The 272,154-nt window shown below is 45.1% G+C and overlaps 8 protein-coding genes across 14 annotated transcripts; 4 read left to right on the top strand and 4 right to left on the bottom strand.

Moving 5' to 3' along the window:
• Nucleotides 1-5,744: 5,744 nt before the first annotated feature.
• Nucleotides 5,745-32,477, top strand: LOC141923977 (alpha-2-macroglobulin-like protein 1). 4 transcript variants are annotated; one of them, XM_074825760.1, is made up of 31 exons: nucleotides 5,745-5,873; nucleotides 6,487-6,571; nucleotides 6,948-7,062; nucleotides 8,355-8,463; nucleotides 9,279-9,388; nucleotides 10,183-10,347; nucleotides 11,588-11,818; nucleotides 12,698-12,761; nucleotides 13,273-13,418; nucleotides 13,976-14,122; nucleotides 15,300-15,473; nucleotides 17,041-17,146; nucleotides 17,675-17,786; nucleotides 17,881-18,106; nucleotides 18,313-18,439; nucleotides 18,587-18,708; nucleotides 18,886-18,937; nucleotides 19,245-19,328; nucleotides 19,910-20,086; nucleotides 21,321-21,402; nucleotides 21,500-21,656; nucleotides 22,807-22,881; nucleotides 23,747-23,828; nucleotides 26,085-26,263; nucleotides 26,673-26,888; nucleotides 28,128-28,249; nucleotides 29,025-29,115; nucleotides 29,635-29,703; nucleotides 29,953-30,055; nucleotides 31,236-31,277; nucleotides 32,253-32,477. In XM_074825760.1, the coding sequence occupies exons 1-31, from the start codon at nucleotides 5,840-5,842 to the stop codon at nucleotides 32,276-32,278; spliced, it is 3,630 nt and encodes a 1,209-aa protein (XP_074681861.1). In that variant the 5' UTR covers nucleotides 5,745-5,839; the 3' UTR covers nucleotides 32,279-32,477. The 4 variants fall into 4 exon arrangements, with proteins under 4 accessions (XP_074681861.1, XP_074681860.1, XP_074681859.1 ...); XM_074825759.1 differs by having other exon boundaries at nucleotides 23,675-23,828; XM_074825758.1 differs by having other exon boundaries at nucleotides 23,675-23,828; nucleotides 26,082-26,263.
• A 9,732-nt stretch (nucleotides 32,478-42,209) lies between these two features.
• On the top strand, nucleotides 42,210-61,986 carry PHC1 (polyhomeotic homolog 1). Of its 2 annotated transcripts, none has more exons than XM_074825754.1 (15): nucleotides 42,210-42,314; nucleotides 46,934-47,090; nucleotides 47,712-47,822; nucleotides 49,170-49,247; nucleotides 50,015-50,164; nucleotides 51,138-51,293; nucleotides 52,316-52,814; nucleotides 53,135-53,895; nucleotides 55,990-56,137; nucleotides 56,247-56,455; nucleotides 57,059-57,173; nucleotides 57,763-57,871; nucleotides 58,508-58,658; nucleotides 59,258-59,489; nucleotides 59,809-61,986. In XM_074825754.1, exons 2-15 carry the CDS (start codon nucleotides 46,977-46,979, stop codon nucleotides 59,961-59,963), a joined length of 2,988 nt encoding a protein of 995 aa, XP_074681855.1. In that variant the 5' UTR covers nucleotides 42,210-42,314; nucleotides 46,934-46,976; the 3' UTR covers nucleotides 59,964-61,986. The 2 variants fall into 2 exon arrangements, with proteins under 2 accessions (XP_074681855.1, XP_074681854.1); XM_074825753.1 differs by lacking the exon at nucleotides 42,210-42,314 and adding an exon at nucleotides 42,844-43,029.
• Nucleotides 61,987-62,359: 373 nt separating this feature from the next.
• On the bottom strand, nucleotides 62,360-68,009 carry M6PR (mannose-6-phosphate receptor, cation dependent). The gene is made up of 7 exons (XM_074825755.1): nucleotides 67,827-68,009; nucleotides 66,336-66,509; nucleotides 65,958-66,130; nucleotides 65,758-65,867; nucleotides 65,424-65,554; nucleotides 64,757-64,883; nucleotides 62,360-64,151 (listed from the first exon to the last, which is right to left on the bottom strand). Exons 2-7 carry the CDS (start codon nucleotides 66,506-66,508, stop codon nucleotides 64,029-64,031), a joined length of 837 nt encoding a protein of 278 aa, XP_074681856.1. The 5' UTR covers nucleotide 66,509; nucleotides 67,827-68,009; the 3' UTR covers nucleotides 62,360-64,028.
• A 268-nt stretch (nucleotides 68,010-68,277) lies between these two features.
• Nucleotides 68,278-82,216, top strand: LOC141924005 (killer cell lectin-like receptor subfamily G member 1). The gene is given in 5 exon segments (XM_074825812.1): nucleotides 68,278-68,594; nucleotides 68,766-68,857; nucleotides 78,179-78,324; nucleotides 80,206-80,309; nucleotides 81,126-82,216. Coding segments are annotated over 5 exon segments (765 nt in total). The 3' UTR covers nucleotides 81,232-82,216.
• A 5,152-nt stretch (nucleotides 82,217-87,368) lies between these two features.
• Nucleotides 87,369-119,412, top strand: LOC141923975 (alpha-2-macroglobulin-like). The gene is given in 38 exon segments (XM_074825756.1): nucleotides 87,369-87,601; nucleotides 87,603-87,735; nucleotides 87,738-87,865; nucleotides 89,548-89,731; nucleotides 90,787-90,946; nucleotides 91,838-91,890; nucleotides 92,407-92,427; nucleotides 92,787-92,955; nucleotides 94,187-94,271; nucleotides 95,116-95,239; nucleotides 96,508-96,622; nucleotides 96,858-96,967; nucleotides 97,468-97,626; nucleotides 99,049-99,276; nucleotides 99,601-99,664; nucleotides 100,167-100,309; nucleotides 102,154-102,303; nucleotides 102,966-103,136; nucleotides 103,778-103,919; nucleotides 106,330-106,438; nucleotides 106,786-107,014; nucleotides 107,290-107,416; nucleotides 108,042-108,163; nucleotides 109,473-109,524; nucleotides 110,025-110,108; nucleotides 110,503-110,679; nucleotides 111,183-111,267; nucleotides 112,415-112,571; nucleotides 112,914-112,988; nucleotides 113,274-113,439; nucleotides 114,443-114,666; nucleotides 115,238-115,456; nucleotides 115,762-115,889; nucleotides 116,261-116,351; nucleotides 117,053-117,121; nucleotides 117,497-117,599; nucleotides 118,429-118,470; nucleotides 119,236-119,412. Coding segments are annotated over 38 exon segments (4,857 nt in total). The 3' UTR covers nucleotides 119,262-119,412.
• A 1,967-nt stretch (nucleotides 119,413-121,379) lies between these two features.
• Nucleotides 121,380-161,923, bottom strand: LOC141923969 (alpha-2-macroglobulin-like). 3 transcript variants are annotated; one of them, XM_074825741.1, is made up of 36 exons: nucleotides 161,667-161,923; nucleotides 156,447-156,630; nucleotides 155,442-155,598; nucleotides 154,838-154,890; nucleotides 154,119-154,139; nucleotides 151,099-151,267; nucleotides 149,143-149,227; nucleotides 148,297-148,420; nucleotides 147,452-147,566; nucleotides 147,207-147,316; nucleotides 146,243-146,398; nucleotides 145,737-145,964; nucleotides 143,985-144,048; nucleotides 143,087-143,229; nucleotides 142,573-142,722; nucleotides 142,189-142,359; nucleotides 141,379-141,478; nucleotides 139,842-139,968; nucleotides 139,346-139,574; nucleotides 138,162-138,288; nucleotides 137,454-137,575; nucleotides 134,838-134,889; nucleotides 134,136-134,219; nucleotides 133,831-134,007; nucleotides 132,842-132,926; nucleotides 132,149-132,305; nucleotides 131,785-131,859; nucleotides 129,360-129,525; nucleotides 128,109-128,332; nucleotides 127,322-127,540; nucleotides 126,889-127,016; nucleotides 126,427-126,517; nucleotides 125,657-125,725; nucleotides 125,179-125,281; nucleotides 124,308-124,349; nucleotides 121,380-122,529 (listed from the first exon to the last, which is right to left on the bottom strand). In XM_074825741.1, exons 1-36 carry the CDS (start codon nucleotides 161,921-161,923, stop codon nucleotides 122,504-122,506), a joined length of 4,590 nt encoding a protein of 1,529 aa, XP_074681842.1. In that variant the 3' UTR covers nucleotides 121,380-122,503. The 3 variants fall into 3 exon arrangements, with proteins under 3 accessions (XP_074681842.1, XP_074681844.1, XP_074681845.1); XM_074825743.1 differs by having other exon boundaries at nucleotides 141,385-141,478; nucleotides 161,667-161,850; XM_074825744.1 differs by having other exon boundaries at nucleotides 141,388-141,478; nucleotides 161,667-161,850.
• A 10,414-nt stretch (nucleotides 161,924-172,337) lies between these two features.
• Nucleotides 172,338-199,104, bottom strand: LOC141923970 (ovostatin-like). Its single transcript, XM_074825745.1, has 36 exons — nucleotides 198,913-199,104; nucleotides 198,227-198,410; nucleotides 197,733-197,889; nucleotides 196,239-196,291; nucleotides 195,341-195,361; nucleotides 194,121-194,289; nucleotides 193,493-193,577; nucleotides 192,575-192,686; nucleotides 192,075-192,189; nucleotides 191,748-191,857; nucleotides 189,846-190,004; nucleotides 189,239-189,463; nucleotides 188,654-188,711; nucleotides 188,005-188,150; nucleotides 186,768-186,917; nucleotides 186,102-186,272; nucleotides 185,706-185,838; nucleotides 185,005-185,101; nucleotides 184,281-184,509; nucleotides 182,900-183,023; nucleotides 182,438-182,556; nucleotides 181,933-181,984; nucleotides 181,123-181,206; nucleotides 180,051-180,227; nucleotides 179,458-179,539; nucleotides 178,837-178,993; nucleotides 178,350-178,424; nucleotides 177,634-177,799; nucleotides 177,149-177,369; nucleotides 176,348-176,563; nucleotides 175,798-175,922; nucleotides 175,367-175,457; nucleotides 174,722-174,790; nucleotides 173,701-173,806; nucleotides 173,275-173,348; nucleotides 172,338-172,553 (listed from the first exon to the last, which is right to left on the bottom strand). Exons 1-35 carry the CDS (start codon nucleotides 199,032-199,034, stop codon nucleotides 173,284-173,286), a joined length of 4,425 nt encoding a protein of 1,474 aa, XP_074681846.1. The 5' UTR covers nucleotides 199,035-199,104; the 3' UTR covers nucleotides 172,338-172,553; nucleotides 173,275-173,283.
• Nucleotides 199,105-213,972: 14,868 nt separating this feature from the next.
• LOC141924004 (ovostatin-like) lies at nucleotides 213,973-244,291 on the bottom strand. Its single transcript, XM_074825811.1, has 34 exons — nucleotides 244,070-244,291; nucleotides 243,225-243,381; nucleotides 242,304-242,356; nucleotides 241,802-241,822; nucleotides 240,876-241,044; nucleotides 239,564-239,648; nucleotides 238,764-238,881; nucleotides 237,960-238,080; nucleotides 237,622-237,731; nucleotides 236,460-236,618; nucleotides 235,424-235,654; nucleotides 235,151-235,208; nucleotides 233,979-234,124; nucleotides 232,828-232,977; nucleotides 232,031-232,201; nucleotides 231,307-231,439; nucleotides 229,889-229,982; nucleotides 228,945-229,173; nucleotides 228,227-228,353; nucleotides 226,889-227,010; nucleotides 226,176-226,227; nucleotides 225,774-225,857; nucleotides 224,631-224,807; nucleotides 224,239-224,320; nucleotides 223,221-223,377; nucleotides 222,993-223,067; nucleotides 221,536-221,701; nucleotides 220,699-220,919; nucleotides 220,040-220,255; nucleotides 219,775-219,899; nucleotides 219,490-219,580; nucleotides 216,948-217,019; nucleotides 215,609-215,711; nucleotides 213,973-214,619 (listed from the first exon to the last, which is right to left on the bottom strand). The coding sequence occupies exons 1-34, from the start codon at nucleotides 244,289-244,291 to the stop codon at nucleotides 214,567-214,569; spliced, it is 4,350 nt and encodes a 1,449-aa protein (XP_074681912.1). The 3' UTR covers nucleotides 213,973-214,566.
• Between the last annotated feature and the right edge of the window lie 27,863 nt (nucleotides 244,292-272,154).

Raw genomic sequence — 272,154 nt, 5'->3', positions numbered from 1 at the left:
CCTGGGACAAATTTATTCTTTGTGATGTCGGTGGATTTTGTTTCATGGTTCTTCGTCTCTAGAACTTTTTTATGTATTATTTACTTCTTACCAAAATTTCACTCCTGCCCTGCAGTCTCCAGCCAGACCAGCCCAGGGCTTCATACACAGCTCTGCCAGTGCCCCCATTCATCCCTGGAAGAAGGACAGAACTTTAGCATGTTATTATCTTTTTGTTGTCTAGCTATTTCCATTTAACTTCAGAGGCAGCCAACTTGATGACCATTCAGAGATACAGTGCCTTGGGGAGCGTTTCTGAAATCAGACAGAACTCAGATTGGTTTTTTGTCCCGCTAGTTTAGGTTTGAACTGAAAACCCTGTTGATTTTGGAGAATCAAATATGCTCCCAGATCAGTGACATACAGTGCTTTAAACCTGCAGATAATCTGCAATGTCAGTGCTAGGTTAAAGGCTAGCGTGCTCCTGTTACATCGGACTGTGCACTAAGAGGGTGGATGTTAAGCACACATATGGGGACTGTGCCAAAGTAAATTCAGGGGATTGCTTCAGCTGGGAGCAAAGAGTGGGTGGATGGTGAATTCACTGTATATTGTGTACATTTGGTTATGCTCTGCAAAAACACAGCTGAGGCCAGGGCAGGATGAGGGCATCCACCTTCAAATGAGGTTGTTAATAGAGGGCAAATACATCCAAGACTCATTCACTTCACTGCTACCACCCAGGAAAAGGAAATACAGGGTTGCAGTGCCTGAGAAGAGTCTGGAGGAGACGGGTGGTGGTGTGCATGTAGAATTACCTTATGGCTGGAGGAAGCTGGCAGAAGACCAGACATCTGGCCCAGGGGGGATGTAAAGTGGGGACTTAATGTCTTGCTTTATTTGGAAAGGCCTTACAGTAGAGCTACAAGGGGAGTTGGCAGCGGGTGGCAAGAGCAGCCCTGGGAAAGATTCTGTACCCAGGGGGATCAGACATGGCTGGGATGGGTGGGCGGACAGAGGTAGATCACTAATAATGCACAGAGGGAGTACTTGAGAATGTTTTTTACAAGCTGAGGACAGTAGCTAGTGTGCAGCTTTGGCTCTCATTGGATGCTACACCCAGGACCCAGACCAGCCACAGCTGAGATGAGTTTTTCTCTTAAGTCCCCTTCAGCTTGGCTTAGAGGTCACCCACCCCACATCTCCCCACCAGTGCTCTGGGACCCCATGGCCTGGAATGCCATCCTAATGTAGATGTGGGTGGGGAGCTGTGCTATGTGGCCTTTACTCAGCTGTTGGTAGAAGCAAGTAAATATTAGCTAATGTCGTTAGCCTGGAAGAGATACTCCATATATCAACTCCCCCACTCTTTGGACTTAGGAGCATCTGAGGGGGGTATTTAGGATTGCTCCAGCCCATCAGTGCTAGCAGTTCTCTCCTCCTGTGTGGATCTTGACAGCTGCCTGTCCCAGCCCAAGCAATGGGAGCACCAGTGCTCCTCTTAGCACTGACCCTATTCCCAGTCACAGCTGCAGCAAGCCTGGAACCGTGAGATTATCTCCTTTTGATTTTGGGGGGCTTGGTGGAAGGGACTGTCATTTAAGGGTGGTGCTGAGGTGCTGCACTGTTTAGCATCACAGAGCTGAACGGTGGTGGCCTTGTTCTCAGGGAGGCTGAGCAGAAGCAGCTCCAACTGAGTCCTGCTGGAACTCTGGGCATTGAGCACCACTGCAGGCGAAGGCCCTGGTGTTTGCTGGTGCAGGCACTGCACACACCACAAAGCTACAGAAGCAACAAGTTTTGCCTCTGTTCATCCTCTGCTGGTGAGGGTGAGATGTGGTGTGAGGACTGAAGGCTTATGCCTTGGCCACTGTGCCTTCAGCTTCATTCGTCACACAGCCTTGCTCTATGTATTTGCAAGGTGGTGACAGACAGGTATCAGGAGCTCTCTAGTTCCACACTGGGCATGTTGCTTCCTTCTGGTATGGAAAAGGAGCTGCTCTATAGTTCCTTCACTGCAGGCCTCCAGACATTTATGACCCCTGGTCTACCTCTTCATGAAAGCAGCAGAGACGAATTCTTGTCTGTCCACCTCAGCATCTGAATCATTTTTGAACATCTCCTGCTCTCTTCTAGTCACTACATGGTGGTGTTCCCTGCTGTCATTCACCATTCCCAGGAGGAGAAGCTCTGCATTCACTTCAGCTCCCTGACTGAGGACGTCCAGCTGGCTGCCACCTTGCAGGTGACATCCCAGAATCACACACTGGTGACACAAGATGTGGAGAAGCCAGGCACTTTTCAGTGCATCACCTTCCAGGTGAGTGTAGCTGTGGCTGCTGATTTGGCAGTGGATGCTCTCATCTTCACTTCAGACAGGAGCCCAGCACTGTCCTTTGTCTTGCCATGGGTTGCAGGCAGGTTAAGTGTATTTCCCCACCAGTGCCAGGCAAAATACAACAGTGTCCTGGAGCTTAGCAAAGTGGGGAATCTTTCCTGTGTAGATAAAAACCTGTTCTTTTGATCTGTACCAGCCCATTAAAACCTGTTGTAAAACACTGACTTTCAGTTTACTCAGTGTTTAGTCCCTAAAAATCACAGTGCAAATCAATGCATTGGGTATACATTCTTTTCATCCTCACTTCCTCAGAAGCCTGTCCCTCCAGCTCCAAGAGGACCGTTCTGCTCTAAAGCTGCATCTATATTGCAAGGTGTAGTTTCACCCTGCATAGACATTGAGCTTGTTTTAATTTAGCTGTGATGGGTGGTGATGGTGCTGAACCCACAATGAACTGAATTTCACCTAGGCAGTCTGGATATTACTTGGGTGGTTTGAGTTCCTGTCATTGCAACTTTGCTGCTTTAGTTAGCTTAATTAGACACACTGAGGCTGGGGCACAACTATAGGACCTTGACTTACATTTCTGGAAAGCCATGGAGATGTGTCTGGTGCTGAGGCTTTACAAACTGCCCCTGTTTTTCTCAGCACCGTACAAAGTTGCTGTGCCTATGCCCTGATTGTCCTGCAGATTCAGCAGAACTCAAGGAGGGGCTGTAGTCACTTCTGGTTCTTGCATCAACAAGACAATGATTAACTAAGTGTTTGGTGCCAGCCCTTAGGAGAGAGCAAGTCCTGGCTCTGGAAAGCCAAGGAAATCTGCCGTTAGCAAAAAGACCTTTCTCCTGGTGAGCTTGGTCTGATAGTGAGATGTCCTATTTTTGCCTGATCATCTGTTTTTGCCTGATCATCTCATCTCCCATTACTGTCTTGGCCAGCTCCAGATCTGACTTCCCTATGGTTTATATTTATATGAAGTGGGAGAATGACATGTCAGTTGGTTCACTCTTAGGTTCATGAACAAGAGACAGGCAGTGACTGCTTCTTCTCCCTATAATGACAAGCGGGTTAGAGACAGTCATACAGTGGAATTTGGACTCTGAAGTTTGGGGATTTTTTATCAGTGAGGTGATGTCTCACATCCAGGATAAGACGCAAAGTCTCTGATGAATTTGTTTTCCATTTCCTTGTATCAATCAACATAGGTGCCAGAGTTCATTCCCAGGAAAAGAGATGATTCCACGTCACACGTAAGACACCTCTTTTGGATGCTTCTCCTCTTACAAACTAGAGGGCTTCAGTCTCTCCTGTGTCTGAGCCATGTTAATGTTGGAGATAAAGGGTGGCAAAGATAGTAAAGGGGAGGAAGAAATGTGGAAAGAGGCAAACAGGACAAGGGGAAAGGCAGAGAAATGAGAATGAGGAAGCTGGGGAGCACATAGAAGACTATGACCAGGGAAAGGAGAGAGATAAGTCAAAGGAGGGGAAGGGAGGAGAGGGAAGTTGGAGATTTTGATAGGACAGGTGCCTCTGTTTCTCAGTCAAGCTACTTGTAGCCTCAGGCAGTTTGTTTTTTTTCACCTGACAGCCAGGGACAGTGGCTTTTCTGCATGTCCTGATCCACAGTGGTGACAATGTGCTCTTTGAGGGTCACAAGAAGGTTCTCATCGAACCCCAGAAGAATGTAATTCTGGTAGAGACAGACAAGGTCTTATACAAACCTGGAGAAACAGGTAAGGCAAGAAGGTGGCATATGGAAATGGGGAGGGAAAGGTCAAGGTAGCAGCCACATCTTGGGGGGGGGGGCGGTGGGGGCGGTGGGGGGGGGGGGGGGGGGGGGGGAGATTTCAGCAAGTGCAGGAAGCTAAGCTTGTTGGATATGGAAGAAAGCAGATATCTATTATCAGATGTTTCCAGGAACAGTATGAGTCAGGATGTTCCCCTCCAAGCTGTGCTGCACCAAATGCCCCCAGCCTGCTGCTCCTGGGTGTTGTTTTGGGGAAGTATCTCTAGTGAGACCTAAAAAGAAAGTCAGGACTCTCCAGGACACTTGGGAAATCTCTTCTTGTTTTTTGAAGAATGTTGTTTGAGTAAAGCCTAGAGTGACAGTTCCAAGCTGTAGAAATATAGAGAGTGACTCCACAGTCTTCACAATATGAACAGACTGCAAACAGACCAACCCTACTCTTTAATATATCATTATAATCTTCTTAGGTAAAGGCAGTGAGTTTCTACAGCCTGTAGCTGCATATAAACCTCCCAGACAAAGTGCTCTGGGGTGGGAGATGCTGGGGAGGGCTTCTTTGGGGAAAGACCTGAATACCTCTGGGGTCAGCAGAGAGACATGAATACTGGAGCACAGAAAAGAAGCAGCAGATTTGTGCAAGGTCATGTTGCAGCCAGAATGCTTTACTATCCTTTTCTTTATATCTCCAGTGAAATTTCGAATTGTGAACCTCGATGAGGACCTTAAGGTCATTAAAAATGAGGTGAGTATCACCTTGTGCTTTTCTAGAAGTAGGAGCCTCAGCATGAGTCACATTGAGAGGCTCACAAAAGAGACATCTCCCTTCATGCCTGTTAAACTATGAGAATAAATGATCTTTGAAGGGAAACCACTCATCCACTGGGCCCTTGGAGAAAGACTGCAGTGCAAGCTAGCACAGAGGGAGGAGGAGACCTAGTGTGGGGTCTGGATGGGGCAGAACTTTCTGGTCAGGGGCCCATGTCAGGCAGTGTTATTAATGCTGGTTCACATGGATACTGTTTTGCTCTATACAAAACTGAGCTTGTGTTTCTCTTTTTGTTTTTTTTTTTTTTTTTTTTTTTTTTTTACAGTATTCCCAGATATGGCTGCAGGTAAGTGACAAAGAACTGACCAAAGGGAGATGTTTGTCTCTTGTGCCCTTTCACTCCTGGACAGAGTTGTGCCACAAATGCAACCTCATAAGGTTATGGTTCAAGTCTAGCTGAAGTCTTTTCTACCTGGTTAGCCTGGGTTCTTCATTCAAACCAGCACATCTATATGTGATGCATATAGCTGAGCTAGAGGCAGGGCAGTAATGAACCTTTGCCCAACACCTTGTCTGCTCAGAGCACAAAGCACAAGGCTAAGTGCTAGGTAGATGCAGCACAGCTGCTTCTCCTTCCCACCATGTTATGGGAAGCTTTACTGTCCCAGTAGCTTTACTGTTCTTGGCAGCCTTTGCAATTCAAAAGTTCACTAACAGGATACTGGAGGGAGGAGAAGGAATATTGCCTGATGATCTGGCATCTTCTCTGTTGGGGCAAGGGTAAGCCCTTGTAGTGCCTTCTTGTGCCTGAGTATAGCTGGACCTGCCAGGTATCCATGCTCCCAGTGTGACTTGGTGGCTCTACATGTCCTTTCCCAAATAGGATCCTGAATATAACCGTATTGCTGAGTGGCTGAATGTAAAGTCAAGACATGGCATTGTGGATCTATCCTTCCCCCTGGCCTCTGAAGCACCGCTTGGGAGATATACCATATCAGTCCAACAACACATGGCTAAAAAAACCTTCGGGGTTGGCAAATACGGTGAGACTTGGACAACAGAGGTGAGGGAAAAGCAGTGTGGGTAGCTGGAGAAGAAAGTAGGGCGATGTGGTCGTGTTCATCAGACCTTTTGCCCCGGGAGAACAGCGGACAGGGGACAGGGACAGATGGGTCTGTGCGTACCTGTCATGCTGGGCTGGAGGTTCTGCCACTGCATAGGGTACAAAGGAGAGGCTGTGATCCGACATCTTGTTCTAGGTGTGGCTGGGCCCCGTGATGAGCACTTTCTGCTGCTCATTGTCACCCTGTTCTACGCCAGGTTTACTGTCCACTCCAGTCAGCTGCTGTAATAGGAAGCAGCATCATATCTTAGTCCCATTCAGTTGCAGTGATGTAGGTAAGGATAAAATCCTGTGCCATTTAAAATGTTTATGCTTGACTGAGCTGGAGTAGAAAGCAGTCCCATGCGCAACTGTAGCAGTAAATAGAGGGTGGTGTGGCTGAAGGGAGTAACCCCTATTGCACCATGGGGATGAATAACTGGGGACATTACTGTCTTTCCCCCACCTGGACTGCGGCTATAACAGAACTTACAGTGTCCATACTCAGTATTGCTTGTTTTTCCTCCGACCTTATCTTCCTCTTTTCTATGCAGTGCTGAAAAAATTTGAAATAAAGATTGAGCACCCTCCATTTATCGCTACAGCAGATGAGGACTTTCAGCTGAAAGTCTGTGGCAAGTGAGTACATGATACCATTTTGATCTCTGGCCTTCAACTCCACAGTCACCTCCGGATTGCCTATAGTTGAGAAGTGGCCTTCCAGTATGATGTTCTTGCATTACCCTGTGGTTGGGGGAGACAGAGTATTCTCTGAAACAGGCTCCTTCTCACACCTGGTCATTTACTGAGGGGCTGAAGGACACTAAGGGTGCTGGGTTTTGTAGGTGGAGAGGGATGCAAACTGATCTTAAGAGATGAGCTGAAGATCCTGAGCAAAAAAGCTACAAAGCTCTCCCAATCTCTACTTCTCCCCGATGAGGGTGGGGGGTGCCTGGATCAATATTTCTGCTGAAGCGGCCAGTCTTCAGGTGAACGTTTCTCCCCTTTGACACAGGTATACCTATGGGAAGCCCGTTCAAGGCGAAATAGTTATTACTGTTATCATATTATCCCAGTTCTTGGAAGGCCCTTCATCAAATTCTACTAGGATGAGGAAGCAAAACAGCTGGGTAGGTGAACAAATAGGAGAGTGGAAAGTATAACCTGCTGGAAATGTATGTCTGTCCCCTTAACCTACCTCGATGTACCTCTGATGTGCACCAACCTGTTTAGTCTGGTGTCTTCCCACTTGCTAGACCTGATCAGACCATTGATTCCTTTCCTGCGACTCTATTGCTTGAATTACTGCTCTAGCTGCCCATATCTGATTCAGTGTTTCAGGAGAAGGTGTAAGCTCTGTGTAAGTAATGATGTCTGCGGCCCTTCCCAAAGGTCCATATCGTATTGTATGCAATCAGGTCACTGCTCTATTCAGTCCTGTGACCACCAATAAACAGATTATCAGAGCATCAGATGGTCTGTGGCTTGATGTCCTGTTTCTTGCTGTATCCATGGAGTTAATGGAGCACCTTAAGCTTGCCAGTGTCCTGTCTGAGATTATATCCAGTGCTGGTTATACTTTCTGCACATTTGTGTTCATTATATGTCTATGGTTAAGCTCCACACTTGTTTTTTCCCATGAGTTTCAGATGCAGCTCTTTCAGCTTGAAAGTCACAAGAAAATATTTCTAAATGTCAGGCCAGCCGGCAACAAGCCAGAATATAAAAATCCAGCTGAATCTCTGCATCTTTTAAAATGCACCCAGTAGCAAAATATCTCCAGCTGGAATGCTGTACAGTCTTAGCTGTGCAAAACACCAACTGAATGCCAGCTCCCTCTCACATGGCATGTAAGAGGCCCTGCAAGGTTCTGTGAAGAACTTAACAGGCATGACTAGAAACACTTTGTCCACCTCCCCTCTCTGGCTGTACCCAGTCTCTGCCTTAGTGCTTGGCAAAGCTCTTGCAAGCTGTAAGTGGCTGGATGCCCTTGTTTAACGTGGCCATGTCACACAGATGGTCATGACTGGAAATCCACACTGTCCGTCTTTATTCATCAGGGCCACATAGTTTCAGGGAGGAGGTTACCTTTATCTCAGGTAAAGACACTCATGCTCTTTCAGCTGCAGGATCTGGGCTTAATCCAGTCTCCTGAGTTTGTCTGTGGCATAATTAACCCTTATGTAATTTGCCTGAAGCATTTTTTTCTCCCACTTTTTTTGTGACTGTTTAATTCAAGCATGTTGATTTTCTTCTCTGGCTAGGGTATCAATGATGGGTTTCTGCAGTTGTAGGTTTCTGAGCTTCCATCTGTTCCACAAATATTTGGAAGTACTTCTTTAGGATTGCCCAGCATCTATGGAACAGTTTGTCTTCCTCCACACTATGCTGCTTCTCTCTGTTCGTATTTCTCTTTCTGCAGACAGACGAGAATGGTTGTGCTACTTTTACAGTGAAGAAAGAGAGTCTGAGGTTAAATGAAGCTGACAACTACATATATGTGACAGGACAAATGGTGGAAAATGGAACAGGTACTGGAAAATATGTGTTCTCTTCCTTGCAGGCAACTTCTTTGGTTTTGGCCTTTCTACAGCACTTGTATTCCTTTTGAAAAAGTAACTTCATGGTTCCCAAGTCTTCTGACATGATGATGGTCTCTATTCTAGTACCTCTTCCATCTATTATTACCAGATTTCCCAATCCTCTCCACCCTTCATCTCCACTAGCATGTATATAACCTTTTAGTGATTATCTGGACACCAAGGTGTTCCTCAGCCAGTTGCAAAGCGCTGGCTAGCTGTGGAGACTCTTCAACAAGCCCTTTCTAATTGTAGTGCACCATCCTGACAGGTAGTTCCTACCCACAGTCTCTTGTCCTCTCTTTTCCTAAGCCTGAGACAGGGCTGCTTATGTATACTCCTGCTGTGAGGAATGCCATTCTGCTCCAGTTTAGTCTGACACAATATTGACTATAAGGAGGTAGCTTTTTAGTATCAGGGTTAATGTGCACCTGCCTCTGGCAACTGAAGGTCTCCATTGTTTGAACTGTCACAGTGTGTGTGGGTCCTCCAGGCCACTTTTAGGCATCTACAGTGTAGCTGTCTATAACTAAAGTGTCATCTAGTTTATCTTCAATAAAGAGAAATAAATACTTATAGGGTACAATGCATCATGTCATGAAGCACAGGGCCCAGAAAGGTTGAGGGAATCATATCCTAGAAGAATGTATTTTCTTTCCTAAATTTAGAGATTGTATATATTGTGTGCATGTAGTGTTGAAGTATCTTGTTGTCTTCTGCTTCTCTAAGAGCACTGCTAGTTGTTTAACAGATTTCTCTCCACCCAGGAGTAAACGCTGTGGAAATGACTAGAATTCCTATTTCGATGAGAAGGAAGTCTATAGATTTTATCAACTTCCATTCATTCTACAAACGTGGACTACCATACACAGGGAAGGTAAAACCTGTGGATCCCTTCTCTGCTGAGAATACATGATAGATCTAATTGTCTGTAGGCAGAAAGCAATCATCTCCAAGAAAGTAAGAGCTGCTTTGTGAGTACCCATCGAGTGAAGCCTCCTGTAGAAGCAATTTCTTCTCCCCATCCTTACCTGGTATATTCCCCAGACAGGAACGTGGGGGCCAGCTGCAGTCTCTGAAGGCTTCCCCAGGAGTAGCTTCTGAAACTAGTCTGCAATGAAAGGCATATGGGATGCAGGTGGTGTTGGCCGGGAAATAACTTTCCCTTTGGTCAAACGCTCATGGTAACTCAGCAGAAATCACTAAAGCCTTGTATATCAGTTCAGTGGCAGTCATTTCTGACTCAAGGCCCCTGGGTGATGCTAGGATTGCTGTCCCACTGGGGCTAGAAACACTTTCACCTGAGCCAGTACTAACCCCAGCATGAAGGAGGGCAAAGAACAGCAAGAGGTAAGTTGCTGGAGACAAGACTGTTTCTGATCATCAAAGATCCTGCAGCATTGCCCAAGAAAAAGCTCAGGATCTGAGGAAATCACCATTTTCCCCTAAAATAGGTGTCTCATTTGGCTGCACTACTGTTTATTTCTAGTCCTGGACAGCTGCACATTGTTAATTTTGTGTGTTTATTGCACTTTTATTAAGGATCCTTCCAACCTGTCTGAAAGCTTGAAGGGCTGAGGAAGCCCAATGACAGAAACAATTAATACTAAGCACTGGCTGCGCCTCAGAGCGTGGCACAATGGGGTATTAACTTCCTCCCCTTCTCTGCAGATATTCTGCCACAGTGACAATTCTCCCCTCAGAAATGAAACAGTCTACCTAACAGTTGATGTCAATGAGGAGGAGACACACTTCTCATTCCTCACGGATGAGAATGGAGAAGTCCACTTCTCACTGGATACCACCAGCTGGAACAGCACATTTGTTTCTCTGAAGGTGAGCATCAGCCACAGACAAAGGAGGAGAAAGTGAAGACAGACTGAGAAAAGGGATAGAAAGTGGAAGAAATCTGAGGTTTTGGAGCACAGTCCTCTGGCTCCTGATCTCATTTGACTATATTTGTAGAAGCATCTTCAATTACTCTCCAGTGCCATCTCCTCAGGGAAACTGGAGGCTGTGCTGCAACAGTTCAACCAAACGGTCACCAAAGGTGCTCTGCTGTCCTGAGCTGGAGCATGATCCTAATCTTTTGTATCCCCGCTCACCTTCCTTTGCCTCCACTAAAAAAATCTGTTAATCTGAATACTTCCTTGGAGGAAATCTCCCCTTTCTCCACACTGGGACATGTTGGCGGTGGCTCAACAGAACTGGCAGTTGATGCCTGTCTCTGCTAAACTCCATTTCCAGTGGCTGCCCTGGCCCTGCAGAAGCTCATAGCTTCTCCAGGCTTAGCTCAGCCAGTAGCTGTTCTTGACCTCCCTCTCAATACCATACCTTGAAGCAGTTGGCTGCTTCTCCTCACAGGTTCTGATCCTACACCTGGAGCTCGTTGTTACCATCCTGGCAGTACACCCTCTGCCCCCTACCTGCATTCCTGCAGCTGATGTGGGATTTGTGCCCAAGCAGTACAATCTCCTATTGCCATCCATTTCTCAGAGACTGGAACTATTGTTCCAGATGTTTTTCCCCAAGACCCTAGCCTATCTGGGGTGAGGTTCCCTAATTTTGTTTGGGCAGGATTTGGTGATCAGAGGTTCTGTAATGTATGAGGTAGATTTCTGTCCTCAGGGAGGCTGGGGACAGGCTCTAGTTCTTGTTTGTAGGCCCATGGCTATTGTCCACAGAGCCCTAAATTATCTGCAGAGAAGTAGACCTTCACCATACAAAAGCTCTCTTGGTGTCTGTTGTGCATCAGGGCATCTGAAACACAAACTGAAAACAGGGGTGCTGTGCTGGGGTTAAAGTCTCGTGTGGAGTGTGTCCCCATGGAAAGATAAGGAGAAAAAATGTCATTGTGGGCAAAGCTACTAGACTTAGAGTTTTGCTAAATCTTCATAAGACAAAGTTTCATAAGAGACTTTAAAATGATGTTTTAACAGAAGAATATTTTAAGCATACAGATGTGTGGTCTGGGTCTGTCAACAACTCAGGTAATAACTTAGTGTTTTAATAAGGTGTACAGGGTCCCTTGTATCACTTGATACTGATTGCCAACTCATGCTTTTGTGCTCTGAAGGGTACCTACAACCTTGGAAATGATAAGCAAGATTCTTCTGAAAGCAACACAGCAGTCGAGGATAACTTTCACTGGCTGAAACCTTTCTACTCTGAGAGCAACAGCTTCCTCGAGATCAAGGCCTGGAATGATGTGATGCCCTGTGATCAAGAACAGGAAGTGCAAGTGGATTATATCCTTGACCGGAATAAACTCAGCTCTGAAGCAGATCACATTGATTTCTACTACTTGGTGAGCACAGAAGACAGCTGAATCACAGGGCAAGATTATGCTTACTGGCATTTTATCCTTTTCACACAGCACATAGACACTCATGGGAAAGGGCAAATTACTCCCAGGCCAGTATGAGTCAGTTTGTGAGTTCTGTTCTGCCCAAACCTCCTCCTGTTCTCCAGTTCCTGGACCTGCTCCTAGCCCCCAGCTGCTTTGCTTTGTTAGGAGTGCCTTGACCTAAGCCTGGGTGATAGATGCATGCCATCCACCCTACTTTCTATTATGTTCACATGGGTGGCAGTGGAGCGTTAGCCTGGTTTCTGTCCAGCAGGTATGCCCCAGTCTTCCATCTGTGTCTGGGGCAATCTGCCTGTGAACTCCCCCTCTTTGGGGCAGCTGACCTCCCCTTGTCTGTATATCTACAGAAAAAGGCTTGAAATTGCACAGGGCCTTGGTGCACTCCAGGAGTATGTAATTGTGTTTTGATGAAGTCCACTTTCAGGAAAGTGAGTCCAAAGCAAGAGTGTGACTACAGCCTAGCTGAGAGGTTATGAGTATCTTGGTTACTGAACTGGGCTCATTTGTATGGTCAAAAAGTACTGTATCCTAGCAATGTGAAGATCAGAGTTCACTAGGGCTAAAGAGCAGCTGCTCTTAGCTTCAAACATACCTCTGGTTTTGTAAGTGGCCACGTATTCTCATTGCCTAACCAACACCTCTCAAGTCCCTTCCCAGCTATGTTATCACCATCTCTGCTGCAGAGTTCTTCAGGTCATGTCCTGCCAGAGAAGCTTCTGCGACAACATCTCTCCTCTCCTCTCTTCTCTTGTTCTTTTCTCACTCTCCTCATGCTGTCAGAATTCAGGCCCTTGAATGGCTCTTCTCTTTGCTCTTCAGGTGATATCAAAAGGCAAGATCCTTTCCAGTGGAGAGAAGCAGGTGCCAATTATCCAGCACGAGAGTGAGTAGAAACGCATGAAGTTAAGTGTCTCATAACACACCTCAGAAAACTCCAGGGACAATCTCTGGAGGTGTGTTATCCTTACCTACAGGGAGGAGCTACTGAACTGAGTTCTTAGTGGTGGCCAACCTCGTTAGACCAACACAATCTCCTCTCATATCCGTTCAGTGTCCTTCTAGGTGACTGTCCTCCTGCCTTGCCTAATTGATCTAATATCCAACCTTATGACTTTGCTGCTAGCTTGTACCTTTGGAGAAGATATAAAATTTTTGTAGCTTGCCTGCTTATCTAAGGTACAGTAGGGAAGAGGTGTATTTTTGCCAAACTTGAGCCAAAGGAGTGGCTAGTATCCTGGGTTTATTGTTAATCTGTGACAGCGTCTGTGTGGGATATTCTTATCTGCAGGTAGAAATTATTAAATTCCCTCTTTTGATTTTTATTGTGTGTCCTATCCCAATGAGCTGATTAATTTGAATGCTTTTCCTCTCTTCCTTGCTGCTGTCTTGTGCAGAGCTGCAGGGCTCCTTCTCCTTGACTTTGACTACTGGCAATGACTTCCTGCCTGACATCCAGCTTCTACTGTATGCAGTCTTCTTGGATGGAGAGGTGGTGGCTGATGTGGAAGAGTTTCAAGTAGAAAAGTGCTTTAGACACAAGGTGAGTAGAAACACAAGGAGTGTGACAGCATCATTGATGTGCTCTGTCCTACTGTGGTTCCTGGGCCTGTTTTATCCCCAGCCCTGTGGTGTAAGCTGGATACATGCCAAACCAGATGCTGGGAAAAAAACCAAGTAACCTCCTTCTTCCCTGAATTCCTTGTCCTGCCTTCCACAATACTGACTGGCAAGTCTTTCCCAAGGAGTAAACCAGGCCCTCTTGAACTTGTTTTCTCCCCCCATTCTGTATGACTGACTTGGGAACACACTGTCCCCCAAGTTCTCCCTAACACAGAGGAGAAGCTTGCCCGCTTATCTCCCTGTGGTAGCTCTGGATCAGAGGGTGGTGGATGTGCAGTGGCAGGCGAATTCTGGCTGGGCTGTGCACAGTGCAGCCCCTCTAATCTTCCCAATGGGTTTTCAGGAGGGCCTGTCTCAGCATCTCAGCCTCCTTCCCTACCTTACTCTCTGTCTTTCTCTCTCTGCTGCCCAGACATCTAAGAGTCACAGGGTCCCACTCTCCAACTCTAAGCCCCCTGACCTTGCCTTCTTTTGCAGGTGTCACTGGACTTCTCACGCAAGGAGGAAGTCCCCGGATCGACAGTCAGCCTGGACCTCAAGGCTGCTCCAGGGTCCTTGTGCTCTGTCCAAGCTGTTGACAAGAGTGTCCTCCTGCAGAACAACAATACCCTAACAGCAGACACAGTGAGTGCAGCCTGCTGTGACCAACCCCCTCGTTTCTGCCTGCTTTCTGTCTCCACGCATGGGTGGGAGGAAGCCCATAGTCCATCCCAGGACATGGCTGCAGTGTTAGGTGGCTGCCCTGGCATTCCCCCTCCTTGGCCTCTTCTGAACAGTTACAGGGTCATCATGTTCCTCGTGCATCAGCCCTGAACTGTGGGCCTCTGCCTGGAGGGTGGTGGATGCTGCACAGCACTGCAGGGGTAGGCAGGGAAAGCAGCATGGAAGAGATGCTGGTGCTTTCTGTTTGGAAGGAGAGTGCCTAGCAGCTTTCCTCACATCCACTTGTCTCTCTGCTCTTCCAATGTCCACCAAGCTAAACCGAATTTTGCCTCGGTAGGGTCTTCCTATCCCTCTGCCCCAAATATTGCTGAATTATAACCATATGACAGATCAGGCTGAGCACCTTGGCAGTTCTTTAGAAAACAGTAGCTAGGGGACAGCACCCAGCGCACACAGTGGCTCGTGAAAAGTGGTCAGGATTTTGTCGGCACCCAGGTGCACTCTGAGAATCTGGAAGGGTTGAAGGAACTTGCCTCAAAGCAGCTGTGTGTTTCAGAGGAATGAATTTAAGACTTAGAACAAAAATACGGCAAGAATTGAAAATCTTAACATAATTCCACAATGTATACCAGAGATAATACATATGTATATGCCTCATGCAAAGTTGTAAGTTAAGTTATAGCAGGTCAAACTGTTACAAATAAGCATCTCCAAATCCAGGGGGACTTTCTGCACCTGTAGATAGGACCCGCAGTGTGATCTGGTGTTCCATTTTACAGGAATGTTGTTCTAGCGCAGAGCACTTGCATCATTTACTAGCAGGTATATAAAGTAGTAATCATTAAATATGTAAGTCAGATGTGCCAATGCCTTGTGCTCAAAATGAATTAGTTTTTATCCTAATCTTGCACCCTAGAGTTAAAAGGCTTGAACTGTCAGGTGGAAGTCTGCAGACTAAAAGCTACGTGCCTACATCCTCTCCTTGGGGTTCATGTCCTTTAGTATAAGCTGGGCCAATGCAAACTTCCTCAACTGCAAAGCTTTACAAAGTATAATAGAGGGCTACAATCCAAATATTTGACCCATGCACATGCTCATTGGCCAGTTCCTTATGAAGACCTCTGTTTTTCAACTGCAGCTGTATAATGAGGTCTTTCATGACACCTTTACAATTGGAGGACGAGGGTTCCCTTATCACTTGGAAGACTTTGAGCCATACCCTTGTCTGCCTCAGCAGTCCAGTCTCCACAAAAAGACTCAGATGGGAGCACCATGGTACCAAAGTGATGCTGATGTCTTTAATCTGTTTAAGGTGAGTGTTTACAATTCTGCTAAACTTTTCTTGAGCCAGAGATTGCCAGTATGCTACCCTAAATACCTACAATTTACTCTTAGCAAACTTCAGCTGCCCTGACTTTCATTGCTGCAAGTCATCTATGCCTTGTTCTTCAGTGCAGCCACACTCATTTGGGGACTATGGGGAAAGATGAAACTTATGAGTAAGCAAAATGCAAACCACATGATGAGAGAAAGTGTAAAAATGTAAAAATGTAAAAGTGTAAAAATGAACAAACTTAGTTTAGGCTACCATATCTACAAAGAGAGAGTGGCAAGAATATCCCAGTAAGACCTGAGCACCTCACCATATTTTGACCGATCACCGCTTGGCTATTGTTTTATTTGCAAACTTCTTTACTCTGTGTTTCACCGAGTATCTTCTTCTCCTTAAAGCATTTTTAATAAAAAGAAGTCCTTCACAATTTGGCTTTATAACTAACTGTCAAGACAAATGTCAAAATAAGCTAATCTGCTAACAAGCACAATAGCCTGGAAAAGATTAACATGTCTGCTAACTGAAACCCAAGAAGTGCTGCTTCTGACAGAATGCTGCTCAGAGAAATATATGCAAGTAAAAGCACCTCAAAACAGGAGAAGAAGGTAACAACACACTGAAAACAACCCAAAATGGAGTTTGAGTTGCATGGGCTTCTCAGGCTGACAGAACTCTACCTCACAAATACAGACCCTGATTCCCCCCAAAGGCATGGTACTGTGCTGCCTTCTAGCTGCCTACTATGTCAGATGCCAGGTAAAGGAGATCCCCCTATACCTCAATTATTAGTGATCCTGTAACAGATGACTGTCCTGTAGCATATGACTAAGTCCACAGGCATGTACAGCCCTCGCAGCAAGGATGAGGGCCCATACTTTTCATGAAGGGTTTTGGCACTTCAAGAAAGTTCTCAGTGACTTGCAGACCATTAAATCAAAGCAATGATTGCTCACAGGATCAAATGCATTCTTCCAGTGTGATGATGCCTTCTTCTCAGTCCATGCACATGAGGGTGCATTCAATCCAATATTTTCAGTTTGTGAAGCACAGGCCCCGAGTAAGTCTCACTCAGACAAAAGCAGAATCCATACTAAGCTGTGACCGAGTCGCCTGTCAGTTTTCTAAGCCAGGACTGGTACTAACTTGTGTAAGAACGGTTGTGTGTGAACAGCCAGTGAAATCTTTCCATTCTAAAATTATGCAAAGATTTAAAGCTTAGAATTGACTTCTCTTAAGTTTTTTCATGGGATATATGGCTTTTGGCTCATTGTTATGGTCAGGCATATGAAGGAAGGATCTAGTTGAAAGTTACTTTTATGAGAAGTAATAATTGGCCCAAGAACTCCTCAGATGCTGGTTTCTGTTGCTCATGCACTGCCCAGAGTCTGAGCATGTATGTTTATGCATATATATATAAACAAGCAGCATTTAAAAGTGTTTCAGCCACCGCCAGCCCCTTTTACGATACCTACTATCATGAGATATTTCCAACATTCCTTGTTCCTTTTTATTTATCATTGATTTACTGTCTCCACTGTTTTCCCAGAAATTGCGCATGAAAATATTAACCAATACTAGAATCAAGAAACCAGTTTCCTGTATGCTACCAGGCTTTGAGAAAAAGATGTATTCTAGAAAAGACAATGTTGTTGGTAAGGAACGAACATGTCCATCTCCTTGACTGAAGGGGGTCTCCTCTCCCAGTTCTGGCCAGTCTGCAGCTGAGGTGGCTGACTTCCATCTTGCTGTGTTTCTTGTCTGCGTCCAGTTCGATGGACCTGATTTATAAATCACAGATAAAAGCTCAAATCTCTGTGCTTTATTGGCTGTCCCTGTGTTCTGCGCTTTTCACAGAAAATGTAGAATGCTCTCCACCAGCACTTTCACAGATTATTTAAAAGAGTGCGACTCCATTTGAGCATGCTGTCTCTCCCTGGATCCAGACCAAACTTGCTGGATCTGTCTGAGCCTCAGGCTAAGCTTTATCCAACTCTGTCTCCCTAAAGCTGTGTGCCCCAAAGCTACACACACTGTGTCAGATACTCACTGAAACGCCAACCCTATCCACTCTTGTTCTGTGTCACAAGGCATTTATAGTTTGTGTTAGATTGCCTGTGAATGAAGAATAATTTCACCTGTAGCTATATATGCTGTTTTCTAAGGTATCACTTGTTTTCCAGCATTTGATCATGATGTCCGTGGTGATACTGCACCTCGCCCTGATGAGAAGGAGAAGCCAAAACCACGGACACTTTTCCCAGAGACCTGGATTTGGGATTTGGTCTCCGTCGGGTTGGTAACAGTCTCTACCTGACTTCCCCAGAGAGACCCCTGAAGACTTCTGACTGCTTCTGAATAAGTTCTCCTCTCTCTCTTCCTACTCTAGGGATGATGGGCAAGTGTCTCTCCAAGTTGCTGTACCTGACACTATCACAGAATGGAATGCCAACACCTTCTGTGTTGCCGATACTGGCTTTGGGCTGTCACCTCTGACCAGTCTTAGGGTCTTCCAGCCTTTCTTTGTGGACCTGTCACTGCCGTACTCTGTGATCCAAGGAGAGACTTTCAGGCTAAAAGCCACTGTCTTCAACTACCTCAAGGACTGTATCCAGGTCAGTATTCCTCCAACTACATGTCCTCTGTTGGAGCTAAAACTTGAGTCCAAAGACAAGCTATGAGCTTCTCAGGAGCCCTAGGTACCGGCATCTGGGCCACAAAGCACAGCCTTGCACTTCATGACCCATGGTATTTGCTCCTTTGTTCACTGCCTGTTACTAGCACTATGCCAACGTGCGCTTGTACACCCTACCACACTCAGGTGCGTGCCACCCTCACAGAGACCCCAGAACTAAAGGTGGATGCCTGTCCAGGCTGCCAGTTCACCAGCTGCCTCTGCGCTAATGAAGCAAAAACCTTCGTGTGGAACGTGACAGCCACCAAGCTGGGTGAGGTTGAGTGGAGGGACGTGTGGCAGTTAGGGGGAGGAGGGGTGGAATTTGCCTGCCTCTGCATGTCTGGTCCGGATGCTCAATGCTCATACATACAGTTGTCTGCTGCAAGTGCCCAGCAATGTGCCCCTGTGCTCCCTGCAGGTAAAGTGAACATCACTGTGAGCAGCGTGGCAGAAGATTCACACGACCTGTGCGATAACAGGATTGCTGTGACACCTTTGCAAGGAGAGAGAGACACAGTGATAAAGCCTCTGCTTGTGAAGGTTAGTCACAACTCAGGTTGGAGAACACCTGGGGACAGTAGGTTGTCCCCTGAGGCAGTTAGCAAGATGCTAAGAGGGACTTTAGCCCCTTCCTTTTGGAAGCAGACAGGCCTGCTGAGGCATGGTGACTTCCTTTCCTGCCTTCCCTACTCTGAACTACTCTTTCTCCCCTGGCAGCCAGGAGGTGTCCTACAAGAGAAGACACAAAATGCCTTTCTCTGTGCTGCAGGTATGGGACAAATATCCCTGACTGCTATTGATTGTGGGAACAGGATGGAAGGGACAGGGCTCCTGCAAATACCCAGGGATGGGGGGAATTTGTCAGAGAGCAAGCACTGGTGGCACCATCCCTGCCTGGGAGAACAACCACTATTTTTTTTGTCCATGTTTGCCTTCTACTTGGCAAAGTTTCCTGTATTGAGGCATTTGGTTGAGAGTCAATGTCACACTGAGCCTCACCTGGGTCCTCTTGGGATGTTACATTTGTGTGTGGTACTTCTTCCACGGGATAAATTTCTGGGTTCTGCCTTCCTCAGATAGCACTGTCTCTGAAGAGTTCTCCCTGACTCTACCTGCAGAAGTGCTGGAGGGATCTGGACGAGCCACTTTCTCTGTGATTGGTGAGAAAGGCTTTCCTTGCTCTTAGGTCCCCAGTGGGGAAAGCTTGCACAATGCTTTGGCCTTAATGATGCATCAACCCAGTTCTTCATCAGATAAACTGTAAAGGGTGTGACGTTGGCCTCGGAAATGTCATCAAGTAATCTTTTTCAATATTTATTCCTCTCATAAGGAATGATCCTGGGTGATCCCAAGTGGCTGTAGGAGAAGGCACAAAATGGGGTATCTCCTCTGACGTCTGTCACTGCCATCCACCTAAGTGAACCAAACCATCCCTACAGATTTCCACCTAGTTTGCCTCTGTAATTCTTTCCCTCCTTGATACCTACTCGGCAATGACAGCTCTCTTCAGACCCCCCCAAACTTTGCATTCCCCCCCTACTTCCAGAACCACACTGTCTTCCCTTCCTGTGCTGGCCTAATCTAGGAAGGGTCAGCAGAAATATTAACTGTCTCTGTTCATGAGGGGCTGGCTCTTTTCCAGGATCCCAGTAGAGTTTAGAGAAGGCAGCAGTCCTTTCATTTCACAGTGCTGAATGTCTGTGTTTTTTCCTTTCTCCTGCCCCTTCACCTCAAACTTAAGGGGACATCATGGGCCCAGCACTTCAAAATTTAGACAGACTGCTAGAGATGCCCTTTGGCTGTGGTGAACAGAACATGGTTCAGTTTGCACCAAACATCTTCATACTCCAGTACTTGAACAAGACTAAACAACTGGACGCAGAAATTGAAGATAAAGCACTGAATTTCTTGAGAACAGGTAAACATTGTCCTCCTTCCTTCTGCTGCAAAACAAAGGTGCTGTAAATCAAGAGCGTGGGGCACTGGTCTGGTGGGGAGGTGCAGGGCAGGAGTGGGAGCACTGCCAGAGCTGTGACAAAGGAAGGTATCACAGAGAATAAAGGAAATGTCTCATGGAAGGAAAAGCACCTTTCTGAAGAAGGAGGACTTCTGTCTCTGCCTGTTATTGAGGTACTAAGCCTGCTTTTTTGAGAAAGGTGTGGGTAATTAATGATTTCCATCATTATGTGATGCCTGTGGTTTGTTCCCTTACCAGTCTGAGGCAGGTGGAAGTCCCTTGTGGAAACAGAGCATCAGCTGCTATTAACTGGAATAAAGAATGGCCTTTGGGGTTAGATAAGAGCTTGGTAGCTTAGTGCTTCCCCATGTTTTAGGACACATATTGTAGGGGCATGTCAGCTCTGTCCAATATGACCTGAATTTAATACAGTGCCAGTGTCTGGTCTCATTTTGCAATGTGCCTGCCAGTCTCCTTATCCTGCTACACTGCAAGCTCAGCAGCCTCTCATGGATAGGATTTTTCTCCCTTTCCTTCCCCCTTTCTCTCTTGTACTGCAAGTTGAGGCAGACATCTGGAAGAGGGGGCTCTAGCCAAGAGAATGGCAGCAGCAGAGAGGCAAGGTGGAGGGTAAACAATGAGGCTGTGTGGAGGGTGGAGGAAGAGCAAAAAGTTGCAGACAGCATTCTGCCCTCAAAGCTTAAAGGCATGGCCTTGTCACTTTCTGTCCATCCCATAAAAACTACCTTCTTGAGACCCAACGGGGCTAACAGAAGTGCTGAAAAACAGCATATTGAGCCTCTCTAGGAAAAGCCTTCCTCCTCACTCCTACAGCTCTTTTTATTCACAGCAAGGTGCCCATGAGGGTTCCCTGGGGCATGGGACACAAGGCAGCTGAGCACGTCACCGTACTGTGAGCCAACAGGGCAGATACCCACAATACTTGCTCCTAACAGCTCCAGTAACGTAGAGCAGCCACACAGCGCCCTTCAGTGATGCTGTGCAACAGCTTCTTGCCATGCTGATGCTGTGGGATGCAGGGGGAATTGTGCAGTGGTAGGTTTGTCTCAGTGTCTCTGACTGTAGGGCCTGGTGAGGTCTCTTGCTGTGAAGCCTTCTTCCCACAGCAAGGATACAGTTTGAGATGCTACAGGCCCTCACACTGAGAGTCATGTCCTGGCACCCATCTTCATAGGTTACCAGCGTCAGTTGTTCTTCAAACACGATGATGGCTCCTACAGTGCCTTTGGGAAAGCTGACAACCAGAGCAACACGTGGTGAGTGACCAGAGTTGGTACTGTCATCCCAAACCTATTGTCCTTGCTGGTTCAACTCCTGGCTGTGACATGGGATTCCTTTGTGCTCTGCTCACAGGCTGACAGCTTTTGTAGCCAGGTCCTTTGGACAAGCCAGCTCTCACATTTACATCGATAAAAATCATGTGCACAGCGCTCTGCTCTGGCTGCAGAAGCACCAGCTGCCCAGTGGCTGCTTCCAGAGTGTGGGGAAACTCTTCAACAATGACTTAAAGGTATGGCTGCCAGACATGGGAGTGTGAGCGGGAGGAACACAGTGTGGGGCATAGGGTTGCTTCCCCAGGATCTTCAGCTCTGCACAATAGCACAAAGCAATGTTCCCATGGCCTAGTGTGGCCAAGGCAGCTTCTCAGAGCAGCATGAAAAAGCATGGCCTAAAACAGCAGGCATTTCCTCCATGTGAGGTTTTAATCTCTGCTAGGTTTTCTTCATTTTCACTCTAGCCAAAAGGCATCATAACTAATTGTGTCAATATACTTCAAGGGCACAGGGAGGAATATTTTTATATCTTAGTGCTTGCCTAGAACACCCTGTCTGGATTCTCCCTCCTGTCATGCCTTATGATGCACAATACTCTCCAGATAGGCCTGACTGTGCTCTAATATGGGATTATCTGAAGACACAGTTGTCCCTCCACTGCCCCAAAAGTATGACTTCTCCTGAAGTCTGGCATGCCCAGAATGACCGCTGCAGTGTAGCTGGAAATGCACCAAACTCTTGGTGAACATGCCCTAGTGCTCAAGTGCCAAACAGTGTGCATGCAGTATGGCAACACTTTTTTGAGTAGCTTTTGCCCCCCCACTCCCCTTACACTTCAAAGTTTCTGCTATTCAATGTGAACGATGCTTTTCAGCATCTTAGCCCAAATTTCCCCGCTCATTTTAGATGTAGTCTGAGGATGCAAGCAGAACTTCCCCAAGAATGAATATTCTCTAATGGGAAAAGAAGTTCCCTGCAAGCCTGTTTACCCATATTAGCCTGTAGCTTCTCACAGTCAGGTGAATTGTATGTAAACTTGTGTTTTTTCTTGTGTGCAAAACCTGCATCATAAAAACTTTGTTCAAGTGTCCAATTGTAACATATTTAATAAAATAAATAGCTTAACAGTTTGCTTCATGTCCTTCTATGAGAAGGCACGCCTAGGCTGTATAGCTCTGAGGCTGCTCTCAACACCAGATTTTCATGATATTCAGTAAGTGAGCCTGGAGTGCTTTCCTTTGGTCCCCACATGTCCAAGAATTCCCAGAGGCATGCTGCTGTACTCTCTCAGATATGCCATCCATAGGCAGTTTCAGTGGCTACACAATGACAGGCAAACAATGGTTGGTTTTGTCTCTTTCTGATGTTTGTCTGTGTGACTTGCAGGGTGGTGTGGATGATACAATCTCATTAACAGCCTATATTACTGCTGCACTGGTAGAGCTCCATCTGGAGAAGAATGTAAGTCACAACCAAGCTCTTGCAGGGCTTGGGAGCGTGTTCCACCCTTCATTCCTGCCCAGGTCTGTGGTTTCAGGGAGTACCCAGCTTGAGCTGGTGAAAGGTTCTGTCATGTCCCACCTTCGTACAGAATAAGCTCAACAGAAAATTTTTAACTTGGTAAGGAGTTCTTAATATAAATGGCCTGATTTGCAGCAAAGCAGACCATCTGCAATTCCCAGCTGATTTCAGGGGAAACAATTGTCTCTGAAAATGGCTCTGGACTTACAGAGAAAGGCAATAGTTTTTATTAAACTGACCAATATAGCTAAAGGAGAAGAAAACAGACCATCTTTCGGGTATGCAACCCTCCCTCCTTCAGACCTGAAATAAAAGCAGTGATCTTCAAGCCAAGTTTAGAATATTGTAGCCACAATGGGCTGATATTCCAGCCTTACAGTTCTGAAAACAATGCTGTACTCCCTTGGGAGCTGAGATCCACAGAATGTAGGTCTGACAGTTCTGAGCCAGCACATTACCAGACACTTCTTACAGCTGTATTCTCCAGTGTATTAACAATCCCCCGTTACAGTGATATGTCCAGTCACATCTTTGTTTTCAACCCACAGTGAGTAATGCTTTGTCCACTCTAGTTCACATTCCACACTCCAGTTCACTAGTTCACATTCCTCTGAAAGAGATGCTAGCACTGAAATACATCAAGGATGTAGCTGGGATACTTGAGGGTTGGGGATAGATTTTCACAACAGAAATCAGTCAGAGGAAAATCACTGGGTTTGGATTCCTTTCTCAGGACACCATGCTGGATAATGCCTTGCATTGCCTCAAGAATGTATCACTTGATAAGACAAACCTTTATGTCAAGGCCTTGATGGCTTATGTCTTCACACTGACCAAGGACATGGAGATGAGAGAGCAGCTCCTGGATATGCTAGAGAAGGAAACTGGTAGGTTGTTGCTGTTTAGAAGATTTCAGGTTCTAGAGATAATGACTGTGTTTAAGGCTTGATATCTACAGGATTTAATTGCAGTGGTTTGGGAAATTTAACTATTCTCAGATCAGCTTTTGTGTCAGAAAATGGTAATTTATTGAAGCTGTGGAAGTCTCTATTTTACCCAGGAAACAATTTCTAATCAAAAGCAGCAAAGGTGATCTATACTTAATTTGTATGGTCAAAGTACTCGTTTGTGCTGTGGTGCTCCCATCATTCTTCAGCATTTCATACATAGTAAGAGGTCTTGCAGAGGAAACTTGCCTCACCATGTCTATCCAGCTTCTGGTCAGGGCATTTACTTGCAGAATTCAAACCTTCTAACTGCTTCCCCTTTGCTGCTCAGGGCCCTTGGTGGATGAACCTTTTTTGTTGTGTTGCTGAGCTTGGTTCTTCCTTTTGTCTCTTTAATGTGGAAAAAAAAAAATGGATTTCTATCCTGAATGAGGATGCCAGGTGGGGATTTCAAAGCACCTAAGCCTATGGTTGAACAGTTGGTAACAATATTACCTGATTTGACTTAAGTAAGTTCTTTTCCACATCTGTTCATCTGGCAGTATGGTGAACTACACTGGGGACTGAAAAATAACCCAGAGGAAAAAAGGGAGAGAGGATTTTTCAGCCTGACCAGCTGCCAGTGCAGTTCACTGCACAGCCACTCAAGCCGCTCAGCTGGCTTCGCAGGGTGGCTAGTGGGTGAACTGGCAGAAGTAGAATTGCCACACTGAGTGCAATACATTTTCAGAGCTGCCTCTGAGAAAGTATATATGGATCAAATGACTGGAGAACATCCTTAGTGGTGTCCAGTCAGTCTGATGCTTCGAAATTAGCAGGCACTTTGGAAAATGTCTCCTTAAGGTCCTAAGGCATGGAGCACTACTAACTGTGGTAGTTTTCTTTGGCTCTTGCTTCCACTGATAGTAGTTAGCAATGACTTGGCAAGAGCAATGTGAGGGAAAAGTGTTGTGCTACATTTTTAAATGTGTCTGTGTCCTGCCAACTGAGTCTAAGGATGTGAATACCAGCTGCGGGCAGTTTACCTGTTGAAGAATCTCTGCCCCAGAGGATTATTTTCTGCTGGCTAGAGACATCTTCCTTGTCCTGGTGGCTGGGATTCTGTTAGCCTCACTAACAGGATTACAGCTGGATCTCAAACAGGAGTTTGGTTATTTTTAAAGAATCAAGGTTAACCTGTAGGTCATTTGCAGCTCCAAGACACCTTTCTACTAGTTCATGAAAAAACTGTTCTGCTTATGTCACCTTGGAAGTAACAAATCACAAAATCCTCATGCAGAAATCTTCCATTGTGATAAAGGTAATGAAGTAACACCAGTCCATAGAATTCCTGAGCTAAATTCTAAAGTCTTTATGCTGGTTTTCTGCAAACAAGTGATTTTGTGATTCTTCTTTCAAAAGTGAAGGTTTGTTCTGAAAACTGACTTTGAATTTAAAAGCATTTCAGGTTTTCAAATTTGTACCATTGCAGAAGATGTCTACACTGGCACAATTAAGCCAAATTCTTAGCTGAGTTTTGGTTTAGCCCCCTACAGCAAAACATTCAACTAGACTCAGATGCATTCAGTGCCTGTGAGCTTGGACAATAAGTGGGAGCCCAGCTCTAGCTTAAATTGTCCTTGCCTATATATTGCAGTGAGGATGCCAACAAAATAAGTTGGATGTTCTTGCTCCCCTAATAGCCTGCCATCAATTATCCCTCAAAGAGTGAACGATTCTTGTACAATAGATACAACTGACTTGAAACGAGTCCTAAAGATTTTCAGCACAGAGAGCTCTGTTAGACTATCCTAGGTAAATGCAGGAACAGCAAAAATCCTGTAGCTTGGGGACATAGCTTTGAATATACACAGAGCTGAATAAGACCAGGACTGTACTTTAAACAAAAAGCCTCTGTTCAGAGTCAGTTAGTTTCTAGGGGAACTGTTTCCTAGAGGAACTGGTTGAGGATTTGGGACCTGGAACTCTATGTGCTTTCCAAGGAAGAAATGGAGCCTATCATAGGTGGCTGGCCCTTCAGAGTACAAAAACAACAGGAGGGATTGGCTTCTGTGCTCTGAGGTGCACCAGAAAGGCACATGCATTTCCGAGGGTCTACAGGAAACTGCCAGTCCTCAAAGGGTGCCAGGGCTGGAGAAGCTGATGTTCACAGAGATCTACTGTTCTTCTCTTCCATGTTTCTTCCCCCATCAGCAGAGCTCCTGACATCCCATTCCAGTAGTGAAGAATCTTCTTCTTTGATTGAGACAGTAGCCTACATCCTCCTGGCTCATGTCTCCAAACCAGACTTGGCACCCAATGAAGCCTCAGTGAGCAAGCTCGTGCACTGGCTCAGTAGCCAAAGAAATGCCTTTGGCGGATTTGCTTCCACACAGGTAACAAACCAAGGAAAGTCACGTGGGAAGGAGAGAGTTACTGTGCCTGGAGTGATGCGCACATCTCTCATGTGCATATCACTCGAGATCCATCCTTTGCAGACAGGCATACGTGACCCCCTGATGGGAAGGGGAATGCCATGGGAAACTTTTTATGTGTGGTGTAATTGGGATTACCCAGGGCCTGGGACTGCTAACCCCAGGGCTCAGAAGCCACCCTTTCCAGGTAACAGAAGTCATCCTGTTGCCTGTGGCATAGGCCCTACCTATGCACTTAGTGGCATGGAACCTGCTTGTGTCAGAGTGTGAATCAGGGCCATGAGGAGTGTGGTTCTTCCTGCAGTGCCTGATCTAGTGTGCTGGATCTTGTACTGCACGGCTCCACAGTAAAGTGACTCTCTACCTTTAGGACACAGTTGTTAGCCTGCAGGCTCTCGCTCAGTATGCAGCCCTGATTCCTCAGGAAATCAGAGACGTAAAGGTGACCGTGAAAAGCAAGGAGACTTCTCCACTGGAGTTCCATGTGCACACGAAGAACAAGTTGGTCCTGCACCAGGCATCTCTCCCTGCAGTCCCAGGGATATACACAGTGCAGGCGACTGGCAGTGGCTGTGTTTATGTACAGGTGAGCATATATAAGGAACAGAACTGTCAGATTTTGCCACTGACTATTCAGGTTTGGCTCTAAGCAGGCACTATAGCCCCAAATTCTGAATAGAATTTGGCTTTCTAGGCAGAATCATGTCAAGCTTGAAGGAGCTCAGGTATACTCTGCTGATATGGTTTTATTGCAACCATCTATGGTATCTTCTTCTCAGAAATGTCTCAGCTTTGCTACAGAGCCATGTCACTGTTAAGAGATCAGTAAATCTGAAGTCAGGAATGATGAGATAGAGAACAGTACCTGCGTCTGTATCGAACATATGTTGCTGATGTCACTGCTTCAGGAGTTGAGCACTGTTTATCTTCTGATATAATATTTTTTGGGTTGTTACCACATGCAGAGATGAGGAGTGACCAAGGTCTACTTATCCCAGTACACCAACACAACTGGTCCATCAGGAGAATACATCTTATTTTTCTAGCAGCTTTGATAGTGGTCTGCTTATGAGCCATTCAAGTAGCGAAGAACTCAAGTCATTCCCTGTGAAAACTTCCTTCACTGGGTCACTTCTGTTCAGCCATCTCTTATGATGCTCACAGAGAATCTACAAGCAGTGTATAGAAAATAGGACACAACAATTACTTACTGTTAATGCATGTAGGAGGTAACTAGGACTCATACTACTTGGCTACATTTGAATATAGTCATTAAGCATAAGACACCTGATGAGTACTGGCTGGCCAGACAGTCACCAGACAGGTAGAGGAAGACTGGCCTATGCTGCTCTTTGGAGGAGTGTGATCATCCCTCTTGCTGAGTTGTCCTCTTCTGATTCTTTGCTCTTTCTTTCTTTCTTTCTTAAGGGTTTTATACTTATTTTGTCAGTATTTTCCTCTTGAGACCTAGAACTAGTAACTATTATCATGTCAACAGCTACCAGTTTCTTTCTCCCTTGTGGGCAGGGTTTTAGCTAATGTACTTGCTCACACCTTAATATTTTTTTTTTCAGTAAGACTGAAACAATATTGTACTGGATGAGGCCCTGGATCACAGATAGCTGAGCCTCCATGTTAAGGGTTACATTTGGCAGAGGTATCTGACACTGTGCTAAACAGCACATGTATGAACAGAAAGCACAGTTGGGGCCAACTGTGTTAGCCACTGGTTACCAATCTGTTAAAAGCTGGAGGCACAGGTAGTTCTTTAGCTCATACGGGGAACCTCTGGGGCACTTTACAGAGATGTTTTCTCCCCCACCAGACCACTTTGTACTATAACATCCCACCACCAAAAACAGAAGACGTTTTTGTCCTGGATGTGGAAACAGTACCACGAGAATGTGAAGGTGTCAGGAAAGAGATTGACATCCATGTGTCTGTCAGGTATGAGATCCCTTGAGGCTCTTTCTTCAGTGGAAAGAAGTTGGAGCCTCAGTAGCATGTTCAGAACCCCATAAAAACCTCCTGTCTGTGGAAACAAAAACACAGGGGAAGACTCTTCTTCTCCATAGATCCCAAAGACATTGTGAAATGAGAATTAAGGCCCAGAGAAGCATGGGAACGCACTGGCACTGGCTTGCAGAACCACAGCAACTATCTCAGCCAGCATGGAGCAGAGCTCAGCAGCCCCCAGAGCAGTAGCAGCTGAGATGGCAACATTCCCAAGAGTCAGAGTTCCCCCCATGGGAGACATTTGGCAGCCTGGGATGAACCAGCCCTGAGGTGCATTCTCCTGCAGTGTGAACCTCTGCTGGAACCTGACAGCAGAAACTCCTGTTTGGAGTTATCCCTATCCTTATTACACTTGCCTGCATCTGTCTAGGATGAGCATCTTGGTCCATATTCTCCATGCCCTACTGTCCTGAAAGAGAACAATGCCAGCATTGCATGTCTTAACCTGTAACATCAAAGATCACTTCCACCTGTTGGAGAGGGCAGCATGAAGATTAATGATAACACATTTGCTGCACAATCTGTCTCCATGTTGAGCAAGTAGATGGGGGCGATTTTTTTGTCCCTTTCTCCCATCAGTTAGACATGCTGTTGAGCTTTCACATCACTGTAGAACAGGCCAGAGTTTGGAACTGTTCATTAGTATCTCCTAGAAATTCTGTGATGCCTTCCACATCTAATGTGCTTCTCTCCTGCCTTTTTTCAGTTACGTAGGGGCCCGTGGGACCAGTAACATGGCCCTGGTGGAGGTGGAGATGCTGTCAGGGTTCATTCCTGTGAGGAGTTCTCTGGAAGAGGTAAGACATTTTCCTCTGGCCTTCCCTGAAGAGATGAAAATCTATTTTCCAGAGGTAGTTCAGCCAGAAATACCCAAACATCTAAGAACTGCTATTGAATGGTAGGTACTTGTCTTGCTACACATTAACTAAACTAAGCAAGTGCAGATGTAGTGGGCTATTTCACAAGGCAACTTTCAACTTGCAGAACTGATTGTGCAGTTTTTCACGTTCAGTAGTGAGGATCACATATGCAGTAAGACATTGGAGAGGAGCTGAGAAGCACCTAGTTAGAATCATCTGGGGTGCACTGAGACACTTCGCCGTTGCCAGTGCCATCTGTAGGGGTACTCCATAGAGTGATGTTCACCCCATAGAGTTCAATGGGACATTATAGCTGGGGAACATAGACCTTCTCCTGACTAGGCTAAGTGCTTTTGTCAACTGTGGTTTACCAACAAATACCAAACTTGTTTTGAGACAACAGGGAAGGCCAATGAGCTGATGCTAACCAGGCTCATCTCTTGTTTTTCTATACAGCTGGAGAAGATACCCCTGGTGAAAAAGACAGAGATAAAACCAGACAAAGTCACAGTCTACTTGGAAGAGGTAAGAGGAAGGCCACAGGTAGCTGCCCATTCAAGTAGTAGCAACTGCAGTATTTTGCACTGGGACTCTCAGACATCAGGAATACAAATCTCTAGGCTGGTCAAGCAGGATAAAATTTTGTCAAAAAGAGGAAGAGGGTGGAAGAACCTGGAAAGATAGAGAAAGAAATCTCTGATGCAGAGGGAATAAAGTTGGTATGTAGGTGACTTTGAGATGGCCAGTGCATTTCTGCTCACTTCTTCTCTCCAGCTGGGTGAAACTTCTCTGAAGCTTAACATCTCAGTGGAACAAGATGTTGAAGTGCAGAATCTGAAAGCAGCAACAGTGCATGTCTACGACTACTACAAGCCGGGTGAGATTTCACTGACATAGACTAACAGTTACAGAGTACCACCACTCAGACACAGTTCTATGCCCCTTATTCCCTTATCTCCCTTATTCCGGTGCACTTCCTCCTGCAACTCCAAGCCTGGGTTTCCTCTGTACAAAACTTCCACATTCAGTTAGCAGAATCACTTGCTTTTCTGTTCTTGAGATGAGACTGCCTGGCACTATGATTATGTTGTGTTGTGCATGTGTTCAAAATGACTGTTTTTTGACTTCCTCTAGCTTCAAGCTACGTCTCTGTGGAAAGAAAGTTTCTCTGTCAATTTACCATGTCTTCTCCAGCTCCTTAGCTCTCTTGAAAATACTAGACATTTATTTAAAATCAGTGTTACATACTGCCACCCTGATCCACCAGGAGGCAGAATTTAGTTCTATGCTTTTCACGTATAGTGTAATAATCCTACCATCCATTGGGTGCTGCCATGTCTCAGAGGGTAATAGGAAAATAATTTCTTACCCTTTAAAGCTCTAAATGAACTATCAGCACACAGAAGAGAGATCTTGGAGTCATTTTGAGTGTCTCTGATTATTCAGTGATCAGTATGAGCCAAAAAAGCAGATGGAACATTAAGAATTAGTTTTTTAAAAAGAATTTGAGAACAAAATGGGAAAACTACCACTGGAGCTTTAGAAAGCAGCACCACAGGCCTATATGTTGTATACTGAATTCTATTCTTGTTTCCCCTTCCACATGATGTCAAGAAGAGGAGGAGACTTCTTAATCCAGCCTTTACAAAGCTAAATATTGTCACCTAATATGCTCTTTCTTTGTTATTCCATCCCGTACAAGAATTTTTGTGCTTAGTACATACAATCTAAAAATTGTTATCTGACATGAAAATACTAATTGTCAGTAAAAAAGCAAGGCTATCAGGACACGCTACTGAACGGTTCTCTATTTACAAAAATTTCCTTGCATTAGAAGGTATCACAATGCATAAGAGGGTCTTTTACAGCTGTATGGGAGACATGCTGGGGAGACAGACTGTTCGTCTGACCTGCTGTAGACATTTTTCTGTTCCTGCATTCATAGTGTGAAGAGTAAAAAATTAAGATAGTGGGATGGTTGTGTTAAAGAGAAAGAAGCTTGGCATTACCCTACCATGCAGTTCTGCAGCTTACCACCCTTTCTTTTGTTTCTACAGATGATCGCGCAGCAAGAGAATATGTTTTCCCTTGCAGTTCAGGTTAGTGTTATCAGGCCTCCAAGGTGGTAACAGCTGAAACAGAACAGAGGACTGGTGGTAAGCAAGCAAACAGCCCACCTCTGCTCTGTATTTAATTCCATCATGTTCTTGGACTGCAGGTTAAATGGGGATCATAGAATCATAGAATCACAGAATGGTTTGGGTTGGAAGGGACCTTAAAGATCACCTAGTCCCACCCCCCTGCCATGGGCAGGGACACCTTCCACTAGACCAGGTTGCTCAAAGCCCCATCCAACCTGGCCTTGAACACTGCCAGGGAGGGGGCAGCCACAACTGCTCTGGGCAACCTGTTCCAGTCCCTCACCACCCTCACAGTAAAGAATTTCTTCCTTATATCTAATCTAAATCTACCCTCTTTCAGTTTAAATCCATTATCCCTCATCCTATCACTACATGCCCTTGCAAAATGCCCCTCCCCACCTTTCCTGTAGACCCCCTTTAAGTACTGGAAGGCTGCTATAAGGTCTCCCCAAAGCGTTCTCTTCTCCAGGCTGAACACCACCAACTCTCTCAGCCTGTTCTCATAAGGACCTCCTCTGGACCCACTCTGGACTTGTGCACCTTCAGGTTCCTTAGATGGTCTCAAACCTGATCTTCTCCTACAGTGGGCAGTTCTTCCTTCTCCCAGTCCCCGCCTTTACCTTTTGAGTCTTGGACGGTGTGGCTGGAGCCCTACTGCTGGATCTACTGTACTAGTTGTGGGCACAGTTTCTAGTCCAGTTATAATCTCAGTGCAGACCAAGGAAGGTTAAAAGGATCTATTTATATTCCATTTCTATACACTCCTCACATATGCACTCCTTGCAGCATCCCAAATCTGAATGCAACTGGAAATGCCTGTGTCAATGACAAAAAGATGTTGTAACTCATCCCTTAAGATCTTTTAGTCCTTAGATAGCTTCCTAAAAATTCATCAGCCACTTCTTTGTCTTTTCTTGCTCTTTCTTTCCACAGATGTCTCGAAGAAGGGTTCCTACTAGAATGCCCTGGTTCTGCAACCAGTAATCGGAGTTTTCTGCTTCCAGAAGAAAAACTTCATTCCTCTGGTCTTCCTCTTCTCTGCTGTGTTGGATGCACCCTGTTTCCTTTGATCTATGCCCTAAATTTCTATGTGAAACCTGGCTTGATACCCAGTAGTCTGAGATCAAGTGAAATAAAGTATGTGGAACTTGAAAAGAAGGAAGCTACTTGACAGCTGATGAAGTCCACACAGCTTTGAATGCCTGAAGAAGAGAGAAACATTACTTAGGTCATGGTTACATACTCTGCTTCTGGTCACCATAGTGGCCTCTCCTCCCCAAGCCCCATCTCTGAGCTACCTTCTCAACTGAGTTAACACAACAGTTTGACTGCAACCAAACTCCAAGCAAAAAAAGGCATTTTTAATCCTGATCTGGTTCACTACATGGCCCTGTGAATCATCTTCCTGTCACAACTGAAAAGTAGGAACAGGCAAGGGGAGGCTAAGGGAGAACTACTTTACCAGCTCTTTCAGTCAGAAAAGGACTGTATAACACTGCCTTATGAAGGGAGGCCATGAACCTGAAATAACATCCCCTCCAAATTCACTACATTTTGTGTGGCCTCTTGTTTGCTTCCATTTCTTATGTCAAGCAGGAGTATTTTAGAAACTCAAAAAGGGCATGATCATGCAGATCTCACTTTCAGGTCCCAGTTCCATTAGATCAAGGGCTCCACGATTTTCTTTCAATGCCTACTGCTTTAAAAGCAAGTCTGTCAAGCCATACAAAAGAAGGATTAGATCTGAATGTGTTTGTGGGGCTGTTTTTTCTACGGCCTGTGCTTCCTTTTTTGGAAGCAAACATTTGTAATCTCCTTTTAGTGATTCAGCTACCTTTCATAAAAAGAAATAGCAATACGAGTCAGTGATGGACTCTGTGTGCATGCAGGACATGCAAAGCTAAAGCTGCTGTAGAAGTTTAATGCAAAGAGAAGACATTAATAGATGTTACTGTGTAGTGAACCATCCATGATTATCCTGAGCTTGTGGCAGTTTCACCTTCCTGAAGATATGGCAAATAGCTATTGATGTCCTTACAGCTTCCTCCATATACCTGTCTAGCAGAAGGGGATCAAGCAGCTAGCTAAGAAATCCTCAGAAAGCCAGCAGAGAAGGTCGTGTGCATATACTATGGATATAGGGTAGACTAACTTGTGTAAATGACTTCTGCACGTCACCTTCTTGTAGTGCCAGGACTGGGGTAGTACCTGAATGGTAGGTCCTGTGCAGCGGGCGTGCTCCTGGAGCTGGGGCTAGAAAAGGATGCTTTTCCCTCAAGACACAGACTGAGCAACAGTGCCCAGGAAGATGAAGAAAGGGCCTACATGTCTGAAAGAGACCAGGAGGTGCAGAAGAGCCCTTGGGGTTGACACAGTGTAGCTAGGAGGAGTGGCAGAGGCAGGCAGAGACCTTTCAATCCACATCCCACCTGTAGGGTTGCTCCAGCTGTGGACCTGAATTCAGATGGAGACAGCAGAAAAAAGATACTGCAATCCTGTGTGCGGTTGACTGTACCTGCAAATTCACCTCTTCTGCCTCATAGGGGGCTTGCCCACCACCTTTACTGCTGGTGCCTGAAAATCGCAGTGTGCATGAATTCCCTCTGCACACACCAACTCCTGATTTACTGGGAAAACAGCCTTGGAATCTAAAAAGGACAAAAACTCATTATGTACCCTGGCTGTGAAAGAGGGTGATCACAGGCTGAGAAAGAATAGGACATACCTTGATAAGCTTTAGGGCTCTAAACAGCACCATATAAACCAAACAAAAACCCCCAAAATTCAACAGTAGAAATTCCCCTTACCTGGCTAAAACTAACCAGCCCTGACCCAGGAACAAACCTCTTCTAACCACTCCTCTCCCTCTCTCCCTCCCTCTTGGAAGTGGGGAACCTGAAGCAGAGAGGAGAAATGAGAAGAAAGGAGGAGAGGGGGAGGTCGGGGACTTGGGTCTGGTGGGCTGTGTGGGGAAGGGAGACAGGGCCCTCTTGGGTGAGTAGGGACATTGGGATGGAGCTCTAGGTGTTGGGGAACCCAGGAGCTTTCCCCACCCTCTGGCAGTGTGGTCAGCCTCCTCCTCTCACAGCCCTGGTTGCCAAGCTGCCCTAAGACCTCTGCCTGGTCTTAATGTCTGGGCCTTCACCACCACTCTGCACCCTGACTTCCCCTAGTCCCTTCCTTCCTGTTCTCACATACCTCATTTTGTCCTTCCCTTTATTACCTGCACCAAGATCCTCTCTCTCTCAGGGTGTCTCTGAGACCCACAAACATTCCCACAAAGGCTCCAGTCCACCCCATGCTCCTGGGACACTCCTCTGCCCAGTAGCGCTCCTGTCAACCCCTACATGCAGCCGAGGGGCAATTATTCCTGGTTCTCCCCTTCCCCTTCACACTGCCCTGCTCCTCCATTGCCCACAGCATAACTCCAAGTCCCAGTATCCACTGCCCATGTGGTCTGCCTAAACTGCTGCCAGAGCTGCTTGTCCCAAGAACTTTTGTTCCCAAAAAGGTCCCTGTCCCTTCCAAAATTCTCTGCCTGCCCAAGCATTTTGTCCACTCCTGTATTTCTTCTCTTTTCACTTTAATGGTTGGCAAATCTGTCTTTCTCTAGTTACCTAACCCTCCTGTCTGCTGTGTATGCCTCTTCCCACCTGTGCAAGACCCCTTCTTACTCTTCCTCTTGTTTTCTATTCTGCTTTTGTCTTCTTTTACTTCATCTGTTACTTTGTATTTCTCCATGTCCTCTTTAGACAAAGAAATTTTACATGCATAGGGTACATTTCTGCAGTGGGTGTCCTTTTCATTGTCAGCTCTCCCTCTGAATTGTAATGGTCCCCATTTTTGTTTGCTTTGTTTGTGTGCCCAGGCATCACACATTGAACTACAAGTTCAGTCCTAACTACACCTTCTTTACTATCATCTTTTATATCGTACACCACTACTCAATGTTCATCTTTTTCTGTAAACAGTCAGAAATTACTGTCTCTATAGGTGTGATTTGTGGTATCACTTTCCTTTCCTAGCCCTCTTCATTTTGGAAAAAATGCAGAGTGACTGTAACAGGCCCTTCCTGTTATCTTTGAAGATCATCATCTCCCTGTCTTGGACTCTGACTCACATGGCCACTTTCCATAAAACTGAGTTCAGTTTTCCCATTTCAGCTACCCATGCCGAGGCCTTCTGGATGGGTCATTCAACAGCCTCAGTCACTGTGCTTGTTTAGACTCTGGCAACACCCAGTCCCATCCTGTTAAGATATTAACCCAGATGGCTAATCCCTACCTGTGGCACTACTAAACAAAGATAACAACCTGAGGAATTTCAGGATGCAACACGTGTAACAGGAGAGTAGAGTGTATGCAGATGGCTCATCTAGATAGCAGTGCCGTTAGCAAGGTAGCACGCATAAAAGGTGGGATGCAAGATAAGAAAAAGTGGGTACTAGTTTTATAGAGCTGATTTCCAAGGGAGAAGTTACCAGGGCAGTCATGCCATAAATATGAAGTAAGGCTATGAAGTCAACAAGCTCAAGACCGACAGAGAAAAAGTGAACAAGGTGGGCTGTGTATCTGGGAGGTGATGATGCTTCTAAAGAAGAAGTACCTGGGAGAGAAAAAAGGGGGTAAAAGGAATATAAAGTGAAGCAAATCATGTGACCAGGGTTGTTGGGGGGCATCCCTGCGGAGCAGCCCTTTGCCTGATCAACACAGCTTGCAAGAGGACATTAAATCTATTTTTTCTCTGACTGTTCAGACCAATCTGTCTATAAAGTGGGCAGAGCCAGCCCTTCCTCCCCTACTCATCACTGTTCTTGGGGCTGTCCAGTAGGGACAGGAAAAAGGGAAAATAGAAGTCTCACAGCAACGCCTAACAAGCATTTAGAGGAGGTAGAAAACCTGAGGAACCAAGTGATTCTGTGGACAACTGATACCAAAAAAAGGACAGGGCTGAGTTCAAGCAAGCAAAAACATGAAGGAACTGGAAAGGGCCTACAAGGAGTGTTCCCCTAGCATTGCCCCTTCCCAAGACATCATGGGAGTCAATAAGTACTGTTTGATGGTGCTCTGCCAGTGGACAGGAAAGGACAAGGGAGCACAGTGGGCCCTACAATCCCCCAGTTGCCTTCCTGGCAAGTTTCTCCCTCTAGGTATCTGGGCCAGACTGAAGGAGCTTCTGGAGGAAGGTCCTCTAATCTGGTTGAACTTCAGATAGGGAGGTTATAAATAAAAACTGAAGGCTGTAACCCAGTGTGCTCAGTGTGCCCATGAGCCAGGCTCTCCTGCCTCTAAATTGACATGTGTCAAGGGTCTGTTTTACAGTTTATATCAGATGGGCATGAAATAGAAACAGGCCCACCAAGATTCCTCTTCTGATGATAAGAAGTCTTGCCACCTTGTACCTGTGTGCGGTAGGTAAGAAAGGAAACTAAGTGTGTGGAATGTGAATACAAACAGATGTTTCCAGGCTGTGGTTTCAAATCAGATTGAAGTTGTTTGTCTGGATATGAGACGGGCTGAGGAATCTGGCAAAGCAGAGGGTTGAAAAAGAGCTGCTTTGTGGCAACCTTCCTTAAGATAGGAGTGTACAGTAGAAGTCAATGAGGTCTTTGCCTCTTGGAGCAAACCTAAGGGAATGCAGTAAGTGGCTAGTCTGTGCTGGGCAGGCAATCTGACGCTTGCTCAGTTCTGCTGACTGTAGAAAGGTGCTCCCTGTCCTCGGTGACATCCATAGGAAACATCTTCCAGTGTAAGAAAGGCACCTTTGCTATGTGTAAGCAAAGGTGGGGTACGAGTAGCTGGCAGATGGCCAGAAGACACCACTCACCACACTCACTCCCGTCACTCACCACAGCTGCCGTGTGGGTCTTGGTTGCCCAGATGGCCTGGAAGCAATTGGGAAATTTCCTGAAAAGTTTTGCAGCTTCAGCCTGCAAAAAAGAAGGTCCTGAAGAGCATAGTACAGGAGGCAGCTAACAGGCAATCTGGTAACTAGCATCTCAGATAGCAAGGGATTTTTCTGCAAAGAAAAGCTCTTAAAAGGAGTGGGAGGTAGGCCCCTTAAAAGGAGGAGGACTGTAAGCACATGAGATGGCCCCAAATAAATTCTGACCTTGTTAGGGCGCTATTATATAAAGTAAATAGCATACTTAAAATCTATAGGTGAAGAAGATAGTGTGTACAACGAACAGGTAGGGATCTGCTGAAGCATTGATAAATCATAAAGTTTTGATGTGTAGGGCTTATTTGGGCCTTTGTGGTTATCTGCCAGTACTGTGCAAAGAGGACTGAAAGACTACATTGCTTCTAGTGAGTGCAGAAATCAGTCTCCCAGGCTTTCACAGAGCCTCTGCAATGGTGGTATGGAAAACTGAAAGGAGCCCTCATCCAGAGGGAAGGCAGGACACAGGACAAATGAGTTGTCTGTTGTCACTCAGTTGCAAACTCTTCTGGCAGCTTGGACACGTGCCTTCTTTCCTGACTCATGCATATTACTGTATGCTCAACTATCATGCTCCAGTTAGGAGACAGAGCAATGGTCCTTATTTCTCTGACTTTTTGCCCACAAAACAGGAAAGAAATACAAAACTGCAGAGCTGTAGTGTGGAATTGTAAGGCTTGTTACTGGGGACTGTTGGCAATATACAGAGTCTAAGGTTTACTCCAAGGATTTTTTCTCCTTTTTGAGATGAACAATTACCTAGATTTTTCTCTTGTAGCTGCAGGAATGTAACAGACTTTTAAAATAGCTACTACTGAGAACCATGTGAGACTCCACGGACTCAGCTCATGATCTGTACTGTCTCTGTGCAAGGTAAGCATACCTGTAGACTCGCATGTGATGGCTTGCTAATTTTTAATCTTATCCTATAGGTTAGTTTCCTACCAAGCTCAAATAGCTGCATCAAGCTGTTTGTATCAACCCACAGTTAAATCCACGAAATGCAATAGATGAATAAGTAATTTTCTTTTGTTAACGTGGTTTGTTTCAATTTAAGGACAGAAGCCCTGGAATGTGGCTTACCGTTGACATTTAAAGAGGCTTCTTTCCTGAGAAAAGTCTAGAACTTGTGACTTCTTGTGTTGCACAGTTTGCCACACAGTGGGCTTATTCCCACACTCTCTTATGTTGATAAGCAATGTAGTTGATACTATCTTGAAGGCCAGGCCCAGTAACATTTGAAAGTAGACTGATATGTATCAGCTTTTGCTTGTTGACCTGGTTTTCCTTTCATATGATGTTCACATCTTAAAGGTGGTGGTGAGGAGGAGCGTGCCTTCAGGGTACTGCAGGCAACTGACCCCTGGTGCTGCTCCTCACACACAGACAAAGCATTCTGATCTTCCCTTTATGTGTTCCAACTTCCCACTCCATGCAGGAAGCAGAAAGGTGGTTTGGCATGCACTGACCTGTCTTTTTGAGGGATAAGAAACAAAGATGAGGAGACATGTGGTTGTAGCCTCTCTACTTTATCAGCTTGCAAACTTGGAGAAGCCTTGTAATGGCAGGAAGCGCAGATTCACACTAGGATCGGTCACACAGAAAATAACGTGTAGGGCAGGGATATAGGAGAGGTTGTGGTATATAAAGACTTGTCTGAAATGCAGGGCTGGAGAGTTCAGAGGAGGACTTAGAAACTAGCACAGTCAGACGAGTTTTTGCTCAGAGACAGGACAGAATGGCAATTAGACCCTGGGGTTGCTACGATCATCTCCTGTCCAGCTTCTTCCTTCTGTAGATGATGATCAACCAGACTGGCCAGGGCTAGCAGGAGGTGGTTGAAGAGATCCAGTGATGTGGTGAGGCTGTGGATGGGCTGGTGTCTATGTATGGGAAGGCACGGATACCAAAAGCAGAGATCTGGGCAGCCTGTAAGAAGTATATCACAGTAACTGCAGCGTAGACTTATCCCACTTATATGTCCCAGTAAACTGGGAATAATGTCAACCTCTTCTCTGAGCAGGAAAACATCCCAGGCTTGGAGGTCAGTCTGAATCAGATTTCAGGCTCCCTTTGCACCTCCGTGGTATAGGTCTAAGGATTAGCTCTTGGTGGCTGGGGCTGAGTACGTTACCAGCTGCCATGTTCCCTGACAGTGTGTGTGAAAACTCCAGTCTTCCCCACCACAAAAGAAAGGGGTTTCCTTCTGAAGTACCTGAAGGTGATGGTCTCACTTCCAGACTGAAGTGAGCAAATGAGTGTGGGAAAGGGGCAGAAGGCAAATGCAGATACGTAGGCTAGATGTCCATTTACATACTTGTACTATACGAATCTGTATGGCAGAGTGTGCAGACTCATCCTTATGCTAAGCAGTGCTGTTTACTCACCTGTCTGAGGTTCATTTGCTGCCGCTGCCTTCCTGATAAATTGGAAAAAATGTGAACTCAGAAGGTGCACTTTTCCTGCAGGGCCACTGAGTGTCACCATCGCTCCGTGCCTTGCTCTGCAAGATGCCGTTTCTCCAGCAAAACTCCTTTGCTAAAATGGGGGGGGGGGGGGGGGGGGGAGTAATTGTAATGGAAATAGGCTGCTCCTTGCTGAGAAGCCCGGAGCTGGGAAAATTTGCACCTAAAATGTGAGCAAGTGATACTACCTATGAAACAAATCCTGGTTTATATTTTGGCATAGCGCTTGACAGGTTTCCAGCAAGACCCTATAAAGCAGTATCACAGACTGTAGCATGACCCTCAGTGACAGCAGTTATGAGATGGAGCAAGTGCTTCATCAGGAGATGCTACAAAGGCCAGAAGTCCACCATTTGGTGAGCAAAATGAGCAGAATTTGGTGAGCAGTTGAGGGACTGAGATTTACAAAAATAATGGTGGTGCATAAAGGGAGTAGAAAATTTGTTCTTCGGCAAATCTTTCCACGGCAGACTGGGAGCATGTGATAAATAAGTTAGAACTTTAAAACAAACAGAAAAGGTACTTTACACTATAAGAGCTGGCTGCTACAAGAGTTATGAAAGCCAATACTATCAGCAGATTCAAAAAGCTCATAGACAAACTAATGGAAAACCAGTCTATACCAAAGGGAATAGGTTGTGATGTATCCTCCACCACCCCTACTACCATGCGTGGATGTGGGAGTAGAACAAGGGGAACGGACTGTAGATATTGGCCACGTGCACTTGCTCTCCCTGAAAAGTAGTAAGGGCAACCAGTGGACTGAAAGATCCAGAGGCTTCCTTCCTTCCTGGGCCAACGGAGACGAGTGGGAGCTTCTTACTTCTGCTTCAGATCCCACCAGTAGCAGGGAGGTGTGCGAGTTCACAGCAGACATGAACACACAGGTTAGCACTGGCAGGAGACACCCGTATAAACAGAGAGCATCAGACGCCTGATCCTGTTCCTAAGGACCAGTGCTCAGAAACGCACCTTTATAGGTCTCTTGGGATTCTGGTCCCCCAAACCTTTCATCCTACCTGGTGGCTAGGCAGACCTAACTTTGTTATTGGATCCCACACACATGTACGCAACAGGAAATCACACCGGAAATAATTCGAATAATTTAATATTAATATACTACAGACTTTGGTGATCAAGTGCAAATCTTGTCCAAACAAACATACTGATTGCATCTGACCACCTTAGTTTATGCCTCTCTTTGCTTCATTTCCCCATGCTTGTTCATCTCTGATCCACCTTGATCCCTCCATTTCCCTGCCTGTGATTTTTACCCCAAACATACCAGCATAGCCTTGTAAATCCTCAAATTGTCTTTGATTCCAACATCCCTCCCCCTCCAAAGCACTCCCCGGTAAACCCTAAAGCCTCTTTATTGCAGTAGTTCCCCTTCGTTTGCATAGATTCCAGAGAGTTTCCTCCCTTGAATCAACTTCAGTGGGTTTTGCAACAGGGACAAATGGCTTAGTCGTTCAACCAGTCGTTGAGGGTTTTAGGAGAGGTTGATTCACAGGGATTATGTCTGCTGGGTTCCCCGCCTTGTCATTGTTCCTTTGATCACTACCTGACCTTTTATTCTGAATAGCCTTAAATATCTCCTATAGCTTTTTTTTTTTTTTTTCCCCCCAAGAGAATCAGCCAGGCAGTTTTCCATCTGAATTAAGAAAGAATCCCGAGCATTTAGAGCAGGTGTGTTTGGTAACAGCCCAAACACCTCCTGTACAGTGTGTTTTGCTGCTTTTCAGGCAGGCGCAAATGTTATTCTGTGATTCTAAGTCAACAGGACTGGGTCTCCTGTGAATTGATAGTCCAGCACCTTCATTACTGAACCAGATGCAATGTTCTTGCAACACGAGGCTCAAACATGTCATTTGCAGGAGCATTTATGATGCTCAGAGCCTCGGTGGTGCTCGAGCTTCTGCACCTTGTACATGTAGATGGAGCATGATTCATTTCTGCTTGTCTTTTGCTTCTTCCCACCCGTCCTTGGTGCATCCTTAAAGGAAACTCACCAGATCTCATCAAGATAAGCCACGGGTCTGACCAGATCGGGCATTTCTCGTTTTCTTAGAAACACTCCTGCTGACTACAACATTGTTGTTAAAAATAAGTTTAGCCTAACTGACCACTCTTACCCTAAGCCAGGCAACTGACAGAAGAACTGGTGCTCTCCGAGACTAGCCGAGGGAAGCAAGGCCCAGGTGCCTGCACAGTGCAGCTTCTCTTCTGAAAGTCGCCAGCAAGCTCTGGCACTGTGGCTTTTTTACCCTCTTTATGCCGGTTTCCACTGTGCACCTCTACACGTGCCCTACGTGACCTGGCCAGAAAACCGCTATTACTGCTGTGTCCTGTTTGTTCACCAAAGCTTGTTCCGGGTACAAAGACAAACATTTTACAACCTACGTAAAACTACTAATGTTTAACAAGGTTATCCGGCCTCCAGGAGGACCGATCGCAAAGTGTGTCCCGGCAGCAGGGACGTTGGCTCTGGATGGCGGGGCGCACTCTGTGCCTCGGTGCAGTCAGGCCGCGATGCTCACCAACACCTTGATGCCTCGGTCTCCTGCCGCGGCAGCAGCCCGCCACCGAGGTACCGAGCCCCGCTCCCCGGCAGGGCCGGGGCGGGGGTAGCGGGGCGGGCCCCGGCAGCCCCAACCCCAGGCGAGGCCCCGGCCCGGGCCTGAACCCGCGGTCCCGCCAGGCCCGGCTGCCGTCACCAAGGCAACGGCAAGCGGCGCCCGGGGGAGGGGGTCACGTGCCCGGAAGCGCCTCGAGGGAGGAAGTGACGGAGCGGCGGGGAGCCCCAGAGGCCAAGATTTAAAAAAAAAGAAGAAAAAAAAGGAAAAAAAAAAAAAAGGGGGGGGTGAGGGGGCGGAACCGGCCGGGGCGCGGCGCGAGCGTGCGGGCCCCGCCTCCACGCCAGGCCCGCCCCTGTTCCCCCCCCCCCCCCCCCCCGCCCCGGGGCTGCCCTGCCAGGCCGCGGCCGGGCCGGGCCCGCCGGGAGCCGCCGCGAGGTAACGCCCCCGGCCCCGCCCTCCCCAACAACGGGGCCCCCGGGCGCCGCCCCGCCCCGCCCCGCCCGGCCGGGGCCCGGCCTGGCTGCCCGCGCGCGGGGGGCGTGTCAGGCGGCGGCGGCCCGGGGGCTCCGGTAACGCCGGCAGCGCGGGTCCCTCAGGCGGGCGCGGGAGCTCCCGGCTGGGCGGGCGGTGGTGCCGCCGCCACCACCACCACCACCACCACCACCGCTGTTGCTGCCGCCGCCACTGCTGCGGGAGGGGAGCGGGGCAGCGCCGCGGCGGCTGCAGGTGAGGCCGGGCCCGGGTGCGCGGGGCGGCCGCGGCGGGGAGAGTTCCCCGGGGCCGGGGCGGGCTGGAAGTTGACAGCGGCGGCGGAGCAGCCATTGTCTGCCCGGCCCGGCCCCGGGAGCAGCGGCCGGGCACAACTCCCCCTTGCAGCCCCGCTCCCGCCTCTCGGGCGGCCGCCGCTCCCCACCCCCCCCCCGCCGGTGGCCGGGCGTTAAACACGCGCCTTTCTTTAGCTCCCCGCGGCGGGCATCCTGCGGCGGATCCCCGCCTCCCGCCGCGGCGGGGCTGCGTGCACGGCACGTACGTGTTGCAGGGCGCCTGCACACTCTTTGTCGGCTTAACTTTGCTGCCGGAGTTACCGGCGGCCGGGGGGGGGGGGGGGGCGCTGCCCGCCGCGCTGTGTCCGTCCGGTGTGTGTGTGTCGTTCCCCCCACCCCGCTCCCCGGGCGCTGCGGCCCCGCTGACGGGGCGGCGAGGCGCTTGGCGGGGAACGGCGGGGCGGGGAGCGGGCGGTGCCGGGTCCCGCCGTGCGCGGGAGTCGCACCTGCGGCTGCTCCCCGAGCATCCCCCAGCAGAGTTAACGGGTCCCGGCAGTTTCACGCCTCTGCTCGCGTCGCTTTGAGACTGTGTTGTAGAAAACTACAGTAGCAGGGCGAGGAGTGTGGTGTAGTCCCGGCTGCTCATTTTTCCTCTCCAAAACCTGTGAACAAACCTTGTGCAAGTCTTACTCATTCGCTAACTTAGTTTCTCGAAGCGACAAAACCAGTTGCAAGGTTAGAAAATGTTCTGCAGGCAGCAGTCACGTGCCAGGGGGAATGGATGGGGTGAGTGAATAAAACTTTTCTACCTCCTACCTAGTGTTCAGTGGCTAGAGTAGATGTTTGGCCTGACTCCTCTGCTCTTGCACTTGAAAAAGGTCAGGAACTTGTAGACAGGCCACCTGTGGTGGTCGTGGTTTGTGCTGGCCCACGTCCTCATGCTTGTGCTGCACTGTGAGATGGTTTTCTCCCTTCTCCTTCTCCTTCCCTCCCTTTCTGCTGCCTTGTCCTTCCTGCCATGGTGTTAATAAGCCTTTGTATCCTTCCGTGTTTGCCTTTTAGGGTGCAGGTCTAGCTGTGGTTAATTTATAGTAATAGCCACGTTGTTACTCTTTCCCCCCCCCCGCAAGGTGAGTTGATTAACTAAATCTTTTGGAAAACCCATGGTTTCATCATTTTTAGTGGGTTATCCATCTCATGGAGCAGCTACCTGAGTCGAGTGATCTGATAGCCCAGTGATCACTAGGTTTTTGTAAGAGGAGGGTGCTGGGAGATGCGCTTGGAGGAGGGGAGAGGGTGTAATCCATGCTGTTTTGTGTGGGAATAGCCTGTTTTTGGATCAGATTTCACTAACACAGAGCTGCATCCTTAGATGAACTCGCCTGGGGAAATACTGTGCCTTTTCACTTTTGTATTTGGAAAGGGTTTTGCTGGATAATCCTGCTTGCTGTGAGTGACTTAAAATTCTTACCACCCTTCTGCAAAGGGAGGTATCTGTGCCCCCAAAAGGCCTTCTGCCTACACAGAGACCAAAAATTTTTGATGCCTCTCATCCCAGAGGTGGGATTTCAGTAGGATGCTGTTTGTGCTAGGACCTGATTTTAAGAAGATCTAAATCGATGTGAAACCCTCAAAAATGCTGGAAAACTTAAGAATCCATGGTGCTGTTTACTGAGGAAACACAGGTTGGTGGAGCAGAGCACCAAGTCAGAAGCCAGGTTTCTCCTTCTGGTGTGGCTGTTGAGAGTAAGGGTGTGTGCTACAGCTAAGCTGAACCTTACTTACCACCTTCTTTCTCTTGCTGGTGCTTGTTGGCATCACAAGTGAGCTAATTCAACTCACTGATCTGGCAGAAAATTATGTTTAGGGTAGCTTTTCTGCAAAGTTAACAAGTTGATCTAGGGAGCACCAAAAGCGAGGCAAATGCTGGAGGAACCTGCACAGGGAGGCTGAGAGTGGGCACAGGAACAGAAACGGTCTCCTAATGGTAGCTGAGCTACTAGATAACGTGTGATGTGTGTAGCTTCACTCAGACTTGCATTTTAACCCCATGCGAAATACTTCATTTATCTACCACAGTTTCTTTCTTTCAAAAATATTCTCTCCCTTCTCAATTTTATTTATTTTCAGGCTTCATTTACTTTTTGTGGTGCTGCCCCCTGGGGAAGATCTTTAAGGCTATTGTCTTCTCCAGAGCTTTTGTGTTCTAGATGGGTTTATTGACCAACTGTTTCTGGCTGTAAGAGTTGTGCCTGATGACAGTAGGGACTAGTTAGGCGGGTGTATGTCTCAGTTGAGGAGAAGATGACTGCAGAGTGGAATTATGACCCCACTGTTGAAGCAGTGCAGGAAGCCAGTGTTGAAATAGCAGGGAGATGCCTGAGCAGGACTTGAGGGCAGAGGTAAAATGTGTGGGGAAGACAGGACTGGAGCAGCATCTATCTGCTTGTCAATTATAGAATCTTCCAGATTTTGAGGAGCTGGTTTGGAGCAGCAGTTCCCTGATTCAGCCAGCCATCTTCTGCAGTGTTCATGCTGTTGCCCTACTTTAAAGTCATCTGGTGCCCTTAACACCATAACAGAATTTAAAAAGTTGTCTGGCTGAGACTATTGTGGCTCCTTTTCTCTTGCGCTGGTCTGTTTGTTTATGAACCTGGAAAAAGTTGTGTTTGGTGAAGGCTGTGAAGCTCGAAATCTCTGGATTTGGAAAGGTCTATACACTGGTGCTGTGGGGGCCTGGAAGCCTTAGGGTCTCATTTAGAGGTCTCTCAGATATGTTGCGGGGGAGCCAGCTGGTGTTTTGGAAACAAACAGGCTGTCGGTGATATTGAGACTATCAGAATCTTTTTCTCTCTAATCTTACGAGGAATGATATCCTTCTAAAAAGTCAGCATTTTCAGTGGAGTTGTTGAATAATCATTTTTGCACTTTCCCTTTTCTGACTCTAAGCCCTCCTACTGTTACTCCCTGTGTAGCCTGTGTTTCTCGCTGCACAAAACTTTCTGATCATCCCAATGTCTTACTCTTCTGCTAAGCACTCTCTTCTGTCTTGCTTCTCTTCCTCTTGGCTGATGAAAGCCTTCTCCAGTCCTTTCTCAATCCTGTGGTTCACTGCAACTCATCATTCTGCTGTTGGAAGATCTCTCTGGCTCTGCAATGACCTCTTCAGCAGATTTCCCCTTACAAGTGTTGCCAGTGAACCCTTCATCCACTCTGCTTCTGACTCCATCCCTCCTGAAAGCAATCTGCCACCACAGATACCAGATTCCAGTCTAATATCCAAGTCATGATCTGTTGGGAGCAATAAGTAGCTGGAAAGTCCATGTGATCAGAGAAAGAAAGAGTCGAGGGCTGGGGGCTAAACTGGGAAAAGGAGGGACCAAGCTGGTATTTCCGCAGTAGGGCAGTGGAGTTGTGGGATAATTATACCTCTTATGGGACTGGAGGAAGAGAGGATCAGAAGTTGCCAAAGTGCAGTGAGAGACTGTTACTTCAGTTCACTAGCCTCTCTTGAAGGAGAGGTGATCAGGTGTGGAGCCAAATGATTGTCTGAATGAGCTGCAGCTGCTCCTTCACTCTTGTGCCTTTTTAAGAGTTCAGGATGCTGTAGCTTCCAACTGTGGCACAGCAATAAAAATATGAGAATGTGGGCATTACATTTCTGACTGGGTTAATAAAAGATGAAAACCATGAGTATAATTCCTGGGTGATTTCAGAGCCCTGGCATCCCTGGTCCTCTGTGATGTAGCAGAGCTGTGCAAGGAGCCTGGTACTGGGATATTTCAGTAAAAAAATCTGTGTGATGCAGTGAAATACGGTTTGGTTCTTTCTCTAGCCTGACTTAGTTTCCAATTCTTTCGATGTAGATCTGGAGTCCGTCTCAGCCTGAGCTCCCGGGATCCTGTCACCATGGAGACCGAAAGTGAGCAGAACTCCAGCTCCACCAGTGGGAGCTCCAGTTCTGGAGGAAGCACCCGTCCTCAGATATCGCAGATGTCTCTCTATGAGCGACAGGCAGTACAGGTGAGACGCCGTTATGTTCCGGGATGGCACGTGCATCAGTGCAAGGTGGTGGTGAGCCCTTCTGTGTTCCTCTGAGTTGTCGTGTGTCAAGGTGGGAGCGTGCTCGAAGGATTGTCATGTTTGCAGATTTAGAAATTCTTGTGCTGGGCCTGATGTTTAGTTCCTGTAGCCTGATACTGTGCTTCATGTTTTATAGGTTACTCTGCCAGTGTCCAGCCTCTTATGTTTAATCCGTACTGTGATCCAGTAGATTGATTTTAGCCTGCTGTTCTAGAGCAAATCATTCAGTTTATCATCCGAGTTCCTCTATACAGTGTATATCCTCCATGTACATACTATACTGGAACGCTTGTCTGTCTGCTTGAGCACGCACATCCCAAATACCTGGAAGTTTATTAAAGTCTTGCAGATGTGCTTCCCTCTGTCCTGGAATACACCTGTGATTGCCAGTTACCAAGTTTGTAGCTGTACTATGTATTTTGATGTGCTAATCTAGTGACTTTGCTTTTTTCATGGAGTCTAGGGATGGTCTCAGGGCTGTTATTTATGTCTTTTTTGCTCTCTCTAATTGCATTTCAAGGGCATGCTATTTTTGACAACTGGGTTTTCCTCTTTCTCTAGGCCCTGCAGGCACTCCAAAGACAGCCCAATGCAGCCCAGTACTTTCATCAGTTCATGCTCCAGCAGCAGCTTAACAGTGCCCAGCTTCACAGCCTGGCCGCTGTGCAGCAGGTGAGTTGCCAAGGGGCAGAAGGAGAGCAATTGGATCTTTCTCTGGGGAAGATCCAGAGATTCTCTCTTTATACAGTGACTTGTGCACCGAGGTCATCCTGATCCGTGATGAGACAATGAGTCCCTAAACACATTGTCTAAAGCTACTAAAAACAGCTAGTAAACTAGAAGCCTGATGCAAAGATTCATTTGGTTTTCAGATACAGAGCAGGGGAAGATAAAATTTGCCATCCCATGGCAACGCCCCACTGCACTTCAGAGGCCTATGACTAGCCCCTGCACCTTCTTTAAATAAAAGATGGGTGGTTAAATCAGCAGTGGATGCAGTAGTGTTTAAAAACTGTATTAAAGTGAAGCGTGGATTGTTACTTCTCTGAGAATAAACATGGTCTTGTGTGTGTGAAATTTCAGGTGGTATCCTCTGAATTTTCTGTCTTAAAACTTAGTAGCCCGTGTTTTCTTTACCAGTTACTAGCAAGAGGGATCTGGGGTACATCTTGTCCAGCCAGGATGGTGTTTCTTTAATTGAGATATGTTTATACAAATTGGGATTTTTTTTTCTATGCGTAATTGTTGGGGTGGTTTTTTTTAAGCAATTTTGCTCACCTACCAGATTTTATCATCAGTTGAAGATGGATTATGTATGATGTGACTACAGTCCTGTCTGTGTAACAATATCTCCATCAGCAGCTGTGCTCCTTGGCTGTTAGTCCAGCATTTAGTTGTTCTCAAAATCCCTACCTGCAGTTTTATAGCGTAAGGGAATTTTTTTGCACAAATCTTAGTTATAAAACTAACTAAACTCGTACAGTGGAATTCCCATGGGATCATGGCGGGGGGAACTTAACAATATATTCATTCCTCCGCGAACCATATATGCTGTAATCTGAAATTTGTTACTTGGAGTGCTATCATTGCATTGTTACTAAACTGCCTAACTAGCCCAGCAAATTGCTAATATTGCAGGGAACATCGGAGTGTTAACAATGGATTTGCAGCATCGGGATGAGGGTTGCAGTGTGTAGCATGACAGGCTGGGGCAATGGTAGGGTGTATACCCACAGGTGGAAGGACTGGAGGTCATTTGGTGGACATATGGAGAACATAAGGGTCTGTTGTCCACTGCCTTGGGTAGTGTGTAGGACTGAACTGGTTGGAGAAGAGGAGGCACGTTGCTGCACCCGATTTGTAGGTCACAGCAGAGATTTGCCATGGTTAGACTGTGCTCCTGTTCTCTGGAATGGAAGATGATGATGATGGGACTAGGTGTTCTGACAAAGCCAAATATTTGGGCTGGGTTGAAAAGTTTGTTCCAGGTACTCATTTCTCTGTCAATCTCTCTTGCAGGCTACAATCGCAGCCAGCAGACAGGCCAGCTCCCCCAACACCAGCACCTCGCAACAGACCACCACCACCCAGGCCTCTGTAAGTAACTGCTCCCTCACACACATATCAAAGCCTCTGTCCCACCCCGCACCTTGTTCTTTCTCCTCTTTGTCTTTTAGGAAGGGAGTCAGCCAGGGAAACGCAGCTTCTAAGAATGCTGGGAATCCATAAGACGCAGACAGCTTTGAGGATTTGGGGTGCTATCATTATTGGTGGGGGTTGAGGAGACCAGAGAAGGTTTCTGAGTGGGAGAGGCCTCTCAGCTGGAAGGATAGACACTGATCTCTCTTTGCTGAGGCTTTGAGGATACATTGTATGAATTAGAAGAGGATCAAGACTTCTAAGAAGGAGGAGTCATGAGCAGCTTGAAAGGGAATGCTCTTTTTTTTTCTTGGGCAGAGTAGTAGTTTGTTGAATGAGAAGAGTCTGGTTTTGTAGTGAGTATTGAGGAACTGGAATTTGTTCAGAGAGTAGATGAGTTGGTAGGGTAGAGGTTACTTTGTGGGTTTTTTCCTTTCCTTGAGAGGCTGGAAAAAAGTATGTATTTCTTTTGGATCTCTTATTGCAGTTGCATGCTAAAAGTGATATTCAGGCTCAGCATACAAATGAGGTTAGCATCCAGGGCTTTGGCTAGTTTAGATTGTGTAGCCTCTAAGACAAGAACTTTTTTCTTCTTGGTCCCCTGTGGGATACAGGAAAAAAAACTGTAAAATGTCTGTTCTGGCTGTACCTCAGTAAGTGAATTTATATTTGTTTCTTTGCCTCCATCTCTTCATATATGTTTTGGGGCTTTTCTCTGTTTTAAGATCAACCTAGCCACCACATCAGCTGCTCAGCTGATCAGTCGGTCACAGAGCGTGAGCTCCCCCAGCGCCACAACCCTGACGCAGTCTGTGCTCCTTGGGAATACCACCTCACCACCCCTCAACCAGTCGCAGGCCCAGATGTATCTCCGGGTAAGAGATGTGTAAGCAAAATATGTGCTGACTGTGAAACCCACTTCCTAGCCACTTCACTGTTTCACTGCTTGGGATTACCAACACCTTTGGGCTACCTCTAGCTTTAAGGATGAGGCACTATATTTTAAATTCATATGGGGAAGCTCTTGTCTCTGAAACCACAAGTTTAACTCTGGACTCAGCTGAGGGTAGATGAGCTTTGTGTTGTTTGGCTCAGGTGAGATTGTTTAAGAACTATGTTTGTCTCCGCTCTGCATAGATGTTAAAGATCCCATGGCACTTCTTACGAGAGTGTAAATGTGAGAGATATGTCTTAGACTTGAATATAGCTCACAGAAATAAAGCTACTCTTCTAGTTCAGTGCTGGAATAGATATATGGTAAATTACTCTCTTCTACCATTGCTGACCTCAGGGATGTAACTCAGAATTCAAGTAAGTCTAGAAACATAAATGAACATGAACAAATGTGTCATCCTTTTATTTGCTTTCAAGTGCTGCTAAATAGAAGACTTTAGGCTTGATTATATAGTCAGTCTGGGGTTTAGTTACCTACTTGAAAAATATTTTCTGTGTCTGTTGACTTTAGATACAGATTGTAATCCCCTTCTTTTCAAGAAAGCCTGGTCTTGGATGTATTCCTTTTATCACTGTTTCTCAACCAGTCCTGGATATACATCTGAAAAATCAACAATAGCCCAGTCTTTTAGCCAGCACAGGGCAGTCTGTGCGAGCTGGCCCAGGCCCATGTTTTATAGAAGAGTGCTTGTTTCCATAAGGCAACTGTTCCCAGTTTTCTGCTCCTGAGGCTTATGTTCAGTGTTACAGTGCAGGGAAGGGTTGGGGGTTTTACAATGTGTGATATTTCAGCCCAGTGTTGCTTTGTAATCTATTTGCTTGTGGTTCGTTGTCTGTCTTTCTCTCTTCCCCTCCATTCCTCTCATTCCACATCACCTGACCCTCCCTCAACAGCCACAGCTGGGGAACCTGTTGCAGGTAAACCGGACCTTGGGCCGCAATGTGCCTCTTGCCTCCCAACTCATCCTGATGCCCAATGGGGCTGTGGCCGCTGTGCAGCAGGAGGTACCACCCACTCAGTCTCCTGGGGTCCATGCAGACACAGACCAGGTCAGTGACACCCCCCTCCCAGAGCCCTCCCCTTCCCCTGCTCTCCCTCACCCCACACTCTGGTGTTGCTCTCCAGCTGTCCCTGTATAGCAGATTAGCTCTGTTTTATTCCCAGCCTGTGTCCCTGTGCAGGCAGCAGATTCTGTTCTCTCTTGCTACCCTTTTTTTGTGTTTTATTTTGCCTCCAGAGATGGAATTCATTTCTACTTAAAATTTCTGGGGTGAGCCACAGGCTGGATCAATCCCATCTTCACAGTTTCTCGATTGTTCTTGTGTGAAAAGCATTGTTGAGTTCTATGTCCAGTTTTCAGTCACTTGCAATGAGGAGTCTTTGCTATAGGTAGTATTCCTTCACCCACTTGGTTTGTTGTTGTAAAGATGCCATAAACCGTGCAGGCCACAAGGTCTTAGCTCTACCATTCATCTATATGTAACTCCAGGGAGCTGCCATGGCTTCCCATTTACCTCGTCTTATCCCAGTCATTTTTGGGATTTCCAGTTACTTCATATTTTTCTCCTCTGGAGCATTTTCTTTGAAGGAAAGTCAGAGGATGGCATCACCAAAATGCAGAGGAACTGGTGAAATCTGAAGGGCTGCAGGCCACAAGTAGATCTGTGGGTCTGCTGAGTGGAAAACCCTGCACAGGGGGAGGAGGCAGGTGGCACAAAAATTGAAAACTGGTCTTTAAAGGGGTAACTCAGTGCTTTTAGAGCCATGCTAAACTGGGTCCTACCAATGCAAAGCAGGCAGGTCTGAAGGCTGTCCCGTGCCTCAGGGAATGGCGGTGTCCTCATGTGCCCGTTCAGAAAGTGCCATGAGGTCTTTAACTTCCATCAGAGATAGGGTGGGAGGGAGTTCAGGATAATGTTTCCTGGGGAGGGCTGCGCCTGAGCTTTGTCCTGCAGTGTTAGCCAGCTCCCCACATGCAATTTAAAGCATGTTGCTTATGTGTTCTCTGCCAAACTTTCAGCAAGTAAAGTATGTAAAGCAAACTGATTCTGTTCTGTATATGTGTTTTTAGGTGCAGAACTTGGCTGTGAGAAGCCAGCAGACCTCGGCTGCTAATGCCCAGCTCCAAGGCTCTGCTCAGAAGGCAGCTCTGCCAGGAAACTCCCAGGCTTCGGGCTTACCGCAGGCCACCAGCACGGGCCAGACCTTGGCAGTGGCTCAGGCCTCCTCTGGCAGTGCAGGCCAGTCCCTCAACTTGAGCCAGGGGTCAGCGGGCAGTAACGGTGTCTCCGGGGGTGTGGTGGCAAGTGGTGGGAGCCAGACCTCAGCAGGATTGAGCCAGACCTCCTCGGCAGGAGCCACAGGCAGTTGCCAAAGGAAAGGCACGGGGGTGGTTCAGCCGTTACCGGTAGCAGCTGCCCAGGCTGTGACTGTCAGCCAGGGAAGCCAGACAGAGACAGAGAATGCAGCCACAAAGAAGAGCGAAACGGACAGCGGCGGACAGCAAACGGTGGGCATGAACCTGACCAGAACTGCTACACCAGCACCCAGCCAGACGTTGATCAGCTCAGGTAAGCGCAGACCTGTCCCTTCTCTGCAAGCCCACTGGGCTTTCACAAGAGTGCCACTTGAAAGCCCAATGGTGAGAGGTTTTCCAACGTGCCTCCCAGCCTCTGGGCTCCTGGAGGTTTTTCTCTAGGTGTTATCCCTCTTTATTAGCCAGAAAAGTTGGTTTAGTCCCTCATGTGTCCTCTGCCAGTCAGCTGTTAGTCATTTTGGAGCTTAATGACTCAAACCAGTGCAGTGGCTGCCTGCCTTTGTTGTTGTTGTTCCCAGCTGCACTGTTGCTAACTTTTGTGCTCTCCCCTTTTCCCACTCTGTGTTTTCACAGCCACATATACGCAGATCCAGCCGCACTCACTGATCCAGCAGCAGCAGCAGATCCACCTGCAGAAGCAGGTGGTGATCCAGCAGCAGATCGCCATTCATCACCAGCAGCAGTTCCAGCATCGCCAGTCCCAGCTCCTCCACACAGCCACCCACCTTCAGCTGGCCCAACAGCAGCAACAGCAGCAAGCACCATCTCTGACCCAACAGCAGCAGCAAGCTCAACCTCCGCAGCAGCAGGCTCCACCTCAAAACCAGCAGCAGGCTCAGACCCTCGTGGTACAACCTATGTTGCAGTCCCAACCGCAGCCTGTGCAGCTCCAGCAGGACAGTCCTTGCCAGCCAGCCACCAAGTCACCCGTTCCAATTCAGTCAAAATCTCTGGTCACCCCCATCAAACCACCTCAGCTTGGGCCTGCCAAAATGTCGGCAACGCAGCAGCCTCCGCCGCACATCCCCGTGCAGGTGGTGGGTACTCGACAGCAGGGCTCAGGCCAAGCCCAAGCGCTGGGCTTGGCTCAGATTGCTGCAGCAGTGCCGACGTCCAGGGGAATGCCAGCCGTGGTCCAGCCTGTTTCCCAAGCCCATGCTGCTTCCCCGTCATCTTCTTCAGCTCCAGCATCCTCGCAGGAAGCTCCTCCTCTCACCACAGGGGTGAATTTGGCACAAGTTCAAGGCACAGCCCACATGGTGAAGAGCCCAGCCTCCTCTCCAGTTGTGGCTCAGATGCCAGCAGCATTCTACATGCAGTCTGTCCAGTTGCCAGTAAGTGATACCATTGAGAAGGAGAATAGCATATGGATTCTCTTTGTTCATTCCTAGGACACCAATCGCAGCCCAGGCCCAGGTCAGTGGGATGGGATGGGTAAGGGTTTGGGTAAAGGGATGTGGAGACTTTTTCCTCTCAAAAACACTAATTCCAGTCCAGCCCTTGGGGTTACTGACTACAAGCATTTCTTTTCTACATTATCATTCAAAGGCTTGCGTGAGGTAAATAGGTGAGACTCAGACCCTGCCCCAAGTGGGGTAGGTGTCCACATCACATACTAAATATCATGCTTAACGGTGTGGTGGGTTGACCTTGGCTGGCTGCTGCGTGACCATCAAGCTGCTCCATCACTTCCCCGTCACAACAGGACAGGGGGAGAAAAATACAGCGAAAAGCTTGTGGGTCAAGATAAGGACAGGGAGATCACTTACCAGTTACCATCACGGGCAAAACAAACTCAGTTCAGGGAAATTAATTGATTGACAATTAATCAGAGTATAATGAGAAAGAAGAACAAATCTAAAAAACACCTCCCTTGCCTTCTTCAGTTTCAACTTCATTCTTGACTCTTCTACCTTCTCCCCCTGAGCAGTGCAGGAGGATGGGGAATGGGGGTTGTGGTCAGTTCATAATGTTTTGTCTCTGCTGCTCCTTCCTCCTCACACTTTTCCCTTGCTCCAGGGTGGGATCCCTCCTTTAGGAGACAGTCCTTCACAAACTGCTCCAGCGTGGGTCCCTCCCTCCCAGCAGTTCTTCAGGAACAGACTGCTCCAGCGTGGGTCCCCTGTGGGGTCACAAGTCCTGCCAGGAGCCTGCTCCAGCATGGGCTCCTCTCTCCACGGGGCCACAGGTCCTGCCAGGAGCCTGCTCCAGCATGGGCTGGCTCTCAACAGGGTCACTGCTTCCTTCAGGGTACATCCACCTGCTCTGGTGTATGGACCTCCATGGACCGCAGGGGCACAGCTGCCTCACCATGGGCTTCACCACAGGCTGCAGGGGAACCTCTGCTCTGGCACATGGAGCATCTCCTCACCCTCCTGCACTGCCCTTGGTGTCTGCAGAGTTGTTTCTCTTGCATATTCTCAGCTGCTGTTGTGCAGTATTTTTTACCCTCTCTTACATATGTTATCACAGAGGTGCTACCAACACTGCTGATGGGCGTGGCCTTGGCTGGTGGCGGGTCTATCTTGGAGCCAGCCGGAACTGGCCCTGTTGGACATTGGGAAGCTTCTGGCATCTTCTCACAGAAGCCCCCCAGCTACCAAAACCTTTCCACATAAACCCAATGCAAACAATAACTGGCCTCTTTGTTTCTCTCAGGAGAGGTGAGAGTTGAGTGGGCCATGAAGACTGACCTCCCCTCTCCTCACTGGGTGTGGATACCTCTGGGTCAGAGACCCCTTGGTGTGTGGTAACAGTCACTGACTCTAGGCCTGAGGATCCCCTATGCAGAGGCTACGCAGGGGAACACAAAGATGGCTCATATTCCACAGGCCTCATCCATGCTGCTGTGAATTGTCCAGCTAGCGCCTGCCTAACTCCCTGGGACAACAGCACTTTGCCAGCTCAGAGTCCTTTAGCCAGTTGCTGAGACTGTTTATAAACTCTGGCTGCTGCTTCAGGAAGGTGTCACAGGATTTGTCTGATTTTTAGAGTAGGGGGACAATTCTGCTGTCATCCAACGTATGCCCCCTACTCATTTGACTGTCCTCCATCAAAACTCATCTGATTTAGCCAAAAGCCTGTTTGGAAATGGCTGGGTGACTTCCATTCCATTTCTTCCTGGAATAATCCTTTGAGGATCACACAGTGTCTTGGTATTATATCAATGGATCAAAGTGAATTGGGACACCAGATCCTACTCACAGTGGCACGGTAGTGAGTCTTCTGAAGTTTTGCTCCCTGCTAGGCACATGCTCCTAAGTAGAGATATGTACTGTGAGGGAGCTAGAGGCATTTTCCAGGAGAAGGAACCAGGCTGGAAGTGACGTACAATGGAGTGAGATGCATCTTCCTTTTGCCTTTGATCTGTCTTGTTCTTTGCTTTGGAGCTCCTCTCTCTGCTTAAGTGTTCCTCTTTACTCACACAGGGCAAGTCTCAGACCTTATCGGTAAAGCGCAAGGCAGAGTCAGAGGAGGAGAAGGAGGAGTCACCTGGTGTCACTGCACTCCTGCCTGCCAGGTCCTCTCCTGTGACAGACAGCCCCAAAAACATGGAGGAGAAGAGTGGCCTTGGAGGTGAGGTACAAAGAAAAGCTCTGCTTGTGTGTGCTAATGATCTGATCTCGTGTTCCATTTGAAGTAGATGGAGCAAAGGTAACTGACTCTCGTGCTATTAACTTCCCAGATAAATCTGATCCTGCTGCTGTTGCAACCCCAAATACTGCCTCAAGTGAAGGAGGATCAGTCACCCCCACCTCTGCTCCCACCCCAAACCTGGCAATGGTGTCACGTCAGATGGGAGACTCCAAACCCCCACAAGCCATTGTCAAGCCCCAGATCCTGACACACATCATTGAAGGCTTTGTCATCCAGGAAGGAGCAGAGCCCTTTCCGGTAGGGATTCTCTGTGGTGGGGGAAGACGTAGTGCTCCCTTGGGAAGGTGGTGAGCTTCCAGCTTTGGACAGGAGTTTCTTTCCCCATATTCCAACTCAGCATTTTTAAACTGAGACACAGACAGTGAAGAGTAAGGGAAAGGAGGGAGGTGCCACGCATGAAGCAAGGCATTAAGTGGTGGCATTAAAGAGAGTAGGTTGGAAGGAGTAAAACAGGTGTGATGGGAACTGTTTTCTCCAGTAGTCCCCAAAGTGATAATTTATGCAGGAGTTGTAAGAAGGTTCTTCCTTCTGATTTTTAGTGAGGAAAAGATGTACTATGGTTTGAACAAGCAGCTAGTGAAGTTAAAGCAAATAAGGGGAAATGCAGTTACATGCAATTGCAGGATATTGAAGGCAGATAGTACTTGGTGATCTTTGAATGAACAGCCAAGCCTGTGAGTTGGGAAGGAGTAGTAACTTTGTTCAGCATCTCTCCTTCCCTAGTAGGCAGAGGGTTTCTTCTGAGCTGTAATAAGGTGTGAGCAGCATTACACCTTGCAGAGGGCGGTGGACACAGACAGTCCTTTACTTGATGGCCCAACTCCTTCTCTTCCTGTCTAGGTGGGTTGTTCTCAGCTGCTGAAAGAATCTGAGAAGCCGCTGCAGGGAGAGGCTCCTTCTGGCCAGAGTGAAAACCTGTCCAGCAATTCTCCGGGAGGGGACAGTGCTTCTATGGGTGAGTTTCAGCACCAAGAGGCCTAGCTAGCATTCCTGAAAGTTTCTGCTCTGTGATAACTGTACCTAACTTTATACATTATGGACTTGTATTTCTTCCTGCTAACTCCTTAGAGACCCAAGCTATGGACCTAGGATCTCCTTGTCTTGAGTGCCAGAAGACAATACTTTTATGTTGTTAATATGATCTAACACACCCTGTGTCAGCAGTAAGCAGGAGAATCTGAACTGTACCTGTCTCTAATGACCCTGAAGGCTGTGAAGGATGCATGGACACAGCAGAGAGTGCAGTGATGGGAGATTTCCCGCACGGCCTTGTAGGATATGAGGGATATGCTATTTTTTTGCTTGTCAGTACTGTTTCACTGAACAAGAAGAAATAAACTGCTTCGTTCAATATTCTGGGATCCTAATTAGTGGAGCTTCTGCCTCTCTTTCCTCAGCTTCTTCCCCAAGCTAACTGCTTAGTAGATTCAGTAGAAAATAGTGCTTGGAATATGTCTGCTCCGAAGAAGAGTAGTGGAATGGGGAATTGTGTGATCTGCTTCAGTTCAGATCATCAACTGGTGTATGTTTCTGTGTCTCACTAGAGCTTGATAAGAAGGCAAACTTGCTGAAGTGTGAATACTGTGGGAAGTATGCCCCAGCAACCCAGTTCCGTGGCTCCAAGAGGTTTTGTTCCATGACCTGTGCTAAAAGGTAATAGCAAGACATAATCTTTGTTTTCTCTGACTAAACATTCTCTAGAACTGGGCATGTGCCCCTTCTCTGGGTAGTGTACAACATTTCAGAACATCTGATCCTCCCTCCATGGGATGCACTGGCCACAGATATCCTTTAGGATTCTAAATGATTTGTGAATGCTTCTAGGTCTGGAGAGGCGGATGTGGTGTTTGAGTGTAAACAGGATTTCAGACTTGCTCAGAAAATGAAGTGGGAAGTTCTGGGGCTCCAAAGAACTTCTTGACTGACTAAAAGAATGTGTTCTGGTAGCTGTCTGCTGCATTGGTACTAGACAAAGACACAAGGGGAGCATTGGGGAGAAGTTAGACTAGTCATTGCTGCTTCCTATTGATAGCAGAGTGCTTGTTATGGGTGGTCTTTCCCTCAGGGGAATGACTTAATTAACCCTTTAGATGTTACATCAAGACTCTGGTGTCCAAATATTGCTTGTGTCAGCAGTCTGGACTGGTTCCTTCCAAGGGGGAGCCTGAGGAGGAGGAAGAACAGAACTTGATGTTAAAGAGGAGTTGTATGCCCATCTAGAGGAAGGAGAAGCAGTAGGTTTTGATAGTTGCCATTTCCTAACTGCTGCTCTGCTTCTACTTATTTAAGGTACAATGTTAGCTGCAGCCATCAGTTTCGGCTGCAGAGAAAGAAGATGAAGGAATTCCAGGAAGCTAACTACGCGCGTGTGCGCCGACGGGGACCACGGCGCAGCAGCTCTGAAATTGCTCGAACAAAGATCCAGGGCAAGCGCCACAGGGTAAGGACAGAGTCCTGCCTGCCTCTGTCAAGGCAGGGGTCAAAGCTCTCACTGCTGGATGTGCCACTTTCTTGTGATGTAGTCGTACAGGGTACGTCAAGTGCACAATGACACAGTTGTTACACAAGGCACGGGGAGCTGTTCTAATTGCTCATCATCTGCAGAAAGTGGGTTCACGTTTGTATTTGTTCTGTTTACTCTGGTTTGCTCCTGTGTGTGTCTCAGAGGTCTCAGTGAGTGAGATCAGCTGACAGCCTCTGTAGAAAACAGTCCACTTTTCCCATTTGATTAGTGTTCTTCCACATGAATTATTCCAATCAGATTATAGAAGCATCGAATGAGCTTCAGTGCTGATGTGAGGAAGAGGAATGAACTGGGGGAGAATGGGCAGAAGGAAGAGGGAGGGAGGTGAGGGTAAAGTCTCCACTCTCTGGCATCAGGGAGCTCTTGTGTCAGCTGCTTCTGGACCAACAGCCTGAGACAGTTGTCCCAGATCGTTGGGACGACTTCTGCTGTTCCCAGTGTATTGTTTTGCATCTAGTAAATGTGAATTTCTGGCAAAGCACCTTTTGTTTTCTTTCTTTCCTATGGGCTTGTAGGGCCAGGAAGACTCAAGTCGAGGCTCTGATAACTCCAGCTATGATGAAGCTTTGTCCCCTACGTCTCCAGGACCCCTGTCAGTAAGGGCCAGTCATGGAGAGAGGGACCTGTCAAACTCTAGTATGGCCCCACCTACCCCAGATCTACACGGCATCAACCCAGTCTTCCTGTCCAGCAATCCCAGTCGCTGGAGTGTGGAGGAAGTGTACGAGTTCATTGCATCATTGCAAGGTGAAGTTAAGATCCTCTCCTGCACTCCTGTATTCCGGTAGCATGGGGGAATTCGTTGGTTCTCTTTCCAGAAAGAAAGTGGTGCCTAATGCTTTTATTGTACTTTTGTACATGTTTCTGAATTGGAGTAGATGGTACAGATGGACGATTTGTACTTCTCAAGTAGCCCGTGTCCTCAGGCAGACCGGGGACTAGAGTGGGGAGGGGGGTCAGTTAGATTCCTAGCTTGCTTCCTGTACCTGCCAGAGGCCTGAAGAGTGGGAATGAGGGCAGAGCCCAGGGCACATCTGTTTCTCAGTGCTGTTTTTTGGCTTCACAGGATGCCAGGAAATTGCTGAGGAGTTTCGGTCACAGGAAATTGATGGCCAGGCCCTGTTGCTTCTGAAGGAGGAACACCTCATGAGTGCCATGAACATCAAGCTGGGACCAGCTCTCAAGATCTGTGCCAAGATCAATGTCCTCAAGGAGACCTAACAGCTCTGAAGCCAGAGGTCTCACTTTTGCTCTGACCCCAGGGTCGCAGGGCAGCTGCCAGCTTTGGAGCATCCTGCTGGGGCAGGGAAGAATGGGACAGTCCCCTGTGGTCTTGCATTCAAGAATGAGATAACTGATTGAAACTGCCATGCACAAGCCCATGTCTTGGTCTCTTAATGGTGCTACAAGGGGGAGGAAAACTCCCACCTGGGGCCTTGAAACATCTTTCCCTCTTCCTGATTTGAATATGCCTCTCTTGTATACCACATAAAAGATGTGAAAGGGACCTCCTTCTGTCTTAGCAGACTTCTGAAAGGGAACTGCTCTCACCCTTTTTTGCTACAGCAGGTCTGCTAGATCTTAGTTTTGAATCTCACTGTGCCAGAACTTGAGGCATAGGAAGAGTTGGCCCCATATGGACATTGGGAGCAGCTGTGCTTGGGGCATTTAGGAAGGGGAACTAGTAAATTCCAAGTGACAGAGGTGGACAAACAAGAGTTTGAGCAAAAGGGGCTGCTGCTGTTCCACTCTTAAATACCTAGGCTGCTCGTGAACTGGGTTGAATAGCCATTCCAGCATGCATACCAAACCTGAAGGCCTGTGGCAATAGGAGCTGCCTTAGCTTTACTGTCTCCTGTAGAGAATGCAGACTGAAGACAAAGTGTTGCGGCAGCTATCCACTCCAGATACTCCTCTCTGAACCAGTCAGAGGAGGATTTATCCTGAGTACTTATGACAAGGTGATGGGAAAATTGATGGGGAGGGGGATTGTCTTACGTTAGGGAACCCTGCAGCACTAGGTTTGTCTCCCCATTGTGCTAGGGCATAATTTACAGATCCAAAGCAGTCTCCAGAAGCGCCAAGGCTCTTCATAAAATGGGCTGGGGTTTTGGTTTTGGGTTTTATTTTTTGTGTTCTCTTATCAGTTTGTATTATTTTTGTGTCTGTCTTCATTATCCTCAGGAGAGCTTATGGGACAAAGTTTAAGCTGGCAGGATTGTATTGCCTGCCTCAGGTTCTTTTTTTTTTTTTTTTGTTGGTGTTGTAAAACAATTATTTCTCTTCCTCAGTTGAAAAAAAACCCCAACAGAATCACACCCTCCAGCAACTGAATAGTAATCCTTTAGTGCCACTTCTCCTTTCCAAGGGGTAGAATTATGTTAAAGTCCCTCCCTTGCAGCCCCTCCAGGTTGGTTGGGTTTTTTTAAGGACCAAATGTGGTATTCTGAAGTTTTGTAACCAGATTGCCAAAGGTGAAAACCTGGTCAGAGTTCTCTTCCAGAAGCACCTCTGCTTCAAACAAACAGGCAAAAAACCCCTGAAGACATTACACAAAGCATGAAGAGGTAAGTGCCCCCTAGAGCCAAAAAGCTGAAAGCAAGATGATTTTATAAACCATGTGTCTTGGCTTTTCTGTTTTCAGAAGTTTCACTTATAAGTGAAACATAAGACAGTTTTGTGTGGAAAGCACCTACTGTTGTAGGAGAGCTGTAGTAGCATGGGAGGACTAATAACGCAGCTAGGAAAACATTAGAGATCTTTGGAATGGGCTCTTTATTGACCCATGTTAGAAAAAAAGAGGAGGGAAGGTGCTGAGAAGGTGGATAAAATGTGGCAGCAGCTTCCTAGTCTGAACTGTACTGTTGAGTCCCACTTTAATGACATCCTTGGTCCTGTGAGAGAATTCTGGGGCTTCAAAAAAAATAGGCCCAAAGGAAGCTGCCCATGCTTGCACCCCAGTAACACTATTTGGTCTGATGTAATTTGGGGGCAGGGAAGGGGGAGGTTACAATCTCTAGCAGCAATCAGCAGAGGAAGACTGCCCTTAAACCATTTTATCTGTAGCAGGCTGGGTGTGATAAAACTCCTGTTTAGTTTGACCCTTGGCAGGGTTGGCAGGCAGCTAGCCTGCCTATGGTACTAGCTACTTCTGAGGACCAGATTTTATTTCAAAGGGGAAGGCTTCACTTCTTCATTTCATGTTCAGTGTTCTTAATAAAAAAATGCTTGTTCAGGCTTTGCAAGTCTGGCTACTTTTTAACCCCCCCTCCACAACCTGAACATTAACTTAGTGTTTGAGAACTACAACTGGCATCAAAAAGTTACTTTTGATTTTTATTGTTGCAGAAATACAGAGTATAGGAAGCTTTTCCCATCCATAACTACCTGAGCTTTTAAAGTTTCAGTTTTGAAAGATGTGTATACCCCTCCCTCTTAAGCCCTAAGGACACTGGAGTTACACAAAGTGGCAGCAAAAACCATGTATTAATAAGAGGAGATCTTGTTCCTGGCAAGAGTATTTCAGGCATAAGGCACCACACACTAAGGACCCTTCACCTTTGGGTAAATGAGATGGTCTGGCACCAAAGAAAGCTCCTGTTACATCAGCACACTGCTTTACCATGTTTTTTGGTCATTTTATTTTTGAAAGTTGTGTTTTGTACAAAAAAAATTACCTTAAACACCACCATGAAAAACAGTAACAACAGACTTGGTGACTTCCTCTTTTTCCCCATGTTATGAGAAAGATTGAGACCATAACAAAAGTCAAAGAAAGCAGGAATTGTTTGCCCACTCTAAACCCAGCAAGAAAGCAGGGCCACCCCTTTTCCCCTCTGTATCACTGTTCAGATTCCTTTGGCAGTACTAAAAACACCCAAACCTTGTCTGTCCTCTGCTGTTAACAGTAGTGGCTTGCTTATTCACAGTCTCTGCCCTCAAGACTGAGGGCAGTTCTCTGCCAGTCTACACTAGGGCAGAATGGGATTGCTTAGAGTCTAGCCCCTCAAATAAAAAGCAACTAAGAATCAAGGTGCCAAGTTCCTGAAGGTTCCCCTCAAGCCTCACAACTCAGCTGTACCTGCTTTTCACCAGAGTCCCAGGAGAAGGTCGCTCTCACTCCCAGCCAGTAGCAGTATGCAAGTACCATCTGCACAGGGCAAATACCTTAAGACTGGCCTGCACCATGCTTAAGGGGACAGCTTATGAAAGCAGGAGTCCCTTACGCAGTTTTTAATGTGTTAGGATTCTCATCCTTGGCTTCTGTGGTTCCTTTTTTATAAAAACAAGTGTCATGGGAAAAGCCTCTGCCAAACAAGGAACTTTTGGAGAGCATGAAATCACAATGCTGACGGTGACGGAGCTGTGTGGGCAGTCACCTCAGGAAGCTTGTAACAGAAGTCACGGGGCAGCTACCTGTCTCGTTTTGCCTTGACGTCAGTTCCAGTCTCAGCAGATGTTTCCTTTACTTAGCAGCACATCATTTCCTTTTGCTTCTCAATGATTGAGAAGACTTGAGACAATATCTTGACTGAACTGGAAAGTCACAAGACTGTATTTAACTCCTGTAGTTTTTTAGCATTGCTCCTCTCCAGTCTGAGAGGATGGCATGCATCCCTTTACATCTGTTGAAGGAAACTGGTGTGTACTCTTCAACAAATTGCCATTAGGAAAAGAAAAGACTGCAGAGGTGCTAATGCCTCTTCCACCCCCATGGAGTCTGGCATAGAGCACTCTGTGCAGGTTATACTGGCAGAAACAGCGTGTAACAGTGCAGAAGCTAGAAAAGCTGAAAATGCATTCAAAGAAAAATAATTCCAGTGTTTTACAGATCCTGTAAACCCTAGGGGGGGGGGGGAGGAAAAAAAAAAAGACACAAAAGATCCCTCCTACAGTCTCAGCTGTTTTAACCCATGGCCTCCTTCCCCATTCTGCACCCATCCATGGCCCTTTTTTTTCCTCTCAGTGATTCATCTCCCATTCCTGCTCAGTGCTGAATGCTGATATTGCTTGCTTTCTGTCTTCTGCTCGACTCTCAGCACTTTTCCTCCCCTCCAGCTCTGCTGCATTTTTAAAAACCTAAGACAGCATTATATTCACAAGACATGCTATCAGGGACCAGTGCTGTTCACACCCAGAGGCATCCATGGGACTTGACACACCGGAGACAGCAAAAGCAAACAGCGTAAAGAAAATCAGAAGTGAGAGAAGGAGAACTGGCTGGGAGGCACCCGGCTAAACAAGCACTGGGAGATGGGGAGAAAAGAACTCAGTGCTGAAAGCCTATCACATCGGTAGCAAGTGGTCATCCCGTTCTTCTGACTCCTCACCCAGCTGGTCATCGCCCACACCACGGTACGCAGCTGGTGCATTTCGGGGCTTAGATCGGCAGACAAAGTCACAGCCATCCTACAAGCACAGGATATCGCACCAGAATCAGACGCTATGCAATTGACTCGGCATCCAAAGCAAAGCAGCTTCTGTCATTTCTCTTTTTGCTATGGGATTATGCCTAGCCCTGTGCTAGCCATGTGGGACAGGTCCCTAAAACTTGTCAAGACAAGAGAAGCATGCATACAAACATTCTGCTCAGTTTTGAGAGTTCTGGGCACACTGATTAACAGTATGAAGCAACATCAGACAGAGATGAGCATGGAGGATAAACAGCACTGCCTACAGTGACCAAGAAAGGGTTCCAGGGAGTCACGTGAACATTTCACAGTCCCCAGCTTAACATTCCTACCTGAAGAGTGTCATCCACTAATGAGCATGTGTTTAGTTTGTTACGTAGCAGTTGCAGGATATTGGCAGGGAATCAGTCTCAGAAAGGATTCAAAAATACTCAAAAAACCCCCAAAACAGAACCAAAACCAGCCTCTTCTTCTGCTGCAAGGTACACTACCCTGGTGGTATGTCTACCCAAGATACATAGTCCACAAAGACAAGGCAGATGCCATTTTCTTCTGTCCTAATATATGGGTCAGGCTGCGAATATACAGGGACTTTTCACTCACCGCCACCAAATTGCCCAGATCTTGCCAGAAGGCAAAGTGAGGAAACTGCTCCATGCCCTTTGCTCCCACTACAAGGCGCTGGTAGAGGAACCCACCAATGATGTAGACTGCAATCAGTGAAGCAAACCTGGAGGGAAGAATTAAAAATCAAAGCTGAGGAAATCCTATAGACAACCTCTTCCAAGCCAACTACCTGCCTCAGATTGGTATTGGAGCAAGTAGGCGAACACCACTCATGAACAGAGCTATAAACAGAGACCAGACCAGAAAACGTCCCCAAAATATTGATCTGCTAGTATAAATCTTTCAGCAGCATTACATGACGTAGTGTCTCTAAGCACAAATACAAAAAAATAAGTCAAGACTCCTGGTCTGAATTCCCAGCTCTGGCCAAGAGTTGTTGTACAATTTTAGGAAGTCATATCTTCCGTGTTTCAGTGCACTTGTCTGTAAACTATGAAGGAAGGTGTCTACAGGGAACGGAGCAGCTCTGCAGCATCAAGCCTTGAGCAAGAGCTTTGGTCCAAAAAGCTCAGAGGCCTGGTAACATCTAACAGTGGCTGTGGATAGGTACATACAATTATCTAATCTAGTATAGCATTCAGTGTGTTTCTAAATGGCACTGGAGATTATGGCCCAAACATGAACAGCTCTTCAAATGACTCACGTGATCAGCAGAATGGAGCCAACGCTGAGATGGGAATCCTCAGCTGGACAAGCCACACTGCTGTCCATCTCAAAGAGGTAGAAACAATCCTGCTCCTTTTCCCGCTCTTCTGAAATAATGCTGAATGAACTCTGCAATTTGGGAGAAGTCACGTGAAAATACACCCAGGCATGCTGAACTTCACCAGAAGACAGTTTTATCACCGTTGGTGCAGCTCAGCAACAGACACTGGAGGACAGAAAAAAACCTTGCTGCCTCCTCAAAGCCCTTCTGCTTTGAAACAACCGTTTGTGTGGCAGCCTCCTGCTCCTCTCCCACCTCATGTGTCACTCACCGCTGTAACTCCCTGCTTGCAAGAAATCATTATCACAGCTCTTCTCTTCTCACCACTGCAGTGCCTGCCATATGAATCACCTCCTTTATAAATCAGCATGATCCAGTCACCTGCCAAGAAAGAAACAATACAGGCTGCAAATCCAGATCAGGAGGTGAAAGGCAGATACTGAGTAAGAAAAGTATTGAGTGGAATCTTACTTCCATTGAAGACCTGGGTTTCATTGATTCTTCCTATCACTGTGGTCCTTCCATTCTGTCTATCTGTTTGCACCAGGCCACCAAAATCGTGCAAGGTGCTATTGACCTCCCTACACACCCTGAAATGGTAGATGTAGTTTTCTGTTTTGCCTTTCTCCACAGTCACGTTAAACCTGCAGCAGGGAGAGGACAGCACAGACAGACCATAGGATTACAAAGAACAAGGCTCAAAGCAGCGGACGCTCGAGACCTGGAAGCCACTCACAGCCCATACTAATGGGGGAGCCCATTCTGCAGTCTGGCCCCAAATCTCCCCCTCCCCTTGGCCTGAGGGTAGGCACTGCGCAGCCCCGAGGCCTGCAGGGTGTTGTACTGTACCTCATTTCACTCAGGGGCTCTAGTTTCTTCAGCAGGGCTCTTTCCATTTGCGACTCGCTGCTTTCATCACCAATCACATCACAGCTCCTCTCTTTTGGCTGTTCAGCCCCCACACCGACAGCGAGGGCCATAAAGACTAGCAGCACAGCAGAGGTATGGCAAGGTGATGACATCCTGGACACACACCACAGAGAACACAGAGGATTTACTGTTTCAGCTCCCTGTAAACTAACTTCAGGATCACAGAGTCAATGACTGGCCTCTTCCTCATCCTGATTGCAAAAAGGAGAAGTCAAAATCTAGAAACATCTCACAGTTTCCAAGAGACACTTAAATCTGAATCTCTTGCACAGTCAAAGACAATTCACTGGGCCGATTTGGGATTCTTTTCCAAATTTTGCCTTGGGACCACAAAAAGTTTTGCTGCTGAGCACATTAATTAGCATTGATTCAGCCACGGCAGACCCCAGCAGGCTGAACACTGGAGTAAGTTGCAGGCATAAGCCATCGTTCATTATTGCATCGCACTGAGAAGCCAGTCAGCAGAAAATTATTTACCAGGCCTCTAATCAATCCTCTTTGCAGCTCTCTTGTGAAGAGCCACTGTGATTAGCCAGGCTCTGTTTGTTCAAGAGCCTTAATCTTAATAATTATAATTATGTTATCTTTCTAGTACTACTTCAGCTGAGAATCTGTAAGTGTTTAATAATGCTAAGCTGCAACTTCACAGAACAGTTTTCTTCTCTTTACACGGGGGAAGAAAGAAACTGAGACATCCTCTGTAAGATCCAACTGAAGAGGTGGTAATGAAGATAATAACAAAATCTAGAAGATTTGGCTTTCAGGTTCATGCTAAAAATCACATATGAAACACCCCATGATTGCACCAGCCAACCACAGTGGCGCAACAGATTCCCCTCTGCTTCCCCCATCGCAGATTTCGGTAAAGCTGGCAGAAGGCAACCGAAAGACCCGCAGTTAAACCAGAGCCTGCCAAGGGGACTGAACCTAACGATTACCCCCAGCCCCCGCGGCGTCCACCGTGGCAGCTCACAACTGCCAAGGCGGCTCTGATCGCCGTAGAGGTCAGATGCAAATGAGACGAGGTGAGATGTGCTGGAATGAGGAAGCCTGTGACACAAGAACTCGTGATTCCTCTCTCACAGGGCCAAAAGCAGAACCCTGCCTTTCGCACCGGCCACAGCTTCTCTGGCCAACTCGCCGGCAAGCGTTTCGCTCGCACACAGGCTGAAGTAAAAAGCGATGCGGCTCTTCCCTTCCCCGCGGCCGGTTCCCGCCCCGGCTGGCCCCGGAGGCCGCCTGCCGCTGCCCAGTGCTGGAACGGAGCTGCCCGCCCAGGGCAGGCGCAGTTTCACCCCCGCGGCGGCCCCAGAGGCCTCGGTGCCGCCCCGCTCCCCCGCCCCCGCTCTCCACCCCCCCCCCCCACCCGAGCGCCACCTCCCTCGCCGGCCCCGGGGCCGCCGCACCCACCTGCTGCCGCACCGGCCCCGCCCGCCGCGCCGCCCGGCCTCCCCCCGCCGGGCACGGGCACCCCTACGGAAGAGCAATCGCCGCTCACGGGCAGCCCATGCTGCGCGCTCGGCGGTGACGGGGCGGCCCGGGGACCGCAGGCGCGGACGGCACCGGCCTCCTCCGCGGTCCCGGCCGGCACCCCTCGCCCGCCCCGTGAGCCGGAAGCAGGAAGGGCGTGGCGGAACTGGCGCTCTCCACCAATGGGAACCCGGAAGCCGCCAGAATCGCCTCTCCCACTAGCGACTCCTCAGCGAATGAGGAGCGGCGGTGGAAAGGGGCGGCTCCTAAAGCCCGCCTCCGCCTATAGCGGGAGCGGTTCCAGAGCCCGCCTCCTTCCTCTTCTCCCTCCAATGGGCGGTGAAAAAAGGCGTGAAAATCCCGCCTCCCCTCCCTTCTCACCCAATGAATGATGAGGGCCCCTGGCGCCCGCCGGCTAACCCCGCCCACCCGGCAGCCACTACGGCTCGAGGCGGGAGCCGGTCGCCCAATGGCGGAGAAGCGCTCCCCGTCGGACCGCCCCTCGCCCCGCCCCTCTCCCCGCCCCTCCGGTGCCGGAAGCGCTGAGGCGCCCAGAGGCCGCTGCGGGGCTGGAGCCCGCCGAGGCCCCTCTGGGGATCAGCTAAACCCGGAGGTTTGTGCCCTTTCCCCCGGCAGCCGAGCGCTCACCCCGGCCCTCACACAGGTCCGGGTCACCTGCCTTTCCCCTCGCGCGCTCTGTCGAAGGCAGTAGTAGACCATCCCTGTCCGTGGACCTTGCCATCCCCACCATGGACCTCCAGAGTGGCTTCTTGTTCAACACACCAGGGAGACCGTGGTTCATAAAACTGCCCTGTGGCCTTGATCCTGCTGCTTTCGTCCCTCTCCTGACACGCTGTTTTGTTACACTTTGGAATAAAGGTGTCTTCACCAGCTTCTGCAAGCTTTAACACTGCAGAGGAATTCCAGGTCCGGCTGCTCATGCACGAGGTTCGTGGACTTGCACATCCTGGGTATGATTAATAAAGCTTTAAATTATTTGAGATTGGCCTATTCAAAGGACATTTCTTTTAAGTCACGCCCTTGCTGTGATGGTAAGAGAGGCTGCTTTCCAGGGCTCTGTTACTGGAAGGAATGGATGTGCTTTGCCAGAGCTCTGAGGCTTTTGCATCTTTTAGTTAAGAAATAAATGCTGGATTTAGTGGATTTGCCAACATGCTAGAGAGGCCACTTGGTTGAGGGGACTTTGGGAGGCTTCCCTAAGGTGTGCTGCTTCAGTAGTGAAGAACTGGGAAGGACCATCATTGACCCCTGGAAAACTGATCAGTTTTAGTCCTGCTGCGCTGTGTCTCCTACTGCTGATTCCACTGGGAGTATGGCACAGACATCTCAGCTGCAGAAGTCAGATTTATTTATATTCATACTTGGCTATTAACTGTGTGTTGCCTGCATACCTCCTACAGTGCGATCACTTCCTCTCTATTTCCTGTCCAAACTCAACTTATTGCTGATATTTGAGAGAAAATGGTAAAACGCATCAAAACAGAGCTCTTAATTCTTCCTTGCCAGTCTTTATTTCTTCACTTGTTCACAAATGACACTGTCTTTGTGATCACACTGGCCCTGCAGGCAGCCTGTAGGGCCTTTGGCCACAGCCTTTTCCCCTTGGTCTGGGCACTTAAGCTGTGTCTGAATCTTGTTGGTTTCTTTCCAGCCACACAGATTACATTCCCAGCTAAGCTCTGATCATGACTATAGCACATTCTCCCTCTCTGGGCTTGACAGGTCTCTTTAGACTTCCCCGATATCCATTCAGAGCATTCAGGGGAGGCTTTCCCCCTCTTGTGTTGCTCTGCTGTCTTCTGCTTTCCCCTTCCTTTCAAGTATAGACTCCCTGTCTTGCTGTCTACAGGTCCTGCCCAGGATTAGAAGGAATCTTGTGGGTGCAATATGCCACCTTTAGAGGCAAGTGTGTGATGGAGAAATTTGCAGAAACATCCAATCCATGCCTTCCCAGACATGCACATCGTAACAAATCAGCCACAACACTCTATATCAAACTAAAACATCCTCCCAGGCAATCACTTCTCAAATTTACAGCATGTCACCAGGATGGGGAGCAATCATCCCTGTCCTAGAACTGAAAACTGTGGCAAACTCCTTTGTTGAGAATGCCCAAACAATTCTTGTAAATGAACCGTACCAGTGATGACACCCCGAGCCTGGCAAACATCTCCAATCTGAGCATGAAATGGAAGGGATCAGAATCTGTATCAAAACAAAAACAAGCCAACCATGTAGCTAAGAGGTTTCTCAGGATGCTAGAGCATCAGTACTCCCCACCGTAGAATCATAGAGTTGTTTAGGTTGGAAAAGACCCTTAAGATCATTGAGTCCAACCGTTAACCTAGCACTGCCAAGTCCACCACTAGACCATGCCCTTAAGCACCACATCTACATGTCTTTTAAATACCTCCAGGGATATGGTTCAACCACTTCCCTGGGCAGCCTGTTCCAATGCTTGACAACCCTTTTGGTGAATAAATTTTTCTTCATATCCAATCTAAACCTCCCCTGGCACAACTTGAACCATTCTCACCAATGGTGAGTCCTCACTAGTTCAAAAGAGAACTGTCCTTTCCTGTTATTGCTGACCACAGAGTCACAGAATGAGGTTGGAAGGGACCTCTCAAGGTCATTGGTCCAAGCCCCTACTCAAGCCAGGCCACCTACAGCCAGTTGCCCAGGACTGTGTCCAGACGACTCTCCATAGAGGGAAACACCACAACCCCTCTGGCCAACCTGTGCCAGTGTTTGGTCACCCTCACACTAAAAAAGTGTTTCCTGATGTTCAGAGGGAACCTCCTGTGTTTCCATTTGTGCCCATTGCCTCTGGTCCTGTCACTGGACACCACTGGAAAGAGCCTGGCTCTTCTTGTACCCTCTCTTCAGGTATTTATATATATTAATAAGATCCTCCCCAAGACCTCTCTTCTCCAGGCTAAACAGTCCCAGCTTTCTCAGCCTTTCCTCACAGGACAGATGCTCCAGTCCTGTTACCATCTTTGCGGCCCTTTGCTAGACTCTCTCCAGTCTGTCCATGTCTCTCTTGTACTGGTGCTGTCGAGATCTTGACTCAGAGGGTGCTGAGGGATGCCAGCTCTCAATGCCTGCCTGTGTCTCACGCACATTCACGCTGGGTGTTGGGTGTAGACAGTAAAATTGTCCAAAGCTCACAAGGCTTCCTTCTCAAACCCATGCTGTCCACCTCTACTTCCCTTTGGACAGCAGTTGGGCTGCCAGTTTGCTGTAGCCATTGCTTATCCCACTTTTCACCTTGTACTCTTGCTATTCACCTTTTCCACCTTGTGTTCTCGCTATCCACCTGCTTCTGTCCTGAGAGGGAGCTCTTCAGAGCTGCACACATTCTCACAATTACTGCATCACTGTAATCACAGCCTCTCACACTGACAACAGTTAGAATACCCACGAACTTTGTGATTAATCACTGCTTCCACTAACAACTGTTCTTAAGACATCCCTCATGAGGTTACGAAACGGAAGTTGTTGCACTTCCACTGCTCTCCATTCTGTTGTAAATGTGGTTATTCTGAGCAGCTGGAGATAGAGGTTGCAACTTCACATTTCTTGTCTTCTGAATGTAGCCTCAGGTTTCCTGTTTCACAGGTGTGGAGTCCTGTCACTCGACAGCCTGATCGAAACATCTTGTCATATGCACTCTTTGCTTTGGCACGGAGGGAAGCAGATCAGAAACTTCTGCAGCCGAAGTGAGTGAGGGAATAATTGATACTTCTGTCAGATTCTCTCAGACTCCTCCGCTGAGGGCCAAAGCTGCACGGGGAAAAAAGAGGTAAGGAAGCTGGATGAGGTAGGTCAACAAAAGATTTTATTTTGAGAGAAAGCAAGATCTAACAAAAACTCTGAGCTAGCCACTGATTTTGAGTGCCAGCTCACTGTGCTGTTGCTTTGGTTCTAGAATTACCCTGAGTATTTTAATGTGATAAAAGCTGATGGGTTAGAGACCCAGCATTGCTCCCCTCCCTCTCTCCGTCAGACCCGTTTTGGTGTCTACTCCTGGGCATTCAACCCAGGTATTCTTTTCTCTGAAAGAGATTTGCAGTTTTAAAGTTGTCTGCTTGTCAGCTATAAGAGATTGTCAGCAATAGTTCTTTGAAGGGCATGTGAGATGCGAGTACAGATAAATTAGGGGCGTGTGCTAATCAGAGATCAGAGACAGAGGAGGCATATGAAATCATACAGTCTCTCTCCCCCGTGGGGCTCTGCAGGATTCTTTTGTGATACATTTTTTCCTGTGTTTCCTCTGTTCTAGTTTTACGTACCTCCCAGTGAGCAAATTTTCAGCTTTTGCCTTGAGACAGTTCTGCAGGGCATTTTACTGTCAGGAAGATTTCTTAGTGCTTTCCTTAAATTTTCTCTTTCCTTATTTCCAGGCCTTGCAGATGTCACACTGAGCAATTTCTTTCACTGCTTAGTTGAGAAATACCACCTTAGAAGAGTGAGATTTTGCATTGGTGATCATTCTTTACAAGTGTCTCCTTCTCATGAGCTGATTACTTTTCCTCTAAATGCCCCTGTGCTTTAGACAAGTTGTGTTGCATTGGCTGCAACACTAATGGTTGACCTTTTTTCAGAGCTGTTACAGCAAAGGGGGCTCTGTGGGATATGAGATTTCTACACCCTGATCAGAATAACTGCATGTATCTGTGGCTGTTACTGCTGCCTGGTCACTTGCTGCACTATGGAAACAAAGCCAGTACAGAAACCCCCAGGTTCCTATCTGGTAATCACACTCCATCTGCCTGGAAGGCCACTGTCTTGCTTTTACATGTGTTCATAAGAAATTATGTTTTCTGTTGCATCAGAAAACACGGGGACATCCCTTCATTCCTTGCCATTTGCGTTCACTCCCACCCTCTTGGAGGTGGAGATTACCCGATTGAGATGTTGGCAGTTTTCTTTTTAATATTCCTCCTCTCCACATTCCTTTATATACCCTCATCTTTTTGAGCTAAAGTCAGAGGACCTAAAATAAGGAAGCTGATCTTTGAACACACGTTCTGTGCATATTATTTGATTATTTCCTAGCTCTCTTCTGCGTGCGAGGAGTCTCTAAGGATCACAGTTTGAGTACCTTCCTTTAGAAGATTTTTATTTTCAACTCTGTCCCTGCCTCCATCACTTTTGAGAGATGTGCTCTCACGTGTTTCATCTCTCTGTTTTCAAATGCACACCCTTGTTAACAAGTCATGATGCAGTATCACAGGTATATCACAGGGTAGAGGTCATTCCCCTGGTCAAACCAGTTGGTTTTGGCTGTCATGGACTCCTCAAAAACGAAGAGTTGCCCTGGCTGTCCTCTGGCTTCCAGAGAGCCTTAGATAAGCCACAAAATGTCATTCCAGCAGTCACTTAAGACAGTGTTAGCCTGTGTGTCACGCTTGTAGTAATAGCAATAACCAGGTCGGTGCTGTAGCCAAGGACAGGATCCTCGTTTCTCAAATCCTCCTCCCCGGCCCTAGGTAGTCATGTTGCTCCCATACTGACGTAGGCAGGAGCTGAGGGAAACCATTTGGGACAGTGCAATGACATTCTTCAGATTGTCCTAGAAGACTTGAATTACAAAATGCTAACAGCTTTCAGTTTTTGAACTGAGTCTGGACTCCCAAACCTAAAATATTGGGTCACGTTGCTTGCAGATGAATGCAGTGTATCAGTCATTTCTCCAGAGCACTGAGAGACCTAACAGGGTGTTTTGTATACTAGAAAATTATAACATTGGATATTTATGTTAAATGTCCACCAGTCCACTTCCCCCTTCCCTTGGGGAGACTCTTCCACAGTTCCTCAGACAACTACATGGAAATATTTCTGGATGCTCCATTGAAATTTCCCTCCTCTGTTTTGAACTCATCTCAGGTACTTCTCCCATCCTCTTCTACAAGAGCTTCACGTGTAGTCCAGGGGCTGAGGATCAAACACAAACCCCTGAATCTGTTTTAAAAAGGGGGAACTGCAGGGACTCCCCTTTGCAAGGGGTAAAAATCCCGATCTATGAAATTCTTTATTCCACTTCCCTGGACTGATCACTGCAGTTCAAGTGAGGCTTAAATTCACCTCGAATACTTCAATATGACTTTCACACTTTCTTTTCTCCTCCCAAAATTATCTAATGGCATAATTTTTCATTTTTAAGAACTAAAGTGAACTCTCCCACTGCTCTGGTTGTGGAGGTGTCCTGGGATTTTGTTTTGATGATGAGTCCAGTCAGTTCCTTTTTTCTGCAGTTGGTTTGAAACAATAGTGGGTGAACTGCTCTATTCATTGCCAGGAGGCACCAGCTCGGTGCCGGTGCTGACATTTAAGGATTAACCATTTCACTGACTGTCATCGCAGTCGCCTTGTCCTGGAAGTAGTTATCGTAAAATCAGGAACAGTGATCTGGACGATGCAGGAGGTAGCTTCTTTGCGAGGCAAGAGAGGAAGGAAAACAGAAGTGCAAATCCTCAGAAATGTAGTCTCAGAACAAAGAATTATGTTGCAACAGATACTTACCTCCTTTTACTTAGTTTTCAGCTGTAATCTGCAGAGAAGAAGCTCCACCCTGCCCTTTAACCTCGGGCTGACTCCATTCTCTTGAGGTTTAATCTGAAGGCAAACCCCACAACACCAGAGCTGCAAAGACGACCTTACAAGAGGAACCGAGAGCAGGCAGAGACCAACTACCCAGTACAAGTTCTTCAGTTTGCCCATTGTCCTCTTGCCTGAAGCTGAGGAATAGGGTGTAACTGAAAAGTCTTTCCATATTTTGTAACTGAAAAGAGATGGATTTTTGTTCTTTAATAATGATTAAAAAAATAAATGTTGCTATTTTTTAACTACAAGTGGGACAGCTAGAAGATCCTGAAAGCTTCAGGAAACACAACAAAACCTTTACCTTAGGAAAGATCTTTCTACCAGAAGAATGATGCTTACAACAAAGTTCCCTCATGCTTTCATTTGTTACCTTAGAAACTTCTAAGCAAAACCGCAGGTCTAAATATATTGCTATAAACCAGAAACTGATCTTAAAACCACTGAGCCTGCAAACTGCTCTAAGATAAAAATAAATTATTTTTTATTAATTTATTGATCTGGTCTGCTTTCTGTATTTGGACCAAGCTTCCAATGCTTAAAGGATGCATTCTTGTTTTTAAGTGCAGTCCCTTCCCCTTCTGTTTTAGCACTGGCTTTCTTTGTCCTTCCCACAATATTCTTGTTACGTGATGTGCATTTGTTTTCAGCCTCCACCAAGAGATCCTAAAAAAAGTCTCCCCTACCGCTTACAAATATTTTATTCCCTTAGCCATCCCTTTAAATTTCTCTCTGACAAACTTCTTCACTTTCCTGTAGTTTCCCATTTTGAAATGATTATACGACAGTGCTTTTTGGTGATGGTGTTGATGGTTTTTGTCTCTGTTGAATCTCAGTGAGTTTGTGTTCACTGCAGCAGAGAAGCTGCTGGATGGAGCCACAAGGAACTGGGTGACCTGAGCACAGCTCAGGGCAGTCACAAGATGCTTCGTTTTCTGTGTTTCCTGGCTCTCCACTCCACAAGGTGCTTGTTGATGGTGTCTAAGCATTCAGTCTCAACATCACACCCTGACATGGCATTTGCATAATTTAATGTAATTAATTGACACCTATCATCACTGTGCTTCCTTCACAGTTGCTCTGGTTTTGTTTTTTTGCTGATTCATGAGTGCTGTCACCATCCTTGTCTGGCAGTCCATAATATAATTTCAACTCTATGCATTTAGTAGTATTTGCCTGGTCTGTGGGGATGCTGTTACTGTTACTTCTTGATGCAGTTAGTTATTTAACCTAATTTGACTGTAATTTTACTTGAGCAGAGAACAGCCCCCTCCATTTCCCCTGTGTATTCTGTATCCTCTTGCTATGACATCCTGCTCACAGCTCTTCTTCCACCAAGTTTTTAACATGCTTGCTGTGGTAATGTCTTCGGTTAAAGCTGCCCTTCCCCTTCCTCCATCTTATTCATTAGACTCTTAGCCTATTTTGGGAGTACAAATCTGTTTGGGTCTTGTGACATGACCAAGAGAGAGAAGCACCTCAGGTTTCATGAGCTCCACTGGGGACTTTGCTGCTGGATTTGCATAGAAGACTCTGGAGCACCACAAGAGCAGGATGTGGTACATAAGCTTAAGGGAGAAGCACAGGGAAATCTTGGGTTCCTCAACATCATTAGCTGCACATTTAGTCCTTCTTAGAAAGTCCTGTTGTCTGTGAAGCTGTCATAGTGAAATTAATAAAGCAAGAAAACCAACCCCCCCTGGAGCTCATCCGTGGCAGTAAGTGTCATCCTCTCCTTGGCCTGGGAAAGTGGAGATTTTAGTGCTGAGATTTCAAACAGCTTATGAAAAGTGAATGCCTCTCGGGTCAAACACAGCTCCAGGAGATAACAACAGGAAAGCAAGGCATAGCCTGGTGGTTACCATGTTGTGCTGCTGTACACGAGCAGATCTCTACATAGCAGTCCTGCCCTGGCCTTTGAAGGGAAGCTGTGCTGTGCTATGGTGGAGGCTGCCCCAAGGACTTGTCCTCTGCCACTGGCAGCCACTGAACAGCTGATGGTGGTGGTGAAAGTGTGGAGGGGCATCCCAAGGGCTTCAAGGCTGGCCCTCCCATCCTGCCACCCCACCACGGGGGAGGCAGATGAGAGCCTAGGACTGACTTGGGAGCGTCCTGGGAAGATGTAACATGACCATGTGTCTAAGCCTGTGAACAAGATGCTGAGGTTAAACCTGTCACTGTTGCTGAGAGAGCTGGAGGAAAGGCCTTGAGTTTCTTTTTGTGTTTAAGCTGGAACATCGTGGCTGTGGCAATGCAACTCTGTGATTCCACCCTGAGCTTCGATGCTGAGGCAGGAGTGGGTTTGCTGGGAGGCTCCTGCCAGCACGAGGTGCCACATGGTGCCTGGGGGGCTCTGGCTGACTTGGGGCGGGTGCTTCCTCAGCCGGGGTCAGCCACTGCAGGGGCTGGACCAGGCAGCTCTGTGGCCAGGCAGGGGCAGAGCTGTGGTGGACCTGGAGATGCTCAGGTACACCTCCTGGGAAGCTCAGGTGCACCTCCTGCGAGGCTCAGGTACACCTCCTGGGAAGCTCAGGTGCACCTCCTGGGAAGCTCAGGTGAACCTCCTGGGAAGCTCAGGCAGGGATTGATGACCCAAGACCAGCTGAAATGGGGCTGGCAGGCAGGGACTTGGGGAGACCCTGGAGAGGGTAGTCAGGGACAGTGATGGCAGCAATGTGCAGAATGTAGACAGGCAGGGATGCTCTAAATAGTTCAGTTCTTTATGGAAATGTCCAGGACACACTATGTAAAACCACCATCAGTTTTCATGCGGCTGCTGTTCACTATGGATTCTTTTCTCTTTTATGGCTCCCTGTCTGTGGCCAGCAGTTGTGCTGGGCTTGTTTATAGGCTTTGGGATACTGAACATCTCCCTAAAGATTGCTTTGATTTGGAAGATGAGTAAGATCACAAAGGGGTGCTGAGGATGAACAACCAACAGTAAAGGACCGGAGACTCACCTAAGCACAGGAGCTCAGATCCTGAACTCCATTATATGAGGTTAAACCAGAAGCTGTTATAGGTTTCTACCAGCCTTAAGTACCCACTGAAGAATATATTCCTTGTGCAGACCCCAGGCAACCCATTTCAGATCTTGTGGCAAAGAACAGTGAAACATATTATTGAAAGTTTTTTGTAGACTTGTCTGCTGTAATTACAGTGGTAAACTGTAGAACAAAAATGCAAGGTCTATAACACTTTTGCGTGCATGCAGAAGGTGCTAAACCATGTAGGAGAGCTTACTGTTTGCTGCTTAAAGCCTGTTCACCTGATGTGTGAGATGATCACACCGTACCCACAGAATGATGTCATTTTTTCCCTTACTTTTTGCACACCCAGAGAGTCATCTGCTTTCCGATAACCAATTTTGGTTCTCAGGTATCTGAGTAGTTCAGAAGAAACCCTGAGAGCGTGTGTGTGTGTGTGTGTGTGTGTGTGTTGCACCAGCATCAGAGTGCATGTGACTCTTGTATGAAGATTGGAAATTGCACAGAGGATATGGAGTTCAGTGTTCATGCATTGTTATTTTTAGATGCTTATCCTGACTTGTGTTTTCTGCATTGCAACTATCCAGAAGAGTTGCTTTTCAGCAGGTCCTTGGTGACAAGTGTCTTTCTGTTGGTTAATGGTAGAGAAAAGCTGGTATTTTGATTCCTTTACAGGTGACTCCCACCCACGCTGCCCTGAGCAGTGGGTGGCCTACAGAGGGAGCTGCTACTCCTTCTCCAAGGAGAGGAAAGACTGATATTCCAGCCAGGAATCCTGCTGGGCACAGGGAGCTCATCTCCTGGTGATCAGCGATACCTGGGTAAATGGTTTTCATATTCTTTGAGGATCTTTCATTTCCTTGCAGATACCTCAGTGATTGACATCCAAGCAGTGCTGTCACTCTGTCAATATTTTGACTTTAAAAAAGAGGGAAGATTTATGACTGTGATGTTACAGTGCACTTCCAGTTTCAGTATACACCTTAGAAGTTCCCAGCAGGGAAAGAAGCAAAGGGGGGAAGGGAGAGGTGAGGGTCACTGTCAGCTACTCAGAATCATCCTATGAAGGATGTTAGGAGACAGCCTTCTCTGCCCCTCTCCACCTCCCCTCCTATCCCCAGGAAGGTTGATGTGAATGATTACAGGAAAAGACTGTGGCACTGTGCAGTCACTGTACTCATTGCCTACAAACCATTATGTCCCCACTCTCCAGAAATGCTAAGGAAAAGCGGTGCCTCTCCTCCCTGCAACCGCTCCAGCTCCTCCTGCACAGTGACCCTTGCCACTCCCTGTGTTCACGCACGGGGATTTCTTTCTCAGTCTGTTTTCAACGCTTACTTCCTCTCTCTGCCAAAAAACCTCAGCTGTGCTGGTGAAATCAGAAACCATCTATTCCACTGCTTGTTTTCCAGCAGGTGCTCACTGGGGGCAGGGGCATGTATGACCACTAAAGAAATGGGTAGAGCTGATCACTAAGGAGGTGAGGCATGTCTGCCTAAATAGAGCAGAAGTACTTGATCTGGTTTTACACAAGCCAGGGCTTATTAGCTCAGGTCCAATGAATGTGGACAGCTTCCAGTCCCTGGACAGAAGTTGCATTGTATGATGTTCTGTGGGGGCTTACAAAGCCAAGCCTCTGCTCGACTGGGAGTATGTACCAGGCTGTCACACTTGCTTAGGCAAATCCTGATTCCTCAGGAAATACCCATCTTCCCCAAATTACCCATTTCTCTGCATGAAGAAAGCCTCCCTGTTCCATCTGCTTTCTTACTACTGTCTCTGCTACTAAAGTGTTACCCATTATCCCTGCTCAGACTTCCCCACGTAAGCAAAACTTTCCTAGCTACCCATGCCCTGTGCTGCAAAGGCTGTGATTGTTCAACCTCCCTTTGCCAGGGAAGCACAGTCACCTCCAAACCACCAGCAACACTCAAGCATTCCTCAAGCTACTACTCCCACTACTTTACTAAGCCAGCTTTGTTAACGGCAAGGATGGAGCCCAGCTGTACCACTGAAAGGTTTCTGTTGTTTGGTTTCATTGCAAATGTGGACAAGACAAACTTCTCTCTCTTTTTTTTTTTTTTTTTTTTTTTGGCGGGGGGGGGCAGCGGGGAGGAATTTACTTCAGGGCTGAGTTTCTGTGCAGGCTTCACTTTTTAACAGTAAACAGGAGTTACAAGTTAGGTAAGAGGAAATGAACATTGAAAACACGTAGGAGGAAAGTTTGTATAAAATGTAATGAGCTTTGGTCCTGGGCTCTTTACACAGATCTGTTAGTTCCTTTGCTTCCTGCCCTGACCTGATTTTACCTTTAATTGTTAATACTTTGTATTAGCTTGCTGGCTAGCTGTATGGTAGAGCATTAGTATTAATACTAATGGCATACATTCCTACGTAAAGCTCTGTGTAGGAAACTCCAGGAGAGTGGGGTGCCTTGCCCTCAGAAATATCCTTTGAAGAATCTGCCCAGGACCCTTGAAAGCACGTTTACTTCCTTGTGAGTGTACACATAGTTGTTATTTCAGGCATGATCTGCAGGGCTGATCTTCCTGATTAGAAGATGCTTGAGAAGCAGCATTGTCAGCCTCTTAAGGAACAGTCAGGCCAGGGGATTATCTTGCTCTCTGTTCTCTTTACTTATCCTTACCTCCATTTTCTGGTTGTCTTTCATCAGTCACTTTGTAATTTGTCACCATTTCTAGGACCTGTTCAAGAGTATTCAATCAGGATATTTCTGGATTGGATTGAGGAACAGCACAGACTCCGGATGGATTTGGGAAGATGGCTCTATATTCAATGGCACTAAGTGAGTTTCATCCTGTTTTAAAAACAACAGTGCTAATTCAGATTGCCTGGTGTTCCACAACACCTAGAGTTCCTGCATCAGATCTCAGGAGCTTTCTTCCTGGGCAGATTTTCTTCTTACTGTCACCTGTATGGCACTGAACTCAGAAGGGTCTATTTTTTACTTCCCTGCACCTTGTAAAGGCATGTACCTATGAAAAGCAGGGCTAATGTTAGTATCTCACTCTCTACTTCCCTCCAGATCTGCTCAGACCAAGGATTATTTACCTGCCCTGCCCACACAGTGACTCAGCCAGAAAAGCACATGGTCCACCTTGCACTCATTCTGCCAAGTGCTGGTGTCACTGGGTGTGAGGACCCAGCCCTTTGATCCTTCACTGGTGCCAACCCAAGTCAGAACCTTAATTTTGGTTCAGTCTTTACTTGGACAGAACTCAGCATTCTGCATGAGGGAAAACATTGTGATTTGGTCCAGTGACTTTGCCTGGCCCTTTCCTTTTTATGACAGTTAAGACAAGGAGTTAGCCTCTAATATTTCTCCAGCAAGGAAAGTTGCCCAAGATCTTGCTGTCAGTAGGTCAGTACTCTAAGCACTTGGCTTAGTTTCTTCTTAAACCCAGCTTTCTGTTCTTACAAACTCCTTGGAGGCAATCCTCTTTCGATGAAACTCTCAGCACTGCTGTTCTCATGGAGAGGTTGAGTTCTTTCCCTTCCTCTGGGCTCCACCCTTCAAAATCAGGTATTTTTTCTTTTTTGCCTCCAGGAGACAATCTCAGCATTTTATTTCAGTCTCACTTTTGTTTCGTGTCTCTTGCAGGGTCCTCTCCAACAGCCCCAGTTGTGTTGTCCTGATGAAAGATCACTTTCAGGCCTCCAGCTGTGAATTTTCTGCTCCATGGATCTGTGAGAAATCTCATGGATAAATCCTGTGTGCATTTTCATTTCATAACCATCTCATCAGTGGTACAAGTAGTCACTGTCCTGCAAACCAAAGGTGTACACAAGACCAAGGACTTGCCCTTTCCATACCCTCACAAAGGTGTTTTGCAGGGACAGGCTTGTTGCCCGTAAGGGTGAGTTATCCTCAGTAGTAGATCTGCTCTCAGTCCACATGTGTTGGATTAGTGCTGTCTGTGACCAGATGAGACCTGGGATAGATTCCTTGGCCTAGTCTTTGCCTGATTTGTACTATAAGGGCAAACAGAAAATTAGTTACAACAGATGCTGGGTCTTCAAATCTCTGAGGGTGAGCTGGCCATTTTCCTCCATTCCTGAGCATCAGATTTCATTTCCATTCCCTGCATCTCCATTGTCTGGTGCCAGCAGGATTGAGAAAATGAAGCCTGCTGAACAGACTTCTCCCAGTAGCAGCCTCTCCTTTTGCATTCCAGTGCTATGAGTGAGAGAGAAGAGGGGGAAATGAGACTACAACTTCTGCAAATCCAGCAGTGAAAAGAAACCTCCAGTACTGCACTGGACCAAAAGTGTGTACCCATGTCATTACTTCTCTCTGTTGGAAGGAACCAGCTGCATGCCATGCTTTACAGGCCAGCTTCAACCAAACTAGTCAAGAGGCTGGACATCTGGAGGCAAAGGAATGCAGTTAATTATGTGTTGTTGAATCAACCAAAAACGTGTTTCTGCCTCCATCTCTGCAGTTTCAGAGAGAGGAACGAGTGGACAAATCCTTACTACAAGGAGCTTTTAGTTCAAATAGAGCAGAGACAGGCTAAGAGTGTGAACAGTGTAAAAACACAGTGAACTTTAAGGATGGGACAGTAGGTTGCACTTCCACTGACCTGGAAGTCTCTTTTTCCACCCAGAGATTTTGTTCCAACAAAGGAAGATAAATTTTATTAATTTCCTGTTTATCCTAATATATTTATATTCTATTCCAATTTACTATTATCAATTTATCCTTGGTCTGGAATTGCAGTTTATAGTCCGATGCAGTCAGAGCAGTAACTCTGACAGGACAGCCTGGTGATGGGTGGTGCTGATGCAAAGTGTCTGCTGTTATGGTCTGAGAGTTTGCCTGTACGTGTCCAGCACATCTGCTGCGTACTAGCAGGCGTACGCTGCTGGGCCTGTATCAACCGTGTCTGAAGCACACGCAGGAGCTGTGGGCTGCTCTGAACACCCACCTCACTGTGTCTACACGACATGGTGCACAGGAGCGTTTCCGTGGGGATTTCCCAAATAGGAAGTCACAAGCCTTGGCAAGCAGCAGGTTAGTGATAGATGTTCCGAGGTGTGTATTTGTTCTGGGAGAGACAGGTTGGAGAAGTGGCTGACAGGAATCTGATCAAGTTCAACAAGGAGAAAGTCAAAGTCTTGAAGCTGGGGAGGAACAGCCCATGCACCAATATATGCTGGGGGTGACCCAGCTGGAAAGAAGCTTTGCGGAAATGGACCTGGTGAACACCAAGTTGAACGTCAGCCAGCGATGTGCCCTTGCTGCAAAGGAGGTGAATGGTATCCTGGGCTGCATTAGACAGAGTAGAGCCAGCAGGACGAGGGAGGTGATCCTTCCTCTCTGCATGGCACTGGGGAGGCCACACCTGGAGTACTATGTCCAGTTCTGGGCTTCTCAGTACAAAAGAGACATGGACATACTAGAGAGTCCAATGAAGGGCCATAAAGATGATGAAAAGACTGGAGCATCTCTCCTGTGAGGAGAGGCTGAGACATCTGGACAGCTTCTAGAGAAGAAAAGGCTGAGGGGAGATCTTATTTATGTATGTATATTATACACACATTAGTATGTATGTATAGATTAATATGTATGTATAGATTAATATGTATGTATAATAGATATAATAGATATATAATGCACCTGAAGAGAGGGTACGAAGAGGACAGAGCCAGGCTCAGTGGTGCCCAGTGACAGGACCAGAGGCAACGGGCACAAACTGGAACACAGGCGGTTCTCTCTGAACATCAGGAAACAACTTTTTTACTGGAATATTCCTTTGGCCAGTTTGAGTCAGCTGTCCTGGCTGTGTCCCCTCCCAAATTCTTGTGCCCCTCCAGCCTTCTTTCTGGCAGGGCATGAGAAGCTGAAAAATCCTTGACTTATAAACACTACTTAGCAACAACTAAAAACATCTGTGTGTTATCAACATTATTCTCATACTAAATCCAAAACACAACACTGTACCAGCTACTAGGAAGAAAATTAACTCTATCCCAGCTGAAACCAGGACAGAGAGGTTGTGGGGGTCTCCATCCTTGGAGGTATTCAGAAGCTGTCTGGACACCCAAAAGTTGTCCTGGGCAACCGGTTGTAGGTGGCCCCACTTGAGCAGCGGGGTTGGACCAGATGACCTCGAGAGGTCCCTTCCAGACTCAACCATTCTGAGATTCTGTGAGAGATCTGCTAAAAGTAAGGACAAGGAAGGCACTTGGGGTTGAAGGAGGTGGGTGGGTAAGAAGGACAGGTCTGGGGAGAGGAGGTTGAGGAGGCAAGGGTGGAGAGAGACAGAAGTTAAAATATAATGAAAGTAAAGGACTAGACGGCATGGTGCATGGCGGGGAAGGTCTAGGGAGAAACTAATTGACCCAAGCACTGGAGGTTTCATCTGAAAATGCTAGATCAAGGATTCACGAGGAGGATTACAAATAATTTGGAAGTGATTGTTATTGGGATTGATGCTGCTGTGCCACATGTAAATAAGCATTACAAACAACTGTGAAATCGCAGAGAAAACAGAAACAAGATCTTGTCTCCAAAAAGAAAATTGCAGTTTCCCCCCAGCAATTTTCTTTTCGAATAACTGAAATTCTCCTTGCATCACCTGGTTGAAAGAAACAGCTTAATGCAGTTTTGAGCAATCCAGTTGCAATGCAACAGCAGATTCCTCACGCTGCCATTTGCAGAATACCTTCAATTGCATATCCCTGGTATGTGGGGCTTGACATTCATAGAGGATGTAATACATGAAGGTATCAGGGCAGATGAAGACAAAACACAGAAAATGGATGTCTGCTGAGCCTCATACAGAGTTCACTGAGCTGAGGGGCTTACGGTGGGAATGTCCCCAGCAAGGGCAGGTCTGCTTTTCAATAGCCATGCCTGCAACCATCAGACCTGGGGAAACTGTGAGAAAACCAAGTATTTGTTTTAAGCAGTGTACTAGGAGCTAAAAACTTTTGAGTTTTCATCTCAGATTGTCTGGGTTACTTTGGGTGAGTCATTTTGTCTGTGCCAGAGTCCATTCAACTATCAAAGGAAGATGTCCCTGACTCCTAGAAAGTTGCCAGGTCCTATGAAATAATGCTGGAGACTTTTCCTGCTTTGCCAAAATGGTCTACAGAAGAATCTACAGAAGAAAACCTAGCAGTTACTTTACCAGAGAACCCCACTGAAGAAACAGCTTGCGATGTTATCATGATATGTGTAGGTGAGGTGAGCATGTCTCTGAGCTTGCTAGTTTACCTTGTGACTCATGCAACAGCTTTGCCTCCCCTAGGATTTTACAGTGTAGTCCGTACTAGACTATTTTTATTTTTAGTTCTTCAAACAAGGGAAAGGATTTGCAGCTGTGGATTTTACTTTCAACAATGCATGTGGTGCCTTTTTGGGTTCAAGTTTTTACAATCCTAAAGGGATTTGAATCAAATATATTAATTTCCATGAAAGGCAGTTGAATAAATGTATTTGGCAGAGCTTTTAATCTTCTGTCTAGAGCATGCTAATATAGCTGATCGATATGAACTAATTTTCTTGGAAGTAAGTTCTTTTTGGATGAACTTTCTAAGCAGCGATGAATGACTACTGGAGGAATATGGCTAGCAGATCAAGGGAAGTTACAATCCTCATTCTCCGTGGCATTTCTGAGGCTGCACTTGGACTGTGTCTTGTCTGCTGACCCCACAGTTCAAGGGGAACTTGGAGAAACTGGAGAGGGCTCAATGGAGGACTAACAAACTGGTCAGAGTTTGGAGCACATGACTTACAGGGAGTGACAGGGGGAGCTGGGCTTGTTTAATGTGACCAAGAGGAAGTTGGATGATTAAAGAGCTGCCTACAAATACTTGAAAGGCACTTACAAGGATGTTGGAACATGACTTCTCTTGGTAGGGGCAGAAGACACAACATGCAGCTGCAGCTTGGGGAGTTCAGATTAGACATGAGGAAAGGCATCTTCACCAGAGATTACTGCAACACTGGAACAGATCACTGGAGAAATGGTAGGTTCTCCATCCTTGGAAGTTTTCAAGATCTGACTTGACAAAGTCCTGCTTTAAGTGAAAAGATGGACTAGATAACTTCCAGTTAACTTCTTGTATCACAGCTGGGGCACCTGTTTTTTGAGCTATACCAAATGACAGAACACTTCAGATTCACCAGAGAGAAATCTGGGAAAGGTAATACTAAAACACACTCTCCTCATGGATAGGCCAACACCTTGCAGGAGTTTTTCTGAGGAGCTTAGTGTTAACCACTTAAAATCTAGCCCAAAACCTCTAGAAAGCCTGTTGGCCTTCTCAGTTGTACTCACAGCAGCTGGAAATGTCAAGAGAGAGAGGGAAAACTCATTGTACTGCCTCGTCTGTGCCACCACCGCCTACAAGCTGAATCACATGGGCCATGCAGAGACCCTTAAAATTGGGCTGCTGGGGCCCAAGTTGCTATTGGGAATGGGATGGAGGCCAAGCAGTTTGAGGGCAGATTTTAAAAGTCACTTAGATATCTGTGCATGTTCATTGGTACCTACTGGGATTCTCAAGCCTTTAAAATCTTGCCCTGTTCAGTGGACTGAAAATATTTCTCTTCAGTTTTTGGCTACACAGCACATTTTTTGCCAAGGTCCTAATGATCGGGAGCTGACTTGTGAGTGGTGTGAGCTGTTTGGCTATTTGCCAGACAGGGTAGCCCTCGCTTCCTCTGCTGTGTGCAGTTCTGGACCTCTTTCCTGTAAGGTTTGTGTTCAATCAGTCCAGCTCCCGACCTCTTCAAACCAATGTGAAGTGTCATCTTCAAAGAGGCTTTGCCCACCCCATGTACAAAAACTCTTCTCTGCTGGTGAGGCAGATCCTCCTGGGTTACATTTCTTTTGGGCAGGCAGAGCAACTTTTAGACATCAGGTGAAGAAGGCACAACACAAGCCTGAGCTGTCTTTTGGTAGTCCCCAAGGAAATTGGACATGCACTGTTATCCTTTCCTTTCCCATGCAGGTCACTGCAGGGCAGAATGAGGTCTGTAATGAAGGTTCGTTATCTCATTGCACTTGCCTTTCTTAACTCCAAAGTTCCTGAGCTTGCCAAACTTCTGATGATGATAGTAGGAGAGGAGAAGGACAGGCAGATAATGATTTTATCCTGCACCCTTTTTAATCTGAAAATTATGCTTTATATCCTCTAACATAGTTCTCCATTATTTGGAGTTAGGACTATAAGTAAGAAAGATATTCTACTGTCACTTGCAAGGGTAATAATTACCAGAGCTATTGATCCTCCTGCTTCAGACCAAGGTAAAGACAGTAAAGACAGTGGTCAGAAAGAAATTTCCCTCATGAGACAACATTGTCCATCACAGCATATTATGTGGATTTTTACATGATGAAACCAGGAAGGACTCCATCAAACAGCAATAATTTGATCTAGATGTGCCAATAACTTGACCTGGAACAAGAACCAGTACAGGCAAAACAAGACCCAGGCCACATCTGTTCTGCTGTGTGAGGGCAGCTGCTGCTCTGGGGAGCCGGTTAATGTGTTACATGCTGGTAACGGGTTGAACTTTTGGCAGCTTCCCATCATGTCACTGTCCCTGTTTCTGTCAGGGTGAAGGCCAGATTATCTTAGACGACTTGATTGTCTAGGCACTCTCTGGCCCCTTTTCCTGGCATTAGCCCTGGGTGGGACCAGGAATGGAGAGAACAAGAGAACAGAGTGGGTGGAGGGTGAAGGTTTTCAGAGTTTGCATTCCTTTTTCTCAGACCCTGGGGTTCAGAAGTGGGGGGTTAGGCACACCCACTCTTGTTTCCCAAACCCTAGCTCAAACTCGTGCTCCCAGTTTGAAGGAAATCAAACTGCTGCTCTTCCAGCAGCCTCCATGACCAGCGCCGTGGCCAGCTCCATACAGGGAGCCCTGCCAGAAATGGAGGCCTTCCCCTTAACTTCTGCTGTTAGCCCTTCTTTTCTTTCGCCACCACCTTTCTTCCTCTGTTGCCTGCTGCCCTGCCCCAAAAGAGAGACAGCTCCAGCCTGCTGGACACCCTCCCCTTCCTCTCCCCCTCAGCGCCTGGCCTTCTGCCCAGACTCAGAGCTGCTGGTTCCAGCTCCTCCTTACCGCCTCTCTGTTTCCTGATGGGCCCTGGCCCCCAGCCCTTATCTCCTCCAGCCCCTGGGCTGTTTGCAGAGAGGAGTATAAAGGGGTGGACTCGGAGGGCAGAGGGGGAGTACAAAGCAGCACCGGACCAGGCTGGGTGTCTGCTTGACTCACCACGACCTGCTCTGCACCATGGGGAAGGACGGGCTGCTCATCAAACCAAACATCTTCCTCCTCCTCCTCTTCTTCCTTCCTGGAGACACCTCGCCCGCCACAGAGCCGTAAGCTATGCAGGGGGGTCTCTGGGCAGGCAGGAGACCTGGGTTGTGTTCCTGTGTCTGTTGCTTTGTCTCTTATCTTCTGCCTACTTTCTTTCACCCAGGAATAAAGATAAAATACCAGGGCTGGGTAAAGTGTCTTCTACAAGCAGCAACTCTAGTGCTTCAGGGAGACCTGAAACAGTCTGTGGAACTGAGATATCAGTAAAACCTCAGGAAAAAAAATATAAGGAAAAAAAAAAAGGAAAAAAGAGGGAAAGGTCTATGAGAATACTTTTTGCTGCTTCAGTGAGTTGACAAAATTTCAACAAAATTTTCAGCACAAAATTGGTTCTTTTGAAAGGCAACTTTTTATAACTGTTTACACATTCAGTTTTTCTTAAGAGACAGACCTTTTTGAAAAAGACAATGAAAGGTTTCATTTTGGGTTGACTACCCTACTCCCAGGTTAAAATGCCCAGGAAATGGGAGTGGTTTTGTGGTTGATAATGACAAAAAAAAAAAAAAAAGGAACAAATAACAGATCTGGCATGACTAGAAATGGCTTTATTTTTTAATTCACATTTTTCAGCTCAGCCAATGGAATGAAAATTCCCTTCACACCCAGGGTTATGTGGCACTGTAAGACTGTGACTTTTAAGGTCTGTGAGGGTGTATTTTGCTGCATCCCTTCTTCATCCCCTTTTGCTCTGTTCGTATGCGAGGGGCGTGTGTGTTGTGTGCCTGTGTAGCAGGAGTAGCACACGAGGGGTCGTGACACCCCCGAGACTTCTTTTCCTTTGGCTTTTTGGCAACATCTTTTCCTCCCCAGCAAAGCGAGGCTGTGCTGCAGCGCTTTTGTCAAATGCAGGGTAAGCAGACAGAAGGGATGGGATCTGAGGGGCCAGGGCTTTCTCCCTGCAGACCAACTGATGGACATAAAGGTGTCAGAGCCTCTCCTAACCCTAAAGGGAATACCCTGCCTTACTGCTGAGGTGTCAAGGGCTCTTCTGCCAGCTGCTCGCTGCTCTGGGGATGCCTGTCAGAGGCCAGTCCTCACCCACCCAAAAGGGAGCACTGTTGCCATTAGACCGATCAGGTTTGATTCCCAGTTGCGGTGCTGGGCACAAGTCGCTCCGCTGGGAAGGAGGCTGCGTAGGGCTGAGCAGGGACCCCCTGCTTGGGCTGAGACATAGGGGCTTGATTCCCTGAAAACCTGAAATTTACTCCAGTGTTTTTGCTTAAGATCTGGCACCACTCTGTGGCAGCTTTGGGTCTCTGCGAGGAATGACACTAGTGCTATAGACAGTTTGCAGTGTGTAGTCAGTGGCGTTTATTCACTGGGTACCGGCACCTGTGTGACTCCTGAATCCTACTAACAGCGTCTAGCAAAGGTGACAGCTAACTTTTCCTCACAGACGTTAGTCAGAGTCCCAGGACGAAGTGCTGCTGTTGTGCCAAAACCTAGAAAAACATATCCCTTCCAGACATATGCATTGAGGATTTCCTGCTGTATTTTACTTTTGAGACTGCCCTCTCCTGCTGTTACAGACATGCTGGAAGTCTGGTTACACTCCTAGAAAAGGCACCTCTCTCCCTGTACAGTGAAGGCAGTAGTCATCAACTGATTGGTTTATTTGTTCTTTCTGTACAGCTCCTGTTACATGTTCCTGATCTTCTGACCTGTCCTTCTCCTCTCTTCCTAGGCAGTATATGGTGCTACTGCCCTTTCTGATACACACCGATTCTCCTGAGAAAGTCTGTGTTCAGCTGACCCACCTGAATGAGTCTGTGACACTGAGTGCCACACTCGAGTATCAAGGGGAAAACAGGAGCTTGATTGATGACGTGGTGTCCGAGAAGGATGTGTTCACCTGCATCCCTTTCTCTGTGAGTACCCATCCTTTGGGGTGATCCCTTTTGCCTGGGATAAACTGTAAGGGCACTGAGTAGTAATGACCAGAGTAACACTGTGTAGGTATTTACTTTCCTCTTGGCCAAAGGTATATTCATGTCTGTCCTCAACACCTTCTCACTGCTGAGATCTCCTTAGCGTGCTGCTTGAATGGGAAACACTGAGTCCTGGAAAACCAGCCCCTCTCTAGGACAGGAGGAGGAGAGGCCAGGAGAAAGAAGTTGTTTTAGTATTGATACTCCTGATGGCCATTTGGTGAACAGCTTCTTCAAATGGCTCTTCACATCATCCTTCAACAGCCACAGATTGTCACTTGAGTGTCTTCGAATTGGTGTAGAGATTTTGGACATCAGATGCTTTTTGCCTTGTGGATATAGTACTCTGAATTTATGTAAGAACATAGGCCTGTGGTTATGTCTGAAAAGGAGAGTGAAGGGGGAAATTCATAGCTTAATGTAACTAATAGCCCCAGGAACTATAAGAAGTCATAGGCAACCAGGAAAATTGGTCATCTGGCTCAGAGCATAGATTACGTCTTTGACCTGAAGGTTGAAGAACTGGACACTGAACAGGTTGTCATCTATGTCTGGGTTTGTCAGATATAGGCTGAAGATTGAATTTTGTCACTTGGAGAGAAATGTATAGTGATCTGGCATGTCTGGTTTGGAAAAGTTCTGCAAGGACCAGGGATGTTATCTGAAAGAGAAGGGGGATCATTCCATTGCCCCTGTGAATTTCAAAAGGAAAAATACAGAAAGGTTTTGGTCAGGGTGATAAGAATTTCTTAAAATTGAGTGACAGAGCTGGGAGTTCCTTTGCTGCACAATACTTGCACAATCACTGCACAGCAGTAGGAATGAGTAGGAATATGGGACAAGTAAAGATCAGTCTCTTGTTCCTGATTAAAGTTCCTCTCACCTCTGTGTTGGGTCCATCAGGATTATATTACATCTCTTATTTCAAGAAGGCCAGTTCAGTTCAGGAAGTCTTTAAAGGTGGTCCCTAACATAGTTGCCTTCTTATTCTCCAGCTTCCAAAATCAAATAGCACGTCCCCAGTCACGTTTATCACTGTGATGGTGAAGGGGGCGACACTGCAGTTCAGGAGCCGCAAGTCGCTGCTGGTCAAGAATTCTGAGAGCTTGGTCTTCGTCCAGACAGACAAACCCATCTACAAGCCAGGACAGACAGGTACTGGGGAAGGGGTGGAGATTTGTATTTGAAGAAAAAATTCGTACTAAAACTCAGTCCAACAGTTTTAGTACGAATTTTTTCTTCAAATGCAAATGTTGGCCAGATGTTGACTGCTTTCAGTGGGGTCAGAACTGCAGCTCATGGCTGAGGGTTATGTTTTTCATGCTCCATGTAGGAACAACCTGGGGAACCTTAAGATACACGCATGTGTCTGGAGCACCTGCACACACTCCCTCTGTCACTGTGGGCTCTGTTGTTGTGGTCCATGCAGTTAGGGTCCGCATTAAAATCAGAGAAAGACTGGATATTTGCCCTATAGAGAAAAGGGCCAAAATTCAGACTAAGTAATGAAATAGCTTTCAAAGTGGCAGCTGATTTTGCTCAATGAAGACAGAGACAACTATATAAGCCATTTATTTCTTCTGGGCCATTGATCTCCTAAATTTGGCCTGGACAGGAATGAATGTCCTAAAAGAGGCACTGAGTTCTCTATCCATCCAGAGCCAACACAGACTTGCAGCCAAGTGCTGAAATAATTTGCCTGCATTCAACCTTCCTAAGAAGCCAGTCTAGTTACAACAAAATTAGAAGACCCATGTGAATTCCAATGTAAAAATGTATCCTTGCAAAGTAGACAAAGGCAACTTAAATTTAACTTTTGTCCCAATTAGTGAGATTCTGATGCCCATGATGAGTAAGATGTTCACACTGCCATGGATTTGCCCTTAACATCCTCTTATTCGTGCATTTGCTTACATGGGTAACCTTCTAGCATGACTTAACTTTTTAGTGCATAGAATTTTTTTAGAAGAGAACAGCTTTTTGCAACTGATGTTTTCTGGTTGGTGATTGCACTGTGGAACCTCACTGTCTGCCTTTCTCCATCAGTTCTATTCAGAATTGTTTCTCTGGATAAAGACTTCCGTCCCTTGAATGAGGTGGTAAGTATGATACCTCCTTTTCATTAGTTTTTCGGCCTTAAGTCATCTACGTGGGGAAAGGGAGGAAAGAAATGTCTTTTGGGGGGAGCTCTCAGTACACTGAGATAATTGTGCAATTCCTGGGTTACCTCAGGTCTTGTTAACAGGGTCTGTTCTCCAAATTTCTGCATAAGGCTGCCTTCTGCACTCTTGGAAAGTCTTGACAAGCTGCAAACGAACAGTGCTGGTATAAACACCTCAGCAGTGAGGAAATCTGCCATTATCACAGTGTACAACTGCTCTTGCTAGTCTTGCAGATCATCCAGAGTTAGTCATTTCAGCTGACTTTTCTGCCTGAGACAAAGAATTGCCCCTCCTCTTGATGTACCTCAAAATGCTCTGTTGCTCCCTACCAGGAACTTTTTTCCTTATCCTATGGTGTGATCAGCTTGTTCCCTGAAATGTGGTCATAGCCCTGGTGTTTTGGCTGTGTTGCTTGCACTCTGTCTAAATATGCTGTTTCCGTTCTTTTTCTAGTTGCCGCTGGTGTATATCGAGGTATGTACAAGCAATCATGTTCACATCTATTGCACCTCAACCTGGCCAGAATAACGACCAGTCACCTCAAGATGATTCTTGTCTATTTTATGTATTAAGCAGGTCCATATCATTAATTCAAATATACAGAGCTTTAATTCATATGATGGCAACCATGTACTATGGGCCCAGGTTACAGCTCCTTCTATTGTCCAGCCCTGGGCTCCCCACACAACTCTCCTAGTGCCCCCTGCTCCTGCTCTGCAGTCTCCTGAGACACTGCGGCTGGGCCTCCCCTCACTGCTTTTGCTAGTGATTTTTAGTTCTCATTGCAGACTCCCACTGTTCTCACAATCTCCCTGTGATCACATTATCTGTAGGACCCAAAGAGAAACCGTCTGTACCAGTGGACAAAGGCAGAGTTAAAGAGGGGATTAATCCAGCTGTCCTTCAGCCTCACCTCTGAGCCTATGCAAGGGACCTACGCAGTGGTGGCACAGCAGGCCTCTGGGAAGACAGTTCGGCATCGTTTCTCTGTGGAGGAGTATGGTAACTGTCGCTGTCCTGTGAGGAATGAAGGCTTAATAGAGCAGGGTGGTAGATCTGACCAGGATGTCCAGCATGGCTGTAAAAATGTCTCCGTGTCCTCTCCCTCCCAAGCATCATCCCTTTCTGAGGAGTGAAGACTGAAGGTCTTGAGCCACACCTCCTTGAGCCCCAGGCCATGCAGTGCAGCTCTTCTGACTGCCCACCTCAGCAGGGCTCCCATCAGGAGGAGTAATGTGCTTGGATCAGTCTGTGCTGGCAACCACGAGCCTCACCACCTTTCAACGGTGATTTCAGCCACAGCCTCATCTCCAATTGGCTACATACCAAGTGTCATGCCATGAGTCTGGGGGTCCCCTGCCTAAGGCCCAAAGTCCTGACCTTTTGGTGTAGGCTGGGGCTGTCTGTAAATTCAGATCTTACTTTTCCTTCCCCACATGCTAAGCCTGTAACTAGCATGACACAGGTGACTTAGTGCCTTAACCTCTCTCTGCTGCTCTCACCCCTGTGCCAGTTCCATCTACTTGGCTAGAAAATGGTATCCCAATACACACCTGCACACGGTCACAACCAACACAGCTTCCCAGCCCAGCAAGGCAGCTGCAGCCCTTGTTACATGGTCTGACGTGATCTGGCTCATGCAGCAGAGAGGAGTCCCAGAAGATGAGCTGGAAGTCCTTTGACCTCTTTCAACTGCAAGACTGTTCTTGTGCCCTGTGCCCTGAGTCCTTCCTTGTTCTCCCAAGACAGCGACCACCCGCTTCCCCTCCTGCAGCTGGGTTTGGAAGTGATGTCACCCTGTGCTAAGTCACCAGGGAAGCTATGGGGTCTCCCTTTTTTGCAAATTGGTAAAATCTACATGCTTTGGAAATGCAGAGACCAGGCTGCAGTCCCAGCTCTGTATGACTGTGGGAGACCTCGCTGGACTTAACTCTCTGTTTTACTGTATCCTACTGCTGTGGGACTGATAACCCATGTGTGATCTAAGAAGCTGCTGTATTTTAATAGCCAGTGTAATAATCCTGCCTTCTTACCTGGCACAGTGGTCGGCTGTGTGCCTGTGGTTTTCACTGACTTCAATGGGATGTGCAGGTGGCAGAAGCCTCTAATATGTGACCATTTAGGTGCAAAAGGGTTTCAAGTCATTTATAAGAATAGCCTTTGAGCAGCCTTCATGTCTCATTCTTATGTTACTTCCTACCACATAAACTGTTTTCCTTTGGTTCTGCTGCAGTGCTGCCAAAATTCGAAGTAACAGTGAAAATGCCCAAGGTGATCACCATTCTTGATGAGAAGCTGACGGTGACAGTTTGTGGTTTGTGAGTGTCATTCTTTCAAATCCTTCTGGGTTTCAGGTTTTTCTTCAGCTGAAAGTCCCTTTGGGAGACTGAGATATGATACTTCACTATATTTCTCAATCATTTTGGTGTCCCAGCACCAAACAGACTACATCTACCATTAGACAAAAGGCAACAATTATTGCTTGGGGCACTTTGTATGTAACATGTAGAAACGTACTATTCTTCTGTTTTTTTGGTAGGGTGGTTTTTTTGCATATTTTTTGAGTTATAGGATTTCAGACCAGCTACAGTGCTAGGGAAGAGGTCTTCAATTTAGTTTACCTGGGAATGATGTTTTAACTGTGGCTTCTACTTGTCATTGCCAAGAGGAAACTGTAAATGACACATCTGCCCTTTTTCCTTCGGGCCACCTCAATCGATGCCGCATAACAATGTTCAAGCATCCTGCAGGGAGAGCCACAGCTGGGCTGAAGAACAAGACAAAAAACCCAGTGCACATACATATACAAAGCAGTTCCATCAGAATTGGGTGGTGGGGTAGATACTTGCAACATGTTCTCCAAGATGAGGGGTACTCTCAACTAAATCAGCGTTAGGGTAAATGAAGACTGAAGACTTGTGTGTTATTCCCAGGAATGCAGTCAGGACTATAAGATTCAGTGCTCCTGCCCCATTGCCAAGTTTGATCCTAAAATGTTACCAAATTTCTTTCTGCTTTTTATTTCCTGTGATGACCCTGCTGTATCCTGGAGGCAGCTCTAGGGAAGAGTCCTGGCTTCAGCAGGGGTGAGCTAGTAATTTTTCTCCATCCCTCTTACATTCCTAATGGCTCTCTTTTTCTTTCAATCCTTCCTGCTGGTAGATACACATTCGGGAAGCCTGTTCCTGGCCTCGTGAGCTTCCGCGTCTGCCGGAAGTTTGAACATGCAGCCACCACCTGCTATGGTGAAGAGGCTAGAGCAGTGTGTGATGAATTCTCTGGACAGGTGAGTCATGATTACTCTTGTGGGTAGAGTGATAGGAGAAAGTGTTTATTGAGCATGCCTTGTAGGCACAGGCTTGCTCTGAGTATGTACAAGCACAGTGTGAAGAGGGAAGAGACTCCCATGTATTTTAAGGAAGCCTGAAGGAGAGAAGATTGGGTGCAAGATGAAATGTGGAAGATTAAAATAAGGGGAAGGTCTGTGCAGTAAGAAAGATGTGTGTAAAGGCAAGAAGCTGATGGAGAAGGAAGACATGGAAGAGACCTAAAAAAGGTCAGATGGAGTGTAGACAGTGTAAGAGAAGTGAGATAGAAAAGGCACAAGTGATGAGAGCAGAGTTGGGGTTGGCTTACACTGGAGACAGTGTGTGGGATCAGAAGGTGGTGTTGGAAGCAGGAAAGGAGCAGAAACCAGGGGAGGGGTGATGCAGTTTGAGCAAGAAGGAAAGGAATATGAGTTTAGCAGCAGTGGTTAAGACAGACAGAAAAAAACCCCCACTTTTTTCACTCTTCAGACTCAAGTCTACAAGTGCAAAACTGAATAGTGTTTGAGCATTGATGGGTGCAACTGTACTAACTTAATTGACAGAAGCTGAGGTAATAGCAATTGTGGAAATATGCCAGGACAAGAAAGCAAGCAGAAGATATTCTTATGGTCCTTGGGGTCTGCTACAGTGTGATCCCCAGAATTGCCTCTGCCACTGCTGTTATCCATGTTAAAAGAAAACATGAACACTGCGGTGCTAAGCTCTGTTTCAGGCATCTCTTCCCTTTTCTGTGGAGACCTGCCTCATACATGAAGATGCTGAAGAGAGGTGGCAAGCTTTGGAAATACTTTTCCAGCTGTCATCTTCTTTCTACACATACACAGGCTTTGGTTTATGTATCACTCATATGGCTTGTGCATTTTAAGTAAGTCAGCAGCTATATTCTAATGTGCCTGATGCCTGGCAAACGTTTCCTGTGTGGCGTACATTTGAATAATTCCCTGTGCTTCTGTATCAAGTGTTTGCAGTTTCAAGCTTCACACACACATTCACAAAAATCTTCTAGGTTGCAAACTCTTTGCTCTGATGTTGCTGCAAGTACTTCAAAATGCTCCTAGCCAAGTTATTTATGCGGTTTTCCAGTTTTGATAAAAACAACAGAGGGCATGATCTGTGAAGTTATGGGCTTCTCTTCCAGTTCAGAGCAATGCACAGTTATGGATTCATTAAGTTGGATAAACATTATATAATTAGACTATAATGGTCTTCTGTTTTCCTCCAACAGACAGACAACTATGGCTGCATTTCTGAAACAGTAAAGACCAAGTTATTCCAGCTCAAGAGAAGTGGATATGAGAATAAGCTCCACGTGGAGGCTAAGATTAAAGAGGAGGAGACAGGTAGGAAACATCTGGACCAAAGAGCTGTGTAATAAGCCCAGGAGAGACCAACAGAGGGGCCTGCCAAGTAGGAATGAGGGAGAAAAGCAGAATCTTGCTTTTCTGAAATCCTAAAGTTTTCCTACCTGGAGGCCAGGAGCATCAACAAGCTTGTTCAGCAGGAGAGGGTTGGTCTGGAATAAAAGCAATTCTAGTCAGGCAGAGGCAAATTAATTCTTCACTATTCTTCCTGCAGGAGTGGAGTTGACTGGAACAAGCTTCTCTGAGATCACAACCACCATTAGCAAAATCACCTTTGAGCAATCAGACTCCCACTACAAACCTGGAATCCCCTTCTTTGGGCAGGTAGGGAAACCATGAGAATGGAATGCCATGAGCACCAAACAATCATGCTACTGAACCTCCTGGACAGATACACGCCCTCCCTCTGCAAAGATGCTGGACCTCAGTGCTCCTAATCCCCATGAGCCTCCTCTCCTCTGCAAGCTCTCAAACTGGGAAACAGCAGCTGAGAGCCCTCATTCTGCTCACCCCTCTGTCCTTCTGCTTCTGCCAGTCAAGTAAAATTCTGCTTTTCCAGTCACCTGTTTAATACGAGGCCTAAGGGGTGTGAGTGCATGTCAATGTCCACATCCAATCCTCTGACCCGGAGGTGGAGATAAGAAAGGTCCAAAGAAATAAGATTCAGAAAGTTTGCAGCTCTCTCTTTCAGAGATAGGTGATGCACATGTAAAGTACAGTGAAGGCTTCCTTGTCTGACATGAGCCCAACATCCTTATCCTGGTGGTCTGTCAGTCTGTTCAGGTGACAGGCATTCCTCTCCTATACTGTTTTTCCTCTTCCAGGTGAAACTAGTGGATGGGTCTGGTGCTCCAATTGCCAATGAAGTTGTGAGGATTTCTTTCCAAGGAGGTCAGACAACCAACTACACAACAGATGAAGAGGGCAGGGCACGGTTTGCTCTGAACACTTCCACGTTGTACTTCGATTCTGTTGGAATTAGGGTGAGTCCTGCAGGCAAGAGGAGGTGATGAAGTGATCCACAGGGCTGGGAGGGGAGTACCTCTGAAGTTTCTACTATATATGCAAAAGCACTTTAGCTACTTCTTCCTGGTTGGTTGTGCCAAGCTTGACACCATTGTGGTGGAAGTAATCGTACAACAAACCAGGTTGTCGTGTCACAATTGTGCTTACCTTGTAAGTGTTTGATTTCTGCTTGGCAATAGCAATGTAGGGTTAGAAGGAACATCAAGAAATCATAATAGTCCATTCTGCTCCAAGGAATCACCAGCCCTACCTAGACAAGTCTGTTTCAAGGGTGGGTCTAACTCCCGTGGTGGAGTGCTGCTAGTGCTTCACTCTCTTTTGAAGTAAATGATTTCCCAAGTATCTCATCTCAATATCCTTAGTGATCAGTTGAGGCAATCTGCATGTCTCAGGGTTTAATTTGGCATTCTGAGTTTCTAAGTGGTTGTCCTTATTTTTCTCTCTTTTTTTTTTTTTTCTCTTTTTCCTGCTATAAAGAGAAAGAGTATGAACCATTCACAGAAATTCTCTCCCTGGTATGGAATTTGTTTATCTGGGAAAAATAAGTGCTGCTAAGCATCCTTTTGTTAGTGGAAAATGAAGCATGTAATATGCACATTTCATAATATCTCACCCTGGAATAGGGCAGATTGTCTAGAATTATATTTGCTCTTCTCCCTATAATTCTTTTGTCACAGATTAAAACCATTAAAAATTATCCAGAAGTTACCACTAGGTGCTTGAAGTTTTCAGAATTTTGCAGGGTAAAGAAAAGGCAAGAATTCCCGAGTATAGTGAGAAAGATAAGGAAGTAAGGGCATGTGAGGACATGAAATGCTGAAGTAGCACCCTTCTAAATGTGAAATATCTTCCCCTTGCTCTCATTTTTAAGAAGATCTGAACTCTCCTAAACTTCTATTCAATTCAGGTTTTGAATTCTCAGGTGGAGACTCTTCTTCCTTTTCTATAGCATCCTTAACCTGATCTTGGCACTGGTAATCTCCAAACTGAACAGCACTATCCCTTCTCCAGTGCCAATTAATGAGAAGAAAAATGAAAATCAGCTTCTTTTCTCTTTAAACTAACAGGATATTAGAGAGGGCAAGGTGTTGGGGTAAAGAGCCCTTGAGGTGATACTGATAGTAAACAAACAACTGATATGATTCAGCTTGTTTGAGACAAACACCAGCTTCTCTGGGAGTGAGATCATTCCCAGTGATTTGCTAAGGATACCACCACCCTGTCTTGCATCTTCCTCATGTGTTTGTTTTTTTTCTTGTATATTACCTTGTTGCTTAAATACAATGAATACCAAACCTTTAATACTAGGCCATGAATTTTTGGCTCCAGTTCAGCCAGCTGCATTTGAGGATCTATGTGTGTATTTCCTCCTTTTCCAGGCAACACATAAAGTACACCCCTACTGCTATGACCGTGCCTGGGTTGTTCCATATTATGAAGAAGGCTATCTCCATCTAAAGCGCTTTTACTCTCCTAGTAAGAGCTTCCTCAAAATTGAGCCCAAGGCTGAAACACTGACCTGTGGCTCCTCCACAGAGGTCCGCGTACACTATATCTTTACTCCAGAGGCCATAGGAGAGCAGAAGAAAATCGTCCTTTACTACCTGGTAAGCTTGCACCTGCCATACAGTGAGGTTGTCACTGGTAATTGTAGAGGGGCTGGAGATGGAAATTGTGATTTGTGGCATCAGGCTTTAAATACTTTCCCATCATCCTTCATATGTTCTTTTCCCACAAAAAGGAGGGTTTGGGTTAAGAACGGAAGAGTAAGGATGTCCCAGGGCCCCCTGCTACAGGGAGGCAGAGAGCAGCTGAGCAGGGTGTGAGCAGCTCAGCAGACACACAGCTCAGTTGCTCTCCTCAGGTTCCCCCTCTTTAAGGTTTGGCTCATGCATAACCTCAATCACAGCAGGCTTCCTCCTTCCATTCAGGTGATGGCCAAGGGAATCATTAAGCAAGCGGGCACCCACATTCTGGATTTGGACCAAGAAAGTGGTGAGTTCCTCTCCACTACCACATTGTCTCTGTCCTGGGAGGGTAGGGAACTGTGGCAGACATACAGGTTGCTTCCATATAAATGCAGGGATCCACATCTCCTTGTTCCCTAAGATATGGGAAGAGTTTGAACTTTCTTTTCTCTGCCTCTATTTAGACTTTGCACAGATTTGCTCTAATCCCCTGTGCCAGCTGTCTTTCTTCTGACACTGCATTTCTGGGGCTCCAGTGCTCCTAGGAGACACAGACTGATGATCTGTTTTTAGAAGCTGAACTAAAATTCATCATGCTTATGCACTGGAAAAGAGGACTTGAAACAGGCCTTTTCAGTCAGACAGTGAGACTTATGCATCTTTGTGAGCACCAGTTCATCCCCCTCGGATGCCTGGAGTTTCGTCATGGCTAGGATGAAGTTCAGCATGAAGTCAAGCCTAGAATTTTGGCTGCTCCAAGAGCAAGTTTCCTGTACCTTAACTTTTTTCTCTTTTTTTTTGTTTGCTAGCCAATGGGGTCTTCTTGCTACAGCTGCCTGTACAAGCTGATATTGCTCCAGTGGCCCAAGTGCTTGTCTATACCACTGCCCCCAGCAGGGAGGTGATCGCTGATACGACCAAGTTCAATGTAGAAAAGTGTTTCAAGAATAAGGTAAGTGTCCACTTCTTTAGGGAGCAGCCATCAGACTGCACCGTGGTCAAACTCATTTATTTAGATTTAGCCTGGTTAAGTTAATTTCTTTAGATTTACTAACACTGGACAAGCCACCTATTAATTGTTCTAGGTAGCTTCACTGCTTACTGGTTTGTGCTAGCTTGGAGGAGATCAACTGTTGGAAAAAAGGTGCTAGCAGGGTGTACACTGATAAAAGTCCTCTTAGCAACTAGCCACAGCCACTGATCTCACAGGTGGTCCTGGGTAAGAAAAAGGGGGGGCCTCATGTCTTAGGTCATACTGCAACACATGTATTTCACTTCTCAAACTCACTCCAGCAATGAGGTGGCTGCTTCTGGGGTCACAGAGCAAAAATAAAACACACACAGCCCCAGTCGAGTGGGAAAAGTTAATACTTGTCAGATCTTTCAACTTCCGTATATCTTATCCTGTCATTTTGTTTCTGTTGTGGATGTAGATAAACCTTGCCTGAACCTGCTGTGCAATGCACAGTGGTGCTTCAACAGCAATGGTGAGACTGAAAGAGTGCAGAAAAATAGCCTTCCTTCTGTGAGCGTTGGACCATTGTTCTCTTATAGCTCCACATATACAGAAGAGCAGATTGATATATGAGCTGCCCTAAGAAGAGAACAACCTCAAAAATTCCCATTGGGACTTCAGAATAGACAGAACACTGCTAAAGACAGTCCCTTGTCCTGCTAAAACACAAGCTAAATGAGTTCTTGAGACTCATGTCACTGTAGGAGCTTGGTCATCTGAATTTTATTCATATATTAAAGGTCAGACTATTCACTGCATTGTCTGGGTGCAAGCCAAGTGCCGAGTGATTTACAACATGCCTAGATACAGCTTTCCTCTCTGAAAGCGTCCTGAATTCAAAGCTGTTGTCAGATGGGGTAGGACAGACTTTGGACTATCTCTATGCTAGACAGATTTCCTAGTAGCAAGCTTGCTACAGCCCTTGTTCTGCCATTTCCTCAAGATTATTGTTTGTGCAGTCTCAAGATGAGGAGTCCACCCTGGAAGAGGTGGGCGGGTGTCAGCAGAAGGCTTGCTGTGGTCTGGTTGGGACATGAGGGAAACTGGCAGCTGATGCTGCTTTGTCAGGCAACATGTTTGCTCTGAGGATGCTTTGATCATTGCATGTTAGGGGAGGGTTTATACTGCTGAGGAGAGGGAAGATTTATGCAGGTCAGCCATCTTATTACAAAATCATGTGAGACGGTGAAGACAAATTCTGCTAGCAAGAACTTCCAGGGCAGAGGTCAGTAGGGGGTCGTTTGAGTTGTGAGTTAGGTTTTGGGGAAGACACACAAGTCTGGCAGGCCTCAACCAACAGGCCAGTTCTTCAGAATCATTACCAGCCAGTAGATACTGCAGTATAGCTCCAGGGCATCACTGCTTCTCATGTTACCAAAGAATCTGCTAAGCAAGGTCTTTGCAAGCCTGTTTTCTCTCCACATACAACATCTGCAGTACAGAGACTGGACTTGGTTCAAGACCATGCTCAGCTGCCTGAACAGATCTAGCCACTGTGTGGGATTACCTCATCACATTCACAGAGGCCATAAAACGCAAAACTGCCTTAAAAGTTTTATGAACAATTGTGATGCTTGAAGCTGCCAAGAACTGTTAGTGCTGATTCTTCTGGCACTGCAGGAAGGAAGCCCAGCTCTGCAGTAGCACAGAGGGAGTGTGTGTGTGTGTGTGTGTGTGCGTGCACACATGGGCTTTCTAAGGTTGGCACTGATGTGCTTAACTGGATGGAGAAGTCCTGCAAGGGTAGGGCATCTATGATGTAGCTTTTCCCGTGGCTACAGGTGGACCTGAACTTTTCTGCTTCTGAAGGACTGCCTTCCTCTGATGTTCACTTGCTGTTCAGAGCCTCCCCGAACTCCCTCTGCGCTGTCCGTGCTGTGGACAAGAGTGTTCTCCTCATGAAGTCAGAAGCTGACCTGTCACCCAGCTCTGTAAGTGCTTAGTCTGTGGAGCAAGTCGGAGCCTGGTCAGAGCAAGTTCAGCCCAGTGCTGGAGTAGAAACAGTGAATGGTCCTATTTGTCAGTGCTGACACAGGAAAGCTGCCTTGCCCTGTGCTGTTTCTCGTCTTCCTCCAGTGTGCAAAAAGATGAGAACTGGGCAGCAGCTGTTTCTTAGGGGTTTTGTATGACTGTAGGGATGGCAGCTTTTAAATGGACTGCTTCTTTTGGCCATAGCCAAAACACTGTTGTGTGTTTGATGATCATTTTTCAGTTATTCTCTCCAGCCATGGATTAATTTTCTTGGAGTAACATCTGGAAGTGTCAGTTTATTCCCCTCATGCCAGGCAGCAAACAATGATCTTTGAGTAGGGACAAAGTACTGCAGATTTGGCTGGCCAGTGTAATTTTTTATAGATTTGAGCCATAATAACCAGAGTAACATGCTGTCCATAACAAAAGAGGCAGTGTCTCCAAATTTGGATCTCTCTTTTGACTCCCAATTTCCCATTGCGCCTACCACAGGGAGAACCATGGCAATGTGGATGTATGTGCAGGTGCTGGGACTGTTGTGGTACTTGCATCCAATTCCCTCAGTTGTGTTTTGTGACAGTGGACACTGAAAATGCTAAATACCCTGGCTCTTTCTGCTTAGGTGTATAGCTTGCTGCCAGTGAAGGAATTGCATGGCTATAACTATGGTCCAGACATGGTCTCAGAGGAGCCCCTGGAGAATTGCATCCCCTTGAAGAAGATAGTTGTGGATGGGATCACCTATTCTCCAGTAGTGGAGGTGAACGAAGAGGACACTTACAGCATCCTAAAGGTATAGCCCTCTTGCATGGTTAGGGAGTGGAGTGGGAGAAGAACTGAGAATGCTTAAGCCTTCTGTGGCATAATGGAATGTAACAAGGGAAGGGAAGGTGAATCTGAATGATCTGACACTAATTTTTATCCAGAAGAAAATTCGGTGAGGGTCATAAACTTCAACTGTCTTGCCAGCTTTGCTCCCCACTTAGTGGAAAAGGGATCAGTCTCGAAGTTTTCTTCTTATAGTAAAAGCTTTGAGGTTCACTTGAAATAAGGTTCTAATGGGAGGTAAATAATCCTGTACCATTACAGTTACCCCAAATAAATCAATATGTCCTTGAGCTGCATCATAGCCACAGACATTTCCTTCTGGAGAGAAAACTCTATATCTACTCCCTGGCTCATCCTGACCCCTAGGCTGGAATTGGACAGGAACCAGTGCCCTAGAAACAGAAACCAGAAACAGAATGGATCTATTCTTTGATCTCTGAGCCACCCAGGCACCCAGACTCAAGGCTGGGGGGATCATCTCAAGGTCCAATCCACAGACAGTAACAGCTTCTCCTTTTGAGGCAGTAAAATACCAACCTTAGGTCTGCTGTGGAAACCTCAACAGGAATCAGTGACAAAACCCCATGTTTGGTTTCTCTCCCACAGGAAATGGGTTTAAAGGTTTTCACAAATACCAAAGTGAGGAAGCCTTGGTATTGCAGCAGTGAGAATTACATGCCTGGAGGAGCCCGCTTTGCATCATCTCCAGTCATGTCTGCAAGACCTATGCATGCAATGAGGACAGGTGGTAAGGGAAAGGGGTTTTGTTATCACCTCTGTTCTGAACAGAGATCCTGTCTGTATTTTGGGGTGAACACTTAAACAAGAGCTGGGATTGAGAATTGAACCCTTGGAAGTAGTGCTGAATTGGTGGGTTCACAGATTTCAGCTTCTGCATGAGCATGGGGCTTATCTCATTTGCTGGGTTGTGAAGGTCTACAGACAAGCTTTGATAACTCCACATGAGAAATCAGCAGAACCAGGTATTCTTCAAAGACTCTGGCAGAGCAAAGGATATTATTCTGCTGATGAATTCTCTGTTCACTAGGCTTTTACAGTAGACTTCTCTTCTCAGATATCACTTAAGGGGTCTCCAATACCATTTTCAGTCTGTCCTCATTGACTCATCCAGTTTTATGTGTGGTCAAAACCAGATGAAGTGAATGACAACATTTTCAGTGACAAGTTGGCAGACTTTGGGGGCTTAGAATGGTAAGATGAAATCAGCTTACTTTTGACTGGGCAAGGGGATAGAGATCAAGTTGGAGGGTGCGGATTTGGGGATAGGTACAAGTAGCGAAAGAAGCAGAATCAGGGTCAGAGAAGAGAAAAGCAGGGAAGAAGAGAGGGAAACTAAACCTGCCCCTTCTTGGCAACAGTAGAGTCTTAATTTGGTTTAGCTGTTTGGTGAAGTCTTGTTTTTCTAGGTGATGGAGAGAGGTGGATGACTTCAAAGAATAGGTCAGTCCAAGAATCCAGGACACCTATTGTAGGATGGGCTGAATTGCCTTGGGAAGGTGATTGTTTCCACCTGTTAGTGACACAGGGAATTTTGTCATCTAGTTTAAACTAATCTCTTAAATTTTAGATTAGGCCTGATGTTAGGTGAAACATGATGTTGGACCAATACATGTAACATTATCAACATGTGAGCAAGACTAATGCTTCAACATTAAAAAGTCAAGATAAAGATGAAGAGAGACATTCCTGTATGCTTAGTCTTAACCAAAACTTCTGTTTCTTCTGTTAGTGAGCTAATATTTGGTATCTTGAATGATATTAAGGATATGCTTAAGGATATGGTGTAGTTGAGAACTGTCAATGTTAGGTTAATGGTTGGACTAGGTGATCTTCAAGGTCTTTTCCAACCTAGATGATTCTGTGATTCTGTGAAGATGTGTGTGGTAGAAGTCCAGTCTGAAATGGACACACCCTATTTCTAAGAGCTATCTCAACTCTTACACTGTAGCTGTTTGGGCAACAGAATCGGCTATATCATCCTCCAGAGTCACATATTAAGGGAAATACCCTAGAAAATCTAAGTTATTCTAGCTGGATAACTGATTCAGAGAGTTTTTCCTTGGCATAAGAACCTGTGCTTTTGTATATGTCCAGTTTTAAGACAATTTCAACTTCTGACACAAGTTGCTAAGATGCAGGATGGGTGCTTTTAAACTATTTTAAACTGAAATAGGCAGCAGTAAGAAGACTGAAATACCATGAAAGACAAATATAAGCAAGCCACCTGTCACTCTTGCTAGGAGCTATGTGATACAGCTCTGATAGCATCTTTCACTCATGTCCTGAGACTTTCTCAGACTCTGGTGGTGCCTGTTGCACAGATAGTATGGATACTTGATAGCTACAAAATTGTTATCCAAATGTAGAAATTAATTTAGCCAAAGCAGATGACCAAAACTAGAATTTAGTTAAGAACTTTTCTTCTGTATCTCTTGGGGTGTATTCCTTTTCCTGTTTGTAAAAGCCAAGAAAACCAAGTCCCACCTACCCCATGTTTTTTTTCCACTTGTTCAAAACCAAAGTAAAACAAAGGCTTATTTTTTTTTTTACAAATTTTCATCCCAAACTCAGAATATATTCCTGGGAATAAGTTTTGCATGTGAAAATTTTGTTTTAGTCAAAAAGTCTATTTTTTTCCCTCCTGAATTCTGGCTGCATGTTTTTAGTTTGAGCATCTTCAGCTTAGCTCTTGAGGAGGCCATAGATTTGGAAGGTGGTTTTCTGAGTCAAAATGACCCTACAAAAACCACTGCAACAGAGGGACGTTCCATTGCTGGCTGGCCTGATAGGATGGAGAAGGTTGTCACATCAAGACTGTACCTGAAAGCTGCTTGCACAGAAGGTCATAAATAGCTCTTTGCTCTACCATCCTTGTTTAACCCTCTGAAGTGCTGCCCCACAAACTTTGGGGTTCGCTAGAGACCAGCAGGAAATAATGGAAGGCTAATAAGCCCTGACCCTGAACCTTTGCTGCTGTTGGTACCAGTGCTCACTACAGCCACAGCAAACATTTGCTGCCAGTACAGCTCCTGATTGCCACATAGATTGCTGCTTTTTCAGACCAAAGCATGATGTTGATGCAGATCTTGCTTTGGAGTTATCAGTAGTTGATTTCTTTTCTATCTCATCACATTCAGCCATTCAGCCACAGGGACTTTATGCCACAGCAAGCACTCCTGAAGAGGTGACGGAGACAGTCCGAAAGTATTTCCCAGAAACTTGGATTTGGAGTTTAGTATCTATAAGGTGAGGACCTTGGGCTAGTTCCTTCACTTTTAATAAAACTGGTTTTATAAGGTGAAAACATGAATCCCCACATGTTTGCCAAGCCTTTTCAATGCCAAAAAGTCCTTCATTGTTTGCAAAGATCACTTGGCAATACTCTGAGATGAAATTACCTTCAGCCGTGGTTAGGTTTGTCCAACGAGTGGTTGTGGGTCTGGTAGAAGATGTGGGGTGGCCCTACAGCAACAAACACACTGTGCCCCATCATTCACAGAGACAGTACTGTTCAGTAGGCCAAAAGGGGTACAGATAGTCACCAAAATGCCATAAAAATCATCCCTCTGTCCTTGCTGTCTGTGCTTCACCAGCTCTGAGGGAAATGCTGATCTAGATGTGACCATCCCTGACACCATCACCGAGTGGAAAGCCAATGCATTCTGCACTTCGGCAGACACGGGCTTTGGCCTGTCCCCAACAGTGTCCCTCAGAGCCTTCCAGCCCTTCTTTGTAGAGCTCACCCTGCCCTACTCTGTGGTGCGTGGTGAGTCCTTCACGCTGAAAGCCACCGTTTTCAACTACCTGGCTGCCTGCATCAGGGTAAGGAAGGTTTAAATCCTTCTCTGTACTTGTGTACCTTCTTGAACACCTCTTGCCTTCACCCAGCCTTCTTATCTTATCTTATCTCAGAGTGTCCCTAGACCCTTCAACCCTGAAATTCTTACATTATTCCTCCTATATACTCCAAACACAGAACCCACAACTCCATCTCCCTGCTCCTTTGCTACTGAAGAAATAGCTACTGCTATGGCTTCCTAGCTCCCTGTCCCTCATGATCACCCTTCCCTGATTGTGCCCCTCTCTACAACTGACAGGTCAGTGTGACTCTGGCTCAGTCTACTCATTTCCTGGCTACTCCGGTGGAAAAGGAGGAAGAATCTCATTGTCTCTGTGAGAATGGAAGGAAAACCGTGGCTTGGCTGGTGACTCCCAAATCTCTAGGTAAAGGTCTTAGGGTGCTGAAAACTGCAGGGAGGGTTTCTCTGTGCTGTTCTCCCCGTTCAGTATTGAGTGTTAGAGCCACACAGTTTCCTGGGAAGCACTGCAACTGAGTGTCTGTCTCATCTGGGGTTATTTGGAAGACAAAGGCTGGCAGACTCAGTGTCCAAGGCTGTGTCTGGCACCACGTGCAGTACCATCAAGCCTTACAGCCCTTGGACAACATCTTCTGAAGCCAGAGACATTGCTGGCCAGCAGGGATGCTCTGGCAGCTCCATTCCTCCCAGAGATTAGACGACTGCCCCGTGGGATCTTCATACTTTGTTTTCACTGTTGTTACATGCTGTGGTAGCAGCTGTGGTGTTCATGTGGGGTAGCAGTGTGCTGAACAGCAGTGGGGCTGGTGAGTCCCGCCACTGTGGTGTCCCAGGTTCTGGAATAGTCACCAAAAGAGAGTCACCTTTCAATGGCAGTGCAGCTCATCTGCTCCAGGATGGCTTCTGATATAGATAGCTCTGTTCTTGTGGGAAAGAAGCAGGACCCAGGTGTGATAGAAAATCCCCATCCATGAGCCTGTGAGTTGAAATTCCTGCAAGTGGCAGGGCTGGCTGACCCCTGTTTCCTCCAGGGCAGGTGGAGTTCTCGGTGAGCACTGAGGCCCTGCAGAACCAGCAGCCTTGTGGGAATGCCATCGTGGAGACCCCTGAGAAAGGGCGGAAGGACACGGTCATCAGGCAGCTGCTGGTGGAGGTATGTGGGCTGTGGGAAGGGAGGACTGAGCTCTCCCACAGGCTAGAGCGTACACTGTGATGCAGTTGGACAGAATGCTGGATAATCTCATCTAGGCTCCCTTTCCCATGACCAGATGATTTTTCAAGGTCCCTTCTAACCAACGTGGTCTATGATTCTGTGACATCGCTACACAGCGTGGCAATACGATAGTCTTACATCATCTTTATATTTTCGCAGGGCTGCATAAAGACTGCAGCTTAATAACGCTCTGCAATGTGTCTCCCAGGACTCCAAACTTTCCCTATCCCCTACTGTAGCAGGATTCCTACTCCAATCCATCTTTCTCTTTATTTCCCACCTGTCACCTCCTGTTTCAATACACCCTCTTTACAGCCTCTCTCCTCCTTTTGAGACACCCCCAGTAAGTTTGCCAGTCAGCACATGCTGCCTCTCTGCTAGTTGAGACCAAGTAAACTGCCTCTTAAGCTGAGTGTTATGCAGTTCTGGTTTGCCACCATAGCCTGGCACCAGGATGAAGGTGGGTGAATCACAGTCACCTATGGGATTTCGATGCCTGTAGAGAAGTCCCCTCAATACTCCAGATATTAGAAAAGTCCATGGAAACCTGTTAAAATTTTACAGCTTATCCATTTCGTGTGGTAAGAAGAGTCGCTGATGCGATGTGGTACAGAAGGGAATATTATATGACAGTATTGCATATCCTTTATAGGAAAATGGTAATTTATTATACTGATGTGGTAATCTGGCAGGTAGATTCTATGTTCTTAGCTTTTCTCTGTACCTTGCCTACTATGTTGTATGGTATCAGTAGTGTCTCCAGGTATTACAGTATACAACATCTTCCCTTTCTATTATTAACAGACACATTTTTTTTCCCTAAAGTATATGCAGCATTATGATAAATAGCACTGCAGACATTCTTCAGGACAGCCCTCTAGAGCTACTGTGAGCTTTTGCTAACAAAAGCACTTGCTGTAGTGCTGCAGTCCTTTTGTTACAAGGTTGTTAAGTGTTTCTGGCTGCATACAATAGTTGCAGGTCATCCGTGTGATAGTCCTGCAGTGTTCTCCTCTCCCTTTCCTGTCCTTTCTCCATGTACAACACCAGTCACTTAGGATCATATTTCTATTACTTGCTTAAATTGTTTCAGAGCTCTGTGTTTCAGGGAGTGTTTGTGACTGCCTCTCCTTCAGTTCACTCACTTTTCTTTTCATGAATTCCTCTGTCCGTGTTCAGGATTCCTCTGCCTGTCTGTATTTCATGTCTCACTAACTTCTCACCTCTCTTTTCCTTTATCCCACCCAAGCCTGAAGGAGTTGAGAAGGAAACAGCCCAGAACTCTGTGCTCTGTGTAAAAGGTAAAGACCACTCTCCCCAACCTCTCCATCTGTTCCTGTGGGGTTTGATGGGTGGGATGTACCTGGGGGAGGAAGACAGTGCTGCCTCTACCATATTCCAGATAGGCTGATATTTTTAGGTAATGAAAACATGCCCCATCAGTTGGGAGCCTGAGATGTAAGACATAAGGAAATCCAAGAGAATGGACCATCCTGGCTAAGCATCCGGGTATGAGCTAGGGCAGACTTAGCATGACAGTTTGCATCCCTGTTCTCTTGTGTGCTGACAGTGGAGTTACAAGCACACCCAGGAAAAAGCTGTATGTGATCTACAGTGCCTAACAGTGGCTGGGGTTGGTTTCATGCAGAGATTGCCTTATAGCCATGGAAAACCAAAATGCCTGAAAGTCAGGGGATTTCTAATAGGAGATGTTCCTGTTGTTTCACTGAAGCCCCCTCCCCTTCCATTAGTCATTTCTTGGGGCTGTACTGAAGCTGTTTGGGTCTTGTTTCTCTCTCAGGAGAGCCTGTGAAAGAGAAGTTTTCCCTGTTGCTACCCTCAAATGTGGTACAAGACTCGGGCAGAGCATATTTCTCAGTGCAGGGTGAGTGAGCAGCCTGGCAGAGGAACCATGTGCTGTTTCTCCCCCTCTGTGTTGGCCTCCTACCTCACAGCTTTTCCTCCTCATTTCCATCACACCTCAGTCCTGTCTTTCGTCCCTTCTGTCTTGAGCACTTTCCCTTCCAGTCACGCTCTTCTTCTTCCCCTTTCTGCATGTCCTTTTGTTCAGAGTTCTCTGCCAGTTCTCTAACCTCTCTCTCATTTCCCTTTTTTCCTTTTCTCTGCTGTTCTGTGTTTCATTCCAGGAGCTTTATCAATCCAGATTTTCTTTTGTTCTTCTCTGCCATCTCCTGCTTCTCTCATTCAGTAGCTCCCTCTGATTCTGATAGCCAGCCCTGAGCGTTGTTGATATCTCCCTGGCATCTCCTGCTCCCCAGGCGACATCATGGGCACTGCCATGCAGAACCTGCACCAGCTCCTCCAGATGCCATTCGGCTGTGGGGAGCAGAACATGGTCCTGTTTGCACCCAACATCTATGTCCTGGACTATCTGAACAAGACAGAACAGCTGAGTGAGGAAGTGAAATCCAAGGCCGTTGGATACTTAGTGAGCGGTGAGCTGAGACATGGCTTTTGCTTCTGCTTTGGCTTTTTTCCAGATCCTGCCTGGGGTGGTTCTGTCAAATGTTGGCCAGATGTGGAAAGAGCTTCTTTCATGAACAGATGGTCTCTGCTGTATGCCTGAGAAGGCTCTTTGCTGCTTTTTCCTTTATTATTTTCTGATGCTTAAGCATTAGGGTATCTGATAATTTCACCCACTTTTCTCTGCTCCCTGACTGGGTTGCAATGCAGTGCAGAGTTGTCAGGTGATCTGCTAGAGTGACCTGTCCACTGTCATTAATACGTCCTGCCTTCCTTTTGAAGAAAGGCAGGTGTTGCTTCTCCTTATGCACTACAAGCAGTGCATGGAGATGGGGATGTACCTGTACTTTTTATTGGCTAGGATAGGACTGACCTACTCCTCTGTCCTTTGCCTTTGCTGATACAGGTGTTTTTCTGTTCCTCCATACCTCAGCAGGCTTTGGCATCTGAATCTTACTTTTACTCTCCATTACAGGTTATCAGAGGCAGCTGAACTACAAGCACCCAGATGGCTCTTACAGTACCTTTGGACCACGTTATGGCCAACTGGGGAACACCTGGTGAGATTTCAGTGTCACCTATGCCTCCCTTATATGCTTCTCTTTCTCACCTACACATTTATAATAAATGCTGCGTGACAGTAAATAGGAAATGCTGTTGTAGACCATCAGGCTTTCCAGAGCAGGTGTGGTCTCTGTGCTGCCTTCTACCTGATGAAATAGGCTGCATCATCCAGTTAGGTAGCTGAAGCACATCCTCCTACCAGCAGCTCTGAGGTCCATGATAGTTAAGAAGGAAATGGAGATCAATTGGGGAAGAAGGGAGCAGGGGTTTCACATCCTGACTGAGGAAGGCTGAAGAGTTGCCGTGGCAGCTCTTCTAGACTAGCATCTGTGGAGAAGACTGCTGGGAAAGGTGTTTCCATATAAGTGGAAAGGATGATAACCCAAGAGCAGTGCTGTATGTTTTTTTCCAAGAGTGTTTGTGATTACTAAGCAAAGAGGAGCGTGTGTGTTGCCAGTGTGACTTACTGCAAAGTTTTGAGTTGATCCAGTGTATCATTGCCATGCATTTTCAACTTAAGGGTAAGAATGGATGATTTCATCACCTTCAGTTTGCTTTTAGTTTCTGAAACAGGTCTTGGCTCTTGACAGCATGTTGGCTTTTCACCACATGCCTGCTTCTTCTCCATAACTGCTTGTAACAACTCTAGCAAAAACTCTTTTAATATGTACTTCTTTACTTTAAAACTCTGGGGAGTTCTGGGAAACCCACGAGGCATGGATTTCTAGTGCAAGAGTCCTGCCAGCAGACCATGAGCTAGCAGGGATTTAATTATTCTTCCCTGTCATTTTGAGTATTACTGTTATGCAGATGTTGAGCTAACTGGCATGCAATTCCCAGCTTTTTCCAAAGAGATTTTTTTTAGATACAGATCATCAATCACTGTCCTTCAAACTGTAGCCTCAACAGAAAGGAAACACAGAGTTTTATGAGCCAAGAGAGGGACAAGAAATCAAGGTGGGAAGCATTTTTCTGACAGATTTTTTAAGGTGAAGATATAAAATATATGTAGTCTGACTAATTGGCCCAAAGTTGCCCAGGCCTTCTTGTCTTTCTCCAGACATATGATGTGCACATGGTCCCTGTCACCTGAGATAGACAACAGGCCTGCTCAGGCCCTTTCATTGCTTTTCTCCGTTTCAGGCTCACAGCCTTTGTCCTCAAGTCCTTCGCCCAGGCCCGGCCTCACATCTTCATAGATGAGAGACACATCCAGGATGCTTTGGTCTGGCTGTCCTACAAACAGAAGGAGAATGGCTGTTTCCGCAGTTCTGGGACACTCCTGAACAATGCTATGAAGGTAAAATGTCTGCCTGGTTGTTTTTTTGTGAGGCTAGAAGTTGACCATAAGTCAGATGGGTCCAGCTGAGCTTCTTGAATGTACAGGCAGATGGGAAATTCCCATGTCAGGGAATTGCACTAGGGAGCAAGATGCCATTTGATATGCATGCCACAATAAGAAGGAGAATGAAGGCTAACCTGCACTTTATAAGTGCTGTTGGTACCTCCACATCAGCTGCAAGGGGGAAGAGGCAAGCTCAAGGTCTACAATGCAGAATAAAGTATTCCCACTATAGTGGGAGAAAAGACTGAAGATAAGAAGCTAGGTGGGGTCAGCTTCTACCTTTGTGTTTCCCTGCAGGGTGGAGTGGACAACGAGATCTCGCTGACGGCCTACATCACTATCGCATTGCTGGAGATTCCACTGCCTGTAACTGTATGTGGCTGCCCCCTAACTGAGTCAGTTATGTCGTGTCAGTCTGTGATGACACAGTACTGCCCAGAATTTTCTCGATTGGAAAAAAGGACTTGGTTGTTGAGCCCTGTGATATAAGAATGATGTGCTGGCAAATTTGACATTTCTGGAACACATTGTAGCCTACATGTACCTAGACCTCATTCTCACAGACCCCTCCTCAAAATTCAGTGGAATGATATGCCGATAATAAGGCAAAAACCTCATTTCTCCCCAGCCTTCTAATCACTAGTTATCTCTCCCCAGCACTCAGTGGTGCGTAACGCTCTGTTCTGCCTGGAAATGGCAGCAAATGAGAAAGAAAACCACGTGTACACCAAGGCACTGATGGCGTACGCCTTCGCCCTGGCAGGGAAGGAGGACAAGCGGAAGGCATTACTTGGCTCACTTGAAAAGGAAGCCGTGAAAAAGGGTGAGTGCTCCTGGTGGGACATCTCTTTCTTCTAATCCACTCGCCTCACATCTTCCCTTGATAAAATGGCTTTTATTGGTGGGGCAATGGCTGCAGGAAATGGCTTCTGTGGGTGGGGAAAGGTAGAGGGAGAGGAAAGACTTGTGCAAAGCGGTTGCCTTCTTGGGAACTCCCTCTCGGTGCCCAGTCCTACTTCTCTGCTCCAAAGGAGTTCATCAGGAAGCACCAGGCACCATCCCCACCGGTGCTGAACTAAAGGGCAGCTCTGCCAGCATCTCTGCTCAGCCCGCTCCTCTTGCCACACCAGGCACTGCTTAGCAAAGGCTTAGCAATGTTCATGGCCACTCCTTCCTTCCAGTGCACGTGCTCAACATAGAACAAGGCTGACTTTGCACAGCACGTGGGCCAGTAAATCAGAGGAGAGCTGGATGTGCTGAGAGAGAAAACAAGCATACAGGCCATTTCGGAGGCCACAGCACAAGCTGTGGGTCTCCCAGGAAATCATGTTATGACTTGGAAGCATTCTGGTAAAGTCAGGCCAGACAGCAGGTTTGCCCAAGCGTTGGGGAGCAGGGCTGTGAAGGAAATACCCCTGGCACCTTCTGCCTTCTCTGCCTGCAGGTGACTCTCAAGCCCTGGTCACATTCTTTGGGTTGTTTTGCCTCACAGAGCTTGTCAGTGCCCGACACCGGCACCTCTGCTGAACCAGGCAAGGAATGCCAGCCTGGTGCTCTGCTGGTGCTTGAGCCCATCAATGTCTGTGTGAATCTGGAGTCTAGGACAAAGTGGTGTCCAGGCCTGAGGACTGAGCCTCAGCAGCCTCAGACTAGTTGTAAACCTGCAGCAAGTCCACACCTAACCCTTCCCACTTCATCCTGCGTGACAGATACATCCTGGAGGCTCTGTCCTCCCAACTGGACCGGCAGCAGATCAAGAACTCCCTTGCAATAACTACTAATATTTGCTTCTTGTCTTGTCTCCGTGCTCCCTGCCTCCTGTGAAGATGGGTCTGTTCACTGGCAGCGGCCTGGGAAAGAGCCAGAGGTTGATCTCCCGTACTATCACTACCGAGCTCCCTCTGCTGAAGTGGAGATGACAGCCTACGTGCTCCTTGCTCACCTCACCACGCAGCCAGCACCCTCCCAGGAGGAGCTGTCGTTCGCATCTCTTATTGCAAAGTGGATCAGCAGCCAGCAGAATCCCAACGGAGGCTTCTCCTCCACCCAGGTGAGCTACTTCCCATCCTGCTCGCTCACACATCGATGGCACAGATGGGAGGTGTCAGGGACCCAGGTGGGAGCACACTGAGGTTTGCCAGGGCAAGCACTAGCCCCACAGTATATCCCTGGTTGCCAAGTTCCCCAGAGGCTAGAGGCAAGTATGTCAGGTACCGCCTCTGGGAATGACTGGTACTTTGACTAATGACCTATCTTCCTCGACACAGTGGGGCAGAACAGTAGGGACACAAGGGATACGTGTGTCTGTGCTTTGGAGAGGGCTCCCACTGCAATTGGCTTGTGCATGTGAAGATGCTGCTTCACCCTGTGGCGAGCGAGTGAAGGCTGCACAGAGCTCCACACCAGGGAGCTCAGGGAACATGCAACTGCTGTGCAGAGGACGTGGGAAGGGAATGGAAACGTGCAAAAGCTGCTCTTTCCTTCTGTCCTTTCTGCTTAACCCCAGAGAAAGTGAAGAATGGAGGGGAGGGTGCCTGCCGACAGCAAAGGACAGGCTGTGGGAGGACAGGCCGTGGAAGGCTCACTGCATCCCCCTGGGTGCTGGGACCCGTCTCTTTCAGGACACAGTGGTGGCTCTCCAGGCCCTGTCCCTGTACGGAGCTGCCACCTACGCCAAGAGCGGAGCAGCTTCCACAGTGACCCTGCGATCTGGAGGGGACTTCCAGCAAGACTTCCAAGTGGATCCCACAAACCGGCTGCTGCTCCAGCGTGTGGCCCTGCCCCAGGTGCCAGGGGAGTACAGCACGGAGGTGTCTGGAGAAGGATGCGTCTACCTGCAGGTGAGGGGCTGGGGGCAGGTGGCACCCTGGGAGGGGAGCCCCTTGCCAGGCAGAAGCCAGGAAGGGGGCCACAGGGACAAGAGAGAGGGAAGAAGTGGGATGGAAGGCTCTGGGAGAGGAAAGAGGAAAAGAAGGGTAGAGGTGTGTGGAAGAGAGAGAGTGGCTGGGGAGGAGGGAAGGATCCACAATGTGGAGGAGCTGTGGGGATGGAGAAGTGGGGAGGCTGGATCAGGAGAGGGTCTTCTCTCTCCCGTGTTGAGCACGCACACACACATGCTCACACAGAGCTGCTGGCTCTCCCTTAGACAAGCCTGAGGTACAACGTGCAGCCCACGCAGGAGGATGCACCCTTCATGCTTCGTGTGTACACAATCCCAGAGACGTGTGCCGACTCCAAGGCTCACAAGGTCTTTGACATCGGCGTAAATGTCAGGTGAGTCTGCGTGTGGGTCTGAGCTTTCCTGAGAAGCCACGGGAGCTGCAGGGTGAGGGTTGTCCGGGGTGAGTCAGTCTGGAAGCCCTGGAGGAGCGGTGCATCTCCTGGAAAAGTGGGCAGGAAGCAGCTGCGCTGGGAGGAGAGGCTGTGGGGGAAAGACATGTCCTGCAGTGGTGGAGCTCCGTGCGTGGCCCTGGGCTGGGCTGCACAGTGAGAGGCTGCACAGCTCACCAGGAGACCCTGGCATAGCTGGAGAAGAAGGTGCTGGACTGCCAGGACTTGGCGGGGTGCCAGGTGTTATGGAAAAGGTGGAGGTGCCCCCAGCTTGCACTTGAGGTGCGCTGAATCTTTGTTGCTTGGTTCCTTAGTTACACTGGGGAGCGCAATGGCTCCAACATGGTGATTGTTGATGTGAAGATGCTGTCAGGATTCATCCCTGTGAAGTCCTCCGTGAGGAAGGTAGGAACCTATTTGTCAAACAAGCAACATCCACCTTTTTATCTTCATGAACACTTCCAAGTGTCTGTAGCAATCTAGAGGGCTTCAGGGTTGAATCATCAGCTTGACCTTGCCATTGTCATCAGCACATTTTCCCTGTACAGGATTATCTTTTCATACGTGGCTTAAGGCCAGCCCAAGGGGAGACAATGTGGTGTATCTAGGAAAAATAGACTAATTTTTTCTTTGGAGTGGTGATGGGCACCTTCCACTGTGTCCTGATAGCTCCCTAAAAGCACTGGGTGCAGAGGACATTCTAAAGTAGTGCTGTTTCCTTTTTCCCTCTGCTGATCTGAGAATACCTTATAGCAATGTAACTGTTTAGATCTTGGGTCACTGAGACGCTGAGCAGGTTCATGGTCTGGAAAATAAAGGTGATCATAAGATGCTGCAGAACTGGCAAGCCAGAAGGAATGTCTTTTCATTGAATTGTTCCATTACTGCGCTTGAAGCGGTGCCCAGTCCCTGCTGGAGCCTGGCTGTACGTCCCCAGCCAGGCTGACGAAGGGAAGGCCTAGGGACCATGATACCCAAGGAGGTAGTTCCATGCTGCTAACAGTTCCCTGAGTGTTTCATCCACAGTCCATCCCATCCATAGGGCTGTCCAAGGGGCACAGGGAGCCCAGCTTCAATGCAGTAACCCCTTGCTCTTCTTCCTTCAGCTGGAAGGCCGCCGTGTTATTGAGCGCACAGAGTTCAGTACCAACCATGTCCTGGTGTATCTCGAAAAGGTGGGTATCCGTCTGGGGCGAGGATAGGTCAGAAATGCAGTCATTGGGCCATTTGGCCACACAGGGCAAAAAATCTGGGACTCAAAATCACCACGGCTCTGACAAGAATAGGACTGAATCTTTCAGCTTTGCTGGTACCTCCCTCCCGGCCCCCCGCAGGCTCTCCCTGCGCCCCGCGCACGGATCGGGCCCGCACCTCCCCACCAGCCAGAGCCTCCCGCAGTGTGGGGACAGACCCCGGGGTTCCCCCCGCCCCTCGGCCCGGCCCGCAGCCCCCGCACCCCCCGGGGCCCGGGAGCGGGTGCCAGGGCCGAGCCAGGCAGCCCGGGGGCAGCGCGGGGCCGCCCCTGAGCCTCCCCCGCTTCCCTTCCGCAGCTGGGCAGCGAGACCCTGGGCTTCTCCTTCACGGTGGAGCGGGACGTGCCCGTGCGCGGCCTGAAGCCGGCTCAGGTGAAGGTCTACGACTACTACGAGACCGGTGAGCGCGGGGCCGGGGGTGCCCGCGGGAGCGAGCGAGGGCGGGCGGGGGGACGCGCGGAGGGGCGGGGGCTGGGGGGACCCGCAGCTGCCCCCGGCCGCGGCCATTGCCCGGCCCCGCGCTGCGCGAGCTCTCGGGGCGCAGAGGGGCGCGGGGGGCTGGAGGCCGCCGCCGTGCCGCCCTCCTGCCCCTGCCGCTGCCCGGGCAGGCTCCGGACAACGTGGCGGGGGCGGGCGGCGGGGCAGGGCTGGGGGGTGGCGACCGGGGGGGGTCCCTGCGTGGCTGCGCCTCCCAGCGGGAGCTGCCGTGCAGCCGCCCTGCCCCGAGGGAGAGCGCGGAGGAGGCCGCCCTCAGCCCTCCGGCCCCGGCCGCCGGCCTGCCCGGGGAGCGCAGCCCCGCCGCGGGGCAGAGCCACGGCCGCGGGGGTCCCGCCTGCACGTCCGGCCCCAGAGCGCGGCCGTGCCCGCGCCTCCCGCAGCCCCGCCGCTCCCTGGGCCTCCGCGGGCCCGGCTGCTGCGCCGCGGGGGCAGCGACAGAGCCGTCCCCGGGCCCCCCGGCGTGGCGGGAGAAGGGGCCGCAGCAGCCCTGGGGCACACGGGGGTGGCGGCTGCTGGGGCTGCCTGTGCCGGGTGGCTCTGCCTCGCTGCCGCGGCCCCTGACAGAGCCGGGGCCGGGGGTCCCTCCCGCCCGACGGGGATCCCCGGAGGGGACCCGCGGGGGGTGGCAGCGCCATGCGGCGGGGCTTGGCAGAAGCGGCTCTCTGGCCCCCGCCCCTCTGCCAGCGGCGCTGACAGCCCGCTCCCTCCCTCCCTCCCCTTCTCTTTTCCAGATGAGTTTGCCACACAGGAGTACAGCGCTCCCTGCACCACAGGTAGGACGCACAGGAACAGCTGAGATGTTCCAGCACGGGCTTTTGCAGGTTGTCTCGAATGAGGCTTTGCAGCCCTCGGCTTTCCTCAGCCGGTGTGTACTGTCAGCACTGGCCTTCGCTGTGCCGACTGCAGTCTCTAGGCATGCCTCGGTACGGAGAGGAAAGGCAATGCTGCCACCCGATGTCCCCTGTAAGATTGGCTACAGCTTTCATTTTGGTTCACTGAGAGTAGCAATCCCAGCGTTACTGCCTTGATTTGCACAGAGGCACTTCGTGCGTGTGTCGCTCTGTACAACAAATAAGATTGAAATCTCCCTTGGGACTGAAAACCACACTCTTGCGTCTCTGCCCTTTTCAGGGCCACATTTGCCATGCTGCAGACACAGACGGGTACTGAGGAATTGTCTCCCAAACATCTTGGTGAAATTTTGACATTTTTCACGTGTCTTTGTTGGGAACCTTTCAGACTCTGCCCTGGGTTATTATTTGCCTTCCTTTGGGAAATCCAGGTGCTGAGAGAGAATGTGTTAGGATAGCTCATGTATGTCCAAGATAAATCTGCTTCCCCTCTCTGTAGCATGGATATGTTGAACGTGTCCAGCTATTCCCATTCTGTTATCTGCCTGCAACTGGACATTTTTAGGTGAAGCAGTTTCCCAGATTTTAACAGAGCTTGAACTCACATGAGTTCATGAGAAGATGTCCAGGGCTCTGGACACTGCTTCACTGGGATACCTGTCTCACTCTGTTCTTTTCCCACCCCAGCCGAGGCTGAACAGGGAAACGCCTGAAGAGCACACCTTGTCTGAGCCTGGCTGGATCAGCTTGCGTGTCTCCGCCCCTAGAAGATCTTATTGAGGAGGGGCTACTGAAATGCTAGAGGAGGACGCATCAACACCAAAAAGGAAGTAACACTATAAATAAATTAAGTCTTGATTCTCATCAGATGCCTCCGGCCTTATTTTTTGTTACTGTGTCTTGTCTCTTCTCCCAGCCATAGCTCAGACTGTGTAATGGCCTGAGATTTAAATCCAGAGCCATTGGCAAGGTGGTGTTTGGCAACTCCTCAGGAACACCAGAAGGCAGACAGCTTTTGGCAGTGGGAAGGTTCATTTCCATACTTGCCAGTTCTCCAGGAGGAGAGGAAATCCTACCTCAGCCATTATGCACTGGAAACTTGGCTTCCTGCCTCTAAAAGCAGGTGTTTTCTGCAAGATAATCCTCGGACATAAACCTCTGATCACATATCACCTTTGATCCTGCTGTGAAATCACTGCTGTGAGGTGGAAGGATGGTGTGAACCTGTCCAATCTGATCTTTCACAGCAGCCCAGATAGAAGTGAAGAGCTGTGGACTTTCCCATTCTAGCAGTGAAGACATGGTCTGCTTGTTCCTAAACACTTGAAGTGAAAGCAGAGGCAGATCAGGAACTTAACAATGTCATTAGAATTTCAACCAAGAACCACCTTATGAGCTAAACCCCTTGTGTTTTTCATGAGAACTTTATCCTCTTCCCCTCAGTGGAGGCCTGTAGGTCTCCTGGGTTTTTTGAGTAATTTTAATACAGGGTTTTTTTTGCCCTCACAACTAGACTTACAGTGCTTCAGAATTCGGAGGGGAGGCCCTGCGTTCCCATGTCGTAGTTTGGGTTAAACTTTTTGCATGTCAGTTTTCCAAATGATCTTGTTCTCTCTAATCTAGATCTCTCCCAGGGATGCAGAGGCAATCAGCTCTAGTTCAGTGGGTCGTATGGCACCCTGTGTATTTTATTTACATGGTTCTGTGTGCAGAGATGCCTTTGACCCTGTAAGCTTAAGCAAACACACCTGTAGGCATCCCTCACAGAGCTTCTTGCACGTACACAGACCCAGGGTGTCAAAAATGTAAGTCACCAATGCAGCAAAGAACTCGTTTCAGTGACACTGAAGCTCTTTGCGTTGTCATCGTCCACATGGGTGTTTCAAGACCCTCTTTCCCCTTCATGAGCTGGAATTCCTCACACAGTGAGGAAAGTAATTTGCTCTGGCCCCTTTGATAGCTGTGCCCTGCTATGGGGTCATGAGAGACTGACTGAACCGGAGACACAGTCCCAGCTGAGACTGTTACTTAGGGGCAAGCAGGTTCCGAAGTGCCAGGTCTGCAAACTCGTGCATACACCCACAGGGCTGCAAACAGACTCTCCTTTACAGCAGGCTGTAGATGGAGGGCAACAGCTTCTTCATTTTCATTTACCTTCTGGTGAGTACTCTACATGGCTATGGTGTTGGATCTTTCCTGCTCAAATGAAAAAAAGTTATCATCATGATAATTTACTTTAAAAGTGTGTAAAATCACTGGAGTGTGTTCCATTCACAAAATCTGGATAATGGCTTTCTACCATGGAAAGAGTTAACACAAAGTTTTGCTGCCACCTGGTTTTAAATTAGGCAACACCTAACTATTGCCCATGGGCAGCCCCATATCTGTAAAGCAGTTTAACATCAATCTGCTTGACTAGGCTGTAAATTGTCAAAGGCTCGTACTTGCAGGTCCTCCACAGCATACCGTGTAGGAAACTTTAGCAAGGCTACCTTAAGGAAGTACAGGAATGTCTGAACATTGAATTTCTATCCCCATGGAGCATGCATGGCATGCCTCTGAGGCAAATCACAATGGTCTAAAATCAAAACAGTTTAATTCAGCAACCAAAAACTATGTTACTTTGAGAACTTTGAAAAGTAATTGACTCGTGGTAGGAAATTAGATGGTTTTACTATTTCTAAATCAAAACAAAATGCAATTAGTATTCATGTTTGATTAGAAATTTTGCTCAGCGATCACTGAAGCCAGTTCATTCTATAGACTTCTCTGAATATGAGGTGTCAAAAAGGTCTTGAGTGAGTATTCACCAAACACCACAGGAGACAAAGTGATGTAATATTAATATCTAGCAAAATAGATGAAGAACTTTATTTGTTCTCGGTAACACTGTTTGGTTAGGCACACTAAAAAAAATTGGATGGAACCACTAGCTGTGTATACTTTGGATACACAATAAGCCGTGAAACCTAACAGTAAGCATTTCATGAGAATAAACAGTCACATAAGATCTTTCTGCCATTCAAAAGTTAAAACCAGAAATTAATGGGACAAAACCAAGAGAAGGGGAGCATACCTGGAGATATCTAAGAGGACAGTTTCACCAAAGCAAGTCTATGATTTAAATAAGTGTGCCATTTAAATTAGACCTCGGTAGGTCAGTTACTGGCAAATGCCATTAGCTTCTCCTTGGGAATCTCCCAGAAGCAGCAGGCACAAGATATGGAAGTTTCCACAAGAAGGCCCAAGCTTGAACTGGAGAACAGGCCATTATAAGTTAGCAGCTGAAGGCACAAGGCTTGCACACATCCCTCCCGCACCCCTGTGCACACTCTGATCTTAGAAGGCAGCAGACTGTGGATCTCCTCCCACTCTTACACAGACAAGAAACAATCCTGGAAGGGGTGTCTGTGGGGCACAGCACAGAGGTTGAATTTCATGCAACGTTAGCTGATCATCTAGGCTGCCTACTGGTGGGAGACATGGACAGACACCTGCACAGACCAATGCAATCAAGGTTGTGGTTTCTAAGCCAGGGGAGAGAAATGATTCTCAAGAGGTACCTGCCCTTCTCCATTGATTAGACAGGATCTTGGATGACAAGTTCAGAGTACGTAATGCTGAGAGGGCTACATTAGAAAGGCTGACCTCAACTTAAATCATTCCGTCCTCTTTTTTTTTTTTTTTTTCTTACTTGCCAGCCTTTTTGCCCTGCACACAGCATGGCTGGATGGGATGCTCTTCAACCTAAGAAGCCGGGGGTATTAAAGCTGTGACTGGAGGCTGAGCAGGAAAAAAAACAACTGGGAATAAACTGTTCAAAAATCATTGGTGACTACAGTTAATTTATTTATAAAGTTCACTTCCCGTTCCTTGCAGGCACTATTCATCTGTTACTCCGTAGATGGTGGTGGTGGTAGTGAGGCAGGTGGGTTCCAGCAGCTGGGAGTGTTCTTCATGCATTGCCCTGGTCTACTTCCTCTGCAAGGATGGAAGAAGATGGGTAGGTACAGGAGTTAGAGAGATATGCTAGATCCCTCTCTCAGGCTGAGACAGAGCGAGCAAGATGTGGGTTTGGGAAGCCAGGCTGTGTGTGAAGCAGAGCTCAGGAGAGTGAATTGCTGTTTGACCGGAGTTGAGGGCCATCCATAGCACTCAACACTCAAGTCACCTTCAAAGCTGTGTGAGGTTGGGAGAGGGCTGAGACTCTTTCTGATCCACTGGGAGAGATCAGCAGGGTGGGATTTGTCACAGCTGGGATGGACACGGGAGCACAGTGCAAACAGGCAGCAAGGATGTTCACCGCAGCAATGAGACATGCTCTTAAAGTGTATTTATTTCCCTGCAGAGAGTGGAAGGAATCTGCTGCAACCAGTACCATTCAGGTCAGGGAAGAAAGCTTTCTGCTTTGTAACTGAGATCTGCCTTTTAGTCAGTGCAGACCACCTTTGGACACCTAGACCAGTGGATGGACCTCTTAACTAGCAACTTCCCATCTTCCTTTCCAAGGAAGATAAAATCTCTGCCTTTTAATGGACATGGGGAAAAGTAGCCTAAAATCTAAAGCCTACCCACTAGTCTAAGACTGGATAACCAGACCACACTAATATACCCTTTGGAAATGCTTTACTGTCCACTCAGTGTCTGTCTTAGGACTTATGCACTTTCTTTCCATTAAGGGAGGCTGTAGGCCCAGAATCAGCAGAACACAGCTGTACCTATAGACACAGCTCAGGTTAGCAAGCAGTATGAAGTAAAAGCTTGGGAGTTCAGGCTTTCTTACAAAACACCAGATAAGAACACAAAAGGAGATAAATTTCACCATTTACCACCAGCAAGAGACAAAGCTTTTGCCTTTCCCAAGTCCAAATCACTTTTTCTCTGCTCACAGTCAGGCCCTGTGAAAAACCACTTCCCAGGGTCTCAGTGCTTTCCAGAAACCTCCATATTCCAAGGGAATGGGAAGCTAGACCTGCCAGTCTTCATACTGGAAGATTCCATATAGGACAGGAGAAGTATACCTGGTCTGGGCCTTCCACTGAAACTCCTGTATTACCTCCCAAACACTTACCTCTTCAGTATCAAGGGTTGGGAGGGATTCCTCTGTAATGAGGCCTCCCTACTGCAGGTATGGCTCCAGGCTCAGAGTAGGAAGCGAGAGGCTAAGAGCAGCACTGCATTACAGCTTTAGTGAAAAGGAACAGCAGGCTTGGGCAGGAGGTGCTGGAACATGGCATGAAATCACGGTAGGTCAGACCATGACATGCTGCTTTATGGGTTAGATTTTGGTGGTCCCCGATTTGCTCCATTGCTCCAGACACAGCGCTTTTGGGGAGGAGAGTGCCGGGTGGTTTGAAAGAGCCACGTCCCCTCAGCGTGATCCCACAGCTACACTAGCTGTGGCTCTCAGGAAGGATACCCCAAATCTGAGACAACGAGAATGATACAAGAAATTTGAACTCAAAGAAAAAGTCCAAGGGGCAGTAACAGAGCAATAGGGACACAACTTTCATTCAAACCAGGAGAACCTGACTATGCAAACCACTTTGAGAATTCAGGGGCGGTGGATTTTGAATGAGACAACAACATTGTGCCTCCCGTGCTCTCAATTTTGTATACAAAATCTGTGCCTGTGTGTTGGGCCAATCTCATTCAGATTACCCATCGAGCAGAAAGAGAGAAGCACAGTCTGGAACACCAAAAATACAGTGAAGGAGATGTACAGACTGTGAAGAGGGGAAGGGGTGTCAGTAGCCTACCTGTGGTGCAGGGAGCGCTGTACTCCTGTGTGGCAAACTCATCTGGAAAAGAGAAGGGGAGGGAGGGAGGGAGCGGGCTGTCAGCGCCGCTGGCAGAGGGGCGGGGGCCAGAGAGCCGCTTCTGCCAAGCCCCGCCGCATGGCGCTGCCACCCCCCGCGGGTCCCCTCCGGGGATCCCCGTCGGGCGGGAGGGACCCCCGGCCCCGGCTCTGTCAGGGGCCGCGGCAGCGAGGCAGAGCCACCCGGCACAGGCAGCCCCAGCAGCCGCCACCCCCGTGTGCCCCAGGGCTGCTGCGGCCCCTTCTCCCGCCACGCCGGGGGGCCCGGGGACGGCTCTGTCGCTGCCCCCGCGGCGCAGCAGCCGGGCCCGCGGAGGCCCAGGGAGCGGCGGGGCTGCGGGAGGCGCGGGCACGGCCGCGCTCTGGGGCCGGACGTGCAGGCGGGACCCCCGCGGCCGTGGCTCTGCCCCGCGGCGGGGCTGCGCTCCCCGGGCAGGCCGGCGGCCGGGGCCGGAGGGCTGAGGGCGGCCTCCTCCGCGCTCTCCCTCGGGGCAGGGCGGCTGCACGGCAGCTCCCGCTGGGAGGCGCAGCCACGCAGGGACCCCCCCCGGTCGCCACCCCCCAGCCCTGCCCCGCCGCCCGCCCCCGCCACGTTGTCCGGAGCCTGCCCGGGCAGCGGCAGGGGCAGGAGGGCGGCACGGCGGCGGCCTCCAGCCCCCCGCGCCCCTCTGCGCCCCGAGAGCTCGCGCAGCGCGGGGCCGGGCAATGGCCGCGGCCGGGGGCAGCTGCGGGTCCCCCCAGCCCCCGCCCCTCCGCGCGTCCCCCCGCCCGCCCTCGCTCCCTCCCGCGGGCACCCCCGGCCCCGCGCTCACCGGTCTCGTAGTAGTCGTAGACCTTCACCTGAGCCGGCTTCAGGCCGCGCACGGGCACGTCCCGCTCCACCGTGAAGGAGAAGCCCAGGGTCTCGCTGCCCAGCTGCGGAAGGGAAGCGGGGGAGGCTCAGGGGCGGCTCCGCGCTGCCCCCGGGCTGCCTGGCTCGGCCCTGGCACCCGCTCCCGGGCCCCGGGGGGTGTGGGGGCTGCGGGCCGGGCCGAGGGGCGGGGGGAACCCCGGGGTCTGTCCCCACACTGCGGGAGGCTCTGGCTGGTGGGGAGGTGCGGGCCCGATCCGTGCGCGGGGCGCAGGGAGAGCCTGCGGGGGGCCGGGAGGGAGGTACCAGCAAAGCTGAAAGATTCAGTCCTATTCTTGTCAGAGCCGTGGTGATTTTGAGTCCCAGATTTTTTGCCCTGTGTGGCCAAATGGCCCAATGACTGCATTTCTGACCTATCCTTGCCCCAGACGGATACCCACCTTTTCGAGATACACCAGGACATGGTTGGTACTGAACTCTGTGCGCTCAATAACACGGCGGCCTTCCAGCTGAAGGAAGAAGAGCAAGGGGTTACTGCATTGAAGCTGGGCTCCCTGTGCCCCTTGGACAGCCCTATGGATGGGATGGACTGTGGATGAAACACTCAGGGAACTGTTAGCAGCATGGAACTACCTCCTTGGATATCATGGTCCCTAGGCCTTCCCTTCGTCAGCCTGGCTGGGGACGTACAGCCAGGCTCGAGCAGGGACTGGGCACCGCTTCAAGCACAGTAATGGAACAATTCAATGAAAAGACATTCCTTCTGGCTTGCCAGTTCTGCAGCATCTTATGATCACCTTTATTTTCCAGACCATGAACCTGCTCAGCGTCTCAGTGACCCAAGATCTAAACAGTTACATTGCTATAAGGTATTCTCAGATCAGCAGAGGGAAAAAGGAAACAGGACTACTTTAGAATGTCCTCTGCACCCAGTGCTTTTAGGGAGCTATCAGGACACAGTGGAAGGTGCCCATCACCACTCCAAAGAAAAAATTAGTCTATTTTTCCTAGATACACCACATTGTCTCCCCTTGGGCTGGCCTTAAGCCACGTATGAAAAGATAATCCTGTACAGGGAAAATGTGCTGATGACAATGGCAAGGTCAAGCTGATGATTCAACCCTGAAGCCCTCTAGATTGCTACAGACACTTGGAAGTGTTCATGAAGATAAAAAGGTGGATGTTGCTTGTTTGACAAATAGGTTCCTACCTTCCTCACGGAGGACTTCACAGGGATGAATCCTGACAGCATCTTCACATCAACAATCACCATGTTGGAGCCATTGCGCTCCCCAGTGTAACTAAGGAACCAAGCAACAAAGATTCAGCGCACCTCAAGTGCAAGCTGGGGGCACCTCCACCTTTTCCATAACACCTGGCACCCCGCCAAGTCCTGGCAGTCCAGCACCTTCTTCTCCAGCTATGCCAGGGTCTCCTGGTGAGCTGTGCAGCCTCTCACTGTGCAGCCCAGCCCAGGGCCACGCACGGAGCTCCACCACTGCAGGACATGTCTTTCCCCCACAGCCTCTCCTCCCAGCGCAGCTGCTTCCTGCCCACTTTTCCAGGAGATGCACCGCTCCTCCAGGGCTTCCAGACTGACTCACCCCGGACAACCCTCACCCTGCAGCTCCCGTGGCTTCTCAGGAAAGCTCAGACCCACACGCAGACTCACCTGACATTTACGCCGATGTCAAAGACCTTGTGAGCCTTGGAGTCGGCACACGTCTCTGGGATTGTGTACACACGAAGCATGAAGGGTGCATCCTCCTGCGTGGGCTGCACGTTGTACCTCAGGCTTGTCTAAGGGAGAGCCAGCAGCTCTGTGTGAGCATGTGTGTGTGCGTGCTCAACACGGGAGAGAGAAGACCCTCTCCTGATCCAGCCTCCCCACTTCTCCATCCCCACAGCTCCTCCACATTGTGGATCCTTCCCTCCTTCCCAGCCACTCTCTCTCTTCCACACACCTCTACCCTTCTTTTCCTCTTTCCTCTCCCAGAGCCTTCCATCCCACTTCTTCCCTCTCCCTTGTCCCTGTGGCCCCCTTCCTGGCTTCTGCCTGGCAAGGGGCTCCCCTCCCAGGGTGCCACCTGCCCCCAGCCCCTCACCTGCAGGTAGACGCATCCTTCTCCAGACACCTCCGTGCTGTACTCCCCTGGCACCTGGGGCAGGGCCACGCGCTGGAGCAGCAGCCGGTTTGTGGGATCCACTTGGAAGTCTTGCTGGAAGTCCCCTCCAGATCGCAGGGTCACTGTGGAAGCTGCTCCGCTCTTGGCGTAGGTGGCAGCTCCGTACAGGGACAGGGCCTGGAGAGCCACCACTGTGTCCTGAAAGAGACGGGTCCCAGCACCCAGGGGGATGCAGTGAGCCTTCCACGGCCTGTCCTCCCACAGCCTGTCCTTTGCTGTCGGCAGGCACCCTCCCCTCCATTCTTCACTTTCTCTGGGGTTAAGCAGAAAGGACAGAGGGAAAGAGCAGCTTTTGCACGTTTCCATTCCCTTCCCACGTCCTCTGCACAGCAGTTGCATGTTCCCTGAGCTCCCTGGTGTGGAGCTCTGTGCAGCCTTCACTCGCTCGCCACAGGGTGAAGCAGCAACTTCACATGCACAAGCCAATTGCAGTGGGAGCCCTCTCCAAAGCACAGACACGTATCCCTTGTGTCCCTACTGTTCTGCCCCACTGTGTCAAGGAAGATAGGTCATTAGTCAAAGTACCAGTCATTCCCAGAGGCGGTACCTGACATACTTGCCTCTAGCCTCTGGGGAACTTGGCAACCAGGGATATACTGTGGGGCTAGTGCTCGCCCTGGCAAACCTCAGTGTGCTCCCACCTGGGTCTCTGACACCTCCCATCTGTGCCATCGATGTGTGAGGTGGCAGGAGGGAAGCAGCTCACCTGGGTGGAGGAGAAGCCTCCGTTGGGATTCTGCTGGCTGCTGATCCACTTTGCAATAAGAGATGCGAACGACAGCTCCTCCTGGGAGGGTGCTGGCTGCGTGGTGAGGTGAGCAAGGAGCACGTAGGCTGTCATCTCCACTTCAGCAGAGGGAGCTCGGTAGTGATAGTACGGGAGATCAACCTCTGGCTCTTTCCCAGGCCGCTGCCAGTGAACAGACCCATCTTCACAGGAGGCAGGGAGCACGGAGACAAGACAAGAAGAAATTACTAGTAGTTATTGCAAGGGAGTTCTTGATCTGCTGCCGGTCCAGTTGGGAGGACAGAGCCTCCAGGATGTATCTGTCATGCAGGATGAAGTGGGAAGGGTTAGGTGTGGACTTGCTGCAGGTTTACAACTAGCCTGAGGCTGCTGAGGCTCAGTCCTCAGGCCTGGACACCACTTTGTCCTAGACTCCAGATTCACACAGACATTGATGGGCTCGAGCACCAGCAGAGCACCAGGCTGGCATTCCTTGCCTGGTTCAGCAGAGGTGCCGGTGTCGGGCACTGACAAGCTCTGTGAGGCAAAACAACCCAAAGAATGTGACCAGGGCTTGAGAGTCACCTGCAGGCAGAGAAGGCAGAAGGTGCCAGGGGTATTTCCTTCACAGCCCTGCTCCCCAACGCTTGGGCAAACCCGCTGTCTGGCCTGACTTTACCAGAATGCTTCCAAGTCATAACATGATTTCCTGGGAGACCCACAGCTTGTGCTGTGGCCTCCGAAATGGCCTGTATGCTTGTTTTCTCTCTCAGCACATCCAGCTCTCCTCTGATTTACTGGCCCACGTGCTGTGCAAAGTCAGCCTTGTTCTATGTTGAGCACGTGCACTGGAAGGAAGGAGTGGCCATGAACATTGCTAAGCCTTTGCTAAGCAGTGCCTGGTGTGGCAAGAGGAGCGGGCTGAGCAGAGATGCTGTCAGAGCTGCCCTTTAGTTCAGCACCGGTGGGGATGGTGCCTGGTGCTTCCTGATGAACTCCTTTGGAGCAGAGAAGTAGGACTGGGCACCGAGAGGGAGTTCCCAAGAATGCAAGAGAGGGAGTTCCCAAGAATGCAACCGCTTTGCACAAGTCTTTCCTCTCCCTCTACCTTTCCCCACCCACAGAAGCCATTTCCTGCAGCCATTGCCCCACCAATAAAAGCCATTTTATCAAGGGAAGATGTGAGGCGAGTGGATTAGAAGAAAGAGATGTCCCACCAGGAGCACTCACCCTTTTTCACGGCTTCCTTTTCAAGTGAGCCAAGTAATGCCTTCCGCTTGTCCTCCTTCCCTGCCAGGGCGAAGGCGTACGCCATCAGTGCCTTGGTGTACACGTGGTTTTCTTTCTCATCTGCTGCCATTTCCAGGCAGAACAGAGCGTTACGCACCACTGAGTGCTGGGTTGAGAGAGAGAGAGACTGAGCTGGAACATCCAGAGCTCACAGTGAGGTCCATCTTAGAACAACAGGAATTGAATGTTATCTATGGACCCTTGATGTCCCCACTCTCCTGTCTGACAAAAACTGTCCCATTGTGTACTCCTCCAATTCAGGTCCAATACCCTCTGGAACGAATGCCAGCCAAAGGCTGTTCCTTATCTTGTATCTGCTATTCTTTAATACATCTTGCTGTAATGTTTTTTCCCAGTTTGATTTAAAGACTGTGAAGCAGGGCTCCAGTCCTTCTGCCTTGAGAATAATTGCTGCCCTGATTGTGTCTCAGTGAGTGGGAGCTCTCTGATATACTTCCCCTCTGTAGATGTACTGGATACTTGCTTTCCTCCTCTATCACCCTGAGACTGTTCTGTGCTTTCACCTTCTGCTCTACCCTTTGCTTTTGATTGTTTAGTTCTGCTTTTTCAGGGCCTTCATTTTGCTGGAGCTTGATAACGTAGCTTCTAGTTTGGAGGTAAATTCTATCTCTGCACAAGAAAGAATATATATTTTTTTTTTAATTTCTGGATTATTTTTTGTGACATGTTAGCATCAGCAATGCATGTCTTTTTGAAGCCAGATTCTCAAGTATGGCTCAAGAGTGCAATCATCACAGCCAATCAAAATGTAGCTACTTCACATAGCTACACAGTGTCTGTTAAGTAACAGACACTTGTGACTCCACATCCTTTCAGCAAGACACATGACTATTTCTCATTTGTGATGGAAAAACTGATGTAAAATTGAAGCAATAACACAGCGGTGGCGGGGGGGCATGCAATGGTCTGAAGCCTAACAGCACATTTACAGCTTAATCAATGGTCTAGAAGGAAAAGACTTATTTTTCATTGGCTTTGTACTTTGCCGTCAGTGGGTGTCTACTAGGAGATGAAATCTTCTGTGGTCACTTTTGGAGAAACAGTTAAACTGCTTTTGAGAAATCAAAGAATAAAACTGAAATTAGTTGGGTCTGTGCCTCACCTAATGGTTCCAATGCTTACTACTGTTTGTAAGATAAGTGTTGGGGAGGAGCTCAGTCTAATGATAGGATGTGGCAGTAGATACACATGCTTAGGACAGTACGAATAAATTTTTTATGAAGGGTCTAATATGGCTTATTTTACTTACAGAAATACTCTGTATGCTTGGCCATAGCATTAAATACCTGAGGGCTGTGCTATGCTCAGGAGTCCTTGCAGCTTAACTTGAAATGCACCCATATCCCAATCGGATTCTCACAAACCCCTTCACATTCAGTGGCACTTTTAGTCTCAGACAGAGAGATGAAAACCATCCTTGTTACCCAGGACAGTTCTGCCTGAGAACTAGCCATCTAAACACAACACATACCAAAGAAAGAATACTCTTCTGGTGAAGTTAATGTCATCCAGTCACCCTACTGACAAAATAATTCCTTCTGCTGCTTCTTACTATACAGGAAAAAAACTTTCATCACAAAATAGACCCTACTCCATTTGGAGCAGAGGGATTACACCAGCCCAACAACCATCCTGGCTCAGCAGTCCTTCTGCTGCAATTCACACCCCAATTTTACCTGCACCAGGGGCTTCTCTCACAGTGAGAGGATCACAGACTCAGGGATCAGAATGACCACATCCATATCACTTTTAAATAGGCCTCAGGCTTTTCACAGACTACCATTTATGATATTCCCTATAGGTATACCTTATTACCTATAGGTATAGTTTATTCCGCAAGCGTTAAGGATGGGGATTTCCCATAAAACAGTCTAGAGGAGGCAGAGAAAATGAGAATGAATCCTTGAGCATGCCACCTTTTTTTTACAGACCCGTGCTGATGTGTCAACACAATAAGCCCATACAGGTGGTTCAACAGGAGTGTACTATTCCAACAAACAAAAAGGGATTTTTGCAGGTGTAGAAGACCTATATCTGGCTCATTTCAGAAATTTAAATATTATTTAACTCACTGTTAATCCAAGCTGTACTCTTTTAAAGGAGCAAAAGCATGATTCTCCACAAAAGAACTCAGAAAAAGATTAAGTGAAATGTGTATATGGGAAACAGGATTCGACAGGGGAGGAAAATGGAGGAAAAGTGTTATTCCAGTCTAGGCTTGAACGGAAAGAATATTCAGACAGGATTTCTTCTTTCAAAAGGTAAAGAGACCTGATAATCTAGGGGGCCACAAGTAGGGCAGGTTAGTACCACCTATGACTCGGGTTGGGGTGCAGACACATACGGTTACAGGCAGAGGAATCTCCAGCAATGCAATACTAATGTAAGCCGTCAGCGTGATCTCGTCATTCACTCCACCCTGCAGGAAACCACAAAAGTAGATGTTGATCCCAAGCAACACCACTGGTTTCTCCCTGTGCTAAATATCTACATCCTGCAGGGACAAATTCTTCCTAGCCTTCTTCTCATGGCAAGTTCTCAGAAGCTGCTGTTGGCTTCTTTTTGCTTCTGTGATAGCTCACATATATAACTCCCCGCCCCCTCCCCAGCCCCCAAGTGCTGAAATAGCTCTGTTGGTCCCAGAGTGACTTATGGTCAAGTTCCAACCGGACAAAACCCACGTGGAGCCAACCAGGCAGACACGTTACCTTCATGGCATTGTTCAGGAGTGTCCCAGAACTGCGGAAACAGCCGTTCTCCTTCTGCTTTTGAGTGAGCCAGACCAAAGCATCCTGGATGTGTTTCTCATCTATGAAGATGTGAGGCCGGGCCTGGGCAAAGGACTTGAGGACAAAGGCTGTGAGCCTGAAAGTGACAGAGGGAACTGAGACATCCTGAGCAGGCCCTGTATCCATCAGAGGTCATAGGGCCCATGTGGGCATCACTGTTCTGGAGGAAAACAGTAGAGACTACAGGACTTGATCACAGTGGAATGGTTGGAAACTGAGCTAGCTTAGCGAATCAGTGAGATAGGGACCAATGTTAAATGGGGCCTGCCATGCATAGCCCTGAGGGCTGCAGCTTGGTGGGACTCTGGGGATTCATCACCATCTTCTGCTAACAAGAACTAGCTAGGGCATCCTGCAGGTCACCCTGAGACGAAGAAGTGTTTTAGGGGAGGTAAGTAGCTATCAGTGCATCATTGCAAACCTAAAAAGCATCTCCCTTAGCATCCTTCCCTGCTCCGTTATCCCACATGATTATCCTATGATGTCCTGATCTGATCACAATTTCATCTTCACCTCTATTTCAAACTCCAGAGTGACCAAGCACAAGAGAACAGTGAGGAAAGGGAGGGCATGAAAAGCAGAAATGAAAAGCCAGTGGTACTGAAGTCTTACCAGGTATTCCCACCTTGCCCATAACGAGGCCCAAAGGTGCTGTAAGAACCATCCCAGTGTTTGTACTTCAATTGCCTTTGATAACCTGAAACGGAGAGTGGAGGAATATCTTAGCTGTCACAGTGCTTTTCAAGGAGCCATGCAAAGGAAATGTAGCAGACATGGGACACAGTGTCCCCCTTCTAATGGAAGAAGTGTGAGCTACGCTGCTCAGTGTTACAATGGAAGTTGGGGCAAACCCACAGCTCCAAGTACCTCCATCCTTGTGCTCCTCCTTTCTCCTAAAGCACCTGTAAACTGGGTATCTGTGGTCATTGCCACTCTCTGGTCTAAACTTGGTGAGGAGAGGTAAATGTACCCCAGACTTGAGAGAAATGGGAAAACAGTTCTCAGAGGAGAACTGAATACAAAGGTGAGCCCCACACAGGATAGGGATGCAGAAAATAGGATCATTTTCATTGGAGGAAGTGCAATTTTTTTGTGAAATAGCTGAGTAAAACCAGTTCCTTGTTAGTCAGCAGATACTCACCATGTCCATATGCACCGGTGTTATGTCTGCCAACATGTCCTAGATAGTGTGTTAACATTCTAACCTAGTCAAAGGTGAGTGACACTTCCTAGATCTTAATCCTAAGGAGTGTCCGAGATCTACATAAGCAGCTGCCACGATTAATGGTTACAGTCTGGTTTATGTATTTCGTATATCCTTTCTTACGGAGAGAACTCTTGAGTTATTGACAGTCCTGGACTTTTTCTTTGTTCTTGTTTGGATGTTGCCCTCTCTTACCCTGCACCTCCACCTAAGCACAGGATTCTCTCTTATAGATGTTGTATTACATACACTTGACCTACCACAGTATCATGTTCCCTTCTAGAGACTGCACCAGGACAGCCTCCCCCAGATCATGCATGCCAGCGGCCAATAGTGTCCTTACCCAGTTGCCAAAGGAAGGAATGAACAGAGAAGCAAAAGCCATGTCCCAGCTCACCGCTCACTAAGTATCCAATGGCCTTGGATTTCACCTCCTCACTCAGCTGTTCTGTCTTGTTCAGATAGTCCAGGACATAGATGTTGGGTGCAAACAGGACCATGTTCTGCTCCCCACAGCCGAATGGCATCTGGAGAAGCTGGTGCAGGTTCTGCATGGCAGTGCCCATGATGTCGCCTGGGGAATGGGACAACTTCTGGTGTGAATTCGCACAGTTCAGGGCTTGCCAATAGACTGAGCACAGCCTGAAGAAACATGACAGTGCTTCAAAACTGTATGTGACACTGTAAGAGTGCTTCACTTACCTAGTACTGAGAAATATGCTCTGGCTGAGCCATCCACCACAGTCTCTGGGAGAACCAGGGAGACTGGCTCTGACATTGACTTTTCTAGGATAAAAAACAGATCAGTTTGGTTAAAATTCCAGATATATCTAAATGCATGGGTAGCAGCTAAGAGGGTGAGACACCCCTGCACAGGGGTTTTCTGCCTTCGACAAATCTATTTATCTATAATTTTATTGTGGAAGTTTCCCATGCTGCAAATTTTTTGTTGGGCCTGCAACACCCTCACACACAGACTGTCATGGACTTCTGTGTGGCACTCTCACCTGGCCTTGACTAACAAATACACTTTCCAGTCTAGCTTTGATGCGTAGACCTGGATTACTGCAGAGTCAGGTTTGTGATTTTACACCCATTGAATTAAAGATGTTAGAGATAACCCTATTAAATCCCAGATATTCTCTCCATACAGGGACTTAGTCAGCCTCAGTTCCTAAGGGATATGCTTCTGCCTCTGTAATTGCAGGGACCATTGCAGTCTCGGCTCTTCTCCTTTAGGAAGAGTTAGTTTCACTACCAATTGGACATATATCTAGTTTGTTCAATTTTATCAGATCCCTTCACCTTTCTTCTCAGAGCAGAGCATTCACAAACCTTGTCTTCTCCCTTTGCCTTTAGTCTCTACCTCAGCAAAGAAAGTCTTAGAAAGCAAAAGGTTCTTACCAGATGCACAGAGCACAGAGTTGTAGGTAGTTTCCACCTCAGTCCCTTCCGGCTTGGGGAAAAAAGCAAGAAAAAAAAGCAAAAACTGAGAAACAACAGCAACAAAAAAGAAAAAGAAGAAATCTCAAGAGGGAAACTAAAAGGGGCTCTAAGGAAATTAAATACTTTTAAATTCTCCTGTGGTAATAACTTCATTATACTGAAAAGTCTTTAGAAATTGCTTATGAAGTTTCTTCTTCTGTATGCTAAACTGAGGATAATTAAGGACTATAATATACTGACTAATTACAAGCATGAAATTTAATACATGTTCTTTCCTTCCTTATTACTGAGAGAGGCCCTGTAGCTTCACAGGTTATGATGCAGATGATAACATGCAAGAAGGATGATGTTACTGACAGTGCTAATAGAGCCATGGGGCTCTGTCGTCCAAGGCGCTACCCACCTTGGCCCAGTCCAGCAGAACTCTTCAGACTGGGATGATGCCTGAATGCCTGGGACACTGGTAGGATACGTATGCAAGAGCTTTGACAGGTGGCAACTAGAGCACTCCAGTGCACCCACAAGTAACACGTTACAACACCCGAAGTTTAAATATATGCTGCGGTCAACTGGTGGTTGTATCCCTCCGTTTCAAAAACTTTTAGCCTAACTTTTGAAGTCAGAGAAGAAGCCCTGTTTTCTGTTGAGCTGGTTGAACAGGTTCTGCAGAAAACTCAGGAATCAAATATTTACTAGAAAATGTATTTTGTCAGAGTGTATTTCAGTGAGGTCCCTGTATCAATTTTTTTAGCCTCAAAATAGGAGAGTTCCCATTGCTTCACTACTGGTTCCCAACCTTTGCCAGCTGAAAATTTTTTCCAGCATGTAAACAAGCAAAACTTAGCTTTCTCACACAGTTAAAATACATTGTCTCTCATTCTTCAGTATGAAAAGACAAAGATTAAAAGAGTAGGTGAAAAAAAAAAAAAAAAAGAGAACAGAAGAAGCTAAATGCTTCTGTTTGAAAAGGCATCTTCTTGTTTGTTTCAGTATGTCATTCTGAAATGCAACTAAATGAGAAATCCATTGTTTTGTTTGTTTTTGAACATTTCAACAGGAAATTAAAACATACAAACTGTAACTATTTGAAAGATTTTCCTTTCCAGTCGAGACATTCCTGGGTGAAAAAACATCCTGTTTCCCAACTAGCTCTCAGCAAGACTTGGTTTCCCAAGGGGGAACAGGATGCCCCAGGGGCTCTGGCAAACTCCCTTCTCTCTCTCTGGGCTGCACTGTCTGCTGAAGGGGATATTCAAATCAATATGTTTGGGACAATGCAGCTGCACCCCAAGCAAGATCACATTGTATCCACCCCTGCTAATTAATTGTTCAGCCTTGGATGCTAATCTCTGATTCTATCCAGTCAGGGTTTGCTGTAGATTAATTACTTTATTACAATAACAGGGTAAAACCAGTACTCAGACACCCCCACAGAAGTAATTTTAATGCTTATTCAGTTATTTTCAGTCTGTCACCATGTGGGAGGAAAGACTTTACATTTCTGATCTTTCAGTATCTTCAGAGATAAACACTCTTTTTTCTGAAGGCATATATGAAATTAAGATGCTTTCCTGAAATGTTAAACAGTTATTCATGCCCTGATACACAAAATGCACTTTTACATTCAAATTCATTTGTAAGTAAGTGAAAGTAAAAAAAAAAAAAGCAGCCTAACAGAGAGGATTGTTGTTCCATCATTACGTTCAGGTTAGCAAAACATTTTCTGAAGTTCCATATTACATGAATCCTAGCTCTGCCTTACCGAAAATTGGAATGTCTGCAATGTAAGAAGGAGTTGCAATGTTACATATTACTCCTGACTTAATTTTGTTAAATGCAATTATTCCTTCCTGTCATGCATAGGATCGACATGTGATATTATATAGATTTCACTATACAACAAACTAGTACTCTTTGTTTGCTATTAATATTACAGGGAGTCTTATACTGTGGATTAATTTTATGACTGGCTATTTATCACGGGAAAAGCTGTGGTTTTATCATTGCAAAACATTGCTTAAGAAAAAAAAATGTACAAAAGAATGCAAAAATTAAAAGTTAGTTTTTGAACATTCTTAAAAGTGTAATAAAGCCAATTCAGAACAATGATGGTAGTTTTGTTTGGAAGGATCTGTTAATTGTGGTGAGTTCCATATTCCGGAGTACTGGCTGTGCTGTGCTGGAGGAGATGCATAAGGTTTCTGGCAAATCTTCCATTTACAACCTATCCCTATGATTTATTAGAGGTAAAACCAAGGAGTTCTCATTTATCTCTCAGATGATGTGTCTGGGAAAAACCTGTCGTTATTGCCTGACTTATTATTTCTGTCCCACTATGTAATGTAACACCATGCTTTTACTATGTCATGGCAACATTATGAGTTACGAGCTCTGTTGGCCCGTGAGAGATTAATCAATGCTTCTTTTATAAAAGTATGCAGAATAAGAGTCACGCAAGCCATTATTGCTGCTATCATGGCTAAAACAGAAAACCTTTATCATGCAGCAATTATTTCTGTGGAGTATGAAATTATTATTACTTTTCTGTGCCACCAAACTCAGCAGCGCACATACCTCCACCAGCAGCTGCCTGATGACCGTGTCCTTCTGCCCTTTCTCAGGGGTCTCCACGATGGCATTCCCACAAGGCTGCTGGTTCTGCAGGGCCTCAGTGCTCACCGAGAACTCCACCTGCCCTGGAGGAAACAGGGGTCAGCCAGCCCTGCCGGGCAGAGCCAGGGAAACGTGGGTTTGTGTTTGTGCTGGGCACTCTATGGTGTGTTAGAGAAGATTTTCCAAGAGAATGAAACTTGTGACAGTGTTTTATCTTGATCCAGGCCACCTCCTTCATGATGGCCACCAGAGCAGGTGTTAGTCCATAAACAAGAAAAGTAGTGGAGGGGCAGGTCTTGTAAATCAGTCTTGTTCTGGGAGGCTTCAGAGAAAGCAAGCTTTGATTGAAATATTTCAGACCCAGCCACTTCAAGCTAAGACATTCTCAGCTCCACAACAGGAATGAATGAGTGCTTTGCATGCATTAAGCAAATTTGTGATTTCTCATCAAAAGTTAACAAAACTATGGCCCATAACACTTAAACAGTCTGTTTAGGACTTGGAAACAGCATCCCAGTGTAGTGTCTCAACCTCAGGGTTGGACTTTGACTTTTTACATCGACAAGACCCTTCCAGACAGGTTTGGAGTCACCTAGCTCCTCACTCCAAAGATCTGATGTCATCCACAGATACCTGATCCCAGTATTTTCTTGTTGTCTGCTCTCTTACCTAGAGATCTTGGTGTTACTGCCCAAGCCACAGTTTTCCTTTCATTCACGCAGATGCAGTAGGATTCTTCCTGCTTCTCTACTGGTGTAGCCAGGAAATGAGTAGATTCAGCTAGAGACACACTGACCTGTCGGTTGCACAGAGAGGTATTATGAAGGTTGGAATTGCAGAGAAGCTGGGGTTGCTGGAGACAGTGCAGGACATGAAAAGGGGTAGTGGAGCTGGTTATACCATGGGACTAAGAACTTATGGATGTTGCAGAGCAAGAACTGGGTGATAAAGTGGGAAAAGAATGAGATGTGTACAATTGGAAGAGATCGGGGATGTAAGTGTAGAGAACAGGACATGTATCTTTGGAAAGGAAATAAGATTCTGGGAAAATGGAGAGCATGGATCTGTTGTGTGAGTAAAGGCAAAGAAATGGCTACAAATTTAGCCATGAATAAAAGACCCCCCTCATGATTAGTTAGGTGAAGAGGTAAAACACTAATAGTGGGAAAGCTACTAAGGGAACAAGGGAGAGTGGAGTAAGGAACCTGAAAACAGCAAACAAAACAGGAAAGACAGGGAAATAAATGAGAGTGCATTGGAATGGCTGGATCAGTGCCCCTCGTTTCAGCTTCATTCCTTTTAGAATAGAAGTCTGTATTTATAAAAAACTGAGCAAAGGTGATTGAGATTTTGTTTGAATCACCTCCCAGATTCTCTCGTCTTCTTTGCTGGTGAAATAATGCAGATAAGAATAGTGAAGCTATATAGATCTGCTCAGTGTCTTAGGGGCAGATCACAGGAAGTCTGCGTATTCCAGCAGATCTGGCGTGATACTTTGTGAGATGTTTATATGAGATGAGACTAAAGGCTGAACACAGATATCCACCCTGATGAACCTGGAGTCTGTGGATAACCCAAATTTCACGTTTCTATAGGACAATGACATAAATCTGTGATGACAAGGCCAGGCCCTCAGCAACAGAGCTTTAGGTTCTGAGCCAAATGCAGCTTTCAAAACTTTGTAGGAAAAGCATGTTCCTCCTTCATTAAATACACCAAGATTCCTACATACGTACACTTATATGAAATTATAGTCAGAGATGAATCGCCTGGCTTGGGAAACCACATTATAAGTGGCCCACTGTAGCCTTCCCTAAGCTGTCAGACCGAACAAAGTTGTGAATATCTCTTACCCTGATGCAGGCAGCCAGGTAGTTGAAAACGGTGGCTTTCAGCGTGAAGGACTCACCACGCACCACAGAGTAGGGCAGGGTGAGCTCTACAAAGAAGGGCTGGAAGGCTCTGAGGGACACTGTCGGGGACAGGCCAAAGCCCGTGTCTGCCGAAGTGCAGAATGCATTGGCTTTCCACTCGGTGATGGTGTCAGGGATGGTCACATCTAGGTCAGCATTTCCCTCAGAGCTGACAAGGGTCAGAGAACAAGATTTCAGTTATATTCTGGTGATCGTTTATGTTTTTCTCAGCCTACTGAACACCACCTGCTGACAGTAAACTCCTGACCTGTTGGGATATGGGCACTAGCTTTTGCATGTCCTCCCAAAGCATCCTATACTTAGTGACCTTGAAAAATCTCTCTGTCTACAGAAATATTGATATTTCCATTTAGGCTTTAATATCTTCTGAAGTTTTGCCCAAGTGACCACACTCTACGTTCCCATAAACACTTACTTCACCGAAACTATGTCCCAGATCCATGTCTCAGGGAAGTACTTCCGGACGGTCTCCGTGGGATTGCCAGCAACCATATGTTCTGTCATTTCATCATCCAAATCATCAAGCAGATTCAATGCAGTGACTGGTAAATTTGTTCAAGGATAGGAAGAAAGGAGAAGACATGTCAAACTCCGTTTTAATTCAGGGTACTTTCCTTCCAGGTAGTGGTTATTCTTAGCTAAAATTTTAAAACTGAAAGAACAATTTGAAACCTTGGCCACTGGAAACAAATATATTTCTCTGTTGTCATCTCAATATTTAATTTTTTCTAACGTTGCTGCTCTTCTTACAGAGATTGGATGGGTTGAACATTCTTCCCCCACTGCCAGCAAACCCAGCAGTTCCAAAAGAGCCATGTATGATGATGTTATTGGGAGCACATTTTTTTTGCAATACAGAGTCAAATGTGGAACTTACTGCCTCCGGGTATTACAGTTGAACATAATTTATTAAATTTGCTTGAAGAATTGATTGTGTTCATACATGACCAGAAACAGAAGCCACACTTAACCTGCCCTTCCTCTATCTAAGATTCTTTTGAGATGAATATGGGTCTTTACATCTCTGGCCGGTTCCAGAACAGGGAGATGCTTTCTCACACTGTTGCATAGTGTTGTGCCTTACGAAAGGCTTTCCATCAGCCTTAGAAAACTTTACATCTTCTCAAAGCAGCCAGCTGTCTCAGGCCATGCTCTGAAGACAAACCCTGCATTTCAAAACCAAAGATCTGATCTGTTATGAATAGAAGGCTAGAAGCTATCACCAGACCAAACGCTGTCACTTTTTAACAGGAGCTGGGATACTGCACCAGAAAAGTCAGTGACTGGAACTGGTATAGATGAGTGTTGCGTTATAGGTGAGTGTAGCTTTTCTAATCTGAGAACTATTGAGGAAAAAAATGTATTATCATTATTCTGTCTTCACAGTCACTGAAGCTGCAGAGAAGTGATGTGACCTACCCAGCCTCTTATAGTCATGTGAGTGGGAGAGTTGGGAACAGAATCAAATTTCTCAGCTTCCACTGGTAAAATATCTACCCATGGAATTGTACCACCTTCTTGTTTGTCTTGGCCCACTTTTGCCCTAGTTGTTCCTCTAGTTATTGCTGGAACATGACTGCCTAGAAGTAGAGACTTCTTTTTTTAGGTTTCTATACCTGGACTCAGATCTGATGAAAAAAAAAGCCACTACTTGGAGCTAGCAGGCTGTTTTAGTGCCTACTGGATCGCTGCTGTAGGAGCTGGCATGGGAGTCACTGAGCACACACAGTTCTAACCAGGCACGCCAGTCTAGCTGGGGATAAGCAGGCAGAGATGGAGCAGTTTCATATTTCAGGACTGAGTCTAGAAGGGAGTGATCCTGAATTAGGTCAGCATATCTGAACGAAATCTGATCTGCCTGGTGTAATTAATATTCAGAGAAGTAGGGGGAAGGAAAGAAACAGGGTGGTAAATTTTAGGTAGTTGTGGGGGAGGTAAAATGAAGGAGGTACTAGAACCACTGTAACTCCTTTCCATCACGTGTCCTGGGTAATGCTGGCAGATTTCAGGCTTATGGATCTTGCTGCTAGTGAAGACTTTTAAGCCCAATTCCTAGTAAACAAAGAGAAAGAACAAAAAATATGCAAACACACTTTTGAAAATAAACTATTTTTAGTATGTGAAGAATAGATGTACTTGTCTGGTAACGATCAGAATAGCAAAGGCTTGTATGTAAATGCCAGATAGGCTGGTTCAACCCAGATGTTGAGGCTTTATCATGTTACACTCCTGCTAAGGCTAAATCCTGGCATGATCAGATGGAAAGCTAAGGCCACAGGTCTGCCTTGGGGACATCTGCCTGGGTGAAAATGACATGTGTGAAAAGCGTTAGATCGAGGGTACCCAAAAAGTCTTGTGCAGGACTCTCTGGATGGGCATAGGTGGTTTTGTGTGTTATCAAAGAAACTGGCACTTTATTAAAGACCTATCTACACCAGATAGAGAGAGAACATGCATGACTGAGAAGGGAGAGTTTCTAATATTATGGCACCAGACGTCACTTCTCAGGACTGTTTCCTTACTCAAGCCCATTCGCAGGTATCTCCACTAGCAATGAGGAGACTTTCAAAGTTTTAATGGTTCAGAGAAATGCTCGGGTACCATGGGCTACACAGATGCAGGGCCTGGTTATTATCTTGTGTACAAAAGTTAGCAAGCTCACAACAAAGTTCATTAAAAATCCCTTCAGAACAGGTGAGAAGAAGAAAGGAGACTGAATTCCAAAAAGGAATAACAAAGAAAAATTAAAGGCTGGCACTTACTTTGAGAATGTCATAGGCATCACCTTCACCATCAGGAGAAATGGGTATGTAGACAAATCCATTTAATAATATGTTGTCAAGTGACACACAAGGATTTACATTCTCTTCTTCCAGGTAGTAGTCCTTGAAGCTATAACCCCGGATTTCTTTCAGTGGGAGAAGATCATACACCTGGAGAAATGCAAACAACCAGGGAAAAATGTGGCAGGTCAGCACTCACAGGCACACAGACACTACCTAACACTTCATCAATAAAAACCAGCTTCTAAAAAACAAGTGTAGTGAATGCAATTATAGAAATACATGGCCCCTTGTCTATAGTGGTGTTTATAGGTACTTGGTTGGTTTTTGTACTTGCTCATTACCAGAAACAGCAAGACTTACCAAGCTGGGAGAGAGCTCATCTTCAGGCTTCATAAGGAGAACGCTCTTGTCCACCGCACGGAGGGCACACAGGGACCTTGGTGAGGTATGGAGTTGTAGGCGTGTGTTGGAGGCAGGAAGACCTTCCTTGGGTACAAAACTCAATCTGACCTGCAACCCCAAAAGGAAGTTAAAGCAGCCACTTTTCCAGATGCTGTTGCATGCTTTTGCACTGAAGCATCTAGCCTTGTGAACTGAGCTCTGCTAGTGCCCTGCAGTTCTTCTAATATATATTCAGCTTTGACCAATGTAATCAATAATGATCAATGATTCTTTTTCTTATTCTGTCTTGCTCCACTTTTTATAGTTATGGCTTTGTACCTTATTCTGGAGTTTCAGTCACTAATCCTCAGTTAACATCTGGTCAGATCATTTCATGAACCCATTGTGAATTCTGCCTCCATTCATGGAACTCATAACTGAACTACTAGCCACAAGAGAAACATGGATTGCATAAACCCTAACTTATACTCACTTTATTGGGGAGGCAACTTTCAACCTGGAAATCTGCTGAACTGGCGATGACTTCCCCACTGGGTAAAATGGTATACACAAGCATCCGTGCCAGGGGAGCAATTGTTGCCTCAACAGGGAAGGTCAACTGAAATGTCCCATAAGCTATCAGAGAGAAAAAAGACTAAGCAACATACAAGAAGTTCCAGTATATGCATTTACCTTCTCCAATAAAAAAGTCAAGTTCACTCATGCTGCACATTTTTAGTTAGGAGGGGCAGGAATATGTGACTGAAGTCTATGGTTGTTGCTGAAGACATGTGCATTTAAATAGTGATTGTGTAATAGCCAAATGAAATGAGTTTGGTGGGCCTCAACATGCCTTCTAGATTTTCCCCAGTTAACATCTAGCATAATTTCTTGATGTTTCCAACCCTTTTTTTCCTCAAGCTCCAAGATCTGTAGTCTACAAAAAATAAATGAGGGAAAAAAAGTAGAAATAAAGGACCATTGTAATGGGTGTCAGCAGTCAAGGTTGCAGAGTGGCTGGAAGAATAACTTTGTGAAGTCACTGCTAAGCAAGCACTGGAACACCAAACTATCACTCCAATCACAATGGAAAATGTCACTCTATGTTGAAGGACTCTTTCTTGCTGGGCCTGAGCTTCATGTCACAATCTGACCAAAACATTACACAAAATGACCAAATGTCACAAAATGACCAAAACATTATGCATGTTTTCTGATGACTTTTAAAAAAATTTTCATCAAAAAAATAGCACCTGACAGAACCCAGAGAAAACAAAACTAACCCAAGTCACTTAATCTAGAAAGATTTAATTTTGAAAATACATTTCTCTATATCCCCCCCTGACCCCAAATTATCATCAGAGAGGCTAAAAATGCATAGTTCTGCTCACCATCTCCAGTATTCACAGTCAGATCATGGGTGTCTTCTAATATAATGCCTCCCTTGGCCATCACCTGTGTGACAGAGAAACCTTCCTATAATTGTTGCTACTGATGTTGAAAGGAAGGAGAATGAACATTCACTGGGATAACTGCAGAGTGTGAGTATGAATAGCACTGCCAATGGTGAGCAAACCCGAGAAGATATAACCGAGTGCCAGACTGGAATTTACTAGGTCTTTGGAGACAGAAATATTCACTCTTAGGAGGAGCAATGTTTCCTCACTGGTCAGATCTGGCTTCCCTTTTGTACATATTGCGTGTATAGATCAGGTTCAAATGCACTTTGCCTCTGAGCACACACAAGTTTGGGGTCATACGCACATTTCTAACAATTTGGAACAGACTGAGGATCAAAAGTTCTCCTCATTCCACTTTCAGTTGCATTGTGAAACAGTCTGGAGAAAAATTTAATCAGGGTTAGTTTCATAACTCACACAGAGTTGGAATAGAAGAGCACAGGCTGTGAATAAGAGCTTGAATAAGGTACCTGGAGTCAGGCAGTAAGCAATAGCCTGAATGCTACCTGCGGTTTCCTCATTTCTAGAAAAAGTTTTCCTTTTCACAGTCAAAAACGCCTTTTATACAGTTACTTTCCATGTAGAATATCTCTTCCATAGCACCATATTTTAATTTCAAGGTGTGGGATCCACGCCTATAAAAATGTAAATTCCCTCACTGTTTCGTTACCTGCTGTATGTATAAACTTAAGACCAGTTTCCCAGGCTACCAGGATAAACAGGAATCTTGTGCTTCAATCTATTGTTAGCAGTCTTGAAAATAAGCATATGGACATCTCTACCACAGGTTTCTGTTATCTTTTTTTCTAATCTCAGTTTAAGTCCCCCTGTGATGCTCTGTACGATCCATCAGAACAGGAGTGTCTGTTCCACTTATTTCTTCTAGTTCTCCAAGGCTACTTTCACCTCTTCTGCTAGTGTCATTAAATGGGATAACCAGAAAAACAAATTTAGGGGGAAAGAAGTTCTATTTGAATATTTATCAGATACTTCCTGTTCTCCCAAGTGAAACTGATAGATCGTTGTTCAGTCACAGCTGAATTAGTCTCTCTTCTCTGCCCCCCAGAATGAACCAATTCACAGTTCTCCATGCCAGCATATTATAGTCTGTTCCAATTACTGTGGTGTCCCAATTCCATCATTGCCTGATATGCGGCCTAAGCTCTAAGCTTACTGGGCTTTTCTGGTACTGTAGTTAGAGGTGTTGCTTTAGTTTCAGTGGTCAGATGACTACCAAAGAGTAGACTACAAAACTGAGTAGGAGACAGCTTTCCTCCTCATCTTTCATCTTCTTGTTGTGGGGTGCTGGTTTCTGAGCTGTGACCGTATATGAACCAGAATTTGGAATGGGGGAAACTGGGGGTTGGAGTATTATGAAATGAGAGTCTTGGATGGCTGTGCCCAAGAAAATGCACTCTCCAGCAACATTTTGTCTCTCTTCTGTTCTTAATAAAACATGTACACCCTACCCATGTCTGCACATGGAAGACAACATGAGAAACATTACTGAAATGTGTTTAAATCCCACTGCCACAGGCCACACTTTCTGCTTCAAACTCTTTGTATCATTACTGGCTAAGGACTGACCATATAGAGGTGCTGTGGTTGCTCATCATGGAACGTAGCTATACGTGCCACAGTGCTCTCTGGCCATAGATCAAAGTAGCCACAAATAATTCTTACCAAATAGTAAATGACAATTTTCTTCTGCTCTCCTATGGCTTCTGGTGTGAAGATATAGTGCACCTGGATCTCCGTGGGGGAACCACAAGTTAATGTCTCAGGCTTTGGCTCAATTTTGAGGAAGCTCTTACTGGGGGAGTAAAACCGATTTATTCTACGCATGGCATGCTCATATGAAGGTGTGATCCATTCGCTGTCATAGCAGTTCAGTTCAGGTTTATGATCAGCCTGATAGAGAAGAAGAAAAAGTTCATAGCTGACCAAAACCAGGTAACAAGTCACATGAAAGTCCACAGAAAAAATTCTGGGTATGTTTTATGTTTCCCATTCTTAGAAGAAGGTAGAAAACATGCATAGGAGACACACAGAAGAGAGGTGACCTGCGAAGAAATTTGCTTTATCTTCCAATTGGCAGAAAGACTGATAACCCATGGATAGATATTTCCCCTGCTGATCAGAAAGACAGAGGCTTACCCCAGTTCCTCTGCCCTGTCTCTGCCACTCACTCGGATTTCCAGGGAGGCTTGTGTGAAGGTGGTAGTGTCTATGGAAAACCAGGATTGTCCCTGCTCATCTGTAGTGTAATTCCCTTCCACAGAATCCACAGAAATCGTGATGGTTTCATTGGCAATTGGAGCATCAGTGCCATCTACCAGCTTCACCTAACAGAGCAAAAACAAACTTCAGATTTTAGACTAGAAACAGAAAATAATTCCCAAGTCCTAAAACCTCTTCCTTCTTTTCGTCCTTGCCAGGCAGGATGTTTCTTTACAGAGAAGAACAAAAGACGTGAATGTGGACATGTGTGAGGTGAGTCCTGAGTTGTCTGAGGCATTGACTGAGAAAATTCTCAGCAAAACAATCTGATCGGCCCAGGGGAATTATCTGTCAGGGACCTAAGTTCCTCAGTAGGTTTTGATTCCCCTGGTCAGCTTCATTTGGGACCTCCACCACCTGTCATCTGCCTCTTGATTCAGGAACTCTAAGTTCAGGCTTGTGCCTTGCTGCAGTCCTTGCTTAAAGCTACATTGGAGGTAGACCTACACCCAGCTCTTTCTCCTGCTGTTCCCATCTGGTTAACTGGACTTTTTTGGTTCAGCTCAGCCCGGGCTCATCACCTCATATTGTCTGGTGGTCACTGGACTGTTGGTGGAACCTGTTGCTATCACCACCCCTGCTCTGCTCAGTCTGTTTGGGTACTGTGGGGCTGTGCCCTTGATGAGGTCACTACTCCTATCTGTGTTGTGGTCAGAACTGTGTCAGAACAACAGGCCTTCTATTCTGTGCTGTCAGGAGGTTCAGGGACATGTGTCTGCTAGACTGTCCCAACTATCAGTAATTTACCTGCCTGTGCAAAGGCAGAGGAAGGTTGACCATGTCATTTGCACATACTGCAGTTCCATCTGATGGAATTCTGCACTTGTGAGTTTGCTAGGCCATTCACTGTCCAGGGTCTCAGAAGTTCCCTACCTTCCCAAAGAGTGGGATCCCTGGTCTGTACAGAGAGTCCAGCAGGTCAAAGCTGATTTTGCTCATGACGGGTGTGATTCCACAGGAGCCTGTTCCAGTCATCTCTATTCCTGAGAGAGAGCACAATAAAGAGGGATCATTAATGAATAGCAGCATTTCTAGACATGTTACTCGACCTTCCTCATCTTTGCCAGGCCCCCCTGTTATGGCCTGCCATCACTTTGCCACCTCCACGTGATATGTACCTGTGCCATCTTCTGTGATCTTGCCTTGTACCTCAATGCTCATCTCATATCCCCTCCGCTGAAGCTGAAATATCTTGGTCCTCACCACACCAGAAGCACACCCACGAGCATCTGCCTAAGCAGGGGATTGGAAAGAAAACAGGAATTCTGTGAACAAATTTGGTGCCTTCTGGGACAGGAATAGATACCCCAAACCCAACATGCTTAAATTCTGTTTGTGAAACCCCAGTCTTATGTTCTAGGGTTGTCTCCAAGACCAGAACTTGTTTAGAGCCTGTTTCCTAGTGTTTCATCCACACATTTTCTGTGTTCTATGAGGTACTTGACAAGTTCTTGAGGTTCTCCAAGGTACACACCAGTTTTCTTGCTAACTCCCTCCTTAGTTCTGTTTTTCTTCCTGTTTCTTCTGTTGTCTTCACTCTCTTCCTTGTTGCCCTTTCTCCTTTCTCCTGTGTTTGACCCATATACAATACTGCTTTCTTATTTTCTCCTCATCTTCTTTGCTCCTTGCTCCCTGACAGTCCCTCCCACAGTTACAAAATTATTTCACAGATTCTTCTCCCAGTTTGGGGATCAATAGCAGGGACCTCACAGCTGTTAACTGGAGATTTGTCACTAGTGGGGTCAGGATTTCAGCTGTGGGGTTTTCTTCATCAGTTCTGTTTCCAGTTTAAAGACTCACCTCTTAAGAATGCCTTCCTCTGAGAACATCTGCTTCTCCCTGAACACAGTGCTATCTATCTCTGATGTCCTGCTATCTCCCAACAGTCACAGATTTGGCCTCCCTTAGTCAACATTGCCCATTACCCATAAGAAAGCCCCTACATTTTAAGTTTGGGACTCACCTGCCTAGTGAATTCTTCACACACAGCTTCTGCTTCTTTTCCATAACAATTTGAAGCAGAATGGGAAAATTTCCGGCACACTTGGACATGCACCAAACCAGGAACAGGTTTCCCATAGGTGTACCTATAATCACAAAGTGTTAAACAATATGTTAAATGATAAGACAATTAGTCAGTCACACTCAGACACATCTCCTTAAAGATCTCTGTGTATGACTTCCTAATATTTCTTCTCAAAAGCTGACTAATCTGATATTTTAATGATTCTAGTGATTACATTTCCATCATTTCCATGTGAGATTCTTCCATCATCCATTAGAATCTCTTCTAGGTGGGAGGTCTCTGCAGGAATGCCAACAAAGATTGTCTGAAGAAAATTATTTCAGCCAGGAGTATCCTTGTATCACAGACTGCTGAGGGTTCAGTGAAGTAGAAAAACAGCCAGAGGCTCAGGAGAAGCAGTTTACAAGTTAAAAATGAGAACACTGGGTTTGTGCCACCTGTTTAAATGATGTCTGATCTGACATCTCTGAGTATTTGAGGGTTCAGGATTGGCAGAGAAGCTTTAACTGAAGAAATGTTAAAGACAGAAAGAGAAAATGTATGGTAAACTGGGAGGAGAGAGCTGCAGATCAGTTTGGAATCATCTATTAAGGAACACAGAGAAGACCCTTCACTTTGCCTGTTGAGGCCAAGTAGCAGTCTCAGGATTGATAGGGTGGAAGAAGCCTGCAGTAGATGTCTGGGAAGAGTATGAAAGACCTTCCCCAGCTCTTCTTTTGGTCCTCAGCAGAAAGGAGAAGTGAAGGATAAGCGAGAGAGCTTTACTCCAGCTCTGTGACTCACAGACCACAGACGGACACTGGAAGCTCCTTGTCCTTAATAGTGATCATCTTGGGCAGCTTCACCAGGACCTCGTACTTGGGCAGCACTGGATGGGAGAGAGAAAGTCTGATATGAGAAGAGAGAAGGAGAGCTGTGTACTACACAGCAACCCAAACACAGAGCCAGGATCATCTTAACATGAACCATCACCTATCTGTGGTCTTCAGTTCGGCTCTGCTACCCCTTCCTTAGGTTTTCTCAGCCTTCACCACTGTTTGGGTTTAAAGGGAATTAAGGAGGGCTGTAGCCCTTACCTTCCCTCATTTGCAGAGCATGTTCATGTGATCCCATTGGCACCAGACAGCTGTGTAAATCCCTTACATATCCCCACTCAGAAGGACACACTGGTCCTGAGTGTTGTTTCACAACGCATAATTTGCAACTAAGACTTGGAGCAGCACATTCACCAGTTTTGTAATTTACCACATTGAAAAGGCTTGAATCATTGATTGTCTTGGCTGTTTCTTACTGTTCTAGAGATCCCAAGTTGCTGTTAGGCATGTGAAACTGTTCTGCATGTCCAGACAGTTCTAGTGAACTTAGCCATCAACTCTCAGGTCTATATTTTCAAGTAGACGAGGCAGCAATAAAGCCCGATATAAGGGGTGGCAATTAAAAGGCATATTTTGCTCCTGAGTATTAAAATACATACATCTTTCCATATTGCATCCTGCAACCCTAAGCCCCCAACTACTCAAGCCCAGGACTGGACTGAAGCATGTAATGGCCTGCTTCCAGGCGGTGCACCTGAGGTTTTTTTCACAGTACAAGGAAATAAGAGGAGGGAAGAAATTCTGAGTTAAACAGTTTAGACATAAATTTGCTTCTAGGATGGGAGGCAAAGCTCAACGTTTCAGCTTCAGGACACGTTTCTCAAAAAGGCTGTGAGAGAATTAGCAACAGGGAAGATTCAGGGGAATGAGACTAAAGAACAAATAAAAGAAAAATGAGTTTAGTGTGAGGCTAAGAAAGGGACATACATCTTTGATTTGGGGGACATTTGGAATGATCTTTGTGGGAGGAGGCAGAGCCCATCTGTCACTGTGGCAGGCCGAAGCCTATAGCCTGGCTTGTGTTGAAATTATTGACCATGTCCATACTAGCCACCATGCCTGACTGTACCAAATAACCCAGCTCCCATGGACTTCAGTGACAATCTTCTTTGGGTTGCACCCTGTTTCTTCCAGAAACAGCAGGTTCTGAGCAATGTGCTGGGTCATTCGGGCTCCGGGGGGAGCCTGGGAGTGAAGAGCACTGGCCAGTGGCCTTCTCAGGTGCACACAGCCTAGCCAGAGTACACGTCTACAAACACCTGAGAAGTTTTGTCACAGATCTGAGGGATATGTGCTCCCTGGGGCAGCACATTTCTTCTTACTCAGTCTCTACTACCAGACTGTTTGCATCTGCTTGTAACATTTGTGGAGTGTTCTTCAAACTGAAGTCTTCTACCAAACATGTTTTCTAAGCTTTTGCAGAAACAAGGAAGAAGAGGAAAAAGAGAGAGGACTACAGTGGAGAAATGGAACCGATGGAGATGATGAGGCAAAACAGGGTCACCAAAATATTGTCATCTCTTACTCCGTATCTAGTGCTACTTGCAACAAGCTGCTGGACTGAAAGGTGACTAAAACAAATTTGGCTGAAGTTGGTGCCACAAGCCATGCACAGGAAGCCTGTCAAACCCTGTACTCCCAAGAGCACTATGAACAAAGACAAGCTCAGGCGGGTTGCAGAGATGCCTTAAAGTGATCAACCACCTCTGATACTCAGTACTTTCTGGGTCAGCCCCTTTGAACCCCATTGTCTATGTATTCAGTTCCTCCCTTCTCCATGCCATTCCCAGAAACCCCAAATTGAAAGGTCACAGTAAAGGCATTGATGTCAGCCACACTTGCAGCCCGTACCTCCTCTCCTTACCGTATTCCTTCACGCTGAAGGAGTGCTCCACATAGGAGGAGAAGCTCTTCTGCACGACTATTTTGTAGGAGCCTTGGATGGGATCTGAGGTGAGGGGGAAGGAGAGCTGTGCAAGGCCGGTCTCTAGTTCCACCCCTTGCCACTGGTACACACGGTTCCTCTGGGGATCCTGCAGGTGAGGGTAACTCAAGGTCACAAGGCAGCACAGGAGGCTCCCAGGGACAGAGCAGTGGAGTGCCCAGTGTATGTACATCCCAGCTGAGAAATGCCTAGCTGTAAGTATTCAATAATCTGTGAGGATCTGTGAGCACTTACCTGTCAGTTCTGTATAACTAGCACACAAGAAAGCTTTGTAACCCTGGAGGTCCTGTGTTGTCTCCTCCTCAGCTCTATCTGCATGCTTAAGTAGGATGGGGCCAGGAAGCTGGGAAAGACAGACTGTCAAGGTAACATGACAAAGAGATGGATAGCAGGAGTAAGTGGAGTTTCAGTCTCTTTCACTTGCTATACAGCCTGCTAAAAGGTTTTTTTCCATGCCTGGAATGGAGACCGTCTGAGTAAGAGTGCATAATCTGCTGAGGAGTGAGACACCTGATCTATCTATGGGACTGAGAAATGTAGATGTGTAAGAGTCCAAAGCTTGTAGTGGGGTGGGGGACTGGGGACAGGAACAGAGGAAAGTATATCCCACATATGTGCATCTAGCTAAGAGTGTCTCCCTGCCCCTAACGCTGGAGCTGAAATCTCATCATTACTACAGCTGAGTATTGCTCATGATGAACTATCGGTAGGCTGTGCTCCAAAGTCATCAGCTGAGTCCCAGATTTCTTGTAGAAGTCACTGAACCAGTGCAGTGGTGCTGCATAGTTTGATACTCACTTTTCAGGCTTCTCAGCAGGATGGTTAATGTTTACAGTCTTTTGTTTTCTGCCTGCTCCTTGCATTGTACCTTGACTGTCACCAAAAGTCTATTTACTCTAGATAGGTATGTGACTCAAGATATGTGACTGTGTACATTTACTTCACTGAGATTTTATCTCAGGGCTTAGGGAAAAGGGGATGTGAATGACATCCCACAGTTGGAGGTCACTGGTCAGGGGGCAGAAGAGGAGGCCTTCTTCCCAAGAAGGAGGAAGGCACAGTCAGTAAAATGCATCCTATGGCTCTGACCAAATCTTCTTCATTGTCATATTTCAACCCTGCTGAAAAGCTCACCACTTATTGTGAGGGACACATCCAGGCTTCCTTGGAAGAGGAATTCAAGAAACTGTTTACAGCTGGGCTTGTGAACTCATTGTCATTTCTGTGATGTATTTATAGGGAAGGCCTGAATGTCAGTTTGTTTGCTTTTCCTCAGAAATGCTTTTTTTGAAATGACAGAAGCAATAGGTCAGGATAATAGTTCAGAAATAATAGACTCATACTAACTTCTGCCTTTGTGGCTGGCTACGATCAGTTAGTGACATTAAGGGTGTAGGCTGATGAACATTTATTTCCTTAGCACTGCTGACCTTAAGCTGTCATCTTTCTTCACTTCTGCCACCAGTCCAAATTTCGTGCAAGCATGTGGCAAACTTCACTGACAGTCTGATCTGGTTGAAAAAAACTCTAGAGAAAAATGGTGAATTTGCTGCCAGGTGAGTTTCCCACTCTACAAGACTGCCTTGTAGACATCTGTGAAATCCAAACAAAGGGCAGTGCTGGACTGAGAAAGAGCATTGAGGAAGGGAGAGGATGGTGGGGATAGAGAACAAGGTCTACATAAACTGGCTTAAACAGCATGGACAAACACCATACCCCACAGGCTGGAGCTGTAAACACAAGATGGCCTTCCTAGTGATTTTAAATTGAAGCCTTTCATGGTACTGACACAAAAAAAGGTTATGAAATTATTCAACTTGTTAGGCAAAGGCATATGGGATTTCTGGAGGCAGTGGATAAGATTTATTTCTTGCTCCTTTCATGAAATACCTGTACTCAGTCAAGTATTGAAAGGGAAGGGACCTGTTCTACAACCCCATGGGAGAGCCTTAGCAGAAGGTAGTTCTGAGATGTTCTTCTCCACCTGCTATTCCAGACCACACACTCTCTTACTCTTCCTTCTCCAAATATTCACAGACTGTCAGTGGCCTACCAGCTCTGCAGCTCTCTTCTGGAAGTTTGCTGATGGGAAGAGAGAGTGACAGCACTGTGGCAGGAGGGTAGAAAAGAGGAGCATAGCCTGTTTCTGGCCCACCTTCTGCCTCCACAGTTGTGACAACACCCCCAACTCTAAGAGAGAGATGATGCAGAATGGAGACAACAACCCCAAGCAGCAAGGAGTAATGACAGGACTGACTACATAGGACCCATAACCACACAAACCAGATTAAGATTTGTGCACACCAGTTTCGGCACTCTTTGTACTGCTATCATGGCTTCAGGGTCCACTGCTGGGTCCTTACCATCAGTTTTTTACCAGAAGATGTCCCGGACAATATTTGTAAATTTTGCTTTATCAGCTGAAAAAGTGAATACTTGAACCATTAACAGAAACATCCTTCCTATTAACTTTTGTCTGTCACTGAAGTTCAACCGTTTAAAAAAAAAAAAAAAAAGACAAAAAGGGCATGCTTGGGAACATAGGGGACGTCTACTTACATAATTTTGTTTCTTTAGTTTTGTTGGTTTGTTTAACATAGTTCTGTGGTTTCAACCACACTTGGCAGACAGAAAATCTTAGTTCTGCTTGGAAGAGGAATAAGCCGTTCTGATATGACCTCTAGGCAAGTGTAATTCTGCTCACAGCATGGTTTGCACTGATTAACTATTTTGTTCCTACAGCACATTCCCCAATCAAAGAACCATTGTCAAAACTTATTTTGATGCCCAACTGCTCAGCCTTCCTTTACACAAATGAAAAAAGTCATGCGCCCATTTTTTTCCCCTTTCACCTCAACCTGAAAACACCACCGTGGGACGCTACTACCTCTGTGCCTGCACATTTTGTTGAAATAATAGGCATGTAGTTATCCACTCACCTGAACATAGACAAATGGAAACTGTGGGGAAAGAACAAAGGAAAATCAGTGTTAGAAATATTAGTCACGTATGGATGGAAGCAATTTCCAGATTTGGACTGAAGGGCAGAACAACCTTCTAAGAAGTCCTTTGAGTTCTTCCTTTTTTGTACTTGCTCTGTTTCCTTAGTTCTTCATGGCTAAGGGAATCTCCTCTATAATATTTTAGAGCCCCAACTTTTTGTCTTACCACAATATGAAAATGTGATGAAGGAAGAGTTTTCAAAGAACTTGTCTGCATGAGGATCTGATTGCCAAATAAGCTAAAAAGTGGACTTGCACCCCTGACCAGTTCCTCAAAACTAAGTCCTTGTCATGCTGCTCTCTCTACCTCTAAGCACGTGGTTGCACCTACTGCCAGAAATAGCTGCACATCTGCCACTTTCAATGGAAACTTGTCCCATGCATCTTTTCAGTAAGGAGATCCCTGCCTACACGCTTAGCTACATACATTCCTTTGCAAATCTGGTTCTAAACACCTTGAAAAGGGGGGTATGTTTCTCAGTCAATAGAGACAGGTGGAGTGTGTCCCAGGACAGGATAGGGAATGGGTCAAGGATGGTGAGAGTAATACGGGATCATATGATTTAAAGGCTGTCTTCAGTGGTTCTGGATGATGACAGTAATGGTGTTAATTGTGAATTAAGCCTCCTGGTTAACAACAAGGAATTATGGTCTACCTTCTCATTCAGCGGGTAGAAGTCTTTGTCCAGAGAGACGATCCGAAACAGAACTGAAGGGTGTAATGGAAAAGAAGGAAATTCCACTGTTAAATTTGTAGCCATTAAGAGGAAATGTCAGTGTTTCAATAATTTATAACTCAGATTCATTCCACGGATCAACAGGCTCTGAACTGAGATCTCTAAGTTATGGAAGCAATTACTTCAGGCTCTTTCTCTTGCAGATGGTGAGACGCAGATAAATTTAGAAGAATAACCAGGCTGAACTGAACTGTCGCTTGGGCGTGCCTGTCCTGCTTTGTTGATTCAGGTGCAGCTAAGGGAGACTATGCTTTGAATTCATCCCAGATTTGTGCCTCTAGTTGAGTAGAATGGATCTGAGCCTGTGCCTACATCTGTCTGAGATGCTGTGCCTGGAGGATGGAGAATAAGAATGATGAAGATACCACATGCCCTAGATCTCAGCTGACAGAAAGATTTACTGAGCACTTTGACTCTCCCCATGAAGGAGTTTGAAAGCTTTAATAAAAGTATGGGACCTCAGGGGAATGAAACCCTTAAGTTTTTCGGCTGTCAGAGTCACCACCAACCCAATTCCTCGTACCTGTTTGTCCAGGCTTGTAGATGGGTTTGTCTGTCTGGACGAAGACCAAGCTCTCAGAATTCTTGACCAGCACCGACTTGCGGCTCCTGAACTGCAGTGTCGCCCCCTTCACCATCACAGTGAGAAATGCCACAGATGTGCTATTGGATTTTGGAAGCTAAGGAAAATGAAGAGGATAACTGCTTTACTGATTCACCCCGCTGCACTAAGCCTTTGAGGGACATAGTATTAGCTAGGCCTGAAAGTTTACTAGAAGGGACACCAAAGACTCAATGCTGGAAGCAAGAGAAAAACATGATTTTCTGATATGAACTTGTCTCCTCTGTCTCAAAAACATCTTTTTCATTCAGGAATTGTTGCAATGATAGATCTCAATTTCCTCGAGTTTTCTCCATGCTGCTTCTTTCTCTCCTTCCAATACTGGAAGCCTTTTCCCTTCCTTCATTTATACACAACAGTCTCCTTAGAGAAATATTGAATCTGATCTTGTTCCATCCTGTGATTTATCAAAATGGAAATCAACCCAGATTTGTTATTTAGTGGGGGGGACTAGTTGCATACATTGCTCACCAACCAGCCTTCTGCAGGAAAAAATAATTAATAATCTCCAGAAGGAGATGAATGACCTCATGGATCTCACTGTCTTTAACCATTCCCCAGCTTCTGGAGTTCTTATTCCACTTCACTATTTTGTCTCTGAGACTTACCAGACCAAACAAACATGGGCTATGTTTCTTCAGTCAAAGTTCTAGGATGAAGGATCCCAAAAGAGTTCTCTAAACCCTTCATGCACAGAAATATCACGTGGGACAGAATTTGATAATGGTGGAAAATTATTCCTCATGAGGCTGTCACATTCAATTTTTCACATCAAATTAATTTTTTGTTTGGCTTAGCTTAGAAGTCTCTGATTGCAAAGTGTCTTATTACTCATTTCTGGTCTGCTTAGATCTACTATAACACATCAGTAAACACAAGGGGTCACCCCAAAGGATGGGTACTCACAGAGAAAGGGATGCAGGTGAACACATCCTTCTCGGACACCACGTCATCAATCAAGCTCCTGTTTTCCCCTTGATACTCGAGTGTGGCACTCAGCGTCACAGACTCGTTCAGGTGGGTCAGCTGAACACAGACTTTCTCAGGAGAATCGGTGTGTATCAGAAAGGGCAGTAGCACCATATACTGCCTAGGAAGAGAGGGAAGGAGAATCAGAAGGATCAGAAATGTGCAACAGTTTTAAGGAAACAGTATTAAGTGAAAGGAAATTAACAAATCAGCATGCCCAATCCATTACTGTCCCTGTGAACTGCAGTGCACATACACATGAGCATTCATTTTATTTTGGGTTTATACATATTAAACTGCCTAAGTAATTAGCCTAAAAGCAGGAAAATGCTTGCAGTGGAAGGAACAATTTCTATGCTAATAGAGAGTCCTTTACAAAGGATGTTTTGTTCTGCTTCACAGCAGGGCATAAGGATGGTGCAAAAGGTTCCAGGCTGTTAACTGATTTTTGTATATCCCACAATCTCCTATTGAGAGTCAAAGGCACTAGCTAAAAGAGGTTGAAAATTCAGCAGTTTTAGGGTTGAAAAAACCACCCACTTGTCTGGCTGCTCCTGTCTTTGCCTATCCAGGTTTCCAAATCCTTCTCATGCTGAACAAAAATGTGAGTGTTTGCAGTTTGGAACCTTATTAAGATGAGCACACAAAGGATTTCAGAGAGTAGTATTTTATTGCAACACATGTGTACTTGCATCTTCAAAGAGCTTTTGACAAAAGTCCCTCACAAAAGACCCTTAAATTAAGCTGTCATCCAATAAAAGGGATCATTTTACTAATTTTTTACTAATAAAACAAATTATTAATTCTGACCTGGATAAATTGGTTAGAATATAAGACACAAAGGGTAGGAACCAGTGAAAATCTCCAGAGTCTGTGTTGGGACCCTTGTTGTTCAGGCCACTTCTAAATGATTTGGAAAGTATAATTTTCTGATAATTGTCCAGGATAAAAAAAATGCCTAAAACTGACTTACTTATTTGTGGAAAACTTGTCATATGGTGGGACTGTGTAGCAAAAATGGCAAATGAACTGTTCATAAAGGGAAAATAATCAATAGAGGAAGAAAAAATTCCTCCAACAGTATGAATGCTATTGTGTATATGCTGTATCGCTAAGTAGGCTATTACCACTCAGACATGAGCACTATTGATCACTCAACTGAAAATTCTCATTCAGTGACAAGTAACAAATGGACTGTAGGGAAGTGTTCAGAAGGAAATAGAGGACAAATCAGAACACATTGTTTTGCCATTCTGTAATTGCAAGGTACTTCCACATCTCACATCTGGCATGCATTTAAAAAATGGATTTAGCAGAAAAAAAAACAGTGAAAGATGGCAGAGATGATCTGAAATCTGGAATGATTTCCGTAGGAGGAGACACTACATAGATTAAGACTCTTTAGCCTTGGAAAAAGGCATGACAGAAAGCTCTGAAGTCATGATGTGCACAAAAGACAGTATGGTTTGTTCATCACCTGTGACAACACGCTTAGTAAGCAACACTAGGTGAAAATACTAAGCATCTGGCTTAAAAACAGAAGGAAGCAGAAACTTTTTCACTAATTTACTAAATTAAACTGAAGAACTTAATGCTACCAGGTGCTGTCAAATTCAAATGTACGATTCTGGTATGGCCAGCCTGTGGCTCTTGAGCCTTCTGGTGCTCTCAAGCAGTCCAAGAAGGGCATGCATACCCAGGCTGCATCAGGTGATAGACAGCAGCTGACTGTCCTTCCCTAGGTGAGGAACAAAAGGAGACAGCAGGAGCCACTGAGTTGGATAATTAGGGCCTTACCTGCCTGTCCAGCCATGTGCAGGCACTTAAAAGCAGCTGTCACTCCCCACCTGCCAGTAACTCTCCAAGGCATGTGGTATCTGCCCTATGGCACCGGCTACATAAAATTTGGTGTGAGGCTCATAAGGGCAAGAAAATCAGCTACTCCTGATATGAAGGCTATTAAAAGTGTTCTGGGTAAATTCATTGCCCAGAAATGGCTAGAAAATATAGCAGAACAGATGTAATCCTTGACACAATAAGACCTTGAACCTCTGATAGAAGCCTCATAAGGCTACAGCAGGTGGGAAACTCATTTCTTGCCTTGCTCCTCTACTCTGTCCCTCAACACCTATGACTGACCACCAATGCAGACAGAATACAGAGCCAATATAGTCCTCTGGTCTGATGCTGGACCATTTTTATAGGTCTAGTATTCCTTTTTCATTGCGCATGTTCAGGCTATCCAGATGCAGCAGCAGGAGGTTCTGGTGGCAATTCAGTCCATAGGGTATATTAAGCACTGCATGCATGGGATGACACCTGTGGTCAGGACTGCTCATACCACTTTTCCATTGGCCCTCCACTGGGGAAGGCTAATGTGCACCTTGCCAGGTGGTGCCAGTCCTGGGGAAAGAGATAGCTGGGCCCATCCAGAGCTACGCTATTGCCTGGGCTCTGAATTTTTGGGAAATTCTAAAGCTACTGTGAAGCAGTGGGACCCAGGCGATACCTCCCTTTCCCTCACCACCAGGCAATGGGATAAAATGTGGTAAGGAGCCAGCCAGCAGCTCTGGTCAGTCCATGCTGCTGCAGAAGCAGTGAAAGGAGGGAGCTCCAGCCACCCAGAGTGACTTACAACTTGTGGCTATCTGGTTGCTCCAGTGCTCCCCTTCCTCCACAGCCTCACCCTGTGCCTGCTTCCCCTAATCTCATCTCCCCTGCCCCGTCAGTGGCACTGGCAATCTGACTATAGCATCCAGTCTACTGAAGGGACAGCATGACCTAGTTCGTGGGGAATTTGGCCTCATTCCTCTTCCTGTTCACTGTTCTGTTGAAATTTTGGCCAACATGCAGAACTTCCCCCTACACCAGCTTCTCTGCCTTTGAAACAAGGATATGAAATATGCTGCTTATAGATCTCCCTTTAGCTGTTTTGGGATGTGTTGGTGAAAAGAGCTAGAAGAATTAAAGTACTATGAGAGCTTTAAATAACTTGGGTCACAAAGTCCATGTATAGACATTCCAGGAAAAATAGCATCTGGGCTGCCAAAAGAGACAGCCTGCCTGCATGTAACGAACTGTTCTAGCAACAGAAGCAGTGTGTCTGTCAGAATCAGGCATCAAGGAGGGATAGGAGACCCTAGAGAATGTGACTGAGGCAAAAATGATGAGTCTGTCTGTATAGAGAAGGTAATACTCTAGCTTAAGATGGACTAACGTCTGTCTATTGACTCTCAACTGCTCCCTAGAACAAACACCCAACAAAGAAGGCATCTCCATTGGTCCAAATCCATACCTGCCAATTCAAGTGCCATCATGACCCTGCATTTCTGATCATATGCAGTGTATTCCCAAACATCTACACTGCATTGTAAAACAGCTGGCATGCACAACAACATACCAGAATAGCAGAACAATACCTCCTGTTGAATTCTTCCAGAACAGACCCAGAGCAAGAAAAAAAAATCTTGCTGTCAGTATCTTACAGAATCATAAAATTTTTGGTTTCAAGGGACCTCTGGATGTCTCAAGCCCAACTTCTCTCCTGGAACAGAACTGTTGCAAAGGACTCCACAGATGGAGTTTCCACCATCTCTCTGGGTCACCTGTTCCAGTGCTGCACTAACTTGGTGAATAAGTTTTTTTTCTAATATATAGTCTGAACCTTAATTGTGTTTCCTGCGCAGCAGCTCACATCTGAAACGGAACTATCAGCAACTGCTGCTGCTCAAAGAAGCGATCTCCCTACTTGTGCAGGTAACAGTAAGCAAGTCTTGGTTAGAACTTCATTGTCTTCAGTACAAGCATAGCTTCCCTTCTGCGTTGTACACAGCATCTGATCTACCCTGCAGCACTTAAAACAGAACTACTACTCTCATACTAACTAGAAATTCACTGCTCAGACTCCACTGCCTCCCTACTGGGCTCCTATCTTCATTCTGTGGATCCCAGCTACACCCCTCTCTCCCCCACCTCTCTTAGCCCTTCTTCCTTCTCCCCTCCCTAAAGAGCGTTCAGGTCAGCGACAAAGAGCAACATGTTACTCATAGGAGGAGAGGTCTGAGCAGTACAGATTCATTCCCTTTCCCCCTGAGTTTGGACAGGGATGAATTAAGATTACTCAATCTTATTTACTTAATTGCATCAGATTATTGTAGGGAGACCAGAGAGCTCTGCCTGACCCCAAAGCAGACTTGGCTGGCTGATCTACCCCAGAAGCACCCAACCAGGGCAGATGAACGAGGGGTTGATGGTACTGTGTGACTCAAAGGTCCTTCAGTCTGAGCTGGTGACCACTTCACCTCTGGCCACACAGTAAGCGGCAGCAGTAATGCTGCACCTTCTGCTACAGCTGCTAGCACTACTGTGGTGCTTGTGGGCATGAAATCTCTTTAGGCCGGCATTTACGAGATCCGTGCTGGTGAGAACTGCGCTTCTGCCAGCACAGCAAGAAGCACACCGTGTGACAGCAGCCAGGGTCTGAAGAGGGAGGCTGCTCCCATCCAGATTAGAGGCTCCAGAGCAACCCTCTCTGGTAGGTGAGGCTGGGGTGGCAATGCTGGACTCTGGTCAGCCCACACCATCCCCGGCTGCCCCTCTGCTCGGGGCCCTCAGCAGAATGGGTGCTGCAGCCCCAGGGGTGGATGCCCCAGGGGAGGGTGCCAGCACCAGGCTCTGCGCTGGAGGAAGAGAATCTAGGTCACAGATCCTTTTTGGGAACAAGTACATCTGATGCTGCCAAGGGAAACAAAGTGAATTGAAAGAAACGGGAGAAAAGGGAGAAAAGCATCTTGAAAGCAACAGGAGAATGGGGAGAAATGACTCAGTGATTGAAACAGGGATACTACAGGAAAGGTAAGTACATGGATTCTGGCAGCATGCCCACAAAACCCCAGGCACCTGAAGGTTTCTAGGCATGAATATACTTAGGCAAAGATGTGAGGATCCAGGGCTGGGCTAGCAGGCAGCTGTGGGGGGTTGCAGGGTGGGAGTGGGGAGCACTGACAGGGCTATGCAGGAAGCTCAGAGCTTGGCTAGAATTGGGATGCAGGGCAGGAGTGGAAGAAATGGACACAGCTATTTGACAGAAAGGAAGAAAACTGTAGGAAAAAAGGAACACTAAGACCTCCCTCCCCCCACTCTACATGTGTAGCTTACGGTTCTGTGGTGGGAGAGGTATTTCCAGGAAGGAAGAAGAGGAGGAGGAGGAAGATTGGTTTGCTGGGCAGCCCGTCCTTCCCCATGGTGTAGAGCAGGTCGTGGTGAGTCAAGCAGACACCCAGCCTGGTCCGGCGCTGCTGTTTTCCTGCACCTTGTAATTCCCCTCCACTCTCTGCTGGGTCAGCCTCTTTATAACTGCTCTCTGCAAACAGCCCAGGGGCTGGAGGAGATAAGGGCTGGGGGCCAGGACCCATCCGGAAACAGGGAGAGGCAGTAAGGAGGAGCTGGAACAGAGGGACAGTATTTGGCCAGAGACTTTCCAAGTGGGGGAAGGGTATTTATTGGACAGTGCTTATATTAGAAATCTTTGAATGCCTTCTTTAACCCATCAGAAATCCACAGTGTTGGGGAAATGAACTATGTCCAACACAGGATAATATTCCCTGTGAGCAGCATCCAATCACAGCACTCTAATGTGGGGTACTGTGATGTTTTTAAGGCAAAAGCCAGGTTTATAGGTATTTTAAGAACAAAAGGAAACCCACAGACAGAAACATTGCCCATATTATGTTAACAGAATACTGCTGTAGTTTGCTGACAAGAGTTGCAAACAGTTACCACGGGTTAGAAAATTAATGTCAGGAATATAACCCAAAATGAGGTGGGGTACTGGTCTAGATATGGAAATAAGTTCTGTTTCCACTGTGAATATGCACAAATATTACACAATGTCATTGGGAGACATCCTTGCCTCCCCAGCATGATGATCATCTCCTGTCATTCAGTGTCACCTGGAGTGCAGATGTTCCAGGTGTCTCCTCCTTCCCTTTGCCAGATTCAGATCTGTGCTGCTGTGGGTCATGTTTGCAACAGAAGTCACTCAGAAAGAGTGCTGCTCACTTGACTCGGTCTTCTGCAAACCTCCGGTTGTAGCAGCTTATCCAGAAGTTGAATCTAGTAAGAAAAAAGTTTTCTAAATTCTGCCAGGTGATTGAACAGAAATATTCAGTCCAAACTATGAGCACTCCCTGAGAAGCCTAACTAGCTGGGGTGTTTGCACCAGTCCATGGAAAACTGCAAGATTGCAGCTGTAGGGCTGTCAGCATGCCCTCCAGTGCCTGTGCGGTGAAAGGGTTTGGTAACACTCTTTATAGGGATTCATGAACTCTATGAAGATTTCTGTTGTGTACAAATAACCCAGCAGAGAAAATGTTTCAGCACAAACCACCTGGAATGTGTCTACGTGAAGCCACATTAATGGCAGAGATTCTCTGTTCTGTACAAAGGAGCTTATTAGATCACAACAGCACAGGCAGCCCTGTTTGCTCTTTGCCTGAAGATTAAGCTTTGAGAAAGAGTGAATGTTAAGGCTGAACGTTAGCTATACAGTCTGTCTTGACTCTGATGTAGTTGCCAGAAAACTGCAGGGAAGAGCAGTGCAAAGGACCAGGAGAAATGTCTGTGGATGAAAGGAAGTTTAAGAATGGTGCTCAAAAATCAGGCACAGTCTCTCCTGGAATAAAATTTGACACCTATTATAAATCACAAAAGTTAGGAAAACAGTCAGGAGGCAGCCAGTGTCTGCTGGGGGGAAGTTATATAAATATCATACGGAGAAGAAATGAACACATACTTACACAAACCAAAATATTTAGCAGATTATCAGTTAGAGATGGAAATACTGACAAAAAAGTGGTTGCGTAACTACCAAGTAATAAAAACCATCCAGATCTTACTCCAGAAACGCCCCCTATCATCTGTCCTCTCACTCCCGTCTTCCACTTCTACAGTAAACGGCTCATGCAAAACAGCAGTTTTCAAAGCAATAGTGTCCTGGGCGTTTGGAAAACATGACTCATCCCAAGTTGCCTGTTGTCATTCAGGCTGCTGTAAACTGAAACCAAGAAGAAATCTGAATGGACGTATGCAAAGTATGCTTTAAGAATGAGCATGTAAAACTAAAATTTATGCATCTCCAGCGCCATCAAAACCAGCGATTCAATGGAGATCCTGTTCACTGTCATCGGCTTCCTTCTACTAACCAACTTACCATCCAAGCTATAAAATAGCTGCTTCTTAGTCCCCCAGAAACCACTTACCAGCTCTCTGACACCCTAATGCCCCCTTAGCTCCACAAACACTAACTGCCCTTTAGCTCAGGCAGCTGGTGTTTCTGCTGGTTTCTCTCTCACAAAGCTCGTAAGTGTCTGAACTTGTACTTAGCTTGAAAGATTTTGGGTGCTCTTTCAGACCTGAAGGAGAGATTGTATGTCTTCCACAAGGCTAGCTGGACTAATAAAAGATATCGCTGCTGAAAAAGGCATGCAACATCTTTGCCATACACGGTGATGGCTTCAGCGAACTGGCAGTCATGATTTTAACCACAGGAAAGATATTTCCTCTTATGATAATACTTCATATGTGTCTGAAGTCACTGCACACCTGGCAAATCAAAAGGCAATCCATATGTGTCTAATATCTTCAGTGACTAGACCCCATATTAAGCTGGTACAAAACTTAAGTGAATCACTGTACCTATCTGTTGACCACAAACAATTTAAATTAGGCCACATCACAGTAAATGGTTGATATAGTCAAAATGCCTAAATCTAATTTCTTATAACCCTCCAAGCAGAGTGGATTTCTGTACTAAATGATAGCAATTAATTTTGGTCCATCCTGCTTGAAAATGAATGATTACACATGTTTACTCTCACTTTTAAAGGTAGCACATCTTTTGACTGTTCCATAGAAGGTTTTTGAAATTTATTTATTTCCAATGCTAAATTAAAACTATAACTTTATTCTAAAACTTTATTTTGTTCCAAAGAATACTTGGGAAAATTAGCTTAATTTTAGATAATTCTCAGAGATATACTGATAAATTACATGTGCTGACACACTGGATTTCCTTTCCAGGTATTATCATATTAAAATCAAGCAAGACACCAGGTCAGTAAGAAATGGATATCATGGGAGCGCTTCTACCTTGCCTGAATGTATCATTATGACTGGTTTTTTGAATTTTGTGGAGCATTTAATTCTCCATATTATTTCTTTTGCAGTTTCCTTTCCAGTAGCACTTTAAAATATATTATTTTGAGTTGGACTTACTGACACAAAAGATGCAATTGATAAGTTAATATAAGCAATCATAAATATTGATAAATTCCAGTCACAGCAAATCTTATTCTGCAAAGTTTTCTGTAAGTCATACAGTCTTCACTGCATTGGCTAGCAGAGATGACAGAAAAATGTGAAGTGTCCTACACCTCCAAGTTTATGACGACTACAGAAAATGTATTTCCCCATGAAAATAAAGTAAGATATTGAGCTGTGCAATTTTAATCACCTTAACCCAGTTCTGGGTTTTCTCTGACTTCTCTTCAGTTTCTATTGTTCAGCTTTGTAGACAAATATCCAATAACAGAGTGGCTCACCGGTCACTGCAATTGCAGGAAGAAAAGGTGTCTGTTGGTGGGTATAAATACCTTTAGTACTATCACAACACTATTGTGTGCAGGAATCCTTGTCTGCCCCAGCGTTCTTAAGCAATTTTGGAGCCACTGTCACCAAAGGTAAATAATCCCAAGAAAGACACCTGCTTCTCTACTGTGTTCCTGTTCCTCCTCCCCCAGGACTGTAGCACAATGCTCAGCCCTCAGAGCCAAACCAAAGCAATAAACTGAACTTCAACCTTTGGCTTTCAAGAAGAGGCATGTGTTAAAAGAAAAAGCTGAGGCAATAGTTCTTGGTAACACTGGTATCATCCCTGGTGGGAAGGAGCATCTCTATCAAAGGAATGGCTCTTTCCAGTCCCTACATCAGCTTTGCATGGGGACAGGTGAGAAAACAGCCACTGTAAAACCTGACACTTATATTAACAGCTCCAGTTAACAAAATTGTGTTAGCTGTTCAGCTAAAGGCTGAAAAAAATCCTTCAGGAGAAAAAAGAAATTCAATACTTTTATTTTAAAGGAAATCCAAATAGTGATATTAGTTTCCCCAGCCTATGTATTTAAAGCAAAGAAACCCAAAGCAATTTATTTCAAATGACAAAAAAGCATTACAAGAAAAAGTACTGGTATAAATTAATAGGAGCAACAGCAATACCCAGAGAAGTAAAAAAGGGTTTATTGTTGTGTGAGAGACAAAATATTTCACAGGCCATAGTGAAGAGAAGGTCCTCTATCAGAAAACCTCAGACAATATGAACATTAGTCAGGTTGCAACATGCAGATGAAGGAAGATATGCAAGGAAAGGAAACACCGTTAAAAAGGCTTCATCAGCTAAATTTCAAATTGAACTGAAAATATCAGAACAAATAAAGATTATCCACTTTAGTGGCCTGTTGAATATCTTAACCTGAGAGAAGGGCCTGGTGGCAGATTAACTGCCCTTCCCAGGCGCAGACAGCTGGGCTCACAAATATAACTCATATTTCTGTGATGTCACATGAGCAAATATGTAAATTCAGGCATGGCAAAGGCATCAATTAATTAGTCTCATTTTAATACACTTTGTAGCTTAAATTGAAAACCAAATTGTTAGCTGAGTTTTATAAACAGTCCTGTAACTATATTTTGTGTGAGGTAAGGCTAGCCCATCTGTACGGTAAGCCCTATACGAAGTAGGGTTTATCCACCTTTCCCAGCTATATTATAACAAACCTCACCTCTATGTATAAACTTTATCTTGCCTTAAAAGAAATGTTGCTAAAAAGGCTGCGGCCAAGGTTGTTAACCCTCTGGCATGAGAAATCTGCAGTGTGATACTTACAGGGCACAGTATACTCAGGGTAGGATCAGTTGTTGAAATCCCACTATTAAATCTATTAAAGGTAATTAATGAATGATATCTAATAACTTTAAAATATATAAACAAGAAACTAGCTCTTTGCATGGTCACAGATATTTGTTGGATATTACAGAGGAATGAATATAAACCCTGATGTAGTAAAGTATGAAAAACTATTTTCATTTATAGATTTGTATTACTGGGACTATTGCCAAGGAAAGGGAGAGAAAAAACCAAAGCGTTTACAAATGTGTCTGAAAACAGCACTTGGGACAATTAACTATACTTTTTTGAGTTATATGACTCCTCTTTTCAGATAAAACTTTGCCACATAAAAATACATACGAAATACGTATAGACTTTGTGTTTAGCTTTAGCTGTGATGTTATTGCCTGGGCTCCCTCTCTTCTCAAATGAAGCACAGGCATCTCATGATGGCCCTGAGGCTGATGTTCAAAGCAGGTGGAATGAAGTTGGAGCCAGTCTCTTCTCAGAGGTGCACAGTGGCAGAAGAAGAGGCAATGGGCCAAGCTGCGTGCAGAGAAACACTGAGCAGACAGAAGGAAATAAATGCTTCCCCTGAAGGTGATGCAACAACAGAACCTGTGCGCAGAGGCGCTATGGGGTAGCCATCCCCAGAGACCATCCCAACTTCATGGCGCAAGGACATGAGCAAGAGTGCCAGAAGAGAAAAAGATCATACTTACACAGCATAGACATTTCAAAGGTTTTTCCCATTTAGATTTGATGTTCATTTAGCTGCAAAAAAGTGAAACCCCAAGTCACTGCCCCCCTCTGAATGGCTTTACTAGAAGGTGGCAGCAGAGGGCTGTGCCAATGCCACACATGGGATGGACCATGCCGCGCTGGGCCAGTGCAACACCCACTTGCTGTGGTGGCTGTGCAAGGGGACTTGATCCTCCAGCGGTGCCAGGGAGGTGAGCTGGCCTTGCACCGTGGGCCCAGAGCCTGCCAGCTGCACTGGAAGAGGAGGGAAGGTCTTTATGCTTAGTTCAGTTACTGGCTTGCTGCATGACACTGGGCAAGTCCAGGCCTCTCTCTGTGCCACAGCTAAGCCAGATGTCATTTGGTGCTCAAGACATGGGTCTCTTCCCAGTACAAGAGGCTGATAAGTGTTTGTTGAGATTTTTGTGATGCTACAGAAAAGCAAGACAAGAAGTCCTAATGGAGTATGAGGCCAGGGCATCAGATATTCTTATGTTTAACCCTTTGCCCTGCACCTCTGCTTTGTTCTGTTGCACCTTAACAGGGCAGAGCTGGTCATGTTTGGCCCTTCAGGTCAGGGAAAGGGGTATGAGCCATGATGCTGTAGCACAGCTGGAGAACATGCTGTTTATCAAAAGTGAACACAGTGTCTTGCTACAGATCCTGCCCTGGCTGCATTACACCACTGCACTTCTGTTTTGGGATACCCTGCACTGGACACAAGTGGTTGGACGGGGCTGAACAAGAACAAGACTGTGGGGCTGTGAGGAGAGAGCCCGCTGTGCAGCCCACACTCAGTGCACAGCACTTCCCAGATGAGCTTTACCACGGCAGAGACTTCAGGTTACTGAGTACATGTGGATGTACCTTGCCTTGACAGGAGGAACAGCAAGGGGAACCAGTGGGGCCTAGATCTAGTCACTTCTAGTGAAGTGAAGTAGAAAACATGTGGAGTGGTTATGCAATTGCCTCTGGTAATAACCCAGCCTTCACCTCCCCATGGGTACTGAGCCAAAGAGTGGGAGGCTGAAAAAAATGTGCAAGGTTAGCACTTTAGTAGCATGCACACAGAGCCCTGTCAATAGACAGTATGGTGATTTTTATTCCACCTACCGCTGACTGCCTTGTTCATTTTTACCCTCCCTTCACTCTCAAATAAGATTTTTTCAATCTCCCAGCTGTCAGATCATATACACAGTGTGACAGCATGGGATCCAGGAGCTCTGCTGAGATCACGCTCTTAAGGGAAGTGCTGGTTTGCCCAGCAGGAACACTGGGTGGCAGGAAGGATGCCAAGACAAGATCAAAAGGCATCAGGAGATCAATGTGGTGAACTTGCAAGAGGATCAAAAAGGGGAAGAGCAAGAAGTTTCCCTGAAGGAGCCTTGTAGGTCCTGTATTCAGTGTAATGCCTTGTTTTTTTCTTGACCCTCAAAGGGTGACCCTTTAGGAGGTCAAGCAGAAAGAAGCTTTCTCTTGCTGTTGAGATACAGGACTAGCTGACATGAGTGGCTTCTCCACCTGAAAAATTTTTGAGAAAACTTTTCACTGTTACTCTGAATAAAAAAATTAAAATGTACATGAGCGATGTTCCTCAGGAAGCCCTTCTCTGATGCTATGCATTTCACAGCCAGTGGTGCCAGAGATCTGAGCATGCTTCTATGCCACCTGTCTGATGAATCAGATGGTGGCGGTCATTTGACTGCAGACAGAACCCTAACTCCTTAATTGCCCACCAGGTAGATGACAAATGAACTCAACAAAGAAATGATCAGAGAGCAAGGCTAAGTTGTTTCCTCCAAGCATTTTGACACATCATCATTTCCTGATTGAAGATTCCTCTGGCACATTTCTGGTCTTCTCTGATCAATAAATTGGTTGGTCATCACTCACACTTCGTATTTGCCAGAGGGAGGGTGCTGAGGAGAAGATCTGAACGTCAACAAATAGGTAACAAGATCTGGAAAATAAAAGAAATCATACAGCTGAGGTCTTGCTGTGCCATTGCTTAATAGCTTGGTGCTATTGCCTGTGACACTGCAGGGATCACAGAGGATTATAGCCAAAAGATGGGGCAACCAAATTCCCTGGACCAAGGACTCCTTTGTCTAATGAGAGTGCTGGGTAAACAATTGAGGGGCCTAAGCAAAATGCTGCTACGCTGGAGCTCATCTTTCTGGGAAGATCCATTTGTTTTTTAGCTAGATTTTGCATCCTGTGGTCCACATTGTGGATGAGACTCATCATCTACAGTAAAAAAGCTTATGTTCAGTTTCCAGAAGAAGTGTGGTCGTTATAAATCTTCTTAGCTAGGCCATGACATCAGCCTTTAGCAGATCCTTCAGTTTGAACTCCACATGAGCAGCAAGAGCAATTCCCACGGCACAAATAAACTCTACAAAGAAGGATTTATCACAAAGGGAAGTAAGCTTGACAGAGCATTTTAGTCAAAGACATTCTCATGTGATTATACTCTGTTATCTCTATTTTATTCATAAGAACCTGCGTTTCAGGATAGCTTTTAATGTACTTCTAACAGAGCCGTGCACAGACGTATAAGAGATCCAGAAGCTGCAGGGCAGGCACGAGGGCACTGGCAGACAACCATAGTAAAGTTTTGAATTTCCTATTTCTCATAGTGTTGCTGACTCAGTCCAAGGATCTGCATAACAGTTTCTGTGGATACTTATACATGTCTCCATTCTCTGGTAGCTTTTTTAAGATGAGATTTGCAACACCAAGCACAGTAAATCAGGGTCTGTATGTTTGAGGAGGCAGCAGTGGGATACCTCAGAGCACCTCTTGGGCGAGTGAGCCTGATTTTCTAACACTTGGGGAAACAGTTTACTAAGTCTGTATGCCTTGCCAAAATTAAAGTAATTCTAACCTTCTGAGATGCAAAACACTCCCCAAATCTCTGAGATTTAATGATATGATGCCTCAGGATTATCAGATTACAGAGGAAGAAATGACATTCAATTTAGTGGGTGTCGCTGTCTTGCTTAGTCAACAATTAATATACTTGCTTCAGTTTCAGGTGCGTGGCACAAAACATATAGCTGAAAAAAGACACCCAGGTTCCAGAAATCTGGGAGATGTTGGAATGCATTTTAAAGAATATTGCTGTTCCCTGTGGGAGCGGGAGCCAGGGACAGTATGGCCTACATGCAAAAATTAGGAGGAAGAGTATGAGCATGGGATGCTTATTATCTGACTGCAATCAGCAATTAGCAGTTTGAGTCACAGGATAAAAATCAGGTAATAAACATTACATTTTCAGCATGCAGAGGAGAGGTCTGCAGTGGGAAATATGCTCTTGATGTTTTAATAGTTCAGGTTTGGCCTAAGAGGAAAAGAAGGCTCCAAAAGAATGATAACAATGCAGCTTTTTTTTTTCCAGGACCTTGTTTCTTCCCAGAAAATGATGTTTAACTGAACAGAATAACATTTGGCCAGACCTGAGGCAGATTTTTATGAGTTCCATGTGGGATGCTGAAGCCTTGGCTTAATTGGCCTCAGATCCTCCAGAAAGATGCACATCCTGTATCCTCATCCACTCAGCCTGGTGTCCTTTTCAGCCTTGTTGCTGTAACTGTTGATTTCTCTTGCTTTAGTCCAGCCTGATGCTCATGTAAATTGAGTCGGTTGCTACAGTTTGAGGTGTGTTAGGAAAGTAAAATTCACAGTCTTTCTTACTTCCCTCCTACTGTCAGTGAAGTGTTACTTTTGAAATTTAGCACAGAACTCTGCACTCTACCCGAAGCAATTTCATGCCCCACAAATTCCTCGTCTGTGAAACTTAATGAAATGGCTTTTTATAACATCAATATCATGCATATCCTGGATGGCCAGTCCTGTGCAATTCTAAAACTCACACATGGCTGATGGATCCTGTGAGTATTTGGTTACCCTGCTGCCTGTGGAGACTCAGACATCTGGTTTGTTGAGGAGCCTGGTTGAGTAACTCAGAAGCACAAATCCCACTGACTCAGATTATTTAGTGTCTTTTGCAATAAACAATTGATTTGGGAAGAGGGATATTCTGTGTTGACATGATGATTAATTTACATTGGAAAAAAATGCAAGTCCACACACAACTTCAGAAAATTGCCTGGTGAAATGGATCCTTTCAAAACACACACTAACCCTCAGCATTTGAACATCCACTTAAATTCTTGTTCACACCCTTGCACGGCAGGTCCTTCTTTGCCCCCACTCCATGACAGATCCATCCTTTTCTCCCTGCTCCTCCTTGGTGGATGGTCAGTCCCTGGTACACTGCAAATACGCCGGCATGGGGCTGGATCCCACCACCTGTGGACTGCGGTGAGACCAACCCCAACACCCTGTGCGCCTGGTCATGGCCAGCGGAGCCTGGTGGGGGTGGGCGAGGGCTGCCAGCATGATTGTTGCTCCTGGGGAAGAGAAGCCACATCCATATTTCTTTCCTGAGCCCTCCTCCCTCATCTCCAGCCATGCCTCCCTGACTCTTTGTCCCCTCTGCTGGGGCTCTGGTAACTCCACATGCTCTTCCCACCCGTCCACCGACTCTGGCAGGCTGCAACCCAAGAGTGTTTGTGTTTGAAGAAAACACCCTGACTCCAAGCATAATGAAGTGGGGGATGACAAGAGGTGCAGGAAAATGGGGAGGCTTGGGACAGGACATCATGCTCCAGGCTTATCATCTCTTTTGGAAAAACTCTGGCCAGGCTGGTGGACTGAAGGACCTGGCAGGGGGAGATGCAGGATGTGGAACGAGGCACTAATGCGTCCTGGACTGAAACATGCCCCTTTCTTCACCCTCTCCTCTACTGAGCATGATGTGGAGTCACTCCATGATGTCCATACATAAACCCCTACTTTTATGCCACAGGGGCAGAGGCAGTGCCCTTGCAGGACTGAGGAAAGGTGAGGGGCTGTTCAGCAGTCATGGGCAATGGGTCCCACACTCCAGAGGTGGAAGGGACTGAACACGCTGCATATTACAGTAGTTGCCAGTGGTTATCAGCTGTAGCTGGGAGAGGAGGCTGAGTGCTGCAGGCAGGACAGATACATTTCTGTCTTCATCCTCCCCCAGCCAGCAGCCATAACATGCGGACTGTCATTAAAATGTCTGGTCTGTGACACTGAATAAAAGCCAATAACCAGTGTAAAAGGGAGGTTTATTGATGGAAAGGTATACATGATTATGATACAGATCTGGAGAGATGTGCCATGAAAGAAAACAAAGAATCAGACACTAGCTCAAACGATGTCACAGACTCCCACTGTGATTAGTAAAAGGGCCTGAAATGGCCTTTTTCAGGTCTTAATGACAGACGAAAATAGAATGCTTGACCACTTGTTCATTTATGATGGTTCTGCAGGGGAAAATCCAAAAGAAAACATCCTCAATGAGAACAAACCAAGAGCTTCAGGATTTAAAATATGGTTTCAGCATACAGGATAGTCCACCCCTTCTGTGCAAAACAGACAAAAGCTGGACCAAGGTCTGACAGCAAGCTCTGCCCATACCCCTCCGGAACTGCTCAGCAGATGACATCCAGCATAACTGCTGTGCTGAGCAGGACACACACCAAGACAGCATTGTACCTCTGACTAGACAACACACTGCCTCCATGATTCATGTCATCTTGAGTGTTTTCCTCAGATAACCTATCAACTGTCCAGGAAAGGGCTTCTGTAAGTCCATGTGAAGCACCTTGCCTGTGCCTGTGAAGCATAAGCTTCAGAGAGGAGGCTTTCAAGGATGGCTGTAGGTCAATTATTCCTTGCTAAGTGTCAGTGCTTTTGAGGAAACTCAAAGTATTTCCGAGTATCTCTGTTATTCTGCACTATGGCTTTCATCCTAGAGGCTGAGCTCTTCTCATGAACAACAACGTGGTCTCCACTTGGAGTCCACTGGGCATGTGTCATGGGCCAGGATCTGGCCACTGTCTCTGACTGCTCCCTGAGAAGCCTGGTGGAGACTGAAGACTCTGAGACTAGTTATTACTCTACTCACCCTGCCAATCCCTCTGCTCATGGTGCTTTATACTTCGATTTCTTACTTGCTTGGGTTTTTTTCTGGCTTTCACTTACCTTTTTTAATCATTGGTCCATTTCTGCAACAGCATCTTTGCAAGGTGACGTATACTGAGCAGCAGCATACTCTTCTGGAGAAGAAGGAAAGAAATGTTCCCATTAGCCTGGAAACTACTTCCTGTGCCTTTCCTGGAGGCGGATATACCCTATGCATGCTTAAACCAGAGATCCTTGAAATCTCCATCGTTCTGGCATGCGCATTTTTGTAACTTTCTAGTCATGTCCACTTGTCAACCTGGGCATGAAACCAAGCTCACTGAAGTGAAATGAATCTCTCCCCTGACACCAGATACAGATTCTGATAGAGCTCAGAGGAGTGTTGGTTCCAGGAGGGCTGGTTCTGGGTCTCCCTTAATGCACGCAGTGTTTCTGCTGCCCTTGTCCCTTGTCCAAACTTCATATTGGTTAAAATTAAAGACCTACCTGTTTCATAGTAATCATAGATCTGCACAGGAGCTGGCTTGGGGTGGGTCACTACAAAGTCCTGCTCAACTGAGAAAGTGATTTCTTTCCTTTTCTTCTGTGAGATCTGGGAATGGAGTGACAGGGATCACATAAGTCCTTTTATTTGTACAACACCATCTGGAGCAGACCAGGGCAGCAACTGATAGATTGTATATTCCAAACCCCACTGGTGACACACATACCGATGTGGGACACCCATTATCTGAAATATGTTTGGAGAGTCCAAAGTGAAACTGAAGTGAAGAGTTGTAGGTTTCTTATCCTGTTGTATTACCTGATTCTGTAATTACTACACATCCTATTGCCAGAGAGGGAAAAAATGTCCCAGAGCACTGAACTTAATTCTCCAGGACCTCCCAATGGAAAGGATGATAAAGTCTGGTATTCCAAACTGCCTTCCATTTCAGACATGAACATTATGTGCCACCAGGAAGGTGGGAATCAGTGCACATCACTGGGATATTGGCTTCTGTTGTTACTTCTGCAGGGCCCCAAGAAAACATACTTTTACTATGTAAATTCTGATCCAGGGATTAGATTACAGTTTAAATTTGGGAATGAACATAAGAGAGGGAATGGAAATCTTTCCAGAGGAGATCAGAGCAGTGTTTCATGTCCTGTTGGAAGGACTGAGGTTTATGAGAAGCCTACCGAGGTGACATACACACAAGGTAACCTCTTTCCTGGTGTTTATCTGGTATTGACTGAAAGAAGAGAGATTTTTGGTTAATTTCTATGTGCTTTTTTGATTAATTTATTTTTAGTTGCTGGTAGGGTAGGCATCAGTTTGAAGCTGTTTGGGAAGTTGGGATGTTACATGCAGTTTGAGGAGTAAGCAGCTTAGTGATTACAGGGGAAAACTGATGAGGAAAGGAACATGATAAATGCACTTTGTAGAGTGTATCCATGCTGTAGGTGCATCTGTTACATGTTGTTTGCATCCTTTGTGAAAATCAAATAGATGGTGATCAGAACTTACATTTTCCAGATAAAGGAGAACATGACTTTTCTTGTTTTCTACTTGCATCACTGTTTGACTGCCAATGAGCTTTAAAACAAGGGAATGGAGATAAATATATTTTTAAACCATTAAAAAACAAGTGCTACCTCAGGCCCTGCCACTGCATGGCTGTGGGATTCATTCTAGACAGGTACCAAGGGCTGGCAGCTGATTTTTAGAGTTCAAATGTTGCTGAATAGATGGAGAGGACTAAGCAAAACCTGCCACTTGACTTAGTGGGGGGTATGATCACTTCCCAAGTTCATGAGAGGCACTGCAGTTCATTTGGGGAATGCTGCCTGACTCGGGTGTTGTATAGTTTTCAGAATTAGTCTGGCAGATTTCCCACCCTTTGCCTACCTGGGCAGTGCCAGCTCCCAGTTGCAGCTGCCAGCTGGTCAGGCTCCATCTGGAATCCTTCCTAGTTTTTAATGTGGGAAGGTCTGTGTGCTCACAGCTCCCCACCCGGCATTCCCTCCACCCAGTGATGAAGATGGTGCAGCCATGCAAATACCTCGCAGCGTTTGTGGGTGAGTGATTCTTAACCAGGCCTCTGTTTTCATCATGACTAGTCTTCCCCTCTGTCCCTGGGGTGACCTGTTTAATCTTGCTCCTATAGTTTACCTTATCCAGGGAAGACTTCACAGGAACAAAGCCAGAGAGCATCTTCACATCAATAATGACCATGTTGGAGCTGCTGCGCTTCCCTGTGTAACTGAAACAGCAAAGGCCCCCGTCAAGTCTGGACCATGCCTGGGGAAGCAAACCTCAGCTCTCTGCTCCTGGTCTCATACAGTGCGGGAGGCTGGTGTGAATCACAGGCACTCGATGACTGGCTCGGATGGGAGACACTGGGGAGGCCCCCACTATGAAGGGGCCAAGTATGTGCTACCACCATCAGTTACTGTCATGAGGTCTTTTGGGATATTGTGTCTTACAGGCTGATAATCATCAACAGATTGATCAGCTCACGGTTCTTGACTTTATAAGCAGAACTAAATACACATAGCAATCTTCTCTGCATGTCTTGTCATCTGTTGTTGATGACACATTACCTGCTTATAAGGACAATATCAAATTTTGCTGGTTGATCCAGTGGGCAGGAAGCATTTGATGTCTGTACTGAGAGCGAAAATCCAAAGGCCCCCTCTGGAAGGTGAATGTTGTACCTCAGTGCTGTCTGGAAGAGGAAAAAACCCTTTTGTTCAAGCATGCCAAGGGTTTTCCTTTGCATTCCGAAAAACAAATGTCAGGTTTAGTGAAGTTTTCTGGAAAAGTTGCTCTTGGTTTTTTTGTGGAAGATCCTTGCTTACATCAGTGATGGACACATCAAACTTCTACTTTTTAACAATGAAGGTGCTTGTACCCAGAGTAGCCTCCCAGAGGGAAACCAACTGCTGATCAGAAAGGACTCTTTTTTTCCATGCTGTGACTCCACAGGAATCAGAATGTGGGATGGGGAAAAGAGTAATTAAATAGTTTAGGGAAATCAAATAGTTAGGAAAAATAAAGAGAAGTTGGACACAGAATCATCAAAACCACAGCTGTGTTGTACACAGAATGTGAGACACGATGAAGGGGAGAAAGGGGAGAGCAGACACTTACTTGCATAAGTACGCATCCACTGCCGTTCACTGTTAGGCTGTATTTCTCAGGGACCTCAGGAAGGGGAGTCTGTTGCAGCAGGAGCCTGTTCGTGTTGTTGACAATAAATACCTTCTGAAAAGGCTTTTTGGAAGCGATCTTGACTACATTTTGTGTAACAGAATTGTAGGTGGCCTCACCATAAGCAGCTAGGGCTTGAAGAGCAATGACTGTGTCCTGAAGGAAAAGAAAATAATAAAAGACAATTAGCTACACAGCATGAATGATGCAGAGGAGGTCAGAGTCATGGTTCCAGTATGAAGCACAGTCATTTAATTCTGACTAAAGAAACCCTGAATGTTTGTATAATTCCAAGGTTCCCATATATAAGGAACCATTTCATTCTGGCATCCATGTTTTAGAGTGGAAGAAATCTCTCTACTCATATGAAGGTCTCAGAACATAAAATGTGAGCACTAGAGCACAGTTCTCATAGTGGTGAAGTATGTGTTTTCTAGGGAACTTTAGAGCACTTCTTGGTGATATAACAGCTGGGACTTGGTGTTTTCTATGTTCATCCCTGACACAAATACCTGCATTTGTTGCTAGTCAAATTACTCTCATATGACTTTAACCTTTCCACAGTTAAGAAGAAGAGGAAAAAAGTATTTTGCTCTCTCTAAGAGAAAGGCTTGGTCTCTGTGTGTTTGAGACAGCAGATACAAAAGGGAAATAAGACTTGGTAGTCAAAGCCCCACTGGGACCCTGAACCAGTGCCCCAGTTCCTAGGACTGGCTGGGAAGTGGAAGGGAGTTTTAGCACCTGGGTGGAAGAGAAACCTCCATAGGGATTCTGTTGCCTGATGATCCACTGCACAATCCCTGAGGCCTTTGTGAGATCCTCTTGATTCCGACTGGGTTTGCAGAGCAATGCCAACAGCACGTAACTGGTGATCTCAACTTCAGCTGATGGGGCATGGTCAAGGAAGGAGGGGGATTTCTCTGATGGAGACCTCTCCACCTGCTCCCAGTGCTGTGAGCCATCTGAACAAAGAAAGAGAGTGTGAGGAGCAACCAAAACAGACTACAGGTGTCTGTGCTGCCTCAGAGACCTACTGTGTCCTGGCCTCTTTCCCACAAGTACTCTCTACAGAGCAACAGATGTGCTGTAAATTAACTCCATAGATTATTGATGGAGGTTGGTTCATGTGCCTATATTCTCAATATTGTCAAGGACAGACCACATGCCATCAGTAAAATCTGTTCCCTCTTCCCACTTCCCAAATTCCCCAAATGGCTGAAACTCACCAACTTCCTTTGCTGATTTCTGTAACTCTCTAAGGAATGATTCGCATTTTTCTGCCTTGCCAGCCAAGCAGAAAGCATAGGCCATGAGTGCCTGAGTGTAAACATCACTGATAATCTTCTCAGATGCAGTCTCCAGACAATAAAAGGCATTTCGCACTACAGGGTACTTAAAAAAAAAAAAAAAAAAAAAAGGTCTAATTCAGGACAGTAGTCTTCATCTGGCCAAACATTTTTTTTCTTTAAACCTGTCTTCATCCTGTCACTATCACAACAATGAGAATGGGACTTCGGTTTGTATAGTGACTTCAGGAGAGAGAATACAGAATTCTTTAAGGAGGGATTTCAGAGGAAACATCAGATATATCAAACAGCTTTTCAGTGTGTTCTTGAAGATGTCAGTCTATAAACAGAAAACTGTTTGGTTTCTCTCACAGCTAATTCCTTCTGCTTATCTCCATGATAGTAATTCATGGTGCACTTCTGTAGTCAAGAGTCTGTTTAAAAACCACACTGGTGGTTTAAGAGGTATAGAGATGGGCAACTTCTCTACCACAACTAGTGCAGATATAGAGCAGGATCACGTTCTCTGGGAGTTCTCTCTCTCTGTCTCTCTTTCTCTTTCTTTACTACCTAGAAAATTTGTAGCAGACACTGGAGCCAAGTCAACAGCTGGGGACCAACTCCAGCTGAATACCAGCAGCTAAAGGTCTCCTTACCGAGCTGGAGTGCTGAGCTTCTAGCATGGCAATGGTGATGTAAGCAGAAAGCGACAGCTCGTCATCTACTCCTCCCTGAAAAGGACACAGAGAGAAGAACAATCAGTGAATGCCACGAGTGAGAAGTCTTTAAATATGAAATGCCATATCCCAGATGGGGGATTGTGGCCAGTTCTGGAGGCAAAAGGCAGGAAAGCATAAACATAGCTCTTAAACAGCTCTCAAATCAAGAGAAGCCCATTGCTATCACCTCAATGAACATCACTCTCTTAAGCTTATAGTTCTGTAACCCTATCTCAGGTGCTCATAAGATGTAAAGTACAGTGTGGGGAAGCTGACTGAGCTGAAAATAGTCATTGTAAAGGTGCGGAGAGTTAGTAGCCCTCTGCAGAGGACAGGCATTTGGAGTATAGTTTTTGACAGTAATGGGAGATCATGTTCTTAATGAAAAGAGTGTAAATTTGACCAAGAAGTCATTCTCTACCACCTTCAAGGCATTGTTGAAGAGTGTCCCAACACTTCGGAAACAGCCATCTGGCTTCTGTTTGCTTGCCAGCCACATCAGGGTTTGAGCCTGGACATTGTCATCAATATAGATGAAGTGACTAGCTTGTGCAAATGATTTGTACACAAAGGCAGTGAGCCTGCGAGGGAAAGATGAAGCTGTGAGATGAGCATTGGAAGTAGGAACAGAAAAATTTGCCCCTCCCATTCATTCTATGCATAAGCATGAAGAATTACAGCCAACATGTTGGTGGTTTGCTTTCTCTTTGTGTGCTCCTCCAGGAGAGGATAGTTAAAGGGGTGGGACACAGGGAGGATGTTGAACATGCTCTGAGGCTGATCCTGGCTACAGAGCACTGCAGTGCATTGGGCTTCATGGGTGACAGCAGGAGTGTGAATCAAAAAGTCAGCTGGGTCCTTAGGGATCACCTTCTCTCTGCAAACGCTCCTGGCAGGGAGCAGAGAGCCATTTTTCTTAGTACTTACAGAGTCCCAGTCCTAGCCAGCTCTGTACATCTGATTTAGCTAGTAAAGATGTCTCTTATCTGCATCATGTAAGTTCAATGCAAATTCATCTCAGCCATTTCTGCTCCCAGTCACTCACCATGTATTCCCTTCTTTATCTCTGGTGCCAAAGATGCTGTAGGACCCGTCGGGATGTTTGTATGACAGCTGCTTCTGGTAACCTGCAGAAACATGGAAGAGGAAGTGTTCCCTAATTTGAAAACAAAACCCTATTCTGTTTGCTATCAGATTTGTCTGAAAACACAGTGGAAAAGAGTGGAAAGGCGATGTTTATCTACCAAGCATCAGGGGAGCTCTGAGGGAGCTTAGATGGAAGAATGGAACATCTTGTCCTGCAGAAACAGAGTCACAGAATAGGCAGAGCTGTATAACCTCTGTGCTCCAACTAAGCTAACAGGATTAGGATACATGTTGTACCTGGGTGGAAAAGTAGAAAGAGGCTAAAAGACAGAATCTCAAAGGAAACATGACAGTTGAGTCTCAGCAAAATAGGATAAGAAAAGAAAGAGAAAACAAAGATAACAAATGTCTTGATCAGGACAGACCCCTGGGTGACTGAGCTGTGCTACAGCAGCAGTGCTGTACTGCTAGCATAGACATAGTGCTGCTTCTGCTCACTGGGCCTCAATGGGAATTTCAGCACCCATTCTAAGGGAAACACAAAGCTCTCACCGCTCACTAAGTATCCGATGGCCTTGGATTTCACCTCCTCACTCAGCTGTTCTGTCTTGTTCAGATAGTCCAGGACATAGATGTTGGGTGCAAACAGGACCATGTTCTGCTCCCCACAGCCGAATGGCATCTGGAGGAGCTGGTGCACATTCTGCATGGCAGTGCCCATGATGTCGCCTGGGGAAGCAGAGATGCCAGGTGGAATTAGCACAACTCACAGTCACTGAAATAAAAAGTCATTTACATTCCGTAGGCAGAGTCATGGAAAGCCTGGCTGGGGTTGCAAGCCTTTCCAACAAGCATGAAGCTCTTACTGCCGAGTGATTTGTTCTGTTCTGCTTTGCAGTCAACAAAGAAATCCCTTCCCTGCCTCTCCTTACTTAGTCTAAATTGCCCACACCAGAAACACCACCTATTTTAGTGCCACTTCAAGCAGATACTTCTTATTAGAAATGAAAAGAACTTCTAGGAAACTTCTGTTCCCAGAGGAGGGAAGGGGAACAGCCCAGAGATGCTACAGTGAACCATGTATTGCAGAATTAACAACTAATGCTGAAAAGGGACATTGTTTATGCAGATGTATTGTGGACCACCTCTAAATTGTTATTTTTAGGAAAGATAGCACAGACACAGCAAGGCATTTCTGGAATGAGCTGAAATCACCAACATTACAAAGCAAAGATTTTATGACTAGTCATGTAACAAGTCCAGGTCCTTTTCAGGAAAAGACTGAACATATTCCGCTAGCATCTCTGATTTGCAGGTGAGTGAGTGGAAAGAAGTCATACTGGCACGAGTCTGGCTGAGGTCATAACTCAGAACTGTGTTACTTCAGAGCAAAACATTCAAATGCAATAAATTTAAACAAAAACTTGAAGAAGGATGTAATCAATATTTAAACTTCATTTCTCTGAAGTAGAGAAGAGCATTGCTGGGCAAGATCAGAATCAGTGTCTTTGCTCAAAAGTTTCCCACACATGGAGTAGAAACTCACATTTTCAATCCTGAAAAAGCTTTCATGTTACAGTTTTACATTTTGCTTCTTTTTATGTTTTATTAATTATATATTTACCAACAACAGAAAAGGAAGCTCTGGCTGATCTTTCCACCACATTTGTAGGTACATCTAGAGCAACCTCTTGAATAGACACATCATCTGTGGAGAAAAATATTAAGTGTTTTGTGGTCATTTGTATAGGAATATCGGTTACAGCAGTGAAATGCTCCTGGTAGAAAATGCACAGTGCAAAATTGCCCACCGGAGAGCACTAGGCAGGAACTCACAGCTGTCACCAAGAACATCAAGAGAGAAGGGGGCACAGCAAAATCAAACTTGTGAAAAACAGACCAAATGGTGCAGTAACCGTCATTGCTCAGCAGAAATCAGTTGAAGAGGGTAAGGTTGGTGCTCACATGCAGTAGTGTCTGTGAATCCTGGGGATTTCTTCAGTGAGACAGTGGGGAGAGCTGGTTGGTGGGGGTCAAGGCTGCTTTTGTGCCTCTTTTAGGCAGAGTTTCCAGGAAACCTTGGAAAGTCTTTGCTGTCAGCACCGAGATGGTGTGGAAGGGAATGTTACAATCCCTCTCCCATTCCCACTAGAAGTGGAAAGCTGCAAGCTACAGTTATCATACAGATGACAAAAAGGTCATCTCCATTTGATAGCTTCATAGCAGTCTTCCTTCAGCCACTGAGCACTGCTGACTGCAGCCTGAGTGATGTGCACAAGATCACAGAGACTGACCTGTAACACTCACACTAGCTGTCATTTGGGCAACTCCCCAGAAAAGGGGAGGGACAGCGTCAATGAGCACTGCAGGAAAGAGTTCAAACTCCAACCTTCCTTCCAGTTCCTCTCAGGGCAACAATATATAAGAGCCTTACCTTTTGTACAGATTAGGGAGTTTTGGGTCTTTTCCCTTCTGATGCCTTCAGGCTGCGTGGTGATGGGAAGAAGAGACACATGTGGTGGATGAGAACAAAGCATGCAGAAGAAATGCAGTGACAGAAGAGCCACCACACCACCCCATCCTCCTGCATCATAAGACAGCTGGGTTGAAGCAACAGTTTACAGGTTCACACTTGATGCGGCTGCTACTAAAAGGGAGTTCCCATCAGATGGAGTCACTCATTTCCAGTTTCTCCTCTACATGAGGGAGATGTGCACTTACCAACACCCACTGATCCTCATGGAAGAGGACATCAGATGGGAGTGGACTTGGTCTTAGATTGAACAGCCAGACCCTGTCCCAGCCAGATGAAGGTGGAGCCAAACCAGGAGTTCTTTAGGGAACCTGAAAAACTTTTACTTGCTTTTGGTACTTTTGCTGTGTTTTACTTTCCTCATGAAAGGGAGTACAGGGCAAATAGTAAGAGTTTTCAGCAGTACCTCAACCAACAGTATTCTCATCTGGGTGTCCCTGTAGTCAATACTTATGTTCCTAGGTGCTTTGTCTCCACAAGCTTCATCATCCTTGGTCTCTGCAGTAATGCTGAATACTACATTACCTTAAACAGTAGCAGAAAGGGAGAAAAAAAATGAACCTCTATCTTGCAGAATGATGGCTAAAATAAGAAAATTCATCTGATAATGAATATCTACAGATATTTAATGCAACATAATGAATCATCAGTCTCTCTAGGTGAGAAATATGGGAAGAGAACTGATCTCTGAAAATGGGAATGATAAACACACTGCAGTTGTGGAGGAGCACTTTAGCCCAGACGGCTGGAAAGACCAGTGGTAGACCAAGTTCTCCAGGTTGGAAGAAGATTAGGTTTTTCAGGTGAGGTATAAATTCATTAATATCAATCTCAGGACAGAAAACCAGGTAGATTCAAAGGCACTTACCAATTTCTTTGGGGAAAATATTCCAGGCATAGGTCTTTCTTTGTTTGGCACATACACATCCACCATCCTCTGGAGAGATGAGTTTGGCTTGATAATCAAGGGAATCTGACAGCAAAACATTAATCTGAGAACAGAAAGAGGAGTGTGATGGGATGAAGATTTTGTACCATAGGCAAATGGTACTTTATTGTTAGAGGGGGTGACAAAGTCTCTGCTTATGCCCACTGTAGAGCAGATTTAAGGCCTGGGATGATGGTGTTAGATGAATCATCAGACATAATCTTAACATTTTGCTTCTCATTACATTCTCCATTGAGATGCTAAAAATCCTATGCATATATCAGATTCCTGATCAGGATCCCGAGTTATGTTCAGCTGATCTGGTGCTAATGACTTGCAAAAGAAATCACTGATTAGTGTTTGTTTTTCTGTTGTTGTAGGAATACTTGAAAAACAAGATTAAGAGATGAAAGCCTCAACAATAGAGACTTTTCTCCTAGGATGTTTAAAACCCTAGGGTTTTTTGTATTGTTAGGTCAAACTGTTAACAGAGTTTGGAAAAAAAAAATCCTAAATTTTGTCTTGATTTTTTCTCCTTTGGTGGTGATTGCCTTGTGAGACTGGAGAGCTGATTTTCAGTATTCAAATCAAGCTGAAGGAATCTAGACTCTACACCTGCCTCTTTTTTCAGGATTCCTAGATACAACAAAAGAAACAAGAAACAAAACAGAAGATCCCTGTTTTTCTTTGTTCAGGTATCCTTTAAATCCTGTGTAAGCTCCCTCCATGCAGAGGTGCAGTGCACCTGTGGTCTGAAACTGTTTTGCCTGGAAAGTACTGAATATTGAGAGTACAGCCCTCCAGTGCCTGGGAGCAATAGAGCCTTTAGCTGGACAGATACTCTATAGGGCAAGTATTGGACTTTTGTGCTCCCTGTTTTGGTACTTTTCGGAACTTTTACCCCAGAGAAGAAGAGTTTGTCTGCTCTCCTGTTGTTGCTCTTCCCACTTTCTTCTGTTTGGCAAGCACAAGCCCTTCACTTCTTCACACTTTCACATACATCCCTAAAGAAAAGACCCCCCACTAAAACCATTGATGGATTGTATGAATGTGGACGGTGAATGATGCTCTGCAAAGCACTTGTTTCCTTCCTGTATGGATCTCGAGACAATTGCTTACACACCCATCCAAGCCACAGTTCACACAGATCTCCCTCTGCTTTGTAGTGGTTTAGGAGGAAAAATCAGGTCAGGAAAATCTATGATCAGATAGACTGAGCAGTACATCAATCAAGGGACAGATCCTGTCATCTACACCAATCGTTTTGCTACAGCTTCTTTGGGATGGGTTAAGGTCTAAGAATGTGAGCAGAAGTATACACCTTAATGCAGTAGTCAAGGTAGTTGAAGACATTGGCTCTAAGCAGGAAATCTTCTCCTCGGATGATGGAGTATGGCAAGGTCAAGTCCACAAAGAAAGGTTGGAAGGCTGTCAAAGTGGTAGGCACAGACATACCAAATCCAACCGACTCTTCCACACAGAAGGCACTGGCCTTCCATTCGGTGATGGTGTCAGGGATGGTGTAGGAGATGCTGGCTTTTCCAGTAGAGCTGATGGGAATGGATAAAGCATGAGTTTAGAAGAGGTAAGTTTCATTGCATCTCAGCAGAAGCAACAGGTTTTGAAAAACAACATAACCCCTATTCTACCCGCAGAACTCCCACATCCAAGTCCCCCTGGAACTTATCACCCAAATCTTCTGAGAAAAGCCCATTTGAAAGTTCTTCTGCCCATCATTTCCCTGAGTTTGGAAAGAAAACTCAGAGTTCTTGTTTGGCAGACCTATATTTTAATTAGACGTGTCCCTCTCCTTAAGAAGAGAATATGACTTATGGTACACACATAGTGGGAAAAGTTGTCTATGAGGACAGGGTAATTTTATCATGGAAAAGAGGAGGGCAGGCAGGCAGGTGATGATTGAAAAAGCTAGGTCTTCCAGACCAAAAAACAAGAAGAGGTGACAACTCCTTGCCACCTTGCAGGACATCAGGGGAAAGATTTACTAACTCTTAAAAGCAAGGAAAAGAGAGGGAAGAAGTACTCACTTAATTAGGACTATATCCCAAATCCAAGTTTCAGGGAAGAATTCCCGAATAGTCTCAAGGATGAGTCTCTTCCCACGTTCCTCTCTAGCAACTTCAGCTGGTAAGACATAATGGGAATTTAGTCAAACCTAGTTCATGTAATGAAGACTCCCAGAAAGGACAGTTTTTATTATGCATGGGTCAGCATGAAGGTTGATTAGTGTTTACCCATTTCTTTCTAACTGAGACGATTGGTAGTGCTGCAAAAATATTGTCACTAATGTGTCTCTGAGTTAGGTATAACCTGGTTTCACAGAGAAAGAAAACATTACTTGAAATGCTTTGGTCTCCTGATATGAGCACGAGACCTAGGGCTAGAACTCAGGTCGCTTGGCTCTTAGATGTGTTTGCTGTTCACACTGTTGCACCGTCTTTTCAAACAAGCTCTGGTCAGAAAGGAATCACGTGCTATGGTGTTAGATTTGTGTGACACTCTACAGATTGCCAACACTTCCCAGCATGAAACTGGACATGAATCAGAAAGGTAGACCTGAAAAGATTTTTTGGGCCTTGGCTATTATCTTAAGCCATCTCATTCTGTGCCAGACCAATATTCAGCATCAATACCAATGTGATTCATGACTACTGTCCATATCCATGTCACATGAATACCACTTCATTTAAGGAGAAAAATAAAATCTCTTTCTTGTCCCCTATATTACCTGATGATTTGACACGGTTTGTAGAAGCCATGAATCCTGGATTCAAGAAATATGCTGGAGGTCTCACAGTCTCACTAGTACACACAACTGGTTGCCGAACCTTTGAGTTGGTAAAAAATTTCATGCCCATATCCTGTAAAAACACATTTTGTTGTGGGCCATAACCATACTGTAGCTGAGGTCTATTCCATTCCTCTCTGTTTCCCATTACTGCCTTTCTACCACAGAGATGTTCAAAGACATTGTGACAGACTTGTGCAGAGACTTGTAGGAGCTTTGTGCATGCTGGAAAATCACATGCATGATTTTTACTAATAGTGTCATTTGCAGAAATATCTAAACCTACATAAGTGGAAACTCAGTTCAACAGATTTAAGTAATATACAGGACATTTACCCTCAGGAACTGATATACATCTGGGCCTAGTCCAGACGTTACAGGTGTGTAATACAAGCCTTTGTGAAAGATGTTTTCAGATGAGACACAGGGGTCTTGGGGGTCATCTTCTAGATTAAGCCCATCGAAGATGTAGCCTTGAAAGTCTTGCAGGGGATGCAGGCGGTATATCTGTGAGGGGGAAGGAAACACAAAACCCGTGCTTGTGGAAAGATCAATTCTGATTGTAGTGTCATGTGCTGCAGATTGCCAGAGCTGAGATGTTGGCCTGTTTGAGACAGTGCTCTGTTTCCTGGATTGAAAACTGGCTGAACGGCTGGAGCCAGAGGGTGGTGATCAGTGGCACAAAGTCGAGTTGGAGGCCAGTAACTAGTGATGTACCCCAGGGGTCAATACTGGCTCCAATCCTGTTCATAATGATCTGGATGATGGAGCAGAGTGTGCCCTCAGCAAGTTTGCTGATGACATCAAATCCCACATGAAAGAGGACTTCCAGCTGCCAAGAAACAAAAGCTGTGCATTGCCTATTACAGATGGTTTATGACCAGCACATGCAAAAAGCAGTAGAAGTCTAACACAGTCTAACAATCTCAAGTGGAGATTTTAATGGAGGAAAAGGAGGTGGAAGCAGTGGAAGGAGACAACGCGCTTGTTTGGGCAGCTTACCATTTCTGCAGACAGCTCGGGCTCGGACTTCAGGAGCAGCACGCTCTGATCCACTGCCCTCACAGCACAGAAGGAGTTGGCAGCAGCTTCAACGTCTAAACTGATATTGGAAGCTGAGCGCATCCGCTTTTCAGAGAATTGCAACTGGACCTGGAATTCATCAAACAGATGTTGGTATGGCTAATCCCTACTGCTCTGGGCTGCTCTGGATGTGTGCATGATTGGAGGACAAGAAGGAGAGCAGAAGGCTCTTCTGTTAAAGCACAGGTAGATGCCTGGAGAGGGATGCCTAGGCTCTGCTGCCTCTGTTGACCAGGCCTTTGCTATAATGGGGACTTACGTAATAATCACACTTAAGACTCCTGTGTTAGCTTAAATGAAGCTTACCTCAAGTGACTTAAAGTGTGGTTCTGTTGCTGCTATTATTGAATCAAATCTTATTATGATACAGACCACATGTAATAAGCTTTAGAGTGAACAAATCATATTTTTACTAGGTCCATGGCCCACCTTAGCAATGGGTTTTGAATCTCTTCAGAGCAAAATTTATTTCACATTTGTGTTAGATAAGAGGGAAAATATAGGAGTGGAGCACCACATCAGGTGACTGGAAACTGTTTGTTTAATCTCATTTGTTTAGTTTTCTCTTAATGTTTCATGTTTTTTAACTGAATATTAGAAAAATCTTAATGGTGAAACCTGATTTCAAAATGACAAAAAAAAATGTACTAGGGGAAAGAACATATAAGGAAAACTTAAACCCCAGATTGCTACTTTTGCTTTCTTTTCTATATGTATTTATTTCTAGTAATCCCAAATTACTTTTTTCAACAAAAAAGTGTAAAAAATCAGATTAAATAGCAAAGTGGGGTAAGGCTAAAGTGTGTTCGCTATGCTAAACAACAGCCTATAGTTTAAACTAAACGAGTCTAAACTCCAGTCTAAACTAAACAGGACTCTAGTATAGTTCAATAGAGGCAGGAACCATCTGGGAGTAGTGTGGGTTTCCTGAAAAGTAGTTTTTAATGTTAAGATTTACCTTTTGACAATAAGGCCAGGAGGTGGTGGTAGAGGAGAGAGATAAGGCCAAAGAGAAAAAAGGAGAATGAAGAGAGTAATGTTGAGAGAAGCGGAAGGAAGCAAGAAATAAAACTGGAAATCTGTTGTGAATGTGTGCACAAAGAATTTGCATTTTTCTGACCACAGGTAAGACTTGCTGCATGTTAGTGCCTCTCACCTTGTTTTTGAAACACTTCTCAACTGGAAATCGGACACTGTCTGCCACCAGCTCCTTGGCAGGGTGTAAGGTATATACCAGCAACTGAAGGGAGGGAGCCATTTTCTCATTGACCACAAGTGGGATAGTGAAAGTGCCATTTTGGTCTGTTAGAAAAGAGAAGGGGAACAGTAAAGAGAGAAGCACAAAGATCTGCTGTAGTAGTAGCCATCCTCCACTGGCATATAGCTGTACCAGTCAGTGGATCAGTCTGTACTTAGATGATAAACTGAAAAATCCTGCATTTGCCAAGAGGTAACATGCCTGGGTTTAGATCCAGATACTCTCAGATTTTTTGTGGGTTTGAACATGTGCCCAGATTCGGATAGCCCCCTAAGCCATACAATCTGCATGCCCTACATTATCCTTTGGGAAGATCTTTACAGGACACTACTTCTTGACTCATATCAAATGAACTAGTTGCTGGACTAAATCTGACCTATAGTGAAGTTAGTGGCAGTGCTAACATCATGCACACATGCATGGATGGAGAGAGATACAGCCCTCCCAATATCTGCTCTATTCATCCAGGAAGTCTTGCCTTGGTCCTCAGTTCAACCATCCCTCTTTTTTTTTTAATGCAGAAACATGGATTGGCAACTTAACTTACCAGCTTGGATATTAACTTTCATTTCCCCTGTGAGGACAATCTTGCCTTTTGCCATGCCCTGTGCAGAGAAGAGCGATACATTTATGGGTTGGTAGATGTTGGAGGGAGAAAGCGGCAATCAAGTTCAATGTACATCAGCAGGACAATCAAGGTATGTACATTGAGGTGGCTTCAAATGCTTGAACATCAGCCTGAGGGCATGCTGGATGCTGCCACTGCTGCTGCTACTGCTGGGGACCTTCTCTGGTCAGGAAGCAGACGGATAAGGAAGGGAAGGGGGAAGCAGAGAATGCCATAAAGAGTTTCTTGGAGGGAAGAAACAAGAACCCTGGCTTGAGACATTATGAAGGTCGTTCCTTACTATGAAATAGAGTAACATGGCCAGAAATGGGGGTCATTTTTTCTGAGCGGGTAATTTTGCCAAACCACCTCAGTGCTGTTTCTGTCCTTGGGTTGCTGGCCATTTTGCTGGCTGGTAATCCAAAAGTTGGAAGAACACTCACTGCCGTAATTGCTGTGGATGAACTGCTAGATAGCTGCCTGGTCAAGCCCTTTCAGCAAACCATGCAACAACCCCACACTCACCACATAGTAGAAATCCATGGTGTTGATCTTGTATCCTTCTGTGTTCAAGACATAGTGCACAGTGATCATCTTCTTCTGCCCACAGCTCAGATCTTTCCACAGAGGCTCAATCCTCACAAAACTGCTAGTCCAGGAGTAGAAGCGCTGGATGGAGAAAGATGCATCGGGGTAGGAAGGCTCTATCCAACCATCAGAGTGGCACTGGTCACTGGTTTTATAAGTTGCCTGATCAGGAGAAGGAGTGGGGAAGAAAAGGAAAACAAACATATGTCACTAGGGAAATTGTTATCTCATACTGATATCAGAATGATTAGTTCACACAATGCATATATTTAAGAATTGCATCTGAAACCAAACTGGTAAGGAAAAAGCAGAATAGTGGTCTTGCAGTCTTGCAGCAAACCATTGCATTGCAACAAATCAGGTGTTTTCCTCACTTCTTTTATAGTAATTTTTGAGAGCTCTAGAACATGAAATAAACCAGAGGAAGCACATTTTTATTACTAGAATTTAAAACTCATTCCATCTTTTTTGGGTTCAGTTTGAAAGAAGCCATCTCTCTCTCTCTCTCTCTCTGTGTCTCTATTCAGCCTTGTTTTGTACTCACTTTCAAACTGATCTCAGGATCAAACATTTCAGACGTGTCAATGCTAAACTGTGCAATGCCATTATCATCAGTGGTGAAGTTGTCTGTGTTCTTGTTGTTGACAAATAGATGAACAACCTCACTGGAAATAGGAGAGTTGTCTTTGTCTACCAGCTTGATCTGTAGAAGACAATGTGAAACGTTCAGCATGTTATCTTTTTGTACCTAGATACTAATGTTTTGTACACCTTTGCTCTCCACGCAGCAGAATTGTTTTTTCTTCTCCCTTCAAAGCACTACTTCAGAACTGAAATGTCTCTTTTCGCTTTCTGGCGGTTATCTGAGCTATTTTACGAGGTTTGGAGGAGGAGCTTCCTCAGCATCTGCTACATCACTGATAATGTCCTTTTGTGGAGCAAGAACTGCTTATGTCTCATCTTTTTCCCGGTAAGTCCCTTCTGACTACACATTTCCAGTTTAAAGATACACTTCCTTTCCCCCATTTTTTCCTTTCTTAGTCTTGAGAGTCTGCTAGTGATACTTTCAGTGTCTGAAGGTGTTTTCTCCAGATCTCGGTTTGAACACTTTTCTGATTCTGACCCCACTCTCTATGCTGTTTATGTCTTAAAGAAACAAATAAAAAGTAACAGACACCATTAGGTAAATTCTAGGTTGCTAGAACTGAGCATTCACTTTGAGTTTCTTTCAGAAGAAAGATGGCAGAGGTAACAATATACTAAATACAAGCTTAAGACATTGACTATCCTCACTGTCCAGAAACAGCTGGGGAGAAATGACCTCTGAAACAAAAATAACAATTTTGTTAGAGAACTAAGTACAATTTAGATAACAATTTTAGAGAACTAAAAGTATTCATGTGGATGTTGACTTCAGTGGGACTGACTGCAACAGAAGTGAAGGCATACAACATATGGCCAGCAACAGATGTTTCATAGCACTGGGAAGGACTGTGAATGGCATGTGATGGCACCAGGACAGGGACTGGGATCTGCTGCATTTTGAGGAAGTATGAGTATCAGTGGCTTCCAGACAATAGTTCCCCTGACATAACCCTCAAGGGTTGCTTTTTTTCGCAAAAGCAAAACGGCTGCCTGAAGCCATGGTCAGCAGCTTTGTCTCTGAGATGTGACATCCCAGCCTCCTACCACATGTCTTTCAGCATGTTCAACCTCTAGCGTGTGTGATAATTGTGTGTGTTTGAGGAATTCACTGTGGCACATCACCCCAGGGAGCCTGTTGACTCCCACCCTCCAGTAAGACATGGTAAGGTGCACAGCAACCTGAAGAACAGAGCAGCAGCAGGGACCAAGCGAGAAAGCTATATAGACATCTTCCAGAGTGGAAAAAAATCCTTGAAAGACAATCTCTTTTCTCTTTTCAGTGTTACTAGTAAGATGTCCCCTTATTCTTTCCTCACTGAAAAAAGCTGAACTGAAGGAAAGAGGGATTTACCCCTACCCTTTAAACTGCTGACGGAGTTATGTGGAATTTGTCATGAAACATAAAATAATGAAAAAACTTGTCAAAACAGAAACTGCTGTTATTTCCTTAATTTTTTTCTTAAATTCCTTTCACTCTTTCTTCCCTCATCCCCCAGTGGTTTTATTCATCTCTTACTGGCATATGATGGTCAATTCTGAAGGGAGAGACAGTGATCTATATTGAGCTTAAAATGTAAGTTAAAATGTAACTTTGTTGATTCAAAGTATTTCTGGCAGAATCAAATTCAGAATAAAGTAATACTCTTCAGTATTCACAACTAGCAATAGGGCACTGTATGTAAAGACAGAAGCTCGGGGAGAACACCCTCCGCCCCAAACAGTCCCCCAATGTTCCCATCACTGTTGTCATGTGATGGCCTGTCAGTCATCTTCAGTACAAGCCCTCTATGCCCTTGCTTACCTGTCCAAAGTAAGGAATTCCTCTTCTGTAGTGGCGATCCATGTTCTCAAACTGTATGCTGCTCATCACCCGAGTTATGGAAATAAACTGAGTAGCTGTAAGTTGCAGGCCTGTAAGACATGTCCAGAGTAAAGAGAAGATATACTTTGTCTTGCATATAGCTTCATCAGAGTTAGCGTATGCCTGGAGATGGTCACTGTGCTTATAAAAATGGATCTTCTTCTTCAGGAAGACACCCTTGTACTCAGCAGGCAGAGGCTGAATATCCCCTACTCTCCTTTTTGACCACACCACTGTTGCTGGTTTTGACTGTCTTGAAAAGATTACCTGTTCCCTTCTCTGTGACAATGGCTTTCACATCAAGATTCTTCATGTAACCAATGCGATTTAGCTCAAAGATGTTGGAGCTGAAAACCTGGGAGAGGCAGCCCTCTGCCTCCAGCTGGAAAGGGAAGAAAACAAATCCTGTTACCAATGATTGCATCTTTCAAAGGATGCTGGCAGTACATGGGACCCTTCTTTTGTGAGTGAAATCTTTTCCCACTATTTTTAACATGATTTATACAGGACTGATGGAGACATCATTGTCTACACTTTTCAGATGAAAAATTGAGTCATGAAAAAGCTACATGTCAGTCCTTCTTCAGGCCTGTAGGAAACCAAGAAGAGAATTGAGATGCCCTGAGTTTCTAGCTGGTGTTTTAAGCAAATAAATGAGTGAAGTGAACCATCAAAAAGGGAAAGAAAATTGTGATGAGCAAAGGGAGAGAAGCAAGAACACAATAGAGAGGACAAGCACAAAGATTAATAATAATAATGTATCATACGTCTTTGGTAAATGATTGACAAACTGGGCTTTTCTTGCACCTCCCATAGGAATCAAAATCCCTGCACACGCTGAGATGGACTTTCCCTTCAACAGGCTGGCCATAGGTGTACCTAGGGGAAGAGGAAATAGGTCCATGAGCTGAGGATTGCAAAATTGACTTAAGATAACATGTGCAGGAATAGACCCAGAACGAGCAGTGAGCTGAGAAGTCAGAGAATGGAATAGTTTCACAGGCTTTTTCCTAACTCTCCTGCTGTTACAAGAAGATAATACAACTCAGAAGTTGAAATATTAATGAGTTCTTTTTCACCCCTAAACCCATGAACCAAAACCACACCTTAAACATAAAAATAAATACCTCTATAAGCATGATGGACAGACATGGCTACCGACCAAATTATGACTGTTGTCTCCACTCTTCAGCTTACTGGAGTTCTAGACTCACTGAAATCAAAGCAAAACTCCTCATATCTGCAAGGACATCAGGATTTCCACCCTGAATTCTAAATTACAAGATCTTGGTGTTAGAGTAAGCAAGGTCTTTCTGAAGACTAAGCTTGGAAGAAGAGTTAAAGACAGCTGGAACCCTAAGACTCCTGCTGGAATTTAACGGTGCTCTGGTGTATTTAGGTCTCCTTCTGAAGTGGGTTATTGGGAGTGGACACATCCTACTTTAGCAGGGGACCTCTTAAAAGATTTATTCAACCCACTGTACACCAGCTGGAAGAGAATACTCATACAATAAAATGAGATGAGCACACAAGCAAATGAAATCTCCAACCAAGTCAACCCTGACCAACATCTTCTGAGGTCCTATTTATTTTGATCTCTTCTCTAAGCCCTGTCTCTTTCCCCAGTCCTTGGGCCGTTCTTGCTCTTCAGTGTATTTCTTAACCACTCTGGTCCTGGTACTTACACTCCACAGACTTTCACTGTGAACTCTGAATCCAGGACTGTAAGTCTTTCTGGTGCTGTGACTGTGACATCAAACTTTGGCAACACTAGGACAAAGAATTAAAAGAAAAAAACATCAACACTGTCACATTGTAAACTTGCAGGCCCTCCTGAGATGAAAGAGAAAATCAGGATATATCATCAGTCACAGATGGAATGGGATCTCAGAACTGGGGTGCCAAAATGATCGAGAAGTGGCCTGACCTGCAAAGGCCCACTAAATTATTTCTACAAATCTTTGAGGAGAAATCAGGACTTCTGAGGTGAATCCTGTGATGTCTAGATGCCTTGCAGAGCTTTGGTCAAGAAAGTTTGTGGATGTGGCTGGGAGAATGTTAGTTTGTCAGAGTGAACTTTGCAATCAACTTATTGATTTGTTATGCAGATTTTCCTGGCTGAATCTGTGCAAAATAGTTAATTTATCTTCTTTGGCTTTTGAATGTTCTTTTTTTTTTTTTTTTCCCTCTCCAGTTCTTAATTTCAACTAATTTAAGTTGCATTTTAGTTTTAGCAGTTGAAAGGATTGATTAATAGGGGCTCATCTCTAATAATGTTTTCTACTCTGAATAAAAACAATGGGTGACATTTACCGTATTCATCCACAAGGAATGAGTGATAGCTTTTGTCTCCTGACTTCTTTGCTACAATAATTTTGTAGTTCCCCAGAATAGGCTCTTCAGTTAGTGGGAATTCAATTTGGATAATGTTCATCTCTGATGTCACATTTTGCCACTGAAAGATCCTGTTGCCCCGTGGATCCTGAAGAAAAAAAGAATATGGACTCACAGTTTGTTTGCCTTGGAAATCTTTTGCTACTAGCACACAAACCAGAAACAAAGAAGAAAATAGGGCAAGTTGCTTTAACTCATTGGGGAAGTTGCTTAATGCATGTGCATTGAGGTAAATTATGCCTTTGTACTCTGATTACTAATGTTGCCAGATTCTCATCTGTTGATCTCGGATTTAGGCATGCTCTGCCAGCCTGGGTATTAGTCTCAACCATCAGGGGAAGTCACATGGTACTGCTCTTCCCTGCTCTTTAGTATATGTTACTCTAGCTTTGTGTCAAGAGGGGAGAGAAAGAAAATCTCTGTGCTTTCCCTCAGCCAAGCTTATCCCACACAAATCTTGGCCTTTAGCAACTCCAGCTTTTTTTTTTCAGCTGCCAGAAGAAGGGAGGAAGCATTTCTTCTGCATTCACTGGGGTGTAATTTGCCTCTCAGTATATGTTATGCTCGTTAGACTAAACAAAACTCATTCACACCATTTCCTTGAACTTTTTAAAGCACTGACTGCAGGAAAACGCATGTAGAGCTCAAAATAGGTATGTTTCACCGCAAAAAAAATAAAGTTACCTGACTTCACAGTATAATATGAAAACTTGCAAGAATGTTGTCTAGACATGGACTGCAATTGCTATTTTAAAAATCACCACAAAATGCCATGGAAGTGTTAACATAGCTAGAAATTGTATCCACAGCCTGTATTTGTTCGTAGTTTTCAGCAGCACTTGAGTTGTGAAAAGATATACCCCAAAATAAGTCGAGCAAACTGGAGGAGGTGGAGTGGAGTCAAAGGCAGGCATAAGAACAGTACAACTTTTAACTGTTGAAATGAATATAAGTATGCTTTCCATGTTAGTAAGGCTCAAACAGCATCCTGGGATTTTATGAAGTTTCTGTTAATTTCTGCCAGTGTATTCAGGAGTAAGATCTGGCTGTGTATAGACACATGCAAACCAATGAAAGCACATGTGCCCTAGTTTTTATTTTTAGATGCATAATACAGTACAAAGAGAAAAAAATCTTACCTGAATTGCAATCAAGGGGTACTGAAAGAGGAAAAAACAAAGTGGGAGAAGAGATTAGGTGGCTGAACAAACACTAATTATCTTTCCCCAGGACTGTGAGAAATGTATAACCAATAATCAGTGTAATAACAGTAATCAGAGATCTTCATCTCTTATTTTAATCAGTTTAACAGCAATTTTACTATAACAAGAAGATTACATAAAGGGAAGAAATGAAAGGAAAATGTTGGGGCAGTTTCTCATCACACTGTATTTAGTGCAACCCCAGAGCAGCTGAGTAAGTAGAGTTATAAAGGTGTGTGTAAACCATGATGGGGGCTTCATGGATCTTATATCCTCCCTCTGCTCTTTCGGTAACACTATGCTGTCTTCTGCATTATAACCACATGAGAGGAGGCCAGTAAAGACTCTCCCATTTCTTGACACATGTATTATGAGTAAGAAGACAGCTTGCTGGTGATGGAAAAGAGTACCTCTGATGAGATAAACAATTGTGGTAACAACTTTCATTCTCATTTCCCCATTTCTAAAATGGGCAAAGTGCCAGGTGGATGATTTATCAATTTTGGCAAGCAACAATTCCTCAATAGTAATAGCATGAGACTGAAGTGGGGGCTTTCTGGTTAGAGCTAAAATAAAGTCTGCAGCCACAAAGTGGAGGGTCTTTTGAGCCTCTTTCCCAGCAATAGCAGAAGGTGGTGTGTCAGGAATCCAACACGCTTGCACTCTTCGCTGTGACTCTAATGGATTATAGCATGTGCTTAGGAAATCATGTTAACTCTTTGGCATTTAGTCTCTGCAATATCTCACTTTATCCACAGCAGCTATTTTTTTAAAATTTGAGAAGAGGTTATCTCCCAGAAACTTTAAATACAGGGGGATATTACTGGTCACTCACCATCTCCTGAACAGGTTTAAAATTGAAATCCAGGGCAACAACACGAAACATCACTGGAAAGACAAGGAACAGGACATTAGTATTAAGTAGTTTATTTGGCTGAGTGTGATGTTTTGCATTCCTTAGTACTCCCAGTTTCACTGGATCTTCTAAAAGTCCCACTTGCACAGGATGCAGGTGGTAAAATGCATCTGAAGGTAAAAGAATCCTACAGAGACTTTGCCGAGGGGACTTTTCCCCAGCACCAAGTTCTCACACTCTCATGAAAGCTTGCTTAACCTCAGAGAAAGGGGATGACCAAGTGACTAAGAACTGCCATGCGAGTCAGGCAGTCTCAAGTGGCCATCTGCACGATGTAGGCAAATTTGTTCCTCTTCATTTCCCCATCTCTAAAGCAGGGTTTGTTGCTTTGAACATATGAAAGTTCCAAATATTACTGAACTAGGTGAAGTGTCAGTTTTTCCTGATTCAGTGTAATTCTTCTTAGTCAGTTTGTTCTCAACTTGTACAGGTTTTTGCCTTTCTTTCTTTCCTTTTTTTTTTTTTTTTTTTTTTTACAAGAGAAAAACTGAAAGGAGAATGATGAATTACAGCACAAGGAAAAACACAAAAATGTTTTTCAAAAATATCCCTATAAAGCATTACCTTGTCATCATTTAATTTAGTTTACTTCTTTCCCCACCTCAAAACCAAGCCATTTGACAAACCATCAAACCATGTTTGGTGGACACCATAGTGGCAACAATTTCTGATTGGTAAGCTTTCCTTCATGCTATGCATCTATGTAGATAGAACTCATTCCTAATTAAAGGAGAGCTGACCCAATCTAATGGCTATATTATTTGGCTAACCTCTGGAAAGAAGTATTCTCGTAGTGTGTCCTGCAGTGTTCTAGCTGTGTGCTAGAAGCCTTAGAGCCTAGAAATGAATTAAGGAATGGATCTAGATAAAGGATTCTTTGCATAGCTGGAGCTCTGTTTGATGGCCAGGTGAGAAGTAGGGGAATAATGTAAGTGCAGGAAAAACAACAACATGAAAATATAAAGTCCAAAACCATCAGAACCCAGAAGGTAAATAGCATGATTTTGTCTTTAAAAACTCATAATTAATTTTAAAATAATGGATTTTACTCTTGGTTTTTAGACCAGCACCACAGACAGAAGACTGTGGGAGCATTGTTTTATACTAGGAACCTAAGTAGTGATCTGTTCACATCTTTCCACTACCTTGACCTGGCACCAGTAATGAAACAGCAGCAGTAAAAGTTCCCCTCTTTTGTCATCTGGGAGGAAGGGACAAAGAAAATAATAGAGACCATGGGATTACAGTCTCCTGCCATCCTGAAGATGACTTTGAGCTCCACAGCAAATACTTGTAATGGTTAAACAGAAACTCTGAAAAACTGCAGCTCAGTCTGAAAAATGCCTGGCAGAGAAATTCTACCTGAAGAAGCTGCTTCCTAAGGGATATGTTATAAACTAAACAGATATTCACCACTCTGTCCTGGTTTGTAGATGGGTTTGTCTGTCTGCACAAAGACGATGCTCTCTGTTTTCCAGATCATCACGGACCGCCGCTCTTCTAGGCTGACTGTGGTGCCCTTGGCAGAGAAGGAAATGAAAGCCAGTGGGGCAGAACTGACAGGAGGAATCTGTGAGGAAACAGAAAAACAAACAGAGTTTGCTAGTCTTGAAGTAAGTTGCCCCAGAACCTGGTAAACCTGTGGCTTGGGCTCCTACAAAGAGACACCCATCTCACTTCCACCATCTTCATCACCTTCCATCACCTTTCTTAGACCTTTCTTATTTCTTATGTCTGTTAAAAATTCTTCCTTCTCTGTTACTATATATTTCTCTCCTCTGCTTCCTTTTTCATTCAACAAGTCTTATTTCTTCTGTTGCTTGTTTCTCTCCTGTGCTCCCTGCTCTAATTTTCTTGTCCCTTTTTACATTTATTTTCCACTGGGACATGAATTAAAATTAATTTACCGTGAAGTTGAAGCACTGTAGACCATTGCTTGCTGTCATGGTTTTCTCAAAAATAGTGGTGTTAACAGCACCATGTTCTAGGATGACTCTGACAGATATTGTCTCGTTGAGGTTAAGGAACTGCAGGCAAATCTGACCTGGAGAGTCAGTTTGGAGGACAGCAGGCACCATCAGGACATACTGCCTGTGAGATCCAAACATCAAAGTGATCACATCACAGAGAAAGTAGAAAAGAGAAACAGTCTAAAGAGGACGAAATCAATACCCGCCGACTAGTTTAAATTAAATATAGGATACTCTGCCAGTGCCCTGCAACTCCTGCCCTGCAACTCCCAACTACCCCAGCCCTGGGTTCCCCACACAGCTCTGCCAGTGCCCCCAACTCTTGCCCTTTTGCCCTTTCTCTGAGTCCTGGACCCACCTGTTTTAGCAAAGCACACTGCTGTTCCTACTGCTATTGTCTTTTCTGAACATAGATGTCAACTTCTAGGGAAGTTCTGTGATAGGCAGAAGGTCTGCTTCATATTAAATGAGAACCATTCACATTCCAGTTTAACTTAGCTCTCCAGATATAAAAGATGAGTCATGGGAGTATTTAATATTTAAAGTAAAATTAATGGCACTAATTAGCACTGTATTTAAAGCCTTATCATTAATACTACTAGTAAAAATATGGTAGTTCTTACAGCTCAGGTTCCTTTGCAGCTGTTACATGCAGGAGAAGAATAGCCAAAAGGAACTTCAGCCACATTTTTCTCACTGGGAGACAGAAGAAAGAGATCATCTCTATTCCCAAGAAACAATTCATTGCCTACTAGTTTAACAGCTCTGCAACATTCCTCACCAAGCACTCCAGAGGAAAGGAGTCAGTCCTTCAACTCCTCCCTGGCTCTTTCCTTAGATGTTAGTGCCTTTATAATTGCAGCAAGGGGTGGAGATCCTAGTCTATCCTACTCCTTGCAAGAACCTCCCCTAACCCTACTGGAACCTAAACCAACCCACTGTCTTCAGGCTGTAACACTTTACTGCATTTCTTTGAACGTTTGATCAAAATGTCCTTAGTGGTCTTGTTTTCAAGGTGAGGGGCTTTGCTCTTTACACTGAGGCTTGGCACAGCACAGAATAGCATAAAATTACCTAAACCAGAATAAGCCTGCCAAACCAGATTAACATTTGAGGGTTTTCCCCATCATTGTTGGACTTTACCATCTGGATTGACAGTCTGTGTGAAGCAGACTTAACTTTCTATATTTTGACACCCGATTCTGGTTAAAATAATGTATTGGCCTCTCTTTTCCCTTGCTTCAAAGATTTTTTTAATATTGAAATGGAATAATAGAGAAGCCAGAAACAGAAAGAGATCTAAAAGGTCTTAATTATTTCTACCTTAGCAATTGAGCACTTTACAGGTTGTCGAAGTTTGATTCATTTCAGCTTGAAATTAGCCAGTTGATGGGTCCATGTAAATTCATTAGTGCTCCAGGTTTTTAGTTTTCACACCTGTGTGGAAGATAATTGGTTCTTTTAAGGAGAAAAAAAAAAAATCTTCTTTCATCCAAAGACCTTATTTTAGGGTAAAGTAGGATTACCTTCTTCTTTTGTTCTCTTGTGCTCTCAAGACAAAATAAAGCATTCTGTGTGCTGCCCCCCACAAGAAAAGCAATGTTAGAAAGCAGTTGTTTGATAACTGTAATTCAATTTTTTCCATTCCATGGCTGGGATGAAGTTATGAAGTCAGCTTTCTTCATAGTAGCCCATATGGTGCTGTGCTTTGCATTTGTGGCTAAAACAGTGTTCATAACTCACCAGTGTTTTGGCTATTGCTGAGCAGTGTCAAGGCTTTCTATCTCCCCCACCTTCCATCCAAAAACCAGTAGGCTGGGGGTGGGCAAGAGATTGGGAGGGGACACAGTTGGGACAGCTGACCCAAACCGACCAAAGTGATATCCCATACTGTATGACATCATGCTCAGCAATAAAAGGTGGGGTGAAAGGAGGAGGAGAGGGGACATTTGTGGTTACGGTGTTTGTCTTCGGAAGCAACCACTACACATACTGAGGCCCTACTTCTCAGTAAGTGGCTGGACATCTGCCTGCCATGGGAAGTAGTGAATAAATTCCTCTTTGTGTTCTCTTTCATGTGCACTTTTTGCTTTCCTTATTGCATTATCTTTATCTCCAGTAGTCTTTTTGCCTTCCTTCTATCCCTCCATCCCCCAAGAAAAGGGCAGTGGCCGAAAGGTAGGGTGGGTGCTTGGCTGCTGCCTGGGGTCAACCCACCACTGTATGTTATCAACATGGTTAAATTTTGTAGACCTAAACCCACAGAGGTATGGCTTCAAAGGCAGAGGGACCATGCTTTTCTCTAATCTCCTGATACATTTTGTGACTGCCTCTTCTTATTTCTTGCAAGTGTGTGATGCAGGGAATGGTAATACCTGGCACATAGGACAGCTGTGAAACTTTCTTCACTTATGTCTTCAAATTTTTCACAGAAGTATCAAACCATATGACACTGGGACAGGGCAGCAGCCACAGGTGGTCCCCCAGAGGTCTCTCTGTGGCATGCTGTGGTTGCTTAGACCACAGACAACAGTCTGACGTTCTGCTCTGAAAGCCCAGCTCCCTGTCATTTCTATTAAAGACGATCTCTACCAGCTTCTACAGTTTGGGAGCTTCACTAGGGATCAGGCTTGATTTTCTCTGCAGTGGGATATCCACACCAGGAGCTGTCAAGAACAGAAATTCAGTGACAAAGGCTTGAACTCGAGTTGGCATTGTAAAAAAAAAAAAGTAGATGATCAGTATTGCATGTTCTTGCTCTTCCTGGCTTTCTCATGTAGTTATGAATTTATTACAACCTAATAAAATATTCATCCAAAACAAGCCAATTTGATAATCATCACAGTCCACATCCTTATACAGCTAAAAGTTTTCTGAGGCTACTTTTGAAAGTTTAATCAAAAGATCAAGTGGGTTAGGTGACATTCAAAGGCTGTATAGATAGAGAAGGGTAGCTGTGTATAACTTACTCTTATAATGAGCAGGGGTTTTGGCCCAAATATTGATCGGATTGTGGCTTTGGTTACAAAGTCCACACTCATATCTCCAAGAATTGGCACCAGTCACGATGTCTTCTGTCCATATATACCTTTTGAATGGTAACCAACTGCAGGACAAAAATGATCCTTGCATCCTATATCCAAATAACTCACTGCACTAGTTTAAACTCTCCACTAACCAGAATGGAGAAGGTGCATCTAGTAATGAAATAAGCACACAGGAAATGCAGTTATCTGGATTAGAGAAGTTATTGGACTATTATGTTTGCAATCAAACAAATACCCTGGATGAAAAAAAGCCACTACACCTTATCACAATAAAAGAAACTAAAGGTCATCCCATCTTCTTGACTATAACATATAATCATTTATCTTTCACAGGAAAATCGAACAACATTCCACTTGATACAACAAAAGGGTTGTTTTCAGGACAGATATTTACAAAACCATTTACATTTGGTTTTTCTGATTTTGTGGTTTTTTTCTTCTTTTTTCTGACTGCACCTCCTTGCTCTTCAAATCCTACCTGTTTTGTTTAACTCACCTGTATATGTGCAAGAAGCTTGTGGAGATTGCTCTATTGAGAAATTAGAGATGCTACTTCATCACCAGGTCAAGAGACTGAATTTGGGGTTCTGTTCTTTCCTCAGAGAAGAATTAATTCAGATGACTGGCACCTAAGTTAACCTAAACCTCTTCCCCACACATGCTGACATAGAAGGCATGTAAGATTCTCTCCTTAGTCTTCTGTCACTGAGATTTCTTGGAGACAGATCTCAAGGCTGCTGTGCTTTGTAACAACACCATGATCCCTTCCCAGGAGATTTTAGAACTCATTGATCTTTCTGGGCACATATGAGGAAATGTGAAGTAATGTTAGAGAAATATCTGTATACAGATGGATTATCTTGCATTCTAGACTCAACATCAGTTGTTTACCAGCCTAACTTTGAGTGTCACCTAAGCCATAACTTCAGACCTCAACTAGTCTTGTTTAGTAATAACATCACATTCGGCTAGATCTGTGTCTTTGCAGATAGAGAGCAATGAGAGAGGGCCTTGGCAATAGTAGAATAAGCTGATTTAGTTAACTTTGTTAAGAAATGACCCACCAGCTGAGTATAGATAGATTTCTGCCACTTAAACAGCCCTGTTGCAGTCATAGTTAGACTGTAAAAATTTTGCCTTTATGCTTGTAGCTTGATTTATTTGAGGAATTAGATATATTCTATCAGTAAAAGCTTATCTTTATGAATAAAAGCTGTCCTGTTATGACAGACTATAACAATACTACTCAACTGCAAAATTATTTTCATAGAGAACTGGTCACAGTGATTTCTGTGTCAAGGAATGACCTGACCTCAAATTTCACTCACTATTATTGCAAAGAGCCCTATTTCTTTCCTGTTGGAGCCATAAAATAGCTCTAGGAAAATTCCAGTAGTCTCTGGAGCTACATGTTTTTTCCTGGTTTTGTAGTATTTACAGCTGCTCCCACGTAATTTCATTATGGTACTCCTTACTCTTGCAATTTATTGTCATCACCCAACCATTCTTTGTGCTTGACTGGAGCGGTGGAGGAGAGGAGAGTGGTAATTCTGTGAGAGTGTGCACAGCCTAGCAGAACAGCTTTGAACTAGCTAGCTGAGCACTGCAGTAGGCAGTGGCATGACCTCTGGCAAAGCCCATCTGAGGAGTTCCATGATTACCTTTCCTAGCAGCACCCCAGCTGGCAGTCAGAAGCCAACTTGGATATGTCTGCAAGACCTGTAGCCATATCTTTGAGGTGTAGACACTGACACCTTTCTCGTAAATGGGTTAATTGCTGCATTCAAAGGAGGATCAACACAAAGAGACTTGGTCATTACAGCTACAAATATTAATTGAAAAGCACTGAAGCGGTCTGTGACTTTGACAATGAGTGCTTCCTATAAAACCTTCTTTAAGCAGATTAGATTGTAACAATTTGTTTAGACATAGTAAAGGTCGAAATGCTTGGTTTCGCCCAGGTGGTTGGGGAACAATGCTGAAGCATGGTAACTACAGATGAAGTCTTGCTTGGTCAATAGGGTCTCCAGTCAAGCATGCAAGATTTCTTTCATTGTTCTAAGACATGTGGGCCCTGGCAAAGTTCTCTAGCAGCTCTGCAAGCTAAGAGGATGGTGAGCTCATTAAAGAAGATAAGTATATCCCTAGAGGAATAGTCACAGTCTGCAGTGATTTTGATGACTGATAGAACTTATTTCAGCAAAATGGGTCAGCGGGAGGGGGGCTGCAATTTATTCCAGTGGTTTATGGTGTTTTCACTCCTGGAGAAGGCAGTGGTGTAAAAGATGAAGGTATGTGAAGGTCAGCCAGTTGCAAGGAGTCTGTTATGCCAGTGACTCATGTAAGTGTGGATGGGTCATCCAGAACCTATTTTCAAAACTGGGATCTTTATCCTCCTATGTGAAGAGATTGAGGTCTGAGCACGAATAGCTCTGTGTGAGCTAAAGTGTTAAGACTGTATTTGCTGTGCAGTTTTGATGGCATATGTGCCATTCAAAGATGAGTGAAGCTGGAATATGACTACTGTCACTACACCTGCACAAGCCTGGAAGTGGATACTGGTATACTAATGAATTTATCTTTCCTGTTTATACACAGTTTACCTGGCAGAGCTCAGGCTAAGCTATAAATTCCATGGTACAGTTAGGCTATCAAGGTAGTCTGCACTTCTTTTGGGAGTGCTTTGTCATTTTACTGTCCTTATATGGACAGGACCGGGTGTTGTTCCACCCTCCTTTCTTCATGGTTTTGATAGGCAGCAGCAAGGGTTGGGTTCAAATGTAAAGAAGTCACTAATAAAATATCTGAAGAAGCCCCACAAAAAATTTCTGGTACTTAGTAAGTTCATTCTTCATACTTGAAAATGTAAATCAAGTTTTCATTAGAGGGAGAAAAGAAAATACTTAACAAGAAGTATCCAGAAGGGAACATTTTACATGTAATTTCAAAAATACAGCTAGTTAAGCCCTCTTCTCTAGTGGGACGACTAGGCTGGCTGCACACTCCCTCTCATGCTAGCAATCAGCTCGCGGCTGGTACTGAGAAATCGTCTGGTCTACCAAAAACTGACACAAGCTGCACATGATGTTGCCATGTATTTGCTCTCCTGGCTACCAGAAAGGTACTTGAGGCTAAACCAGCCATTTCTAGCATGCTGAAGACTGCCAAACCTGTTCTCTGACCTTTTAGCCTCTGAGGAAAATCCTAACCCTTTGTTTCTATTTCACAGCTACGTACAACTCTCCTCTCTTCTGAGCTTCACTCTGTAGGTAGAAGTTTTTGCTTTAAGTTCAGGTGGCAACTTGTGCCAGTCACATGTAGAAAGAAGTAGCTGTCTGAGGCTTTCATACTGTAATGGCTTTTCTCTGCTTTATGGAAAGCCTGCCTTTTAATGTCATTCTGCAGAAATGCCTCACAAATACATTGTATCAACAGATTTATAAGTGTTTGAGACTCCCTTAGTCCCTCTTACTTTCCTCTCTTTCCCTACACCAATTTACAGTGGAATAGCCTTCCCTGGTTGATTGCCCTCCTTCTCTGGAGTGATTTGAGAGGGGTCATCCAGGAGTTTTCCTTCCTCTTGGGATCTCAGCCATCAGACTACAGAGCCTAGAAGGGCTTTACTGACATAATTGTACCCTTAAAGTCCTTTTGTGGAGTTGCAGTGACTGTTGATATAATAGATCTGAATCCTCTTTCTCAACAGCAGGTTGGGCTGTCTGTGAGAAGGGAACTGTGGAAGAATAATGTCTTTACATGCTTCTTTGGACATGGTTACATGAGTGCAGCTTTGTGGTATGGGCCTGGGCCAAATGAAATTTCTCAGATGTTTTTTGGGGGAAATGCTTTATGGCTGTTCCAGCTGCTCTGAGAAGGGGAGTGTGGATCTTGGTGTAGACACTTCAAGGTTGTAAAATGAGGTTTAGAGAACCGAGCGTTCATAGATGACTCTGAGAAATGAGACTTATATCTTTAAGAGCAGGTGTTATCTCTTCTCACTTCTTTCAAGACTGTCTTCTATGTAGGATATTGCTAGGGATCAAAATGTGAAAAAGGACTTAGGAGTCTGTCACAACTGTTTGGTAAAGGCTACCGTCCCTTTGCAAGTACGAGGGCATCACTTTGACCTTTTTGCTATTGACTAACATCTAGCTTCTAAATCCATTTTTTTGTTGTTGCAAAGGCTTTTTATTTCCACCATGACATAGGAGAGATTGAACTTGTTCCAGACACATTATGGGAGGCATGCAAAATGCTGTTTAGAGCCTGCAGCTTTCTCTCCCTTTATCTATTATTGTTATCTACTTGGCAGCACAATACTGCACAACAATACTCTTGTGTTACCCGCTATATTAATTGTGCTACTTTAAGTATGCCCCCCAGGGAGAGCCTGTTTGTGCCTTTAACCCCTGACCTTATGCCTAAAAATTTTTTGATTCATTCCCCACACATAAAGGCTATTTCTGTTTCGTCTCCAGTGGTAATATATTCTGCAGCTGTATATTGAACTACTGAGCACTGTACAGAACAAGCTGGAGGATGTGTCCTTGATGAAGAGCTGTCGTTCTTTATTATCTTCTATTATCTTTCTAAACAGCTGAGGCTTTCAAGTCTGCTCAGGGCAAACACGCCGGCCTCAGGCAAATAGGGAATCAGAGAAAGTCCTCATTGCACAGTCTTCCCTTTTAAAGAACTAGGTGTTTTTTAAGGCTACTGCCTCATAAACGACCAGTGTTAGGCAAAACTGTCTGCTGGAGAGTTGAGATGAGGGAGTGACTGGAGCATGACATCGATGGCTAATGCCACCCCCAGTTGCCAGCCCAAGGGGAGCACAAGCTCTTTGCTATCACGCAAAGCAGTGGCAGAGTCCTGGCTGTTCACACTACTGAGGACAGCCTCCAGTCTCTCATGTCACGTTCCCATGGACTGCAGCAGATGGATCCCACAGGAACTGCTGGAAGAAGTGGAAGCAGATGGGTGACCTTTTCTCATACTGAAAGTTAAAGGGAAAATTGATCCATGGTCATTTTCAGGTTCTCAAGCATCTTTCTAGCTGTAGCAATCAGAGTAAGAAAACATGACTCAGCTGACTTCTTTTTAAGACAGACCATGTCAGTTGAGCACAAAACTTGATGGCATATTTGGCTGTGACAGCAGAACCATGGGTCCTACCAGCCCTGCACAGGGGCTCAGCAGACTCCGAATGCTACCAAAAGCCAGGGAGGTAGAAAGGAAGATTCACACTGGCTTCGACAAGATCCAGGCTCTAGAAATGGATGGGCACAGCAACACTGAAGCCCAGGAGAGGCGGCTCCCTGGAGCTGTGCTGAATAGACAGAGTCTGTGTGATTTGCTCTCCAGCTGCATCGGTGGCTGTACCCCAGGAACTGCTCTGAGTTCAGAATGCTCTAATGTTGCTCGTTAAAGATACAGTGTGAATAAAAAAGTAAAGTCACCGTGAATCTTCTTGCTTTATCTGACAAAAATAAAATGCAGGAGCAACTAGACACTATAGGATCCCCCATATGTACTCTCTTTATAGCCTCCAGCATTCAAGGCCTTAGCCTCAACATAACACTTTGCTGGCTTCTTGGGCACTTTGCTGGATTTTGGATTCTTCTGGCTCCCCTTTGCTCTGGTTTTCAGTCATTCTTGTTTCTTGCAGTGTATACCAAGAGGCTTATGGGTCTTTAAGCTGTTTTGTGAGCCCTCCACTAACACTGGCAAGACTTTATATTCCTGGAAGAGACAGAAAAAGCCTGGTTAACCCCATCACACTAGAAGAAGTCTGGAATTAGTTTGAAAAGGATTATTTAGCAAGCCTGCTAGTCATAACTTGTGTCCAAGGCAGACTACAAATCATGAAGCATGTTTTCAGAAATGCACCTAACGTCAGAACAGTGACCAGCTTGTTACTGAAATGGTTGAAAAGGCTGACATCTTTCTGAATACCTTTGGCAATTTGTTCCATCACTTTATGTAGGGGCTGGCCTCTTCTGATAATCAAAGGTAAGAGTCATGTACATCCAAGAAAGAAGCAAGAATCCACCTCAAATAATTTTACGTAGTTTCAGTGCTCCATGTCTTCTTCCTAAGTTTCACCTAGTCTTTCTGGGGTACATAACTATGAAAGCTAGGGGCATGTATAGTTTCACTGTTCCCACTATTTACAGGATCACATCTCAGATCGTGCTAGTCCGTGTCATCGCTGTTTGTCTGAGGCAAAAACAGTAGGAGCGTAACTTGAACAATGCTAAGTCACTGAATCCCCTCCAAGCATTCACATTCAACCAAACCAAGTGTCAACAAGAATGAAAAAAATTATGAGACAACAATGAAAAAAGTCATGGTAGATGACTACAGCAAGCAATAAATGTTAAAGGGAAGAAAAACTACAACCTAATTGTTGGAGACAAGTTGCAGAAATCAAGAAGAGTGAAACAGAGCAAGTAATTCTGTGTATGTTTGCTCTGGGACAGGCTATTGAGCAGGGCAAATCTATTGGCCATGAGTTCAGCTGAGGCTCCTACACTGATCAAGAGCTTCCACAAGGTGCTGAAGGTTTCATGATGATGGTCACTGAGTTGGAGGCATTTCTTGAAGGCTCACCTGGCAACCAGATGTTGCTGCTAAAAGGATTGGACTATCATTTAGGCTTTTAAAAAGGCAGACCATTTCCAGGACTTGTTTTTATAGGAAAATATACATACACAGAAGACTAGGGCCTGTGTTCAAACTAAAGAACTGTGCATCAACATATTGTATTTGGCACCTAATAAGAAAATATTTGGCATTTTTGGAGATGGGAGGAAACCTTTACCATTTTGTCTGATTGATTCACATGATCCTAAAAACTGAGTATCTGGAGTTCCCGTCAGTTGTTACGTCTTTTAACCTGGAATTTTAACAGGAAAATCCTTTGGCTCAGGTTTTCCTGTATTTATTGCAGTCTCAAAGAGCGGTCAGGATCACTGCACCTTCCCAGTGCTTTAGGTGGAAAAAAGGTCTTCACAGCTGTTGTTGCAGGTCACAGACTGCAAAGAACATGGACACAAACCTTTTAATTGACTGGCTGAGACAGGACCCTAAAGCTTCATCCTCTGCTTGTGGAAAAGGATGACGTTAACATGGCTTTTACTGACTTGTCTGAAACACCAAGAGTGAGAACTCTTCCACAGTCTTAAATTGATCTCTCAGGCTTGTGTGGCTTTTCTAGAGATTTCTTCTGTACCTGCTCTGCATCTTTTGTATATTCTTTACTTCCGTTAAGATTTTCATCAGTTCTTTCCACAGGAAGGAGTTCCCCTTTGGTAAGGCAATGCTAAGAGCTGGGTGGCTCAGCTATGTGGAGAACAGATGAAACACTTAAGGAAAGAAATTGTTGTGTTCAACTGACTGAGCAATAGCAAGGTGTCCTGCTTGTTACTGTACACGATAGGTTTCTGCTGTAGTCTGCTGTGCAACATCTAATTTTTTGCATCATTTAAAAATCAAGACTTTCTTATAGAGCTCATAAATCAATTCTAAGAAAAATTTCTTAGGTAGTGATATCTAAGGGGGAAGAACATGAAACAGCATAACATGGAAGTAGCCAAATTCCTCAAATTTACTGCATGCGTTAGAGAAATATATGCAGATATATCACAGTGAACCCAGGACAAACAGCCTCAAAGTTTTATTTTTATCTCTGGCAAATAAAATTAAAATCTCAATGCAGTGAGAGTGTGGGACATAGTTTAACTTGTCTGACTTGCACTGAGGTTAAGCAAACCTATGAATTCCTGTATCAGCTTCACATGATGCAAGCTCCATGAGAAAAAATTTCGGTCACTAGTTGTGCTGAAGGTAAAAGAGTTATAGAGGTAAAAGAAGGCTATAAAATGCAGATTTTGCTAGATACTGCTGGCATTGTCCTAGCCACTCCCTCTCAGCCTAGTGTTTTGGAAATTTGTAACAAAACTTAAATGCTGTGCTTTTGAAAGAATCTGCATTTCATATCTCTTTCCATCTGACCAGGCATGCAGTTGGCCATTCACTGGAATGGAATTAAACAAAGGCTTTTGTTTAGCAGCAGGCTGAGTGTACACAGCTGAAGAAGGTGGATTGAACTAGCCTGACTGACCCCTCTAGAACCTCTCACAGTCTTTTCTGCTGACAGGGATGGGATAACAAGGGGGAGTTTGGAGTCAGTGAAAAGCAGCTTGGCAGCTTAACATCTTCAGAATCAGCTAATTCCTCAGCACGTGTCCATCTGTAGCAAAAGCCATGCACAGGTCTCATGAAAATACAAAAACATTGCTTTCAGTATGACTTTTTGGATCAAGCATTGTGCTCAGGGGGTGCTTTTGATGGGAACAGAAATGCTGGGGATAGGACCTTTGGGATTTGAGCAGAATTGGAAAAGGTGAAAGTGACTCACCTCATGACATCCTTTTCTCAAAATGTCATTCTTTTTTCAAAAGGTAGAAACTGTCATCAATCACACTGTATGTAATTCCACCAGAATTGTCCGGGAAAAAACTACTTGTGTCCCTCAATAAAGCAAAGCTTAAATTCAACACAAAGAAAGCAGAGAGCCCCTTTCCCGTATTTCTGCCCATCCTAAGGAGACTACCCAAAAATATTGATGGCACAACATGTGCTCATAAATGTTCTATGCATCAAAATGCTCCTTCAGGCTCACCTGCATGCACAGTGCTACCACGTGAAAAGCTGCTATGTGCCTGATGCTTTCAAATGCCAGGTTGTGTATTTAGAAAGCTGAGAGAGATGTCAGAGAATGGTGTCAGGTTCTCGAGGGTGGTAAGGCACTTAGTTCACATCAGCCAGGATCTAAATTCGCAAAGAGCCTTAGGGTCCTATGCCCAGTTCCTCAGCTGTTTAAAGCAACTGGCCAGCTGCTTCCCAAGGTTTCTTAGGTCCTGGTCTTGCTGAATTGCTGAATTGATTTTTTTGCCTGGACCCCAGTGCTGCTCTCAATCTGAGCTCCCTCCTGCTAGCAGATCTACAGAAACTCCCTATCTCAGGCCTTCTCTAAATGCACATGAAAGACACCCAGGAAGAGACTTCTGGGGATTGTTATATGTGCTTGTGCCTCCACTGAGCTAGATAACCAGTGGTAAGGGTGTTTGTGATAGAAACTATTTGTGAAGACCCCTGTCTTTTTGGACAGAAGACCTGAGCCTGTGGGTGTCTTGACACACAAGTCAGAGTAGCTAGTGGTGAAGCAGACTATGGACATGTCTAAATAAGCCAGATAACCTCCAGATTTCAGTTTGTTCATGTCTTCCCCACCTAGATTTGGGCAGAAGGATTTGGATTTGTTTGCATCTGTTGATACATGACCAAGCAGAGACAGCTAGGACATGTCCAGAGCTATTTTTGGCCTCAGTGTATGAAACGATCTTCAGAGAGAAGACTGCAGAAATCCTGAAATTTGAGACCCAGCAGATACTGGGACCTTGTGGGGAGAGATGTCTAATTGTTTTTTAGACTGGGTTATTTTTACACGCTTCACGTCTTCAGAGAACAGCTCAGACTGCATACAACTACAACTTAATAGGACATGTGGAGAAATAGAAATGGATTTCCAAGGAGAAGAAAAGGAGGGACATTGATATAGCTAGAAATGCCACAGTTCAGACTATTTCTGGTTCTAGATAGTACCTGGTATTTGGGAATCAAGGCTGTCACAGGTTAGGTAACACACACTCCCATTACCACCTTTGTGATCTGAGCAGTCAGAGATCAGAGCTCTCCAGCTTTGTTAATTTGGGTCAGGACGTTGTCTTTAGGTCTATAAACACAAGAAGGTAAATTATAGTAATGGAAAGGAAGACTTATCCTGTTACTGGGATTTTGGATGGAGAGAGGGAGACCCCCAAGACTTGTTACAAGAAGTCAAATAGGAGATGACAGTTGTGACCCTAAGCAGGAGCACTGAGCACGCATAGAGGCAGGGCTGTGCTCTAAGAAGGTAAGTAGGGGTAGGGGTGGAGTGCTGACACACTGCCTGCTCAGCTTTCTGCAAAAGCTCCCAAGATTTGCAGCACAGCTCTCGCAGCTGAGCTGCATCCATGTCTTGCAGAAAGGAACAGTGCATATTTTCCTGCCTGCTTCCTACTGTTTCTCTGACCCTATGGTGAGCCTGTTCAAACAGATAGAAGGAAGAAACATACTTTTCCCCCTAAATCTTGTCAGTTTTGAGTTGGGTCCCTATCTCTGATTGGCTCTCTGTGGAGTCAAGTTGAGCACCACTCTAATAAGGATCAGGAGAGCATGGATGGGAGCAAAGGCAGATAAAGATGAACAGGACCAAGACTATGCTGTTCAGCAACACCTACCTGTTAGGCTGGCTTAAATGAAGTGTGATTTGGGGTCCCAGAGGACTGGGGTCCCATCAGCAGCTTCTCTAGAAAAAGCTTCTCTTCTCTATAAAGTTGCAGGCTCCTGCCTTCGACTTTTATCCATGAAGGTGTCTGAGCAGAGGCTGGTTCACAAGGACTGTCCAAGACAAGATCAGTGACTGATTTTGCATCCCCACAATTGCTTCACTCACAGAGGTGGCAAAGTCTGTAATGAAGGGTATTGTATTTGACTAAACCAAAGACAGCTGTAATAACCCATCTCATGTTGGAGCACAGGAACCCTACTGCATGTCTGAACTTGTAGAAAACTGAGCAACAAGCCAAGAAATACCGGTACTGGGAGTACTGATGATAGGCTCTTTGTCTGTAGGAGTGTGTATATATGCATATGTTAATATGTGACTCTGAGGAGAAACCCCCCTGCAGAAAAATACTGCTTCACACAATGTGGTTGGAAGTTCAGCATAGCTAGTCCCTGGCATTGTACTCGGCACTGGTGAGGCCGCACCTCGATTCCTGTGTTCAGTTTTGGGCCCCTCACTACAAAAAGGACATTGACTGACTCAAGCATGTCCAGAGAAGGGCAACGAAGCTGGTGCAGGGTCTGGAGCACAGGTCTGATGGGGAGTGGCTGAGGGAACTGGGGTTGTTTAGTCTGGAGGAGAGGAGGCTGAGGGGAGACCTCATCGCCCTCTACAACTACCTGAAAGGAGGTTGCAGAGAGCTGGGGATGAGTCTCTTTGACCAAGTAACAAGCGATAGGACAAGAGGTAATGGCCTTAAGTTGCACCAGGAAAGGTTTAGACTGGATATTAGGAAGCATTTCTTCACAGAAGGGATTGTTAGGTGTTGGAATGGGCTGCCCAGGGAGGTGGTGGAGTCCCCATCCCTGGAGGGGTTTAAGAGTCGGGTTGACACAGCACTGAGGGATCTGGTGGAGTTGAGAATGGTCAGTGTGAGGTTAATGGTTGGACTAGGTGATCTTCAAAGTCTTTTCCCACCTAGATGATTCTGTGAAGAACATATGCATGACTGCTTTTGGCTGCAAGGAGAACTAAGATTTAGTAAATTGAAACTACAGCAGTTAGTGCAGTGCAGACCCGATGGACAAGTCTGCCTGCAGGTCAGACCTCATCTTACAGAGCTTGCATCCTTCAGGTCAGTGCTCAGGTCACGGGAAGACATCAGAAATTCTTCCTTTGCAACTGTCTCCTGCTTTGAGTTGCAGGTTTCTACTGCATGGTTCTGCTTAGAATGGGAGGTTGATGTCCTCCAAAGGTCCCTTCCAAACCAACATTTATGCACTTCTACATCTTCCAAATTTCTTTTGCATCTTTCTGGGATTACATTGAGCCTATGGGTCTCTGTCATGGCTGCCCCTTAGCACAAAGGTTCCTGTACTGCTCAGTGCAGTAGGATAGTTTCACCTGAGCCATGTCTAGGCAAGCTTGACACCCTACTGAACAGTTCTCTCAGGGTGTACAAAGGTCTGCTCCTCTCCTACCACCTCCTGTGCTATTGTGTGGTCTGCCTCACAGCAGGCAAGTGTTTGCAGGAATCAAAATCTGCTTTGAGAAGCCCATTTACATGATAAATAAGCTAGTCTCTTCTAAGACTGTAACTAGGACTCTGTCTAACACCCCGACTGAAGAAACAGTAGCTCAATGATATGATTCAATAGGCAAATGTCTGCTCAGATTGTTATGGCTATGTGGTTGATTACTGTGTCCTTCCACCAATGTGATCTGGTCAGGACAAAGGTCACGTCAGGTCACTGCAGACTGTGAGGGACAGTAGCCATAGTGTGTGGCTCTCTGCTGTACCTGTTCACTAAATGCAGAAAGCATGACAGGAAATTTCTTCTATTTTTCCATACCATCATAAGTTCCTTGTGGCTTTCTTTGTTTTTTACTCCCTCCAAATTTTCTCATTTTTCTCCCTCCAAAGGCTCCATTGGATCCACCATTCCTCCCTCATCCCCTTTCAAAGAGTTTCTGTGTTACAGCTCTCCAGTTTCTCCCTCCATTAGGCTTTGGGTAGAAAGTTTCCATCACACAGGCCAGGGCCCCGATCCTGTCTGTGCCACATTATGTTACTGATGTTAGGATGTCATTGTCATTGACTGACCTGTCCAAGGTATGAATTTTTTAGCTTATGAAATACCTCACAGCACCCAGTTCTAGATACAACAAGGAGTGGAGACTGGGACAAATAGCATTGCCAATCAGAAGGTTTTATTACAAAGAGCAGTAAAATATGAGAAGTTAATCTGAAGAAAATATTTCTTTCTAAATAGAGGCAAAAAATATATAAAAGTTGTCTTTCTGTGACTATAATTCCGACTTCCATAAATGATTCAGTTCAATCACTGAAAAAGGTGAGGATCAAAGTAATTTCTTCAGAATCTTCCTTCAGGATAAATGGAAAGACCAAAACAAATAATATCTATAGAAGCAGCAGCAACAGCAGCAGATTATTCTCCTAATCTTGGGCTTCTGAAGAGGAATCTGTGGTCAAGAACACACGTTTCAGGAGTTTACCTTTACACAAAGCTCCCACTGGAATATATGTCATGAGTTTCCAAAATGATGGATGGTCAGGGTTAACAATTACACAGTATCTCCCTTGTTAGGAAAAGCACTTTATCTGAAATTTCTGATCCACACTGACCCCAAGCTCTTTGGAAATGTGGGCCAGAATGGGTCATTCTGATCTCTGCAATTTGGAATTTGTTTATTCCTCATTCTTCTACGTGCTTTTCATTGCCCTTCCAGAAACAACCAAGTCTCTTATCCTCTTCTTCCTCTACAAATGCTTGCCTGATACCTTTTGAACCATTACGTCTTCTGGCACATATCTGATTTCAGTTGGAAGGCGGGGAGCAGGGTGTTTTGTATTCTGTAAGGGCATATTCATCTGGAAAGAAGAAAGGAAGATGACATTTGCATGAGAGTGAGAAATCATTCTGACCCCAATCTATGTGCACCTGTGATTAATACATTATGAACCAGAAAACATTTGATAGATTTTGTGGTAGTCTTCCAGTTGTCAAGGCACGCAGCTGGAGGGGTGCACAGTCAGACCCCAATGCACCTCTCTGGCTGTGTTTGTCAGGACACACTATTGCTGTGACCATGCAAGATGTGGATCAGGTGGCAGAACATGCACTCCAGGGTCAATTCTCTGGCTACTGCTGCTAATTTTCTAGGATGCTGTTCCCAAAGGTTGTGCCAAGCTTGAGAAAAGGACAGGGGAACCTGAGCCACAGTTTTGAAAACATCAGTTGCATGAGTGGGTAATGTCTGATGCAATTGTAGTTACTTAAAGTCAGATCAAGAAAGGTGGTCAGGCATTTAATTTTCTAGTTAGGTGCTTAAACTCCTCTTGTGTTCAGTGGGACTGTCATTCTAATTAAGTATTTAAATTCTACTAAGAAAGAGTTCTTTGACTGCAGCTTACTACAGCAATATAAAGCAAAAACATGAGATAACTCAGATCAGGGAAGTCAGGAATACTGCTGCTTTTGAGTTATTGATTTTAACCATCATGTTCAAACTGTGGAAAGAAAGTGGAAACAAACTTCTTTCTGTATGTAGTTCATAAGAAAGCAACCCCTAACGTATCACTTTCTAATCTACTTTATACTGAAATGTAGCAAGAAATGAAAAGACAGGGGGCAGAAACTGTCTATGCTCTGCAAACCCTTTGCATTCTAGTAATCAAAAGCAGCAGAGTTCCTAGCTTGCTCTCCACTTGTCTCTCCTGAGAAACAAAGGCAGCAAAGGAAAAGAGAAGAGAAGTTTGCACAGAGAGAGCAAGGGAAAATCCACTAACCGCACCTTGTAAAAGCTGAGATCAAAACTTTGATTTCAGAGATATTGCTCAAGTCTACTGAGGTCACCTACCTGTTTCATAGTAATCATACATATGTACTGGCACTGGTTTTATATCTGAGACAGGCAGGCTTTGCTCCACACTGAAGGAGAAGTTGATTTCCTTCTGGGAGACCTGGAAATGGCAAGACAGGAAAATGCATCAGACTCTCTCTTTTCATATCTACCCTGGAGGCCAAGGTTGAACAGATACATTTCTGGGTCAGACTGGGTGACTAAGTGCCATCCTACAGTTCTCTCCAGACTGGAAACTTGATGTCAAATCAGATAATTGTTTAAAATCTGTTGTTAAATGTTTTCTTGCTAAAACTGTGTGCTCTTTTCTTTCTTTCTCTTCGTACTTCCACTGCCAGTTACCCCAACCATTCCCTGGTTACTGTGGCTTTCAGCACCAGCATTCATCCAGTTGCTGTTAGTTTCTTTCCTTGTCTTTTCCCATCTAAAATCACCTTCAGCATCTGCATGAATCTTCTCATTTTTCTCTCTTTAATCACTTTGAACTCAAGATCTCCATCCTCCCCTGTGGTTCTCTTCCTCATTCCACACTCTTGCAGCCAAATGTCCCAAACTCTCCTCCTTACTCATCTTTCTCAGTTTCTCAAGCTTTTTCTTACATGCCTGGGACTCTTTGTCCTTGTTTTTACCTTGCTGACCTCTTTATAGGGATGGAGCCATGGACAGGGCATCTGGAGAACTTTCTGCATCACTGGTGCCCTGGTGGGTAAACTTTTCACATCCCAACATCTCAGCTTCTCTGTGAATTCAGAATACTGACTCCAATCTTCCTTATTGGATCCTTGGAGATCAACTAATAAAAATTACTGTTTGGGAGGTAGGTATCATTACTATTTCTTTTTGCTTCCTCTCTCTTTCCCTTCTTGGTATTTTAAGATCCCTTGTGTTTGGATTTTCATCTTCTTTCTCATTCCCTTTATTAATGTCATCGATGTGGGAGGACTATTCATTTCATACAGAAATCTCTCTAAAAGGGAGGGGATCATACTGACTCCCTGTAAAACACTCACATATCAACTGATGAGTAGCATGACTTAAAGGCGAGGAATATTATGTAGACTGGGAACTTTTGCAATATGGAATGCAACTTACCTATGTTTGTGAAATGTTATTTAATCATACAGCATTCTTCACAAAAAGCAATAAATGCATATGTCTTCACTGTAGACTACAACTACTGTGTATATCCATTTGATGCTGGACTGCGTGAAGTCCCTTTACACCTTTAAGACGTGTATTGTTAATCTTCTATTAATGAGATTTTTTTTTTTTTTATCTGGGAACCTGTTTTAAACTTCCAATTTAATAAAACCAAAAAGAAACTTTCCAAACTTACCTTCTGAAGGTAGAAGAGGATATGGTTGTTTTTGATGTCTACACGATCCACAACAGAATTTTCATACTGAAGCTTTAAATAAGGCAAATGATAGCAATGTTAGCATAGGAGACTTGCCAAGGAGACTTACAAATAACTATTCGATAGAAAAATACTTTTAAAGTGGCTGTCATGCTCCTCTGGTGCCACCCCGACATCTCGTGGCCAAATAAGAAATACAAGTTGAGTATTTTCATGACAAGTGCAAACCGATCACGATAATAAAGAGTTTTACTAGCCAGCTTTAGTGCATGTTACTTTTACCATTAACCTAAATGCGCTCTCATTTCAATGAGAATTTACAATTAAACGACAATTTCTGCAACTCAAGCTGGCTTATTTGCTAGTCCATTGTATATTTTAAAGAACAAAAGTTGTAAAAGAATTTTAGAAAAGCATATGAGCAAAATTATTCCGCTATAAAAAACACACAAATCCAAAATATTTCAAGCGTTAAAAATCAGCTATTTTTTCCCAAATACATTTAAAGAGCAGTAGGATGCCAAACAGTGTAACATCTCAATGGAAAAGTCTTCCAGAGAAAAGTTATGAATTTCATACACTTCTAGCCAAAAAAGAAATTCAGGCCTGAATGTTGAATGATTATAAACGCACCAAGCTATGAGCAGACTCTACGATGAATTGCCTTTTTTTTTTTTTAACTACTTGAAGATTATAGCTCATGGCTTGAAGCTAATGCATCTGCTGCAGAACTTAAATTGCACTAGGAACTGCAACGAGGTGCTTAACAGTGCTCTCCCCAGCACTGTCATCACCATGACCAAATTCCTGGGCAGTAAAGGAAGAGCAATACCGACTTTTTCTTTGCTTGGTAAACTGTGCTGTAGAGGAAGAAATAACCATGTCAAAGGGATAACATTGCAAAATGCCCATTTGAGCAATTCAGCTATGGCAGAAATATTTCTTGCATAGATGCTGTTACATTGTGTGATTAAAGACTCATACATAAAAGCACTGAGGAGCACAGGGGAACCTGAGTAACCTGAGCAGAGCCACTGGAGCACCCCTCAGGGCTGCCACAGGGCAGTGACCTGCCCCATTTTGGGGGAGTGAGACCCATCAGGTAAGTCAACAGCAGAGTATCGCTGGATCACCTTACAAACTCCAGTAGAATGGTGCCTGCAGGGGCACAGGGCTGAGTATGGGATGCTGGGACTCAAGAAAGAGTTATTACAGGATATTTAGGGATAAAGTCCAGTTGGGAAAAAATGGGATAAAAGAGGCTGTTTGCATGTAAAGAGGTTGCTGGTCAGTGCACTTCTCCAGCCATGCCCTGCACTTGGTCACCACAGTCTCTCCCTGCCTTCTTACTAAAATCTGGTTCCTGACTGTTTTCCTGGCTGAGGGGCTCTCTGTTCTGTGTACATGTGCATGTATGGCATGCCAGCCACTTGAAGAGAGGACCATAGATCACAGGAACTGTGTGTCTGGGGTGCTAGCGCCTTGAGAAACCAAACTTCAGGCTTGTTGTGTGTGGTCACTAGTGAATATAAAGCTGGACTAGCTGGTGAGTGAGTTAGGTGGCTTGGCAGCCGGCTACTGAAGCAGACATAAGTCTGGGCCAAATCTTAAAGATACCAGAGGATCTGAGTCAGGTACCAGAGGGACCAGGAAGCCTAGGCCTGTTACTGGAGAGACCATAAGGTCTTGGGAGCAGATACTGGTTAGGCTATTGGGCTGGGCCAGCTAGTGGAAACTCATTTGTGTGTGTTTGTGTGCCTGTATCTGTCTGCATGAGGCAACTGGGAGACCAGGGGATCCAAGCCCAGCCCAGCTGTGGCAGAGACTGCATGTCTAAGGCTGGTTACTGGAGGTACCCAGCATGCATATATGTGGGTGCTGGGGGGCTCAGTTCCAGCCACCAGAGTGGGCTGCAGCCTCAAGGGTGCATATGTCCAGGTGCCAGTGACTGGGTACAACAGGGATCCAGGGGCAGACTGAGTGTCTCAGGTCAGCTACCAGAGGGATCCACATTGTGTATTTGCATGTATGCATGTGCATGTGTATACATATAAATATATATATATTTATCTTTTCCACAAATCAGCTTTCAGTCTGATCAGCCAGAAAGGGGAACAGGATAAGGCCGTTTGAGCTATTTGTGTTTGTGTAAGTGCTGCCTTTTTTGCCTCTGCTGATCTGTATGGCCAGCTGTGTGCGTGTGTATCTAGATCTATATCTGTATCTATAGTGTGCATGTCTGTCTGTCGGGAATACACACTTAGTCTTGCTGTTGGCTGAAGCTGGGGATATGAAGCTGCAGCAGTCTCACCTCTGTTGGGCTGCTGGATTTGGCAACTCCTAACAGATTTTTCTACAACTGATGAACAGCTGAAAGTCTGAGACATGGTGTATATGACAGAAGGCTACACCCAGAGACTTTGCAGAATTCCCATGGGGCTCTTATTTGTTAATCAGAGACTATTTTTATCAACTTCCTATGTTTTCAGGGTTTACCATTCACTTTTCTCCCATTCTTTACCTTTTTCAGGGAAGATCTTACAGGAACAAAACCTGAGAGCATCTTCACGTCAATAATGGCCATATTGGAGACTTTGCGGTTTCCTGTGTAACTAAAATGAGAAAAGTTCTGTTAGTCTGGTCTGCAAATGGAGAGGAGACCAGGGAATGACATTTTCAGCTCCCAGTGATCCTGTTTGTCTTCCTGCAGTAGCACAGTAGCAGTTAACTGCCTGTACTTAAATCCTTTCTTGGATGCTTTACCAAACTGTGGATGCAAGAGGATAGGTCAATAAGTGGAAGTTACCTGGCAGAGATGACAAGGTCAAACTTCGGTGGGAAGTTGCTTGTACAGGATACATTGGCTGGTCGTACAGAGAGAGAAAATCCTGCAACTTTTTTTGGCAAATGGACGTTGTATCTCAGGGTGGTCTAAAAGAGATGGGAAGCTTGAGGTGGTCACAGACTTACAGGATTTTGTGGTTTTGGCATGAGCTATGGAGAGGAATGAGGTATGGAGGACCCCCTGCTTAGTTCTCAGAGGGGTGGTGCTGAGTTTCCAGCTTGCTTACCTGCAGATAGACACAGCCAGTGCCATTCACTTTGACACTGTAATTCCCTGGAATAGTGGGTAATGAAGTCTGCTGCAGTAAAAAGCGGTTCTTGTCATTCACCTGGAAAGTCTTACTGGGGTACTCCATGAAGTTGACTTTGACTGTGTTAAGACTTTTTTTAGAGAAGGTGAGATATCCATACTGGGCTAAAGCTTGGAGAGCAACAACAGTGTCCTGAAAAGAAAAACATGATACCTAATTAGACACGTACCCAGCTGTAAGATGGTGCATGAGATTAGCACAGGTCCTGTTTTCCTAACTCTTTGTCAGTGCTTATAAATGGAGGGGGACTTGCAAAGAGCTAAGTATACAATGTACAAGTTCTGGGGCAATAGATCTGAATTATCCCAGGAAACCTGGGATAATGCTGGGTCAACAGCGACGGCTGTCTACTGCCAACTTGAAACTCAGGTAATTCCCATTTCCTGAAAGTAAAATATCTATGAAGCTGCCTAGGAAAAGCATGATGTGCTCTGACAAGAAGACTTATGTGAGCACCATTTGTCAAATATTATTCAAACAAATATGTTGTCAGGAAGATATATCGTACTATCGAGATCCAGCTTGCAGACTGGACTGCTCCCAGAAGCTTTCTTTTTACCAGACCCAGTTGTTACCTGGCTGGAGGAGAAACCGCCGTATGGGTTCTGTTGTTTGACAAGCCAGCGCACAATGCGAGAAATGTAAGATAAGTCTTCTGGAGTGCGTTTGGCTTTGTTGAGCAAAGCCAGGAGCACATAGCTGGTCATTTCAATCTCAGCAGAAGCAGCACGGGAATAGAAGACAGGGAAATGTTCTGCTGGTGGCTTCTTTTCTCTCTGCCAATGAACTGAACCACCTGAAAACAGAAAGGTGGGGTGTAAAAAGCATGGAAAAATTACTTGCTGGTTAATTCACTACAGTATCACATGGGAGATGGATAGGCATACAATTCCCTTTGCCTTTACCCAAAAGTTTTTTCAGCCATCAGTGTCCTGAACTGGATAAGTTTTAGTTCCAGGATGGAAAAGAAAAGAGGAAGGGATGGAAAGGGAATTAATAAAAGAGGGCTGTATAAGTCAAAGAGGAGTTGAAGTGGAGACAGTGCAGCAGAGGGATGCTAAGGGAGTTGCAGACTGGAGCACGTGACAGTCAAGGGAACTGGGTTTCTTCAGCATGTAGAAGAGGAGGCTAATGAGGAGATTAGGTACAATCTTCCCCTACCTTGGACTGAGACTTCCAGGGGTCTGGAAGAATTATTTCATAATTCTAAGAAAATCAGGCAACAGCTCAATCTTTTGTGAAGCCAAAAGAGATGGACAGAGAAGTCCACAGTGATGAATTCAGTAGCATAGCAGGCATGAAATGGGAAGGGAGAAACACGAATGTGAAAACTGTACATCGGAATAGCTTAGATCATACCACAGGCCATTCCATCAGCTGTATTGCCTGTATCATGGCCATACTGCACTTACCATCTCTGGTAGCTGTCTTGTCCAGCTTCTCAAGGAAGAATTGGTATCTTTCCTCTTTGTCAGCTAAGCCATAAGCATAGGCAAAGAGGGCCTGGTTATACAGACTGTGGACACCATTGCCCCATGCAGTCTCCAAACAGTTCATGCCACTCTTAACGACAGGATGCTAGTAATACAAAACATGGTGGGGTTGTCAGCTACTTGGATTTGTGTCTCAGCTTCTCTTTAAATACTTCCATCACTGCTTAAGCTGCCACCACTGACCCTTCATGCTAAAAATATACATGACTGATGGCATGTTTATAGGCCTACAGTGTATACCCTGTAAAAAATGCCCTTCCAGTGGTGTTTTCTTCTTTCTGCATTTACTTAGAGGCAGCATGGCCAGACTAACAGAGCACTGGTTCTTTTCCTGACTTGCAAGATGACCTTATGCAAGTGAATCCTTTGTCCCTTGGTTGGTTTAGGTCTAAAATGTAGATCATTTTTACAGAACTATGTAAAGTCTATTGAGACCTCATGATGAAGCAGGATCTGTCAAATGGATGTTATTACTTGCTTGCTAGCTATAGTTATTAAGATAACTCTTCAGCCCTTTAAGACTTACAGACTATCTCTGGGAGCTCTATTTCAGCTCAGACATTGCCAGCACACTACTAACCATGTGCTGTCTATGCAGCTTCACCCATAGATGTAGCAGCAGGCTTTGGAGCTTCTTATGAAAATATTGGGAACTAAATTAATGTTGCTGAAGAACTATTTGATTCTGCACAATTTTTTTATCCTGCTGATCTCAGGTACTTAAATGGCGCCCCATACCACAGTATCTGAGGAACCTTCAAAATTCAGCATGCCTAGAACATGTTTGTCAGATTTGGAACAATTCTTGTCTTCCCCATTTTACAGAGAACAAAGCCAGCCAAAACCCAGGGTCTCAAGGATATGCAGGAAGTATATTACAGAGAACAGAACTCGGTCCTTATTCCCCTGTGCCTAGTATTTCACCCAGCAGCTCATCATTTCCTTCCATTATTAACAACAACATAGGGAAATAGAAACACAGCTTGGATCTAAATGCACAGAGAGTTTGTAGGACTGAAGATTTGTATAGCTTGGATTTTGGACTGGGCAAATTCAGAGAAAATTCCAAACTGGACTCTGGATGGAATGGGCAAGTTCAGTATGCATTTTGCACCTACATAGAGTACCACTGTTTAACATAACTGGATTCTTCAGGGTTTTTTTAAATTCTATAGGAACTGGATACATAACTGATTTGTAACACTCATCAAATAGTTATGGCAATGATACGGTTCTGGAAACAGATTTCCTCAGCTGACCCTACTGTCCTACAGTCCGTATTTACCACATTGTTAAAAAATACGGATGTGAGGACTATGACTTGTGCACTGTTTGACAAAGGTCTGACTGGACTAATAGCAGCATCAAATACCTACCGCAGCAGAGTGTCCAGCCTCCAGCAATGCTGCCACGACGTAGGCTGTGAGTGAGTATTCACCTTCTTCTTCACCCTGAAGAAAAAACAAGCAAAGAACAGGTCAGTACAGATGTCCTAGAAATAAACGAAATATCAATTAATTCATAGTTCAGATTCCAGTTAGTTTTGAGATCAGCAGTAATTTCTGGCAGAACTGGAAGTTTGGGACTGTATTTGTTTCAGTTACCTTCAAAGCATTGTTGAAATGTGACCCGACATTTTCAAAGCAGCCATCTGACTTCTGCTTACTTGCCAGCCAGATCAAAGTTCGAGACTGGACATTCTCATCAATGTAGATGTAGCGTCTGGCTTGTGCAAATGACTTGTACACAAAGGCAGTGAGCCTGCAGGTGAACCCGAAACAGAAAGCAGGTAAGGGGTGAGCAAGACCAGCAAGGTTTACCAGCAACTGGATGTGCATAGAAAATGACACAAAATGAACTCCATAATGTCTGAGGCAAAAGAAACAAGTATTTTGTAAGTTTTTAATAAATAAGAAAGTTAAAATCCTGTTATTGAAAACTGACATGAGGTTTCTGCATTGCTGTGCTGAAACCATTCTTTCAGAGCAGGGGTAAAGTATAGACACAGCTTGATGATTAATGATAGTAACTTCTAATCTTAATTAACAGAATTATTAAATTAACTAGGTGGGAAGGGATGTCTGGAAGTCTCCAGTCCAACCACCTGCTTAAACTAGGATCAACTTCAACGCTCTTTCAGGTTGCTGAGTCTCTTGTCTGATCATGTTGCGAAAATCTCCAGGGATAGGGATATCCACATCCTCTCTAGTCATTTGGCTCAGTTTTGCAGCCTTCTGCTGAAGATTTTTCTTCCTTCTACCCAGCTGGAGTATATTCCCTGTTGCAACTTGAGTAAGGACAAACATTGGCAAGAGTCTGACTCTGTCTTTTCTACAGTCTGCATCTAGGCAGCAGAAAGCTTTACCTAGCCTCCTCTTCTACAGGCTGAACAAACCCAGTTCCTTCAGCCTCCCCTTGAACATTACGTACTCCAGCTCCCAATCATCTTGTCATCCTTGAGTTGCACTCTCTCCAGTTAATTAATCTCTCCTTTACTTGGGGATCCAAATTAAGTGAGCTATGTCCATTTATTCTATTAAAAATAAGAATCACTTAATACTTTAATCATTTTTCAAAGCCTAAAGATCCTGCATTAGGGAAATAGCAAGTGTCATCACTTACCATACACTCCCTTCCTTATCTCGTCTCCCAAAGGAGCTGTAGGATCCATCCCGGTGTTTGTATGATAGCTGTTTTTGGTACCCTGAAAACAAAATAACGAAGATGTATTTTCTAATTGCAGAAAAGGACTGGTTCTGCTGTTCATTCAACTGAAGCAGTAAGACTTTGGATTCAATATTGAGTAATGTATGTCTGGTGAATGTCAGCTACTATGAATTCTAGCTGCTTTTGCTCCTGGAAGTACAACATACTTCTTTGGGGTGCTGGCATTGCCTCCTCCTATGCAATAAATGTGGTGCTAGAATTCAGAGATCAGTGTTCACCATGTAGAGCTTTAGAGTTCATTGCACACAATTCACAACATTAGATGGAAAAGTCTGAAAGCCTCTCACCTGTGGATAAATATCCAGTACCCTTGACTCTAATCTCTTCAGTCAGCTGCCCAGTCTTATTCAGATAATCCAGGACATAGATGTTGGGTGTGAACAAGGCCATGTTCTGTTCTCCACAGCCATAAGGCATATGGAGGAGGTTCTCCATGTTCCTCAGGGCTGTACCCAAAATATCTCCTGAAGAATGAAAGATATAAGAGGTCAGATCAGTTCAAATATGTTTTTATTACACAACATTATACATTATTTTGTATTACCTTATTACGAACCCAAGGGCAATGACCAATATAGAGTAGTCACAGTGACCAAAGACACAGCTTAGAAGAAAGACTGAAATGCCCCCATTTTTTTTTTTTTTATTTTGATGCTGAACACCTGGGAGAAACTGCAAATTTGAGAAAAAACTGAGCACCAATACTGGCTAGCATGGGTTCTGCGAAAGAGCTATGAACCCTTAGAAGTGTTAGACTTCCCTGCCCTTTACAACCTGCTTCCCATCTTGTGAGTACATGTGAGAATGATGTGTGGGGTATGATGGTGAAGGGCTACAGATGCTGTATTGCACAGTATCAGCACACCTCACGCTGACCCAGGCATGCAAAACAACTGTTTAGAAAGCAATCTGAGTTCAGAACCTCAAAAAATTTTATCTGAACAGAATTTTCAGTCTTGGTAATGACTTTAAGATTAGTAGAGTTGATCGGGACCTGAAAGTCTTAGTCTGTGGGAACCTATTGACTGACAAATGTTTTTCATTATGCAAAAGCATAAATTTGAAATTACGCAGTCAGCAAGGTTTGGAAGTCTTTTTTTCAAGAAATCAAAATTTTTTTCAAAGAAGTCTGCCTTATCTTACTTTCCAGCTGAATTAACTGTTTTACTATACAGAACAGTGCAGTATAATCTGAAATGCAATATAAATTGAAATAATTTGACTATTTTGTCCTCTTTTGATATGAGAGAATTCTGAGCAACTTTTGTCTTTCACTGCCATTTTGCAAAGTAGGAATCATTTCCTCTAAAATCAAGATTAAGTATTTCCTCAACTTTGCATTAGTTTTGCACATGTATACATAATGGCACTTGGTGCAGCACAAGAGAGATGCCACTTAGTTTTGGTTTTAGTCTAAGTACTGAACTTACCAACGACAGAAAAATAAGCTCTGGCTGATCCTTGCACTAGATTGCTTGGCAGGCTGAGAGACACAGGTTCAGAAATCGTTATGCCTGAAAGAAAATGTAACAACGAAAATTGTTAAAGTCATCTTTTTTCCAGAAGTCTTCAATTTGTAAGCATTACTACAGTGACTGTTATGATCTGCAGCCCAGGTAAAGAAAATGCTGCAGAGGCTTGACCAATGAGTCAAAGATATCTCTGAAAATCCTAAAGAGTAGCCCAGCACCTTGACCCTGGGACCCTCTTTCCTCCCCTGGAAGGGTCTCTGGTTTTGTAGGACAAAACCTACAAGACAGTGAAGCAGTTCCTGGACTGACTGACTGACTGACTCACTCCCTGGAAGGAAGGAAGGAATGAAGTTGCCTTACCTTTCGTACAGACGAGGGAGCTCTGAGTCAATTCCTTTTTAATACCTTCAGGCTGTTTGATTGCAGAGAAGTTGTCGGGAAGAAGAAGAAAAGTGTATAACATCACCATGAAACCGTGACAATTTAACGGTGTAAACCAGTATGTGGATGTGGCTATCCAGACAGTGAACCCCTTGTACCCAGTCCTATCCTATCTCCACTAGAATATCTCTTGGTCCATGGCTCCCTCTTTTACCCAACAACCTGTCCAGAGCACCTTCCTTCTTAGAAAGCAGTTATAAAACAGACATTTCCAGCTCTGAGAGGGACTCTGACCAACTAATCCAATGTGGCTGCTGCTTTATGATGCTCAGGATAAATCCTTTTTCTTTTATATCTGCCCTCCACCCCCCTCCCCAGTATTAGAGTCACAGGCTAAAGGCACTTACAGGTAAGGTATGGAATCTTTTCCCTTCTGGCTACATCTCTACTGATATCTGTGGGTTATCAGGGCAGGTATGATTGTGGTCTGAAGGAGACAGTGGCAGGAGGACAGTGGATGCCCCCGATCATTGTGATTTACACTCTCATTTTCACATGGAGAAGCCTACTGAACACAGATCCATCTGTGTCATCTGCCTTGCCTTCTCACACTAGCTAACTGCTTCTAACCCACAGCTATAGGAATTGCAGTTTCCACAAAGCAGAAAGCACATGCAGATTTCCTACCGTACCTCAACAAGTAGGGTTTGAATCAGGGTGTCCCTGCGAATTGTCTTCTCTTCTGGGTATGTGCTTTTTCCAGTACCTTCAGTATCCAGTTTGGCCTCAGCAGTAATAGTGAATTTCACCTCACCTGGAAAGCCATGCACCAGCCCAAGAAAAAAAGTTATTTTCCATGTCTACAGTTACCCCTGCTTTTCACTGCCTCTTTTAGGCTGATGCACTGCTGAGAAATGTATTCTCTGAAGGCAGCTCAATAGAAACAAATTTCATGAAGGCTCCACATCTGTCCGCTAGTGGGAAGAAGTGGTTGCCTGGGGGCCTAGCATGAGGAATGAAATAGGGGTGATCCTCACCAAAAAACTGACAGTACTCATTATCAGTTTCCACCTCCTCTTAGCCTTGTGCTGAGGATGAGTTTTCTCTGGCCTAGGGCAATGTTGCAATAGTTATAGCTCTGCTGCTTTTTTCCTTCAGGCAGAATTTGTTAGCTGAGGGACAACACTGAGGAGCAACCCTGAAGCGAGCGGCTTTGCAGGCATTACTCACTTCACCCCTGCAATCATTGCAAACCAGAAACCCAAAGGAGTTTTTTACTTGGAACAAAATGCACTATTATCAGTTACTAGTGAGAAACATCAGCTTTCTTTTTTTTTTCAGCTCTGCAGTATTATTTCAATACATATCCAGTTTTTGTCTTACTATAACTTGCATCTTTCTCGGTGAGTTTGAAGGAAATCAGTCATACCAACTACAGGGTTTTAGAAAGAAGCTTTTAAAAAAAAGGTCCATCTGTGGTTCATTTTGAGAAGAATCTTTACTAATTAAGAGGTTTTTGTACTTCAACTTTTGGGGCATTTAAACATTCAAGATGTTGTAACTGCTTTTTTAAAAAGTCAGTGTTGACTTGAAGGCAGTGTGAATTAACACAGCTGTAAAATTGGGGAGGAGCAATGTCCTCTTTGCCTGTTGAGAATCCAGTCCAAAAATTATTAGCAAATTTTATTCTTATTGAATACAATTGGTTAGGTGCAAAACTGTCATCTGAAAGCTTATAGGCACATGAAATCCTGCCAGTATTTCATACTTAACATGGTAAGTTCTTCATAAAATGGACAGGAAATGGAATATCAAAAATCAGAAGAGATAAAACACCAGAACAATCCACTGCTCATTCAGTGCATCTAAGGGAACTTTAGCAGAGGTCCAATATTAAATTTGTGCAGCAATTAATGAAGCGGTCCAGAAATGCCTGCCTGTGGATTATTGATGCTGCATTAAAGGGTGGGAGTGACAGAGGTAGAAAGATCAAACAGGGATATATCAAGGTGATGAAAAGACAAACTTACCGAGTTTTTTGGGGCTAACAGCCCAAATATAGGTTTTTCTTTCATTGGCACACAGCCTTGCTGTGTTGCCCTCTGGTGAAAGGATTTCTGCCTTGTAGTCACTCGACTTTGCCAGTATGGCACTGATCTGAGACAAAGAATGAAGGAGCAAGATTACAAATGAAGTAGGATGCCCCTAAATTTAGGCAGCAGAGCAAGGGAAACTTGCTGGAGAAGCTATTTGTCATCTGAATCTGTGGGACTGTACCAAGACAGAAGGATAGGGAATTCCTCTGAGGAAGTGGAAAACTTGTCTCTTTTCTTCCCACTATTAGTGTCTGGTTTTGACAGAAGTATCCCAACGTGTCTGTGCTTATTAGTCAAGTCTTCTTATGAGTTACTGCTGCATACAACATACTCAGTATGTATTGTGTTTTGCATAGTACAGTACCCATATTCTCTGCTCTAATTCCTCCTTCAGGAGCAAGAAGAAGAACTAAATTGTGTAGGCAGAAGGAGCAAGCTCTTATCTTCCGTGGACCAGCCACAGTGATCATCAGCCACATTTTCCTAATGTTATGACACGGGAACGGTTCCAGGGAGAGAGGGTGAGAGAGTAATGTGTCAGGCTAAAGCATAAGTTAAAGACTTCTGCATTTCTGGTGCATTATGCATGAGAATGCTGGGATCTCTGGGAAACAGAAAAAACATATAGGAAGTAAAAGGGACCTTGATATACCTGGATGCATTTCTTGAGGTAGTTGAAGACGTTGGCTATTAAATTAAATTTTTCCCCTCGAATGACAGAGTATGGCAAGGTGAGATCCACAAAGAATGGTTGGAATGCTGTCAGTGAAACAGGTGAGGAGATGCCAAACCCAGCATCATCCTGCACGCAGAAAGCACTGGCTTTCCATTCTGTGATGGTGTCAGGAATGGTGTAAAAGACATTAACTTCTCCCCTGGAACTGAGGAAAGTAAGAAAAACAGAATGAGAAATTATTTTTGGCATTTTCAAGCCAAATTATAGAAAGGCTCCCTGCTTGAGTTAGTGCTTCTGTTTTATTCTCACTTTCTGCAAGATACCTCTCCATATTTAAAAAAATATTATAAAACTGGAAGTAAAGATGAAGGTGCTGGTGAACTACATGTTAAAAAACACTTGGAAGAATACTCAGCTTTTTAAATTTAGAAATACCATTTGTTTAAATACCATAATGCCCAAACATACAGATTAGAACAAATACATTTGGATTAATGTTCTAGTGCAGCCCCTGGATGCATAGCTAAGATGTTCTCATTGTAGATGCTACGTTAGCCTGGAAAAAAAAGCAAAATAACCTGAGTTTTCTGCTGTTGAATTAAAAATTTGATGAATAACAGCAAGTTTCGCTCCTGCTCACTCCGAAACAAATGCTTTTATTTAACTCTTAGCACTTATTCTTTCTACCCATCAGAAGGATGGGGGGAAGAGCACAGAATAGATGTCATTCACAGTTCAGGTAGGCTTGACACTGTGTACAAGATTGGGAGCTCAACGGTCATTGAGCAAGATGGGAAAAGGAGACTCGCATCTACAAAGCAGACATATGTTCCATGGCTTCTTCTCAGAATTCATTTCAGCAACATGTATCAATTCAAAAATCCACATGGGGGATAAGAAGTGAAGATAAAAATACTTACTCAGTATGAACCAGATCCCAAATCCAGGTCTCAGGGAAGAACTTCCGAACAGTGTTAACAACAGCGTTACCCCCACCAATAATCCTTGATTCATCTAGAAGATTGTGTATGGTTAAAATATAATATTAGAGACATCAGGCCAGAAGAATCTGAAGACATGCTCAACATCACAAATGAACACTAAATATTCTGTTTGAGCATTTTTCCATTTTTTTTCCCACAAAAAAAATGAAAATTTTAACAGATATAGGGTATGGGAAGAAACAATTTCTTGTCTATTCTCTTTTCCCATGGGAAAATACTAGAAAATTTAGCTATTTCACAGGACAGTTAACTTCTTTTCATATTGAAAGGTCTCATCATCCAGTTAGAAAGATATGTTTCCCATCCTCTACCACTAACTCTCTAATTTGCAAATGGGCAACAGTAGCCAATATTGTCACCAAAGCTTATAATGCTTCACAAACCTCCCTGAGAACTCAACCATTTTTATCCTGTTCAGTAGTTAAAACTGGAGCTGAATATCCAGTCCATTGGAAGACTATTTTTGTTCATATAGTCAAACTACAGGTCTGATATTAGGAATCAAGATCCTCTTTCTAATTTTGCCATGAACTCACTTGTGATGTCTAACAACTCATTTAGCATGAAGATACCTCAGATCTCCTAGACCTTACATGGAAATAGCAGTACTCCCTTATTTTGCTGGACTTAACATCTTAGAATCACAGAATCATTTAAAAATCTAGGTTGGGAGGAACTTCTGGACTTCTCTAGTCCAATTTCCTTGAAGTATAACTAACTTCAAAGTCAGATCATGTTACTCAAGGGTCTTGTCCAGCTAAGTTTTGAAAACTTGCAACGATGGAGATTCCAAAACCTCCTGGAGAACCTCTACTAGTGTACCACATCTCTCACGGGGAAGAACTTTTTCCTACTGTTGAATAGCAATTTCTCTTGTGACAACTTATGACTGCTACTTTTGCCCTTTTGCTGAGCAACCTGACTTGGAGAAGGATCTCTGAAGGCTTTGTGTGCTAAGTATGCTAAGTGCTGTGTGAATTCTTGACATTGGGAATTGCCATTATTTTTCTACATTGGCATTTCCTTTTAAATATTTAATGGAATTGTGATTTGATGAAAGGTTTTGACGTGTAAAACCCTGAAAAACTAATATCAGTTTATGAAAGAAATAGCATCCCGCTATTTCCCGTCTTTTCTACATGCATCCTGTACCTAAGTGAGAGAGGACTGACGCTGCTGCAAGGACAGTCAGAAAGAGATTTATAGAGGCAAACTGGGACACATAGACCTATTCCCAAAAAAACCCTCAACATGCTGGTTGTTATTCTATACAGGCAGCAGTTTTGAAGACCAGGTAGATGGGGATCCCAGATACAGTATGAACCTTCTTTTACCTTCTCCATAAGCACTGACATGTGTGATGCCATGGTCAAAATAGACAGGGTAATCTTCTCTATCTGATTTTTCTTCATTGCACAGAACTGGCTTCCGTAACGCAGAGTTGGTGAAAACCTTCAGGCCCATATCCTGAATGTGAAAGAAGCAATCATGTCACTCAGGGCATGCACTAGTTACCAGTGCATGTCACTTCTCCCACCTGGGTTATCATACCTCATCTCCCTTCTCCCTCCTCACATCCCATCCTTTCAACCCTAAATGTCACAACTCTTCCTCTACAACTTCTATGTCTTTCTTATGGAGCAGTGACACCTGGTGTTCTGGGAAGAGCAGTAACGATGGGGCTTATGTTAGGTCTTAGGCCATGGGCCCGGTGGGGAGTGGAGGCAAGTGTATCAGGAACCAAGTGGCCTGCATCACCGACTAAGATCTTTGCTAGGAATACCTGAGGTCATGAGCCACGGCCATGGTCCTGTTTAGGAAATGTCTGCTGAAGCATGGGTAGGATCCCAGTGACTATATCTAGTAGTGCTTTTTAGTCTTCCTGAGTAAGAGGTGGGGATGAAAAGGCAGAAACTGGGTGACTGGAGACTTTAGGCGGTTCCAGGCATTAGCTGCCTTCTCTTAGCAGTAAGAACCACCACCTGAGAAAGTTGAATGCTAATGTGCATGAATTCTTCTGGAATACGTCCCACTTAATGAACCACATAGAGCACATACCCTGAAAATCTTGTAGACATCGCCATCACGACTGACATTCACAGGTTCATAGTACAAGCCATCAAAAAAGGTGGTTTTGACTGGGGTACATGCCTCTGGCTTGTCATCTTCCAGGTTGAGGCCATTGTAGTAATAGCCATATAAATCATTCACACGAAGTTGGTAGTACACCTGGGAGGTGAGAACAACTAGTATAAACACAAGGAAGGTCCTGGGCAGGTGCAAAATCACATATATTCAAAGCTTATGGTGGCCACTGAGCAGTCCTGTAGACCACGGTTGGTTTGCCTAGTGATAAATAAGCGATTTGGATGGTTGATGATACACAAGAAGGACTGGACTCTACCCTTCTCTTTCTGATATGCAATGGCTTTATGGGGTGAACTTGAGGAAAAAGCACAGAGATATACTCCTGAGTCATGCAAAGAGCAGACCGGAGTTTAACAAGACACTAGCTGACATCTACAGCTTTTCTTCTGGGCCCAAGGCCTATTTAAGTCATAAAATGCAATTTTGACATAATCACTCCCCAGGGAGGAACTATGCTTTCAAGGAGTTACGTTAGGCATATTCTTGGGATATGTCTTACACTTTTATGCTTTCCAAAAGTAAATGTTCCACTACCAATTTCTGTCTTTGAAGTCAACTGCCATAGACCTTTCTTTAATCACTGAGATGTCTGTTTCCAAGGGAAAAATAAAATTACAGTCAGCGGCAGAGAGATCACAGATGGGATCTGGAATGTGATTCTGGATGCCCCTAGGTCAAAAGAACACAGGACTGGGAATGTGGCTTACTCTCTCAGCAGATAACTCTCGCCCAGAACGAAGAAGGAGGACACTCTGATCTACAGCTCGCAAGGCACAGTAGGAGTTGGGAGCAGCTTCAAGATGGAGACTGACTTCAGAGCCTGGGAGACCCTGCTTCTCAGAGAACTCGAGCTGGAGCTGGAAATGAATAAATTCAAGATAACCACACAGAAATTAGGAGAATCAGCTTGGTACATAGTTCTAAATCTCACCTTTCACCAGCACTCATTCTATTGTCTGTGGGGCAAAGTTCCTGCTGCTGGATGGCCCTTCTGACTCCCCATTCTATGAAAATTCACAACCTCTATAATTCCCTAGTCACCTCTGTCCTGGTTTTGGTTGGGATAGAGTTAATTTTCTTCCTAGTATCTGCTACAGTGCTATGTTTTGAATTCAGTGTGGGCATAATGTTGATAGAACACTGATGGTTTAGTTGTTGCTAAGTAACACTTATCCTAAGTTAAGGATTTTTCAGTTTCCTGTGTTCTGCTAGTGAGTGGGAGTACAAGAAGCTGGAAGGGAGCACGGCCAGGACAACTGACCCAAACTAGCCAAAGGGATATTCCATACAATAGAACATCATGCTCAGCACATTAACTGGTGAGAGTTGGCCAGGAGGGGCGGATCACTGCTCAGGGACTGTCTGGGTATTGGTCAACAGGTGGTGAGCAATTGCATTGTGCATCACCTGTTTTATTTTCTCTGGTTTTATTTCTCTCTTTTTGTTCTATCCTTTTTCATTACAATAATAGTAATAATAACAACAACAACAACAATTATTATTATTATTGTTGTTGTTATGATATTTTATTTTATTTTAGTTATTAAACTGTCCTTATCTCAACCTATGTGTTTTACTTTTTTTTTCCCAATTTTAGCGAGTGACTGCATAGTTCTTAGTTGCTGGCTGGGGTTAAACCATGACAACATCCTTCTCCCCACTCCATTGAGAACTTCGCCTGAGTCTGAGCACACGTGTCAATTCCAGGGACAGCTCCTCATGTTCCCAGGCACATCTGTACCTTTTCCATTCCTAAAGGCCATCCTAAGTGCAGGGCTCTTGATGAAGTCGTTCCCTAACTGTTCTCTCAGCAAAAAGCCAGATGATATAGTCTTAATAAGAAAGCAAAGATTTTCACCTTGTTTTTGAAGCATATTTCGCTGTGTATCCAAGAGCTGTCGGCCACTATCTCCCCATGAGGATGCACTGTGTAGACCAGCAGTCTGGCACTGGGACCAACCTCCTCAGTGACAGTCAGGGTGATGGAGAATGTACCTCTGGGAGCTGTGGAAGGAACATGCAACAGGGGAGGAGAAACCAACAAAAGAGATTAGACAAACCTCAGCTTTGGTGGAAGGACCACATATTTATCCATAATCCACAAGCACCTTTAAAAAACAGGTAAGTTGGATATTGGAAGATTCATCTCTCAGCGGCTGAGGAACAGTTTCTGTCAGCAAGACAACAGATACAAACTGGAGGATGCTGAGAGCAGGCAGACTGCTTTGCAGAGAGGGGTCTGAGCTGAGTAGAAGTAGGACAGGGAAATCTGTGCATGAGAAAAGCACAACATTGCCTTTGGGTCTCAAACCTCGAACCTCCTACATGATCGAAGAAAGTGCTCTCTTAACACTAAGAAATGCAAAGGTCTTATTTACATGGATGACAACTACTAGAGCAGGGACAGGAAATTAAGCTTAAAACCAAAGGTGGCAAATAATAAACAAGTCCTATGTGTGAAGCGAAGCTTGCTTAAGCCACTTACTGAAGACTGGAAATAGACCAGGTTCTGCAAGAAAAGATGCTTTTAACAATGAAAGAACAAAGTTTAGTTTGCTGTGATTGGTAGGATCATTGTCATTTGTGGGTATTTGGAGACTTCTCAAAATGCAATGTATTCCAAGCAGTTAGCTGCTAAATATCCCTGTCAAGTGGGACACCTATTATTTCAAACTTTAAAAGTTTTAGTCTTCTAATTGGTGAAGACTAGGATGTCAAAGAATAGCTGTGAAACTGTAAATACTTCTTGGCAAGAAATAAAACAGAAGAAGGTTACATTCCTTGTGTTTGGTGACAACAAAGTTTTTATCTTTCAACTAACAAGATAAATTTGATTATGATATGGGGGGTTGGCTAGATGCTACAGCAAAAGCAAATGATACTTTGAGAGGTGACAGGCCCGGGGTTTAAGGACTCCTACCTCATTTAGCCTCAGTTCTCTGCTTTCATCCCTTCTTACAAAACTTACCAATGCTCTGATGCTAAGAACAATGTTCTGAAGTATCAGTAGTAAAATGGTCTAGAACTTACCACCAAATATGTTGACTTGCTTCTGGCCACTGAGAATAATTTTTCCTTTTGTCATCACCTAAGCATAGAAAAAATGCATGAGAGAGGATCAAAAGCACCTCCCCCCTTGTCCCACAAAATCATTGATTTTGAGTAATGTTCTGAGAGGCTTCAAAGGCCATCAAGTTGAGTTGTGATTTGTAGCCACTGTCTGGTCTGGAGATTTCCGCCTTATATGGTGTTCAAGAGAAGGTGAAAGAAAATAGATGTTTTGGGAGTCAAGGTTGCACTTACCACATAGTAGAAGTTTGTGTGCCTGGCATTCTCGTAGCCCTCACTGTTCAGGACATAGTGAACATTGATCGTTTGCTGCTGGCCACAGCTGACCTTCTCCTTCACTGGCTCGATTTTCACAAAGCTGTTGGTCCGTGAGTAGAAACGCCGGACAACGAATAAGGCTTGGGGCTCATCATCATCATTCCTCCAGATGAAGAAGTCTGCACAGTCATCTGGTGCCTGCCTGACCTATGAAGCAGAAGAGTCATACATGGGGAATCAACAAAGTGGAAAACAAAAAAATGTCAGGCAGATGAGAGGTAAAGGCATCTTCCCTCTAAAATATTCTGTTGCAAAGCTGATTTTGTGGGGCTGTTTAAGATAAGAGCCAGAGCTGATGTGAAAAATTTATGTTTCACCAGTCTGGAGTGGGAGGCCTTCTGGACACCTTAATGTATCCAGACACCTGTGGCATACTGCAGTAGGGAGGTTTTTTCAGATCCTTTCAGGCTTGAGACAGATTGAATAAATTGCTAGGACTTCTTGTGAGTTAGAATGGCATTGTTCTCAAACAGTCTTCTTTTTCTCAGTTCCTTCCATCACACTGGAGAAAGGGCATGACAACAAGAGAAGAGCATTTGATGGTAACAGGCATGAGTCTCTGCCAGCAGACATGCAGGGAAGCAGGCAGCAGCATGGAAAGAGGCTGGCGTGCATCCAGGCTGGGTGGGGAAGTCAGGGCAGTCTGTGAGGAAGGTCCTCTATCGCACAGAATAAAGAGAAAGAAGATGGCTGCAGAAGAGGCTTCTGAGTGGAGGGAAAAGCAGGGAGGTGTTGATGATCACTGCAGCCCAAACACTCCTGGGGTGCAGTTTGCCACTTCCCAGGCACTGCTGTTCCCTCATCAGTTTCATACAAGTTGCAGGTGTTGGTGCACTACCTGCCTACTTTCCTCACCTGAAACAATCCTGCCATCACCCACCGATTGCTTCTAATCCCCTCTCTCCAATGAAGTATTGTTTCAGGAGTTAGACTGAAGCCTGCATATACTTACCCTCAACTTAAAACTGGGATCAAAGAAGTTGGACGTGTCGATGGAAAAAGCAGCAGTGCCATTCTTGTCAGTGGTATAGTTGGCCAGATAGTTTTCATTGAGCTCCAGCAGGACAGTCTTATCGGCAACGGGCTCACCATCCACATTTGTCACAGTGATCTGAACACAAAGAATACCCAAGGAATTCAGAAAAATAAAACAACAAGAAGAATGGGAAATGATCTGCTCACCAGAGGACTGTCACTTAAGCACTGAGGGCTGTTGCAGGGAGTAGAAATCAAGAGTGAAATGTATTTAAGAGGCAAATGCTCCTCAATGTTTTGAAGGAGCAGGAGTTCTGTGACAGGCAAAGGCAGGCAATTCCCGTCAGTGCGAGGACAAACTATATATGACAGGAGGAGAAGGAACTGTTTATATACATGATCTCATATAAAAGATTCTTTTAATCCTAAGTCCTCTATTTCTCTTCAGTGATATTAGTTTAATGGGCCATCACATAAGTTAAAGACTACTGAGAGATGATGGTTTAAATTCTTACCTCATGCTATCCCTTCCTGAGCAAATAGAAACAGAGGGACTCGAGGGCACGTACTCTTTGGAGAGCACTGATTAACAAACCTAAAGCAATCAGATGACTTCTTGGCCACAGGTAGCCTGTGGAGCTCAGCAGCATCTCCAAGCTCCTGCTTACCCTCTGTCCCCATTGCATATCAGGACGATGCTGTAGAGCTCATCCTCTTTTCTATGCCTGGGTTTATCCTGCATGTGAAGGTTCTTAGGAAGTTGAAATGTGCTCCAATATCTACACTGCTTTAAGTAAACATCCCCAGGACTGTGTGATGCAACGCAGGGTAAATTCTACCTTCGGTTTAGGCACGAATGTTGCTGTAGTTTCTTGCAGGCTCTTCTTCCCCATTCATATGACCTTTCACTTATCCAGCTAAGGCAGAAGAGAGGCCCTAACACTCCAGGTATGATACAATTTTCTTATTTTCTCTAGGAGCATCTAATGTACCAACAGAACTATGCAGCAGTCACTGTCAGGCAGTGTTATGGGAATTTCGCAGCACAATTAGGGGACAGCCATAAATGGGGTAACACGGAGATCATCATGCTGGACCTCAGGGAGTTTTGATCTAAATGTATCCTCTCAGGTACCCACCTCACCAGAGTAAGGAATTCCCCTCTTGTAATAGAGATCCATATTCTTGAACATCACTCTGTCATTTTCTTGGTTGACTGCAACATAGTCATAGTCTTTCATCTGGATACCTGTGAGACACACCCAGTATAAAGAGGAGGAAACAGAAACCAGACATGGGCAGAAAAATGTTTCTTTTGAAAAGCTGTGTGGAGCGGAGATGCTCTGGAGGGAGAGCTACATAAAGCATATAGTGATTGTTGGTTGTTTGCCACACAGATCGGGATCCAGGACGCTCCTCTCAGAAAGTACCACCTGAGAGCTTTACTCAGCTACTCCCAACCTCCATTTGGTGTTACCTGTCCCGTTTTCCGTGACGATGCTTTCTACATTGAGGCTGGTATACATCCTGGCATAGCTGCGGTAGAGCTGGAATGTTTTGACGGAGATGATGGTGTTGAGGCAGCCATCCTTCCCTAGCTGAAAAAGGAGCACAAAGGGGAAAGCCCATTTTTCTCAAGGTTTGGAAAATTGCTCCTGAATCTGTATTAGTGGGTCTCTGAAGAGCTTCACTGCCTCTCCTCACATCTTCTTCAGCTCTTCTTTTCTACTCACTCCCCTCCTACCTTATACTTCTCACTCCCTGGCTCCCTTCCCAGCTCATTGTTTCAATAACTTTTACCCTTGCACCTGGAAACCTGTCTCCTCATTCCCCCTAGTCCTCTATGCTCATGCTCCCTCTTAAATCCATCTTGCGTGATGCCTGAGCTCTATGACCAGAGCACTTTGAGTCTGATCTAGTGAAGAAGTTAATCATTAGTTTAACATTAAGTGTCCTCAAAGGCTTCCAGTAGAGGTCTGCTGGTTAGATTTGGTAAGAACACAGCTCCAGTGTTTTAGGAATGATCATAGATTTATAGTTTCATAAGCTTCTCTCCCTCCTACTGACTCTTTCTGAGAGAAAATTCAAAGTCTCCTAAGGAGGTCATTGGTAAAAACTACATTCACGGTCTTTCTGCGTTACCTGTGAGATAGTGAGAAAAAACATGCCTCTGGGATTATCTCTCTGGTGTTCCCCGGGAAATGAATGAGGCCACCAAACACTGTGCTATATGTTGGGTAGTAAAGCTGACTAGGAAGAAAGGCCTTGCCCTGTATCATACCAGTCCAGTGACAGCTTCACAGGTTTCTTTCTGTTTTTTCTCACATCGTGGACTATAAAAGCGATGCTGACACACATTGATTCGGGCATTCCCTTGCACCGGTTGGCCATAAGTGTACCTAGGAGAGGAAGAGACACAACAATCCAATCATGTGCACTTAGTATGAAACCTGCAAAGATTGCAGAGCAATGTAGACTTTAAAACCCTTAGGAGTGCCCAGAGCACAGACAGAAGAGCAGCTGGGGTTTAGGATCAGTTTAGCCCTAGCAGAATTTCCTTCAAGAATTTTTAGGCTGTTTCTGGCACCTTGTTAAAAAAGCCTGCTTTTGTCTTGGTGTAGTCATTCTTCAAGCTCTAAAGTGGTGCTCGACTCAGGGTTGGGATATCATTCCCTGCTGTTTGCTTTTCTCATTAGTGCCTTAGACAAAGCAGGACATATTGCAGAATGATCCCTGTTCACCCCTTTATCTCATGCCATCCTGTCCTTTGGCCAGCAATTTTAATGATAGACTCTCCTTCTGCACTATTTCTCACCTTTTCTGTAATACTAAAAAATAACAGTTAGCGAGTACGTACTGCTTGATATATCCAAACTGCTGGACACACACAAACTCTCCAAGTTCTAATTCTGCAGCAGAAGGAGAGTTATCATAATTCATGTCATGAAAACCATAGCTAAAGGAATTGCTCTAACCCATACTCTGAATCAGCAGGAGGGTCCCTGCTTCCCAGTGTGGCACACCATCCTCTCTTCTGTGTTTCTTGTGCACAAATGTGCTGTTCTCAGCTCTGATACTTACGAAGCACAAACGTTCACTCTGATTTCTTCATCAAAGAAAGAAATCCTCTCTGGCACACTGGTTGTCACTTCAAATTTCGGCAGCACTGAGAATGCAATGTGAATATGAGTGATCAGCAGTTGCATGCCATAGGCTGGTGCGTGTGTGGAAGACAGTGAAAAAACAGTTGGCAAAAGTATTTGCACCAACAAAGGTGAGGAAATGATTCAAAGAAAAGTCTAACTAGGAGCTGGCTGTAGGATATTTTTGATGAAAAATTAACCTTTAGTGGTAAGATGAATAACTTCTTTAAAATGCAATAATAATCATACTAATAATGATAACAGCCACAGTAAGAACTGTGATAAATCACTTTAATGGGCTGTATATTTTCTTCAAGAGAAAGGTGGGAGTAATGCTGATGTTTCAAATTAGTTAAGCCCTGGAGAACAGAAGTTATCATTCAATCTGGTCCCACTGAAGGAGATAAACAACTAAGTGAAATAGTAAAATGAAACAGGTCACTGTCACTCTCTCTTTACAGCTTATCTTTTGTCCCAAGTTACCAGCAATAATAACAACATAGCTGGAAAAGGCCTTTTTCTCATGCGCCTGTACACAGGAGACTGGAAGGTATGAAAGAGCTCTGGAGGGTAAGCAGGAAAGGTGCTTTACTGCCCCTACAAAAAAACCCAAACAACTGGGAGTTGTCCAAGCCTTCTCTGGGGACTACTAAGGAAAACCTGCCACTATAAGACCAGAAAACTTGTAAAATCAGAACGAATTTAGGAACTCCCTTGATATGGTCTATTCCAGAGAGTAAGCAGGTCACTGTGAGTGCTTCGGCACCTCCACTACCCACTGTTTTCCATCTTGAACTATCCAGCTTCTCCTGGTAATAGTCCGGTACAAATCATTTCATCTGTTTGATAGATAATATCTTCAGATTTCTACTGCATATTTTAGCCTAGTGCTCTTCATACAGTGATGACCTCCACAAAACAGGACAGGCCTCACTCATTCATTTTTCCTCTGAACAGATGGGGAATGTAAGGCTTGAGTGATAGGATGTGGGTTCCAAAGTCACAGAGTGACTTTGTGCCAAGCCCAGAAAAGAATTAGACTCCTAATTTAATTCCTGAAAAATGCTGCCTTTCTCAGCATTTCTTTTTTCCCTTCTTGCTTTCACTTTCTCCACCCAGCTCTCTCCATGTCTTTATCAGGCAGGAAGTGTAGAATTCAAAGCACTTAAACTCTGCACTAACATCTCCTATCTGACTTAGGCAGAGCCAGACTCATTGCTGTTGCTGGGCAGTTCACAGCCTTTGCTTACCATATTCCTCCACTGTGAAGAACTGGTACTGTTCTTCACCTGAATTCTTCTCCACAGTAATGTGGTAGGATCCCAGAATAGGCTCTGGAATTAGTGGAAAGGAGAGCTGGACAATTCCATGCTTAGATGCTACCTCCAACCACTGGAAGATCTTGTTTTGCTCTGGATCCTGAAGAGTGGGAGAAAGAGATGTACCAAAACCTTTATCACCCTGTTTCTTGTCTTATTGCCTTCTTCCAAGTTTTGTATCCTGGCATATTGGCTAAGTGCATCACCAGGTGAATGTGAGTTTGGGCTGATGACGTGTGATCTGACTTCCCGTTAATTTTCCAGATCTGTTTGTGTATTAGACAAGCCTAAGTTTATGTTTAACTGGAAATTAGCTACACTGTCAGATGATCTCAGATCATCCAGGAATAGTACCTGACTGGGACTCAGGTTGTATATCTGTAGTTCTTCTAGCATAAGCCTTTCTGACCCAACTCCTTCTGTGAAACGGGATAATTATGCTGACCTCCTTTAGAAAGTGCTTTGAGTTCTAGTGATGTGAAATGGGGTAAATTCACTGTTAGTCTGTCCCCCAGCAGAACATGACTTTTTAGAAAGTTGTTATTCTTATGCCTGTATGAGAATGAGGCTATTTCACCAGCCCGTTTACTGTAGTCCTACCAAAGTAGGACTACACTGAACACTCTTGTTTGAATCCTAGTGAAAGACACAGCAACAACCCCAGGCCATCTCTGACTAACATCTCCAGTTCTGCTGATTTCTTCTCCTCTAGTGTTTGATAATGGGTACTGTTCAACCTCAAGTCTGTTGGCTTTAGACAGCGTGCTCTGGATGAGAGTCCCTCAGCTATTGACACTATGATGAAACACAGTCTTTCCAAAGCAACTTGTTCTTTAATGACATGTTGCATCTCTTACCTCAATGGTGATCCGGGGATACTGGAGAAGGAAAAAAAGAGAAAGAAAAAAAAAGATCAAAACATCAAGAAATTAACTGTGGAGGTTGAGAAATACTAGAACATAAAGAAGGCTGTGAACATCTTTCTCTGGATGCAGAAGACTGGGCCAGGGAAACAGTTTGACACTTATGTCTGTAACTAAAGACATAATTTTAAGAGAATAACCTGTTTGTGAATCTATCTTTTCTACAAAAACATCCAGTCTCTTTCTACATATCTGGGGCAGGTGAAGTGATTACAAAATCTGTGTTGTGAGAGATCTGCAGGAGTGCTTTCAGACCCTTTGCCCTCTATAAAGTCAGGGAAAGAGTGGAGTGTGAAGCTAAGGAGTTACAGCAGTTCTCCAAAAACATCAGAAGGCCTATCCCAGGTCCTTTTATTCTATTTCTGAGTGAGAGAGTCTCAGTGAACAGGTAGCTCAAGAAGGTGTTTGAAAAATTTTGACTATCACTCATACTTACTGTCTCCTGAACAGGTCTGAACTGGGTGTCTAAAGTGATCACACGAAACATCACTGAAAAAGGTGTAGGACAAAAAAGGATCATTTACTTTAGCAGTGGTCACTTTCAACATACAACTGAAACAAAGTTTGCCCAGGCTTGTAGGGAGAGCTAAAGAATCCCCAGAGAACTAGAAAGGATTTGGTTATCTTAGTGAAAGAGAAAACCAAAATAAACTTGTCAGCTGAAGTATCTTCAGTTCTGACCTACTGGGACTAAAGCAACCTCTATAGTAAATACAAATACTCTGTACTGCCTTCAATTCTTCTTGAAGGACTCAGTTCTTTGAAGCATTTACTAAAAAACTGTTTATACAAACCAATTCAATGGAAAATTGAAGCGAAGGAGGAATTTGTCTTTATTCTAAGTATAAACCTTGTGCAATACTGAAGTATAATTATACTAAAGAGATAACTAACTATACCACAGCTAGTACTGTCATTTAAATATGATGGACTCAGTGCAGTGAATCAGATTAGCAGTTAAGTAGAAAGAGCTGTTGACAGGAAATTACATGCTTACTTTATTTTTATATGAATTTTATTAATTCCAAGCTTAACCTATTATTTTCTGTATTTTTAAGGACACTTTTTATGTGACTGACCTCAGTAAACCTGGTAGAACTCAAGATCCTATACGTGCAATTAACTCAGTAAAAACACATGAACTCTACCCATCTGTTGCAACTTTGTGAATTGGTTGTATTTCTCACTAACTTTTGATGAGCCCAACCTCAGATGACAATTATACACTATCTGAAGGATTGCTCATGGCCGTCACAGGCCATAGCCTTTTATTCCACGAGAGGAAGTCCTTGTCATTCTAGACCCACCCTTGTACTCCGTTTCCCAGTTCACTAGTTGACTCAAACTCCTCAGCCACCTTTTTGCCCTGGTTTGTAGATGGGTTTGTCCGTCTGGATGAAGACAGTATTATCCACATTCTGAATCGCCACTGATCTTCTCTCAGCTAAGTTGACTGTGGTGCCTTTGGCAGAGAAGGAAATGAATGCCAGGGGGTCAGAAGTAGCAGGAGGAACCTGGAGAGAAACGAAACCCCAGAGAAAAAGTGGTAAATGAGATATGTTGAGGTCCCCTGATGTCCAAGGTCTTTGAGTAAGATACTGACTGTCAAGTGAGTCATAAATAGTTTGTGCAAAGTCATGAGCAGCCCCATCTTTGCCAATGAGATAGTTTCTGGGAATTTCTGCTGTGGAAGTCCCATAATTTGTCATCAGGTACTAAGTTTTTAAGCTATGCCCTGTCCTACGCATTTCCTCATCTCTTGTAGCTACCTGCCTATATGCAGGTTGCCCCAGTCATAGAGCTCAATTCTGCAGTGTTTTCTCCTGTTGCATCCTGGAAGACCTAACCTTGGGACTTGTTTATCATATCTGTCCAGATCTTGCAGGAAAGGGAATAAGCACGTCTTAGCTGGGTTCTCCAGCTTGACAGTGATGACAGTCCCATGGGGTGCATGCACTTGTGATGGCAATCTAAAGCTTATTTCTCCTCACTCTGTAAATGGAGATGAAAAGTCTTTCTCCAGCTTCCCCCTACAACCCATATGTCCTTCTTTTTCCTGTCTATATTGTCAGCCTTTCCAGCAGTTTATCTTTTTTCATCCCATCCCCTGCCGGCACTCTTCATCTTCATGCCCTCACTGACAAGGAGAGTTGCACAGCTCAGCTTCTACGCCTGCTTCGGTAGTCTCAAAAGAGAAAATACCTTGAACTCGCAGCACTTGAAGGAGTCATTCTTTGTCACAAATTCCTCAAAGAGAGTCTTCTGGACACTGCCATATTCCAGGACGATGCTGACGGACAGAGGCTCACTGAGGCCGTGGAACTGCACACAGGCTGTCTGTGGAGAGTCGCTCCGCACTACTGTTGGGACCAGCAGCACATACTGACTGTAAGAAGGCAAGACCAGAACAGAGAGTTCAGTCATGGAGGAAAGTCAGAGCAAACAGGAGAGGAAAATATCACAGAAATGCTGTACGTGTGAAAGAAGACATGGTCCAAAGCTTGCTCAGAACCAGTGGAAGGATTTCCATTTCTTTCAATGAATTTTGAATAATATGCTAAGAAAGTACAGATGACAATTTTTTTGTCCCTCACAGTTCTTTCTGAGCTGAAAGACTGGCATCAGTCTATGCAGTCTCTTACCCAGCATGATACTGCATCTTTCTATTCCAGGTATTTACACAGCTCCAATTACTAAAGTGTCTAAACACTGACAAGCATAGCTGCATTTATCCTCCCATGACCTATACGTATACTTAAACCTCTGGAACCTCTCATACGGAGGAATGATATTTAGCTTCTTTTTGAGATCAATGACAAAAATACAAGTTAATGGTTGCAATAATTTTTTAATTTCTTTTTCTCTGGATATCTCTCCCTCCAGGAAAGAACTGACATAAGTCAATCAGCATAATGCATAAGAAATGATCCTGCTTTTCCATTTTGCAGACTATTCCAGGGAATGCTCAATCTAATCTGCATACTCTATTCTGTTTCCATGCCTCTCCCTGTGTGGCTTCCTTCGCTTCTTTCTTCCACTGAGCTTTTTTGGTTACACTGCTCTCTATAATTAGGGCAGCCTTCCTTCCCCAAATTCTTCCTCTGAAAAATAATCCTTCAGATTTGCTATATTTGTCTAAGGTTCTGTTGCTGGCCAAACTAGGTTTTCCAAATAACGTATGACAGAACTGACAAGTTGGTTCTGCAGCACAACATGAATCACAAAATCATTTCTTGGTAATCTGATCTTTTCCCTTTTTTTCTCCCACGTCTTTGCTTGCTCATACTGCCTTTATTGTCATTTTCACTTGCCCACATCAGACTGCACAATATTCAAAGACCAAAAGTAAAATGGTTAAAACCAGCAGTGTATCTAAGACAGACTGACTTTCACAGTGTTTTTCTTTAGAACTTTTCAGAAGGGTATTTAAGCTCTAATGTTGTATTTTTGAAAGTTGTGGCTGAAATCTTCTGTATGTATAAAGCCATGAACATCGATAGTGCTGTATAAGCTGTGACAGCACAGCAAGTGCAATGTAATACTAGTACTGATGCTGATACTGATGCCATCACTAATACGAATATAAATGCAAATACAAATATGAATACTAAAATGAATATGAATATTAGGATTGCCATTCAGCGTAGTACCAGCCATTATCTGGCCTGTAAGCAGTTCCTCATACACTGTGCTCTCTCTGTACTGCTGATGCATATCAATCTTGATCATTAGTATTACTTGTTAATCCAGTCTTGAATCTCCTCCCCACTTTACTCATGCACTTCAGACTTCATCTACTCCAGTTCTAGATTTCTGTCATTCAAACCAGATGGAGACCATCATTCCAAATCATCCTTCAATGTCATCTACTTCCATTTCAGACACATTTCTCAAACATGCAGTTTATTATATATCAGCATCCCAGAGGAAACAAACTGGTGGGAAATAAAATATGTTATCATAAAAACATAGAATGTATGATCTCTTACGGTTCAGAAGATACTGTGGCAATCCAGTTCAAGGACAAAATGCTCAGAAGAATCCTTGACCACATCTCTGTCCGTGAAGAAAGAAGAGAGACTGATCTCAAGTGGACAGCCTGTCTTCTGGCTTTTAAAGTACCCCAAGACGGTGCTCCTCCTCCCACGGCTACAATCATATTCTAACAAAATATATCTACATAAAATTTGCATAGGTTCATCTTCCTCTCTGCTGTCTGTTCTCACACTCCTTGAACTCTCAAACAATAGCTTAGGAAAGCTCTCATATTTCACATAGCTTTGTGAGGTATTGCAAGCCAAACCGGTTCCTGAATGGAACATCTGAATGTTTTATTGAAGCCTACCTCTCTGATTATCATGTCATGGGCTGTAGGTTCCTTAATATTTCAACTTGTTAGTATTTGCCACTGCTTAAGTATTTCCTTGTTCTGTGACGATCTCCTCTAGATACATCTCACAAAATACAGTGCTATTATGTGCCTGCATAGGGGCCTGGGCAGTAATAATACAGCATCAGACTATAGCTGCATGCAGTATGACACAGAAGGAAACTCCTAATTGCAATCTGGATTTCTCCCTGCACACAGTAACATTCAGCAAGGAATGGCGTTGGCTAGTTGTCTACCATTTTTTGCAAGTGGTCAGGAGAAGCATATCTGTAGGGAAAGGAATCTGATAGCGTTACTTCATTTGGTCACTCATCTATCTGTCAGTCTGCTTTTCCCTCCATCCCTGCTCCCCCATCAAACAACTTGTAAGCTTGCTGGTGAATTTTTAGTAAATCTGACTGAGAAGAAGTTTCAAAATAATCAAGACATAGAATCATAAAATAATTTAGGTAGAAAGGGACGTCCTGACATTATGTGGTCCAATCTCTCCTTTCAAGCAGGGCTAGCTTCAAAGCTTGTCCAGTCATGTTTTGAATACCTCCAAGGATGGAGAGTCCACATCATCTCTGGACATCTGCTTCCACGCTTAACCATTCATGTTGTGAAGATTTTTTCCTTATATCAGAATTTCCTGTACTCTGACTTGTGTCCATTGCTTCTTGTCCTTTCACTGTGCACTCCTGAGAAGAATTTCCTTGATGTGTTGGCTGAACTCTTGGCAATACAGCCTGAATGCAGGAAACTAAATAATCTATCGTAGTGGGGGAGTGCATTCTCACTTTTACATAGGTAAAGAAAAAAATGAAACAAAACCAAAGTAAGGTAGCCAATCAACATGTCCATAACTGCAACCTAGGGGAAGTAACAGGCAATTTCCTTTCCTCTTCCTCAGTCAAACAGGTGATGAATGGAAGAAGGAAGCTGAATATACTGTAGGAATAATTACACACAAGAAAGAAGCTAGGGGCACTGAAAAAGGTATTAGGCAATGCAGAGTGGTCTGAAGTTATTTCAGCGATAAGGGGTATGAGAAGGAAATGAGGACTATTACAGTGATGTGGTGCAAATGGGTGTGGGACTGCTGAAAGCCAGATTCTCTGAATTTCACTTCTCATGATATAATACATTCTTTGCTACTGATTCAGCCATACAAGGATTATGCTTTCCATCAGCATAGGTGATACCCTAAACCACCCATGGCTAACCAGCTTACCTACCCATCTTTCACTGAGGCTTTCTGATGACCAGGTTAGGAGACAAAGAAAACTGTCCCGGGTGCTGCTGGAGCTACTGTGTATTCCCACTGAGTTACTAGTGAGAAATATTGCACACAGCTTCGCAGAATGACCTGACATTAAACTGACAACACTGCGTGGTAGGTCGGTGGTGTGCAAACAGGGTGCTTACATTGTGAAGAAAGCTGCTGCATTAGTTGTAATGAGGGCAGAAGACAGCTAAGAATATGTTGTAGACATGTTTGTATTTTCAGCTTTGAAATGCCTCAGACCCCATGTCTTATTTTAAACAGGTACTAAGTAATAGACAAAAAAGAATTAAGGAGGGAGAAGGAAATAGCAATCAACTCCAGAAGCTCATCCTTTATTTAAGTGTAGCATGCCTTTAGCATGAATGTAAGAGGGCTTTCTTGTTGATACATAGACATGGAAAAGAAAAAGATAAAGCATTTGAAAAACAGAAATCTTAGAAGACATTTTGTTCAGACCAATTGAAGAGTATATGTTTCTCTGTAAACAAGCTATTAAATTCATTACTTTACTGAAATTACTGATCCCAGAGGACCTCTTTGTATTCTAGCAATGTGGTAATAGAAAAAGTAAGCTCAGATATTTATGCACATCACTACCATGTCAGGGATAATTCTTAAGAAGAGCACAGTGCAATGGGGAAATTATTCCAGTTGTCTCTTGTAGGAAGGAAAACGAAGTTTTGCGTTGTATGATTAAGAAGCTAGGGGCAGAAGGGGGTTAATCATTTGGAAGCAAAAAGATCAGGATTTAACATGAGGAAGATAACGAACCTAACACCAAGCAGTTGTTACAATACAGACACACAGAGGCACCTTGATACTGGATGTTATATAAACCAATCTGTTGACCTTAGTCTGGCCCTGCTTTGTACTGGCATAAGGAAAGATGTAATTGGAGATCATGGTTTGGCTAGAAAATTGATGAAATAAGGAACAGTGCCAAATGCACTTCTAGACTAAAACAAGGCAAATACAGGCTTAAGTATCACATATATACATACAGTTACAAAGTAGGGTCATGTTGCATGGTCTTTGGACAGCAGAGAATCAGGATGTCTTCACCTTATTCAGTTCAGACTTCAGAAAGTTACTGCATTTTTTCTCTCTTATGAAGAAATTTTATATACACATCCTTTTTTTTTTTCCTCCATTCTTTCTCTAGACAAGTCAGAGGGATGATCATTGCAGTTGCATTGGAAACATGTTTTCCACAAGTCAGTTTTCTTTCAAATAAAGCTGAATTTGCCAATCCATTTTATCACATCGAATGCACCTCTCCTTCTCTTTTACCCTGGGCACACATACATGGCAGGGCAATGTAAAGTTTTTCAACCGACACTGACCCTACTCACTTTCTGAAAGCAGTTCAGTTCAGTGTTTTGTATGTACACTGCACTCACAACAGACAATACGATGAGGTTGTGACTAGCCCACCTCTGATAACCCAGATAGATTCTATAAAGCTTCTCAGATGTCCCTACACTGTCCCAAAATGCCTAGTATAGCTGTATGTGCAGAATCTAGACACTAGATGTAGTCACAAATTCAAAAATAAATACATCAAAGAATGTCCATTTGCCATGCAGAACACTGCATAGTCTGAAAGTGGAGCTGAGACTTTCAAACTCTTGGTCAATACAGATCTAAGTCATGCCTGTTTTCCTTTGTGACAGAGAAACAGCAGGAAGCTCAGTGGAAATATGAGCAGCTTTCAACAGCGAAGCCTTGGATTTTCCAGAGGAATGAGTAATATGCAATTACTTGTTTCTCTTCTATGTCTCCACTTACATTTGCATAATACTTAAGGACTAAGAGTACTTTCTAAGTCATGACTTCACCTGAGATGACGTATAAACAATCCACCCCACACTACAACACTTGTTTGATTGTCTAGTTTCTTTCTCTAAAATGGTAGATGTGCGGCCAGAGCCCCAGCTTCCATTCCACTTAAGCGAAAACCCTCACCAACAGTCCTAGGCTATTTGCCTGTGGTCTTCTCAGGAAACTCTATTGTAATCTGAGAAATGCTTCCCCAGAACACATTTATCAAACCCACTCTGTCAAAACATTTTGTTTCAAAAAGCCAGCATATCTCTGAATAATATTGTATGTATCTCAGAGTTTGGATAGTTTGGACGAATTTGCCATCTACAAGCTTTTAGTTTGCAAGTGATGGTATTTCTCAGGATATTTGTTGGCAACAGGCAGCTTGTTGGTAGGGTATGCTGTATCATTTCATGTTGAATGGATGGAACATTTTTCTGATATTTCTCATTTTCTGTAATAATAAAGATTGGGTAATATTAAGCATTGTAACACTGTTATATTGAGAAGAGTAAACAGCACACTGTTCAGTCCCTGCAAGATCTTTGCTACAGATAGACTGATAGTAAATTAACTAGTATGTTATCAACATCATCTTTCTGGAACATATTTTAGCCCTGCCTATGAAAAATAAAGTATTACATCCTCATATGGCATGAAACACTTGAAATACCATCCATTCTTCTTGATCTATAAAGTGTAATGTATACAGACATCACTGAAAAACACCTGCTGTGTCTAAATGATGAAAATAGGAGGACATAAGCATAGCAAGGCAGGAAAAAAAGAAGAGTTTAAAAAAGACTAACAAACAATCAAAACTAATAATCAATCTTTCTTCAGAAACAACAGGAATAAGAAGCCTGCCAGAGAATCCACAGGGACAAGAATGAGACATAGAGAAGATGAGGTCAGGAAGAATGCAGGAGCCGTGCAAACAACAACTATTATTCCCTATTGTTTCAGTTAATCTAATAAATATCAAATATTACTGTATTTAAACAAACCAGTTGATACCAAAATTTTGTTTCTCAAAAAATAAAACTCCCAACAATCTACGAACAATGTAATTCTGATGCAATAATTATATTGCTGCCATTCTGAATTAGCTCAAAATCTTGAACCAATGACATATCATTTTAATTTAAGATCTGGTTTTTACAAACCTTTGTCATAAGAGATCACGAACATGTGTTTCACTTGATCAGAAAGGACAAAAATGTGTGTCAGGGAGCCTTTTAAAGGATAAAAATATTTTTTTCTTCAGTAGAAAAGTTGCCCTTTTCAGTATTTTCCTTGGTCCCTTATTCATATTGTTCTGTTGCTTGAGGTGAAGATAGGCAGACTGATGCACTGGGCTTTACAAAAAGCAAACAGTAATTGAGTTAAAAATAAAGAAACGTATTTGAGACCTTCCCTTTTGAAATGTCAGTATCTCAAATTTTGGATTCCATTACAAAGAAAATGAATCAGAATTGGTTCCCTCTAGATTCAGATTCTAAATAACCTCCCACTCCCTGTGGATAAAGGAGCTCATCTGGATTTCAGAAAGAGAACAATACACCAGCCCCCAGACTAGCCCACTCAACAATCTCCCATTTCATGGAATCCCCTTCTTTTACCCTTTTGGAAACAGGGTGTGTGAGTCAAGGGAATATTTTGCAATCACAGGCAAGCCAGGCTTGAGACCTAAAAACATTGCTGCTTTTCATTCTCTGGGATCATCAGGATGATCCTTGCCAATAGATGTTTCACAGGGTATGCTCAGGTTGAAGCTGTAGTTAGACCATGAGCCAGGACAGACTCCTGACATAAGAGACATAAGAGATATCATATAAAGTGATGTCATTGTTTTTTAAGACCTGATTTTCCCAGTCGTTTGAGCAATGCGTGAGTAATGGCTTCAACACATGCGTCACAACTCCAAGACTTCCATTTCATACAAGACATTTTTTAGGTGTGTTATTTCATCTAACAAAGGCTTGAGGGCTTCTGAAAACTTCTTCCTGGTGAGATGAAACAACTGCCACATGCAGCTGTTTCAAGCCACATGCACCCGCTGTGCTACCCACTGTAATTTTGCAAGGGGCAGTGCTCAGTGAGCTACTCTGTAAGCAACAGGGTGCTGGAGAAGTGTGACTCTTCAGGCAGCAAAGCAAGGCTTTTGCATCCCTCCCCATTCTGCCTGAAGAGTCAGTCATTCTTTCAGGGACCAGGGACCAAAGACTGTAGCTCAAATCACTTTGTGTGGCCACCTCACTTTTTCCAGCCAACAAGATCACCCTGCAGGTCATCCCCTTGAAGAACTTGCATCTTCCAGGAGAAACACTTTAGATGCTACAACGCCCTGAGAGTGTTTTACAACCTTTCCTTCCCTGTGTACCTTCACACAATACCACTGCCACAGGTACAGCTCACATGGTCATCCCCTGCCCCTTCAGTAACACCTCATCTTCTGGCTATATCTGCACTATAAGATCACTTGGCTCCCATATCCTGGTTCCTAGCTTGTCCACCCTGCATGGATGTCAATTCACCACAATAGGGAACTATTTTGGAATGAACCAACCAGTTCCTTCCAGAAGGAAACCTAGGTACAGTTCTGGAGACTATTCATGGCAAAGAGCACTACAGATAGTCGTGATGGGTTGGACCAGAGTATGGTAGGTCCTCTTTTTGCTTTGTCAGTAGGCTCTGGACTTGCAGTCACCTCCACATGCCTTCATTGTACATCTCAGGACATGTGACACTTAACCTTTTGGACTGCAGCAAAGTTCTCATGTTACTTCTACATTTACAGAGAAGACCTGGGCCTAATACTGTGCAATTCAGCCACTCCAATCTGTACTAGAGCTCTAAGTTGGTGGACACAGGACATTTAGCATCACATGGTTCAATCAAAGATCCCTCCCTAAAGAGGATGCATTTAGCAATAGAGATACTGTCCCTGTCGCTCCTTTTGACTGCCCTTTGGTTACAGCAGGAAATATGTGAGCATGATATGCGATATTCAGGAAGGTTAGTTTCCTCTGCAGCAGTGGGGGGAATCTATTTACATGCTTCAGTGGAGTTACTCTTTCCTGTTGCTATCTGAAAACCTGCAGTTCATACTGAGTAATTTGAGCTCTGCAGCTTTGCTTGTGGGGTAGTGACCCACAGCAACTAGCCAACAATGATCTCAGTGGGAAATGCTTAGATAAGACATGCAAACTCCGAAGTATAAGTCATCCTAATTATATTGTCTAAAAGGAAAAATTCAGCCTATAGACTGGGAGAGTGAAACACAGTGCAGTCAAGAGTCTGGATCAAAATGTGTCAAATAAAAGTGTAAAGCAGATTCCCATTTCCAAGCTTTAATTACCAGAATGTTCTTTCTCAGTCAGCCTGTAGTTGGGAACTGATGTTAGAGGAGCACTGGGCTGCACCACAGCTATTTCACAACAGCAGCAAGAACTTGATGAGTATCTCCCTTCACTAGGTAACAACAGCAGCCCAATGCTGAAAATCATCTGATCTTGGAAGCTGGATGTTTTCACTCTTACAAGACAAGAAGCTACTTTCTGTCAGTGAGATCTGGAACCAAAAGTGGTTGTGGAGTCTGGATCAAAAGAGACTGTGCAGTCCCAAAGATAATGTTGGATTTTTTTCTATCTTTATATAGCACATTCTAGCCATGGAGATCATTGTCTATCTGTTTTACCTAACCTGATAATATTTTGGCTTGCAAGAGCCCAGCTGCCGATGGGATCCACATTGTACATATACATATGTGTATATATTTCACATTACTGGACCTCTATCCTGCTCAGCCAGGGAGGAAATAGAGGAGGCAGGCTGTTGATGCCATTTGTGTTCATGGGAGTGCATTGTGTGAGTGTGTAGATCTGTGTGGTTGCCATCTACGTATGTATATCCATGGTGTGTATGTGCATTTGTATGTGTGTACCTACTGGGAATAAAATACTCACTACTGGTTGCACCTGGGGACAAGGAGCTGCAGTAACTTCACTGCCAAATTTGTGCTACTAAATTCTGCCCTTCCTAAGAATCTTTTGCAATGTGCCCAGTATAAAGTACATTTAAAGATTCAAGCACAAGCAGAGGGCTCTGTCTACTGTATGATTAGGGAAGACATTTCAGTAGAGAGGATGTTGAAGACATGAACAGAGCTTAGAAGAATGTTACATTATTTGAAAACTACTTCTGTGTAAACTCATAATTCATGTTCTTTCATAAGAGAAAAAGAAGATGAGCAGAAGCACCAGTGTCCCGGTCTATTCACCAGTGTAAATATTTGGTATTTATTAGTCCTCCTAGCTGCTGAGCTGCTAAAAATAAGGCCATAATGAAAAAAAAAAAAAAAGTTTCCTTAAATTAACAAAAAAATGCTTTGAAATATAATTAGTGTTCACTGTTCCTAAAGAAACTTACATGTAACTGTATAACTGAAAGCAGGGAGGCCTTACGCTGAAAGCCGTGTCTCTAGAGGCAATGTACCATTAAGTAGGAGCTTTACTTTTTTGTAGTTGAGAAATACCTCAGAAACATATTTGCAGCAACAGCTAGAATAAGAGAATAAATCTAGGCGTGGCCCAAGCCTGCGTTTTATTGTATGCATCTTTATTTTTAGTAGAAGTGCTTTCAATTGTGTAAACAACATCCAAACCCTTCACTTCGTTGGGTTAATAATTGCTCTAATTTTCAGTGTGCCTGAATCTGATAGGAACAAATCATCTCTCTCTTGAAGCATAAATATAGTTTGATCAGTGCTGAAAGCAAATGCTTTGGGCCACCAACAACTGAAGGAAAATCTGAAGATCCCTAGAACTGGGCTATGCCACCTTCCAGTACATAACTGGGGACTGGTGCTGCTGTGGAAAAGGAGACTACTGAATTCAGAGCTCCTCTGGCAAGAGTCAGATAGTAAAAGGACATCCTGAAACTGAAGGAATAAGCCCTTATCACCGCAGTGACATCAGCCACTACGTGGTTTCCCCATGCTACTGTGAACACCAGATGTATATATTCATTATAATCCTGGATTACACTGTTGTGTTGCAGCCTTGTTCAGGCTGAATAGGAAGAAATAAAAATAGCAGTTCCTGAGGGAACACAAGAACAAGTTGTGTCACATAGCTGAGGACTCTCCTACACGGAGGGGAATGAGGCCCTCCAACCACAGCCCAAAGCAGAGCTGGTACGGAGATGATGCTGCAGCCGTAGGATCCTCTCCTGTGTCGCTTGGACAGCAGCGCCAAACCACCCTTACAAGATGTGCAGAAATAGTATCACTATAAACAATGATTACAGTTTTCATAATCTGGGGATGATTACCCAGTAATTAAGGAACAATCACACACATCTCTTCAAATGGCGTGCCCAGCTGTTCTGGGACTGCCAGGAATCAGGAGTGGCAGTCGCGGGTGTGGCAGGAGGTGCATGGACAAGCAATCAGGAAGCAAAGGGAAACTAAATACAAAGCTGTCACTGGATAGATGTTCCTGCGTCAAATAGAGCAGGGCAAATACTGACAAACACTACAGACAATGGCTGATAAGGATAGAGACGGGGAAGTGCGCTGAGGAGACAGACGAGAGGGACTGGTGGCATTGGTAGGGGTCACCCTAGGTACATCTCCTGTCAGCAGGCTGGAGCAGGCGTTGGGCAACTGATGTCCCTGGGAGATCAGGAGCCACCTCCTGAGCAACACCATGACACCTGCAATCTCCCTACCCCGTGTCTACAGGGAGGCTCTGGCTTTCCAGGCAGCAGGCAAAGCTCTTCAGCCAGAAGAAGAGAGAAGGGAGTGTTTTACTGTAGCAGTATATGGACTCAGTAGCGCCTGTAATTTATCTACTTCTCTGTTACTTATTGCCCCCAAAGGGAGCTGTTGGGCTGCAGGGACCCACCAGACTTGACATGTTTGTCGTCCCTGTCTGGCCCCTGGTGTCTGATGAGAGCTGAGGGGACAGAGCCCCTTGGAGGTACCAGGGGAGCTCTCATGGTGGGGCACTAGTGTGCTGAAGACACCAGTGGCTTTCCTTCTTCCTCTCCTTGCACTGACTGTGCTGTGTTGTCAGCCTCTGCAGGGGATTCTTTCAGCGATACCACTGAAGATTTGAGGACACTGGATTTTGCAAGGTGATCCAGCTGGGTCGCTGAAGACAGGCAAGAAGGGTTCCTGCAGGGTGGGCACCAGCTGGTGGAGTGGAAGCATCACACTGTGACTTCAAATGCATTTCCCTGCAGTGAGGAGATCTCTGCTAGCCAAACCAGCATCAAAACCCAGAGGTGCTGCTGGCAAAGTTACAATGCACCTTTCTGACATCAGTGGGCAAGCAGTGTGTCATGCCCAACATGAAAATGCTCTGTAAACTCATGACATGAGGCCCTGAAGCAAGGAGTAAGTAAGATTTGGGTTAACCTATGCTAGGGAGGGAGCTAAGGAACATTTCAATGAAAAAGTTCAGGTCTCAGAACTAAGCAGACTGAAATTTCTAAAGCTGTGAGTGTGGTAGGAAGCGTCACCCCTCCGTTAATTTACACATTTTTCTCATTATTTCATGCACTTTCTCTTAAATATCTCTGGCAGCATATTCAGGCTCTCATATGACATCTCAGATGTCAGCTACTCTCAGGCAAACACAGACAACCATTAATTCATAGTCCTGTGCTAAACTCTGCTGGCAGGTTAAAAGCATGTCATTATTAGAAAAAACAAAACTGATGTGTAAGCTTGTCTCTACTGCAGTCTGCTGAAATTAATAAACTGTAGTTGAGTCAGGCAATTAATGTTTCCATGTGTACCTTCCTTCCTGAAGCCTCGCTCTGTACTGTTGGGCCAGCTTAAGAGGACATTTGGTCCTTTGTGGGGCAGGATGGTTCCTCTGCTTTCACTTTTGACAGGCGGGGATTGCTCCTAGCAAATGAGTTTTTTCAGCCTGACCCTGACTTGGAATTTACCTGATGTATTTTGTTGTGGTGCTTTTTTATTAAACCTTCTCGCACAGTCCTTGAATGTTAGTTTTTGTCTCTTGCAGGTGGTGTCACTCTTCTCCTGCGGAGTTAGGAGTTAAGACAGCGGTGTGTCTCAGAGGAGATGGAATAATGCAGCAGCCTTTGCTCGGTCTGCTTTGAAATTTCAGTTGAATGTTGAATCTGCAGCTTGTTATGAGCTATTCTGTAGTGTTCCTCTATGCTGCTGAATTGCTGTGGAATGCACTTCTCGGGAGGAGTGAGCAGTGAATGGAACTTTATTACTATGTGCCTTCATAATATACTTTTGGTCCCATGAAAGGGCAATAGGTAATAACCAGGCCAATTACCTTCCCTAAAGATTTACAGCACAGCCTTTCTTACTTGCAGCACTTTGAGGGAAGATGGAAAATTCTCTTTCCAGCTCACCAGCTCTCTGCAGTCACTAAAACATGCTCTTGACATCTGCGTTTCAACCAGCTTGGATTCTGATGTTCTTAAGGCTGATTCAGAGCGTGTTTTGGGTAAAAGCTGCATCTGTAATCTGTTTCACATGCAGCAAAAAGATGCTGCAAAGATGGTTTCCAAGGGACTTGATGATACTGAATTGTATTCTGGAGTTTGATCTCTTCATCCTGCATGTTGGCTAGCTGAGCTCTGATGTTTATACAAGTCACTGTATCTCTTTTCAACACGTGGCATTGGTTGAGCTCTTCACTTGCAGCTTTAGACAAGACAGGCTTTGAATTGAGCTGGATAAAAGTAATTGCCTTTTCAGCCGGTGCCTTCTAAAGTGGAACTGAAAGGTAGGAGAAACACAGGAAATTGTTTCTGCTGAGTTTGTATTCAGAAAATAAGCTGTATCAGACGGTTGTTAATGCACTGCATTATTGTCAGGCGTTAGCATTGTCCTTTGAGAGCCAAAAGCAGACGTCAGCAGGGCAATCTCTAAACAGCATAGGGGTGGCCCAGTTCTGAGTCCAATGCCTTTTAGTAGGTTGGGGAGTTGCCTGGTAGGTGTTTCCCTGAGCAGAAAAGACGAATCCTCAGCATTAAAACTTTACAGACTGAAAATCTCTCTACCTAATAATGATGCTTGAGTGGTAAAGTTCACTGGGATGCACTTTGCTCTGTTTTTTCATACAGAGCTTGGGTGCATGATGAGGACTCTTCAACATTACATTTTATTTTCCTTCTGCCACCCTTTCATGCAACCATGTCTCTACCTGCTATTTTCTTACACTATAGAACTTCGTGGTCTGCTGGCCATATTGTTACAGTTTTCTCTTGCATAAAGAGTTGGATGACAAAGCAAGCAACATTTTTTGGTGGTTTGTTTTTATGCAAATCTGTGAACTAGAGAGTAACAGCAGCCAGGGTATGGGACACACACGGAGTGCTGTGATATTGGTGCAAAGGAAGTACACTTTTGAAATACCCATCTCACTCATCTGGTGTTGGGTTTGCAACTCTCTCTCTTGTTTTACATTTTAATTAAAATATCCAGTTATGTAAAACAGCATTATATAAATAAGTGAAAGGGATCCGCTCTGTATGTTTGTATTTTTGCTGACTGTAAATCTGTTCTATACATTTCAACACCTGGGGCACTGACGGGTTTGGTTTTTCCACATTTTGGCATACTTGATTGTCTGCTGTGAAATGTGCCACAGTAATCATCTGAGTTTCCTTTGTCACTGTCATAAAGCACTAGCATCCAACAAGGAAGGGTGTTCCACCGTTCTGCTGCTTGCCCTTTGGGAGGATCCAGACTGAAGCCTGAACGATGCTTACTGTCCAGAGCTTGTAGTCTGAGCTGCACTTGTGTTTACATGGCAGAAGAAATGTAGCTGGGAATATGTGACTCTCCAGTACAGGTAGGTGCTCCAGTTTCCAGCTGCTGGCTCTGAACAAGCATGACCTGCAGGGAGTAAAATGTGGGCCCAGTAGTTTTGTCATTTCATGTGCTTTTACTCCTGAAAACACACACTGTATTAAATTAGATTTTGAAAATGGCAATCTCCTTTTTTTTTTTAAAAGGGGCAGGCAGCACCGGCAACTGCGTCCCACCTTTCCCATAAGTTTGTCCAAACCACAGTGCTGTAGGCAAACCACCTGCAGCAGACCAGCAGCTGCACATCCTCATCTTAACTTCTTTCTTGGTGTAGTAGCAGCAGTTTTCCTGCTGCAAGTTGCTCCTGACCCACTGGAACTGGCATCTGACTGTTGGGGAACATTGACAGAGTCATAGAATCATAGAATAGTTTGTGCTGGAAGGGACCTCCAAAGGCCATCCATTCTTTGGGTTTGAATAATTGCTGAGATCCAGCAAATGGAATAACAGGGTGTTTGTATTAGTCTCGTATATGTGATACCTCTTGTGCTAGTATATTTTGATCCTAGAGATATTATCTCCTCCCTGAGTGACTGATGGAACTGAGTCACAACATGATTTGAAGTTGGGAGCTACGATTTAAGAAAAAATTGCATTTCAGTTGGCTTTTAGTTTCTTAAGCCTGATTATAGGATGCTCTTCTGAAGGCATTCTGCAGTCAAACTAGTCTTGTTCAGGCAGGAATCAAAGCATTAGATGCAGGCGGATAGCTCTGTAAGCCATTCTCATTAGCAACACTTATCCATTCAAACACTTCTGAAAATAGCTAGTTTTAAGTAAAATCATCTATTCATGCATGGAAGTGAAGGAGGGAGAACAAATAGATGCTCAAAACTTTTCTGTTTCCTTGGAGCTACTCCATACCACGAGATTAACTAGAAGACCAGCATTTTTTACAAAATTTTAATGTAAGAAGTTTCACATGCCCTCTTGGCCAATAGCACAAATTGGCATCAGTTTCTGAAACAATGACAAAATCTGACTGGAGGAGGAAGGACATAACAAGGTTGAAGAGATAAGGGAGTATTTGTCTGTTAGAACTAGAAACATCAGCTAAGAAACCTCTTTTTCCTTTGCTCATCCTTCAGGATGAAAAGATTATTCTGAAAACAGAGACTGCTTGTTTTTATCCCACTGTAAGAACAATACTGTGACTTGCAGGAGCAGCATGTGTCAGGCACTTTTTGAGATCAGACTAACTGGGAGATGTTGTCTTGGTGCTAAGTGGATGGAAAAATTAATCAATCATGAATTTTGTCTACCATTATTGATCTTCTTCCTTCCTCCCCTGCCCCTAAGATATTTCCAACTATTCCCAACTTTCCAACTATTATATTTGTAACTACTATATTTCCATCTATTTCCAACTTTTCCAACTTCCCAAGCTCTGGGTATTCTTCTTATTTGAAAATCAGAGCATTCATTTAAAGAAGTAAATAAGCATATATGGCAATTATCTGGCAACTGTCTCAGATTTAAGATTCTGGCAGATTTTTAGCATGAAAATTTGTGAGAGACATGGATTTCTTTGAAATTGGAATTGGGTTTCTCAGTCATTTCAGTATTCCAGAAATTGTTGTCCTTGGTGTCTGGCTTTTGAATGTAGTTGTCAAAAATTTTGGCAGGGCACATGTATGTACTGCTCCCATCTGAAGCAGCTGTTCTCAGAAATGTTGAGGCAGAGCTGGGCTTGTCCTGCCCTGGATTTCTCCAGGCCTTTCTTGGCAGTCAAACACTGAGTGATGTCAATGATGTAGGCTGGGTTTGCATTCTGAGCTGAACTGGAAGGAGTACCAGGGACACTTGACTTGTCTTGCAGTATTACTGTGGGTTGAGTAATTTGGAAAGGTTGCATTGCCCCTGAATTTTGGAGGCTGATTCTGGGCTTTGATGCTGCTCTTCTCATTTTCAGCTGAAAAATATGTGCATATATGTGCATGATAGTGCATGTTTTATACCAACTAGAATTAGCTGGAATTGTGGTTTTAAATAAAACACAATAAAAAACAGCAGAGGTCCAGTGCTAACAGTTTTTAACCTTGTTTTTAGGGTGGAAAAATCTCATTTGGTCTAGATGCAAAATTCCCTTTCTGTTGCAAGTGTTCAGTGTGTCTCTGCGCACGCACACAGGCACGTGCTCTCTAATGAACTTTCAGTTTTCATGGAGACAGTGAAAACCTCCAGAAGATTAATGAGCTTTCTTTTTTCAGTCCCCAAATACTGTGTGCTTTCTGGAATCTGCAATAGGGTTGTGCCGTTTACGATTCAGAACTTTGCTGTGAGATGATTCTGCACATACAACAGGCACAGATGTGCTCAGTACTGAAACAGAAGCCAAAGACTTACAGAGAGCAGGTACCTCTGGAAGGGAGGAAAAAGATATTAGCCTGAAGGGAGTGATGCTTTGTTATGCCTTGAGTATTCTGGCTATTTTTCTTGAAAACCTGAATTTATATCTCCAGATGTGCATCCATCTTTTTTTCTGTGGTGTGCTTTATAATAGTACGTTGTTCTTTTGTGGGTGTTTGTTTCAGCTGTGTCTGCGTAGCGGAATGTCTGCTGTGCCCCAGATAACAATTGTACTCTTCTATTACATTACTGTAACGCCCAAGAATCAAAGTGCTTCTAGTGAAATGAAACCTAGGGTAGCAAGTTACATGGAATTTCTGTGAACACTGTGGCCAGAACCACCCTGTGTCCTCCTCCTGTGCCAGCATGGGTATTTTTATAAGCCCTATGGTAAGCCACATGGAGCAATCTGGGGTAGAATGAAGTGGTGTAGGCTAGTTCTAGGATGGATCATTTCACCAGTACAGCACCCAGTTCATTTTGTAGCTTTGTAAGTGTTTGCGGTGGCACTCAAGTGGCAGCGGCAACTGCTTTTAGTGGATTAAACTGGTGATTCGTGGAAAAAAGACTCTACAACTCGAATAGAGTTATACAGCAGGTATGTTTACTCCGGCGCCGGGGTGCAAGGGGATTTCTCCACAAAGCTTGCACACCAACAGCACATTTTACCAAAAACTTATAGACTGTGGATATACATATTCATTGATTACATAACACAACATACATATGCACGAGTAAGGCTGGGTTAGTTCTAGAGGCTGGTGTCAGCAGTTTGTGTTCTCTTTGCACCTGCACATGGCCTCCTGGGGGGCGTCTTCGGGAGGAAGGCTCGTAGTCTTTCTCACCTTGTTTTTTCCCCCGGAGCATGCGCAGATTCTCTTAGCCAATTTCTTGAACAACAAAAATATTTTTCAGCTGGTTTACTCATCCTACAATCCGTATATGTCTATCTTTACCCATTACCGAGGCCCAACTAGTTAGAGCACACCTGTTCTTCAAGGACAAAAACATAATTATTTTGCTGAACACTGCAGTTCTTGGTAGATTTTCACAGTAAACTGCTTTGTTTTGATGAACACAGCAGTCCTTGGTAAAATTCCACAGAACAGTCTGGGCAAGCACGATTCTTAGCAATATTAAAAATACTGTAAGTAATACTATAACTTGCTATAAGTAAGGAAATAAGTTGCTAAGCAGTTTTCTATAAGTAAATAAGTAAATAAGTCTTAAAACAAGTAATCATTTCTCTGTATCACTGGTCATGGAGTGGCAACCTTCAGGTGTGAGTCCCCAGTGGAAATTTGGTTGCTGAGATTAAATATCTTTTTATATGTGCGTCCACTTTCCAACTCTTGACTCTTGGGTTATGCAGTGAGGAGATTTTTCCAACACAGAAGACTTAATAGCACCTATTTTGAAGTAGTCTGTTAAATGTAACAACCAGTTCCAGGCAACTTGATATTTTGGTGGGACCATATCATGATCCCATTGCAGGATCTACATTTTGTCCACTGAACTATTAGACACATCATCTGCATAGCTCTATGTAGGAGGAAGGCAACACACAGTCTGAGACCATGTTTTCTCTCAGATGGAAGAAATTATAGAAAGTAATAATGAAATGCACAATATTATCTGGTGTCCTTCCCTTCCTTCCCCCACAGCTGGAATAGATGAGGGAATTTATTCTCCTATATTTTTCAATACTTTCCAGTGGCTTTAAGGCTGGGTCTTGTGCTATTTTCACACAGAAGATGATTGCATAGTCAAGTAAACCTTTGCTTTTATGAGATTTTTCATGTTATTTACATTTGGTTTTCCTTGACTTCATATCTTTCTGAACCTTTCCAGTGCATGGAATTTTGGGCACTAAGGCACAGAGACATGAAGGAGAAAATAGGTAAAATGAAGAGATTGAAGATGGAAGCACTAGGTTATCCTCAGTTCTCTTCCAGAGAAAATCCATTTTAATTTATAAACATGCATATTGGCAAGTAGCTTGTTTAAATGAAAGTCCTTGTAGTGCTGTAGGATAAAATGGAAAAATCAAAGAAAACAGGGGAAACTTATGCGGTAGAAATCGTGCTTTAAACTTTTATGCTTTGTTCCTACTTTCCTAGATGTGAAAAAAAAAATGCTATGTTCTCTAAAAGAGTTTTTGTGGAAGGCTCAATGTGAAACTTTCTGGAAGGGGCAGGTGATTTTTATTTTAAGCAAAACTGATTTCATTCATGCTCCTTCAGCCATGGATTTCACTTACTCATTCTCTCATATTCACAAGTGCCAAAACATGTTTGTCCCAGTAATCTGGAAAGGAATAATAGTGCCACAGAGGAGAGCTGTCAGCAGCTGCTGAGTTCTCATCATGTCTCTACAGGTTCTTCTTGATTGGCAATCATTAATAACTATTATTAACTGGATTTTGGTTGTACCTTTTGCATCTTCCATGAGCAGAGATTTACTGAGCTCTTTTGTCTGACTATCCTCTCTTATCCCTTGCAAGTCTGAGGAAGAATTGCTGAGTCTCAGTCTTATTTATTTACCTACTTGAGTATTTTATGGCTGTAATCCTGTTTTTCAGCTATTTGTCAACTTATCTTTATGGCTTTAAATAGCTGTAGTCCTTGTTCTCTGGTTATTTGAATGACAAGCTTCTGCACAAATTAAGGTATGCCATGTCTCTGTCTCTTGTTCTATTCTTTATTCAGATGACTCTTCATACATATTTCCATTCACATGCCATTCGTTTCAAACTCAAGATTTCTGTTACAATGATCTGCAGTTTAATGCAGTATTTGCCTCAGAAAAATACATAGGGCACACGTGGATAGCTTTGCATTGTTTTGGATGCCAACTATAGACAGCTCATACACAGAGGACCTGCAAGCAAATGTGCAACATACTTGAAAAGTAGTGTTTAATAGAAAATACAATTTTCATGACATAGCAATTAAACCAACAGGATTTTATACTTAAAACCACATCCTATACTTATCAATTCTTAATTATTTTAAAATTATACTATGGTATATTATAATAATATAGTAAATTTAGGATACTAGAGTTTGTTACTAGTGTTATCAAACAGAAACTGAATGCACTATGAAATCTCATGTGCTGACTTTTAAACCTACGCACATTACTCCGTAGCTAATCAGTGCAAAATTCTTATTTAGATAAGACCAAGAGTGTATTAAAGATGAAATAGGAATTTAACTTTTAAGATTAGCATTTTCTTTTTCCTTGTGTCCTGCTTACAACTGCCTGTAGCACAGACATCAGTAAAGTTTGCCTTTGTAGGACAGAGAAACAAACTTGAATCTCGTAAAGGAAACGGCGGGACTCTGGATAATCTGAGTGTTGACCTGCTGCCACCTTCTGGTCATAGAACCACTTAGGTTGGAAAAGACCATTAAGATCACTAAGTCCAACCTTAAACATAACACTACCAAGACCACCACTAAGCCATGAGCGCCACAACTACACATCTTTTAAATATCTCCAGGGATGGTGGCTCAACCACTTCTCTGGGCAGCCTGTTCCAACGCTTGACAACCCTTTCAGTGAAAAATTTTTTCCTAATACCCAATCTAAACCTTCCTGGCACAACTTGAGGCCATTTTGTCCTATCGTTGTGCCACAATCAGGTAAGGGTGCTTTACAAGCATGAACTGTGACAAGGTTTGTTCCTCAAAACCATTGCTGTGGGTGCTGTCATCCCAGTCACACTTCAGAACACCCTTAATACTCCTCCCCTGTGAGGTCCCTGCAAGTAGATTTTTAAGGCATGGGTTTGGGGTTTTTTGTGTTTTTTTCAGAATGAATCACAGAATCATCTATGTTGGAAAGGACCTTGAAGATCATCTAGTCCAACCGTTAACCTAGCACTGACAGATCCCAACTACACCAGATCCCTCAGCGCTGGGTCAACCCACCTCTTGAACACCTCGAGAGATGGAGACTCCACCACCTCCCTGGGCAGCCCATTCCAACGCCTAACTACCTGTTCTGTAAAGAAATACTTCCTAATATCTAGTCTAAACCTTCCCTGGCGCAACTTGAGGCCATTCCCTCTTGTCCTATCGCTTGTTCCTTGGTTAAAGAGACTCATCCCCAGCTCTCTGCAACCTCCTTTCAGGTAGTTGTAGAGGGCGATGAGGTCTTCCCTCAGCCTTCTCTTCTCCAGACTAAACCCCCCCAGTTCCCTCAGCCGCTCCTCGTACGACATGTGCTCCAGACCCTGCACCAGCTTCATTGCCCTTCTCTGGACACGCTCGAGTCATTCAATGTCCTTTTTGTAGTGAGGGGCCCCAAACTGAACACAGGAATCGAGGTGCAGCCTCACCAGTGCCGAGTACAGGGGCAAGATCACTTCCCTGTCCCTGCTGGCCACGCTATTTCTGTACAAGAATGATTAGTAAAATGGGACATCTTAACCCTTGTTCCACAGATCTGAAGGGATTTCACTCTCCCAGGCTGGGTGGTTGGGTCCCAGCTTCCTTCTACAGAGAATTAGCACTATTTCCCTACTGTGCTTTCTACTTACCCTGAAGAAGGTCCTTTTTGATGAACAAAGTGACTCAGTTCCATGAGAGCTGGGGCAAAAGCTAAATTGCAGACCCTTATCTTCCCAACAACTAGAAATTAGTGATACCTTTAAGAGACAGGTGACCTTTATGAGCAGAACAACTTAAGAACACAATTTTAATTTCTGTTGTGGCTTCATAAAAGTATTTGCATATGAAGTCTCCTACAGTGTTTAGTATTTTACCCAAGCTGTTTGAATTGGATGACTTTGGGAATATTGGCTATTAATTTTAAAGGTAGATTTCTAGTTTCCAGTATGCTAAAGTAAGCCAGGAAACCTGAATCTAATGGATTTTTAAAATACTGACACCCAAGTATTTATTCTATTAAGAATTTCCTGCTGTTTGAGAAAAGATCAGGAGCCTCAATTGGTGGAGTACATGTAAGGTTCAATGCACAGAAGTAGCAGGGTTCATAGATATTAATTTGGATCTCTGACTGCTTACACAGACTGAGGCATTAAAAAGCAGATTATATCAATTGGAAAGAGCTCTGGGGAAATTGGAAAGCAACACGAATTTGCTATTAATACCAGAAGCCAAATATAAAATTGAACGCATTCCTGTTAGTGGTATAGGCATTTAAAAACACTATTTCTAAAGTGACCTCACGCATGGAGGATATTCATCTTTCCATCACCCCAAAGAGTGGTTCCAAAAGTCCACAACTATTCCCAGAACACTACAAAAGGCACAGCTCAGGGTCCATGAGATGTTGCTCTTATACGAAACAGCATGATTTATCTCCTCCTCACCTCTGCTAGAACTAACCTGTAAAAAAAAAAAAATGAAAGCAAGCCCAGCAGCCACCCTTTGACAGGCACAGACTCTGCATCTCATCAGACTGTCACCTACGCTTCCTGAAAAGACATGGAAGATGGGGTCAAGGGGAAGACCTGGCTTTACTATTTGAGTTGAAAGTGTGAAACCCACTTTGGGCAACATGAGGAAGGAGTGGACTTCCAAAGTACCTAAATGATGTTTTGGAATGAATTTTAGTAATAAAAATAGAGGAAAAAGAAAAAAAATATTCCTCTGTGGCATCTGAAAAACTACCCATATTACTACAAAAAGCCCAGAAGGCCAAATGTGCAGAAATCAAAAATAAATGTCTCTAACACATTTACCTTGATGGAAGGCACTTGAAGAGACCTCGGGATACAAATCCAGGCAAAGCACATTGCCTGCATTGCCTCTGGAGTGAAGTACAGGAGACACAGTGCTGCAGACAGGAAAATTCGGCAATCCTTGAGATGTTCTCAAGGCATTTCTCCTGCGAAGTCTTGCCCAGACACACCTGCCCCAGGCAGTCACAACCCAGGTAACTGGTTTTGTTAGGCACAGCAAGGCATCAGGGCTGGTTTGAGACTCTTCTGCCTGGGTCACTCCACCCTGCCCTGCCCAACAGGGGAGGAGAGGGACAGGGAAGGAAAGGAGGCAATGGAAGAGGAAGGCTTGGGGAAATGGGGCTTTTGTTGGAAGGAGAGCCAAGAGAGATGGGGCTGTTCAGCTCGGGGAAGAAAAAAAAATCTGCATAAAACAAGCAACAAATGAAACGGTCTTTCTTTCTTCTAAGAAATTTGCCAACACCTGAGGGACAATGATAAATTAATAACAGATCTATGAAAATGAAGAAACGGAGGGAAAGAAAGAAATAAGTGGGAGAGTACAGTCAATCCTTACCATAATGGTGACCTTTCTGGTAAACATAAGCAGGTATGTGATGAAAAACACCAGGAAGAACCCAAGCTGCACATCCAGAAAAATGGCAAATCTGAGCAGGATTAATTCTGTTGTGAGGATTTGATTTCCTTTTCTCATTTATGCTAAAAAAGTTCTGCTGGAAAGACTGATCATAAGACAAAGGAATGAAATAATAGTAGCGCAGCTTAATCCATTAGAAAAGCTGATTTTTTCCCAAATGCAACATTATACCTTGAAATGCCACAGGGACTGAAAACATTTCACACTTTCAGTCTTTCACATGAGAATAACTCTCAGGCTAATAGTAGTAACAATAAGTTACTTACTTGCTGCCCACCTAGGGCTCCAGAGGAGTTTTAAGCCATGTACCTAATAAACTTGTGATATGAAGATCTACAGACAAAGAGAAAAATGAGGAAGCTTACATGAAAATCAAACAAAACCAAGGCTAAAAACTACATTTATTTATTAGAAGAGAAGCTATTGTTCCCTTTACCCAAAGGTTTGTTTTTAAACATCCTTCATCACAGATCTTTGAAAATTTGTATCACCTAAGTGCAATTGCTCATTCACAGTGTCAATGACTTGATGAAACTTAACTCACATGGGGAGTCCCTGCATTTCTCTCTCACACACCTGGCACCAATATTGGGTATTTTCTTCCATCTAAGAGACAAGGCTGGAATGGAGGAGGGGAGAATGGGTGCTGGCACTGAAACGTTCAAACTCCAGGTTTTGTCACTGCTTAATACGTCCCTACTAATGACCCTTCTGGGGTGACTGGCCTGGACAGGCAGGATGGGATGGGACCCATGTCTGGGCAGCCTGTGGCTCTGGAATTCCATGACACGGGGCAGGAGGTCCTGTCCCCAAGAGCGGCAATGTGGGATTGGGCTGGAGGGGAGAGGCACAGGCTGGAGGGAGAGCTGTCACAGGGCAGGGAGGCAGGGAGGAGAACGCAGAGGAGAGGAGAGCACTTGGCCTTGTAGCAGCTCCCCCCTTGTAGCAGCTCCAACAAGAAGACGACCAAGAGTAAGAAGAGACACCCGAGGCAAAGGGCTGCACCTGGCCGTGCCACTGCTGCTGTCAAGTGAGAAGAAAGCAGAAGCTCGTGCCCCACACGAGCGAGGCAAGGGCTGCTACACGTGCAGGGCTCTTGCCAACTCCAGCACTGCGGTCTAAGGGTACAATAAAAGCTTTTGCAATGCCGTGTGGGACATGGGCCCTTTGTGCTGTGTGTTGGACTAGTGTCTCCTGGCTGGCCAAAGGCATGCAGCCAGACACAGGCAGAAAGCTCTGCCAAGGGAGGCTGTAGAGCAGCCCTTGCTGAGAAGGAGGGGGCAGGAACCTGCCTGGAGGGCAACTGGCCCTGATGGGCAGCTCCTGCCTCCAGCTCAGGTTTCACTTGTCCAGAAAGCAGCTGAGAGGGGAAGAAGGGATCTGCCCCGCAGAGGATGGGTGCAGGCTGTGTGGGATGGTGAGGGTGAATATTTCTGGAAGAGCAAAGGGATGTTTATGTCCTTCTTTCAAGATCCCAAGGGGGAATATGAGAGAGACAGCAAGTGTCCTGCAGTCCAGCAGCGTTTGCCCTTCCTGGGTGGGGAGGGCAGAAAAGCCCTCGGGCTCACAGCCAGATAATCCTAATGGCTGCGTTGGCTCAGTGACTTCCAGTCTTCTCTGCAAGTGGTTCCCCATTCTATGTGACGTGAGAAGAACAGCTCTTTTTCTCTGGCATGGGGGTGACGGGATGAAGCAGGCATCTCCAGACGAGAGGGCTTGTTTCCACTCTATGGGGCACTGTGGGAGAAACCTTAACAGCAGGACTGGGTAGTGAGTGGGGCTGTGGGCAGAGCCAAGCTTTGGCAGGGCAGAGGGACTCAGAGGGGGCATGTCCAGACCTTGCTCAAAATGGCACCAGGGATTTTCAGAGCCTTCAAGGCACGTGAAAGGAGAAAAAACGGATGCAAAGGAGGAAATGAAATGAATGCGGAGAAGGAAAGGAGTCAGCAGTGGCTCACAGTTGCAGATTCAATGTTTTGGACAAAAGGGGATCCTAGAGCCATGGGGAGAATTATCAGGGGCAACATGGGAAAGTGGGAGAGGACAAAGTCCCGCATTTAATGCTGGGACAAGCAGAGGAAGAGGCAGTGAGAGGGAAAAGCCCTCTGTGTTAACCCTTTCATGCATAAAGAAATGAAATGGGGCAGTTTTGGTCTCTCTGAAAGGGTCACTCTTGTTTCTGGATCCTGTCTGCAGTTTAGCAGTCCCAACCACGGTAAGACATTTTTGGATTCAGAGTAAAACCAGCACGAGCTGAGCATTAATTCCCAACAAGATGCCATTGAATTAGATGTGTAGAAACATTTGTGTGTGTGCCTGCAAACAGGAGAAGTGATGTATTTCTCATGCACATGAGGGGACAGGGCAGGGAGGCAGGTGGGAGTCACAGCGAGATGCTGGAGCCTTCTTCCCTCACTGCATGTGCCGTGCCTGCGTTCTCGTGCCTGCAGCAGCCGTGCCCAGAGACCCTGGGGCTGTGGCAGAAGGGCAGAGCTGCAGAACGGGTGGTGCTGGCTGCCTGTGGCCAGGGAAGGTGACAGCAGAGCTCATCACCTGGCCTCGGCTTGGGGGAGGAACTGGCTGTTGTTGTGCTGGCTTTGCTCACAGCCCCAGGGGCTTCACCGAGCACTGTCTGGTGGCCCTGTGCCGCCAGCCCCTAACATTGTCACCAGCACATGTGTAAATGCTTTGTAAAAGAAGAACTCTTAACTTTTAACAAGCCCCACTGTGGCCTGTGTCACAGCCCAACAACGGCACTGGGGAGTCACTCGTGTCCCTTGCGGAAGCCCCCTCAGACTTGTTATCATTGAAGTGTGGACTCCTTAATGATGCCTCGTGCGGCTCCTCTCCGGGTGCCACGGGACCCTCCCTTGTGCCGTTTGGGCAGGCAGAGCCTCGGCCCGCAGCTCCCTTGCCCGAAGTACTGAGTAGGGCTGTGTGACCCACGTGCACGGTTCGGGCTCTGGCAGTGTATTGCGTTCCTGGCAGCTCGGGCACAGCCACCGCTGCTGCTGTAGCACTTGTTGCCCAGTCGCTGTCAGACAGAAGCTGGGATTTCACCCTTCACTCAGCACAGGTTCAGTTCCCTTCTCAGCCATTTCCTCCTGCGTTCTTCCATCCTTCCATCCACTTCTCCACCTTTAGATGCTCCTCCCTTTCCTGTTGTGTTCTTCAGCTGTGCTTCCCTTGCCATCTGAGGGAAGAAGTGACTCCTGTCAGACACCCACTGTGAGATCCCTCCCCAAACCCCAAACCCCAAACCTCAAACCCTAGAGGTTGTCCCCAAAGACCAAATCAAGCAGAGATTGCTTCTCCGAAAACTGCAAAACTAACTCAGAAAACTCTGAGCAGGTGGAGATGGGGAAAAAGTACCTGATTGTGCAGCATACCAAAAATTAGCTGTAGTTTAGATGCTTAGATGCCCTTGTGGACCTGCTCTTTGTTGAACTGTGGAAGCTGAAGCTCCTGAAGTCCTGACCTGTGATGGCAATCATGCCCTGTGATTTGAAGGCAGGTCTGGAAAGAAAGGCACCCACATCTTGTGCGCTTGGCTTGGGTCAGCCTAGTCAGCCCAGGGGAACAGAACAGTGGGCAGAGCACATTTTCTAGCCAAATGGGAGACCTATTGTCAAGAACTCAATCTCAGGAGGGCTTAAGCTCACAGATAATTTCAAAAGCAAAATGTCATTAAAGATAAACTTCCTTGTAGTGACCTCAGTCACTTGTGCTAATGAGTCAGGGCTATGTTGTGCAGCAGTTTTTGAAAAGAAATGGGAAAAATCTTGAGGGATGCTTGGAGTTGTTCACAAAAGTGCATGCTCAGAGCAAGTTATTCTAATGTGGTTTGCGATGTGGTTAGAAAGAAGGTGATTTTAGCAGGGCTTAGATTGCATGTGTGCAGGAGGGAAAACATGAGATTCAAACAGCATCTTTCTCAGATGGGAAAGAGGTACTTACATGGGCACCAAGTGACTTGGTCTTTACTTCTAATCTTGCTGAATATGACCAGGGAAGAAGATCTTGAGGGAGGCAAGTGGAAGTAAGCCTCAGGCCTGAGCAGAAAAAGCCCCAGCCCCTGAGCAAGATGTTGGATCTGCATCCTGCAGATATATACTGGTCCCTCAAGCTCTACTATGGGTGTGTGCAGCCAGCCCAACCTTCAGGTATGATGGTGTTTTCTGGGGGCTGTAACTAGAGCAGAGGCTTTCTGATAGAGGAGAACCAGAGACAGATTGACTCCCTGGTTGGATTTAACAACAGCTTTATTTTTCTCCCACCCAGATGATGGGTGCAATCACAACAGCAAGAGCAAGTCACAGTCACTGTTGTCCTTTACTCTGGCCGTGCTTCAGGTTTATGGCCTGTAACCTACCAACATAGAGTGGAAGGGTGTAAGAGAGCCAGTCTGTTTCCCTGCATTCAGAGAACCAGCACACTCCAGATGAGCAAGGCGTTCCTCGATCTCACACCAACTGGCCAAGAGGAGAAGAGTCACAAGCCCAGCTGTGCTCTCCAGCAGTCTCAACTTGACTGGAGCATAAATGGTCATGGAGCTAACAGCCACCCCCTCGGGGGCCCAGCGGCATGCTGTGTCATAAATCTGATGAAACTCCTGGAGCTTTGTTCCCAGAGAAGAGGCCATCATCAGCTGGGCTGAAGAAAACTCATACTTCATTGAACGGTTCTACAACCACCTGGGTCATAAAGACACAACCATTCTTCTTTTTCCCTCTGTAGGGTGGTACAAAATGAGGAAATGAGTCATGTTCTTCAGGAACACACTGGTGACCTCAGGGCCTGGCAAGAATGATGCACTTGTGTGTCAGGAGGTACTCTGCTTCAGAAATGGGGTGCTGGGCCAGGTGACACCCAGAGGTCCCTTCTAGTCTAACTTCTTCTATGCATCTGTGTGTGTAGGAAGTGTGGGCTTAAGAAATGACAACGAAGACAATGAAACTCTCTTACAGACCCAATTATCCAAATGTTGTAGGTACCATGGTAATTCTTTATTCTTCAGTACATCACAATATTCTTTTCAGGTCCCTTACCAGCTCAAAACCGTATGCAACATAGCTGGCAGCAAGTGGTGGCTGCAGGTCAGCTTTATTAATGTAATTTCTCCTATTATGGATTATCATAGAATTATCCAGGTTGATATCCAGCATTATTCTGAGTTGAATTGTACCCCCTTTTTCAGCACCACAGTACAAAAAAAGCCATCCACCTGAGAGGAGAGCC

Source organism: Strix aluco, chromosome 5 (genome assembly GCF_031877795.1).
Source record: "Strix aluco isolate bStrAlu1 chromosome 5, bStrAlu1.hap1, whole genome shotgun sequence".
Classification (NCBI taxonomy): Eukaryota; Metazoa; Chordata; class Aves; order Strigiformes; family Strigidae; genus Strix; species Strix aluco.
The sequence above is the reverse complement of the archived record's forward strand: the minus strand, read 5'-3'. Positions and strand labels throughout refer to the sequence as shown.

Excerpts from the sequence above, each read along its gene's own strand:
- LOC141923970 (XM_074825745.1), bottom strand. The coding sequence starts at position 199,034 with ATGAATTGTTTCTTGGGAATAGAGATGATCTCTTTCTTCTGTCTCCCA. Across the intron at positions 192,687-193,492 it reads ACAGTGAAAGTCTGTGGAGT|GTACACCTATGGCCAGCCTG; the intron begins GTAAGTACCAGG and ends CTCTTCCCCTAG. Across the intron at positions 185,839-186,101 it reads ATGTATATCAGTTCCTGAGG|GATATGGGCATGAAATTTTT; the intron begins GTAAATGTCCTG and ends GTGTTTTTACAG.
- LOC141923969 (XM_074825741.1), bottom strand. The coding sequence starts at position 161,923 with ATGGGTCCTGGCCCCCAGCCCTTATCTCCTCCAGCCCCTGGGCTGTTT. Across the intron at positions 132,927-133,830 it reads CATTGGATACTTAGTGAGCG|GTTATCAAAGGCAATTGAAG; the intron begins GTGAGCTGGGAC and ends TCTCCGTTTCAG. Across the intron at positions 124,350-125,178 it reads CTACGACTACTACGAGACCG|ATGAGTTTGCCACACAGGAG; the intron begins GTGAGCGCGGGG and ends TCTCTTTTCCAG.
- LOC141924004 (XM_074825811.1), bottom strand. The coding sequence starts at position 244,291 with ATGACTGAACTCTCTGTTCTGGTCTTGCCTTCTTACAGTCAGTATGTG. Across the intron at positions 225,858-226,175 it reads CTCCCTCGTCTGTACGAAAG|GCATAACGATTTCTGAACCT; the intron begins GTAAGGCAACTT and ends ATTTTCTTTCAG. Across the intron at positions 224,321-224,630 it reads TACTGGATATTTATCCACAG|GGTACCAAAAACAGCTATCA; the intron begins GTGAGAGGCTTT and ends TTTTGTTTTCAG.
- M6PR (XM_074825755.1), bottom strand. The coding sequence starts at position 66,508 with ATGTCATCACCTTGCCATACCTCTGCTGTGCTGCTAGTCTTTATGGCC. Across the intron at positions 65,555-65,757 it reads GCAAGCAGGGAGTTACAGCG|AGTTCATTCAGCATTATTTC; the intron begins GTGAGTGACACA and ends CCCAAATTGCAG. Across the intron at positions 64,884-65,423 it reads GGCTCCATTCTGCTGATCAC|GTTTGCTTCACTGATTGCAG; the intron begins GTGAGTCATTTG and ends TCTTCCCTCCAG.
- PHC1 (XM_074825754.1), top strand. The coding sequence starts at position 46,977 with ATGGAGACCGAAAGTGAGCAGAACTCCAGCTCCACCAGTGGGAGCTCC. Across the intron at positions 50,165-51,137 it reads AGGCCCAGATGTATCTCCGG|CCACAGCTGGGGAACCTGTT; the intron begins GTAAGAGATGTG and ends CTCCCTCAACAG. Across the intron at positions 56,138-56,246 it reads GGAGAAGAGTGGCCTTGGAG|ATAAATCTGATCCTGCTGCT; the intron begins GTGAGGTACAAA and ends TTAACTTCCCAG.
- LOC141923977 (XM_074825758.1), top strand. The coding sequence starts at position 5,840 with ATGGCTAAAAAAACCTTCGGGGTTGGCAAATACG. Across the intron at positions 9,389-10,182 it reads GACTACCATACACAGGGAAG|ATATTCTGCCACAGTGACAA; the intron begins GTAAAACCTGTG and ends CCTTCTCTGCAG. Across the intron at positions 21,403-21,499 it reads GACAACCAGAGCAACACGTG|GCTGACAGCTTTTGTAGCCA; the intron begins GTGAGTGACCAG and ends CTCTGCTCACAG.